Below are 262302 nucleotides of genomic sequence, written 5' to 3'. Positions count from 1 at the left end.
CACCTTTAGTCCTGTTGCACCATATGCACTCACCAATAGATAAGGGCTGCACTGGCTGAGCCAAACGCCCCAATGTTTCAATACCGTGGCCTGTAGGATGCCCTCCAGTACTAGTATGTCCAGGCTGGCCTTGGAGCTTCCAGCAGTTCTTTCCACTTCCCTTCTTCAGAGGGTTATGCATCCTCTAGGGCACTAGCTAAGGTCAGGGCTTTAGTCATAAAATGAATGTGACCACATGCCCCAAAAGATTGTAGAACCATGTTTTGTGTATTGGACTATTTTCCTGTTCCTATGAGTGGAGGTTCAAATACCACTTGTACCAGACACAGAGGAGAGGTCTCACTTATCTGGGTCAATCACTGCATCACCTATGCTTCCTGCCCAGATTTTCACTAATAAAGGCATCCAACTGGATTTTGCTCTTCAACACATATCTTCTGCCCTTAAGCAATGGGCTTGGCAGGACACCTGAGAGATGCTGAACCCTGTACCATCTGTCTTCCCTTCTATAACCTCTTAGCCCAGTGGCAATGCATAGGGGGTGCACAGGGGTGCATGTGCACCCCCTAAGAACGCTGGTGCACCCCCTGACAACGCTGGTGCACCCCCTGACAAGTGTTGCTGGGCAGGGGCAGGGCAGGTGAGAGCACTGGCTGGGGAGTGCACCAGGAGAAGCGGTCCCCCCACAGCCAATTGCACTGACCTGGAAGTGCCAGTGGCATGCCCAGAAATGCCAGCGGTGCGCCACTGCCCATTGTGGATCAGTAGGATTGGCCGTGGGGGGATCCTCCACCATAGCCTGCAGGATCAGCCACAGAGGGACATGGCCCCCACCCCGGCCTCTGACTGTCCGCTGGGGGGGCAAGTGCCCCCCGACTCAGGAGGCACCAGTTGCCCATGTCTTAGCCTGTATTTATCTTTCATGGACCCATGTCATTTAAGGCTAGTGGGACCTGTATGTGGTAGCAAATCAGTATTCCATCCAGTTCAAATCATTATCCCTTTCCTCACTCCTTTCCAGAGATCCTTCCTTTGAGAGCTTGCTGTGGGGAAAAGTCTTTACTGGCAGCAGTGACCAGCAAACAAGTGTGCGCTCTGTCTTGTGGGAAGGGGGGGAGAGGATTTCTATGGGTTTTACTTCTAGGTTCTAAAGGGGAAAGCAAGGTTGGAAATCATTCTTGAATTTAAGATGTTCATTTGCAAGATCAGGTTCAAGATGGACTTTCATTATGAGGCAGCAGATCAATTTGCCAGTGTTTTACCTAAATCCCCAGTCCTTATGAGCAGAGGCTTTGCTGCATTCCATGGACGTTGAAAGAGCTTTGGCCTAATGCCTTCATAGAATCAAACCACTTAATTTCCATAGCTGCCATTTCTGTCAGTAGCCGAGATCCAAGGACACAGAGACATCAGCCCAATGGTTGTCCAACTGGACCTCAGTCTACATAAGATTATGATATGAGACTCTTATGGAGGGTCTGCCATTCCACAAGAGCCCAAGCAACTTTTGTATAGAGGTGCATCGAAACATCAGTCCATATTGTATCAGCACCTATAGAAGAAAAATTGACATTATCGGCAATCAGTTTTTTTGACTGATGTGGCCTATAACGTTGCTGATAAATGCCATGTTGCATGTGCACAGCTGCAGCACGCATGCAGCCATCCGGCAGCTTGGAGATCAACATCTGGCTGGTATGTCTTTTGAGAGGAAGGAGCAGGGGGGAGGGAACAGGTGTGGGGGGCAGATTGAGGCCCCCATGGTGAGAGAGGGAGTGGGTCTGGGGCTGGAGCAGGTACTGCCCAGCCAGGGCAGGGCACGGGATATAGTCGTGAGCAGCTCACCTGGGGGAGCAGCTCCCGCCACTGTGTGCACCCCCAAGGGACGCATAGGGAGGTGTGGCCCCCTGGATCTGTATGTGGGGCAAGGGTGGGATGCCACTGTGGGCTGGAGCTGGGGATGACACCAGGCTCTTCCCAGTGGGGAGGCTGGGTTGGGTCCTTGCTTAGGGCAGGTGGCAGCGGTGCTGGGTGGGGGGCTACAGGGGAGGACTGTGGCCACTCCATAATTCACCATAGCCCCACCCCCTGTATCTCCCCCTCCCTGCACCACCACTGCCTGCCCTGAGCACAGCCCCAGCCAGGGACCCAGCAAACAGGGACTGCAAACAGGGGAATCAGGTCGCAGACAGTTGCTGGAGGCAAGAGGAGGAAGGAGGAGAGAAGCCAGGCACCAGATCCTGCTCAGGAAAGGTAAGTGATCCAGCTGCCTGTACCTTTGGTTTTGCTGAGTGTTTATTTGGTGGGCTGTGTGTGTTTGAGGCATTTGCTCTGAAAAGTGGGGAGTGATTGCTGATTACTGATTGTTGTGGGATTGCTGACTGCTGTGTGATTGCTGCCTGGGCCTGACAGAAGCCCTAATGAAGGGGCTGAGTCAGCCTAGGCCCAGAAGGTATAAAAGGAGACTCCCCAGATGACCAGGGAGCCACTGAACAGGGACTGCAAACAGGGGAAGTAGTTTGCAGGCCTGTTCCTAGGCCAGTTCATGAGTAGGGATCCTGGTTTTCTCTGATTAAAAATCACAAATTCTCTGATTAAAAACCCCAAATCTGTGACAAAAAGTAAAGGCCCGCCACAGCCCACCCTCCAGTGCTGCTGGTGCCCCGCACTCCCCCACATAGTCTCAACAGTCCTTCTGATGCCCCTTGCAACAGCCTCCCAGACACTGACACCCACCCCAGCAGGTAAGTGTGTGTGAGGGGAAGGGACAGGGCAGGGTGGGAGAAAGGGAAGGTGCTAGGGAGGTAAATCAAGAAGAGGGGGAGTGTGCCCCTGTGCCCACTCCCAGGAGCAGGGCCAGGGGTTGAGGGCAGGGGTGCAACTCTGTGGGCCACACACATGCCGGCCAGCCTGACAGGAGGTTCGCACACGGAGGCTGCCACCCCAACTCAGGTGCTACCATCCCACAGCCACCTGCACAGCTTTGTGGACAAGTGGTGCAGGGCACGGCAGTGGTAGTGCTGTGGCAACCACCGTGTCCAAGTCACATATGTGCCGCCCGGCGGGGGGGGGGGGAGTGAAACAGGGGGCTTGCATGCAGTGGCATGCCCCATAAGCAGCTGCATGGCTCCATGGCGGTGCAGGGTAGTGGTGGCTGCATGCAGGGTTGTGGGGCTTTGCAGGCAAGTGCTGCCACCATAGAGCCATACGCTTTGCCCCTGGATCCTAGAGGTAAGTGGGACTTGGGGGCTATGGGGCCGGGCTGGGGAAGATGGTTTGGGGCTGAGGGAGTGGGGGGTGCTGCCAGCCCCAGGCAGCACATCGCAGCTGGGATCAGGGCCCAGGGGGTGAGGGCAGGGGTGCCTTGCAGGCAAGTGATGTGGGGTGCAGTGTGGTGGTGCCCACATGTGCTGCCCGGCTGCTTGCCCAGAGGAGGGGGAGAGGGAGGCTGGCATGGGGACGGAGCACAGCTCTGTGGCTAGCTGTGCAGCCACGGTGAGAGATGGGGGCGTGGGAGCAGGGGCTTGCATGGGGCAGTCACCACTGGCACAGGCGGTCACACAGGTAAGCAGTAGCAGCTGCCTGTGCCAGCGGTGACTGCTCCTGCCTACAAAACCTCTCGCTGCTGCCGTGGAGCCATGCTTGGAGCTGTGTGGCCAGTGGCAGCGGCACAATACAGGTTGGTGGTGGGGATGGCTGCGTGCTACCTGGCCACCACCACGCTGTTGCTGTTGCCGTTGCCTGGCTCCAGGCACGGCTCCGTGATGGCAGCAGGAGGTTTTGTATGCAGTGGCCATCACTGATGTCACCGGCCTCCAGGTAAGTGGCAGTGGCTGCTGCATTCAAGCCCAAGCCCCCACTCCACCCTTGCCCCTATCCCTTGCTGTGGCTACAGAGCCCTCCATGGAGTGGTGCTCTGGCCGCAAGCCAGCCTCCCTCTCCCCCGGGCAGCTGGGCAGGTGGCAAGTGTGTGGCCCACACATGGCAGCCACCACCACACTGCGCCCCTCATCGCTCGCCCACAAAGCCCCCCCTGCAGAGGGGCACCCCTGCCCTCACCCCCTGATCCTGCTTCCAGCTGCAAGGTGCTGCCTGGGGCCAGCAGCACCCCCCACTCCCTCAGCCCCCCAACCATCTTCCCCAGCACTGCCCCACTTACCTCTATGCTCCAGGGGTGAAGGGCGAGTCCGAGCCCAGCCTTGGCTGCCTCAGAGGCTCAGGCCACGCCCTCCCCCTCCAGCCAGGGCTGGGGGTTTCCCACCCTTTTTGCAATTGGCTCTTGTAGGCTGAAGCTATGCCAGGCTGCAAGAGCTCTTTGCAAAAGCAGAGAATCCAATAAAAACAGGGAATCTGTGGTTTTGTCTGTTTTTCCATGGGAAATGGAAAACCCGGATCCCTGTTCATGAGTAGTAACATAGCCTATTAGCACACGATGGTGGGGACATGTCATACCCTGCGGCTCCCCACCTCAGCCCCAGCTGGTGCTCCCTTCCCTTGCACCACTGAGGTCTCCACCCAGACGGAGCCCCTGGCACCAGGCTGCAGGGATTGCCTGGGACAACTGTCAACAACGGGAAATGGGAGCAGGGTCACCCCCACCTGTGGTGTATGCTCCTTGGTGAGGTCTCTGGAGTCCCAGGTGACTGAACTCCAGTCCCAGGTAGACAGACTTCATGCCATCAGGGCCCACAAGCAGAAGATTGATGACTACTACAGTCAGGTTCTTCTTCATTTTTCAGGAGAAGAGAAGGTGGCCAACAAGAAGGCTGGCCGAAAAGACCCACCCAGAGCTACCTGGAAGATTGTTGACCCAGGCTCCAGGACATGCAGGGCTAAGGCTGCCCCTCCCCTGGCACTGCACAACATGTATGCTCCCCTCGCCACACACGAGGAAGCTCCGATGGAGACACCAGAGGAGGAGGTGGGTAGTCAGCAAACTGCCACCACCAAGAGGTGGCAGGGTGGTAGTGGTGGGGTACTTCCTCCTGTGGGGGCACCAAGGGACCCATCTGCCATCCGGACCCCTGAGCCCATGAGGTCTGCTGCCTCCTTGGGGCCTGCATATGGAATGTTGCAGAGGATACCTAGGCTCATCTGGCCCTCTGACCACCATGCCATGCTCCTCATCCATGAATGACACAGCCAGGAGTAATCCAGACCTGGGGTAAGGGGTCAGGAGTTCAGGTAGTCTCTTTCTCTGTGCTCCCAGTTGCAGACCACAGACCTAGGAGGAAGGATGTGTCAAAGAAGTGAACCGACAACTTCAGCAGTGGTGCTACCAAAAGGGCTTCGGTTTCTTTGACCACAGCGCATACTTCAGGGAGAGAGGACTCCTGGGAAGGGATGATTCCTCCCCCTCCCACTCTCTGAATCTGACTTTTATTCCCTTACTCCAGGCACAGCTTACTAAACCTGACTTCCCCAAAAACCTAATTGAAACTATGAAATTATTGTCCTGATGAAATAAGGGATGATCTGAGTTCAAGGCATATGAGGGTGTTAGCCTGTCAATGCTAAATAACCCGGCCTGTTGATCTGTGTATATGTGCATACGTATGTTTGATTGATTCGGTGGTTGGAGGAACCCAGCCCCATTGAAATAGAGTCCTGCAAGATAGCTCCACTGGGGGGAGAGGACTTGCAGAAGGAAGAGATACAGCTCCAGATAGAAACACAAGTTAGACAAGCAGCACACTGATAGAATTACAGAGACCCCCAGAAACATACCCCTAATAAATGAGCACATCTCAAAGTGACAGGCAAGTCTGGTAACAACTCAGCTAAGTCAGATAGGTAGCTTTGCTTCCTGACCTGATTGAATAGCTCTACCCGACTCAGGAAATGCACGGGAGGCAATGCTTTCCTAGACCTGGTCTTGGCCAAAGATGACAATCTAGCGAGTGGCTTGAATATAAAGAGTAGTCTGGGTGACAGTGACCATGAATCCATCACATTCACTGTCTGTTGCAAGGCAGGCAAGGCAGGCAAATCAGGTAACAGGGTCAAAATTTTGGAGTTCAAAAAAGTGAATTTCAACAGGTTCAGGGCAATAGTAGGAGAAGTGCTGTGGGACTAGGGACTGAAAATGAAAGGTGTGCATGAAGAGTGGTCGTTCCTCAAGGACATGATCCTCAAATCACAAAAGAAGTCCATTACCATGTGGAGGAAAGGTAGCAGAAGGGCTGGTAAGCCCTCTTGGCTTAATAAGGATATCAAGGTCCTCTTGAAAAAGAAAAGAAGAGGTGTACGAACAATGGAAGCTTGGGATAGTCCCCAAGGTGGACTATACAACAACTATGCCTGTACATGTAGGGATCAGATTAGAAAGGCTAATGGGGCAACTGAATTTAAACTGGCAACAGAAATCAAGGACAATAAGATGTCCTTCATTAGGTATGTAGGGAACAGGAGAAAAACAAATGGAAGCATGGGGCCATTGCTTAACAAGTCAGATCACATGGTTACCAACACTCAGGAGAAAATTGAACTCCTGAATGACTACTTTGCTTTGGTATTTCACCTGACTAAGGGGAAAATCATACTAGATAAGGTTCAGAATGGGCATGATGGAAATGACAACCTTCCTACCGTTGACATTGAGCTACGTGATCAGTTAGAAAAGTTGGACATTTATAAAAAAAATCAGCAGGATCAGATGAACTTCATCCAAGAGTACTGAAGGAGCTGGGCAAAGTAATTGCAGGACCTCTGGCAAAACTTCCAAAACTCCTGGCACTTGGGGGAGGTCCCTGAAGACTGGAAGAGGGCCAATGTTATGCCTATCTTCAAGAAGGGGAAAAGATTGGGCAACTGTAGGCCAATTAGCCTAACTTGTACCCCAGGGAAAATACTGGAAAAATTAATCAAGGAGTCTGTGTGTGATACGCTTGCAGAAGGTAGGATTCTGAATGACAGCCAGCATGGCTTCATCATGGGCAGGTCTTGTCTTACCAATCTCATCTCCATCTATGACCAGGCAACTCGCCACCTGGATAAAGAGAGAAAAGGTTTACATTGCATATATAGACTTCCAAGAGGCCTTTGATCTGGTATCCCATGATGTTCTCACAGGAAAATTGTAGGATTGAAGGCTTAACTGCTTGACAGTTAGGTGCATAGGAAGCTGACTGTGGGGTAGGACCCAGAGAGTCTTAATGAATGGATCTGTGTTGTCCTAGCAAGAAGTGACCAGTGGTGTCCCTCAGGGGTCCATGCTTGGTCCAGTGCTTTTCAACATCTTTATCAATGATTTGGATGTGGGGGAGAAGAGCTCACTGGCCAAGTTTGTGGATGACACCAAGTTATGGGGGAGTGTGGTCATGCTTGAGAATAGGCGGCAGATAAAGGCAGACCTAGACAGGCTGGCAAGTTGGGCGGATTGGAACCAGATGAAGTTTAATATTGAGGAGAGCAAAGTTCTCCATCTGGGGACGAACAATCCCCAACATACTTACAGGCTTAGTGGCACCAAAATGACTAGCACCATGACTGAAAGGGACCTAGGGGTAATAATAGACCATAGTATAAGCATGAGCCATCAGTGCAATGCTGTAACCAGCAGGGCAAACAATACTCTGGTCTACATCAACTGATGCATCACAAGCAAAACCAAGGAAGTGATTCTCCGACTTAATTCAGCCATTGGTGAGACCACAGCTGGAGTACTGCTTCCAGTTCTGGGCACCCCATTCCAACAAGGATGTGGAAAGGCTTGAGAGAGTCCAGAGAAGAGCCACCTGTATGATCAGAGACTTGCAGGGCAAGCCATACGAGGAAAGGCTGAGGGATTTGGGTCTCTTTAGCCTGAAAAAAAGAAGACTGAGGGGGGACTTGCTAGCAGCTTACCACTATATCAGGGGAATATATCAAGGGCTTGGTGAACAACTGTTCACCAGGGCACCCTTGGGGAATACCAGGAGTAATAGTCACAAACTCCTGGAAAACAGTTTCAAGTTTAACACTAGGAAAAACTTCTTCACAATTAAGGTGTCCAGACCTGCCTAGTGCAAGGAGGCCCAACCCAATGATCTTACAAGGTCCCTTCCAGCCCTTTCAATCTATGAAACAGCCTTCTCATCAACTGAGAAAGTCTTCAAAATGTTCCTTCCAATGGACACTGTTGACTCCTCTTTTCTTGATCAGGTCTTCTCCATCCTTTGGTCTCAAAGGAGTTGGTCCCCAAGTGCTCAGATCATAGATGACTGGTGGCACTGAAAAAAAACAGTGCATATCATGGACATCAGCAAGATGTTGAATCTCCTTTGCCTTGGTTTTCCCACCATCTGTTCTTTGTATTGCGGGTCTTCCTTTGGACCCATGTCTTGGTTTTTTGGTGAGTCAGTTTCTTTTGCTTGGAGTTGGTGTCATTCTGCCAAGCACAAAAGAATTTATGCTTGCAGTCAAACAAATCTCCTGGTCATTCTCATCAAACCAGCTGTGGTGTTTTCTAGTAGAGAATCAAATCCAAGTGTCCCTTCTCACGTATAAGTGAGGCTTGACTCAAAGGCGCCCCCAGTGCTGCTGACATTCTCCCATTGTTGTGGATTGGAATTCACCAGTTTTTTGTTGAGATGCTGGTGAAAGAGGTCTTGCTTGACTGGATCCATAAGTCCTTCAGTGTTGACGTTCTGTTGGCATTGCTTCTGCTGCAGCCATCCTTTGGAGCCAGTTTAAGTGATGTAAGTAAGTGGAAGAGTCAGTGATTGGTCTAGCAGTTGTTAACTCCTAGCATAGCTTGAGTGACATGGACATCTTTGGAATCCCGGGCACAAATGATGGCATAGTTGATCAAGTGCCAATGCTTAGATTGCAGTTGTTGCCATGATATCTTGTGCCAATTTTTGTGGTGGAACAGGGTGTTGGTCATTGTTAGTCCATGTTCCACTCATTTGCTCAAGAGGAGGATGCCATTGGAGTTGACCTTTCTCACTTCTTCCTTGGTTTCATTCATGGTGTCAAGTTAGAGCATATGAATTCATGACAATGGCATACCATTTCCCTGCCAATTTGAGATGGATAGTCATTTGGTGCTCATTCATTTTGATAGGGAGCTCACTGCATTGATGTACAAGTTCATTCTTAATGTCAAAGCCAACTTTGTGAAGTTGGTTTTCTCCTTCTGGTTTACCCTTCTGGAAGAAGGTATAGTCACTTCCTTGCTCTTTGAGCTGCCGATCTCCCTCTCTCCTGATCTCTCTCAGTGCAGTGATGTCAATGCTGTGTCACTTGAGTTCTCAAGCCATGATTGTAGTGTGGTGCTCTGGGCATTCACTATTAGGACTGTCCATGACGGTCCTGATATTCCATGTCCCAGAACTGACTGTCTTGGTTGATTTCGACTGCAGTAAAGGTGATCCCACTGGACATGGTTATCCAGTCAGTAAAAAGGTAGGCAGACTGTCAGCTATGGGTGCTATAAGGCTTATGCCCCTTCTGGGATGATGTTTCCTCCCTTGCTTTACTTGGGCAAAGGGGTTTTATATTACCCCCAGACCACTCCCAGTTATTAGAATCTTTCCTGACACAACTTTGATGTTTTTAGTGAAATTATTTGGTGGGAGGATGGACCAAAAAAAAACCCACAAAAAAACCCACAAAAAAACCAAACAACAACTCCAAAAGCAGAAGAAAAGTTCCATGCTAACCTAGTGGTACTAAAAATGGGGCTTCACCATCCCCCACACCCCAGACTTACCCCTCCTCAGCCCTGATATACCTTTCAGGGCATACAAAGAAAAAACACAAAAGTCAAAATGAAAACAATTCCTCACTGCTCCAAGGGCTATAGTCTAGCTCCGATCTGCGATAGTTCGCTTGGAGTTACTTGACTTCGTGCCACTATTACTCGATCCTGCTTCTCAGCTGTCAATCCTCACTTACTTGGCTCCAGTGAGTCCCTGGTTTGTGCTGGGAGCTCACCCCTCCCATTCCTGCCTCTTCTGCCTTGGGGTTCCTCCAATCCCTATTCACCCTCTCTTCCGAACCAGTCTTCTGCCTCACCACCTGCACTGTTTCCCAACGCCAGGCTCTCCTTTGGGTCACCCCTCTCTGGGGCTGGAAGTAGGCAGTATGGTGTGTCGCGGACCAATCCAGAGCTGGCATTTGCACTGGAAGTGTGTTTTCCAGCCGTTTCTATCTCCTGTGGTCATTGGATCTTTCAAGGTAAGTGCCAGGAAAGGGGGTTTTCCTATGGGAGATCCCTTTCCCCAGCTTCTCTCTTCCTTACACAAACTGTTTAGGGCACCTTTTCTAGCTCCCTCCCATGAGGACTGAGCAGAGCAGATCCTGAAAAGGGCTGCTCAGCTGCACTTACAGCTGCCAGATCACACTTGTGTCTTGTCCAAGCATAAGATGACCTTCTTGTAACTGTTGCCTTCATGCCAGTTCATCACCAATGAGGCCTGGAAGCTTCTAGTCATGATCAACTGACATTAGCTCCTCTGGGCCAGCCACGTCATCTAATCACCTGGCTCCAGACTCCTGAAGTAAGTTTTATTTTCCCAGCTCAGTCAAGGCATACACTCAGGAGGATGGCAAAGAAAGTGCTTTAAGGATGTCCTCAAGGCCAACTTGAAAAAAAAAAAAATTGCAATTTCAGCACCAACTCATGGGAGACTACCACCCAGGACCACTCCAAATGGAACAGGTCCGCTGTAAGAACTTCAGTACTTTGAAACCCGATGATGAAAACAGGAGACAGAAAAGCAGGAGCCGCTGTGGCAGGCCATTAGGGGGCACTCCTGCATTGAGCCACGGCCTTGCTGTACCTGACCCAAAAGCCAAGTGTCCCTGCCTGGGGTGCCTACACCTGGCCAGCCTACTTCTTCGAGCACACCTGCAAGCCTGGGGTACTGCTGCCAGCACCTGGACTCAGCTCTTTGTCTGGACCCTGTGCTGCCTGGGGAACACAGGCCCTGTAGACCTTGGGATATTGGGGTGCTTCTATTAACCTGAAGCAGCCTCCTGTGCCAGAGTAAAGTAAAACAGTTGAGCCCACTTTAGCAGGTCCCTTCCCTCTTAAGCACACACAGTGAGGCGTGCTAAAACAGATAGATCTAAGAGGGATAGGATGGGGAAGGAATACCAATAGTAAAATATAGAAAGAAAACCAACCTTGAGCAAATCTAGGTGGCTTGTCAGCCTTTTGAAATGCGACTAGAGCACATTAAACTGAGTTTCTAGTTAGGTTTCTGCTAAGTTACTCACTTCTGCATCCCGAGTATGAGAGAGAGCTGAGAGGCCCACACTGCTGCATGTGTGTTCTGAAATGTCTGACTTCCTCCTTCCTGCAGGGACCCTCTTAAACAGCCCTCCTGACCTCACCACCTGGGCCCAGTCAGGGACAGGTGTTATTTGATGCTGGTCAATCAATCTGAAAAACATCACAGTTACCTAGAGGAGTGACATGGGCTTAAGCTCCTGTCCCCTTATTGTGAGGTCAGAGCTCCAAACAACACGGAGGTTAAATTCATACCCTCTTCCTTGAATTCAGTCACATACACAGTAACCGAGGGCAATCAGGTTGATAGACATGTGATAGGACAAAGAAAGAGGAAAGGAAAAAAAAGAGGAAGCTGGGAATGAAGTTCTTTCACAGTGGCAGAAACTGTATGTCACGCACTGAACCAAGAATCCAGCGCCACCCACCCCACGCAGAAACATGTGCCTGAGTTGCAATAGAATCTGTTGATCTTAGATTGACCTTGTCAGCCATCTTCAGATGCACAGATAAGGCAATCATGGAGGAATATCATATCTGACTGTGAGGGACGACTTCTGCTACTGATAATGGTGTCTGACCACAGTACGAGTCTATAAGGAACAACACTGTGCCAAGCAGAGAGCTCCAGGGGAGGATCCAGTGGGGTGCAGTTGCATCCCTCCCCTTTTGACTTCTGCTCCACCCAGTCTTTAAAACCAGCTGTTTGGGAGGGCAGCAGCATTTTCATTTAGGCACTGCTGAGAGAGTCATTTTATTTTATAACTCATTATCATCTCTCAGATTCTTGCTGATGCTCTCCATTCCACAGGTGCTAAGACCCTCTATCCTTTTTAATAGTCTTGATATTTTATTATTCAAGCTATCTGTTCTCTTGCAAATTTGCTTTAGGCTAGCCATTCCTGGTGACGTATCTCATTTCCTTCACATCCCTGAAAACTGCTTTAGCTCTAACTTAAAACCTTAACTCAGGTATAGTAATATTAACTCAAATGAAGAAAAGACTGACAGTGAAGTATTGGGAATGCTGTCAAGACCCTCAAGAAGGCTAGATTTTGTTTTATGAATCTGAATAAGAGACGTACATTTGACTATAATGGCTGCAGAATTAATGAAACAATGTCTTTTTACTTCTATGCTCAGTTTGTTGTGCTTTTTTAAAGTTTATGTGTAAACGTGTAGCAAATTAGTGCATATTCTAATAGTTATGTTTGTCTTTGTTTTGTTCTGAATAATATAGCACTGCCCCCCTAGCATATTTGTAAAGCTTTTAATTTCTCTTTAACTGGAAAAAAGTTGTTATATGTGATGATGTGCCACATCATCCGTACCTCCTTTTAAAAACCCTAGATCTGCTCATGGAGATATCTAATTTAGTTTGTTCAGGGCTATCTTAGGTACTAGCAGCAGTGTAGTTGCATTAGTGCCATGTCCCATACAAGCTATTAGCCCAGGTGGTACCTTGTGGTTATGTAGCTGTATGGCTTGGGTATCTCTACACAGTCTGGGGTGACAGGCTCATACAGCTGCAAATCTCTTTCTTGTGATGCCTCTTCTGCTTGAGACCGTTGTTCTCATCATAAATGCACACCACCTCATGTTCACGAAGTAGCAGCTGCTCTTGGAAACTCACATCGGACTTTTTTGTTCCGCTCAATTTGTCTCTTTATACTTCTGTACAGTAACTGACATATAAATCCAACAGGGCAGCCATTTTTGTTTTTGGTTTTTTGTTGAATAAAATGTCAGTAGGTGGCATCATATACTTCACTGGGGCTTTGTTGGCTTTAATTTACCAACACTCTATCTGGAACTGCCTTACCCTGCAAACATTTTTAGTTAGTGCTTTATTATCTTGACATTGTTTTCCATCAACTCATTGAACTGGGGTTAATAGAAAATAGCGGTGATAAGGCTAAATCTGAACTTTACTCCAAGCTGTGTAAACTCATAAACACTAAACAGACCTGTTGTAGGGCAGGGGTCAACAACCACAGCCTGTGGGTCAGCTCTGGCCAATGAAGATATGTATCTGTCCTACAAAGGTCTGACCCAGCCTAAGGTGGCACAAGGAATCAAACAGAACACAGCTACACTGAGCCCCTTCGTTCCCTCCATAGCCTTTCCTTTGCAGCCCTCCTTGTTGCTCTCTCATGTCTGCACTTACTCTTGCTCCAGAGGATTTAGGTGTCTGTGGCAAGGATAATAAGCTCAGGTTTGGGTGCTTAGGAGGCAGGCAGAGATTTGCAGCCCCTCTCCAAAGGGGCCCAAGTTCTATGCCTGGCCTGGGACAACAAAAGATTGCCAACCTCTGCTGCAGGGAAGGATTATGTCAGATTTATCATGCAGACAGAAAATGTGATTTATGATGTTAGATCACTAGTTTAGCCGTGGTATGTTCTTGCAAAGAAGGAAACAAGAATATATATTTTGCAGGGACATAAATAACTCTTTATCTGTTTGTTCCAGGGGGGCCAATTTGTTTCTGTTGTCACCAAACGTTCTCTTTCACTTGACTTGATCTGTATTTTTGGTAAATTATGATATGCATCAACAGCTTCTTAAATGAGCAGAAAGAGGTAACTAGGTGCATTAGCCTGAAGTCAGGGTGGCACCTTAAAGACTAACTGATTTAGAGATGCATGAGTTTTCATCTGTTACCTCAGATGTTATGAAGTTACTGTTCATCTGAGACCAGCATAAATGTGTCACATCCTATTCTTAGATTTTTAAGATTTCTACCATTTTTCTCTAACACCTAAGAAATCACCATTCTGGCACCTTTAAAAAAATCTTATCTAGTACTAAGTGCTTCTCATCAAATTGAGAATAAGGGCCAGGAATATCCTGCTCTGGCTATTTTGTGTTAATAGCCCTACTTACTTTCTGCCAAGTCTCATTCTGAGCAGTATGTCTGGCAATCAAAATCCACGTTTAATCTGAGACTGGACATTTCTTTTTTTATTAACTGACATATGAATCTAACTCTTCTTGACTTTGAATCACTGTCACTTTGTCAAATAATCTAGAGAGTGTGCCTGCAAGTATCATGCTTCTTCCAGGTTTATGTTCAATTTGCAAATTATGTATTTGTAGTTGAAAAAAATAATGTCTATTTTAGAGAGGAGAGAGGAGAAGCCGCCAAGAGTCTTCTGGCAATGAATGTCTTATGATCAATTTTAGGTGACCTAAATAAAGACATTAGATTTTTTTAAACCTATGAGCTAAGGCCAAGGTCTACCTGAGAATTTTGATTTTCAGTTGTTCTTAGTGGCCATGATGCAAGCTACTGGTTTGCATTTTTTACCATGCCGTTGTGAGAAGAGTACATCAGAATACTCTTTGAGACCAACCTAATTTTGCACTTACTGTTAGAGTTCCTCTTTAACTAGTTCTTTCAATTTCCTCAGACTCTTTATTAAGCTTTGCACCCCTTGTCAATTGGACCTTTATATACAGTAATGCTCTTAGGTTGCTGTTAAGGGTGTTTAGATTAGGTAAAAAATGTCCTATATAGTTCCCAAGGATATTTATGCTCCTTCCTCGCTTACTGGACAGGCTGGTTGGTGATGGCTTCTGTCTTACTGGTATTCATCTGTACATCTTGCTGCTTTATCTTCTCCCCTGGGTATGGGAAGAATGTTTCCTTTATTTCCATGGTACAGACACTTCTATTTGTTCAGTTTTAGCTCTGCAGCTCAATGTCTAACTATAGCTGTTTGGAGTCTCTGGTCATGCTCTTGTACTATTTTTCTTTCTTTGTAGCCTTTTGGATTCTCTGTCATACCCACACTATCAAATCACTGTCCACTCTGCACAGTATCCAGTTTGGACTGGGTGAGCCCTTAGTTCTGGATCTTCAGCATACACTTGCTCCTTCTACTTCTCTCTCTGTCCCTCCCTCTCCCTCTGTGTCTCTCTGCCCCATCCCCCCACCCTCATTTTTCCCACTAACTTCCCCCAAATTGCAAAATTAGCTCTCCAGTCACCAGTCAGTCACAAACTCTTCTATGGTTTTATCCCCTTTTTGTACTCTCTGCTCAAAAACATATTGTTCATATGTTTCATATTTACAGGAAGTGCCATACACATCATTTCTGTCATAGTTTCATGGTTTGCCTCCTGCTTGAGCCAACTGCAATCTATTAAAAACATCAAGTGCTTCAGAACAAGCTTTTGCCAGAAATAAAGCTGCCTTCTAACTGCCTCCCTGTTTGTTGGCACCTGGTGCCTGCCAAGGGTGGAGCACTATTTAAACTTTCTCTGCTTTTCCTCCTAATTTCCAGAATTTCAGTTCTGATGGGGTATAGCAGCTCCATTCTTTCACTAGGGATTTACTCAGTTTGTTTTACCCCTGGAACTGTATGGGGTTCAAAAATCAGTCAGAAGCAAGGGGGAGCGCTATGTGGTAAGCCTTTACCTGATTCTATAGCTAGTCCCCCTGGCTCCTGCAATAGGGTGCACTGTCAAAGCTGCTTATGAAGGGTGCATTATTAGTGAATGGGTGCTTGTTTCTCCTCCCTGAGTAAATGGTTCTGTCAGGTTCACTGGCTGGTACCGGAAGTGTCGCTAGTGCTACCTGCAGGCCATAGCAGCAGGAAGGGAAACGCTACATTAGGTCCCACGGCAAAGCTTGGCTTCCTGATTTGGACGTCTGCTGTGTGCATTCCACCAGGACAAGTCAGCGACAGAGCCCTGGGCCTGGGATGGTGGGGAAAGGCACTGTGATGGGCTTGACTTGCCACCTGAGGGGAGGGGCCTGGGCAAGAAATGGGCTGCCCCAAAATGCAGATGGGTAAATGAAGAGCAGAACTCCTCTCCTGCTAAAAGAACTTTTTCTGCAGGTTACTGGAAGAATCAGCTGTCCCCGAAACTGTCCCGGGGAAGGTAATGGTACATGTGGGATACATATCCTAGATCCAACAGTGCAGGAAATACCAGCCTGATGGCCAGACCTCCTCGTTCCCAGAGGTGAGGCGAGGTGGGGGCTGGGGCTGGGAAAGTGCTCTGCTCCCACCTGGCTTGGCAATTGGCCGCGAGGGGACCCTGGGTGCACCCCCAGACCCAGGAGGCACCAGTCGCCAAGCTGGGGGTGGGGTGTCCCCCACACGCTCTGCAACAGACCCTGAAGTGGGCTGGAAATGCTTCTGGTCCATTTCCAGGTCTGGGGACTTGGTGCGCTCCTGTGAGATGCTCCATCTGTCCCACCATCTCAGCGTTCACAAGCCGCCTGGTACCTTGAGGTATGTAAAAAAAACATTTAAAGCTGTGACTATGCCTTAATCATCGAATCTCTCTGAATCAATTCGGAGGGTTCTGATTCGATTTGGAGAGATTAAAGGGTCTCCTGATTCAATTTGGATTCGGAGATCTGGCCGCCGAATCGAATCGGTGACCGAAGCTTCACACAGCCCTACTGCTCAGCTGCCCTGCCAGTGTTCTCGCCTGCCCCCCACCCCATCATGAAAGCAGGGCTTTCCAGGACCCCTGCCACATGGGCAGTGTCCCCCCCAACCCACGTCTCTGCCATGTGGGCAGTGTGAACTCACCACCCCTTTCGCCCCACCTTCAAACACCACTGCCCTGCCTTGTGACGCCGCTGTGCAGGCAGCACAAGTTCCTTTCTCCCTGCCCACAGCTCAGGCAGCATGGTTGCAAGTCCCGCTCCCACCAGGGCATGTTATCTCCTCACAGGCCAGATGCGGCCTGCAGGCTGCCAGTTGGACAGCTGTGGTTGAATGCAGTGCGCTGGCCAGGACAGTCTTCCAGAAGATCTAGGCACAGCCCCGGCCCCTCTCTGCTGGGCCCATGAAACGTGCGCATGTCCACACATACACATCACTGTGACCGAGCCTTAAGCAGCCTTTTCTGTACAGGCAGCAGAAACAACCTCTTCCTGGAATGACTCATGAAGCAAAGAGAAAATCTCCTCCTCCCAATCATGGCCAGACTTGTTTAGCTGGTGGTCTCTGCCTGAGCTGATCTTCCCAGCCAGTCTCCCCCGTGTGGGTACTGAGATGCACTGTGAGCTGTGGTTTAGTTCTGTGGAGACAGCAGTCCTTGTGGGGACTTCGCTTCCTGCCCGGCTGTCTCTGCTGCCTTCACACATAAAAAGGATCTGAAAACACATTGTTGCCTGCTCAGCTCCATCAGCCCAGAGACAAAGAATGGTTTGACTTTGCCATTTCTTCCCCTGCCACCCTCAGGATCAGAACGGAGAGCAGCTGTGGCCTTGCTTCCCCTCTCCTTGGGTGTGGAGCCAACACTCTTAGAGAGGAGTCGTATGAGAGGACCCCAAAGTGACTCCTCCTTGACAGCTCAGCCCCTGTCCTGAGCTAGGATCAAAAGAGAGGAGGGAAGAATTTCAAACTGTCCAAAGCCAGATGTCCTCTTTAAAACTCCCCAGTTTGTGCTTGTAAATGAGATTCTAGGAAGAATCCAAGCCAGGCCCCAAATCCAGCATAACCAAGCTTTGCAGGGTGTTGCAGCTGAGCCAGCTCTGAACTGGGATGCAGGCACTTGGGCCAATGTTTTAAAAGCTGGCCTGTGATTTGGTATAACCAGTTTCATGCCCCCTGAGCTTAATGGGCAGTGGTATTTGCCACCCACAACAGATAAAATCATCAAGAACAGGGGGTGCTCAGCCTTTTTGAAAACTGAGCCCAAACTATATCATGTGGGACACCCATAAACCCATGTCCTCCACCCTGTGCAATGGGTCAGTGAGAAATGTGTGGATAGTAGGAATGGCTGAGGGCAGATGTGCTTTTTTTGTGCTTTTCTGATGCCTTGGCAAGAATCTCCACCATAAAGCCAGCTTTGGAGCTAGAGAAAGAGAGGCTTTCAGAGGGATTCAAGGCTTGAAGCATGGAAAATTGTGTATGAGGTTCACTGTTTGAGATAGGGCTGGAGTCAGTAGAGGGATGAATGCATTGTATAAATGCTGCTGTTTTCTTTGGGCTACGACTGGAGGTGCTGCCAGCACAAATGCCCCCAGCTGCCCTTTGACAGGCAAATGCTTTTTTGGAAGCTGAGGTTAGGAAAAGTTGAAGAGGGAAGTGTTTTTCTTTGTCATGGATTTATATTGCAATGCAAAACCCTCAGGAGTCCAGAGAAGAGGCCAGTAATAAGAAATGTTCTCTTCTTCCCACTGGAGATCTTGGCTGTGGGCTGAGAAAGGAGAAGGAGGGTTGGACCCCTTCCATATGGGAAATATTCACATGAAAGAACATGACCTGCTTTGACAGTATCATCAGTCTCCATCAAAAAATCACCATTTGCAGAGCTGGGAGAGAGCCCAAGGTTGGGGTAGCAGGGGACTGAGAGTTGGGTTGAGGGGCACCAGTGGATCTGCAGGGGTTTCCAGGAGTGGAGTAGCTTGTGGACAGTGGTTGAGATTGTTGGTGCAGTCACAGATCTCTGCATGTGGAATGGGAGCTCAGGCCGAGAGCAGCAGTTGGGAAGAGGAAACTATAAGTGAGATCACAATGAAAGGAAATAACCAGTTCCCCATTTGATCAGAGCACTACTCTGCCTTTTCTGCTGAATTTGTCCTCACAGGCTGGTCTCATCTGTCACCTGGCTCTTTTGCATGGCACCATCCTGTCAGGTAAACTTGTGTCAGTGCAGATGCTCATGGCTCCACCATGTCTGTGTGGGTGGCTGGTGTTGTCAGTTTCACTTCACTGCCTCTGTGTGCTCAGTAAATCTTGCCTGACGGGAGGAAGAGGCACCTTGAGGTAGGAGGGGGAGGGAGGAGATGCAGAGCAGAGACTCTGTTGGTTGGCAAGTAACCTTATTGCTTCCTCTGAGCAGGGCGTTTCATTCTGAGTGGAGGCTGTGTAGATGGATGCTGCTTGGGTAGTTGTCTGCTCCAATCTGGGCTAGGCTCCAGCAGGCCCCAGAGATGGCTGTCTCCCTGGGAGCGATCCCAAGTGAGGTGCAAGGTAAGCAACAACCTTCTCTGTGCTGTGCCAGATGCAGAGGCCATGCAGAAAATGCTGAGATGATGGCCCATGGCTTTGCTTTCGCTGCCTGCTTTATTGTTAGGGATGATCACATGGGAACTGGGTCATTTCTTCTGCATCTCCAGTTGCTAAGGTTCTTGGAACTGCATCAGGCGACTGGGATTCAGTACTCCTGAGCTCTTTGTTAGCTGTGATATTGATTTGCCAATGAGCTTGGAAAAATGGATTAGGCCCAAAGTGTCCCATAACTGCGGATACTCATCTTGAAGCCTGATTTTCAGAAGTTTTGTATATCCATAGCTCCCAGTGGCTCTAACAATGTGTGCAGGTTTTGGTACCTCAGAAAACAAGGCTCTGGGAGTCCCAAGTGGGCACTCAGAAGGGATGATCCTCCCAGAGCCCCTCAGGCTCCAGCATAGCCACTTTAGCAGTAACTGGCCAAGCAAAACAAAGCCCTTCCTTTAACTAGATGGCATTTCTGCTTGCCTGCAGCACAATGACTAGGAGCATTGCATCTGGCCTCTTCCAAAACCTCATAGAATGTTTTAGACATTCATGGGGGCCCTACTTTTTTATGGTGAAAGCGGTGGGGGGAAAAAGTGGGGGATACACCAAGTCCTTGGGACCTGGTTAGCACATCCATCTGCTTTAATCTGGTCTGTAGACCCAATAGGGGTTTTCAGCTCTCCCTCTCCCTGGTTTAATTTCTCGATGGTATTGGTCAACATGGCAACCAGCACAGTGGCAGCTTTCCCAAATTGTCCTGGAAGCAGGTGGTGCTGAAGAGAAACTAGAGAGGGTGAGATTCCCTACCCACTACTACATTTGCCAGGCCTTGGAGGTCTGAGAAATCTTCCAATGGGAACAGAAAGGGACTGCAGACTGCTAAACAAAACCATTCACAAATTTCAGGGATATTTTGATCTGTATGCAGAAAACCCAGGTGAGACTATTCTGTTCCAGTCAAATGAAATCAAGCTAGTGAATTCAAACAGTTAGCAGTGAACTAATTGTATCACTCGTGGTGTAACTGATAGCCAAGTCATAGCAGGAAATTGACTTGACATTGCAATTATCTATAGGTTTTTTTGCAAGACTGGTCAAAACTATTTTTTTGGAATGACAATTGAATTGTAGCTAATGAAAACACTCAGCAAAGTGGAGGACAGGAGAGAAAAGGCAGATGATGGTAAGAATTGTTAGCACACATTTTTTAATCTATCAATGCAATTGTGCAACATATTGATGTATCTGATACAAGTAGTATCATATAAAAACAACTGCTCTGCAAGTTTACTGTTTTCAACTGAAAGGAATATGGAAGCAAAATACAATCTGGCTGAAGGACAAAGCTCTGATGAAAAAGGAAAAATGGGTTCTGTGTTGGGATCCTTCTTGCTAAATATTCAAAGTAAGCATTTGTATCAAATCACTGTCTGATGTTAAAAACATACAAACAACAACCAACTGAATAATAGATAACAAAATCAAATATGATGTAATATGGTTAGAGAGTACAGAAAAATTAATGACTGCTCAATGTCAAAATGAAAAACTAAGCTTGTTTGAGAGAGAGGAGTCACTTGATGAGCCCATGTGGAAAAGCCACATGGAGTAGAGCATCTGCATGAGTAGGGATTCTATGTAGGAGAGCTTGAAATAGTGACACAGGACGTCAAATGTATAAGCAACAGCTAGCAGTGCAAGAGAAAGAAAAAGCAGCAGATAGTGACCAGACAGTAAAATTGAGTGCCTTTAAGCTAGGAGCCCAACTGACACTGTTAACAGTATGCTCACAAATTGCACGTGAGTGCAACCACACAGTTGTGGAAGACATCTGTGCAGGAGCCTTGGGAGGCCAAACTTGATGCAGGAAGTGCCAACTGCTGAGCTTCTAACTTCTCTTTTAGCAGACATATGTTCCAGAGTTTTCCCTGTAGAGCTGTGTCTGTGCCTGTCTGCCAAAACATCATGTGTCTAATCTATGAATCTAGATGAAGCAGAAGTCATCTGTGATGATCTAAATGATCTGGGGAAAAAACAATTGGCAATCCCAGGATGCATAGTGCCCTGCAGTGTGGCAAGGGGAAGAGACTTACATGGAACAAGAAAGGCTCCTGGGTGGTCTGCATGAGATTCATTACAAAGAACACGCACTTGGGACAGGTGTTTACCTGGCTCAGAGAAAGTGAAAGCAATTGTGCAAATGGAAAGAATCCAAACAAAGAGACATCAAAGAGCCAGAGCTACTCAGTTACCATATCTGAGCATGTCAGCCAGTTCAACCCTAATTTGAAAGGGAAAAACTCTGCTTGAGGAGAGCATGTAAAGCTGAAAGGTGACAGCAAGAGAGAAGAGGTTTTGGGAGCTAAAGATATTTTTTTTTTACAGCAGGCAAGGTTTTTTGGGTAGATGTGATCTCTTTCATTAGACCAACTAAATAGTTGGAAGAAAGTTCTTTGCAAGCTTTTGGGCACAAATACCTTCTTCAGGCATTCTAGCACTATGAAAGAGCCTAAGATCTGCTTTGTTTTGAAAACAAGAAATGGGTATGCGATCAGAAAGCCATTGGTGTTTAGAGAGAGTTTCTCTCCTATCACACCTCCTCAAATAAGATACATACCTTGTTTTTGGGTCACTGTGATGTAAAATGAATCCTCCTGGAAACACAGAGTTCAGGAAGTGTGGTCTTGCCAGGTGATTGTCTGAATGAGGCAGCCAAAAATTCCTTGTGTGGCAGAACAGCAACAAAACTGAGGCCCAGAGCTTTGCAGGGGCAGTAGCAAGACTGCTACTTCTTTCCTATAAAACAAGGGAAGTCCTGCAGGCCACATCCAGCCCACAGAACCCTATCATTCAGCCCTCAGTGCTGCCCCTGAGTATAACCTGACCCACATGGGGCTCACCTGATGGGCACTGCACACAGGGTTCAGGATATGCTGCATGTGGTGCTAGGTCCAAGACCTGCACCTGCCCCAGCTGGTCCAAGACTGTGCTGCATGGGGCGCCTGCTCCGGTTGGTCTGGGATCTGTGCTACAGGTGGTACTCCTCCCAGCCAGTCCAGGATGCATGCCACACTTGGTGCAGTCCTGGACCAACGCCTTGGCCCCTCATGCAGCATGGGTTACAGACCAGTTGGAGTGGACACCACATACAGTGTGGATCTCAGAGTGGGCATTGCGGGCGCTGGATCTGGCATGGGGATGGAGTTGGGTTGTGGGCCCCGTCCGGCCTGCGGGTTGGCCCCATGCCATTCATCCAGCTCCCAGGGCCAGACAAGTTTGATGCTCCTTCTATAAATAATTCTTTATATAAGTCATTGTAAATAATAAAGTGTGGTGTTTTTACACCACAAGACTCATCAAGGTACAACAGACTGTACACAGCAGCTCACTTGTCCTGTGGCAGCTCAGTTGCTGCTTCAGGCATGAGCTACAGAGCTCAGCCAATAGCAGCTGTGTGAGGATTAACACAGGATTTCTCCCCTTCTGCTTGTCAGAGAGAATTAGCAGCCATTAGAACACAGTGGGTACATCTACATGTGCAGTTAAGGCAGAGTAATAAACTCCGGCACAATTCATGCCGGAGTCAACTACTCCCAGATGCAGCATCTACACATGTGCCCGGGACCGTAGTACTTTGAGTTGAGGTGGAGCAGCCCTGGGCTGGCAGGAGGTCTGGCAGGGGTCAGCCCTGTGCTCTGGGTGGTTGTGTTGGGCAGTGGAGGGGCTGGCTGAGGCTGCCCCCACACTTTAGCCCCCCAACTAGCCCCTATCACTGTCTACACATGCATTTCAGTGCATGTAAGTACTCTGCTGTAAAATAGTACTGTCCCTGACAATACTGTCTTATGACAGAGTTAGCTATTTTACTGCACCCTAATACCGGCACATGCATAGATGGTGATACTTTACTGGGGAGCTAATTAGTCTACTCCGCCCCCCCCTCCCCCGCTAAAGTGCACATGTAGATGCACCCAGTGTCTTCCAGCTGTTATTCTTCCCTGATTCTGTTTTAGCAAAGAAAATCAGGTTCCCTGCTTAAGACATGAAACCTAATTTTGGACCACTGATTTTGGGAAAAAGCGTATGTGGTATAAAGTAAAATATGATAAGAGACAGCCAGTAAAAGGAGGTGGTCCTCTCATCTGTCCATTGTTAGGACAATTCCCCTGAAGACTTCCTGGAGGTCTCCCAACTATGCCATCATTATCCCGTCTAATGATTATGTCTGGCCAATAATTAGGCCTGTGCAAAGAGGCTACTATTTGCTTCAGATTCAGCTGATTCAGGGGATAGTGATTCAATTTGGTGATTCAAATCACTGTCCCAATTAAATGCTGCCAAATCACCAAATCAGCCAGGCCAGGCCCATCCCTTGCCCCTCTCCCAGCCTGGCAATGACTGCCCCAGCTCCTGGCACTTGTTTTTTAAAAAAAAAAGCCCCAACTCAGTGAGTGCTGCCAGGCAGGGTACAATCTCTGCTGCCTCCCACTGCCCCATACTGCATGGAGGGGCTCTGCACAAGCTGCCCCCCTCTCACTCTCCCAGCCCTTCCACAGGTGCTCAGATCTCACAGGTCTCTGAATGGATTTGAGGAACCTCCCTGCTCCTACTGTCTCACTTGTTTCGGGTGTTGGTCTTTTCAGAAAGCATCACAGCCTTCCTGGGGACAAAGGAATGTGTCCTGGTCAAGAGTGTACAGCTGCAGATCAAATCCAAGTATGAAGACTACACCTTGGTACGTGCTGGCAACTCTGGTACTTCATCTCACTGCTTCCAGTAACCAAATCCATGATCCCTGTGCCAGGCTCATGAACACTATACCAGCTGATGGGCATGCCCTGCCTCATGGGCTACATCACACCTGGGTTTATTCTCCCACCATGGCTTATTGTTATACTGGGTTTTACCCACGGAGATGGCACTCAGTGGTTTCCATAGGATCTAGGGCAACTCTGCTGGCATGTCTTCTGTGGGGCTTCTCCTCCTCTGCACCCCATCCCTTTCCATTGCAGTGTTTAGTATTGGCTGGATGACACTCAGGTTCAGTGACAGGGCTCTCTTCTCCTGCACTAAGGCCCAGTGATGAGGATGGGTGCAGGGGGTCTGGCTGCAGTTCTGTATGCTTGCAAAAATAACAAAATAATGACAATTCAACTAAAATAGATTGGATGGAGTGGTGGGCAGAGCAACAAAGCTCCCACACTGAGCACTTTCCTTCAGTGTGTGGGGGTCTTGGTGCCCAATGCACCCTTCTCCCATAGATTCTTAAGTTAGCAATGCCCCTTTCTGGGCATGCTTTCTGGTCCAGGTTAGGAACAGCTGGTGAACTCGGAGATGGATGGGGCAGGTGGCATTGGTGGAAGGAGGAAAAAAAATTGTGGGGGAGATGGTGGGGCTGAACACATGTGCACATACATGCATGCACACCCCCCTGCAGGAAAGTCTGTGGAGGGAGTGGGAGGGAGAAGGGCCATGGGAGGGAATGAAGCTGGGACCAGGCAGGGATTGGAGCACAGCTGGGGCCAGGGTCCACTGCACCCATCCCTCCCCCTGCGTCCAGAGTAATTGCCCGGCTCTGGTGGCCCTTGTAAATTTTCCACCTGGCCCTGGCCCCAGCCCCACACCACCTGGGGTGGCCCAGAAGGGGGCCAGCCTCGGCTGCGCTGCTGGGCCAGAGGGGATGGAGCCTGTGGGACCCCTGTGCCCATCCCACATTGTCCCTGGGAAGAGCCCAATGTCTTCTCCAGGGGCATGGCACCGGGCAGCCAAGGGGGGCCTGTGGCCTCTCACTCTTTGTAGGGTGCATGGACAGGCTACAGCTGCAAGCTGCGCTCTGCCTGCTCCATGCCTCACTGCTGCCTTTGAAAGCAGTGTGGTCCCATGCGAGTCCTGCCACTGGGCAGGCTGGGCAGCGAGGCACATGATGTGGCGCCATGCCACTTTCAAAGGCAGCAGCAAGGCATAGAGCAGGCAGAACACAGCTCACAGCTACAGCCCACCTGTGCCTCATGCAAAGACTGGGGGCCCACAGGGCCCCCTTGGCTGCCCAGCATGTCCCTGGAGGAGCTGCCAGGCTCTGATTGTCCCATGTCCAGGCCTGGCTGATGCCCCATTCACTATGAATGGATCCCCAGCCAGCCAGGTTGTGGGGCAATCAGAGCCAGGTGGGCCATCCTGGGGCTGGTGTGTGGGGGCCAAAGGGGGGAAATCTCCCCCAGCTCCCCTGTGGTGCACGCAGCAGCAAGGAGACGGCTCTCCCCCTCCCCTGGACAAGCCACACATGGCCCTGTCTTGCTCCCTGCTGGGGCCCTGCAGCCGCACACTGTGGCCCCAGCCCCAAGCCCAACCCCGCCCAGCTCCCTCCCTACAGGGGCCTCAATCCCCTTCTCCCTTTGAACTTCCTTGCTGGAGTTGCTCTGCAGGCTGCCTGGGGCCAGTGCATGTCTCTACACATAGCGCCCCCTATCTTCCGCCTTCTTCCCAACAGCTCTTTCCCCAGGCTGGGGCATCAGTACAGGCACCACACTGCCTGCTTAAACAAGTAGCTAATTCGTTTATTCAAACTGGTCAAGTGTTTCCACTGCACATGCACCATTAGGGCGGTAAGGAGATTGCCCTAAGGTGCCTTACTGTGCATATGTGTAGTGGACTGGACCAGCCTGCATAATCATGACATGATTGATTGTGTTGTTTTGAAACTGGTGGGGCAGCACCTGAGTTCCCACTTTTGATCAGCCACCACTGTTCTGGGTTCTGCCTGGCCAGGTACTGTAATGCTGCAGGATGCATCCTTCCACACCTGCACAATGCTCACAGTTCCACCAGTCCCCTGCTGGGATGCTCTGGGTCCATGGACACTAAGCCAGGATGTATGGTGCCAGCGGGGTCCTGTGCTGGGTTCTCCCATTGGCAGGCTCTGACAGTGCCCACTGGGCCACCCGCTCCCTGCTCCAGTTGACCTGCACTTTGTCCTGCAGGGGTCATTGCAGGTGCTGGAGAGCGGTGTTGGGTTTGAGCCACTTGGTCCGCCAGCTGTGACAATCAGGCTGACACCTGATTAATCCACTGTGCCCCCAGGTGATCCAAGCTTCCAGGTTTTGTTCAGGGAACTTAGCTTTGGGGAGAGCGACCAGCTTCCTGCTGGCTATATGGCTTGTGTCTGGATCCTCCCTGGACACTGGTGGTGGGACGGGCACATGCTGCCCCTCTGGACATGCTGGCCCAGCAAAGATGCTCTGGGTCCCTTCTGGCTACAGGGAAAGCATCCAGCTCCACTGCTGGTGCTTCCACATGTTTCTCCCCTGGCTCTGTTTCTGGATTTCCTTTAAGCCCAAAGCCTTCGGGCACTGGACCAATTGTTGGAGCTCCTTCCAGTTATGTGGTGCTGGCCGCCAGCTCACTTGCAGACCAGCCCCAGCCATGTCAATGCTGGCACTGTGGTGAGTAGGGATGGTGCCTGTCACATACTCCCTGCCTGATTGATGCCTAGGCTGCCTCTGACCAATTGGTCTCCTCTAGACTCGAGGTCGTGACTTGGATGTACATGAATGCTCAGTACTTCCCTGTCTTCATGTCAGCAGGAAAGGAAACCCACCACCACATGCTTCTTTCCAGGCTGGTGGTGTACTGTGAAGTAAAAGGGTTGCAGAGCTAATGCCCACCGCATGATCCAGGCATTGTCAGTTTCTGCTTAGTATTTTTACCAATGTGACGGGCCAACCCAACAAATAATACCAGAATAGCTCCATTGCCCATTTTATGGCCAGACATTCCCACTCAATAGTGGAGTACCAGCATTCATGAAGGAGCAACTTACAACTAGCATAGGCTATTGGTTGCTGCTCAGATTCTTTTCCCTGTGTTAAGACTGCTTCCACTGCAGTTCCTGAGGCATCAGTCTGTAAAACAAAGGGTTAGTTAAAATCTGGAGTATACAAGATGGGACTCTGGTGCACAGATAGTTTGACCCTGCTGCTCCTAGTACTCCTGTACTATATTGAGCAGGCCCCGTGCCTGATACCCATAAGTAAGCTCAAAAGGTGAAAACCCCAAGGAGATTTGGGAGGCATCTTGGATAGTAAACATCAAGGCTACCAGCCTTTCGTCCCACTTCTTGGGGTCCCCCTGTATACGTTTCCTTAACATCAGCTTTAAGGTGCAGTTGAACTGCTAGACCAACCTGTCAGTCTGGGGATGATAAACTGACATTTTGAGGCACTTCACTTGGAGAACCTTGCAGAGTCCCCTCGTTACCTTAGCCATAAAATTTGTGCCTTGGTCAGAATTTCTTTAGGTATTCCCACCCTTGCTATCCATTTAAGCAGCTCACCTGTGATCTTTGGGATCGTCATTGAGTGGAGTGGTATGGCTTCTGGGAAATGGCTGGCATAGGCCATTATTACCAGGACATACTGATTAAACCATACTGCTCTTCAGGAAGGGACCCATGATATCCATAGTGATCTGCTTAAATGGCTTAAATGGATTCCACAATGGGCATGGGGACCGTGGGAGGTACAGTGGGTGTATCAGTTGTGGACACCTGGCATACTAGGCACATTTGATAGTAGCGCTTGACCTCCTTATAGACCCCTGGCCAAAGGAACTGCGGCAACAGGTGGGCCTGTTTTATCCCTGGCCAGGTGGCTGCCCATGGACCCATCTTGGGCCAACCTGACTAGGAGGGCCCTGTACCATTGTGGCACCAGCAACTAGTCTATCTTCTGTTTTGGCCCTTTCCCTTTAGCAATACAATACAAGAGGTCATTTCTTACCTTAAAACGTGGGACTTGGGTGGCCTGGGTTTGGTGTAGCAACTCATCATTACAGAGCACTAAACCTTAATCACAGGCATGCCAGAATGCGGGGTTGTTAAGCTGGTCCACCTGAAATGGTCAGGAACCAATGACATCCTCCAGGTCAGGGGGGTCCCCCACATCCTCCAGGGGTGGGCCCTCTATGTCCTCTCCAGTTAACATGTTTACTATTCCTGTGTCTTTGTCCTCAGTAGTCCTTGTGAGGGTGGTCTGCAGTACCTATGCTAGGTATGGCCAGTCATGGCCGAGTGGAATGGGGCAGGGTGGTCACATGAGATTCCGATGGTCATTCCCTAAGTCCTACCCGGGACGGTCACTGGCAGTTGGTGTTGCTCATAAGTCTGTTGTCTGCTGTGCATGCAGACCAGTGTTTTGCCTGTGGCTGGAGTGCTGGCCTGTGTGGGTAAGGCAGTTGCATGGACTAGGGTCTGTGCTCATTAGGCCTGTGCGAATTGGCAGTGATCTGATCTGGCTTTGGATCCAGCCACTTCAGATGGCAGTGATCTGATTCAGAGCTCGAGACTGGGTTTCCGTCTCAATCTGGCCAAAGCGGTTCCGAAGCTTCGGAGCTGCCTCGGAGATCCGGCCATAGGGTATAATGGGGGAATCAATGAAATATCTATAACTTTGTTGTTTTTTGTCTGATTTGGATTAAACTTGCCAGGATGGTAGCCTCTGCTGACAGCATGAAACTTATCAAGTTTCAAGGAGATCAGTGCAGGGGTTTTGGAGGAACTGTACCTTAAATTCTTGAAAGCAAAACTCCTGTCATGTCTATGTGTTACACCACAGGGGGGTCAAAACTGCAGGAGTGGTAGCTCTTACTGAGGCCACAAAGCTTGCCAAATTTCAAGAAGATTGGTGCAGGAGTTTGGGGGGAACTGCCCTTCAAGCTGCGGACAAGCAAAACTCATGACATGGGTGACCCTGTGTGTGTTAAGGCGCAGCGGGGTGAAAGCTGCAGGGATGGTGGCCCCTGCTATGGCCACAACACCTACCAGCTGTCAAGGAGCAAGGGGGTTCTGGAGCCCTGCACCGTTAGCTGCTGACGGACAAAACTCATGCCACAGATGATTGTGGGACTGACGGTGTCTGTCCTGGGGCAGTTGATTGTATTGATTCTTTCCTCTCCTTAGTCTGGTTTTGTAGGTGCTAATTGATGGCAATTAACTGGCTACATTAGTTAGGTCCTGTATTGAGCTGGTCCCTGAGTGAATCATGATTGATTGGTAACTGGTAACACAGTAGCTTAGCAGTCAGGCCTGCACTAGTGTCTCCCATGCCCCACGACAGACACGGTCAGTCCTACAAGCACCCATGGCGTAAATTTTGCCTGTCAGCAGCTAGGGGTGCAGGGCCCCAGAACCCCCTGCACCAATCTCCTCAAGAGCTGGCAGGCTTTGTGGCTGCAACAGGGGCTCCACCCCTGCAGCTTTCACCCCGCTGCGCCTTAAAACACACAGTGTCACCCATGGCACAAGTTTTGGTTGTCCACAGCTTGAGGTGCAATTTCCCCCAAACCCTCGCACTGACCTTTTTGAAACTTGGCAGGCTTTGTGGCCTCAGCATAGGCTACCACCCCTAAAGTTTTCACCCCCCTATGTTGTAACACCTAGATGTGACATGAGTTTTACTTTCAAGAATTTGGGGTGCAGTTCCCCCCAAACCATTGTCTACCACCCCTGAAAATGTAATCCAAATAGGACAAAAAACAATAAAGTTATACATATTTTATTCTTTCCCCATTATACCCTATGGCCACATCTCTGAGGTGGCTCCAAAGCGCTTCGGAAGCTCCAAACTGCTTTGGGAAGCCTAACAAGGCCAGTGCTTTGACCTGGGCATGCTGCTTCAGACCCCGAAGTGTCTGAAACTTCTCCAGTTCCAAAGCTCTGTCCGAAGCCTCACACAGCCCTAGTGCTCATCCAGTGTCCATCACGGGTATAAGAGTGCATCCTCGGACTTGGGCATCCTCTCAGCAGGCTTCAGCCACCTCACCCCAACATTTGTGCCAACAGCCAGGGCTGCCAATGTTTTTTGATCTGTTTGCCTCAGAACTGTTTCCTGTAATGCTCTGGGGATATCTCTGGTTGGTACAGTATGGTGTCTTTGACAGTTTGATAGTCCAAGGCCTCTGTGTTCGAGAGCGTGCGGTATGTGGTTTGGGCCAGGCCCATTAGAAGTGGCCCCATCAAGTGACGCACCAGTCCATATCCTGGCCTGCTGCTGTGGCCAGGCATTCAAATGATTCTAGGCAGGCTTCAGGGTCATCCTTTTTGACCATCCTGAGCATATGGAAACCCTCACCTTCAGCCACTTGGGCCCTGGCTAGCTGCTCTGCCAAGTGTCCCTGGCTAGCTGCTGGGAGAACAAGGCTCCATGGGCCTCCATCTCCCAGGACTTTGCCTTCATGAGCTCCTGTAACAGCTGCAGGATCATCTCCTGTATCTGCTGCCAGGTCTCATCTGGCTCCATGGCCCCCATCTTGTCCGTGGTCAGTTGGTCCGTGATTCATGGTTGTTGGTAACTACCATTCACCTTGTTTTCCTGGCACTTGCATTAGTGTGACGGGCTCATGACCACCATATCAGCTGGTGGGTGTGCCCCACTTCCTGGACTACATTGCACCTGGGTCTATTTTACTGCCACGACTCGTTGTTTTACTGGGTTTTACCTACAGAGGTGGCTCTTAGTGGTTCCCATAGGACCCAGGGCAGCTCTGCTGGCATGTCTTCTGTGAGGCTTCTCCTCTCCTATGCCCCACCCCTTTCCACTTGGGTGTTTAGGATCAGCATGGATGGTACTCAGCTTCAATGATGGGCTTCTATCCTATGTTAAGGACCAATGACGGCTGCAGGGACTCTGGCTGCAGTCCTGTATGCTTGTGAAAATTAAAAGATAATGACAATTCAACTAAAATAACTTGGATGGTGTGGGGGCAAGACAATGATGCTGAGCACTTTCCTTTAGTGTGTGGGTGTCTCTGTGCTGGGTGCACCCTTCTTCCACAGATTCTTAAGTTAGCAATGCCCCTTGCTGGGCATGCTTTCTGGTCTGGGTTCTGCCTGTTCAGGTACTGTAATGCTTCAAGACATGTCCCTCCATGCCTGCACAATGCTCACATTTCTGCCAGTCCCCTGCCAGGGCACTCTGTGTCTGCAGACACTCAGCTGGGATGTGCGGTGCCAGGGGTGTCCTATGCCAGGTTCTCCCCTTGGCAAGCTTCAGCCGTGCCCAATGGGCTGCCCTTTCCCCACCCCAGTTGACTTACGTATTCCTGCGAGGGCTTTTATAGATTCCAGAGAGTGGTGTTGGGTCTGGGCCACTTGTCTCACCAGCTGTGTTAATCAGGGTGGCACTTGGTTGAATCCTCAGTGTCCCGGGGCCGTCTGGGTTTTTGGGGGGAACTTATCCCTGGGGAGAGTGACCGGCTTCCTGCCAGCTATATGGCATGTGTCCGGATAGTCCCCAGATGCTCTTGTGGTAGGATGGGTATGTGCTGCCCCTGCACAGATGCACCAGGACCCTTCTGACCACGGGGAGAGTGTCCAGCTCTTCTGCCGGGGCTTCCGCATTTTTCTCCCCCGGCTCTGCTTCTGGGCTTCCTTTAAAGCCAGATTCTTCGGTCACTGGACCCAACTGGCCATGTGGATGCCAGCACCATAGTAAGTAGAGCTGGAGCCTGTTGCAATCCCCAGTCTCGTGTTGTCAGTGTCCTGGAGTTGCAGAATGGCAAAAATTGCTGTTTAATCACCTGCTTCCCTGTTCCTTCAGGAACGTGATACTGCAGTTTCATGTGCAAATACAAAAGTGGCACAACAGACCAAAAATAGTGATTAGATGATAAAATCAATAGATGATTGTATGTAGAAAAAACTATTTGGCACACGCTGTGTGATTTGATGAGTATGAGTCTGAACCCATTATTTCCAATCTGGGGTTTCTGCACTGTGCTGCGCTTGAGGAGGGGCAGTATAGTATAGCTGCAGTATAGTTTAATTACATATTTATCTGCTTATCTGCAGAAATGCATCCCCTGGCCATTTTTTTCAGCCTGTCAGGTAACATTTAGGAGCAACTAAAAAAGTTGCTGCTAATAATGGACCCTGTTACCAGTTCTTAAATCTAGCTCCTGTCTGTTAGTCTGAAGATGGACTGGATGTTTCCTCTTGATCCCAGATGTGATTCTGATTTCTCTTCTGTGCAGGTCCTGACCCCCTGGAGGGCATATGTGCTGCAAGTAATACTCCCAATCAGGGTAAGTGCTTTTTTTATATTATTCTGGATTTGTCACTAAAAGCAAGTTTTGCTATTCCCCATGCAATAGTGTTATGCTTCTCCCAAACTTGAAAAACAAAAGAGAAGAAAAGCCATCTCTAGGGCACAGCCTGTGGGGTGGTTATGGAGGCATGGGGGTGATAACTCCTTTTGAAAAGTGAGGAAGATATTTAGATATTAATTTTCCAAGATGCAGTCCACTCCTACTCTTGCCAGACTGATATGGCCAAAATGTTGGGAGAAGTCACTTAGGATACATAAAGTTGGTGCATATATACAGCCTGGACTCATGACTTCCTTGGGATTTGGCTTTAACAGCAGCTGAAGTGACAGCAAGGCAAAGTGAACATCAGCCTGAGCTTGGCCCTTCCCTGTAGAACCTTTTCTGTCCCAGAACTTCATTTCCTCTTGCACTTCCCAACATCCTGGTAAATTTAATGAGCAACTCCTGGTGCACTGAGCCAGTGCTTCCCACCCAAGCAATTTTAGGCATATGTGTGAGCCAGGGTGATAACTTATCTTGGCCAGGCTGTCCCTGAGCTGTCCCCTTCCCACTCACTACCTTACACATGCTTCAAACCCAGAATTATACTGGTGATAAAATTCTGGTGATGAAGGGGCATCCCTCTGCGTTTGCTCTTGATGCTTTGGTTTCCGTGCCTGACTCTTGGAGATGCCTTTGGAGCGTCTTCATTGACATAGCTCTGGGCTTGGAGCATGCCAGCTAGAGCACTCAGCAGGGCAGGACATGATTAATGTCATTCGGACTGGGGCAAGCTGCTGCTGTGGTGTAGCTGGGGAGGAGAGAAGGGGAAGAAGGAGTGGGAAGGAGTACTGGCAGCCACCTCTTCTCCTATAGCCCTCTTAAGAAAAACAGTAACTACCACTGCATTTTGGGTGGAGTCAGATGGTGTAGGAAAGCTCTGGAAACACCCAGGACTGGTTCAACCATAGGGTGAACTAGGCGGTTGTCTACTGCACCAAAATTTGGGGGGCGCCAAAATTATATGCAGAACAAAATAACAGGAACATCATTCTAAATAACAGTCCTGGCCACCTGTTATAATTGTGTTAGGGTTAATGAAAAGTGTGAAACAATCAATAAAAAAAATAGTTTTTATTGTTTTATTGTGCATTTTAAATATCAAATAAGTACATGTAAAAGTTAATTCTAGACTTCTTATTTTCCTCTGTATTGGAAGTGGTGGGGTGCCAAGGTACACAGTTTGCCTAGGGCGCCAATTACCCTTGGACCGGCCCTGGAAACACCTGCTGCCTCACGCTCCTCAGGGAACTGGGTGATTACTTAATTCCTAGATTCAGATAAGGCTTTGGGGTGAGATAGACACCAAGCTGCTTCACAGAATCATAGGGAATTTGGTTGGAAAGGACCTCAGGAGGGACAACCTCTCAGGGCTTTGTCAAGCTGGACCTTAAAAAACCTCCAAGGATGGAGATTCCACCAGCTCTCTAGGTAACTTGTTCCAGTGCTTCACCACCCTCCTAAGTGAGAGTTTTTCCTAGTATTCAACCTAGACCTCCCTTGCTGCAACTTGAGATCATCGCTCCTTGTTCTGTCACTACTCAGAAGAGTCCAGCTCCATCCTCTTTGGAACCCCCCCTCAGGTAGTTAAAGTCTGCTATCAAATCCCCCTCTCGGTCTTCTTTTCTCCAAACTAAATAAACCCAGTTCAGTCTTGTCAAGAGAGAAGTGCTTCTGGATAGGTGCTGAGGCAGATCATGAAAGCTCTTTGGGGCTTCATGGTTCAGAAACCTTGTGATTCTGACTGTGGTTCTACCGTTGTCTGATATACCTCTCTCTTGTGAGGAAATGGATGCTAGCTATGGAGCTGTGCAGTATCTTCTCTCCCAGCCTGAGACACTGACATAGTTGCTTTCTCTGACAGTTCCCCCCCCACTTCTAAGGGGAATAGATAAAGGAGGAATCGCTGGCAGAATCTGTCATTCACAAACTGGCTTTGGGCAGACTGTGCATCTGCGAGCAGATAGGAGAGCTTATGTTTGTGTATACCCGTGTGTGAATAGGTATGCCCACAAGTACCTGTGTGCACATGCATGTGAAACATTGCCAGGCACATAAGAGTGAAGCTGGAGCTGCAACCCTGCTACTTTGGTATTTCTGGCCTGGCCAACCACTCATCAGACCCATTGCCTGTAGCTGGAATGACGAGTGCTCAGGTCCTCTGGGAACCAGATCTGGGCCTTCAATGCACTCTTAATGCTGTAAAAGTGGCAGTTGCCTTTGGCATAGAGCATGGACTCAGGATAAAGCTTGTGGGGGAGACCTGGGCTGTGAGGCAGGAGAATGAGGCTGAGAGGTAGGGGCAAAATTCACGCTGAGGAAGGCTGGACAAGGGGGGTCCATCAGTGGATGCAAGGGGCTGGGCCTCTGCTGTGGGGTGCCAGCTTAGGCTGAGTGTATGCACTGGGGGGGGGGGGCTGGAGTTAGGGTTTCTGGAAGAAGGACAAGTTGTGCACACTGGGAGCAGGGTTCATAGGGATTCACCGTCTCTGCTGCTCTCCGAGCCAGAGCAAGCCCTGCTGCCTGCTCCTGGGTGCCAGGACTTGGGCTGCAGGTGATGATGGCACCATGGTATGATGTGGGATGCAGCCTCTCTGAGGCAGGAAGTGGGCAGCATAAGGCGGAAGTTGCCTGCTGGTGACTGAGTCTGTCTTTTCAGGTGCGGAGCAGCTTCAGCTTCCTGGAGGTGCGAGAGATTGTAGTCCGTGAGCCTAGCCTGGTGAGTGCAAGCACAGCAGAGAGCTTCTTCTCCTCAGGGGCCTGCCTTGGAGCTCCTGAGCAGGCCTGGCCTTGGCCCTGGCATTGTCTAGGTGCACTGGTACAGCCTGGTCAGCTGTGCACAATGCCCTCTCTTGGCGAGTTGAGAGGTCCTGGAGGGAAACTGAATGCCTCTAGGATGTGTGGTACAAACACCCAGCATTGGGAAAGCAAGGTTTGTTTGGCAGTACTTTTTACTAGGCTTAGCAAAGAATTAGGAGAGAGATTAGACCAGCTTTTGGGTACAAAATGGAGGCTCATTCCAACTCCCTACTAGCAGATGAGTGATCCTTAGCAGAGCTGAGATCAACCTGGGGAGACAGTGTGACTCTTATTTACTTATGATGATTTTATATGGTGTCAGGAGTCCTGTGCTAGATGTTGCACACATGCTGAGTGGAAAGACAGCAGCACAATGCCCACTGGGGTCTTCTGTACCAACCCTGAGCCTTATTTAACTGATCTGTACTGCCAGGGTCATATCGACATGTTTGACTCCCTAGGCTCCCTTATTCGGTCAAAATAAATGCAATAAAACTATTGCCAGCTCTGCTGCTGACCTGCACTGTGACCTGGGAAGAGTCATGTTACATCCCTGGGTCTGTTCCCCCCATTTTAAAATGTGGGCAATATCTACTGAGCTTTAAAATCTACAGTAGTTGTTTACTACTTTTCCTCAGTGAACTAACAAAATTCTCTTATGGAAAGACTAGAATTATCCTAGGGATATTGCCAGCAGGAGCCAGGAGAAAGATCTATAAATCTAGAATCACCCATAGTCACACTATGACAGGATAGGTCTGAGTCACAGAATTGGCTTTGTTTGGATCCCCTAACATTATTTTCTATTGGAGAGCAAAATGCAGATTGACAAATGCTGCAATTCCATGTTGTACTTCTCAGTCCAGCGTATTAAATGCACTACCATACGTTGCAGATCACATCGTTGTAAACATTCTAGCAGGAAAGATAATACAGTACAACAGTGGTTCTCAAACTTTTTTTTTCATGGACCACATGAAAATTGCCGAGTGTCTCAGCGGACCACTTAATCAACTTTTTTTTGTTCTACAAATCAAAGCACACAACTCATTTTAATATCGGTAATCTTACCTTACAAGTACAGATCTTCTCTATTGTTCCGCAACCTTTCTGCAGACCACCTGAAGGAGCTTGCAGACCAGTGGTGGTACATGGACCACAGTTTGAGAACCTCTGCAGTACAAAATTTGACAAGTCCATTGCTTTCTTTCATATTTCAGTAATAATTCATGCTTTGCAGGGACCTGGTGAATGCAAGGTGATAAACTGCACTTAGCTTACAGTCACATCCAAATTTAGCAGAAGGGAATTTAAAACTCTGTAAATCCTCTTATGGAGAAGATTATGTATATGGCAAACCTAACTGTTAGGGTGACCCATAAAAATGCTGATATAGAACATGCCATTCTGAGTATGAACTGGGTCAAACTTAACCTGGATTTCTTATGTATTTGCTTAATTGACTAACTTATATTTCTCTTGCCATTGAAAACTATAGCCTAGAACTTGAAATACAGTATCTGATGTTTGAAGCTATGGAAACAGTCTGATTTTTTTTTTTATTGTGCTAGAGCAGGGGTAGGCAACGTTTTTTTGGCCAGAGTGGCGAAAACCCCAGCACAGCGGGGAGCATTGCAAGTGTGCCGCCTCCCCGGAGCCTGGGGCCGGGGCTGGGGCTGGGAGGCAACTGGGGCCAGGACTGGGACAGAGGCAGCAGATGTTTGCAGCTGGCCCAGGTTCTGGGTAGCTGCTGCTAGCCATGGAGCTTGGGCTTCTTGCAGCAGGGCTGCCACAGGAGCAGCCCAGGCTCTGTGGCCATCAGCAGCTACCCCAAGCCGGGGCCGGCTGCAGTCAGGAGGCTACAAACAGCTGCTGCCCTCCCGGCCCCGGGCTCCGGGAAGGCAGCAGGTGCTGGTACCGCGCCTGCTGGGGCTGGGAGCAGGGAGGCAGCAGCTGTTTGTAGCCTCTTGGCTGCAGCCGGCCCCGGCTCAGGGTAGCTGCTGATAGCCACGGAGTCCAGGCTGCTCCCAGCAGGGCTTGCAGCATCCCCGCTGTCTGCTGGGAGCAGCCTGGGCTCCCAGCTGGCAACAGCTCCCCAGAGCCGGGGCTGGCTGCCGCCTCTCCAGCCCCCACGCGTGCTGAGGAAAATGGCCTCACGTGCCATGCTTGGCATGGTGCCAGGGGTTGCCCGCCCCTGTGCTAGAGCATTGTGTGTGGAATATCAAGTGGGAAAATTTATTACAAGAGTCAAAGGTTGAATTAAAGAAAAATTGCTAGGGATGATATGAAAAGCCCTGTTATTCATGAAGGTATTCAGGGAGGAGGAGCTCAGGTGGATTGAAATATGTTATGTAAGCTGGAAGATCGGCTTTAGTCAAATACAAGCCTTTACGCTGAGTACACGGCTGACTTGGTGAATTCTTATTGTCCGTGTTACCTGGGAGTTCAAATGAAACCTATGATTTTATCTGGTGTGAAGCTCTGAAAAAAAAATTAATTGGGCAAATTTCAGACCTAGCCTATGTAGGTGTAAATGCAGTGACTTCATGGGGGCTGCCCCTATTTCCAGCAGGTGAGAAGTTGGCAAGGCAGTAGGGAAAAAATGGAGTTTGCTTGTTTTATGGACTACCATGAGAGCTCACCTGGCATGGAATCTGCTGCCCATTTTTACCTTGTCAATGGTGATTTAGGATGGAGGTACCATTTGCAGTGCCATAATTAAGGCTGATTTGAGTTTTGCACTTTATCATCGATTAGTTAAAAAGTTAAAATTAATTTTAAAATGTGTCCTTTAGAAATGTAGCTTTCTGCACTTGACCTTTTCTCCATTTGTTTTAAACTTTAATAAAACAGACTGCATGGAGTGCCCCCATGCCTTTAAAACAATATAATTAATCTGAGATCACAAATACTAAAATATCATCACATGGTTATGCTATGGTGTTAGTATAGAGCATAGCTAAGGGTATTTCTGTCCTTAAGTTGTATGTTTTTTGCACTTTATTGGGGTTTGGCTTCTTTAACTTCATCCTTAACGTGGAATTTCTTGGGCTTGTAATGCTTTGTTTTTTCAAATAATTACACTATTGTTTATATTGTTCCCTGAATTACTGAGATTACTCTCATCCTCAACTCCATTTGAACATAGTTTTCATCTATCATCATATGCAATAGTGCTAAGACTTTTTCATACCTCTGTAAACTGTCTCTTAGCTTATGGCTTTTCTCGTTTGCTGTCATTACTGAAATATCTGAGAATTTTTATAACACTTTCCTTTTGCTCATTTCCTCAAATGTCATTCGTCTCTCACTTTTTCTTGTCCCTACAGGTTGTCATAGAAACCGATACGTCTTCTTATGCCTTTAGGCTGATGTCATTTGATGATTTGGAGCAGATTGTCATCCACATCACCATGGCGCTTAAAAAGGTCTTTCCAGATTCTTCACCTGGGTAAGGCTAGTCCATATACATTTGCTCATCAGGGCCTGAGGTGCTTTACATGCAGTGGGGCAGACTGGTAGAGTTCTGCAGAAAGCCCCGCAATTCCCCTACTTAAGACCTACGCTATCTTGCATGCACACAATTTCAATTTGAGGGCAAATGGATATGTATTTCTGTGTTCCTTCAGTATAATGGAAGAGTCATCACAAAGGGGCATAGGGAGTAGCAAGGCAAATAAATCCAAAGGTTTCCTATTGAAGCAAGCAGTGGGGTTTTTCTGGGTCTGTATGTAGCATGAGCCACTACACGTGGCTGAAGACACTTTCTGCCTTTTGCTTTTTCTTTGCCTAACCTTGGGTTATTTTCTTAGGAAACTGCTCAAGCACTCTCCCCCCAATTTGTACGAGAGAATCCGAAAGAAAATAGACTCCCTGGAGGAAATGCTGCAGAACAACCAAGGGCCTTGTGGTAACCAACTTTTTTTTGTGGACATATATCAGAAGAAAACAAAAAATTCTATAAATAACCCTCTAAGATTGAAAGACTTGGGCCTAGCCAGGAGCTGTATGGTGTCAGCCTCTGTGCAAATATAAGACATGACACACAATGCACATAAAGTATAAGTTGTTGGCACAAGTTAATATAATTCCAAAATCTCAGAAACTGTGGGCTAGTGGAGGGTATAGGGAGGTGGACTGAGTGGACTTTCTTTTTCTAGCCATTGCCATAGGCTGAAGAACATGTATAAATGCTATTGGTACCAGTTGTGGAGGCATTTCTTCTTATGTGCTTAACTTCATTCACATCATTAGTCCCTTTGAAGTCAAGTGTGCATATAAGGCAGAAATCCTGTGGAACACAGTTGTAGGTAATAATGTATGTGACAGCAGTGTAACTGTGGGGTGGAGGGGAAGTGGTCCTGGGCCTCTGAGGGTGGGACATAAAACTTGCTGCTCTGCTACACTTCTGGTATGTGATAGGATTGTCTTATGTTGTATATGCATAAAGGGGCGATTTAAAGTTTGCTGAGTCACCCTGATTCTGGTACTTGCTAAATTTTTATGGCTCAGGTTTGTAATTCTAAGATAGATTAAGTATAGCTTTTTGTATGTTTTAGTAGATGTATATAACATTGATTTAAAAAAATATATTTAAAAAAGGTAAATGATAATGTTATGGTCCAAGCATCCTACTTTAATAAAAGAGTTTTGGCCTGAGAAAGTTGTGTGTTATATATGATGTCTTGGTCCATGTTCCTTCTTTCACAGAGGGTATGTGTGTAGTGTTTTCATATCACTCTTGAGAGGAGTGCTGAGAAGCACAGTCCTGCCCACTTCTTCCTCCTCCACACACCCCAGACCCAGAAAGGAGGTGGGGAAGTATCAGTGAGAGTGTCACTGTCTGCCCTGCTGCTCTCAAGATCTGGCATGCTTGAGAGTGGCAGTGGAGGCCTTCTTAGGAGCAGGCTTCATTGTCCCCTCTCCAGGTCTGGAATGTGCAGAGTGAGTGCAGCCAGGCAGACCATGTTTCTCAGGGCATGTTCCTGTGTCTAGGAAGCTGGGAAAGTGGAATACATGCACACTGAAGGAGTCAATATCAGACAGGGAGAGGTTCTCAAGTCCTGATTCGGGATTAGTTGGGGAAACGCCTTATATGTCCTTTCTCCTGCCTTTCCTTCAGGGGCTTCTGATAATGTTTCTGTTGTTAATGTTGTCTTCCATTCATAGGTGGGTTTTCGGAGACATATGCTGCTTTATGTGATTACAACGGCTTTGCCTTCAGGGAAGAGATCCAGTGGGTAAGCTTATATGAAGAGTTGAAAGGAGAAGTAGGATACTTATCAGTTAGCTTGTTCCAGGTGCCTTGAATGAAGTAATACATGCAATTTCTTCAATTATTTCTAAATATTCCTTTGGGTCATCTGCACTCAGAGGCTTCTTGCTGGCAGGCTTTGCAAAGAAGCCAGGGGTTGACTTGGTCTTGGAGAGCCACCACCATCTTCTTCCCTTTGAGGTCATTTCCTAGAGTTAAAGCAAATTAGTGGAGACTTGAAGTGTTGGTGTGAGGAAGCCTATTCAGCTCCTGTCTGTGTGGCATTTGATCAATGTTTAATGGGGAGTCTTTAGTCTCTAGGGCTAAATATTTGGCGCATGATGCTAGCACTGAATTCACTGAGAAAGAGGGAGAAGTGATTGTTGATGGTCTGTACCAGTCCTGCCTGGTCAGTAACTAGGTATATGGCCTGATGCTGTAGGGCTTGACCCTGCACTTGCTTGCACCTGTGCTGTCCTATACTGTGGCTCTCACTGGGGTAACAGAAAGCTCTTTCCTGAGGTTCTATGAAAGGTGCTTCTGGTTACTTGATGTTGTAGTGGCCTTCTGTGGGCACAGAGCAGCGATTTTCAGACTTCTTTGGCCGTGCACCCTTTTGCCTGAAAAACATTGCTGAAAAATATTGCTGCTTATGCATGTTCACTGATGTGCATGTCCATGTACCATTACTCATTGTTAAAATTTAGGTACATGCCTTTGGCAAAGTGCTGCACACCCCAGGGGGTACATGTACCTTAGTTTGAAAACTGCTGCTGTAGAGCTAACAGGGAAGGTTGGGCTCTGATGGAGCTTTTCCAAGTATACAGCACAGAGTGTGAAATGGCAAATAGGCTGGTTGCTCCTGCACAGTCCCCCAGATGATAAAGTGAGTGCTTGATTCTCAGGAGAGGAGCTGTCCATTAGCCTTTTGGCAGGGCTTGTCCTGGCCCTTGTGGCCTGGCAGACTGCAAGAAAACTACCTGGGAGAGAGGGGGGAACAGGACCCATCTCTCAAGGAATGCCCTCCTTCTTTGAGGCAGGGTCAGTGCTCTCCCATTACCCCACTCCTCTATTTATGTCCCCCTTCCCTCCTTTCTCCAGAGCACTGAGCTGTAGCTTACCCACTCCCTTGTTCTTCTGTTGCTGGGGGAGGCTGGTTATATTAACTCATTTGGAAACATATAGGGTTCTGCTGACTGTGACAGCTCCTTGCATGGTTTTGGCATGTAGCTGGGATATGGGATAGATTGGTCCCTGGTCCAAGTAAGTTAGGGAAGGAACTTGTGAGATTCTGGGTCTCACATCTCTCTTGTTTTGCTCTTTGAAGGGTCTTGCAGAAAAGGAACATTTTTGATATCCTGAAAACTTACTTGGAATGGGAAACCCATTTCCTACCTAGCACTACCCACAGAGCTTCAAAGCTATTAACATCCAGCTGGGTGGGTCAGAGTTGTTATGAGAATTAATCTTACTTGTCTACCTAATTTCATCCCAGCAAAGCTCAGGAATCCGCAGTGAGAGCAGTCAAGCTACAACAAAATTGGACTCCTTGACCTGGGCTGGATAAACTCAATGCAGTCAGTAATTTGCTTTGGGCACTAGATGGATGACTTATGACTTTTCTGTTAATGTATGGGACATCCATTGTGGACTTAGCTTTGGTAGTTCTCCTCACCCATGATGTTTCTTTTTGCTGCTGGCTGCCTTTTCATGGGATGGCTGGTGATGGGCTCATCTCCTGGGAAGTATTATGCCTTCTCACCTGCTAAATCCTCTCTTAGAAAGCCTACCATGTACCCCAGCCATGCACAGGAGCTCTGTCTCATACTGTCCTCTGACTTATAAATAAGCCATATTTGTTCTGTTCTCTCTCCTTTTCCTATAAGCATTAACTTCTGCTCTGGATGACGTGATCACAGAGAGCTTGCTCCAGTGGCAAGCCTGCAGCCAAGCTGACAGCTCTGCTGCCCCCAGATCATTCGGGGAAGGACTACCTTGCAGTGAAGTTCCTAATCCAGTTTCATAGTTTCTAGGGGTCAGAAGGGACCTGAACAGATCATCAGGTCTGACCCCCTGCCCTGGGCAGGAACGAGTGCTGGGATCATAATACCCCAGCCAGAAATCTATCCAACTTCCTCTTGAAGACCCCCAAGGTAGGGGAGAGCACCACCTCCCTTGGGAGCCCCTTCCAGAGCCTGGCAGCCCTAACCATAAAGTAATGCCTCATGATATCAAGCCTGAACCTACTTTCAATCAATTCGTGGCTGTTATTCCTTGTTATCCCAGGTGGTGCCCGGGGGAATAGAGCCTCACCTATTTCCCACTGGTCCCCCCAGTGAGTTTATAGACGGCCACCAGATCCCCTTTCAGTCTTCTCTTGTGGAGACTGAATAGATTCAGGCCCTTTAATCTATCTTTGTAGGGCCTGGCCTGCTACCCCCTGACCATGCGAGTGGGCCTTCTCTGGACCCTGTCAATGCTAGCCACATCCCTCTTGAAGTGAGGTGCCCAGAACTGGATGCAGTATTCCAGCCAGTGCTGTAAAGAGAGGGGAAGGATCACCTCCTTGGACCTGCTTGTGATACATCTGTAGATGCACGACAAGGTGCAGTTAGCCTTACTGACAGCTTCCTCACATTGGCGGCTCATGTCCATCCTGGAGTCAACAATGACTCCAAAATTCCTTTCAGCCACTGTGTTGTTGAGAAGGGAGTTCCCCAGCCTGTAGGTATGTTGTAGGTTCCTTCTCCCTAGATGCAGCACCTTGCACTTGTCCGCGTTGAATTCCATCCTATTCTCATCTGCCCACCTCTGTAACCTGTCTAAATCTAGTTGGATTCTGTCCCTCCCTTCCAGTGTGCCCACTTTTCTCCACATCTTTGTGTCATCAGTGAATTTGGACAGTGTGCTTTCCATGCCCACCTCCAAGTCACTGATAAAGATGTTGAATAGCACAGGACCGAGCCCTGGGGAATTCCACTGCCCACATCCCTCCAGATCAAAAACGGCTTGTCCACCACCACTGTCTGGGTACAACCATCGAGCCAATTTGCCACCCATCTGACTATGTAGGCATCGGTGCTGCAGTCGCCTAGTTTTTATGAGAATGAGGTAAGAAACAGTGTCAAAAGCCTTCTTGAAGTCCAGGTAGATGACATCTACCTCAACATCTGCATCCAAGGACTTTGTAACCTGGAGGGTGACCAGTTATCTAGGAGGATGTTGGAAATGTTCCTTCTTCATTAGCTTGCTATGTCTTGTGAATTCAGACAATTTAAAACTGACTGTGTGGTGGTTCTCCACTGTAAGCCCATTGAGTAGTGTAGATGAAAGGAACTTCTCTGTGATAATGTGCTGATTTGTCTTTCTGGCAGGATGTGGACAATATTTACAACAGCCAAGACTGCCGAGAGTTCAACCTGTTGGACTTTAGCCACCTTGAGAGCAGGTAAGACTTCATGTAATTCTGTCATCAGATGGTTAGGATTACTCAAGATGGAGAGGGCGGGCAAACTACATTCTGCCTATAGCCACCCTGAAAATATCTCTAGACATAGAGGCCTGGTCCATTTCTGGCTAAACCTTACTGCAAGGGAGTATTTAAAGTGAACTGTGCTCTGAAGAGTGACACTATAATGGCCTCTTCATGCTCTGTGGACTGGCTTCTATGTGGATCAGAATTAGGTCTACTGGTTTCAGTGACCAGGGGCAAGCTTATGCACAAACTGGCACCAAAATAAAGGAAGCAGTTTTAGTTCCCACGTTTTATTTCAGGTTAATTTATTCTATCTGAAATCTTTTTTTTTCTCTTTTGCTAACAGGCTCAGTTAAAACAAGGGTGAAATTATATGTTACACCAAGACCATACTAAGGGCACTTAAAATGCAAGAATCTGCATGTTAATGAGTGATAACTGTGCTAAGTGCCCTCTGAGCAGCTCAGAGTTACACCACTTCAGGCAAGGGTTAACTCTGGGCTGTGCTACCTACCTCATGTTAGAGTAACTTCAGTCTGCTCCACAGAGATAAACCAAGCAATCTGCAGTCCTCCAGTATCCCAGGGTGCTCCATTTCTGCTCCCCTGCCCTCTGAGTGGGGATGGAACTCAGGTGTCTTGGCTTCTAGCCATGCCCCTGGTCACCAGCCCTCTAGTAGCAAGTCAGAGGTCTGAGGCAAGAAACGGTATTAATCATTATCATGCAACTGCTCACAGCACAATCTAACCTCAACATTGCTTAACATTCCACAGATTTAGTATGGTCTAAGTGTAAAGTGTAACTTTACCCTAAGACTCTCCAGAATGAAGGTGTGCATGCACAAAACTGCACCAGATAACATCAATGAATTGCAAGTGATTAAGCTATTTTGATGCAGGTGGTTTCTGCTTTTCCTCCTGGGGTGCCCTGCAGAACTATAACTTAACCAGTGGCCAGGTATTTAGAGCACTGTGCTGGGGAGATGCAGGTTCAAACCCACTGAAGGGGTGAAGGCTAGAACCGGCATCAGCTGTCCCTTAACTACTAGGTTGCTGGAGTAAAACATATGTGATCCTCTCCTGATTTTTGTCAGGCTACAGTTTTGAGAAGTATGGTCGGGTACATGTGTACAGAGTAGTGTACCTGCTGGGACAGGAAGCAACCTACTGCTCATACTCAATAACCACCTGAACACTTTTGTACCCATGCTGCACATAGAATGGGATAAATAACTAGGCATAAGTGCTAAAAATGCTGGTTATGTGGCTGGGTAATTACTGTTTGGGTGAGTATGGAGAAATAAGATTCTGCCCATATGCTCAACATCCCTCCCCCTTCCCACATGACAGGGACCTAGAACTGGCATTTACTTCTTGGGCTGTCCTTCACTGCTCATCACCTAACACCCACTGGGCATGAGTTTTTGCCCTGCTACAGTTTTGAGATTTATACTCAAGTAGGCATGTACAGAGCTGCATACCTGCCAAGCCAAAGTGCTACCTACTGATCATCTACAGTGACAACATAAGTGCCATAGGGGTCAGACCCTTTGGTCCATCTAGCCCTGTATCCTGTCTCGGACAGGGCAGAAGTGGATGCTATACAATGGGAGCATCAAACTGGGTATTTCTAGAGTGATCTACTTAACTCCTTCCCCAGCATCTACAATTCATTGGGTTAGAGATGCCAGAGGAAACATCTCTAACCATTCTGTTCAACAGCTATTCATAGATCAATAACCATGAATGTATCCAGTCCCTTTGTGAACCTGCCTGTGCTATCTGTTTCCACCACCTTCTGTGGCAACAAATCCCATAAATTAACTGTGTGTTACATAAAAAATACTTTATCTTGTTTGTTTTAAACCTGTCACTTGTAACTGCAGCAGGTGCTCCCTATTTTTACTATTCTGGGACTTGGTGAACAATAGTTCCCTGTTCATTTGGTCCATACCAGTCATGATTTTACAGACCTTTGTTGTGCCCCTCTTAGCCTTCTCTTTTTGAAACTGAAGAGTCCTAGCTTTTTTAGTCTTTTCTGGTATGACAACTGCTCCAGGCACCTGTTCATTTTGGCTGCCCTTCTCTGTCACTTTTCTAATTCTACTACATCCTTTTTTGATGTGAGGACCAGAACTGCACACAGTATTCAAGAAATGGGCTTACCATAGTTTTGTTATAATGGCATGATGATGTTCTCTGCTTTGTTTTCAATTCCCTTCTTAATGGGTACATCTACATGTACAATTAGCATACATGAATAAAGACCAGAACTTATTGCTCTGGAGTTTTTTGCTCCCAGGTGCTATTTGAAAGTGCTCCAGAGAGCAGTTAATTCCAGAGCAACCAGCTCCAGCATTTATTCATGTGCAGTATATGGAGCCTCGTCAGAGCAGCCCTGCTTAGCAGGGGACCCTGGGGGTCAGCCTGCCGGCCCAGGGCTGCTCTGACCAGGCTTAATGTGCTGTGGACCAGCTAGCTGGGGCACAAAGGTACTTTAGTGTTGGGGCTAGCCAGCAGGCAGCCCCCACACTGAAGCACCCTTGTGCTCCAGCCAGCTGGGTCAGTGTCAACATGTGCTTTGTTATGCATGAAAAAACTCCACAGCAGGATAGTACTTTTATTTACAAGGGTTTATTAGTTTCCTGTGCCCTAACAGGGGTGTGCGTGTAGACATTGAGACATTTACTGCAGAGCTAATTAGTCAGCTCTGCAGTAAATGTCTCACATACATGGATCCTATGATGCCCAATATTTTATTGGCTTTTTTAGTTGCTGCTGAATACCAAGCTGATATTTTTTAGGAACTATCTACAGTGACTTCAAGGTCCCTTTCCTGAGTCATAAAACCTAGTTCAGAACCCAGTACTGTGTATACATAGTTGAGGTTATTTTTCCCCGGTGCATTACCTTGTACTTCTTGACACTGAAGTTCAGTGGCCACTTTTTGCCCGCTCACTTAGCTTGGTGAGATCTTTCTGCAGCTCCTGTATGTCAGCTTGGGACTTGACTACCTGGAATAATTTGGTACCATCTGCAAACCTAGAGACTTTACTGTGCACCCCCATTTCCAGATCATTGATGAAAATGTTGAACAAAATAGGGCCTGGCACAAATCCTTGCAAGACCCCACTTTTGGTGGAGTTGGAGGGCCAGGACTTGGGGACCATCCAGGAGTGTGTGTGTAGGTGTGGATGGATGGGTGTGTGTGGGGGTGGGAGGGGTGCCTGCTGGCACTGTGGAAAGGTGGCCGGGCACCAAGGCTGCATCAGGGCAGGGTGGGGGAGGGGGCAAGGGGAGGCACCTGCCCCTCTAGTGGGGGAAGAAGATGGCAGGAGGATTCTTTGGGGGTAGCGGGGAGCTGTGTGCCTGGGCCGGCAACATCGGGGCCAGCGCCTGTACTTGCAGGGGTGGGGTGGCTGGGAGATGTTGTTTGGGAAGGTGGGTGGGGCTGTGAGTAGGCTGCCTGGCATGGTCCAGGAGCCTTAGCCCAGGGCAGAGGGTGCCACAGGCCTTCTGTTCTCTTCCCTCTGGCCTGTGCCAGGACTGGACTCATTCCGCTGCTGCCCGCATGAGCTGGAGCTGCTGCAGCTATCCCACTCCAGCCCAAGTGGGATAGGGAGCAGCTAGGTCCCACCCCCACCAGCAGGCTGAGGGGGGCAGGGAGCTGTGGGTTGGAAGTGAGTGTATCAGGTAAGAATTTTATGCTATGGTTAAATTGGTAAGGACTGTGGGGGGGGGGGGGGTTGCTGTCTTCTATAGTGGGGGGCATAGTTCTCTTCTTTGGATCTCTCCAGCGAATTTTAACAAGCCTTGCAGCAGAAGGACATTGGTCACCGTGGTCCGTCTGCTTTAGCTGTGGCAGGTTAGGGTGTTGTGTCTTGTGTTGTGTCAAGGCTGACTGTGTAGTTTAGCTAATAGGATAGACAATAGATTTGCATAGGACAGTTTGTATAGTGCTGATCCTGCCTCAGGCAGGGGGTTAGACTAGATGAACTCTAAAGGTCCTTTCTAACCTGACTTTTCTATGATTCTGTGAGTAACAAGCCATTGTGGGCATGTCCAGACAAGTGCACATGTGCCCCTTACAGCATCTCATAGCCCCTTGAGCCACTGCAAGAGGCACGTGCGGGAACAAAAAACATTCCCTGCACTGCAAATTTGCACCATGGGGGCAAAATTAGACCCCTGGATATCCAGTGGGCAAAAAATACCCCAGGCAAAAAAAAGTGGGGCAGGCAACTGGAGGCTCGGGTCCTCCACATCTGGTAGCCAGCCAGAACATCGCTATGGCTGGCCCTTGCCCCACTGCTGAAGCATGCTGCTTGCCCATGCAAAGCAGGCAGTGTGCCAGCCACAGGAAGCTGGACTGGGACTTCATGCTGGCAAGCAGGGGGTGGGAAGGGCTGGGGGAGGGGACCATGGGGGGACCCCTGCCAGCCCCATCCCCACCTGTTCTTTGAGCCCCCCAGATCGCTGCGCCACCTGGCCCCATCCCTTGCCAGCTCCTTAAGCCTCCCCGCTTGCTGCCTCACCCAGTCCCATCCCTGGCCTGCCTCCCCCGCCCGCCGAGTGCTGTCAAGGAACATGGATTTTGGGGTATTTTACAGAGTACTTTGGGATTTTTTTAATTGGGGATTTTTCAGTTTTCAAATAGGGAACACCAGAATTCCATCCCATAAGTATAGGGGGTGTCTATGAAACTATGGGCTTGCCTATAGACCTTTGTGTTGATCTGGCTCCTTGCCTTCCCCCACCAGCACCCTCACAGTGGTGAGGATGCTGTCCAAATCTCCCCAGCGGTCCAAGGTGAGCTGTGCCTTGCTGGCAGACCACCAAGTATAGTCGCGGTCAAGAAATGCAAATAGCTTACACCTGGGGATCACCAGGACCGAGAGGTCCACAGGCTTCATGAAGCCTGCCGGTCCTCAGGTGTCCTTCTTCTGGTCCTGGAGCTCAGCGGGCTCCTTAGGCACCATCTGAACCTCCCCATCCACTAAGACCACAGACTCTGGCTGGGATTGGGACAGCTCTGCAGCCCTTTGGGACAGGGATGGGGGTAAGGGTGGGGGCAGGGTTCTCTCAAGCTTGCAGAGCAGAGCTGGAACCCCAGGGGTTCTGCACAGAGTCCCTGACAAGATCGGACTGTTGGTCTGGAGACCCCAGCCCGACCCCCTCTGGTGTGGGACCATTGGGCAGGCTAGTAGTGGGGGTTTGACTGGGAGGGAGAAGGAGGAGACCCATCTGCCACCAGGGTGGCATCAGTGCTTGTCTTGGGAGAGGGGACTTCCCTCCTCAGAATTCACCAGAGTGAGCCCCAGGGCCCTCATCTTCCCCAGATCTTTGGAGGGGGAGGGCTGCTGTGATGGACCTTCCATTGGGTCGGCTTCAGTCTCAGCCTCAGCGTCCGTGGTCTCAGGGGATAGGCCCTGACCAGTGGAGTGAGGGTCCTCCTCCATAGGCTCCTGCTCAGGGCTGTCCAGCAGCCTCAAAACCTCCTCCATAGGGATCACCTGTTTGATCTTTTCTCAGGGGTGGGGTGTCAGGCACAGCTGGGGAGGCCCTCAGAAGCTGGGCCGCTCCTTCCCCCATGTGGTGGCGTTGGGAGTGGGGGGGAGGAGTCCTCCATGTCCAAGGGCTCCAGCTGCGCCCAGGCCTTCCTCTTGGCTTTGTGCCTGGAGGGGACCTGCACCCGTTCAGCCATGGAGTGGTCTGGTGGACAGGGTCCAGTAGGAAAAGATGAGGGTTGGAGTGGGGCAGCTACAGTGGAGGCATGACTAGGGGCAAGGGGGCCCTGCTCCCTCTCTCCCTTTGGCTGCTTCTGCCCTCCCCGGGACCCTGCCAAACTTGGTTTGGGGGCAGGGTCCCCTGAGCTCACAGGGGGGCTGTATGATGTTGCTGGGATGCCAGGGGGGCCTGAGGGGGAAGGGGTACCAGTGGCAGGGGCACCCCTCTTGCCAGTGGGACCTGCGGATGCCCTCCTCCCCCTGGCCCATGGGGCACTTGTGACAGAAGTGCCCCAGGGCGCAGCACCAGAAGCATCACAGGTCCCCCAGCATATAGAAAACCCTCAACAGGGCCCCCTGAAAAGGAACCATGAGGCACCCCTCAGCCTTTAGCCGCGTTCCTGCCACCAGCTGGATCGTAACCTGGTAATGGAAGGAATGCATGTGGCAGAGGCTGGGGTCTTGGCACCCCAGCGAGAGGGCTAACACCAGAGAGATAACCCTCCCCAGGGTTTGGAGCTGGGGGAGCAGAGCCCAATTATAGGGAGGGACAGAGCTGAGGACCACCAGGGAGATGTAACTTACCCTCTGCCACAAGCCCCCTCTCCACTGCCTTTTGTGTGGAGGCCTCAGAGGCAAGGAAAGAGACCCCCCTTGCCCTGAAAGCAGGAGGCTGCCATGATCTTGGGGGGGCCCCCAGTACCCGAGCCAGGGCCTGCACCCAGGTCTCAAAGTGCAAGTTCTTCCTCTTGGGCAGTTAGCAACTTCACCCCATGCATGCGGGTGAGTGCTGGAAAGGGGGCCTTGCCACCCAAGCTGGAAGGGCCAGTGGTGGAGGGTCCAGGCCCTGCAGCTTCAGGTTGCCTTGCAGCTGGCTATGTATAGCTGTGGTTCCCCTGCTGGGGTGCCTCACTGATAGGGCCAGAGACGGGCTGAGTGGGTGTGCCAGCTGGTGTCCTGTACCTGGTCCCCTCAGGTGCTGGTGGTCTAGGCTTGGGGGCAGGGCCCTTGCCCTTCCCACTGCCAGCTGTGAAGGAGGCTGAAGAGGAGCCCTTCCCACAGCCCTTGCTTGCCCTTGGCCCCTGATGGTTGGGAAGGGGGCTTGGGAGCCCCTCAGGGGGGCTGTCTAGGGGAGACCCCATGGCCCTGTTGGCTCCCTGCCTGCCCCTTCAGCAGAGGTTGCAGGCTTCTCCGCCCCAAAGGAGGTTGGTTGGACTCTGCCTCTGGGGTGGGGGCTGAAGGGGTATGCATGGGGGCTTGGCTGGGATCTGCCCCCAAAGTGGGGGCTGCAGGGAGTTCTGTGGGGGGCATCTGTCCTCCCCCCCCACCAAAGGTTCCTGCCCTGCCATTGCTTCACATCAGGGGAGGGGAAAACAGTAAAGAAAAACAAAATATACTAAAGAAAACCAAAATCTAATAGGGGCAGACTGGGGTTGTGTGGGAAAGGGGCTGAAGCTCACTGAACTACAGCTCCACAGGAAAAAAAACCCAAACAAACAGGAGGGCTATGCTTCAGGAATGTAGGGGAGGGGTGAACACACGTACACAGGCAGAAAAAATAAACAAACAAACAAAAAAAACCACAACACACAAGGAAGGCTGCTGAGGCAGATGTAAGAGATCTGTCTAGAAGCCCCTTAGACCTCCAGCCAGGCACTCGGCAGCAGAGCAGTAGGCATGAAAACAAAGCAGGATCAGATGCAGTGAGGCGGCTGTCGGGGAGGGCAGGAGCAATTAGTCAATTAGGGCATAATCCAGGGCAGGTGTGGTGTTGAGTAGTGTGAGGTAGTGCAGCAGGAAGTCTCCTTCTCTCCTGAGAGGGGGCAGCAGCAGAACAGATGGCAGTAGCCACCACAGCAACAGCAGCAGTGATGGTAGCAGCAACCGTCCAGTTCAGCCACTCAGCGTATGCTTCTGGTGAAAGTGGAGGTAAAGGTGGGGGGTGGCCTGCCAAGGCAGCTGGGACAGGCAAGGCACCTTTAACCTCTGGCAGTGATGGTGGGGGAGGGGCCCACCAGCAGCACAGGCTCTATCCCCAGGCTGTCCCTCAACTGTGGCTTGGCGGCAGGCTGCGCAGCAGGCCAGAATAGGGGTGCAGAATCGGAGGTGCGGTGGGCCCCTCCCAAGGGGGGGCAGTGGCATGCAGCAGAGGATCCCACCCTGTGGGGGCAGGGGGCAGCAGCAGCCCAAGGCAGAAAGGGGTACAGCCACCTTACCCCCAAACATTCTTAGAGCATGCCAGCAATAGCCAGAGGCTGGAAGGGGCCTGGCCATCTTCTCCCTAGAAGCTCCTGAGACCAAGCTTGCAGCAGCCTGGGACAGGAAGGGGCATAGCCAGCTTCTTCCCAGAGGATCCTCCCCCTGTAAGTTCCTGAGGACAAGTAGCTCTGAGCTGCTGCTCAGGGCAGGTTTTTATACTGCTGAGGCCAGCACAGCTCCCCCTGGCTGCAGATCTGGGAGGAGCCAGGCAGGGTTATTTTGCCCCAAGTGGCACAACTTGCACCACACCAAAGTGCATGTCTGGGCACATGTGCTGAGGCAAAAAGCTCCTGCTCAATTTTGCACTGTTTCTGTTTGAGCTGCTGCAAGTGCATGTGCCTGCAGGTGTGGATGTGCCTCATGAGGTTATCAGTTCTCTTAGCATTTCTTCTACATTTCCCCCCCTGCACATAAGCCTGAGAGAGAACACACTTTTTCTGTAGGCATTTTGTAAATGTGTTTGTTGTTATTTCTGGTTATGGCTTCTGAGGGACTAATTTCAAACTTCAAAAGCAAAGGCCTGAGGTTGTTCCTTGAGGGTCTCTTAAACCACTTTACTTGTCTTTAGAAAGAAGGAATGTGCATATGGCATAGCATAGTTAAACTCAGAAATGTGGTCCCCTGTGTTCCTTTGGCCTTTGGGTCTTGTAGAGGCAGCACTGCCATGGGGGCAAGGTGCTGTAATCTTTTTTGTCTCGTGCATCATCAGCAGAATTGCTTACTAAATGCTCATCAGCTATCCCATATTCAGCCCCATTTAAGAGAAGAAGACAGGGCCTTGCAGGCAGAGCTCAGCTCTCAGAACCTTCATTGCCATTAGCAACACAGGAGAAGGAAAGAGCTCAGCTTGATGCTCCAGTCCCAGGATGAACCTAAGGGGCTGGCAGCACTCCGAATAAGCAGTCTTACCTGTGAACTGAGCCCTTCTGGACTGGACTCAGGAGGTGGTGATAATGTTGGGGCATAGGGGTCCAGCTTTACAGAACCACTTTGCACAGCAGAACTGCATTTGAAGAGTAACATTAGAACACTCTCAGAGAACAAACTGGGTCATCCTTCAGAGCTAGTATGCCTGAAATAACTAGGGAGACATCCTTGAATCCAGATTGCCATTTAAATACTGAAAAGCAATGTAATCAGTGTCAGAAGCAAAAACTGAAGGACCAGCCTGCACTCTGCACAGTGTCTTGTTATGTGTTTTTATATGCATAAAAAAAGATCAAAGGCCTGACTGAGCCTTTTGGCCCAATCCAGCGAATTCACTTAAAGCAAGCCAGTTTCTATGGCCAACAGCACACAAGGGAGTGATGCGACTAGTAGCGCATCTATCCACTTCGCCTCTCCAGCTTGAGTGACCAGGTGCCTATTTACAGCTAGTTCAAAGGAGCAGGATATTTTAAAATGAAAAAAAGGCATTTGAATTTTTAAAAATGATACATTTCTGACTCCTAGATTTTTTTTTTTGTACATGAAACGTGACCAATTTTGTGGATCATTTTTATGTTAGGAAACTTGCTTTTTATTTTTATTTTTTTTTAACCACAAAACTGTTCATATGAAAAATTTCTCCCTACTCTCTACCCATGGCATATATGCAACCTGGCTCCTTTAATGTAATAATTACCATGTTGCTAATTACAGGCACCCTTTCCATTACTCCACTCATGTTCTATCCCTTTGTCCTACTGCAGAGATGTTGCCCTTAGTGTTGCCGCATTGTCCTTCAACCTGTGGTTCACAAAGCTGTACTGTAAGGACTTCAGGCTGGTAAGTATAGAGCCATGTTATTAAGTGTTGTCCTATATGAAAGTTATTAAGTGTTGTCCTGTAAATGACACTGTTTTCCTCTCCCATAGAATCTGGAGATTTCAGAACAGCTGTTGTATATGCTCAGCAAATCGATGACACTGGAAGAGCTGGTACTAGAAAACAGTGGGTTAAAATAGTAAGGAAAATTTTCTATTTTCTTTCCTTGCCATGTTCTTTAAATGTAGTTGATTTCAGTTTATAAAAGTGACCCCTTGCCTTTATTTCCTGCCTCTTTTCACTAGCAGCTCTGTACATCATACATCCTCAGCTCCCCAGTGTTAAAAAGGCAAAAATGCAGAATTTGGGTTACTGTCTCTATATTAAATGCTCAAGTGATGCTGAACCAGCTCTAGGATGCCCTTGCCTAGTGGTCACCCTCAACAGGATGATTTTTAAATGGCTAGAAATGAGGGAAAATGGAAGAACCCCACAATCTCCTAGTGTAGTAATATTAGGACACAAAGGGCATTTTTACATGTGTTCTGAGACTGGGGGGGATGGGGGTGCTTTAATTAGAGTGGCTCCAAGAGCTTTAGTTAAAGTACCCCCGCTGCCATTTTAAAGCACAGGGACACTGATACATGAGATGTGGAGGCTGGCTGGAGTACAGTAATTAACACGTTCCAGCAGACTTGATTAATTGAGTCTGCTCCAATGTGCTGTAATTACAGTACATTGGAGCAGCCCCCCGGCTTGTGTGTAAGTATCCACTTCAAAAGTTCCTAAGGGAGTGAGACACCCAGATCCCATTACTAGTCAATGGGATTAGCAGAACTCAAGTCCCATATGGAAAAGTCATTTAACAACTTTGGGCCCAGCTATGTATGCGGATACCTTTGGAGAGCTGGTCTGGTGTCTGGCAGGGGTCATAGACATACCAGAATGTACTGGGCCTGCTATGAACAGTGTAGTATGCTCAGTGTAGGTAGCAGAGCAATGCTTCCTTATTAGTTTCCTGCCAATGGAGTGTTTAAATCCATAAATTTTAGTTTTGCATGAACAAATTATTTTCTAACTGTAATTCAGAGAGGGGAAAGACAGTGTCTATGTTCTATGGCATTTCTAGGGCTCAGCCCAGGCCTTGAATTTCACACCTCCACAGCAGGAATGGGACATGCAGGTGCATATTCATCCTTTTGCTCTTTGCCTGAGACAGTGGTCTGCTTTGCCATGTTCAAGGAGAACCACAGCCTGCCTACCGGAAAGGCAGTGGGACCATGTCTATGATCATGTCCCTTAGCCCTTTGCGCATCAGCCAGTGCTGGGATGGTCATGTGGCTAGAAAAACTGGTAAAGCAAGAACCACTGTTCAGCACAATTCCCATAGCACCTCAGAAGCCTAATGTATCCATGCAGTTGTGCACAGGTGTGCATTTGCTCCCCTCTTACCCCCAGCATGCAGACATGATTTGGCTGAGGTGCTATTTTCTTTAGCATGGGCTGAAATCTCTTTGCAAATGGTTGGGAGGCACAGTGGGGATATCTCTTTAGAGGCCTGCACTACGGTAGTGCCAGTTCTCTGCAATATGGGATGTATTATAAAGTGTGCTCCTTTTCCTTGCAGTGAATTTGCTCAGAGGATGGCCCAGGCATTAAGCAGGCACCCAGACTCTGCTCTTAGCACAATCAGTCTAGCTGGCAACCAGCTGGAGGACAGAGGTACCTCATGCCCCCATCCTAATAGATTGGGTCCCTTTACTGGGCACTAAATGAATCAGAATAACAGCTTTTGTCATGTACACAGTAAGAGAAACTGGGCAGAGTGTTCCCTAGCATGGTGGGAGACAACGTAGACTGGGGGTGGCCAGCCTGTGGCATGTGTACCACTAGTGGCATGAGCAGTCTGTGTATGGCATGTGGCAGATCAGGAAGGGGACAGGCAGCACAGTAGCAGACAGGCCAGGGGCCAGAAAGCAGAGCAGCAGATCAGGAAGGGAGCAGAGAGTAGGAAGCAGAAAGCAGAGCAGCAGATTGGGCAGAGGAAGGGGATGGGAGTGGCAGTCAGGGAGGATGCAAGACTAATTTATGGCACATCTGCCAAAAAGGCCGCCCTCCCATTAATGTAGACTGTACCTTTATATATTTAAGGGCCCTATAAATCCACAAGAAGAGCTGGGGGGAAGCAAGGAATAGAGCTCAGGCAAGCAAAGGGAACTGTGCCAACAGCTGACAGCCAGTGCTTTGCACTCAGCTGTGACATGTCTTATCCCTTGGGCTGTAGCCTGCTAGCTCTTCACCAGGACAGACAGAGCCTGTGCCAAGTGTTTTTTGGGTGCCCTTCAAGGAAGAACAGTGGATGGGGTCAGTTGGTGTGACCCTGCCAGGACCTTGGGCAAGCAGCTGGTCTCCCTTCTGAGTTCAGCTAAACTTCTCTTAAGTGAAATTGAAAAGCCCACCTTTTCCCCAGTGTGTGGGATGGGAGGGAAATGAGAGCAAGAATGGGGCCCCTTGAATTATTTTAGGGCTATTGCATTGCTGTCTTGTGATTTTCATTTTGTTTTGCATATTTAATACAAGATCTGCAGGTGGGAACTGGAGTTCAAAATCAAATAACATTCAAGTTACTGCTCATGAACCAAAGGACTTCCTCCATAGCTAGTCACAAAATAATTTGCCCCTTAGTGCAGACTTAGCACAGGGCTTTATAAAGCTTCTCCATGAGCAGGAGCAAACCTGCTGTTGTACAAACCAGCCATCAACCTTAGCATCTAGTCTTTTTCAGGGCTCAATACAAGCCTTTTCCATCAATATGAATGAAGGGAGCTGCTGCATCTGAGCACAGCATTATTTCATCAGGCTCAGGATCCTTGCTTCTGGCAGGTGGCTTGAATCTGGTGTTCACTGGTAAGGCAGATTTGCCTTGAGAATTGCCAGCCTGGTCAGGTTAGTTTGGGGAGCAAGCTGCTTTTCCTTTGCTTACTGCTCCAGATGCCCAGTGTTTGCTGATAAATGATAATGTTCTGAGTATGTTCTTGAATAAATGGCCAAGCTAGTGGGATCAGGATGTCACCTGTTGCCTCCTTGCTGTAGTGACTTAGTAGACTGCCATGCATAGTCCCAGGGGTAACTCTGCTCTTTCCTCAGGGATAATTGCTTTCAGCCGTCACTTGGAGAAACGGTCAAAGGGCCTGCAGAGCCTGAACTTCTCCAGGACCTCACTGACTGCAAAAGGTATCTGGTTTTCTTGGGGTCTGGGAATGGGGCTCAGAGATCCTCTGTACCACCTTTGAAGGCTCAGGCAAGCAAAGGGAACTGTGCCAACTTTGAGAACATCTGTAGAGGCCACTTGCTCTATGCTAGTGCTGGCAACCTGTCCAAACTGGGCAGGGACTGGCAGCAGCCAGAAGAGCTGGCCTTAAAGGAACAGGAGTGTAAAGTGGGGTACAGCAGGGGCTGTTCTGGCTTGTATTTCCCCTTATGATGTTCATGGAAGAGTGATGAGGCTTCAGTACTTGCCAGGCAATATAATTTAAAGGCATAGTCTAGTCTAGTCTAAATGATGCAATGAATTCTCATTGTCCTGGGACAGCTTTGCCCCCTTGGCTGGCTTGGGATCTTTGAGTGGGTGTTGCAGAGAGAGATATTTTCAATGTCAAGAAGCCAGAGGGCTCTGCTGGGCACTCTGCTACTGGATTCTTGGAGCATGTGAGGGCTGACAATTTAAAAGTGTTTCTTTATCCCAATGGGGAGAGCTGTAGGACAGAAAACAAGCTGCCAGGGAAATTGTTGAATCCAATGGTTTTCATGCTGTCTGGGATTGTTTAGGAGCAGTGAATCCTGCCTTTGTGCAAGGGGGCTGGACTAGATGACCTTCAAGGTCCCTATCAATTTTATGGCTCTAAGTCCAAGGTGCCTTGGAGGTTACCACAGATTGTTAAGGAGAGAATCCTCTATGGAATTGTACCAAACATGGGAAATCACTTCTTCACTGATCTTCCCAGATTTCCCAGCTTCACCAAGCCACAGTCCAAGCCAAGGGAGGCTGCACTAGGGCATTCTGAGACAGCAAGGCTCTGGAATACTGCTCTTGCTCTCTCTGTGTCCGTTAGCTGTGAGTCCACTCGCTTGCCTGCCACACAGGTTACTTTCTGATTTCTTCTTCCTCCCCTCTCACAGGAATGAGTACTTTATGCCAGTCCCTTGCAGCGAATGGTGTCTTCAGTACTTCGCTTCATCACCTGGATCTCTCTGGAAACCCTGGCATTCTTGCCACAGAGGATGCCAGTGTAAGTATGAAGAGTGCGTAGAGGGCAGGATGGTCTTAGCCAGAGAAACGTTGATAATACCTGAGCAGATTTAGAGATCCAGTACTTTTCTCTCATGCTGGCTTGCCTGTGGAAGTAGGTGCCCACACATACCCATGCATGGGTTCTTTTCTCATGTGTACACCACATTTTGGTATTTTCTGGAAGATTAAAGATTTAGGTAGGGGGAAATTTGGCCCTTCAGATTGGCCTGCTGCTGCAAGGTTTGGGCAAGATTTTCAGCTATCCATATTGTCCTTAATGCCAAAATGTTTGGAAGTTGCTGCTGGTTTGGGGTGCCCAGCCTGAGACTACATGAACTCAACTCTGAGGTGCCCATCACACTCCATGCATGTTGACTTCAGTGGGAATTCTGGATGCTCAGTGTTTCTAAAAATCTGGTGCTGAGGCCCCTGATTATCCTTAGAATCACAGGCAGGTTATCAAATGTGGTCACAGGTCGCTTTGCTCCATAGTTGCCAGTACTGAGAATCATACTTGGCTGCCTCCTTTTTGGTCTCTCTCACCTTGCTCTGATGCATGAGGAAAGGGCCTGAGCAGCCACCTGGAGGCCTGTACAAGAAGGAAGAGGAGCCCTTGCCCAGGGGGGTGTACTAAATCCTGGTGGCTGCCAGGCCCCAGGCATGAGTAACTGGTGCCTCTTGAATCTGGGGGGGGCACCTGCAGAAGCCATCAATGGAGGTGGTCCTGTCGGGGGGGGCACCAGCCCTACCAACAGCATCAGTGTTGGCTGTCAGGGGGCACTGGCCCCGTCAGGGGTGGTATGTTCACCCCCATGCCCCCATGCACCCCCTACCAGTCGTCTATGGCCCCAGGTAACAGTGGAGACTCCCTATGGCCCAGGCCCCAGATCACCATCTGCAGCCAAGAATATCTCACATTTGACTCCCTTTGGGAATAGATGCTGCCTTTGGAGACCCGCCTAGGAACTACTTAAACCCATGTCTTTTTCTTGCAGAGTTTGCATAGTTTCCTCAGCTGCTCCAACTCATTGTCTCACCTTAACCTGTCTGGGACAGACTGCGCTTTGGATGCAGTAAGTGACCAGCCACTTCTCCACACTGACCACAGCACTCATACAAACTTTACATGGCTCAGGAAGCCCTTGCTGTACAGCAGCATGGCACTGCTGTCATCACTGGGGCTTGTGCCTGGGTGTTGCAAACCTTAGGTATGCTGTCCAATCAAAGAGTCAGTATTCTGCATGCCAGTGCAGCCCACCCCACCCACACCACATCCTCTTGCAGATACGCTAACACAGACTGCATCTCACCTGGTGAGGAGTCCTTCTTGCAGAGAGAAGTAGCAGCTTCACACGGTATGCTGCATGTCTCATGCACCAATGATCAAAAGTGAAAGCCTGGATGCAGCAGTTCATTAAATATCAGAAGTAAGTCTCTGCTCCAGCATCCAGGCTTGGCTCAGCTTTGGCACTGAGCACTGCATTTGGAGCTCAACCTTGAATTACATCAGTTCTCTGAACCTGCAGCTGACTTGTTCAGCCAAAGTCAGGGTTCCAGATGAGCCCGCTGCCTCCTGATGCTCCCAATGCTGTCACTGCTATGTGTAAGTCTTCCTATCACCTTCACTGACAGAAAAATCCTAAAAGGCTGTTCTAGCCTGGAGTATCACTGTCCTCCTCTCTCTGACTCCATCTCAGGTTGCTCATTTACAAACCAAAAGTGTCCCTCCCCCACCTCCTTTATCCCAAACAGCCAGCCCTGCCAGCTCCCTATGGTCTGAGAGTCAGCTGGCTCCTTTCTCCCTTGTGTGTCATCATCACCAATAAGTGTCTGCAAGGGCTCTTATGCTTTTGGTGATACCCTGTGGCCCCACTGCTCTTTCTGGCTTGCGGCTGTGCAGCTGGTGGTGGCCTGATATTAACTAGGAGCTGCAGGTGCTGACAGGTCTGAAAATCAGGTCTTTAATAAATATGTCTGTTGGTGGGAAAGAAGGAACAGAAACCCCCTCCCCCACAGCGGGACTTGTTCTGCAGAGCTCCTTGGATTAGTAAACAGCACTTGGTCATTCTGCTCAGCAGATGTCACTGAGCCACCAGGGGAGCCATTTTGATTGCACTTTCATAGCAGAATAATGCCTTGAAGACCTCAGGTAGTGTCTGTGTAAAACAAGCAACAAACCCATTGTAAAGAGCTGTCATTAGTGTTAATGAGGAGGCATGGCCCAGTTGTGAGTGAGCATGGCAGACATGGGTTCAGGTCTCTGCTGTTCCACGGATTTCCTACATAACCTGAGCAAGTCATTTAGCTTTCCTGGGCCTTGTGTCTCCTGCCTACAGCAGGTCACAGCAGGAGGGATAAGTCCCTGATCCCACAGCCTGGCTGAGCAGGTGGAGGCTCCCTCTCAGGGCAGTGTGCAGGGAGGGGTTCAGTTCTTCCAAGGTGGCAGCAGCATTTCTGCTTCAGAAACATGGACGCTGTGGTCTGTGGTGAAAGGTGTTTGAAGAGGGATTTGATGTGGGAGCATGATTGTCTTGCAGTCCAGGAGCAACAGGGTAGCATAGGAAGCCACTGAGGCCAGGGAAGGATGGGGAATGAAGGGGTGAAATGAAGAGTGAACTGGGTGGCCCTTTCCTCGTTTTACAGTTCTTCCTTTCTTTTTTAAGCTTTTTGCAGCATTAGCCAAGGGATGCCATGCTAACCTTGTGCACCTGGATCTCTCCAAAAACATCTATTCACACAAGTAAGCTCAAGGATTTCCCCCCCTTATCTCTGTATCTGTGTCTAGCTGCTGGGGCTCAGAGGTGTGCTTGTGTTCAGTATGCTGTCACTTGTGTGCTTGGAGGTGCTTCTCACTGCTTTGTTAGTGCAGTAGCTGTGATCGCCACAGGTGCACTTCCAGGAATGAATTCATGGCACTTTGCTCCCTCTCCTCTAGGCAAGATTGTTGAACATGGGCCCAAGCAGCCAATCGGGTGACCTAGTAGTTATTCCAGTGTTGTCTTTCTGCTTTGTGTATCCATCACACTGCTGCATTCCTTGTAGCAAAGTCTCACAGCCTGTCCAGAAACTCTCCTGGGAGTGACTTAATCCTGGTTGCTCCCAAATTATTTTTCTCCTAGAGTTGCTATTTTTACTTTGGGAGAAAAAGCCTAAACATCTGTATACTTGTGGTTTCTCCTGAGAAAGCAGTGACTTTTCTGGGAGAAATTAAATGTCTATATGAAGCCTCTGTCCTTAACACTTCTTGAGGAGAACTCTCTGTGCTGTTGTGATCAAATGTTTAGTTATGAATTTCAAGAAAACAAGGAAACAAAAACCGTCTCCCTCCAGCTGTCTGAATGGGGACAGCATTCAGAATGAACACACCGTGGACACGGATATTTCCATTATTTTTTGTTTGGCTTAAACCTCATCAACAGGACATCCTTTGCTGTGACATGTCTGCAGGGCTATTTTGTACCAATTGAACAAGCAGGTTTGCAGTCGGACTTGAACTTAGACTGGTGCAGCTTTCTTATGAAAGCAAAACTCTCAAGCTGTAAGCACTTTATGGCAGGGAGCATTTTTTTTCTTCAGTAATAAAGTGATATGTGACTATATGGTTCTGTAATGGGTAGAAGGTGGGATACTTAGTAAAACCAAGGTGGTGTGGTCAGGGGATCTGTGTTCTGTGCTCAGCATTGATGCTGACCTCCTAGGTGACATTGATTTTTTCAGTTTTCTTTTTACATTGTTATTCGTCAGTTTCACCTGCTGAAAAATGAGGATAATACATTATTTTGCAGGGGGCAGGGAGGATCAGTTAATTTAAAATGCTTACTACATGCTCTGAGAGTTTCAAATGGAAAAGCAAAGCAAAGTGTAGAAATGCAAATGATTATAAATAATAATAGAGTCCTTTATGATAACAGTTGAGCAGAATCTCAAAGATCATTTGAAATAGTCTTGTTACATTTATATTTATTGTGCTTTGATTTTTCATGCCCTGGTTGCTGCTTGTACATGTGGTCTATTGGCATTACAGGCATTGTCTGTATTCTTAACCTGGTTTGTCTCTCATATAAAGGAAGTTTTCATGATTGTCACAGATGAGAAGCAGGAGGGTTCTGTGCTCCCCTGTCAGAGACTTAGGTACTGTTTTTAGCCTGGACCTCTCCCCTCCAGAATCTTGCAGTTTGTAGATAAGAATACATCCTCCTTGTTAAAGATTTGTATATCTGGTGGTGTAGCATGAGGCTCAGTACTTCTGCTATTTTAAGAGGAGGTAGACTACAGATGAAGCAGTCTGCAGGTGCTGCTGGAGGCAATTGGGAGTCACATGACCCAAAAGGGGGCTGGGTTTACAGGATATAAGCCCAGAGCCTGAGCTGGGGTTGTGGCCTGAACCTGGCAGCTGAGATGCAAAGAACTCATGAGCAGCTGTAGCAAGGCTCCTGGCAAACATCTGGGCTGGGATCAGTAGGCTAGTGGTCTGAGAATTAAGACAAAGGGTGGTGGTGGTCTTAGGTGGCCTGAGGGTGGGGCCAGGGCCCAAAAGATAGGAGCCAAGGTTGAAGAGTAGGGCCACAGCTGAAGGCTTAAACCTCAAGTTTTAAGTGAAAGCATGGAGGGTCAGGGACCTTTAGCCTGCAAGGGGTGAGAGGCAGAGTCAGTGACTCATAACCCAGGCAGGGCACACAGGGCCAGGGAACCCAGAGGTCTCAACTGGCCTAGGAGGAGCCAAAGGTCAAGGAGGTGCTACAGCCAGAGACTACCTGGGCCAGGGAGCCTGTAGATCTCAACTGGCCCAAGAGCAGAGCAAGGAGAGGCCATAGCCAGAAACCGACAGGGTCAGGGACCTGCAGCCCAGAGAGAGGCTGAGTTAGGGCCAGAGGCCCAGTGCCCTAGGCGTAGTGGAATCAGGGTCAGGGACCCAAGACCACACCCAGGAGTAGCCAAGATGGGTGAAGTCCCCAGGTGTGGGCAGAAAGAGACAGCTTGAGGGTGAACGGTAACATCTGTGAGGCATGGGCATGGTGTAAGGGGCAGTTGAGCCATATATAAGCCCTTAAAGCAAAGTAGAGACACCTGAATACCAGCTTGGGATAAGGAATCCCTGGAGCAGCCTCCTTTTTTCAAAGATTTAGAATAACAAGGTGTGGCAGGTTAGGTGAAGTGGAACAAACCTGAGGTGTGAGGGCAGAACAGGGGCTGAGTGACCACCAGTGAGCATTACGGCCACCTCTGGGAGGAGCGCTTGTTACAGAAGGTTTCTCCTGAAAGATGTTGCAGCTATTCTAAAGCATTGGGTTCAGTGATGTGTGATGAGTGTGCTGTGTGCGTTGCTACTAGCAGAGGGATGCAGAGAATTTCTGGTAAAAATCAGCATTCCAGGAAGAGGAGGGGAGAATAGGTTGGGATATGATGCCTTTTTTGTTTCTTTTAGAAGGGTGAAAGATGTCACTCCTGCTATCAAGCAGTTCTTCAGCAAGGCCTCTGTCCTCAAGTATGTTTCATTGGCCGGAACCAAGCTGCCTCCAGATGTTCTCCGGTAAGGAAATAGTGCACTGGCATGACTCCTACAGACTCTCAGAGCCAGATCCACTAGGAGCCTGCCCCTTGCAGTCAGTAGAGACCCTGCCACTGACTCAGTATGCTTTGGGCCAGGCCTGGCATTTGTTTAGTGAAATGCATGGTTGGTGTTTGAGGCTGTTCCAAGGAACAGTAGGCCAGATTTTCAATGGCTTGCCTTGCCCTATCAGAGCTGTGATAAACGAATGTAAGTGTCCTGTGTGTGTGTGTGTGTGTGTGTGTGTGTGTGTGTGTGTGTGTGTGTGCACACATGCATATGCATATACATATGCATATGCATATGTGATATAAAAACATGGTCCTCTAGAACAGTGGTGCTCAATCTCTTACCCCTGTGGGCTGGATGGGGAGTGCCTGGTGGCCCCAATCTGTTACCTGGGACAGGTGTGATGGCTATGTGGAGAGGTGCAAAGAGCAGGCTGGCCTTGATCCAGATTCATGGGGAGAAGGGGGTGTGGTCCTTTCCCGATCCAGCTGTGTAGGAAGAAGGGGGTGTCGCCCAGCCTTGATCCTGCTGCACAAGGAGAAGAGTGCCTGGCCTGACCCCATCTGACTATAGAGGAAAGTGGGTGTGATAATCTGGTAAAAGGTGAGGGAGGTGACATTAATGGTCCCTCCTCCCCTGCCACTGAACTTCCTAACCCATGGGGAGTCCCATGGGCCAGATGTGGCTCCACAGGCTGCATTTGGCCCATAGGCTAGAGGTTGAGCACCCCTGCTGTAAAGAGTACCACCACCTTTTTTCAATGGCGACAGCAAATGGTGAGAATGAGGAGCTTGAGCCCTGGGCTTCTTGTGAGGGCTTGTTGGCTGTGTAGGCCTGGTCAAATGAATGAGAGAGGACTACACTGGTCTGTAGGCAGGTACGGTCTGAATCCTTTGGATCATGGAAAACTTGGTGCTGAGACCCTGACAGACTGTTCAGGGACTCCCTTAGTGCAAAGCCCAGTTAATATTAATTTCTAGCTGTCCTCTGTGGCAGTAGGTTTCCTGTGTGTCCAGACTAGGTGGTCTTTGGGCCCAGTCTGTTCCTAACTGATCCTTACCTAATTTGTATCCCTGTGGGAAGCCAGGGCAGGCCTTTAGGAGTGAGCCTCCTACTGCATAGCAAAGGACAGCAGAGGGACCCCAAAGTGCATGTGGTGCCAGATGCTCCATGGAGTCCAGAAGAATCTTAATCAGAGACTCAATTAGGTGGAAGGTGCTCTTACACTGTGGTGGTGGGCAGCAAGTCAGTGCTGTAAGGGAGTGACACAGAGTGGGTAGTGATGAAGCTTGTTATTGGGCTCCAGAGCAGTCTGGATGCACTGCCCATCTGTAGGCTCGGGGAACAAACACCAGGACTGCTTATGCAGCCAGGATTTTATAGTAACACTGATAGCACGTTACCTAGCCATCATCTCTGGGCATATGCTTCTCCTTGAAGGGTGAGTGGGAGCAATGTTACTAATAGATCTTGAAAGGTTCCCCTGGGGCGACAAGGAGTGTATCCTGCATCCTCTGCTCTATGTCCCACAGCAGTTGTGCAGTGGCTTTCCCACCCTTTCCTTCTCTTTCATTTTCAGGGCCTTGCTCCAGGGTCTGGCATATAACAGTCAGATCAGTGACCTGCACCTGGACCTTAGTAACTGTGAGGTAAGGACATAACTATGGGGAGGCGGGGCTGAGCAGTGGAATGAGACCTACCCTGCAGTGACACAACTACTCTCCTTTTAAAGTGGAGCCAAAGCTGACTGACAGCCAAAGTCAGCTGGTGCTTTTGATCTGAGCATCTGTGGGTGCACAGCCCAAGTTGCTCCCACTAAAGAACATCGAGGTTGGGCAGAGCCATGTAGTGGTGCTGAATTACTCTTCTGTCCACTGGGGAAGTTGGCAACTGTCTACTGCTGTTTGATTATGATTTTGTGCATTTTTATAAGCTGTTCCTGTGCAAAAAATGTAAAACCAGGGAGTGTATCCAGCATAAAGTCACTGACACTGATAAAGCAGGAGGGGTCCTAAATGAAATCCCTGGCATTTGTACTATGCTTTTAATAATATAAAGCAACTTAGTAGCACCCTGCAGCTCCTGAGTACTGTGCAATTTGCTCGGCACCCTGAGAAGCAGCTAAGTATTATGGTGCCCATTTTGCATATGAATGCTCATTTGGGAGATTCAGTGAGCCAGCCCCATGCTCTTCCTGCTGGAGCCCGAACATTAGTGTTGTTCTCTGAGGATTATGCAGTGTTTTATAGATATCTTTAATTAACAGCACCTTCTGAAGTGATCCTGTGGGCAGTTAAGGCTCTGGGATGGGAGACGGGCATCATGATCAATTTCTAAGCATTATTGAGGGTTTTATGGGTGGGATGAAAGTTTCACAAGTGCTTAAATGGGTCAAGGACAAAAGTCCTCTGGGAAGTCAATGGGACCAAGACTACTAAGTGGCTTTTGAGGCTGGAGCTTGAGCTCTTAAGTCACTTGGGTCTTTTGAAAATGCTCTCTTAATCCCTTTGCCTTCCCATCCACAAAATGTGGATAGTGATGCCTGTGGTCTTCTGTGAAGTGCTTTGTGTGTCCCATGACTAAAACATGTTGTCTCAGTGCTCTGGGATACTGCTTCCTCTACACACAGCATCTCTCAAGCACTTTCACTGATGGTTCTACTTCTGTTTCCCGTTGCAATAAATTCATCTTGTAATAAAAGAAAACACTCAGCAGGTAGTTTTTAGTGGGTGGAATGTTTGCCCCGTATTTCAGAATGATTCTAGCTCTGTTTATCCTTGACTGGACTTTCCCACTACCAAATGTTTGTTTATAGAAGTGAAAATGTTCCTTTTTATGGGTTTTTATGTTTTGTTTGTTTATTTGAAGCTGAGATCTGCAGGTGCCCAGGTGATCCAGGATCTGATTTTTGATGCCAATTCAATTAGTGATTTGGATTTATCAGACAATGGTAAGTGTATGGGGGTTTTTTTCTTATTCACAACGGCTGGAAATGACTGTATTCATCTCACTTCGGCACAAAGCTGCATGCTATTGCTCAGCAAAAAAACAAGATAGACTACCTGCCACAATGGTCACTAAGGCAGGTGTCCATGAACTCAGTAAAATAACCATATAAAAGTTAGCAGAGCATATTTTTCCAAAGTGAGGTGGCCCCCTGAGCTGTCCATGCATTGTGTGGTATTACAGGGATCTAAGAACTAGCTTGTGTGAATACCACCTAGTCATAGGTTTGTTTCTCTCTTTCTTTGGGATCCCTCTTCCTATGACAGAAAAATCCCACTGCTGTTATTTGGTGCTTAACTTTTGCTTCTGTCTCTATTAATTCATGTCAAAAGCAGGAGCAAGCATGGTATGTATGGCTTGTGGGTACACTGTCACTGTGTTGCAGGTTGGGCTGGTTGATGGTATGGGCTGCCACTGAGGAACAGGGAGACCTGCTGATTTTGATGAAAATTCATTTAAAGGAAAAAACTGAAACAAAGCATTATTTGATAATTGATATTGTGAGAACAATACATTTTGCTTTTTCCTTTGAAATGGGTTTTTGTTCCAAAATGTTTTGCCTTCTAACTTTTATAATCAGATGAGCAGTTGAAAGAGGAATTGTCCAAATTCCTTTGTTTTGTTCCAGTTCAGGATGAAAATGAATTTGATATCGTGGGGTTTCTGATGGTTCCTGCAAAGCTCTAGTTGTCATATTGCACATAGACATTTCTGTTGCTGTGCTCTGCTGGAAGCCTTAAGATCACAGGACAATTATGTCTGGTGCCTGGCCTACAATTAGGAAGGTAGATTTTGGTATTTAAAAAGGGTGGAGCTGGATAGATCAGAACAATCAGACTTGATTTTGGATGATTCTTGTCACTCTGTTTCCTATAGGTTTTGATTCTGATATGGTCACTTTGGTGCTGTCTATTGGGAGAAGCAAATCCATTAGGCATGTCTCTTTAGGAAAGAATTTTAGCATCAAATCCAAGTGAGTATAACATGACATATATTTGCTTGTACCTAGGTAGGACTCTGATAGGCATGATCATAATACCTGTTTTCTATAAATATAGAAATATGTTAAGTAAGTGGTAAAATTACATTTGTTTATTAAATTGCAGCTCCAAATATCATTATCCTTTGTTAATAACCACTCAGCTTTCTGCTTACTGCACCTTTTTTATATTGTGTTGTTCCTATAAATTAGAACCATGATCAACAACTCGGCCATGATACTGCAGCCCCTACTGTATTGTCATTTGCTGTCACAGTTCCCCAAGGCCTGTTGTGCTGGGATAGGTAGCTAGTGCAAGCATGCATGGGCAGGGCCACTTGCTTTTTGCATTCATGTGCACTTGCCCTAATGCAGATGTGATGGAAATGTGACTGAAGTGGGGCTGGGGCCTGAGAGAGGGAGAGCTGTCCACTCTGTGACCAATAAGTGGAGAGGGTGCATTAAATATCTCTGAAGAAATTACAGCTACCTGCAGGTTGGGGAAAAAACATTCTGTTGTGCTACCTGTTGGCAGTAGTATTAAGCCAAAACAGAATGGTCCTCAACTAGGAGTCAACATGAACGCACCTTCAAGCTTCTTGGCCCTAGGTTGAAGATTATAACTGACAGCTCTGACCCTCTTCCCTAGGGACAGTCTTGCTGATGTTCTTCACCGAATTGTTCAGCTCACACAGGAGGATGATTGTGTAAGTACTTGCTGTGATGCACATCGTCATATTATTGAACCAAGAGGATGAGGTGAATGAGTGCAAGGCTTTGCTCTGTGGCAACAGCCTCTGTGCACAGCATTGCCTTATGGTGAGTGACAGCTGGGCCATGGAAGATTCTCTTCTCTTCCTCTGAGAAGGTCAGTGATCCACCATCTCTATTCTCCATGGAGACACATTTGTTCTTTCTTTGTTGTTTTTCTTAATCTGGAATGAATGATGTAAGTGCTTCCCAGTGTTAATAAAGGAATCAAGCGCTTGCAGAGTCTGTCTGTCAATTCAAGGAGCAGTGGAGACGCATCAAAACATGGAGGGATTGAAGAGCAGCCCAGAAGGAAGGTGGTGGGACTCTTATTTTGTGTAGAAGGACCTAATATCATAGAGTCTATTCTCAAGGAGCTAAGTAGGCAGTTGAGGCTTATTTAGATGAGACAGGGACTAGATCCTCATGTCATCATGCCTGGCAAAGAGAAAAATACCTGGCTCAGTTCTTTTCTGCTTTACAAAGACATACTTATTCATACCATCTAATGAAGTAGGTGGTTGCCTATGAAATCTTATGCCTCTTTCAGTGAATTAGTCTCTAAGGTGCCATTCTGCCCTGCCTTCTACCTTAAATATAAGGGATATCAAGCCAAGTCTTCCCTGTTTTGTGGAAGGTTTACTCTTAGGCCCAGAGAACTGAAACATGATTGGAATATACCACACTTAATTAAAATGTTGATGTTTTTGCAAAGAGATCTTTTCTCCTAACTGGTTGTCAGGCATTGAGTTTGAAACAAACAAACACTAATAATAACAACAAAAGGAAGAAATGTTGATTTAAACATTCTTTCCATGTCAGGTGCTTAGTTTTCAGTCTCGTTACTTAGGTTGTCATAAGCCTGTTAGTCTTCCAGTCATTCATGGAGTCTTCTGTGGAGTACAGCTTAGCCCCAGCTGGAAATTTAATGTAAAGAAATCCCTTTCAAACCATTTCAAATAGTAAAAGCAGCACAAAAAAAGAAAAAAGGGGCAAAGGTGCAGATGCACACATAACTTTATCTTTGCAGTTAAGACCTAAAGGAAAATCTGTAAAGATTGCATAGTGCATTAAACAGCTGTGACCAAAGGCAAAACTAGTCTGTTTAGCCCAGATCTCATTAGATTAGTTTCCCCTCTTCTGACCCTGCCTGACTGCCAGGCTTTTATAGTGTGTACACAGTGGCTTTGTCCTACAGAATTCCCTCCTGCCCAAGCTGGGCTTCACGTCAAGTCAGGTGCAGCCCTGCTCTTGTTCATCTACTGCCTTTCCCTTGAATCGTTGTCCTGTGTTTTTTCTTCCTGGTTTCTTTGTGTACTATGGATCAAAGGAATGCATATCTGTTAGGATACTTACCTGCCCCACCTCCTCCCAAAGATTACAGATGAGCACCTAATTATTATTAGTGTAATTATCTTTGCTACAGCCCTGTGCACTAGGGCAGTGCTATCCATAGTGTGTGTTGCGAAATGCCGGATTAGAGACTCTGACGCTGCTTGGTGAGCCGCGGACTTTACGGAGCGAACGTGTACGCGGCTTGTGGGGCGGGATAAGAGGTGGCTCGTCGACCGCCCTCGAGGTTTGCCTTACTGGCGCAAGTAGGCGAAATGCTATACGCTTTCAAAATTTATAGTAAAAGGGTTTATTCAACTCACCTGGCCTCACCCTCTTACGAATAAGAGGGAAGACCGGCTGGAGTGAAGTTGCAGCTAAAGTATAAGCACGGAGGTATGGTAGAAGCGGGTATGCGGTCTAAGCTACGCTGAGAGGCTGATGTTCGTTGTTGGGTTTTCGAGGCCTTTGATGGGTTTTCGCTGGGATACGCCCAGACGGGAGGCTGAGGACCGGCAACAGGGTGATCAAGCCTGAGGTTTATCCAGTTGTCGTCTCTGCCGTTTCCTGCTTCTTTGCCTCTTTATTGATGTTGGTTGGACCGCCTCTATGACACTAACTATGACATAAGCTAAGCGTGCAGGGATAGGATAGTTTCTTTTACATGGGTGTTGCTAGGCAGATTTTTATATAGGTTGTGTTTCTGCAAAAGCGAAGCTTACAGGATAGAAAAGAAACTTACAAAGTACGCATGCGCAACTTGATACAAAATTCGCGCACGCGGCAGATACAAAATACTTGGATAGGATAGGATTTCGGTTATAGGAATTTCGGTTCCTAGGATTTCGGTTATAGCTATTACTAAACAAACATTTTGGTTTGGGCTGACTCAAAAGATAAGACTACAAAGTTACATAAATGTGAAAAATGCCACATGGCAGTTATGAAATAAAACATGTACAGTGTGCAGAAGGGGAAACTGTGCAGACTAAGTAACCTGCCTCCATCCTCATTCTCTACCTGTTATGACTGCTTGCACCAATAGTAGCAGTCACGTGAGCAGGTGAGGATGATCCCATCATGGGGGAGGTAACTCTCCTGGGAACTTTTAAAGGTTCTAGCTGGACTGCAAGGGAGTATATCCTATTCATGCCGCCTGGGAGGCTCTGCAGCCCAGAGCAAATCGATTTTGGAGAGAACCATGCTTAGCAGCAAAATGAAGCAGTTCTACAACTGACTTAGTTACAGAAGAAGCTCAAAGGAGCTGGGATTAGTTTTTTGGGGGGAAAGGATGACAGAAGGGGAGGGTGATGTGTGGAGCTGTTTGCGGTCTCTAAATTGTAGAACAGGGTAGAGGATATCTGGGGTTTTTTTAAAGTTTCTGGGCTCTGCTGGTTACACATGGAACCAGGAAGAAATCTTCCCCCTCCAGTTGCTATAGCTGTTGGGGATTGTTTTGCTTTCCTCAGAAGCACTGGATGTAAGTAAGGGCTGGGGATTTTGCACTAAAAGCTAGAGATATTGTCTGGGATGTACCGATGCTTCTGTTGGGACTAAAACCTAGAGGTTCCTGGTTAGAGGGCCTTGCCCCTCTACTTGGAGGCAGACTGATCACCATATTTGAGGTCAAGAAGAATTCTATCCCATAGTTGTACTGGTATAGACTATAGGGAGTTTTTGTCTTCCTCTGTAGCAGGGGGCATGGTCCTCTTCCTTGGGTATCTTGAGTATATTTAACAATCCTTGCATTGGCAGGTCATTGACAGTGCTCTGCTCTGTTCCTCTGGCATTACCTGTGAAAGGTTGGGGGTGTTCATGGTATCTTTGGGCTATGTGTCTTGTAATTGTATGATAGACTTGTTTGTATAGTTTTAAGAACAGGTTAGACAAGGATTTGTATAGAATGGTTTGGATAGGGATGGTCTTGCTTTGAGTAGAGGATGACACTAGACAATCTCCAGAAGTTCAGGATTTCCTATGATGCTATGGGGGTTTCTCACTCATACCTGTCCTCCTTATGAGAGAGACTTCCAGTTGCTACATCCAGGTTCTGGTGAGATGTGATATCTTGATCTGGCTCAAATTTGCTCTCATTATTATTTTCCCTTGCAGTTAGTGACTGCCAAGGCCCATATCACAATGAAACTACAAAGCAGCACACTGAGACCCAGCATGCAGCTTGAAGATCAAAAAGCATGTGGAGGGCAATGGATGCTTCAGAAGGAACTTTTTGGGGGAACTCTGCCATTCACTGGCTTTCTCCTTTCTGCACAGGGGGTTTGGGGGAGGAAAGGGACCTACAAATCTTACTGTACTGGCAGCCACCAGGTTTCCATCTGTGCAGTGAGATCATGCACATGTGAGAGAAACCAGGATCCTGCATTACCAGGCACGCCTAGACACTTCTCCCTATTTTATTTTATTTCCAGCCTCTTCAGTCCCTGTCAGTAGCTGACTCACGGCTGAAATTAGGAACCAATGTCCTTCTGAATGCCCTGGGCAGTAACACTAGCCTTACCAAGTTGGACATCAGCGGGAACACAATGGGTGACACAGGAGCCAGGATGCTAGCCAAGGCCCTGCAGATCAACACAAAGCTCAGGTAAAAGGATCTGGACCCCCTACTTCCTTTGTTGCTCTCTGGGCATGTGTAGGGGTGTGGTGTGCCCTGGCACTGTCCTGGCTACAGTGAAAGTGCTGCATGAGGCTTCCACAGCTAATGAAGTGGATGCCAACTTGGGGGGGCTTGGATAAGAAGAAAGAGTGAAGGTCTCTGGAAGGGCCACAGAGCTCCTGGATTGAATGGGACAGTCTGAGTGCTGGATCACTTTCTGTGTGCTTTCAGTAACCAAGTGGAATCAATCAAATTCATGGTAGATTCCTTCCCTCTTCCCTCCTACTTAGCACTCCCCCCCATTCTTCTTCTTACCTTGGACTCCCTGTGCCTAACACTGCTTCCTTGTGGGTCAGCTGAGAGAAACTTCTCCTCATTTCCTTCCCTTTTTTCCTGTCCCTCTGTGACTATCTCATCTTCTGCTTGCCAAGTCAGATGCTTCATTCACCTTGGGAAGGCCTCTTCTCTCCAGAAATCCTTACGGTTGCTTTAAGTAGTGCTGCTTCATGAGCATGGAGCCGCCTCCCTCTAAGTTCCCAGTGCCTCATCTGCACTGACACTTCTGCCAGCAGCATGGATGTGCCAATGTAGTTGGAGAATTAGGGTTTGCCCCAGGACTGCAAGAGCAGCAGAAGTCTCCATGCAGATAAGTCTGGAGCCACTTCTGTTCAAACTCTGTCTTAAAGAATCATGAGCTGGAACCCAGGATAGGCTCTACAGCTAATCACAAGTCCTTTCACACCTCCCCAGCCAAGCCACCTCGATCTTATCCACACTCCCTTTCCTTCCACCCCATACCATATCTTCTCCCCTTACAGTGATTAGTCGATAAAGACTCTTATTATTAGCATCTTTAGTTCTTCTAAATACCCTCTCCTGGGTTCTGATTGTGCTCCTTCTCTATGTGCCCAAGATATTTGTCTTGTGTCTCACTGTAGTGTCTGGGCACTTTCCAATCCTTGAAGCATCCTTACCACCTCCCTGCCGCAGGTCCATGCCATTGTATAGATGGAAAAGCTGAGGCACTGAAAGGATCAGTGACTTGTTTAGCACAGGGGTGTTACAATTTGTGCCCTGAGCTGGATCCAAACTTCAGGACTCCTTACAGACTAGATCTAGCCTGGGACTCAGGATGGTGGTGTTGATTACCAAGGCAGCCACCACAGTAGCTGTGGGGCAAGCAGCTGCTGGCTGGATAGTAGAGGTATGCAAGCAGTGGCAGGCCAGATGGTTAACCAAGGCTGTGGTGCACTGTCTTCACGCAGCTCCCTGATGCTGATGGCCATGTCCACTGGGGCTTCAGGGCCCCTGATTCTGTAGCAGTTTATGACCACTGTTCGCCGCACTCCCAGATTCCCAGGCCTACCATTAGATATCAGTAGGCAATCCCTTCTTCCAAGTGCTCCCATTCCTTGCCCCACCCCTGAGGTGTCCCTTCAGAGTCTAGGAGCAGGTGCTGGAAGTGGGGGACCTATGGATGCTGCTATTGTCAGCCCTGCCCAGCCCTCCCTGCAGCTGGAGCCCTTGGGCCAGGGGGGAAATGTGGTGGGGGAGGGGGGACAGGGACTCAACCTGGCCACCACTGCTGAGTTGGCACCTCCATTCAGCTGCTCCCCACAGTCCCCAGCTAGAGCAGGTCAGGAGTGGTCCTAGGGCTTCCCACACCCTGGTTCAGCTGGGGACAGCAGCTCCTGCTTCCTCACTTGCTGCCTGCTTGGTCTCCCCAGATGTCTCACTCCAGGCCAGGGCTCCAGCAGTGCCTCAGGCACCACAGGAGACCAGGCACAGTGAAGTGGAGAAGCTGGCATATGACCTTTGTTATGGAAAGGAGGTGTGACCATCCCAAAGCAGCTCCCCTGGATCTACCTCTGAGCCTGTGTTTGTTTCCAATGACTAGTTGATGCTTATAAAGATTTAGTATGTATTCTACTTTATGCCAGTCTCTAGATAGACTATCATTCCTGTTAAGCACATTCTCAGTTATCAGCTGGTCCTAAATAAGCATGTCTTAAAATTCTATGTGCTAGTGATGCATGGATGATGTAATGGCTAAGCCTCCATAGCAGGTGTCTGTTACTCTACAACTGCATCTCCATGCCAGTGCCTATCAGCACAAATTATCCCATTACCTGGCAGCCCTCTGCATGCACTTCAAGCAGCATCATGGACAGGGTAGGAACCAGGGCTATGAATTCAGGGTTTGTAGCTTCTAAAGGGAAACCCTGTGATTGTTGGTATGTCTGTCTCCCTGTTAGGCACTATGGGTAGGCAGCTGGGAGAAGGTGAGAGCTGTTGGATCCATCAGCCCCTTGGAACATAGAAAGGGACCTGGCCTGACATCCGGTATGTCAAAGGTGTATGAGAATGGCACTGTCCATCCCACAGGGCTCCTGGTTAGTCCTGTGCTGCCCTTACCCAAACTGCTATTGGTGGAGTGGGGCATTTCTCCTGCACCACTGTCACTGATTGGCTCCAAGCCCCTTCAGCAGTGAGATGGGCCTGAGGAGGGGAATTCCTACTGCCATTGTCTTGTGCTTTGCTTGGGAAGTTGTTCTGCTTTGAGAGGGAAAGAATGGCTGCTCCTTGACTCCTCTCAGCTCAGACCAAGTCATAGTGCAAGTCTGGACAGCTGTGCCCCTTAGCACCCTTCCACATAACACAGAAGGAAGTGGGGCAACCCAGATGCTTTACCCTAGCCCTGCTACTTTCCCCAGAGTTGCTTGGGTTACTGAGGTGTAACCACTCTTTTGGGTGCCTATACACAAGCTCAGGGTTGGGGGTGGGGGAGCATTTTAATTAGAATGGTTGCTGGAGAGCTGCTTTAATTAAAATGCCACAGTGCCACATGTATTAAGCCCCCATACATTTTAAATGGCTATGGGATGCTTTAACTAAAGCTCATTTGAGAAGCTTTAGTTAAAGCGCCCCAGTGGTCATTTTTAAAACCCGTAGGGGCTTATACATGATGCTTTGGTGATGCTAGAGTGTTCTAATTAGAATGAGGAGCAGACTCGATTAATTCTCAGTCTTGTGCTTAATGGGGCTGTTTGCATAATGAGAACCTGAAAAAACGCCTTCTCTCAGCATGGGAGCCTCACTGCTCTGAATAGTGTTAGTAAATTGACTAGCAAACCACACAGGTGAGTTGCTGGGTTCATTTTTTCTCTGACTGAAGGTAATTGCAGTTCCACTGGCTTTTTACACTATCCAGAGCCACAGTAGGGCAAGAAGTGTTTGGGCACTACTCCTCTCAGCCCTATTCAAATACACCTCAGTAAGAAGTTGTGGGTTGATTTGCGGTTTTTATAACATCCCTTGCAGTAGAGAAGAGGCAAGCCTGGGCTGCATATAAAGGGCATCTTTCATTGAGGCTACTGGGAACAGACAGAGCCTGTGGTTCTTTCCAACTCCCAGATGACTAATGCTGCTTGTGCTTCCTAAAATTGCCTGCAGGATCTCTTCAAATCCTGTCCTGGATTTAGAAGCCCTGGAAGGGAGTGCTTTTCCAGCCATTGGCTGAAATGGCCCAGTTTGGGTCCAGGGTAGGCTAGTGCTAGGACCCCTCCACTGCTGCTTCTCCCAGTTGCCCAGTTTGGGCCCAGTTTGGGCCCAGCATGGGAAAGTTCCCAGGTACCCAGCCACAGAGCAATGCAGGACAGGCAAAGCTCCTGCTACCAAACACCTGTGAAGCCCAAGCTGCGTGGCCCAGATCCAGTGGTTCCTTGGACTGGATCCAGTCCAGGTGGTTGTAAGTTGGCAACCCTGCAGTGGAGAATATAATCCTCTGTCCCCTTGAAATGGACTGAACAAGCTTGCTTAGGTGTCTGGGGAAGTTTGCCTTTGAGATGGCCCCATCTCTGCTTCTAATTCACCTAGAGAACAGGTCCTAAGGAGAACTGTTTCTTGGAAGGGGTCTCACATGTCTCTTCTCTTCCCAGGACAGTCATTTGGGACAGAAACAACACAACAGCAAATGGTTTCCTTGATGTTGCACATGCTTTGGAAAGGTAGGGGAGTGGATGAGTCTCTGCCTTAGATCCTTAGTGCCATCCTGCAGGATTTGCTGCTGAGGGCATGAATGAATTTGATGTATCCTCCATTTGAAGCATCTTAAAAATATCAGTTTTTCAGAAAGTGCTAAGAATGCATTCTTGGAAAATATGGGTCCTTTACCTCAAGCTCCTTTGGAAAGCAGAGGCAGTAATATGCCAGAGTTTTTACTACCTTTTATAGTTCATGGATAATGCTGTCAGTGGTGATGTTTGAAAATCAGCCTGGCTGCTTAGAAGCCCCTGCCTGAGATTGGGAGGAGCAGTATCCAACCAAGAGCTGCAGTATTTTGGGGAAAAAAAATTTCTACAGCACTTTTGTGGTGCAGCACCTGGAAGTGACAATCCACTGAGAGGACCTCAGTAGGCAGGATCAGACAGCCATTTTTTCTTTTGACTTCTCCATGAATAATAAGTCCCACCCACAGTAGAAATGGGCCAGAAGTTGGGTCAGGGCCTCTTGAACTTTTGGATCCAGTTTTTGGATTAGAACTTTATGATCCAAATCCATCTGGAATTCAAGCTGCAAATAAAGTGGTATGGCTCCCTTGCAGGATGTCAGTAACCTTGGCAGCTTTACAGCATAATTTAGGTACTGCATCCACTTGCATTCCCCCTTTCTGTGAGTTATAGTCAAACGAGAGGCCTGGTTCAGAGGATAGTGTCTGTGCATCGTAAGTCAGCAACATAGCTCTGACTTAGCGGGGGAGGGGGTTGGCTTCTGGAAAAGACTATGAATAAAGACCTGCATTCTCTTCACAGGTCTGCCAGAGATTCATTGTATGGCTTTAGGCAAATAACTGTTCTTCACCACCTTGCCCTTTTAAAATGGGGATAATTATACTTTACTAACATCTGAGGAATAAAATGGACTTGGGGTTAAGGTATTTTTCTTAGATTTGGAAAATCTGAATCTACTTTCTGGCACTGCCATGGCCTAGCTATACAGCCTTGGTCTTAATAATCCCTTCATGCCTGAGATTGCCATGTATAAAATAGGGATACTGATTTCCTCCCTGCTGGAACTACTACAGGCTAAATTTGTTACATGGATGGTACTTGGATACCACGGTGAAAGCAAACATGTAAGCACCTAGTTAGGAAAAGCATGCATAGTTTAGGTAGAAGTGCTTTGAAATCTTCAGTTGTGAGGTGATATCTAGTAGTACAATACACAATTAGTTTTTATTTGCGCATAATTTAATAGTGCATTTGAGCCAAGTTGGTTTTTCAGCTAGGACAAAGCTAGTTGTGCGGGGCTCTGGTCTGAAATGTACAGTGATTTGAGCTGGCAAGTAAATGTCTGTCTTCCTGTCCCCCCTCCGCCCCTTCGCACTGTACCTTCATGATGGAGGTTATGAAGATAACCTGAGCCAGAGCTCTGTGCAAGGGTGCTGATGTTCCCCCAGCAGGGAGTACCAGCACTTCTCCTCCATGGGTGTGACGATCAGACAGCATTGTGGGAATACAAGAACCATCACAATTCAAGATATTCTTCTAATCTTAACTAAATAATGTTGCCTCCTTAGGAATTACACCCTGAAGTCCATGCCTTTGCCAATGAGTGATGTGATGCAAGCATATCGGAACAATCCAGAAAAAACAGAAGAAGCGGTGCACAAGGTTGGTTTCTTGAGCAGGGCTGGGCCTGATGCTGCTCACTGATCCTGTGGCTCCAAACCCTTCTTGCTGACATGGCTTTTTGCACATTGCAGATACAATCTTGCCTAATGAGGAACCAGATGCGGCGAACTCTGCCCAAGCAAACCTTTCGGCTACAGCAGGGGATTGTGACCAGCTCATCTGAACAGGTCAAGGGGAGCTAAACTCCAAAGTCTTGATTTGCACCTGTCTCGGAGCCAGCTGAGGACTGGAAGTCTGAGGGAATGGTGGTCGGGCCCTAGAGTGCACTGGGGTTGTAACTGGAGTTACGTGGATGTAACTCATGCAAATTGCACCTTTTTCTGCACTCAGTGCTGGCAGGATTGAACCCAGCAGTCTGCTTCTGGATGGCAAACACCAGAACAGAATGAAGCCCCTGCCCCTCCTTAGCTGGTACCATGGTCTGCTCTCACAATTAGCTATAGCAATATTAGTGTCAGGGGCTGACAATGTCTGCCCTTCTTGCTAATTGTATACCAATAAGCAAATCTTAACAACCTCCTGGAGAAGCAGGCAAAGGCCAGGCTTCCTGTTCTGTAGCTGGGGAAACTGAGGCACGGTACAGGTTCAGTGGCCTTCCCAAATGTCACCCAGTGAATTGGTCATGGAGCCCTTGCATACCAGGCCTATGCCTCAGAAACAAGGCCATCTTTCTTCAGACTGCAGGGTTGCTGTAGCCATACCCTGATGTATAACCACTGGCTGTGCTGTGCTTTAGATGGTGAATGAGTTGTGCCTCAGTGTACAGAAGCACATCGATGTTCTGAACTCATGCCAGGGGAGAGAGGTGGAAGCTGATATCCTCAGTGCAGAGGAAGCCATTAAGAATGCAAACCATTCCATCAGTGTAAGTTTCTGATTTATTACTGCTTCTTGATGTGCACCACAATGCTGTTCCCACCACTCTGGCCATTCCTGCCTGCCTTTTAGCCTAGTCCTGAAGAAGATCAGATAAAGGAGAATCGTGCTTCCCACCCAGTTGTTAGGACTTTGATCGCACTTCTGTCTTAAGTCCAGTATTGTTCCCTTTTCCCCTGCTGCAACAAACAAAGGAAAATCCCTGTCAAAATTTGTGCATTAGGTTTGGGGCTGGGGTAGAATTAATCCTAGCAAATGTGACATGGATTGGACACACACAAATGGAGAACTCCAAAGCGTGTCTCCCAGAGTCTCCTCGTCTTGTGATAAAAAGTGTAGGAGCTACCCTGGCTGAGCTACCCAGTGGGAAAGATAAATTGAAACTCTCTAATTTTAAAAGTAGTTACATGTATGTAAACTGTACCATGGCAGAGGCTCAGAAATCAAACGAGGTTGTCATCAGGAGACCAGAGTTTCCCTTTGAATTAAACAAAACAGTTTCTAGCTCTTTTCCTGGGAAACATGAACTTAATGCGAATGTAACCCAGGTGTACCAGAGAGTGTACTCCCCTCTCCAGTAGATGAGGATGGTCAGCAGAGCGTACGTGCTGGAGATGGAAACTGCAGCTTGTTCGCAGCTTCCCCGTCTCCAGTGTCTCTAGAGGAAGACCAGGACATAATATCGTAACTATATACATGGTTTATTCAGGTGTAGAATGAAAGAGGAGGGGATAGAATAAACTGGATAGGTGATGAATATATTATATGTAAATATTTATCTTTCAAGTCAGCAAATAACAGAACAGGTAAGTATAGCAGTCCCCCAAGACCCATGAGAGAAACCTCGCCCACAGGTTCCCAGATGGTAGTATGTCCCAACAATTGATGGGTAAGCACCCCAAATTATAAAGCACAATAAACAGTTAATAAACACTCCAAAATATAAGACAGCAAGCAATTAAAAAACACTTCAGAATATCTGGTAATCCCAAATACCCCGCTCTAGAGGAGTCTCTCTCTCTCTCTAGCATTAAACCCCTCCGATGGGGCTATCCACTATGATCCTCCCTGGTGGGAAACCACTTGCCTGAGAATTTGCGCTTCCTGGTGAGTAGGGTCCAGTAAGGGGTTCCTGGGGTTTCGTCCACAGCTAGGCAAGTGGCTTCTACAGTGGGCGCTCTGTCTCAGTCCCCACGTTAGGTCTGTGGCTGGCTCACATGCCTGGATGGCTCAGCCTGCTCAGCCAGTTGTGTGCCTTGGCCACCTTGTGAGTGCCCAGGGCTGGGGCTCCAGTACAGGCCCACTGTACTGTGGAGGATGTGCTGTCCATGGGCCCCCGCACCCAGCAGTGGAGAATGGGGCCCAAACTGCCCCCTGCCCCCTCCAAAGGCCCTCAGCCTGACAATGACTCAGCCTGAGTCGTGGGGGGCACTTGCCACCCCGCCCCCCCACCCCAGCAGACAGTCAGCAACTGGGTGGGGTCCCCCGTGGCCAATCCCACCAACCTGCAAGTGGCAGCAGTGCACAGCTGGCACTTCCAAGTGAGTGCGATTGGCCATGAGGGGACCACTTATGGTGCCCCCACTCCCCCAGCTGGCGCTGTCAGGGGGGCACCAGTGCTCTCGGCTGCTCCACCCTGCCTGGGAATGCTGGCTGTCAGGGTGCACCAGCATTCTCACTGGGTAACGAGCACCCCCTATGCATTGTCACTGGTGGCGTCTGCACTGGTGCTGGCCTCATGCCGGGGTTGGAGACCTGAGCCACCTCGAGTGGCTCCCAAGGTCCCTGTCCCTCTTGGACCCTCCATACAGTGATGCCTATGCTGGCTTACCATGCTCTCTCATGGCAAGGGACTGGGGACATGGCTGCCTGCCATTCCCATCTGACGGTGGAGTCTTTGGGCTCTTCAGGGTAACAGGAAGCACCCCCTGGGTAGCTCTTCCCCAGGTTTTCCTCAGCCCCAGCTTCTTTCTTCTCCGTCCCTCATTGTCTCTTCCCCCCCATGTACTGTGCTATACACTTTTGGGGCTCCACCACCAGATTGAAGACTGGCGAATCAGGGGGAGGTGGAGTGCAGTCTTCAGTTAGGTCCACTCCTTGCCTCACCCCGATGTAGGGGTGGGGCAGACTCCTCCCTAGGCTCCTCCCCTGCTAGTCTCTGATTGGTGGGTTTGCCCCACCAATCGCTTTGGCAGTTCTCTAAGCCCAAGGAGTCAGGAGAAGATAGGCAAGCCTGCTACATGAATAAATCCTGCTATCAGGGGCTTGTCCACAGAGAAAAGGGCAGAAGAATTTAAGTTTGAGGAGAAATCGAGGAAGGTAACTGAATACTTTCCAGTGAAAGAGGATATAAGTGGGGAGCTGATTTTTTTTCCCCGACTTGGCTGGCAGTTCTGTGCAATCAAAATGGAATTGGTGAACCCAAGTTTTGTTTTTGATGGAAAGCAGTACTGAGACTTAGAGGGTTTAAGGTTTTACAATAAAACTGAAGAGATTTGAAGAAAAAGGAAATGTTTTGTTTTGAACATGTGGCAGTGAAACCTGTTTAAGCCTTTTCAAATATTTTGTTTTTCAGCACAACAGTTTTGCAAAACTGACACAAATTTGCAAAATGTTTTGGCGTTGCCAAAGTGCATTTTTTTTTAACTGAAAAATGTCTCCCATCTCTGCTTCCAGCTGCCAGGTGCCAGAAGGATTCTTCTTTGACAGCTCTTAACTTCAGAGTTGGGAATGGGGATTGGATTAATTTATTTACTGAGGGGAAGCCTTTCCAGGCTTTGTGCCCCACCAAAGCTCTTGTAGACCTCCTAAGATGTTCCCTTGCTGTGAACTGGAGGAGTAGGGTTAGCATGAGGCTTGGGAAGGTGTCAGTGATAGGAGATAGTCAGGCAGGTGGGCAGAGGGGTGCAGCATCCTGTTCATCTGTAGTCCTGGGGAAACTTGTTGCAACCCCTTCACAGACACAGTTCATAGTCTAACTTGCCACCACTGATGGGAAGAGTATTGCCTGGCCAGCCATCTTAAGCTCTTTGCAGTAACCCCATACTTACTGCACTTGGCAGATCCCAGATACCAATGGACCAAAAGGAGCCAGCATTTCCACCCAGGCTTGTTGGGTGGCCGACACTCCATGGGGGAAGAAAGTGAGGATGGGGAGGTGGCCCTTATCAAGCAAGCAGTCTCATCAGGTGCAGACATCCTGGGAATGCTCTAGCTTCCCAAGTCTCACAGGGGTCCCACACTTTCTCTCCCAGATTTTAGTTGGGATTGGAGGTTTCAAGAAGCTTCCTGTAGCTCATCAAGCCATCTGCCTTACTCAGGCAAAGCCCTTCCCATGTGTCTTCTAGGGCCTGCAGGGATGGGGATCCCCAAGATAGCCACAGTGGAGGAGGGCAATGCTCCCACCTGTGTTGTCCTCCACAACCCCCTGCCTGCAGATGCAGGTACATCCCTAGGAAAGGACCCCTCCCAGAGAGAGCAGAACAAGGTGTGGCTGTGGTCCTGCACAACCTTCATGGAGTCCCTGCCTCCCATGGAGGATTCAGACCTTGAGAAGACTCAGACAAATAACCTGTTATGACGAAGTGAAGACTCAGGCAAATATCAGTTGTGTGGGGAGGAAAGGCCTTGTGAGAACATTGTAATTAGTACAAACCTCCATTAGCCAGCCAGAAAATTCAGTCAGAACTAAGCTGAGAAAATGCAAACATCTGCCACTCAGGAGATGCATAATTAAGGGAATCAAATGGCTTTAACTCTTTCCTGCCACAATGCTCTGACACAGGCCCAAACACGGTCTGCTTTGCTTTTCCATTGCAGGCATTTTCATCTGATCAGAGAGCAGTAGAACCAGGCTGCTCTGGTCCTGTCCTGGCTGTGCTGGCCTGGCCTTCCAAAGTCACACATGCCAAAGCTGATAAGAATAAGGTCAGCATGGTGATACAGGTCCAAAAGCCGCTGGATGCAGCTGGTGTTTTGTAGTGGTTTGGGTACCTCAGGATGGGAAGGTGATGCCTCCATGAGGGCTCAGCTAAGGCAGCCATGATTATTACTCCTAAGTCACTGCTCTTGTTCTTGGTCTTAATAACTCCTTACCCAGGGAATTTATTGGAAGTGTCAGGAGCGTGTCTGTGTTTGCCTCTGGCTCTGTAGAGAAAAGTTTGTAAATGCTGTGGGTTTCCTGTTCAGGTAGTAAAGTTAGCTTTCTCATTCAGCTGAAAGTGCTAATACTGCAGCAGTTCTTAGCAGAGAGTGATCTGAGCTGACATGCTAGAGTGGGTGAACTTTTGGCTGCAGCTTCTCACCTGAAGGGAGCTGGCATGGATTAGCGATGGACTGCAGACTTTCCAGTCCTACCCAGGGGAACTCCAGCCTGGGATCTGCAGGGACTGTCCTGGCTGAAGTCATGCCAGTGGTGAAGGGGTTAAATGTTCCCTGGGGTCACTCTCACTGTTGGATGAGCTAGTGCAACAACACCTCTAATTTCCACCTGCTGTATGTTCAGCACCTTGCCTGGATGGGAAACACGCTCTTTTGAGCTGTAGAGGGATCTAAAGCAGTTCCACTTGGGTATAGCAAGACAAACAGCAGAGCTGGAGGAGTGAGGCAGAGAGATCTGTGTGTGTCACTCAGCTGCCCCTCATGATTGTGTCAGTGGCTGCGGATATAATGGTTATATTTTTTTACCACCTGCTTTTCCCACTCAGTTGATGTCAGTGGCCCTATATTCCCTTCAGATATCAGTAGATGGTCCTCAGAATTGTCACAAAACAGGGAAGCCAGTGACTTTTCCAAAGCCAACTATACTCAAAGTGACCAGACAGTGGGATAAACACAGGGCAGTGCTTGTTGTCTCACTGGGGGGAGCACCGAAGAGTTCCAGTGAAATTTCATCCAAGATGATGCTGTCAATGCTGTGAAGATGACAGAAAGGGCAGGAGGGTATCAGCCTCAAGGGAGCAGTGTGACTTGACCTAGCTCTGTCTGTTAGGCAAACAACAAAAGGGAGCAGGCAGTCAATAAAGAGTAATCAACAAAGAGATAAGGAGAGAGAAGTGGAGATCTTGGAAGAAAGGGTAGAAATGTCTAGATTGGTTCAGACCCTAGCCTAGCCTGGCAAACAGGTTGTGGGGGGGGGGGGTATCCTGAAACTGGTGGACGTTTGTACATGTGACTTGTGTGGCTTAATGGTATTGCACGTTAGACGTGTGCCAGCTTTGGATGAATTTGCATTGTTGGGTGCATCTGGAGGTAGTTTAGTTTGCAGTGATGCATTGCAGCTGTCAGTTCACTCCCCAGCCATGGGAGAGGCAGGCAGGCTCCACAGAAATAAAGGATTGGGCTCCTTGCTGCTTCAGACAGCTGTTGAAGGCAGAAGTGGTGAGGGGTCCTATCCTTTTTTCCTACAGAGCCTGCCCCCCTCTCCCATGGCCAGGGGGCAAGTTGCCAGTGGACCTTGAGCTGTGGTGGGCCCTGGTCTTGCCCTCCACAACAGCAGTGCCCCCTGGGGCCTCCCAGGCAGGCAGCTAGCAGTCTGGGTGCTGCCCCAGTTCAGAGGCAGCACCCAGCCCAATCCAACCGTTCCTCAAGCCTACTGCTGGAAGCCTGCCAGGTCCTGCTCCCTGGGTGGGCTTGGAGAACGGTTGGATTGGATTGGGTTGGGTGCTTCTTCCAAGCTGGGGCAGCACCCGGCCCACTAGCAGCCCACCTGGGTGGTCCTGTGGGGCACCATCACCATGGAGAGAAGGACTGGGGCCCCCTACAGCTCAGGGGGCACTCAGCCCGCTGGCAGCTCGCCTCCCCAGCTGCAGGCAGACTCCAATTCTCCCCCACAAAAAAAGAACCAGGTCCTTTTTTTGTAACGTGACAGAAGAATTTTTAAAAATTCAATTTAGGGGGCATAGAATAAAACCCTGTAGACTAAATCTCTGTTGTGCGTACAAGCACCCAATGTGCTCATGGATATGATTAATATTCTGTGCTCAAGACAGTCCCACTAGAGGGGAGAACAGGGCATTGGGTGGAGCAGGGATAACTGCAGATCCAAATAAAACTGCCTTGGTTGGGCTGGGAGCAGCCTGAGACTGAAATAGCTGCAGGGTGCAGATGGTGGCCAGAGGCCTTTGTGTTGGCTGAGCTGCGGGAAGCCAAGGAGTGGCCAGCAGGGGACAGAAGCCTATGCAGTGCTTGCTTATGTTGTGTGGGGTAGAGTAAGTGAAAATTTAACTAACATGGCAATGAAGAATAGGTGTTAAAGCTGATCTGTGGATAATTCATGCCCTGGTGGGTTTTCTAGGTCTTCCGGAGACCGGTCCATTCACCTCTGAGACGTCTCTTTCCCCCACAGATCTTGCCACTCTTATATGAGGCAGGAGATGCTCCCTATCAGAATGGCAAACTGCAGCATAAATTGGAAAGCCTCACGGAAGAAGCCTCGCAGGCCTGCAGCCGTGAGATTCAGGTAGGCACTGCAACAGTATTGGCACTGTTGCTACTGCAGATAGGGAGCAAAGCACATCCCTGGGCAATTGCCTGCCTTGGGCAGCAAAGAGACTGCACAGTTTGGGAAAAGGCTATGGACAAGGATCTTGCCCAGAGATTGGTTTGTGTTCTCTCCACTAGACTGAAAAGACTTCATGGGCATGCTCCCTTCCCTTATTTATTTTTAACCTCTGAGATCAGGAATGTAAAATTTTGGTCTTTGTTGTGCTCAGTGCAGGTTTTGTTGGCTAACCCAAAGCTATGGTTTAGATTCTCTCTGTCCCTTTGCTGAGGGAATGGCTTTGCTGAGTTTAAGAAAGAGATTTTCTAACAAAACCCAAAGCTTTTGGAATGATCTCAATAAAATCTGGTTCTTCTCACAGCCGTCCAGATCTCATTTCCTTGGAATATGTGTTACCAGACATATCCTAGCTCTCTTCTCAGCCAGCAAGTTTTTCAGGACCTGTGGAAGACAAGATCAGACTGTCTGATTTAAAAACAACCAGGAGAAAAAAGCCCTTTGAGAACTCCTTCCCTCCTGTTCGCTTTGTCATGTAGAAGGGCCTGAGCTGTACTGAGCAGTGAGGACTTTGCATTCCAGCACACATTGTTCTTTCTTGAACCCATACAAATTAATGGGTGGATCATAATATGATAGAATATACAGTTTCCATATATCCACACTCTGTCCCTTCTCCATTGGCTGCCATGTGGATGCTTTTGCTTTGAAGGAATATTCTATTCTACAACAATATTTGTGTGTGGCAGTTGAGCATGTAACAGATGGATTGTTTATTAAAGCAAGCTATGTATGCTAACACAACCCTTGTTTACTGTCTCTTCTCTGGTTTTATTCATGTTTCAGGTGTTGATGCAAGCCACACTGGATACCACACAGAATCTGTGTCCCAAAATCCTGCAGAAAAGTGGCATTCGGGATCAGCTGATCAACGCAATGTCCGAAAGGGTCATTCTTCAGGACCACCTCAACCTGAGCGTCATCCTAGACCAGCTGGTCACTGATGTGTTCAACAAGCTAAAGTGCGTACCCTCAGTTTTTATAATGTCACTACTAACATGTTTCAAATATGATCCACAAAAAAATCCCTGTTGGTGAACAGTTGTGGTTGCCTCACCAGAACCAAAGAGCATCTGCTGCACTTGTCTGAACGGTAAACTGCTGAGATGCAGTACTCAGAGCAAAGGGGATAGGCATAAACTGGATCTTCTTGGCCAATGCTTTACTTTTCTCTTAGACATCAGCAAGTTCATACATTGCTGCTGCCATCAACCATTTCTATGGTGCTGTGAATTTGCATAGCCTTCTACAAGTGTAGACCAGGTGAGCTTCCTGCACCTAAAGAGCCTGCAGTTTAAGGGGATATCTACCCTGCAGGCATAGCTGGGACTACAGCTGGTGTAGACACATCCAAGCTAGCTTTAAATTAGCTAGTCCTTTGAGGATTACAGCCAAGGCAATGAGGAACTCTGAATTCTCTCACTCCCTGAGCTTTGTGCTACCATGGCTGGACAGCTAATGGAGCCCATACCAGCTTCTTTAAAACTAGCTTGGACGTACCTACATGATCTGCAGTCAGGTCAGTGTAGGCATATCCTAAATAAGACAAAGCATGGGAGAGCAAAGATTGGCTTGATGAGAGGGTCTTTGGAGGAGCGGTTGGGTGGCTGGGAACTTGTACTGTTGGCACTAGAATGCAGAGAAAAGCAACCAAGGGCCAGACCTGCAGTTGTGTGCACCCAGGCAAATCTGGGGTGTCTCCCTTGCTTTCATAAAGAGCAGGCTCCGTGTCTACCAGGAAAGGAGTCTAGGAAGTGCATGGGGTGAAAGGGCCAAGATCAGAGCTGCATGGGGCAGGAGAGTTATTTGGCACCTCTTTTAGGAGAAGACGAGAAGATCTGTATGAGAGATGTGGAATATTGTTATCCATTCTCTGAATGTGCTGCCACCTCCACTTGTCTCTGGCTGTCTGTATCTGCCTCAGGACTGCACAATCTGCATCTGACAATACCTCCAGAGCACATGAAGTGTCATCAGCCAGAATAATTTTGTGAGGAGGGGAAGCAGCTCCTGTCTCCACGTTTTTAGATCATTGGGGCTGCTCCATGGTTTGTAGGCTAGGCAAGCACATGGCAAGTAGGAAGCTGGCTGAGGGGCTGCCCTATGTCACAGCTCACTGAGTTACTCTTGCAGCTTCTGTCACCAAGTGGAGGCCTTGTCTCCTGCTCTTTCCAGAGCCTGGCAAATACTTGACTTCAGCACTGGAGCAGTAAAGTACTTTGCCTAAGCACTGAGTGTTGGTTGGAGGGAGCTCAGGGCAGTGGTGCCTCAAACAAAAGGCTGATGGTCAAGCAAAATATGTGGGAAGGAATCCTGGCAGGGTGACTACCTCGTGCACCTGAGCTGCTGTCATCTTGTCCCAGTTTTACATTATCCTTGACTGAAAATGCAAGACTGGGCCCAGAGTCGGCTCTGCCATAAAGATAGCAGAGCTCTTACTTGACTGCCTACCAAAAAGAGAGTCCTTACCCCAGCGGGTTGTGAGCAAGCCCAGCTCAGCAGGGTTGAAACAGAGATGTAGTCGTCTGCATGGTGCAATAGTAGCCTCTATTGGGATTTGCAGCTGCTGCTGTGGTAGCCTGTCACACAGAGGGCAGGCTTGCTTCCTGGCACCAGCCTTCCTGCATGTGGCTTTATCATGCAGAGCCTCCCCCGCACACTCCACACTCTCTCCCTTGACTAGCTCAGTTCACCATGCACCTCATCAACTATAAGCAATGTGGCTGGCTGTGGGATGGATTCCTTCTGCCCTATCCTCCATTTGAAAAAAGGCATGATCTAACTGCAGGGCTCAGATCAGGATGCTGCTCCATGAGTGGGCAGCTGGGAAAGCAAAACTGGGTGCACAGATATCACTGGTGAGGCAGGTTTCCACAGATCCTGTGAGGACTTACATGGTGACCGTGGGAGCCCTGGGAGCAAAGTAGAAAGGCATATGTTTGCTGGGATGAACTGCTCTGTAGCAGCACTTCACTTGCACTGTGGCAGGCTCGCATGGATGCCTTCTACCCGTCACTGTCTCTGTGCAAAGTATTTCCTGTCCTCAGTGAAGTGAAATCTTGTTCTCCTAGAGCATGCATTCTGTGCCCTCCCTTCTGTGGTAGAGCTGGGCAGGCTGCACAAGCCAGAGCTTAGCTCTCATGCCTGCCTTCCAGCCTTTGATAAGGAAGAGGCTCATTCCTGAGAATAGTGAGCAACTGCATCTCCTAGTGAAATCAGTGGGACCTGAGCTTACTCAGTATCGCACATAACATCTTTGATCCACATATTGCTCCCAGTGACTTTTAGCAGTCATGCTTGAGGGCAAGTCAGGGGAGGGGCATGTGCATAAAAGCTGATCTCTCCCTCTCACACTTCCTTCTCTGAACATGGGAGCCTCTAGTATAGTGCTCAGCCCATCTGGCCCTGAGGGGCCAGTCATTGTGCTGGATACAGCACGGGGTTGGTCCATGGGCCTGATCCAGTGCAGGGTTAGCATGCAGAATCGGTCCACAGGTGCAGACCCACCCTATTCACTGGTGTGATTTGGTTTGCAGGGCCATGTCACGTAGATCATGGGGCTTCCCATGGGCTCAGAAATGTGATGGTGAAGGAATTGTGGCAGCATCCATTGCCAGGGCTTTGGGCTGTGCTGTGGAAATTAATCTGCCACCATTTCCCCATCACCAAATTTCTGGACCAGTGGGGAGCTGGCTCAGTTTTTTGTACCTATGCCCTGAGACGCAGCTGAGTTCCCTAATTGGCTTGGTTGCAGGGCAGCTCTGTTTAGGGAGAGCCAGGTCCTTTTGCACTTCCTCCCCAGTCATACAGGAAGTGGAGCCCAGGGCTCCAGGGCTTTTCTTGCCGCAGGACTTGCGCCATGGGGATCAACAGCACTTCTCCCCATCCCTGTTGGGAGATCAGCCTGTGCCCTGTCACTGAGGAGCTGACAGCAGGCAGCATGAAGGCGGCAGCTCTCCAGAAGCCTCAGCACAAGCAGATTGCATTCAGGCAGCCTCCCCATGTGGGCTGCCCACTCGCTGCTGCCTGGGCTGTGGCAGCTCTCCCTTCTGCAGTGCAAGTAGTCCTGGGTACAATTGGTGCCCTTCTGTGTGTGCCTAAGCTGCAGAAGGGCAGGTGCCTGTTCTTCCAAGGGATGCTGTATTTCCTTGATTACGGGACAAATATGTGAGCACTACCTGCCTGCCCTCATCAGCAGTCCAGGATGGTCAAAATAAGCTTGGAAGTCCTGAATTGCAATCAAGTCCCTATGGATTTCTACCATCTTTGTTCTGGGATCAGCACAGTGGGGTGGGTCAATGACTGGAGCTCTTGGGGACTGGTATGATACATGTAACAGACTATGTGAACTCTGCCTGCAGGATACAGCCCATGTATGCCAGACCAGCCAGGGGTCCTGCTTAACCCTGATGCCTGGTCTCTTGTCTCCCATCTCCCCTATAGAAAGTCTGTTGCTATACTGCTGGGCTTTCAGGATGAGACCTAGCTGCTGTTGACATGACCGTCTCTTCCCTTCTCCCCTCACTGTGTGGGCCCTATGGCTGAAGGGTGTGCACTGTATCCTGCACCCTGTTTCTGCGCTGGCTCTAACTCTCCTTTCTCCCATCTCAGTGAGATCAAGCTGTCTGTCACTGCAGCTGTGGTGGACAGGATAATCGACGAGGTTCTGGAGGACTTGACTATAGCTCAGTGCAAGCTGGTGAGTGGCATTTGTACATCCACTCTTTCCTTGTTTCCTGGTGTGGCCAAAGGTTCCAGAAGCAGGGAACGTTCCCCCCCACCATCTGCCTCTAGTGTCATGGGCATGGTGTGTGCCACAGGCCAAGTGGGTTCTCCACCTCACTTGCTTGGGGTGCCCTCATACTAGTGAGGCTAAGCCGTGCCTTGCCCTGTTCATAGGCAGGAAACAGCACAAGGGCCTCCTCTGACGTTCCCAGAAGGATGCTGGTCTACTACCCCTACAGGGGTGCTAGACTCCCCAAGAGGTGTGGAGCAGGGGTGGAGCTCTGGCTTATGCCAGCTCCACACCAGCAATACAGCTTGCCCTGCGCAGGGCTGCAGAGTGAGGCAGCACCTTCTAAGGAACTTTCTAGTACACTCCTTTGGCCAGTGCCTCGGGTCCCTGGAGCCTGCTGTGCCTCCAAGAGCTCTGTGTCTCCCTGCCTCTCCCAGGCAAGGGCTTAGAGCCACAATAAACTTATGGTGTGCTGCAGGCAGCAGGGCCCAGGCATTGCCCAGCACAGTGACTAGCGAGTAGCTCTTCTGAATGGGAGCTCTACAGTTTTTGCTCACCCCTTATTTTCTTGGCCAGCTTTGCACGCAGAAAATTCTCCCCCAGTCGCGTCCCTCCCACCTCTCCTGAGACAGCATCACTCGTAGCTCCTCCTCTTCCTTTGGCACACTGGCAGTCCTCTTTGGTTCTACTTGCTTTCAACAAAGTCACCGGAGGGAGGACCAGGAGTACCTCTGGCATTTATAGATGTGCTGTGGGAGGTGGTGGTGGAGGGCGTGCTTAATTAGAGCAGCTCTAGGAGCCACTTTAATTAAAAGTGCCTGGAACTTCATGTGTATCAGTGTCCCACACTGAAAAATGGTGGCAAGGGTGTTTTAACAAAAGCTTGTCAAACCAGCTTTAGTTAAAATGCCCTTGCCACCATTTTTCAGTGCAGGGACACTGATACACATGCCATAAGTCACTGGAGCATGGTATTTACCATGCTCTAGCAGACTCAATTAATCAAGTCTGCTCCAACACATTTTAATTGCAATGTGTCAGAGCAGCCTCTCTGCACATGTATAGGTGCCATATGTGACCAAGAGCATTTCAAAAACTCCAGGAGAAAGGTGGTAATCACTTGTGCTTGTACCAGGTCCCTCTGCAGAACTCAAGTGGAACTGTGGGTCTGGAAAGTGTTCTGGCTGGCTGTGAGGGGGAGGCAATGCCTGGTCTCAATCTGCCTCAATCCACTCTCAGTAGAAACAGGATTTGCAAATGATTGGCACTCCTAAGGAACAGGGCATTATGCACTGTCCCTAACTGGCTTCATCAAAAGGAATAATTGACGTGTTTCCTAATCATTTTAGGCAGAAAGTCTCCCAAGACACTCTCAGGATCTTCAGTTGTTGCAGACAGATATTATGGAGGAGGATAATGTCCTGCTAATGAAGAGCAGGAATCTGCTGGAGTTGGCTGAGAGAGGCTTTGCAGTAGAGGAGGTAGGAACTCTTCATTTTTTGCCCCTCAATGTCAATACCAATGCTAACTCAGTGGGATGGAGATGATAGGAGTCATAAAGCTCAATTTTAGTAGAAAGAAATATTAGGCCTCAACCCCAAACTATGTTATGTCTTTATGTATGACAAAGGCATGGTTATTTGCCCAGATTAACCCCATTAAAATAATGTAATGAGCTTTCCCCCTGTGTTTTGGGTTTTTATAGTTTGTCTGGGTCAGATTTATCCTGGGTGTAACTCCTGTGAAATTAACCCCTGGATGACCTGCCATCCTTGCACCTGGCCTTTTTAGTTCAACTTGGCATCAGAAATTACCGTGGGGAAACCGCCATAAAACACCAAGATGGAGCTGCCAAACAGGGCCCCATGGTATTGGCCACAAGGCAACTGCAGTAACTTGGTTGGGATTTCACATATTGTATCAACAAGAGAAGGCCCAGCCCCGGAGAACTTGTACGTGGCCAGGCTGCAGCGTCTCCTTTAATAGCATAAGCCTGGGGTCTGTTTGGATGTCAGGAGCTAATTTAAAATGCAATAGTGGCCTTCGCCATCTCAGCCATTTTAGCCTGCTAACTTGGGGGTGATCTTGAACTCTCCCTCTGCTACTAGTTACCTTTGCACATTTTTGCCCAGCACTGTGCATTGAAAAGCAACCTCTTTTCTTCTCTCTGCAGTGCAAAATGGCTCTGCGAAGGAAAAACAAGCACTTCAGGAGCATCCGGCCAACGCCTGCCATGAGAAGTAAGGCCACTGTGTGTGCATCATATGCTCACATGCTGTTTCTCAATGTGACTTGATGGCCATGTCTATACGAGTGGCAGACTGTGCAGTAACTGGCATTTACTGTGCAGTAGCTTCCCCACACAGTTTTTTTCAGATGCTTCTCCACAGTAACAACGAGCTACTGCTCAGTAGCTTATTACTATTGTGCAGTAGTGTTGCATCATGGTTAGTACCCGCCAACACTACAGCGCAGTAGCATTTCATGTAGACATGCCCAATGCTACTCTGAAATCTAAATTGTGTCTGAGCAAGCTGGTTTAGACCTTGTTATGGGGTCACCACAAGAAGTGCCCAGGTTTCTTTCTTAGATGCTTGTAGAGAAAGTGTCAGTCTGTTTAAATCTGGAGAGGGTAGGCATAACTAGCTAGGAAAGACTTACCTCCATGACTGAGAGAGAGTCAGAGAATCCAGAATTTAATTGAGTTTGGGGTGCAAAATATAAACAGACAGGGTCAGACTGAGGGGAACAGAAGGTGCTGCTGAGTAGTTTTGAACAGAGCCTCTTTCCAGAGATGGAGTCCCAGGAGTCATACACAGAGAAGCAACTGGCAATGTGCCCAACTGTTGGCTGGCCTCAGACTAAAATCCTACTAGTGGTGGTAATAGTGGCAGCGGTAGCTTCTTCCCACTTGGCAGTGCTCTGATGCCACTAGGGTGGAAAGGCTGTCAGCTTGTGTGTGTGTTCAGTCCTTTCCCTCTTCAGTGAATCTAATGATTAGCAGATGAATCAAAGGTGTTTGTGCTGCTTACCCAGGAGAGAGCTGAGCTCCTGATTCTGAGCCCAGTTGTTCTTGAGAAGAGCAGAGAGCAGAACCGCCTTAAGTAGGGGCACCATTAAGGCCACTGCTACTGCCATCTTGGTGATATGGCTTGCTGAGTGCACCAACAATCTGTTTAAAACCAGATGTTCCTTCTGAGACGCATCTCAACATGTCATACCTTGGCATGGTATGATGACAGAATCAGTCAGAAGCTTCCGGGTCAGCTCTGAGGAAGGGCACAGACAAAGGGCTCTCATTTTAAATTAGCTTTTCCATCAACTTGCATGGTTCTCTTGGTTTCCAGAGAGTAAAATTCTTCTACTCCTGTGGCACAGAGGGAATCTGGTATCTCTGTTGCCTAAGAATGAACCCAGAGGAGCTGGAGATCAAAGTCATGCTTTTGTGATTAACCAACAGATAGTTTGTGAGTAGGTCTGTTCATCCTACGTTTCTCCCTTTCCTAGCATCTTATTTTAATCTTGTTTAATGCTATAACTTTTGGATCAGCAGCTGGTTTGAGGCCAGTCAGCCAATGGCTGTCATTTGGGAGACAAACTTTTTTTCTATTTTTCTCCAGATATTCCACCTTCCCCAAGCCATGAGGCAGGATTTCAAGTTCCATCTGTGTCCATGGGGAGATAGGAGTAGGAAGGATAAACCCTTTGTTTAGTGTAAATAATCTGGAGCTGGTGTCAGGGGCCAGTGTAATTAATTGCAACTAACCTGGCAATTTCTGTTGAGATGAAACGCATCTTCTCCCAGGATGCTGAGTGCCAGCAAAAGCAGATACAGCACCATGTAACCATATTCATATATATTAAAGCATGAACATATGGTTTATGGACCTCTCTAGCAATCCTATGTAAAGCCTTTACAATTTGTGTCTTGCCTCATACATAAGGAGACATACTGAAGTCACGCAGCCATATGACCACACAGTGAAACCACAGATATATTTTGGCCTTCCGGAAACCATTGTTAATGCTTTCTTCCAAAATTGTGACTATTTCCCACCATGGCCTGGAGGTGCTGATGCCATTTAATTTGATGTAATTCATTGACAGTTGCAAAGAAATTTTACTCCCCATCTAGGCAATCTGAGAGGAAGGCCAGCCTAACATTTGCTATACATCATGTAAATGAGTATTACAATACCCCTATAAGGCATGAAAAGAGGCTCAGTAAGGACGAATAGAAAGACTTTATGGTGTCCAGGTTGGATAGGTTATGATCTCCCAATACCCCAGTTGGAAAACATGCTTGTATGAGCATTAAGACAGTGTAATGTCATGCTATCACTGCAGAGACATCTGGCTTTGCCTAATCTCCAAGGAGGTCCAGGCACAGGTCACCAGAGTATTGCTCACAGACATCTACACCTTCATTATTCAAACTTTACTGTACAGGTAAAGCCCATCAAAACCTGTCCTTCCCATCTTGATCTTAATGGGCAGCTACAGGTAGACAAACCAAGCTGGCATAAAAAATTCACCTGAGTCTTTCCTTTTCCCTTCTGGGAAAGTTGTTGAAACCCTTGGGAGGGTTTCCTCCCACAGTCAGTCTGTTCCTGTAGGGTAGGCATCATCCACATCACGTAGTTATGGGCAGCACCCGCTTACCATTGTATTGGCCTGGGAACGTGGGTCTTTGATGATGAGGTAGTGACAGCTCACCAGCAAGCCTAATGGCTTAGTTAAAGCCATTTTGGCACCTAACGTTTCTGTTGGTCAGTTCTGAGCAGGAACTTGATGATCTGTTTTCAGGGGTCCCTTGATTCAAGGAAATGGTGAGTGACACTGACCCAGATTCTGACCTGGTATATCTGGGAGCAATTGCCTTGAAAGTTACTGAACCACAATCAAGAGTAGTATAAATGGCTCAGGATGAATTGCTCAAAGAAGTTGAATTATGCTGCATTCTGTTATACTGTTTTCCAAGTCTACACCTGTGAGCAGTCCATTTGGAAGATGAGTCCCAAAAGTGCAAAAAAGGAAGCAGCAATTTGGAAAAAATTGCTTACTGAAGGAAGGAAGAACTAAAGAAGGAAGCAGCAGTCACATGCCCTGCCCCAGCCAATTGCTTTATACCACTGTAAATGTGTTCTTCCAGGGCACACAGAAAGATGTTATAGCTTCGTCTTCCCTCGTTTCAGTGTGACTCTCGCCTGCCACAACTTTGATGGGAGTAATTAAAGGGGAACACCACATGAGAGGAGAGCTAACTTAGTTTTAATAAAGAGCATCAGCAATGCCCACTCACAAGAAGTGTAGCTCAGCTGGCCGCCAGCTGTAGGTCCCTCAGCTGGCTCTCCCTACAAGTTCCCAATTCACTTATCAGTCCCGCAATAAACACTTACCGGGTGGGTGTTTGCAAGCCTGCCCCATGTATCAATTCACAGCAACAAAGTCCTTGTCATGGATGTGGACGAAGCTGCAATCGTCCGGTTGAATTAGCAATCATCTTCCAAAGGGCCGGATGCCTGACACTCGCCGCTTCAACAAGAAATTCTTTGCGAATCTCTCTTCTCATCTCCTGCACCTCCGCACAGGGTGCTTGCTGTCTCTGGCGTCTAAAGCCTGGGCTCCTCTTCCCCTTCTAGGGAAGCTGCTGATCCCAGGGACAGTTCTTTATACAATGTTTCTACTCGGCTGTTGTCAATCTCCAGTTGTCCACCACCAGCCAGGAAGACTTCACTCGTAATTAAGCCTTTTGTTATCTCAATCTGATTGAGTACCTCATCATTGTCAGCAAGTAATGGATACTTCACCAAAGTCCATAACAAGTATCTAGCATCCTGGATAGGTGAATAGTCAATAGGTTGCCCAGTTCCATGGGTCGGACAGAAAGTTCTCAACAAAATGGGTGCTTTTCCCAGACGTTCCCATAACAGGGGCAGTGTCTTACCTGTTCAAACCACAAACGCTGTTGTGTATGCGTGAAAGCTAGCCTCCTGGTAACAATCCATATGAATATGACAGGGGGGCAATGCTCTTGGAAGCCAGCTCCCTAGTGATAGTCTATATAAAACCCAAAGTGAGGAAGAACAAGGAAAATACCTGGCCTTTTGGTGACATCTTACTGCTTGGAGTGGTATGTCATATTGCCCATTAGGACCCAAAGCTTTCAGCAGATCCCAGGTTAGACAAGAGCATGGTTTAGGGTCTTCTATGGGAGATAAGAGCAGGCATATTGCCCATTTGAACAATAACATTATAGGAGCCAAGGCTGGAGGGAGTATTGATCAACATGGCCTCAAATAGGCAATGGTGTATAATTAGGAAGTCTCTCCACAGCAATAATTAGTAGAACCAGCCTTTCTTTGTGAAACAGCATGGTGGGCAGGAGGTGGCTTTCTGTTCTGTGAGGACATGATGAGGTGGTCTAATCCTGATTTTCCTTTTCTTTCCCATTGTGGGCTGGCAAAGGCCAAAAACAAGCATGGAGGCAGGGTGCCCAGCCCCTGGGAGTGCATTGTACCATATGAGGTCCCTTCCATGCTGAAGAAATGTTACCTGCAACCCAGCAATTTGATGCTGGGGATAGGTCTTGGGACATCAAAAGAGGAAGTGGGCACAGCTCAGATCTGAGATCCCTGGGACTCCCTCAGAAACAAGCCTGCCAGTCTAGTGCCAGAGCTCATTACATCACTGCTCCTAGCCATGAAGGACTTTTTTCTAAGAGTGGACGCATGAGGGTATCTGAAGCTGCAGAAAGGACTAGGGAGGGGGGACAGCCAGTCCCTCATAGGGTGTTCTTAGTGCTGCCTCAGATGTCCAGGTCTCATTCATGGCAAGTCATCCAGCAGCATACTCCAGGGCCTCTGCATAACAAACTTCCTCCATGGGGTATTTACACAGGCTGCCCAAATAACACTACAAACAGGTATGTTTGGAGGTTGCACCCAGCATGTGGCATTTGAGAGAAGAGCTGCACTGCTCACTGGTACAGTGGTTGTGTCAGGTACCACATGCTCCTCTGTCAAGTGTGGCTAGTACACCTTGGCACACGTTCGATGGCACCTGCAAGGATTGGTTTGAGTGAGGAGATAGTCCCAGTTGCTACTTCCTCCTCCCTGAGTTGGGCTTGCTCCCTTTCCTTACCAAGACTTCTCCCTTGCTTGCTTCTGCAGCCTTATGGCTGAGAGCAAGCAAAACTCAGGGGCATCTGAAGCCCAAGCCTCTGGGCTTGGGCCTGCAAGTAGGATGCCCGCCAAAGGTTTTGGAAACATCTGAAGCCCCATATGGGGGTGGAGAATGTTTGCTGGTAGTAGGGCCACTTACGGTTCTGGACTGACTCTTGGATTTGGAATTTGTTTTGGCTGATTTTGGCTTGGAATATGGAAAATTTAAATAAAAACACACACATGTGCACACACACAGGCTGCTGGTGAGGAGAGACTAACTTAAATCCAGCTGCGCCCAGTGATCTAACTCCCTGGCTAGAAATGGGTGTCCTTTGTCTACATTCACTCATGGATGACTGGCCCAGCCTGAGATTTCTGATCTACTGCTTAGCATGATATTAGGGAGTTATGCAGCAACGTGTCAGTGTTTGTGTAACAAAGAGGCTATGAGGGGAAGGTCTGAGGTGCCTAATCACTGAAGCAGCTATGGCAGTTGTTCTCAGCCTTTGTGGATTCAAGGCATCCCTCACTGGACTCAAGGCACCTCTCACTTGAGCTGAAGTACCTTCCACAACTGGCACCCAATTGCAGAAACTAATTTATATATTACAGGGCTCACTTCCTTGCAGAGAGGATGCACAGTGGTGATGGGGATTGTCTCAGCCTGCACTTACCCCCTTATACCTTGGGGCACCCTTGAAAGAATCTGGTGGTATCTGAGGGTGTCAGGGCACTCTGACTGAAGATCTGCTGAAACTAAATACTAGCTGCTTCTTAGTCAGGCCTGTTTGTGCCATTGCAAATTGGCTCCCTGCTGTGTCAGAGCAGAGCAACACTCTCTCTGGTACATATTTCTAATGCTGCTGAACAAAGGTTTTGCTCATTCAGCGAGATCCATAAGGATGCATCTCAGTGATCCTGCAAGGTCTCTTTAGAGCCCCATCCTGTTTGCCTGGGTGTAGGGGTGGCCCTCCCTCATCTGATAACAGGATGGGGACCCAACATTCAGGGTCATATTCACTCATGAGTCTAATCCTGTTTCCATGGGAATTAAACCTGCCTGATATTATCATTGGTGGAAGGTCTGGTGGGAATTGCCAGTAGGCAAATGAGCTCCAAACAGTGACTGCTGGCTGAGGAAGGCTTGACCAAGGCAGCCAAAGGGAGGTGCTCTTTTGCTACAGACATTTCCTAATAGTTGTTTCCCACTGTATGGCCCTGGAAAGCCCTAAAGGTGGGAGGCCACAGCAGCTCCACCAGGCCTTCTGGGGGATGAACTGCCATAACTCAGAGATAGCTATGCTGGTGCAAGGAGGTGCAACTCCCCATGTCCCATGGCTGCTGGAATGGGACTCCTTTGTGCCAGTCCACACCTCTTTTCAGGTTAACTTGGCAAAAAGATAAAACTATTATTATGACTGATTTTTTTAATGTCATACTGACATTTAAGTTTCAGTTCTTGACCCAGGATCCCATAGACCAGTGGGGCTCAACGTTTTGGCTTGGTAGGCCAGAGAAGTGGCACAGGCCAGCCGGTGGGCCAGATCAGACCTGGTATGCAAGGATTGGGTCCTTGCAGCCTCAGGCCCCACTTTGTCCCCATGCACTGGGTTCAGGCCCTGGGGCCATGTGCAACCTCAGCCTGGCCCTGTGTGCTGGGATTGGGCTTTGGGGCCCTGCACCACCTCTGCCTGGCTTTGCACACTGGATCCTTGGGCCCAATGCCTTCTCTGCAAGCTGGGATTGGGCCCTGTACTCCTGCATGCCAGGATCGGGCCCTGAGGTCTTCTGCCGCCTCAGGCTGGCCACAGCAGGGGCAAAATTTGGCCTGCAGGCCATGGGTTGAACACCCTGCCATAGACACAACACAGAGTGCGTCTGTCCCAAGGAGCTTCCAAATCCAACATGTTGACTTAGGAGCGCAAGCTTATTGGAATCAAATGTACTACATTTCCCATCAGCCTGTGTTTTGGTGTTTCAGTTTCACTGGTAAGAACAAGCATGTCCTGCTCAAGCTCTTTGAATTGGTTCTTGCTCAGTTCGTCCACTAAGCAATCACCTCTTCCCTGACAGCTTTGCAGCTGCCTTTCCCCAGGGTAGGAAGGACCCTGATCAATGCCACCTTGGTCTCGCCCACAAGCTCGCAGTTGTCAGCACTCTCTACACATGGAGCCTAGGGATTCTGACCGTAGTTCTGTGCATAGAGGCTTTGGCAGGATCAAGTCCAGAATTAGCTTTAATTCAGTTCCAAAAGGTGGATGCACAAGCTACACCCACCATCCATTGCACTTACACAAGCTGTGTGGCAAGGGATTTTTTTTTTCCTCTGGTGCAGAGAGCACCAAGCATGTTTGCAGTAATCTCTAAGTGTTTCTCTTAGTTGTCTTGTGTAATAATCTTTCTGTAGCAGAAAAACCTGCTCAGGGTAGATAGAAAATCCTGGGGTAGCTTTTCAAAGGTTTTTGGTTTTTTTCCCACCTCCCCAGGTCTCTCGGAGCTCAATCTTCAGGCAGAGGCAGAAGATAACGAGATTGGAACTCACCAGGCTCTGCTGTCAGTCAGCTGTGCCTCTGTGAAGTCACGCCCTGCCTCCACAAAGGATGCTGAGGCTGGAAGCAGTTTGCTTCCTTGCACAGAGCTTGCATCCACACAATCCCTTATGGACCTGCCAACTGAGGGAGAGAAACTGGAGCATTATACCCGAACTAGGCCCAGGCCCAACCGCAGAAACAAGCAGCCTCCAAGCAAGCCAAATGTAAGACCAATTTCATTTTTCAATCAGGCAGGGCTTATTTTTTGTCATGGGTAAATATCTTCATCAGCATTTATTCCAGCCCAGGAAGATAAAACATACTGAGCAGCAGCTGGTTTATTATGCAGTCATCAGCTGTGCTTAAGCTGCTGCTGGATTCCACCTCAAAGGGGGCTGTTTATATGTGAGGGTGTTACTGTGTTTTTGTGTTACCAGGGGAATGTTGAAATCTTTCCTTTATATAATTTTTTTAAGCTGCTGCAGAAATGTAGTAGGTGTGATCTACCCAGGAAAGCTGCAGTTTGTGTGTAGAGGTTTTGTGTATTTGCAGCATTTCTTTCTCTCTGCTTGCCTATTCACTGACCTCTCTTACAGGATTAGACACCGTTTCAATTGCCCCTAACTCTTTGGTTGGGGGGTTGGGGGGGCTGCAAGTGAAATCCATCTACTGAATCCTTCAGCAAAACTGTGTGACTTATTTTTAACTATTAGTGGCTTGTTTCCTCTGAGGGGTCACTGGCCTAATGAAAAGGCCTTTACTTTTTTTGAACAGATTTTCAATTAACCTTGAATCCTTTCCACAAAACACTGGCATATATAGCTCTGTGATGCTTATGACCTATCGGATTATTTTCAAAAGTGACAGGGAATGCCCTCTTTCTGGCAAACAATTCACTTATAACTTCACCTTATGCCACAACTGGGTGGAGTAACTTTTGGGTGCATCTGTATTATACCTTGTGTCACAAGAGCTAGAGGAACTCCAGTGCACACAACATGGATGGGAGAGGTGGGCTGTGTGCTGTCCTTACTAGTTTAGAAGAGATTAGTGCATCTCCCAGTAGGATGGTTTGAAGAGCTGAGAGATGAGTTTGGTTTTCTGGTATAGGACGTTCTGTTGTTTGTCTTCTCTTGGTTTCATTTTCGAGCCAGGGGCTTCTCTTTCCACAAGAAAGGAGTACTGATCTTGGTCAGCACAAGGTGAAGGGTGTACTGCAGGTGCTCTCCACAGCCTCCTGTCAGGAGGGCAAGGATTAAGGGCTGTTTGGTCTGGGGTGCCCTGGGATTGTGCAGTAGCATGCAAACCCTGAGAATAGCTGTTCTAAATGGGCTTTTTTTAGTGAGACTGATGGAGGCATAACATGCCCTGCAGTCAGCAACAAGCCATGAAGGGCATCGTGCTGCTCTTCCCAGTTTTTGTGCCTGGTTCTGGGCCAGAATGGTGGCTCCTGCTGTTCGAAGGGAAGGGATACCCAGCCATTGGCTGCTTGTGTGTGGAGATCTGGTATGTCCATGGAACTGTGGCTACCTCCATCCAGCCCCCTGCCCTGCACTGCCATGTGTGGAGCTGCTGGGTCACTTTTCACAGCCATTTCTATGTCTATCCACTAAGATGAGTTTCACCCTGGCACCCACATGGAGTGTACGCCTGACACCTACATTGAGAGCTTAGGTAAACTTCCACCTAGTCTGGGCAACAAGGGGAGTTCCTGTTATGTCTAGAAACATATGCTGGGGTTTGGACTCAGCTGAACTCTAGTACATGCTGCTGTACCTATCTCCTTTAGTAGATATTGCCTAGGGAGCCCCAGCAGTCTCAAACACCAAAAGGAGGTTGGGTTTTGCCTGTCACAGGTAATAGGCCTTAGAGTTGTGTGTGATGGTGTGAAGTGAGGAGATTCCTTTTGAAAGTAATTTTAGAGGGCTAGATCTGATACCTTGGGGCCTCTTTCAGCCCTGCATTAGTGTGTTTTCAGGCTAGAGGGTCGATTACACATGGATCATGTCAGCACTAATTTGGCTTCATTATAGAGGGTTAGTGATCACCTCTCAAGGTTAGTGGTCTCAAATCTCAGGGTTAGTGGTCAACTCTCAGAGACTGAAGCATTATTACAGCAGTGTGTCTGTAAAGCAGTCAAGCCAGGCCTCTTCCCTTCCCTGTGCACCACTGTACTTCAGATTATTAAAGAGCAAACACAGAGCAGAAAGAAATTATTAGTAATCCAGTTTATTTTTAAGCCTGGTATAAACTGGGGGCTGGGTATTAACATAAGGCATGGGGGGAGGTGATATCAGTCAGGAGTTTGAGCTCTCCCCATAGTAGAGCAGAAAGGAGTATAACATTGAGTAGACAGATAAACAGTTCCTGTTCCTTATCTAGCCTGAGACAAGAAAAGGCTTGACAGCCTCCTCCCAGAGAGGTAGCTCACTCCTCTGCTGCCTCAGCAGCATGAGAAGAAATGACTCACGCCATCCAGAAGACGGGGCTATTTGGGGCTTTCTCCCTTCACTGGTGAGACAGGGAAGGCTCCCATGCCTCACTTTGCCCGTGTCCTTCCATGCTGGAAGGAATTGTACTGCATTTACATCTAGCATGTGCTGAGATCTTCTAGTGTGTACCTCAGAGCACTGCTGTGCTCACACCCAGGATTGTTTTAAGGGTGTCACGGTCTTACAGCTGAACTTTGCAAGAAGAAGTTTGGTGACGCAGGATGCTCAAGCTATAGGACTTTACAGGGGAATGAGGTAATTAGCTGGCTGTATCTTCTGTATGGCCAACCTCTAGGTCTGCCCAGCTGTGGAGGGTTCAAAGCCTAATCAATTTGATACAGCTCTTCTGCAGTGTTGAGAATAAAAATCACCTCACATGTTGGCTAGCATAAAAGTGAGAGCGGAACATAGATGCTGCTCCTACCAGCTGATAAGAAATCAAGGGATAGGCCCACTGTGGACTGTGGGATCTGTCACTCAGCTCCTGGCAGAGAGAGAGTCCTCCCACACTAGAATACTGGTGGAGCATCAGATGAGGGCAACACTTGATGAATATGATGTGACAGTGCAAGCAGATCCTGTACCACTGGAACCGATCCCAAGAGGCACAGAGTGATGGAATGAAAAGTGTTATGGATTTAAATGTCACCAAAAAAGAACTGTCTTCACTCTGGCAGGCTGGCAGTCATTGAACATGTGCCACCCACAGGGACTGAGCAGGGTTGGATTGGCTTGGTCAGAACACTTACCAGTTAGGTGGCATGTTTCTTTTTGCTCTATAAAGGCAGTGGGTGAAGTTCTGTCCCTGGCTATATGGGCAGACCTCTCACTGAGTTTTCAGAGTTTGTCCTGGGATGGCCCAGGGACTTGAAATAGCTTTGGACCAAGTATTGAAAACTGGTCCTTTCCCAAGTGGCAGCTTGGAAATTAATGAAAATTCTGCCCAAGTCTAAAGGAATGTTGGACTTCCTTTCATTTTACTACCATCTACTTCCTCTGATGTTGCTGTCCACCAAACTTTCCGCCCAGAACAGTGGATCTGGCCATAGCTTGTTCAACTGTGTCTGGCCAGCATGCCTGAAATCTTCTGTACGAGGTGGCAGAAAAATAGCATGTGAAAGGCACAACAGCACATTGGATAGTCATGGTGAGGGTGCCTTGGGCTGCTGTTGTTGAATGGACTGTGACAGTAACAGCATCATAGCTGGCCACTGATAGCTGAACCAGTCCCAACTCGCTGTACAAACCACTGCCAATGAATTCAGACATAGTGATCAAAATAAGACCCCTCAAGCTATATTCAGACGTGCAGAGAAATGGGCCAGTATTCAGAGGTGCTGAGCCTCTGCAGCCACCAGCTCTCCTGGAGTTCCATGAGAGTTTGGGGCAGATGATCAGCACATCTGAAAGCCAGGCCCTTACTGTAGGTGCCTCAGGCCCCCATTCAGTACTTGCTATCTTGACTCAGGGCTATAGCTATTTGTGCAAGACACCAGGGTGGCCAACCTGAGAAGCAAAACTTCTGCCAGGCATTCTTCAGCTGTGGAAATCAAGGGCTTATTTCTGGTCATTTCCCAAAGGTCTCCCTAAAACCATGGGAGCCCTTCTCCCTAATCAGAATAATCAAGACCAGGGAAGTATTAAACCTGCACTGAATGGGCTCTATGTTGGGCTTGGCAAAAGCTTTAAGCAACTTGTAATCTTCCAAGAGCTGCATCCTTCCTCTTACAAGCAGGCCTTCTGAGATGCAGCTTCCCCACACTATGCTGCAGTCCTGATTTCCAGTGGTTTCTGCGGAACAAAGCTCCTCAGATGTTGTGGGTGTCCAGCTCCAGGATTGTGGCTGAGTTCATTCTTGGTGATTATGGAAGTCACTCAAAACACTTGATTATCCCATGGATTCTATGAAATAAGAAATAATTGCCTTGTGTTTAAGAGGCCCTGGAATGGCCAGGACTCTTAATACTTCAGACCTTGGGTCTTCACGCAAAAAGATCTAAGGCAAAGACTATATGGCCTATGGAGCCATCTCAGTGCTGCTGCTGAAAGATAAGCCCAAACCACTTGCACCCACCCCCAGGCTGGGATTCAGAGGACTCCAGTTCTAAGTGATTTCCTAGGTTTCATAGACATTAGGACTGGAAGGGACCTTGGAAGAACATTGGGTCCCATGGGGCAGGAAGTCAGCTAGGGTCAAAGGATCCCAGCAAGATAAGCATCCAAGCATTTTTTTAAAAGAGTCCAGAATAGATGCTTGCACCGCTTCTGGAGGGAGCCTATTCCACGCCTTGGGGGCTCGGACAGTAAAGAAGTTTTTCTTTATGTCCAGCCTAAAACAGTATTGGAGGAGTTTATGACCATTGGACGTTTCAAAGTGGTTTTTGAAAGAAATGCAACTTACTGAGATTCATCTAATTCAGCTCCAAAGCCAAGGGGCTTATGTGCTACACAAAATGCTCTAGATCAGGGGTTGTCAACCAGGGGTATGCATACCCCCAGGGGTACTTGAGAATGCCTTAGGGGGTATACACGGGTGGGTGGGGACGGAGTACTGCCAGGCACCATCCCACGCTGCCCTACAGGCATCACCCACCCGGCTGGATGTGGGGGGCAGGGGAAGCTCGCACACAGCAGCTGCTGCCACTCCACATTTGGCCACACACTGCCCCCTCCCCCCCGCTCTGTGTCTGGCCACGGGGGGGAGTACACTGATCCAAAGAGGTTGAAAACCCCTGCTCTAGATAATGAGAAAACATACCATATAAATAGATTAACAAGAGAGTTATAGATATGCACCTCTGTGTGTGGGTGTCTGTGCAGCACAGACTCCTTTGCAGAGAACGAAGCAATAGGCATATGCACCCGTTAGTTATGAGCCAGAAACTAATTTCTGTGTAAAACTTCACAATATTCTAACCAGAAAATACCCCAAGCACTTCTGGGCTTTCCAGGGAACCCTGTCTGCTCTGTCTTTCTGCTATACAGATTTCCCTTGTTTTTTTGATGGTTCTGTATGTGTGAATTTGATCTTATGCGATGACTCTTTTTATACTAAAAATTCATTATATGCAAGGTAAATCCACTCTTTTATGCATTTGGTGTGGTGGAAGCCGGCAGTCAGCTGCTTTGTGCAGTGCATTGTGGGAGTGACCGCACCAAAATAAAGTCTCCTGTGTGGATCTGTGCTCCTCACTGGTTGACCACGACATGTGTTTCTGTAGTTGCCATCCCCATTATGGTAACATTCACCACCACCCTGTGCTTGTGTGTACTGCCTGCTGTTGGCGAGTACCAAAATTGTCTTGTAAAAGTGGTAGAAATGGGCCTGGGATCAGTACAGTCAAGGTCTTGGAACATATCCCTATTTGCTACATTGTAAAGTGGGCTCCCTTTATGTGAATTCAAGTTATGCACCATTTTCCAGGAACGCATGTACAGCATAAAGTGAGGGAAACCTGTACATCAAAGGTTTCCTCTCAGATTAATTTGTTTGGGCTGGCATGTCAGGTTGATCACATGATTTGAAATGCAGCTGAAGGCTGGGAGTTGCAAGTGTCCTGTTAAAGAACAGTCTGTGTAGATATGGAAGCACCTGGCTGGTCTCACAGAAGGCAGGTCCCTTCTCACAAGCATACTTCAGTGATGTTGTAGGAAGTAAAGCTGTGTTTGTAACCTGTGCATTGATGCTGAACATGGGGGTGGTGATCACTAGGAAGGACAGAGAAATGATGCAGAGGGATTTAGGAGGTAAGAAATATGGGTGTGGTATGACGAGCAGAACCTGGAAAGGGAATGAAATGCAGCTAGAGAAAAAGCCCTAAAGATTTGCTGGCAGATAGTGTGGAGAACAGAGGAGAGAATAGAGATCCAGTTGGATATGAGCATGCAAGGGGAAATGGGCAATCATAGACTAGTATGACTGGGAGCCACACTAGGTGGTTTTGTGTTGCAAAGTAAGGAAACAAGTCTCTCTCAATCCACAGCACTGGTATTGCTGTCTCGGGAGTATTCTGCTCAGGGGTGGGTACTGCAGCTCAGCAAAAAAATTGGCGAAGGGGAGGGAAGTCATAGAAAAGTGGCAGCAGTGTCCCACAAAGCAGTATGTGAGGAGAGTATTTAAAGGTCCAGCCCCCCAGATGGGAGAGCGGGAGTGAGCACACCAAAATAAAGTCTCCTGTGTGGATCTGTGCTCCTTGCTCGTTGTCCGTGACAGGTGTCCAATCCTTTTGGATATAACCAAGAATAATGGGATGAAATGAAGAAACAGGTAGCAGGCTAGGGATGACAGTAGGGCCTCTAAGGGCCTCTGAGGGGAATAGGAGTGGATCCGTACACAGTGATTTTGTCTCCTAAACGAAATGGAACAGAGGACATTCATGATCTGACTGGAGAATGTGCTGGTGAACGTCCTCTGGGAGATCATGCTGCAAGGGCCCAGGGCCCAGGCTGTCAGTGTATGTGTGAGGGTGGAGGGAAGGCAGGTCAGATGATGTTATGACCTGCTAATCTACTGATTCATCCCAGCTCTGATTACAGCCAGGTATAGGCTTGGATTTCTCTTTTGAGGAGGAGCCTGCCTGCTGTGGGATGTTTCCTGAGGGTATTAGAATTGGGATCCTGGCTGAGTAGCTGCTCTGTTAAATCAAAAGAAAAATGACACATGCCCAAGGATACCTGCTGTGAAGAGGGAAGTGTTCAAAGAAATGGCAACTCCCACATCCGGCACTTGTGGACACAGGGAGACAGGAGGCTGCTCAGGAGACTGAGCTTCTCTTGTGCATTAGGACTGTGTGAAGTTTTGATGAGTGTTTTGTTTCAAAGCTGTTTTCATAGTTTCGTAGTTGGTAGGGTCGGAAGGAACCTTGAAACAGCAAAATTGAAACAAACAAACAGCTTCGAAACAGCTTCAAAATGAAATGAGGGCATTTGAAAGTTTCTAAACATTTCGAGTTTCAAAGCAGCCCATGGAAAGAGGTGGGGGAGAGCCAGGGCTGTACTTTGAGCAGCTCCGCCAGCCCCATGCAGCTCAGCTCCGCGGTGGGAGAGGGAGTGGCAGAGCCACTCAGAGTGCAGCCCTGGCCAGTGGCTCTCCCCCACCTCCCGCTGCCAGGCTCAGCTCCGTGGGGCTGCAGAGCCCCCCGCCACCGGGCTGTGCTTGCCAGGACTGCGCTCTGAGCAGCTCCGCCACTGGCTTTCCTGCCATCTCCTGCCGCCAGGCTGAGCTCCGTGGGGCTGGCGGACCCACTCGGAGCACAGTCCGACGGCTGAAGGCTCCTCAGCTCCACGGAGCTGAGCCTGGTGGCAAGTGATACCAGTCTTGCTTTTAGCAGTTTCAGGTGCAGTTTCCCAGGAACCCCTGCATCTACCTCCTTGAAACTTGGCAGGCTGCATGCCCTCAGAAGGGGGCTACCATCCTTGCAACTTCATCTGAGTCAGGCACAAAATGACAAAGTTATAGGCATTTTCACGATTCCCCATTATGGCTTATAGGTGAAACACTGAAACATGTCCAAACAGCAAAAGAGTTTCAACAAAATGACAAAACAAAACACTGTACCTTTGAAACGGCGAGACAGAAGTCAAAATGAAATGGTGCTTTTTCATACAGCCCTATTGTGCATCTCACTGGAGCCATGTGAACTTTGCAGATCTGATTTTACAGAGCATAAGCTTAAGGGCAGCAGGCTTCTAAAGGCATCATATAGGGGGCTTTTCAGAACCTAGCGCTGAGGAGCTGGAAACACTGCAGCAGGGCAACCTATACACAACGTAGGCCTTGGATTATAGCAAAGTCATGGAAAACCTATGAACAAAACACAACAAGGCATTGCATACCGGGACAGTTTGACAGGAGGCTGGAAGAGCCTTGTCATACAGCTGTTTCTTGGATCTAGGTGTACCTCTGTGAGCTTGATCTTTTAAGTTGGGATTCTTTGCCTCCAGTATTCCATGGCTGTGAAGGGGATTTTTCAGGCTCTTCACTGTGTGCTCTGTAACAGAGAGGACACTTTGAATGCTGCAAATGGTATCTGGGTTGTGATTTTAATCTGGAGTGTTTTTTATGTCCCTCCTAGTACTTGGCCACATGGCACTGATTATCAGAAGATTCATGAGGAAGTTATATACGGGGTGGGGATGTTCACACACAGATATACATCCCTACATCTTTTTTTTTGTGCAATAGAACAGATAATCCTAGAAATAATAGAAAAAAGTGCTGGAAGGGATGTTCAGAGGCCATCTTGTCCATTTCCTGCCCCAAGACAGGATGAGCTATGCCTAAGGCATTCCTGACAGACCTGTCCTTTAAATCTTCTAGTAACAGAGAATCCACCACCTCCCTAGAAATCCTAGTGTGCTTAGTAGGAACTGTAGGGAATAATTTCTTGTTTGTTCTTGGCATAGTTCACCCTAAAGTCAACTTTCTCCTGACATCTCCCCTCCTCTATCCACTGCCATTGCAACACTGTCCTGCTGACTGTGATTTATTGTTCTTAGGTTCAGCCAGTTTCCTGTGACAACGATGAGGATAGGAGCATTACTAGAGTGGATGAAGGGCTAGACGAGTTCTTCACCAAGAAGTTGATCCAAGAGGAATTGCCGTAAGTACAAAACAGGTTAATTCAGGCTCATGAATGTTACCTGAATATGAACCAAGGATATGTGAACAGGGTGACTCTCCTCAATTCATTCCTCAAGGTAAATGACCTTGCATGTTTTCAAATTCATACTACAGGGTTACAGTTACTCCTAATAACTAAGGTTTATTATGTTTCTCTACCTCTCTTCACTCAGGAATCTCAAAACACTTGATGAACCTTCATAAAACCCAACACCCTTATGCAGTGGGTCAGCCATGTGATTCATGCATCACAGAAATTCAGTCATTTTCTGGGGTGGAACATAACTGCTGTTGTGTACAGCAGTACTACATGGCAGTTTTTAGGACAGTGAGTAAAACAGAATTGGAGCCAAATCCTCAACTGGTATAAATGTGCATGTATCCATTGATCTAAAACAATTAATACTGGCTGAAGGTTTAGCCCACATGGTCCCATTCAAACTGCCAGGGTTGGGATTGAGGATGGCAGGATGTAATTGCCTACACTGGGACTACACATAGACATGGGGGCCTATGACCTCATGCTGAGCAAAGAGAGCAGTGGAATTTTATAGGACCGCAGCTTGATAGGTTCTCGGCTTGGGGTCTGATTCCAAAGATGGAAATGCAAAAATGAAGAAAGGTTGGTCAGCACAGCAGTGTTCTTGGCTTCTAATTCTGTACTGACTGTGCAGGGGATGTGTCATCTAATGCAGTCAGTACAGAACTGGAAGCCAAGAGATCCTGGATTCTAACCCTGAAACAAAACATTAGCTGGGCACATGGTCTTGGGCAAATTGCCTCCATGTTTGTTTCCTTATTTGCAGGAACAGGAAGGACTACTAGGTCAGCGCTTTGTAGGCAGGAAGTGATGTGTCAGTGCTGAACATGTATCCTCAGACTTACAAAACAGGCAGCAGCAGCTATGTAAGGCTTGGCTCACTGTGGTTTGCAAACAAAACTCTGCAATGCCTGGGCTCCTCAATGCAAGAAAAGGAAAAAGGAGCCCATGGCATAATCCTGCTTCACTTGGACAACCAAAGTGCAGCTTGAAACTAACTCTGAGTGACCTGACTATTGTGTAGGGCCAATTCTATCACCTCTCTGGCTGTGTTGATGTCCCAATTACAGGAAGAGAGAGATGCCTGCATCTCTGGAGGGTGATTATATTCCCATAATGGGGGCAGTTCTGTGCCCAGAGAGGGGGCAGTGGAATCACGGCTACACAAGAATCAGGTGATTCAGTTAGCCTCAAGCTGCCCTTTGGTGATCCACTGGGTGAAATGGGATTCTGCCCCATGTCTTTTCATATCCTTTCCTCCCTCTTTCATATACTTCTTTAGTCTTTGTTCCCCTCTTTTCCCTGGTCCTGTAATTCTGTTGGGAAGTACCTTTCTCTTTGTTTCATCCCTGCTTATTTTTATTTCCCTACAGTTGGTCACTTCTGATTTCCCTTGATTTGCTGACATTGGTTTGAGTGACATCTGCCCTCTTCTCTCCTCTTTTGCAAAATCTGACCTGTTTCTCCCTGCCACAGATCTGCTCCACATGTCTGCACTGAACCCCACCCCAGACTTCCCAGAAGGCTGGCCATCCAATGCACAGTCCATCTCTCTCATGAGAACAAGAGCCAGGGACATTAACCAGTGCACAGTTGACTTCTACAATAGAAGTCATGCTTTGTTATATAAAACAAAATACTCATAGGCTCGGGCCTCAGGAACACAGTACCTCTCTGCTCCCATGGGCTATGTGTTACTAAATGGAATTCATCTGGCAGGGTTGGGGGAATCTTAAATGTCCAGGCTATTCTAGAGCACCGATTGAGCAGAGCATGGTGCATAGCAGCACATGGAACATCCTGTAAGTATTGTCAGTCATTAGCACCATATTTTGAGTGTCAAGGTATCCTGCCTGCAGGGAAGCAGGTGTCATTCTCACACAGGCAGCTTTTATTCCGTACTCCCAGGTTGATTTTAAAGAGACAGGGGAGGCAGCTTCTCAGTGTGGGTTGGTGGCATTGTCCGCACAATGCTCTTGGACCATATAACCCTGAAGGTAAATGCCCAACATGTCACTTGTGTGTTGTGTCTTGGGAACATCTTCTCCATGTTCCTGACTAGGGCTTTAGAGTATCCGGTGAGGACTCTGCCCATGAGCATCTGTCCCAGAACAAGAAGAGACATGACACAGGAGGGGCAGACAAAAGTGACAGTTTTCACCTGAGCTGGCTCCTGAAAGTGTTCTATAGATGTGACACAAGTGCATGGCTGCAGAGAGCTTTAATAGGGCCCAATCCCATGACAATCTGAACCATCATTACATGAGGTTTCAGATGAAGGCACTCCAAAGCAGAGTGCCTTCAGTAATTTGTGTCAGTGTGTGCCTGGAACAGGGCTGGGATGATGCAGCCCAGCCCTACTCCCAGCATTGTTTTTAGAATGGGAGGAGGGGAAAGGGAGTGGCCAGTGCTGGAGGATGGGGCAGGTGGATTGGAGGCCCCCTTCAAAGTGGAGAGGAGGCTCAAATCCACTGACCCCACCCTCCAGTGCCAATTGGGCAACCCCCAGAACAACTCCCTTCCCCCCGCTCCCATTTTGAAGACAGTGCCAAGGGCTTGAAGTGGGGAGGGGTGAGGCTGGCAGAGAGCAGCTGCAGACTCATAGCTGCTCTAAACTGAAGCTAGATCCCCCAACCCCTGGGACCCAACAGTGAATACCTGTTGGGTCTGGGGGATTGTGGTAACTCATGGTGCTTCCTGGGAAGTGCCATGAGTTACAGGCAGAGAGCTGCACTTCTGTCTGTGCCTTGGGGTTTTAACCTGCACCATGCTGCCTCAGTGACTGAAAGCTCTTGGCTCTGTACGTCACTCAACTGTGAAGGCCATGATGTAAAGCTGCGCTAAGTCAGCCTGTAGCACCCATGAGTGTTTGTGCATGTAAGACCTGTGCCCCCTGTGGAAAAGCATCCAGGCACGAATGTTTCTGTATTGGCCCTGGCAATAAAGGAAGAAAGATGGCTTTGTTCCAGGGTCAGTAATCCCAGCCTCAGGGCAGGCAGAGCTGAGTTCCTGCCATTCCTTGTGGTGTGATCATTCTGCGACAAATTCTTCCTCTTTCGAATAACCCACTGTCCTATTGTCTGGAAGGTAGCCCATCTTTGTATTGGGCAGCATGCTTGTGAGCTGGAGTTGCTGCCCTGAACACAAGCAGCTCAGCAGTGCTTAGCAATGCTGCCTTGCCCATTGATCTTTCCACTTTTAGTGGTCAGTACTTTTAAGCCAACAAAACATCCAGCAGGTGGCCAGAGCAGGGCCCCCTTTGTCCCAACCTCTGAGCCAGGATTTGTGACCCACTGTCTTCTGAGGGGTGTGATTGGTTCCCTTTCCCTCTCCTTTCACTGTAGGAAGAATGGGCAGACTCCCCCAGGCTACAGACAGGCAGCAGAACATCTGAGAGCCTGCCACAACTCTCAGGACTGTGAGGCATCAGGAGTACAGTAGCCCCAACTCCAGCATTCATTTCATATCTCCAGTCTGCAATTGCACTAACTCTTTCTGGACTTCTCTTATCACAGCCGAGCTGCACTGGAAATCTGCCTGGATTCAGCTCCTCTCGCATCCTCTGGCTCCCGGACCTTCAAGAAGAAAATAGGAAACTTCTTTGCATTCAAGAAACCCAAGTCCACCAGGGTCTCCAAGTGTGAAAAGGAACCTGAGGGGAGCCCAGTGGCAGCCAAAGGCAGGAAGTCTATGCTGAGTGACATTTTAAGGTCTTCAAGTAAGGCAGGGGAAGCTGCCAAGCCTCTGAGCAAATCTGAAGAGGGTGGGTTGGCTGTGGAGCCCAGAGCCGATACAGAACACAGCCAGACCCCCGATGCTGCCCGCAGGATCAGGCCCAAGTATTCCAGAGAAGGCAAATCACAGTCACTCATACTCCTATCTGGGGAGGATGAGGAGGTGCTAGGAGTGAAACATGAAAAGGTAACTCCCCTACCCTCTAATCCCCAGAGAACCCATGCTCCTGGAGATCACTGCCCAGTGCTGTTGTGTCATTAGTATATTGACTGTGGCATTTCAGGCCCCACTCCTCCCTGCACAGGGCAGGAGTGGATCCAAGTGTAGCTAGATGACTGATTCCCTGAAGCCCTGGGGACTGGGGGCCCTTGGACCATGCCATGTGAGAGTAGCAGCTGGGGACATTTTTTGAATCCCCAAAGCAGGTAAGGCAACTCCTTCTTTCCCATCTGTGCTCAGCAGCACCTCCCCTCCCATTCCATCTCTCTTTCTACTTATGTCTTTGGGTGCAGGAAGGGGACATTCACTTGCCACTGTCCTCAGGTGACCCAGGAACAAGAGAAACCCCAGAGCTGCTGTGCTGCTCTCCTCTAGCTAGGGCTCTGGGAAGTGACTACAGGGAAACCAGGCTCAGCTGGAGACACTGGAAGCGGTGGCAGTGGGCAGGTTCAGCTCAATCCTCCTGGGTGTTCTCCACCAGCCCGGGGTACTGCTCCCTGGGGTACTACTACCTTAGAGGAGGGGAAACCTGCCCGCTACCACCACTGTCCCCAGCTGAGCCCAGCTTTCTGTGCAGCCACTTCCCACAGTCTCGGCTGCAGTGGGGCAGGAGTGGCTGTGACATTGGCTCCTTCCTGTGCCCTGGGGCATAAGTAAAAAGGGTGAGGGGAATGAGTGCTGAGAGCAGTGAGGGGAAGGGAGAGCTTCTTACCTGATTCAGGGACTTACAAAGTCCACGGCATGGTCTACTCAACCCAGTGTTGGGGAGAGAGGGGCTAGGGGGGGAAGGATACAGCCACCCCCTGCAATGCTGGATGCTGCTTTCACATTCCCCTCTTCAAAATCCTGATTCACCTCTGGCAGGGGGATTTGGCCTCTGGCTTTTGGCAGGTACATTGCTGAAGTAACTCTGTGATAGAGAGCAGAAATATGGAGATGGCCTTTGCTTGAGATTTATGTCTTGCGCTAGAGAGGAGACAGACCTGGACTAGACAAGGAAGGTAAAGGGCTAGCTTCATTAAGCTGGTTCTCTCTGGCTCTCTCTCTCTGACTGTCCAGCCTCTGCAGCCTAAAGTAGCTACACAGGGGCAAATGTGATCCCATGCCCATTGTTGTCATTGGAGAGACTCCCGTTACTTTCAGGAGTGATGGATCAGGGGCAGGTAGATGAATGGTGAGGGATGAGGAGGTGATGGATCAGCCCTGGCTTGACATAGATGTTCATGGAAAGGGCTGCTGCCTTACACCACCGACAGAATCTGTTGCATTCATGGAAGACATGAGCACAGGTGGGGATGTGATGCTCTCTTGCTTCTTTATGTCTGTAAAACAGTAGGGAGGTTTGGGTGATGCCAACCAGCCCAGATGCAGCTGAGCCCCATTGTAGTCCTCACATTGTCCCAGTTTGTAAGGTATAACAGGATAAGAGGGAGACCAAGGGGAGTTCCATGGCAGCCAGTAGTACAGACTTAAGCTTACTCCCAGTGTTGAGGCTGGACTGGGGAACACAGGCAAACACAACAACCAGAAAATGAGCTAATCACTGGGCTGGCAGGTTGTATCAGAGGGAAGTGGTATTGACTGTAAATCTGTTGCCAGCTGGGGAGGGAGGGGAGATATCTAGAGAGGCACAGGCACCAACATTATGGCTAAGGCATCATGGCACTTGTCTCTTGGCAGCATGCCTCAGACTAGGTAGGATAAAGAAAGGGACAGTACTTGCTTAGGTACCTGAGGCAAGACCCTTGCCTTCTTCCCTCCCTTTTCAATGGGTAAAAGGTGTATAGTATAGAAGGGACCCTATAAGTCCCAAGATTGGCTAAAGGAGGATTCCTGGATTCAGGCACTGTGAAAAACAGCCAGCCATAATGGCAGCCGGTGTAGGGGGGCTTGGGGACATAGCACAGAGGGCATACAGGGAGAAGGGGCAAGGTAAAAGGTGTGTGTTGGGGTAAGGACACAGCACTGTGGAGATTCCAACATTGCAGAAGCCCAAGGGGCAGCTCAGGAGGGGCATCATAACTTAGCCAGACCCCCACAGCGTTTGAGTGACACCAGGGTCTGTAGAATGGCCTGCAGTTGGGATGGCACAAACATGGTTTATAGTTGTGGGCTACAGACCTCGTGCTTTGCCTCTGAGAGAGAATGCAGAATCTTACCCTAGCATCCCATTACCTAGAGCAATGGGTCTCTAGCCCCACCAGTCTGCACACTACTCTGTCATTCTCAGCCATGAGAAGCAGCCTGATGGACCCCCTGGCTTTGCTCTGTTTGTCCTCAGAAAAGGCACTTTGAGAAGAGTGATGGGGAGATCCCCAACTCCTTTGAGCAGCGAGTCCATGTCATGCTCCACCGCATTGGGGTCACCAAGGTCCTGTCCTCTGAGGGCAAGAAGAAGCAGGTGAGCTAAGCCTCTGTGTTTTTCCAAGTCCCACGTGGCCATTGACACCTGCAGGTCTGGTTGGGGCTGAGACAGCATTTGCAGTATGGCACAGACCATCCCACAGAATGGCATGGCCCAGAACTGAGCATGGTCTCCCCCTCCCAAACCTCTTTGCTAAACTCAGTCACATGGTCTTAGAGGAAAATGAAGTCTCCTAGTAAGTGATAGTCCCGCAATTAGAAACTCAACTGACAGTGAAGTAAAATCCAAGTGGAGCAGGCTGACCAACTGTTCATAATAACCTGGTTAATGTGCATGTATGCCATTGCCCTGTCCTGGATGGAATTAGAACAAAACCTGTGCAACAGGGGCCTGATGCTGCTAATGTTGATTCTGCTTTCGCTGAGGCAGTAGAGAAGGAGGAGCATTCTGTTGCTGTGAAATGGTCATTCGTTTGCTTTTGTTTGTTCCCTCCTTGGTAACTCCCTTTTGCCTGCTAATAATAAATGAAAGTGAATGACCATAGAGATTGGGGAGGAAACGTGCCTAAAAATTTGTGCCAGTAGTATGTTTACTTCAACAGCTGGCAAAATAATCAAGTGACTCATTCTGGCATCTGACCATACTCTTTCTCAGATCACCTCTTTAAATTAACATTAAGTCTTCTGTAATGCATTCTGTTCTATTCTGGCATGTATTACCCGATTCAGATAACAGTGTGTTTAGAGACAGAAGTTGCTCCGTAGTCCACTCTTTGCCTGTGGAGCTGTGGGGTGTTACAGAGCAAAGTGGTCTACCAGATTGAAAGAGGATGGCTGTTGGGACCATAATGCAGAAAACTGGGATAGTTAAAGTGTTTGCTATGGATGGGCAACTAGTAACTGGAAACTAGTCTGTAAAACTCATGAGTTGTAGCCTCTGGTGGGCAAGGTAATAGTGGCTTGGGCACTTTATTTGGAGATTTGAGAAATGGTTTGTTTTAATATGGCCACCCTGATTTTCAGCAATAGTTTCTCATTGCTCATGCACAAGCAACCATGTTTGCAGGCAACTGTAGACACTAATGGTAGACATATAGCTAGTGTGAACATCTGCAGCTTGTTGTGAGCACAGATTGAGAGGCCTGATTGAGTTATGCTTCTATGAAAATTTGCAATGCCATGTAACAATATGGGCAAAGATAGAACTGATCTATAGATTTGCTTTGAAAGGCTGAAGTGTTTGAGGCCAAGAATGGAAATCAGTGTAAAAGAGTGGGTGTCTTTGGAAAGGAAATGCACACCTAACAGTGCTACAGCACCCTTAAAAGGATCTTGCAGCACCCAAAGGTGCCTGGTTTAGGTACACAGAAACCTTCAAGTTTTTTTCCTGCTCGCCTCAGAATATTTCAGACTTTGCTGGGAAAGGAAGGAGATTGGGGAAGCTGCTTTGCCTTCCTCCCTGTGGACATAAGTGTCCCTCTTCTCTAGGGATCTCCATTGCTACTCCTATGTGAAGGCAGTAAGTGGGCCTCTCAGTGAAAAGGTTTGTTTAATGTATGGAAGGAGAGCACAGCAGCTGTTTCCTTCCACTGCAAGGTTTTAAGGCAGGGAAGGAGTTCCCTTGCAGCTTTGGGGGCACAGGAGTCCTGGATAGGCCTTTGGCTGCCTTCACAGTACAACCATGAAAAGATAAATAGCAGATTAGCAACATGTAGTGGCATTGCTTACAAGCAGTGTGAATTAATCTAACTTGTGACCCTGCCTCCTGAACACTACTTAGCATTTGAAGCCTGCTTGATGACTCTATCCTAGTTAAGTTCCCCCAAGCTGCTGTGCTTGGGTGCCACCGGAGCGAACTCAGATGCTTGCCCTGTTTTCCTCTTTTCTCATGAGTATTTCTTTGGGATTTGGGCAGACCCATCTAGAGCGGTGATTCTCAACCAGAGTACCGGGGCATCCTGGGTGCTGCCAGATTTTTTTGAAGGGCGTCACAAGGTGTGACGAGATAAGCAGATAAACTAAGCACGTAAACCAGGCTCAGCCTTGTCCCTGCCTGAACAATCCCCCACCCCTACTGCCCAGGCCCTTTGTAAGGAAGTATGCACTGTAATATATAAATTAGCTTTTGAAATTGGGTGCCACTCAGTTTACAAAGTTATGGAGGGTGCCTTGAGTCCAGTTAAGGGTGTCTTAAGTCCAGAAAAAGTTGAGAACCACTGCTCTAGGTTGTTCTGGACACCCAGCCTATAGGTTATTTCTTCTCCTTGTGAACTCTTTCTCTTCTGCAGCTATCTTTCTGCTCTCTCTTCAGATCACCTTATTTTCCAGGTCCCTTTAACTGATTCATCATGTGATCAGTTCTCCTATCAGGGGACTATATGAGAGCTATCATCCCACATGGAGAAATCTAGGTTTCCTGGATTGGCCACCTTCTTTAGCATATCCATGAAATCCCACTCACCCCACCCAGATATTGCTATGCTGCATGTGCATAAATCCTTTGATCATATGTTCCCTGCCTCCCATGAGTGTCTCTGGAAAGAAGCTAACCTTTGAGATTTGGTAGTAATCAGCAGAACATTTAAGAGGTAAATTGAGCCATACGTAATATTTCATAAACGAGAGCATGCAGAGATTCCCACAACCTTCACAGCGGGCTTGAAGCAATACACATTTGAGTGGCATGCAGAGTAGCAGATAAAAGCAACTCATTAGGTCTTTGTCTTGAAGCTCAATTCAACGTGACTGTTTTGGTGTCACATCTTTATACAACCCACATGTATGCCCCTAATTTTTCCAGAGAGCCTTTTGCTTGCCACCACTTGCCACATTTTTAATGTAGCAGCACAGCCTGTGGTCATTCATACAACGTGTCAAGATCATGCATTAATGCCACTAGTGCCACTCAGGCAGCCTTGCTCACATAGATGCTCAGCTATCAGACTCCTGACATCTTGACAGCACTGCCCTGAGCTGGAGAAAGGTGACACTATCCTGAGTTAATGTGAGAAGCAGATGATGGGGATGCTTTGTGACAGCTGCTGCAGAACACAAGGGGCAGGGAGCAGCAGGGTTATTTCTCTCTCATTCTCTACTTTAGCACGCTCTGGTGCTGGTGGTGGAGCATCTCCGAAAGCTGATAGGTGTTGGATTTCCTATTGCCATGAGTGTATCTCCAGAACATAGATGCTTTGAGGGAAATGTGCAGCCTTTCTATAGAGATAATTACTTTTCCCCTGAGACCTACTTATTTGTTTTTCACTAGGATAGTCCTCTCTCCTGGAGCATTAGTATTGTCCTTGTGTCTACAGGCCCTCATTGACGGGGATCTGGGTTTTCCATTTGCTGTGGAAAAATGCAGATTATCTCCTTAATGAAGAAAAATGCAGATTTTCTCTTTTAAAGGAGAAAATCATGGATTTTCCCCTTTTAAAGGAGAAAAACACGGGAAGTGGTGGGTTTTCCTTTGCCCGCTGGCCACCTTCCTTTGAGGAGTGAGGGCTCCCCAGCAGGGCTGGGGGGTCTGTGGCTTGTAAGCGAGGGGCAACAGCATGGGCAGGAGCAGGGCTGCTCAGCGCTAGGAAGCAGCAGGGGGGAGCAGCTGCAGCTGGGCCTGTGTTCTGGTGAGTGAAGCGGGTAAGGGGGGCTCTGATTTTTCCATGATAAAAACCCCAAATCAAATGCCAAAATGTATAGGTATTTAGAATTTATTTTATTATAATGACTGAGGCACTGGTAGGCTTCCAAATTGCTTAAAAATTGTAAATATATCAATAAAACATTGTGTTCAATTTTTATATATATATAATGATATTTCATTTTAATTGAGGAAAAACACAGATTTGAGGGGTTCTAATAAGAGAATTTGTGTTTTTATCAGAGATTTTGCAGTTTTTAAACAGAAGAAAACAGGATCCCTGCTCATCACAAAGGCATGGCTCTCCTGTAACTAATGGATTTGGGCTTGAGAGGATAAGCAGTCCATTTGTGGTCCCAAGAGAACATGTCATAGAAGTTAGAGTTACAAAAGACGTATGACGTAATTCAGTCCATCACACAACCCATATAAGATTGCTCCCCTTATATGTGCTCCAGGGCTTTACACTGCCTGGTTTTAAATGATGCACATGATGGAGTTTCCCTCTCTTCCAATCGCTCTGTTTTCCTTTGCTGCATTTTCATGCTATTGCTTTTTTGCAGCACCTCATTAGACCACCCCTAATGACTTCTCTGCCATCTCAGGGCCGGATTTATAGCCCACACTCATTGTTGGAGGGCATCCCATTAATATCACCAGGCTTTGGACCAAGACCTTTGTGTAGAAGTTTTTGCAATTTGCGTGGCCTCTCCCTCATCAACATGGTATTCAGCAAATTTATTTAGAAGCTTGGTTGTTTAACCTGCCTCATAGGTGGCACCTTTCTAGCTGCTTTATCTCTTTGAGCTTCCCTGTCTCTGTGATGGAGAACCCAGAAGTGCGCTCAGCATTCTCAGTGGAGACAAACCTGTGCTGCATACAAAAGAGCTGTTGCCTTCCAGTTCCTGGATGGTAATGTATCTGCACTGACATTTGATGCTACTATACTCGCATTATAAACCCTTAACTAATTTGCTGCCCCTTTTCTCTTAACTGTTTTTCAGGCTGCGACTTGCCTGCCTCTTTGTGCTAGTCTTTTCTTCCCAGTTTAGAATGAACTGCATTTTTCTGACTGAGGCTGATTATTTCTTGTCCATGAAGTCCAGGGGACCAAGGTTCACATCCTCTTTAAGTTTAGCATGGATGTCAAGCATAAATAATATGCTGGATTCTCATGGCAGTTGTTTATTTCGAGACTTTTTGTTCTTCATTGGGCACCTTCTTGCACTGAGCACTTCCTTTTTTTCCAATCCCAAGACCTCAGAGAAGGTTCTCCAAGCCCCTGTGAAGTCATTTGTAAAATAAACTTTCACAAGGCTGGGTAACAAATGCATTATGAAAGCCCAGTTATCTCTGCTGCATTCCCTTCAAACAGTGTGGGTCTGATCCACTGACAGAAATAGTGTATGTGGTCAGCACCTGTCAGGATTGGGTTCTCAAAACCATATTCTGTGTAACATTTCCTTAAACAAATGCATGTTCCTAGCAGTTCCCTTTCCTTGAAAGAGCTGCTCAGACAATCTGTTCCAAGCAATCTCTGTTTTTACATGTCATCCTTTAGGGAGTTGATTTTCCAGCCAGTGGCTGTTCTCATGGCTCATTAACTTCACAGGTACTTACAAATTCTTCCCTTAGTAGCTAAGTAAAAGCTCTGCTCTGTCCTTGCCTGCCGACTTTAAGGGAAGCCCTGCTATATCTGAGTCTGGATGATCTGTAAATTTGAACCTCATCACCTCTTTTCGCACAGGTAGCTCCACTTCTTCCATGTGCAGCCCCAGTGCTGCTCACCTTGTGACAAGCATCTTGCCTTGGCCTTGGTCACTGGAGAGCTCTAATGAACAGCCAGTTCCATTTTCAAAGCCTGCTTCAGCTTCAGCAAGAAATGCTGAGATGTTACACTGCAGCTTGGCCAATTGTGAGTGTGATCTCTTTCCACAGAGGCATTTGCTCTCTGCCTCTATGCTGTCCTCTGCTGTGATTCCAAGTTGGAGAAATTTCAGCATGATTTCCGATGTTCTGCCCATTGCCCCATGGTCACCTTTGCCCTCTGTGGATGCCCTGTTGAGAGATATAAAGGATTCCCTTTCTTTGCACCTGAGGATCCCTGGCACTGGCAATTGGTTATGGTCAAAATTCCATCCCACACCCTGAGAAAGCAAATCCTTTTATCCACTCTGTTCCCTAGATTATACAGCCACTGTTCAAGGGGCCTTTCTTGGGTCCTCATGATGCCAAAATATCTACTGGACAATAGAAAAAAGGACATTCAAGGAAAGAGGCTTCTGAAGTAGTGAGCATGGAGATAATTCTTTTTATTCTTAGTCAGTGGCAAGGTCTCCTAATATGGTTTCTGTTTTGGACCAATTGGAGATATGATCTCATTGGCTGGAGATTTCCAAAGCACCCAGGTAAGTTAGGAGCCCAGTGACACTGACTTTCACTGGCCCATAGGCTTCTAAGATTCAAGTTCTTCTTTCCTGAAGAATGTGCACATTTTCTCCACACAGGCACTCATTTAATCAAGGGTAATAGGCTTGGGGGGAGAGAGTCTCACAAAAATTAGCTAGTATGAAGTCTTCTTTGATATCTGTATCAATCACACTGTGCGGATTACTCAAGGGCTTATTTTACTAAAAGCTGTAGTTAACTCAGTCTCATGCTGTACATGGAGAATGTCTGTGAAATGGAACGGTGAAGGAGAGAGTGTTTTTTGCAGGAAAGGCCAACAGTGTCCCTAAGGAACAGTCAGGGTTGTATGTCAGGACATATATGTGGGAGGATCCTTGAAACCATGAGAGGACATGGAGCCCTGAAAAACGTGCTCAATTTTGCCCATTCCATTTTGTCTCCATTGCTCCCAGAGGCAGTAGGAAAGGGCCTCTTGGGTCATATCCAAGCCAGCTCTCTGGGTTGGGCAGTCTAATTTCAGTTACCCAGTGAATGTTGTTCCCGCCCATCTACAGGGAGACTACTGCAACCATTGGGGATCATCACTGCATTCAGCTTCACCTGATCTTTGCCTGCTTTCTCCCTGTAGTTAGCATGTGGGTAGCTCCAGAACCAGTCCTTTCTGCTTCTTTGTGCCTTGGGATGATGAGGTTCTCCATGGGATTGGTTTTCTCTCTATTTTGTTTTTTTGCAGAATAAAGATGGTGAGATCAAGAAGGCTGGTTCAGATGGTAAGTCACATCCGATCCCCTGGCCCCTTCACTGAGGAGCAATCTCCATCTGAGCAGTCATGTTCCAAGCCAAGGCTGTGGAATTCCAAGACAGCAGTCAGAGCATGTAACTTATATCCTTGGCTGGAGTTGACATTTGCTCCTGGGGAGACATCCCAGCAATGCCCCCTGTTGCAGCCCCAAGCACAGCTCACCTGGGGGCACCAGCAGGTGGGAAGGCCATCATAGCCAGAGCACTTCAAGGCTTCTGGTGTTTTAAGTACTATGTTGGGTAGATCCATTTTGAGCAGTCAGATGACTTTGTGTTCATCAGTGGCTGCTTGAACCTTGCCCAAACTAGCACCACTGCTGGTGGAGCTGTATAAGCAAGAATGGCAAAAGAGGACATATTTGAAAAGAACAAGGTAGTAGAACCAGGCACTAAAACTCCTTGGGGGTGGGCAGAGGCTGCATCTGTGTACATTTTACTTTGCATATGGCTGCTTTCTGTGCTGGGGAGAGACTGTGCCAGGAGAGGCAGGCTTCTGTGAATGGAACTAAAGATGACACTGGTGTGTCTAGGACATGCCACCAGAACCTCTCGCTTCACATTCCCAGAGTCCCTGAGGCTGCTGCCATTGTAGGGGTTCTGCTCCCAGTTGCTCAGATGTGAAGCCACTTTGGGATACAGACAAGCTTTCCAGTCCTGGGCCATAGCTCAGATCAGGCTAGATGCAGAGATGATTCTTTTAGGGTCCAAGGCTTGCAGTCCCGACCTCCCTATGTGCAGCCTTGCTAGGTTTGCCTCCACAGTTCTGTATAAACTAAATCTCTAGCTGGAGTCAGGAGGGAATTTCCCTTTTGAGTACCATTCAACAGCCCTGAGCCATTCCTGGGGTGGGGCTTCAACTTTCTGGAGCAACCGCTGTGGATAAATGCTGAGACAATAATAGATAAATAATAGGCCATGGCTCTCATTCTATATGGAAGGACTTGTACTGAGTTCTGTCTCTGGCACAGTCAGTGGCAGAACTTATACTGACTTCACATGGAGCACAGATTTCCCCATCTTCTCCAACGTGAATAATGAAATGCTGCCTTTTGAGGCCTCTGTACATTTTTCCTTCAGGGGTATGCTACAAGGGGTTTTATGGAGCAATATTATTACCAGCTCTAGGCTTCATGAAGCAGGAACACCACTGAGTGAGCTTCTCTGGCTGCGTTAGGGAGATCAGACTAAATAATCACAATTGCCTTTCTGGCTCTATCATCTAAGAAAGTAGTGAGATTAATGGTGCAACCCAGCTGGCTCTGGTGTAGCAGTATAGTGTGTTACCCAATCCCCTGCACAATGCCTCTCTGGGGCATTGATGCCTCTTGTCAGAGGGAATCACATTGGTATGGACCAGTAATGTATTAGGTTAATTAAAATGATTAATGAGCTTTAAAATGTCCTTTAGCAGACATTTTTAAAGCAGACAGATAGCTTCACCCTTTTAATGATAATATATGAAAAAAATGACAAAATTCAAAAGCCCTGTATCCAGCAAGTTAGGTGATTTCTAGAGTGGTCATGTAGGAATTAGAGTAAGTAAAAAAAAGATCAGTCTCTTTCCCAGAAAAGGTAAAAACAAAGAAAAGGTCTTGCTTCTTTGAAAACATTCTCTTTTTTCAATTTAACTTATTTTTTAAAGCTTTTGTGTTGTTTAGAGAAGAAAATTAACACATCATCTTACTGCCTCTCTTATTTTTTCCCCCTGTGGAGAAAGGGGAGAGAGAGACTGTATTTTCTCACACATAACACTCCCCCAAAATAAAACCTGCACCATGTTTTTGAAAGGCAGAATATACAAAAAAGATTTTTCTGGAGTCATGGTTGACTGTGTGACATAGATAAAGTCCTCCTGGAAACAGAGTGTCCAGGAAGTATGGCATCCCAAGAGACCACCGGAGTGAGGCAGCAAGAGATTCTCAATGTGGCTGGAAGTTCCTGCTGCTTCACTCAGGCTATCTCCAGGGATGCCACGCTTCTTGCACACTGTTCCCAGAAGGACTTATTCTATGCCACATAGGTTAGGCCCCAGACCCTTGCAAGAGCAGTAGCAAGACTGTTAGTTCTTTCTTGTAACTAGTTCTTTATATCGGTTCCTGTAAATAAAGTGTTGTTTCCACATTACAAACTTCATCAAGATAGAGCCAGCAGCTGACTTGCTGCTTCAGGCATGAAGTACAGTATTTAGCCAATAGTTATGGCTGTGAGAGGAATAATACAGGAGTCTGCCTTTTAGTTTGCTGTGCCAGACAAAGTGGTGGCCATCTCTGCAGCTGTATGGTATGCACAGTTGGAAGGACTGGTTTAGGGAGGAAAGGTGTATACTGTAGGCAAGAAAATACGATATCTTATTATTACACGCACACACACAATTTTTATATTTGTTATTGCAAAATTGTTCATTAAAAGTGAAATAGTGTAACTCAATTGAAATATTTTCACAACTATTTTAGGTTAGAAGGAGTTGTCATGGAAAAATGTTCCCATGGAAATTTCTTATCAGCCCCAGAGCAAATGCTGTCTTGGAGGGTTCTTCAGGTTGGGAATCACAGAGAGCTGGGACTGCTATGAGATGTTGAAAAGCTACCTTCCTTCCAGCCTTATCCAGCTCACACTGAGGTCAGGGACAAAAATGTTCTTGACTTGAATAGAGCTAGGATTGGGTTTACTGCTACCTAGGCCTATCAATTAATCAGCAGTGTCAAAAATCTGGCCTGCAGGCCAGCCCTGTTCTGCCAAGCCCTATCATCTGGCCTGTGATGCTGTCTGTAAGTCTTAGACTGGATGAGCACACCACATGTAGCAAGTACCAGATCAACTTGACACATCAGATCCAGTCTGTGAGCCCAATCTGTGAACTGTATCCAGCCCATGAACTGGCCTTGTGGGCCAGATGAGTTTGATACCCCTACTATAAATGAGTGCCCAGCACAAGTGACACCGAGTGGCCAGTAGGAGAGAATTTTGGTCTGTACTGCTAAATGTGCAGTTCCCACTAGGTTTCTCTGGGGGACACTTTAGGTATTAACACGTAGGGTCTCTCTTTGGACACGCATTCCCTGTCACATTGGTTCTTACAGGTGACTCTTTCTGATTGGGCTTATACCCCTTCCCACACAGGTAGGAGAAGCGCTTGTTTCAGGTCACCATTTGTTGGGGTACCACCAGGCTGGAGAGACACAGGCTTGGGGGGACCTGGTGGCTGCCTGTAAGTGTGTGTGGGGGGGGGGGTGCCTGTTCCCCAGAGCACCCCATGGGATGACAAAGTCAAACAGTCACAAACTTCTCAAAGACCGTTTCAGACTGGACATAAGGAAGAATTTCTTTATAGTCCAGGCCCCTGAAACCTGGAACAGACTGCCGCCAGAGGTGGTGCAAGCACCTACCCTGGATTCCTTTAAGAGTCAATTGGATGCTTATCTTGCTGGGATCCTGTGACCCCAGCTGACTTCCTGCCCCTGGGGCAGGGGGCTGCACTCTGATCTTCCAAGGCCCCTTCCAGACAGATGGCTTCATTCCACAGGGTATACCAGGGGTGGGCAAAATAGGGCCTGTGGGCCAGATGTGGCCCACCATTCCATTGTGTGTGGCCTGTGGAGGACCTACAAAGTTTACAAAATTATTATTTATCTGGTCTGGGCTCCCTGTCAAAGATGACAGTAGACAGGGGCAGTAGGACCCAGGGGAAGCCAGCAGGAGTCAGGAGAAAAGCCAGCTGGGCTGGGCCCACCCCCACCTCCAGCCCCAGGAAGTGCTTGCCTGCTGCAGCTTTCCCTGCACCTGCCAACTCCAACACCATGTGGCCCGGGGCTGCATCGCTGGACCAGGGAGCAGGGGTGCAGGTACCCTAGGACCACGTGTGTGTGTGTGTGTGTGTGTGTGTGTGTTCGTAGGGCAAGTCCCACAAGCACCCCCCACCATACACATGCATCCACACACCCCCTTGCACTGCCATACATGCAGACCCACACACCCACTCCCTCTCTCACAGCTCAGCCACCCTCCCCTGACACGCATCCCCCTACAAACCCACACCCCACACATCCACATATACCCACATGCTCCCTCCCCCACATACCCACACCCTCATAGTCCCCCACAAACTTATACACACCCTCCCATGCCCCCCACAGCAGCACTCTGCCTGAAATAATTACGCACCCCTGGAGTACACCCACTGTGGCAGGGTACCACCATCACAGAGTGGTGCGGGAGGGGGCCTGAAGATTTTATCCCCACCTCTATAAAACCTAACTGTGGTCCAGTTCCCAAGCAACATAAATCAAAAATGGCCCTTTTTTAGTGGAATAAGTGTTCCACATTGAGGATTATGCTATAGAACAGCAGCCCTTTACCTTCCCATCTTAACTTACTGTATGTAACATTCCTGTGTAGTCTAGGCTATGCTGTGGCTTGGTCTATCTCCAAAAAGGACACAGGTCCCCTTGACAGCCTGTTCACATCCCTTATCCCGCATCAAGAGCCTCAATTTCAAATCTGCTGAGCTGAAGTCAGTTGAAACCTAATTTCAAGCAACTCTAGCTGAAGTCAGTGGCCTGTGAGGATACTAACACCTCTGAAAATGAGCGTCAGATTTTCTTTCATCTCTCATTGCTAGGCTATTTGAGGTAAATGTTTCCTGATGCAGGGTAAAGCCGTTTCTTCTCTTTGCAGGCAGTTACTTATTGTGCTTTCCTATAGTCTCCCTGCCCTGAGGTTGAGCTCAGTAATTATCCCAGAGGCTGATTTTTTTTTTTCAGTAGTTGAATCACTTGCATTGAGACCCTGCAAAAATGTAGAAGTAGGTGAATCTCAGGGCCTGTCTCCATTTGAATGTAGAGTAAGTAGTGCAGAGCAGGGGGTATCAAATATATGGCCCACAAATAAGGTATAGTGTAAATTCCCAGTACAGTAGCTATTCCAAGGGAAGCCATTCTTCTGCAAGTGTTCCCCATTGACTGAGGAGTCAAATGTCAAAGGCACCGAAATTCTGGCCAAAGAATGAGTTATTCCAGAATAGCTCCTGCACTTTCAGAGTGTTTTACATTAAAGCAGGTTGGATTCTGTTAAACAGGAACAAGGCACTCTTATTTTCAAAGAAGGGCATCCACACTTGGAGTTATGCAGGAGGAGAGTTATTCTAGAGGGAACCATGTGTAGCAAAGCCCACAGGTTTCAGTCAGATACAGAACTGGGTGTATCTTTGGGTCAGAACCCAGCTTGCTTTTTTTTTTTTTTTTAAGGAGGTCTGATTTTGGAACTAGGATGCTTTAACTTATATTTTCCCTGGGAGAGTTTTAAAGCTTTAATAAGTGACTGTACTAAGCAGCAAGCAACAGAGCTCTTCCTTGCAATTCATATCCATTCCATGTATCTTGGAGCCAGAGCTGCTAATTTTAGGGAGCAGGGCTCTGTTCTCATAGGCCTTGCAGAGCCTGCTCAGCCAGGGTCAAGGAAGCTAGAAAATTGTTTCTTGTGCATCAACAAGAGAATTCTTTGCTAAGCTGTGCAAGCCCACTGTAATCAATAGGACTGACTGCCTTGGGGTCACTGAGGGAAGGGTTTGGACTACAGGTTGTTACCAGTAAAGAAGCCTGAGAGAAAAGAGCCCAGCTTGATTTTTCAGATCCCATGGTGAGCCTAGTGGACTGGCAGCAATAAGGGAAGCTAATTTCTTGTGTATGCTTGGACCTGTTGGATGTCATCCTTGGGGATGGCAGTGAGGGAGCTCAAAAGGTGGTGGGGGGGGTGCTCTTACAATCGCTTGCCTGAGCAGAGCTGCACCTTAAAGATGTGTCTGCTGTTTTCTATGTGGCATATTCTGACAATAGTGTAACTAACCAGGGAGGTGGGGCAAAAAATCAGAAGCAGCTGTGCTCCCAAGCTGGCCTCTGCAGTGTGGCCAGCAGTGCGATCAGTAATGCTGCCCCATGCAGTGCTTCCACTCAAGGTGCTCAGCTGTCACATTGCCACCCTGACTTCTGGGTCTCAACTCCAAATGCACTGATGGGTAGAATGGATAGTGGAGGGTGGGGGGGTGCCCTTCAGTGCTGCTCTTTGCAAGTGAATGTTTCTTGTTTCTAGGTGACATTGTGGACAGCTCTGCAGACTCTCCTCCCCCCTCCCTGAAATCACGAACTCACTCAGTATCAACAGGTGGGTCTGCTCCTCCCCCCACTTCAGCACTCTGCTATGTACTTAGGAGACTGCACAAGGGTGATGGGAATGTTGGACATTCAAAGTGGGAAGCACAGGCAGTGCTAGTGCTCCCAACAGGACAACCTGAGGGCAGAGAATCTGCACTGGACATCTGGGTATGTCCTTGGGCCCAATGTTGCTCAGCCTGCATGGGCAGGACTTGCTCCAGTTACAGCAAGGTACTGCTGTCCAGTCTACCCCTGCAGCTTGCAAAACACTATCTCAAGACACCTCTGTGGCCAATCTTTTTCCTTCAAGGAGGTTGTGAGGATTAGTGCTTTCTCTGAAGGCCATTGTTAATGGGCGTCAAGCTCTGCTGAGAATGGGACTGGCTCCCATTAGTTAAGAGCATGAAAAGCTGCACCAGACTTTGCTGGTGTATGCCAAACTAGGTGCATACATGCGTTACATACATCTTTTCCTTGCTTTCCTATTCAGATGCCTCTTTGCGAAGTCGCCCTGCTGAGACCTTGGGCCAAGCAGCAGTAGTGGAGCAGGGCAGCGGGCCCAGTGAGACGCGGCTGACCTGGAAGGCCTTGGGGAAGCAACTAAATGCTGAGCTCAAGGGCAAGTGTTCTGAACTCCATTCTCCCTCCAGGAGTCCCTTTGTCATCCAAGAGCAGAGCAGCCCCACCGAGAACCAGTCCAGGGAGACCTGGAGCAGCAGCTTGCCCAGGACTGGAAGGATCCCTCCAGTGCCTTCACCAAGGAGAATTAGCAATTCAGGAGACGCCAGGGCAACCTCTGAACTGTTGAGTTCACCTGCAGCTGTAGACACAATTGCCGAAGGTACAGGAGTGTGGGGTTGTGGAGGCAGAGACTTCTGGAAAAAAAGGGGGGGGGATGGAGGAAGTATCATTGCATTCTGTAAGGCGGCAATCTAAAGTTCAGAAAATGGGAAGTGCATGAGGTGCCCACATCAGATAACTGATGAAGATTTTCCATGGTCCCTCAAGAATCAACGCCAACTCTAAAGCAGACTGAGGAAGGATAAGCCCCATGTGAAGTCATATGCTTAAGGAGGGTTGAAGTCAAGAGCAGCTTGGTTCTAGTTCTTCTGTACACCATCCTCATTTCTAGATCACAGGATGCCAGTTCCTAGAGCAAGGCTGCTTGTCCCTGCATAACAGAATGCCTCTGAGAGCTTCCCCATAGTGCCCTGCATCATGTTACAGGTGCTTACTTCAAATAGTTCAGGAAGCTTCTGTAGACATTCCTCTCACTGCCTTGCCAGTGCAGTTGGTTCAACAAATGGTCACCATGTTATTTCTGGGCTTAGAGTATGTGTTTAGTTGTTCTGGGTAACCTTTGCTTCTCTCCTGTAGAAAGACATTAACCTCTGCTTCTATTCCAAGCAAACAATGGAAACAAGAAATGAGGTACCTGTAGCAAGGTTTAGGCCCCAAAGGTAGCTGTTACCCTCCCTGGTGGCCGCATGACTCCTGCCTTCACTCTGGCTCCTTTTCCCTTGCTCAGCACACCATGCCTTGATCTAGTTGGTTGACTGGTGAAAGCGAGGCCTCATCCACTCTCGGTCTGTGGGTTCTTTCTGAACCCTGCTGATCTCTCTTGTGTTCTTAGGCACCAAATATGGCCCTCCTGGCGCATCCGTGCCCCCAGTGCACTAATCACCTTAAGGGCTTATGTTATGGCTTCCAACCTCCCCTGCAGCCATGCCCGTGCCTCACAGGTGTCACCATTCATTCGCTCTTACCTGATGGGGCCTGAGCCTTTTGGCCTCTGCTCTTCTTCTCTTGCTGGACCTTTAGCCTAGGCCCACTGCACTGGATATGGTTTCTGGGCTTTCAGCCCTGGTCCCACCTACTTTTGATTGTGGGCACCCTGGCCCTGGTGTCTGCCCCTCTCGGGCACTGGGCCCCCATCCCTGTCTCCACTCTCCTTGGATGCTGGCTTCATCCAGTGCTAGGCCACAGCCTCTCTCTAGGCTACAGCCCCCTTTTGGGCTCAAGACTGCTCTGTTTCCCAAGTCCCCAGCCCCTGGCAGGGCTCAAAACACTCTCATGCCCCTCAGGCACCACTGGGACCCCTCACCCCTGATAGTTCTTTGTTGTAATTTATACTGGTAGTCTGGGTTGGAACTAAGCCCTCTGACTATCACACGGACTCCAAGCCTACTGGTGGTATAACAAAATTCTCCCCTGGCCTGGATCATATCCTTGGTAGCAAGCCTTCAGTTCCTTACTTGCATTCATAGGGAATGCCAGGAGTCAGCTGGGCATTTTCTTGCAGTCTTCCAGATTGGGAGTTTTTTTGTCTGTAGTTTGCAGGGCTTCTAGCCTTGGGCTTATGTCTCTAAGCATGGCCTCTTCTGGTCAGGTGATGCCCCAACCACCCACAGGGGCTTCTCATTAGGGTCTGATAGCTAGTTTCCATGGCAGCTTACAACTGTTGCTGTAGCACTGTCTTTGCTACCCAAGCTAGGCTTTATTGTCCTATTGCAGAGCAGCAGCTAGCTCTGCAATAGGCAGTCATATCCTGCCAAGACAATTCTACCAAAGGACGGAGAGCTACAGTGAAAATGAAAAAAAAACAAACCAAAAAATCCCCAAAGCGACCCAAATGTTGCTGCCCCAATTCCCACATTGCACCTGCTTCAATTCAAAGGAAAGATGTTCTAGAAGATGAAGCTTTGCATGGCCTACAGTCTGCTTATTCCCCAAGCCTCACCTGCTGTGCTATTGCACTAATCAGTGTTCATTATTAACCTTTCATAACGTGTAATCAGCTTTCATATTTTGGTTCCACATCCCTTGTTCCAGGCTTATAGAAAAGAAGTTTCTTACCAGTAACTAATGTTCTTTGAGATATATTGTCCCCATGCATGTTCTCACTTGTATTTGTGGGCAGTCCTGAACTTTGGACTGGAGACTTTTTGCCTTAGCAATGCCTATGGAGTCTACTCTCTAGCCTTCTTCCCACTTCCTCCATACTAAGGTGATGAAGGGCAGGGTGCACTTCTTGCTCCTTGTTTCTTCCCAAATGCAGAGTTCTACATAGAGTCCACCCTGTGGAAGGGGTAGGGGCACTACATTCAAGAGCTTCACTGACTGGTAGCTTCCTTTTCTGCTTTGAGCAACTATCCACGGGTGCATTCTCATTTGTTGGTGACTCCAAAGCAGTATCCCAGGCATATCTTTAAGTCTTCAAAGTGAAGTATGATTGGGCGATTGCTTTGCTGAAAACAGCTTCTAGTCTAGAGCCCTTTGCATTAGCAGAGTGTTTTGTGAAGACATGAAAGGCCTTACTACTTATAGAAACACTACAACTGAGGCCATGGAGGTAGACTGAGTAGCTCTTCTCTGGCAGTTTTGTGACAGTTTCATGCAATCTGATCTCTAGTGGGCTTACCTATGGGCTGTTTATGCTGCATCTTTAGCACTCTTAGCTATATCTATAAAGAGCTGTAGGGATTTACAAAAAAGCTTCGTCCTGTGCAAGTACTAGGCCAATGACCACTTAACTTCAAGCACATATACAGTAAACTTCAACTTGGGGTATGCAGCTTTGGAAAGAAAACTGGTAGGGAGACCTGATGGCTCAAGTGAACTTCAGCAACCACTTTAAGCAAGAATTTGTGGTGGATCCTGAGGATGACCCCTTCAGGGAAGAGGGTAGTAAAGAGGGGATCCATCTTGAAGGCGTGGATCTTGCTAACCTTGCTTGCAGAGATAGATAATTGTTACCAAAAATGCCATCTGCAAGACAGGGGGCAATTTGACATGGGCTGAGACCCAGCTTTCTTGTTGGCAGCTACTACCAAAGATAATGGGGTAGGACTTGAATGCAAATGCTCTTCCTTTATATGAGACCCTATATTTCACGTCCACATGCTTTTCAGTGAGCAGAACGGGGGTAGGCGTGCACCACAGGACATTAAACCATTTGAGGATGACATGAAGCTGGTCCTGGAAATGTAGATACAAATATTTGAAGCAGAATACCAGCATTTGTTATCTTCAAAAAACTCAATCTATGCCAGCCTGGTTGATCCATAGCAGGTGACAGTGGTGATAGCACAGTGAGTGCTATAAACTTCACTGGAGCCCAAACAGGGTTGTGGTTGTGAAGCCTCAGAGCAGGAAAACAGGGCCAGCTCCATGGTGTTTGGTGCTCAGCAGTTGTCCTCAAGGTCCCTAACAGGCTGGGAGAGCCTGAACTCTAGAAGTCTCTGGAGGGTCTTTGATAGGCTGGGAACTCAGAGAGATGAAGAGTGTCCAAAGCAGAGGATGCACCAGGCTTCTTATTTGACATCTAAGTTGGGCTTCCATTGGGGATGGAATTGAGTGGTGCACTGACACTGCTTTCTGCGGTACTGGGGACAAGAAGGATTTCTGGGGTGCAACACGGACACCAGGAATGGGCATCAAATGCTGGAGCATGTCCCTTGCAAGAGGGACAGCTTCTGAAAACAGGAAGTTCTAGAGATGATGTTTGAAGAGCTCTCTGGTCAGGAATAAAACAATAGGCCAAAAAGGCAAGAGAAAAAGCCTGGGTCTTGAACCTGGCTGAGTGGCTAATATGTCTAAGCCATGTAAAACAGGGAGTGAGGAGGAGATGGAGATGGAGCTCAAAACTGCCAAATCCCTGGCCCTTAAAGAATTGGATACCTTCAGCTTCTAAATTGGGAAGAAGAGGGGGGAAAATATAAAATAAAATATAAATTCAGGTATTAGTGGGTGCTGGCTTTGAATAGAGATTTGGCTGCAAATGAAGACCAGCAGAGTGCTCCATCTCAGGCAGGCAGCTGAAAGGAATGGAGGAACAGGGAATGTGCACCATCTTTTAATCCCTCAACAGGGGTGTCAGAGAGCTCTGGGGTGGAGCTCGCTCTAGACAAAGGCTCAGGAGTGGAGCGCACCCAAAAATAAGGATGTGTGTGGACAGTTAGTCCAAGAACATAGAGTTCAGTGCTGTTGTGAGATCTGACTGGCACCTTGGGCTTTCAAGTATGTGGTGTCAGTGGCTCAGCATCACATATGTAGCTCATAAATAAATGTTCCCTTTCCTACTGCTAGCACTTTAGACTCAGGCTAGGCTTGGAGAGTTGAGCTCAACTCTCTCCTTCATACTGTCATTACTGGTAATGAAGTTTTTGCAGGCCAGATTCTACCCTTAGTGAAACTTCTGAGAGTCCCATTAAGCTGCATGTCTTTGACAAGGGCTGGCTGGAAGTTGGCACACAGTTCCATAGCTGCTGAAGCCACATAGATTCCAAGCCCCCTCTGCTGTGGCTAGGCTGGCTCTTTAGGGTCCGCAGGAATGAAAAGCAGCCCTCCCCTTATTTTAGGGGAAGTCTACATACACACTGGCTTAAACAGAAGATGGGTCTCAAATAGGTTGAATTTATGTGGAACCTCACACTCTCCTTTTTGCTAGAACTTTAGCAAGGCAAATGAGGATGCAAACCACTTTATATTAAATTTCTGCCAGCCATGTGCAGGGAGATGGCACATGTCACTGCAGTCAGCACCTCTGAACCTGCTGTCTGGGTCTCTGTGTGCTTGTTAGCAGTCCCATCTTTAGCTCAGTTCACTGCATGCGTGGGTATTAGCAGCAGCTCCTGGCTGGATTCAGTTTTGCTTTTGTTTGTGGAACATAGTGGGTGGATTCTACAGCTACAGCCAGCATAAAAAGCTGAGAGGGGAGAGATGTTTATAGCACTAACAGCTAAAGGGAAGCCAGGCTGTACACTCCTATGACCTACCTGCATATTAGGAAGCTTGAAGTATGCCAGTTAGTCATAGTTAGTGTATATGATGGAGAATTTGAGGGGAGATGAGGAGTAGGGGGATTTCAGTTTGCTGTATCAAGCTGTTACTCAGCAGTTTGCTAGAGGCAGCTGCTTCCCTCAGATAGTATCTTCTCTTCTTTTCAGACAATCAACTGAAACTCAAACCTCCTCTGAAAAACATGGCCAACAGGAGAGCCGTTTCGGTTCACGAAGAACAGCTCAGGGACCAGGACTGCATGGCTGAACTACAGAGTAAGTATGGAGAAAAGATTTGGGATTAAGCTTGTCAGTGGGTGCATCTACATGTGCACATTTACTGCACAATAATTCAGGTTACTGCACAGTAATGGAAAATTTCTACGCAGTATGGGTGTGCATTTACATATGCATGCCAGTACTGCCTGGTAACTATGGTGACTTACACCAACGGGCATAAATTTGATACCTGCATCATACAGATATCACATATATGCCCGATTAGTTACTGTGCAGTAATGCACCTGTAGATGCCTTCCTGCACAGTAACATTGTGTGTATGGACTGGCTTGGGACTAACTTCAATCCACACACAGCATTACTGTGCTTTAATGGCTGCATGTGTAGATGCTGGCCTAAAAACCATTTACTGTGCAGCAAATTACTGCACAGTAAATGCATGTGTAGACACACCCAGTATGGAGCAGGATGTTCATATATCTGTGGAATACCTGGATCGAGCCCTTGCCGGGGTTATGATCTCAGACATTTGGCATGAAGTGAGACATTCAGTTCTATTCCTTGCCTGGAGCCTAATTCTCCAAGGGCACAGGGAACAAGTCCTAGCTACTGAAGTGCTTTGTAGAGCAGCTCTAAAACCACTCCTTAAACTGTGGCTCCAACTCTTTTTACCAGTAATAAAGTGCCATTGATCCTGGATACTTGCAATGTACTTCTCAAACAGGAATCGCTAGACCCACCACATACACTGCCACCTCCGCAGTAGTTTGTGGCAGGGATGTAAGGCAAGGTAGCACTGCCACTGTTAGCTGAAGGAAGCAATTGCCAAATCTAGACGAGAGAATAGGAATATTTGACTCATACAAGTTAGGATTGAGCCCAGATGCCAGGGCAGACACTTCCACCTCAGCAATGATCCCATGGTACTTTTTCCCCACAGCAGTGACCGGGGAAGCAGTTTTCTTAAGGCGGGGTGTTCAGCTGGTGGCCTGTAGGCTGCACGTGGCCCATGATGGGTTAAGATGCCGTCCCTGGGCCCCTGCCTGGCTGCCACTTATCCCATCACCCCTGCTGCAATGGCCAGGGTCTCCAGGCTCCCTCACCCCCCTCCCTCCAGTTTCTACTTCCAGTTCCTGCTTCCTGGGAAGGGGCAGATGGTGGGAGAACACAGTGCATGTAATGGGTAATCTAGACTGTCTGTTCAGCAGTTTGCCCAACGGGGGTGGTTGGGAGGAGTGTAAGTGTGTGTGTTCATCTTGCAGGGGCTACCATGTGGTCCCTACAATCCACAAGTTGATCAGCCCTGTTTAGATCATACACTGATACCTGACTCGCCTAACAACTAAAGATATTTGCACCTTCTCTAAAGTACCTGGTGTTGGCCACTGTTTTAAGACAAGATACTAGATGAAATGGACAAGTTTTTCTAATCTTGTGATGTCTCTGTGCTCCTAAACAAGAAGCCACAACTGTATAATGTATCACGGGACAGAGACAAAATAGGGCTGGATTTTCAAGCGTTTGGCAGCACACATTTGTCCTGCTGCACATATGCAAATCAGAGTAACAGTGTGTGGCATGGACCAGCTGAGCACATAGCCAATTGTCCTCCAGGTAGAGCTGAAGTAACTAAAGCAACAAAATAGATGTGCCCATGACTGCATTTGCACACCAGCCCTTTTGAAAACTAGCCCCAAATATTTCCCTTGAGCAAACCATTGAAATCCTCTCTCAGAAATGCAAATCACTCAAACATGGCAATAACAAATATTTCAGGCAGCCTGTATGTAATATGGGACATTAGCTCTGACCTGAGTAAAGCTGCTATCACTACAGGCAGGGCTCTGTAGAATAACACCCAGGAGCTGGTACTTGTTTGATCTTTTATAGATGTACTTACTAGGGTGGTATTACAGGTTACCTTTAAACTGTCATAAAGGCACTCAAAAGAGGAGAATTCACCCATTAAATTGTGTTAATCTGTGCTAAATACCTTCTAAAGGGCATTTATAGAAATGCTCTGGCTGGTGCAGGGAGCGCTTTAATTAGAGAAGCTCTTACAGCCACTATAATTAAAGCACCCGGAGCATCCCCAGCTTGTTGAACAAGCTTTAAAGCACCCCCACTGCCATTTTTCAGGACAGGGACACTGATACATGACACTGGAGTCTGCTGTAGTGCAATGATTACCCAGTTCTAGCAGACGCGATTAATCGACTCCTCTCTGACATGCTGTAATTACAGTGCATCTGAGTGGCCTTGATGCATGTGTATAGGTTCATATATTCATAGACATTAGGGCTGGAAGGGACCTCAGAAGATCATTGAGTCCAGCCCCCTGCCCAAAGGGCAGGAAGTCAGCAGGGGTCATAGGATCCCAGCAAGATAGACATCCAAATGTCTCTTGAAGGCATTCAAAGTAGGTGCTTGAACCACCCCTGGCGGCAGTCTATTCCAGTCCTTGGGGGCTCAGACAGTAAAGAAGTTCTTTCTTATTTCCAGCCTGAAACGGTCACGGAGGAGTTTGTGACCGTTCAGTCTTGTCATACCTTGGGGCACTCTGGTGAAGAAATATTCCCCCAAATCCTGATGAACACCCCAGATAAACTTGTAGGTGGCTACCAAATCACCCTTGAGCCTGCGCTTTTCCAGACTGAAGAGTCCCATGGCTCTCAGCCTTTCATCATAAGGTCTGTTTTCCTGACCTCTGATCATGCACGTGGCTCTCCTCTGTACTCTCTCAAGCTTCTCTACATCCTATTTGAATTGTGGAGCCCAAAACTGGATGCAGTACTCCAGCTGCGGCCTCACCAAAGCCGAGTACCACGGGAGAATGACATCCCGTTTGAGAAGCACCTGTGGATGCAAGCCAGCGTTTTGCTTGCTTTACTACTGCAGCATCATATTGAAGGCTCATTCATGTTCATCCTGTGGTCAATCATGACCCCCAAGTCCCTTTCATCTGTAGTGCTAGCCAGTGTAGCATTGCCGAGCCTATAAGCATGCTGCAGGTTTTTCCTCCCGAGGTAGAGAAACTTGCATTTTTTGGTGTTAAATGCCATCAGGTTCTCATCTGCCCATTTCTTGAGCCTGTCAAGGTCAGCCTGGATTGCCTTTCTGTCCTCAGGTGTGGATACTTTACCCCAAAGATTAGTGTTGTTGGCCAACTTTGCCAGTCCGCTTCTGATGCCAACGTCCACATCATTAATGAAGGTGTTGAACAATATAGGCCCAAGGACAGAACCTTGAGGGACCCCACTGGTCACAGGGCACCACGACAATTGACTTCCTCTTGGTCCGACCATGGAACCAATTTCCCAGCCAGCAGATCATGGAGAAGCTGAGGCCACAGTTGGCCAGTTTTGCCAAGAGGTGTTCATGGGATATCAAATCAAAGGCTTTAAAGTCAAGATATATGACATCAGTCTCTTCCCAATCTCTTCCCCTTGTCCAGGTGATAGGTCACCTGATCGTAAGAAGAAATAAAATTAGTCAAGCAAGACCTACCCGTGACAAACCCGTGCTGGCTATCCCTCAGGATTTTGCCATTGGCCAGTCTGTTAAGAATGGCCTCTGATGATCTTTTCTAGGATCTTTCCCAGGACAGAGGTCAGGGTGATGGGCCTGTAGTTAGCTGGATCCACTTCCCTCCCCTTCTTGAAGATAGGCACCACATTTGCCTGCTTCCAATCTTTGGGCACTTCACCGGACACCACGAGTTCTCGAAGATCCATGCCAGGGGCTGAGCTATGATGCTTGCCAGCTCCTTGGGTGATGCTCACCAGCTCCCTGGGGTGTAAGCTATGAGGGCTGGCTGACTTGAAGGTATCCAGTCTCTCAAGGTGTTCCTTCACAAGCTTAGCATTGATGGAGGATAAGGAATCTCCTTCACCCTGGCCTTCCTGTCCCATAATGGGACTGGTGAAAGACTGATGCAAAGTACCCAGTTAGCAAGCTGACTTTTTCATGGGTGTCAGTTGTCCCATCTGGTTTAGCAGGGGTCTAATTTTGCCCTTGCTTTTCCTCCAGCTCCCCACATATCTTAAAAAGGACTTTTTATTGTCCTTGATACTTGTAGCCAGTTGGAGTTCAATCGCAGCCTTGGCTTTCCTGGTTTGCTCTCTGCAGCTCCGACCAGTGCAGAATATTCCTCGCTGGAGGTGGATCCTGTCCTCCATCCTTTGTAGGTTTTTCTTTTTAGACGCAGGAGGTCTGCTAGTTCCCTGCAGAGCCACGGGGGCTGTTGTGCCTTTTTGCTGCCTTTCCTCCAAGATGGGATAGACTTTGCTTCTGCATCCAGGATTGCTCCCTTGAGGAGCAACCACTTTTCCTGAACTCCCCTCTTCTTTAGGTCGTGGTCCCTTAGGGCCTCACTTACAAGCTTCCTGAGCATGTCAAAGTTAGCTTTCCTGAAGTTGAGGAATTCTGTATTGCTGACAGTCTTGCTAGCTTTATGGCAGATGGTGAAGGTGATCAGCTTGTGGTCACTGTCACTCAGCTTCTCTTCTGTCGTTAGGTTGCTGATGAGGTCATCCCCCATTGCCATTACCAGGTTGAGCAGTGCTTTACCTCTTGTCGGCCCATAGACTTCTTGCATCAGAGGTCATCCATGCATGTGAGAAAACTTTGTGAATGTTCGGATTTGGCCGAGTGCTCTTCCCATGAGATGTCCGGGTAGTTGAAGTCTCCCTTGACAACCATGGACCAGGAGCATGCGGCCTTGGCCAATTCCCTGGTGAACTCCTGGTCAAGCTCTTGATCCTGGGTAGGAGATCTGTAGTAGACTCTCACCATTGTGTTCCCTGTACCATGTTCCGCACGGATTTTAACTCAGAGGGTCTCCAGTTGTCCACCCTGGGCATCGATGTCAGCTTGCAGGGATGCGTAGCTTTCCTTGACACAGAGAGCTACACCCCCACCCCTTTTGTCCACTAGATCCCTCCTGTACAGGGTATAGCCATTTATACCTGTGGCCCAGTCATGGGCAGAGTCCCGCTAGGTCTCCGTTATCCCCATGACATCATATTTATTTGTGTTAAGCAGGAGGACAAGTTCCTCCTGTTTGTTCCCCAAGCTCCTGGCATTTGTGTATAGGCATGCAAGTGTCCCTTTGGGGGCCCTTGCCTTGCCTGTGGAGCGTTCCAGGGCATGGATGGGCTCCCTTGAGTGCCTTGGCAAGCTGGCTTTGCAAGGGTTGCTCAGTGGGCCAGTAGTGGTGGTAGTGCCCCCCCATCCCCCAGCAGGCTTAGTTTAAAGCCTGATGGAACAGGTCAGCCAGTCTGGCTGAGAAGAGGTGGAGGCCGTCTCTTCCCAGCAGCTCGCTGCCCCTCTCACTAAAGAGTGGACTGTGGTCATGGAAGCCAAAGCCTTCCCGATGACACCAGTGCCTCAGTCTTTGGCTCACTACCTCGATCCTCCTCTTCCTCCATAGCCTGAGACTGGGAGGATCGAAGAGAACACCACCTGCACCCCAAACCCCTTAACCCCCGCTCCCAAATCCCTGTAGCACTTCATGACCTGGCTGGGATTGCTCCGAGCCATGTCATTGGTGCCCACGTGGATAAGGAGCATAGGGGATGGAAGAGCCCAGGGATCTTCTCCGCAATGTCTCGGATACGGGCTCCTGAGAAGCAGCAGACTTCCTGAGCTAAGGGGTCGGGGCGGCAGATTGTTCCCTCTGTCCCTTTCAGGATGGAGTCTCCCATGACAAGGACTTTGCATTTTGTCCTGGGGAGAGCGGGTGCGGTAGCTGCAGTTGAGCCCGTGTTGCCTGCAGGAGCTGGCCCAACATTCCACAGATTTAGAACGCTGTAAAGATAATCTGCATCTGGCCCCTTGATGGGAGTGTTGTTGTACAGCCGTTCCTTCAGTGCATCATGCCCAAGCTGGAACGCTCAACACAGCTGCCCAGAATCTGCAAGAAGCATTTGGCATAAATACTCGCAGGCTGGCAGCACAGGTCCTGTTCCCCTTTTGTCCTAAGTGTGACACCCTTATTCTCCACATGGTAATGCTTGACACAGAATTGGTTTCCTTCAGATGTAACAATCCCTCTTCGTTTGCGGCGCTCCCCTGTATTCATACGGAGGAATAAACCTGAGGACACAGGAGACACTGAGACAAATAGTGAGCTCGCCTCCCAGCCTGAACCTCAGAGTAAGTGAAGGCTAAGCCTAACAGCTTGGGGCATGGCAAGGTGTAGGGGGAGGAGGACCTGCACAGACCAATGCCTGAGCTGTCCCCTTGGAGATGCCAGTTCTAGTCCTGCTAGCTGACACTTGCCAGACCATTCCCAATCTTTCCTCCAGCCAAATGCTTCTAACCCAATTCTGGTCACATTACTACTGCTGTCAGGAGTCTCTGCCATAGGGGCCAGTGGGGAGAATCTAGGCCTACTGCAGCGTTAAAACAGAGAAGGTACCAAAGCCCCATGTTCATTTACATCTTGACCAACGCCATGGAGGCAAACCCAAACCTGGCAGCGTCAGGATCACTACTGCATTACTTGACACTATGCAGTAGCTCTGCCTCTGGCCTGGGACATAGAGCAAACATAGTGGGAAAAGAAACTCTGGCCCTGGCCTCAGCCCCAGGTCAAAGCTGCAGCTACAGCAAATCCCCTGCTCCTATTCAATCCCCCCCACATTCTCCCTCCACACCCTTCAGTCTCTCCCATGCTTCCCTTCCCTCACAATCTCTCCTGCAGTCACCACTTCATCCCCCAGCATGCATCATGCAGTCTCCCCCATCCTACCCCTGGGGCCACACACTGCATGCTCTCCCCACTGCCCACACCACAGGAACTCCCCGGGGTTGGGGCCAGAGCTATCTGCCCCAATCATACTTGAACCTAAGACAAAGCCCCCTTCTTCCCCCCTGGTGTTTAACTGGAGGGAAGGGAGGACCCTTGTCTTGGACTTGAGTAATATAGTACCTCTTACTTAACTTGGCAGCTGTATGCTGCAAAGTTAAGTTCTCCACTGAGCCCTCCTGTGGCAGAAGGCTACAGTAGGCATGCTTTTGTGCATGTTTGCTAACACAAATACATGTGGGCTTTTTCCTAGGCACTCTGAAACAGGAACCACATGGTGCCATGGGACCTATGGAGGAGCTGCACTTCAAGCCTGGAGCAGAAACAGCAAAGGACCTGTTGCAAGTCATGGAAGAGACTCTTGAGAATGCACACAACATAGCCATAGACCAAAGAACTGCGGCACTGGGATCAAAAGCACCCACCCAGGGCCAGTGAGCTAGCGGATGCCACTGCACGCAATCATTTCCAATACAACACTGCGAACGAGTGCAAGAGGAATGTCCATGTTTTGCAAGAACTACTCAGCTATCTATGCTGCATAGGCAGGACAGCAGAGAAATACTGGAGAGGGCCCCAGGACTGCTCCACATCCCACCATTGTTCCTGGTTTTTAACGTCAGTGCTTCCTATGGAAACAGTGACAGAAAGTAGCTTGCCCGCCCCCTTGGGGCTGCTGAGAATTCCTGATCGATCAGAGGTGGACCACCCCTTGCCACCTTTCACCATTGTCCATGCTTTCCACACAAGTGCCCAGGTGGTTTCACGCTCCAGATGGCTAAACCAAAATGCCAAAGGCAACCGCCTGGGTTTGCAATCACCCTGATCCATTTCCTCTAGCAGCTGTATGTTTGGATGCATGCTCAGCTGTAAGTATTTGGCAATAATAGCCATGGGACAGTAGCTTGCTTGTGTACATGCACAGGAGCTTTCATTGTATTGTACTGGCAAGTATCGACAACATTTGCACTATGCTGCACTGGGGATGGGGGTTGGTAATGGCAAGAGCAGCTATGTGATGAAAGCCAAGCTGCTTACTACATGGGGATCTGATGAACTGGAATCTTGCCTGTGGGCCAGCTCAAGTCAGTCCCCTCAAACTAACAGAATGGGCAAGTCCAGCCAGTTAAACTTATCTCTCTACAAGCTGCAGGCCCAGTCAGTTAGCTTCTACCCAACCAGAACATCCACAGCAATGGCCGTCTTGCCTGGAGAAGGCAAAGACTGGTCGGGAAGTGATGGGACCTTGTGGCCAAGTATGTGGCCCTCCAGTGTGGCAGGCTGGAAATTGTGTGGCAGCTTTCAGCCAGCTAAAAATAAGAGCTGTTGATTAATTAAATTAGAACATAAACTGATCCAAGTGACACAGTGTTCCCTGTGGTGTTTCTTCTGCTGCATGCCATTGACTTTGTGCTGCCCTTATTCAGCTACAGAATTTGGTATTAAAAAGAAGCAACTGCACTTGCACTGCAGGTGTTACCTAAGTGTGGGGAGAGCTGAAGGCCTGGGCAGCTGGAAAGGTGAGGTATGTGGGGGAGGAGTTCAGGGTGATGGAGATTAATACATTTCACTCACTGTTTCTGGCTGTGTGACCTTGTTAAAACCAGTCATTTAATTGCCTACTGCTAGGTTTCAGAATTACTAGTGCACCAAGATAAAGGGCAACTCACACCTCCCCAAGTTACAGATACAGGCAGTCCCCGACTTAAAACATTATGAGTTACAACATTTCATACTTACAACATTTATAAACTGACACCCTGTTTCAACTTTCTGACTTTACAACACTTGATCCGACATGATGCCACGCTAGCGAACAAGTGTGCTGCATTGCCCATCTCCCTGGAGAACATCTGTCCAAACTTCCTTGGACACTTTCTTTAAGAAAGCAGACAAGACTCCAGAAAAACCTGCAGCCAAGACTCCTGAGAAGATGCCAGCCAAGAACCCTTCAAAAAGTCCAGCAAGGTCACCTTAAAGAAGTCCTTCCAAATCAATATAATTGTTAGTTACAATATAAATACATTAATGTAGCTATATTATCATAATTGATGGAGTACAAAATTCTGGGGTATTTTTGGTGAAAATAGGGTATTGGGCCTTGGTTCAGGAACCAATCCCCATTTATAATGTTGTTTCCTATGGGAAAACCAGTTCCAAGTTACAACGTTTTGACTTGAGACACGGTTTTCAGGAACCAACTGTGTTGTAAGTCCAAGGACTGCCTCTACAGCTGCCTGTTACATTTGTCACTGTTGTTTTCTTTTAATGAGAGGGAATCATGCAATCACAAAATACACAGGACCACATCTTCAGGAACACAGTTTTGCATGATCCTAAATCCATTTCACATGCATGCAATTGTTTCCATGCACTTGTGGTTCTTTCTACATATGGACAGTAGCACCACCAAAATAGGCAGGTTTTTCTTCTTTAAATCCAGAATACCATACTTATTAATTTGGATGATCATTATTCCCTTGGCTTTGCCCACAAAATATGATCAGGAGAGTTGTGAACCTGATGGTGATAAAAGGGCATGCAAGCTGTGTATTTAAAAATAGGCTTTTATTTTAAGTTTCCAAAACATAAGTTGTGCAAAATATTTTGTAACTTGTAGAGCAGGAACTAATCCAAATAACCGTTAAAAAAACAAACTTCAAATTTGCAGTGGACATTGCTATGAAACAAAAACTACTATTGTGATGTTTTTCAAGTGTTCCTGTAGCCTCAGCTACAACAGAGGACGCTATTCCCAATAGGGGAGAAACTTTTACACCCAGCTCAGTGTTTTTTTTCCTACTTCCTGTTCCAGCTAGTTTCCAGATGCCCATCAGAGCAATACACAAGCATCTGTCAGCAAGGGGTCAAACATGTTACCTCCATGTTGTGCCTCAGGTCTGATGTTGCTAACATTTACTGGAAAACACCAAGAAGGGACTCCTGCCACATGCTACATGTTGTGTTTAAAGAAGCCCCAAGAGTACCCCCATTGGGTTGGGGAGCCAGAGTATAAAGTGATTTATGTCTTCTTTTGTACCATGAATGCCCAGAGCTTTCACTCTGGATAGACCACTACCATAACTGCAGTTTGCTTTGATTGAGTAAACCAGTACTGTACACAGAAGAAGAACCTCTGACTGCACACCCCAATACCACTCCACTTTGCTCAGGACTGCAACTCTTCTTCAGTAAGGATCCAACAGGCCCACTTTAGCATTGTTTTTGAGATCCTGCAAATCAAACATTAGCTACAGTGAGAGAAGATACTGAAACAATTGCATGTAGCCAACATTGTTTTCTGCCACCCAGAACTATAATACATACTGCTAATAAAGACAAATTTCAGTCAACAGATGGGTGAAACCCAGTTAAGCCCTTCCCCAAGCTCTGAGCCACCTAGCAGATACTGATGGTTCCAGAAGGATGGCTTGTCGTGCTGGGTTTGCTTTCTTTCCTTACAGATGCCCAAGATTTTCATTCTGAAGAACATGGGAGATTGTAAGAGCAGCTCAAAATAAGGAGTGACTTCAAAATAAAGAGTCACTCTAGCAGCCACTAGAAGAGGCTGCTGCTACATTTGAAAGAAAGCAGGAGCTGAAAAGATCAGGCAAGGTGCATGTACAGGGAAGAACAGAACAAGGTATCAACAGTGTGCCCAGCCCAGAACACATGGGGAAGCATATGCAGGAGAACAGAGCAACTGGGAGGATGCAAGGGTACCTAATGAAGAGCCAAAGCAGAGTTACATTTCCCATGCTTGTTTGACTAGATAAGCAATGCTGCAAATTGTTTATAATCACCAGTGAGAAGGGTGGTGGCCAGAAGCCATTTCTGTGTGATGATATGTGATACATTTGAGAGCTTATGTAGCTTAATGAAAGGGGGATACAACCCCCAGCAGTGTCAGTAACTGCATGGCCAGAGGACCCGCCCTGAGGTGCTTGCAGGGACAATGCAGTTAGTTCCCAAATGCAGGAAAGAGCACTAGCTCTCAGATTCTTTTCCCCTTGCCATTCTCCGAGGGCCCTGATGGGTGGGAGCAATCTGCTTGACACTTTTACAGCTGTAACTGGAAAACAGTCTTTGCTGCCAGTGGCCTCAACAGTAAGTACTGGTCTTCTCCCCCAGCAGCAGGGCACTATTGCTTTGGACACAAGGCAGAGAAGCTCACTGGGTTAGAGTTACATTAAGGAGGGGGTCCCATTTCACCCTTTCATTTTAAGTGAGGTACAAATGAGAATCCTAGAAACCCAGTAGCTGAGAAGTGACTGCAACCACTGCACTGACCTTACAGACTTCAATCTGTTGCAGAGATCAGGGGTTGGTGCCTTGTATTTGTACTGAGATGGGACTTCCTGCTTGAACTTCTGAAGGGAAGACAGACAATTAAGTTCAATCTATATTAAAATTCAGAGCATCACAGCTAAAAACCAATCCTTAGCCCATAAGAAAAATCTGTATATATCCCCTGTCCTACCAACCCTCTTGGCTCACCTAGACAAGCTGGTTTCCACATGCTAGGTTTTCCTGTGGCCAGTCAAAGAGTTCTGGGCAAACCAGATGGCTGTAATTTTGAGACTGCCTTCTGTAACTTGAGTGCTTGGTACACAGCGCTCTGGAGTGGAGCCATCTCAAAAGAGGAAAGAACCTGGAGTGGAGCTGGCAGGTTCTTGAATTGCTGAGCGATTCCCTGCAAGGATTGGGCATGGCTACAGAACCCAATTCGGGAGTCCAAAGTTCTCAGTAGGGAAGGTCACAAAGAGGCCCAGGAGCCCCTCCTGCCAGTTGCTGACCCACTTTCAGCCCCAAATGCCTCTTCCCTTTTGTAAGTGACACACAGTTTGGTAGGGGCTGCTGGCTTTGGCTAGCTAAATGAATACTCCAGACAGCTGCAGGGGCAGATGTTCCTCTCACAGGTGTTGTGAAGGGCTCCTAGGGAACCTGCTCTTAGCACAGCATCTTTCACACAAGCAATCACGTTGGCTATTTAGAGAGAAGGCGAATATTCTTATCTACCAGTGCTTTTGCTGGGGAACAACTACTCCAGACCCAGGAGATGGCTCCTACCAGGTTAACACTCAAGCTATCATTACAGTGAAGTGCAGCTTTTCACCCCAGCACTGACTGGCTCTTTTAAGTCCTGGCTTCTGTCTCATCCAATGTCTTCATTATAAACCTCTGGACTAGGGACAAACATTCAAAAAGCCTGAGACTGAATTGATTCAATCTTTGCAGGTTAGTCTAACCTGGCTAGGCTGAACTGGTTAGTGACAGCACAGACATTCCCTCTGGACTGAAGAAATGCAGGCACATGCCTGCAGCGGCTCAGGCTAAGCGCCAAGGGGCACTAGAACAGTCCTTCCTTTCCTTTCACAGTAGAGCTGGGGGGGGGGCGGGGGGGGGCAGGCCCCCAGCAGGATGCCCCCACTGCTCCTCAGCAGTGAGGGAACCAGCAGGGAGTTGCACAGCATTTACTTACACAGCAGGGAGTTACACAGGGAGTAACACAGTGGTTATAAGCCCATCAAGAAAACAAGTCTCTCTCATTAGTTCAAGCTTTTCTTTTAGCTCCAAAAGTTCTAAGAAGGCACTGTCCTGTCTGCCTTTGTCCTGTCTGCCTTACACAGACACTTCTCAGCATTTGCTACCATACCACATGCTGGCTATGTCCATGCTGTAGGAGAGGGGAGGGGGGGAAATGCCTGCTTGACCAGGGAGTGGTGGGGGTGGGGGGCGGCACGGAGAAGCCAGACAGACTCTGCTGTGCCTGCCATCTCTGACAGATGCAGCCAGGGAGCAGACGGGCAGGGCCAGCCCTACTGTGGAGTACAGAGCACTGCGCAGGGCTGCAAAGCATCTGGGATGCTCGAGGACTCTAGCTTAAGTTAAACTAGGAAGGGATCTGGGACAGACATTGCATAAACCAGTTTGACCCAAATTAGTTAAGTTTGATACTACATTCAACCAGGTTTATCTCAAACTGGTTTCAGCCATTTTCAAACTGGTTTACGTGCACTGAACATCTGTTCTGTTACAGGTTTAAACCAGTTCCTGAACACTTAAATCAGTTTATGTGCGATGTCTGTCCCTAGCCCTGCCGGTCAAGCTAGCTGGTACACTTCCTAGTGGAGGCTGTTCTGTTGGGAAAACCCCTGGGGTAAGATGCAGCTCCTGCCAGCAGAGCTAGAGACCAATGTAGCAGAAACACCAGCCGCCTGTTGAGCTGCATCCAGACCAGGAGGCCCCGCTGTCACAGCACTGTGGCCATAGTTAAAAGCATCAGTAGCTCCCACAGTGCACACACAGGCCTTGTCTATACTAAGCTGCTTCTGCTGCTAGAACTTCTGCAGACAGCAGCCACCACAGGGAAGACACCAGAGCACATTCACATCTCTCAGCTTCTCACTGTGCTGCTTCAGCCCCTGCACCAGCAAAGACGCAATGCACCATAGGAAGGCAAAGACATGGCTACTGGGGCCTTTTGCCAGCTGCTGTGGGGCAATAGGAACCTTCCTGTCAAGAGAGGGAGGCAATACTCTGCAACAGAAAGTGGGGGCTCTGTTGCCACAGCAGAGCTGTGTATATATAGACACACTCCTTTGTTTCTTATGAATTCCACAACAAATGCAATCTGAACATCCATTTCAGTGCACCCATAATTTGAGGGTGCTCAGGTCTCAGCATCCAGGGCTGAATGATCTTGGGTATCTGCTTCAGGTCTGCCCAGTTTAGCACGTAGCTCCCATCACACAAAGTGGGAACAAGATCTTTGTTCCTGAGGGCACTATTGCAAGAAAATGGCCCTTTGTGCTGAAAGGTGGGAGTCAGAGGGCAAAAATGGGAGGCAGCTTCTGTCTGTCTGGCACCTGAGCAACTGCTGTGATCTGGAAGCATGGTAGTGGGCACTGGCTCCACAGCACACCCAGGATTCTTGTAGCTCTCTTGCTCCTTGGAGCAGGACTCCTATGAAAGCAGAAAGCTAGGCCCAGAGTAAAGTACTGTGTTTTCAGTTTTTATTTTTAAAAAAATGAAATCTGGGAATTTTTGAGGGTTTATTTTCCAAATATAAAAACTGGGCTCAAATCAGGATAAAAGGAAAAAAGAAAAAGAAAAAAAATTGGTTTAAATCAGGGAAAAGAATAATACGTTCCCATGGCAGTGAGGGAAGGGTGGGAGTAAGGCTGGGACTAGGGAAGGGGTGAGGGCTCCTGGGGCTGTAGCAGAGAGCAAAGCGGAAGGAACTGTCAGTGCGTGCGGGGGGCGGTGAGGGGCGGTTCTTGATGCTACATGCACCCTCGGAGCGTCTGCGGGTTGCAGGACTGCGCTGGGCTATTCCTGGGGTGGGGAGGGGGAACGGGACGCATGCCCCCAGATGTGCCCGCAGGATAAGAGCAGGCTGCTGCTGCAGGCCGGGGCCCTTGGCGGTACCAGGCTCTTCCTGGTGCTTGAGGTGGGCAGCAGCCTGCTCTCATCCAGCTTGCAGATCCAGGGGCACACACCCCCCGGGAAGAGCCTGGAGCAGCCCCCACAGCAGCAGCCAGCTCTTCCTGCAGCCCGCAGTAGCAGCCTGCCCCCATGTCTGGCTGGGGACCTATGCCTCAGGTAACCAGCACTTTTAGCTTATCAGCACCCCCCAGCCAGTCCTCACCCGAGGCTCAGATCAAGCATAGTGGCTTCTTAACCTGGCAGGGGAAATACCATGTATCTGTGTCCAAGAAGGCAGTTTTCTGGAACCACCTCGCAGGAGAACTACTCTTCGGTGTGGTTCAGTACCTGCCAAGGTGCAGCAGCTTTAAGTCCAGTTTATGGAAATGGCAGTCTCCTCCCTTGCTTGCTCCAAGGGCCTTATGGCTAAGGGCAAGCAAGACTCCCCCAGAGGTGGTGCAAGCACCTACTCTGGACACTTTCAAGAAACATTTGGATGCTTTATTTTGCTGGGATCCTTTGACCCTAGCTGACTTCCTGCCCCTTGGGCAGGAGGCTGGACCTAATAATCTTACAAAGGTCCCTTCCAGCCCTAATGTCTATGAAAACTTGGGGGCATCCAAACCCCAAGCCTGCGGGGTTGGGCCCACAAGTAGGATGCCTGCCAAAGGTTTTGGAAACATCTGAAGCCCCAGGTGCAGGTGGACGATGTATGCCAGTAGTAGGACCACTTACGGTTCTGGACTCTTGGATCTGGAATTAGTTTTAGCTAATTTGGCCTCAAATACAAATTATATATTAAAAAAAAAATCAGGGAATTTTTCGGTGAAAATCAGGAAAAAAATGAAAACGTGGAACACTAGCCCAGAGGGAAGAGAGGGATGGTGACCTCTCTAATGCCAACTGACTCCGAACAGAAAGGCTGGGGGCTCCGAGCAGGACAATGGGGCTGGAAGATGAGAAATCCTGGGAAAGGGAAGACCTCTTGAGGGACAAAGCTAACAAAGAGTGAGTTTACCTGATACTGGACTTTGTGCTGGTCTGGCCAGGACTCCTCCTCATTCACTGCCGATGCCCATTTGTTCTCCTGTTCTGGAGTTTCCTCCATGTCCCAGGGGGAGGAGGGAGGCTCTGGAACTAGCACAGCCTCCTCCATCTGGGTCTTCTTGGCTCTCTGAGCATTTACAAACTCCAGCCTCGGTCTGTGGCCCACTCCTTTTCTGTCTGCGCTGCTCTCCCTGGCCTTGGGATCATCTATGCAAGCAAGTTTGTTCTGGGCTCTCTTGTGGGTCTTGCTGTGGGCCTCCTTGGCTCCCACCAGCAGCTTTCTCTTTACCCCTGAGTGCTTTGTGTCCTGGCCATTTTTACCAAACTTCCTCCTGTGCTTACTGCTGCATACAGGACTGGTTGAGTTCTTCTCTGTGCTTGAAGGGGAAACCGTGCAACTGGAATCAGCCTGTTCTTTAAAAGTCCCATTTGCAGAGGACCCAAACACATCTGCTCTGCTGCTGCTGCTACTACTGCCTACAATGGAAGAAGCTGGAGAAAAGCAGAAATTCTTTGCTGCATCTGGTGTGGCCTGAAAAATGACATCTGACCTTTGGCTAGCAGACTCTGTGGGGCAAGTTCCTCTGGGAGATGACAGCAGCAAGGGAATCGCAATCTCAGCTGATTCATCCTGCAACGGACTATAATGGGACTTCTGGCTTTCAGGTTCCAAATCAGGGGTGTTGCTGTCAGGCAGTGCATCAGGCCCCACCTCTGCAAACCTGGCTAGCTCGGTCTCTTGCATTTTTGGTGGGCTGGGCTGATTAATGGACTTTTCTGACAAGAGAGAACAAGACAAGACATTCAAACTGGTAAAAGGGAAGAAAAGCGAGTTACCAGAACAGCCAGGTTCAGCAGTGCCTTTCCTACACAAATGCAGTTGGGAAAGCTGCCTTTCACCAATAGGATCTCAGCTGAACTACAACATGCATGCAAAAGCAGTGACCCTTACACTTTCAGCTGAGCGTGGAATCATTTCTTGCAAGGTAAGAGCTGTCAGTTACGTCCTGGGATTCCTCAGAAGTGGATGATTTTTAGTTCATGAAGCTTTTCCAATTTGGAAAGATATTTGGCCTACAAAACCCTGAAGAAACAACACATGGCCAGGTTTGTTTCAACCCAGCAAACAAGATATGCTAACACAGGGCTTGGCAAAAGCGAACAGCAATAGTACTGTTTCCAGGACCTCTTCCTTTTCCACATTCCAGGAAAGGCTGGTATAATGGGATTGAGGCATTTCTGTGCCACATTTGCAGTTCTCCATTAGTGCACAAGGAGCTGAAAACAAAGCAAGCGTCTCTTGCTCCAGCAAACAGGATAGGTTTTGCACTTGATAGTTAAGAACCTTCCAGTGCAACACAAATGTACAAGGGCAACCTGGACTCATTAACTCGACTATTCTTTACTCACAGCCAAAAAACCTGAAGGTAGCACAACTACCAACATGCCTTATGTACTCTCAGGACTATTTAGGAAGAGGCACTGGTGTCCTGCCATTCAGCCCTAAGCCCCACCAAGACAATATTCAGATGTGCCTATCAGAAGGCCAGAAGCATGTGAAAACAGGACTGGGTGGGTCTTCCAACACAGCTGAGTGGGTCTTCCAACACTGAAGGGGTAGGTGCGAGTTTCTTTTGGAGTTTTCCCTTAGCCACCTCCTGCTTCCCTAGTCCACCCCACCAAGTCTGTTGGCCAGCAAGACTCACAGCAAGGTCTCTTTCTTTCCCAGGCTGCTTCTTGGGAGAGATGTGGGGAGAAAGGCAATGGAGGCTTATGCTGAGACAACTCGTGTTGTTTCTAGGCCTTTCACTGCAACTGCCAGAAAATCAGATGGGGCCAAGATGTCTGACTAGCTAACAGCACAATTAGCACCAGCAGAGTCAGGCCAGCTGCCAAAGAAATCCAAATGGTGTGAAGTTAAAGTAAGCCGCTGCTTTACTATGAGTGTCATCCCCACCATCCTGGGATTGCTGACATTCTCCCTCAGTGCTCTCTGTCCTACTGCCTCCTCCTCCTCATACCAAGCCATTCCCTTTATTCTCTAGAAGGCCTCTGGGCTGTTCTCGCCTCACAACGACTTGTGCCTCTCACTTCGCTGGGTGCAGAAGCAGCAGCCAAATGGGAATATGTGTGTAGTTTCATTGCGGGTCCCCCAGGGCAAAGGCACAGATGCCAGACAGCAGGACAGGGGAGAAACACAATACTTCATCATCTCTATTCTCCTCTTTCCTCCCCTCTTGAGAACTGGGGGCTCTGTTCTTCATCACACATAACTCTGGCTCACAGCACATACTTGGGGAGCTATCTTCCACTGCTGCCATGTCATGACTGATCTCCTGTGCACCACAGCATCTCTGATCTGGTAAATGGAGTTACCTGTGTAGCCTTCTCTCCTGCTTGAGAGGCTACATGTCTACTACCTCTCCAAGGGCCCAAGAGCAGCCAAGACAGCCAGGCCAAATTACCTGGTCTGTGAGGCAGAAGTGTGGCACAATTCACTGTTTGCTGTAAGTCAAAAGGATATTGGACAGTTCATGATGTAAGGTCCATACTCAGGGATCTTCTAGGCACTCTCCAGTTGCAGAGCTTTGCAGAAGAGTCCATGCACAAAAGGTGTGCATGAGTTTGCCCAGGAGTATAAACTGCATGAAGCAGTTTCACATGGTGCTATTCATCAGGGTGTATGAGAGAGACCTTGCATAGTTCAGGAACAAAGGAGTAGACAGGTAGTGTGAACCTGGCAAAAGAGCCTAGACAGCATTTTAGGGTAAGGTGCTGACTGAAAGAGGATTGGTGTAGTAAGCAAGGAATTTGCCTCCTGTCCCTTTCCTTTTGTGGTCATGGAAACAGGACTCTAAAGACAGTTTGACTCAAAGAAACACTTGATTCCTGACCAATTTCTCCTCTTGAGTGGCCAACTACCAGTACTTTGCAGAAGTAAATCAGCTACTTATGGGGACTGATAAGCTATATTGTTCACTAGTGTATGTGAACAGCTGAATGGCAGATGCAATTACACAGGCAAAGCAGGCACTTGAATACACATTTGTAATCTACAGGGCACATTTTTCTGAGACCCATTCCCTGCTTGTGCACACAAAAAACCATGGTCCACATTTCCTAAGGCTGAGAGATGGCACCATATTTTTGCAGCCAGGAGAAGAAAAATTGTTTTCCATTGCTATATGAGAGGTTACATGCCTGTGCATATACTTACCTTCAAAAGAGGAGGTCAGAGTAAGGGACACTGATTGAAGCCTGTTCCATGGATTATCCAGGGATGTCTCCAAACTTGGGGATGTCACCCCAAATTCTGTCACTAAAACCAAGACTGAAATTAGACTGCAATCCCACAAGCCAATTACATGAGCGAGCAAAAGAACTGTAGGTTAGGCTCAAGGACCCAACAGACGCACACATGCTACACAAAACTTTTGCGTTTCTTCACACTCCTACAAAGACAGCAATCTCCCCTTGACGAGGAAAGCACATCCGTACACCCCAATTTTCTGTGTTCCTCTGAACTCAGCTCTGCGAGGATGTGTTTTTGTTCTGAGATGGCTTCTAAGTTCTCTGGGACAGGAAATCATCTTTTGTGCTCTGTTTGTGTGGTGCCTAGTACAGTGGGAGCCTGATCCCTAACTGGGGCTCATCAGTGCTCCAATACCACCAATAGTACACATCCCCACCCAAGAAGTAAGCAGTTTTTCAGGCTTGAGTTCAGAATCCTGTAAAGGTCAAGATATAGCAAGGCCCACTCAGACTCAATCTATCAGGAAATCCAGGGACCAGATACTAGAAACGGCATACAGGCTGTGGCGGAAACTAATGAAAGAAGGAAAGATCACTGCTTATCAGTGATTCTGGCTGGATGCTCAGGGTAGAAAAAAAAGGGAAGTGGCCCCAACTAATATTTGCTTCCTTTTAGCTGCTGCAGATGTAACTAAGTGCGAGGTGAACAGATCACCAAAGTCCCTTATCCTGGACGTGCAACTATTGAGTGAGCAAAAGGAACATGATGACATAGCTCTGTCAGTCTGTGATGCAATAACAACTTCTTCAATACATATCTGATCAAACCTAAAATTTCAGGAAATGTTCTATGTCAGTGGTACCCCAAGCTTTTCATTCCATGGGCTGGATGAGTGGTGCCAGGTCCACCTGCAGGCCAGATTTGGTCCATGGGCCCAAACTGGAGCATGGTGCTGGCCTGCCCAGAGCGTGATCCAGCCACAGAGGGCCCGGAAATTTGGCAGTGGGGGAGCAGTGGCAGTATTGTTACCACTCCCCCACTGCCAAGTTCCCAGTCCTGTGGGAAGCCCCCAAGCCTGACTGTAGTAAAAACCAGAAGAGCTTGATACCCAGTAATCTGATGTTTATAATTATACAGGCTCTGGGTACATGACCCAGGCATGGTCTTGTGTTCCAGTAGGGCACAGACAGCTTCCTCTGCCTGCAGCACTGGACAGGCATCCGGCTGGCCTGATTCTGGTAGAAACCTCTCACCACCTCGATCTATCCAATCCCTCCACACTCCTAGCTAGTCTTTGTGTCCCCATTCTTGTTAGTGCCTACACCCCTGCAACCATGACCCTAACCCTGAAGCTGGGGAAGGGAGGGCATCTGGACAGTCATAATAAGGGTAGAGAAGCCTAGCTGGGTGTATAGCCCAGTCTATAAAAGCAATGAAGGATGTAATCCTTTAATCTACGATTGATAATGATGATCCAGTCATGGATCATGACCTCATTGTGCTAGGTGCTGCACACACACAAAATACTAGGCACAGTTGACTGGGTTTGAACAGCCTCTTTACTCAGCAGGGATAAAAGATGGTTCTTTTTGTACTACTCCACTTCTCTTTTCTTTGGTTCTAAAATAAAAGTGGTCAGGCTAGCTCTCAATAAACAAATACCTTCAAAGGAGCAGAAGATATGACAAAGACACAGATAGGATAGGAGATTAATTAGTTCCTAGACATAAGCTTACACAGATGACTGCCTACTTCATCAGATACTATGAATGGACTTGCAGAAAGCAGGGGATCTAAATAGTATCCCTCACTCACTGCACCTGCAGCAGCTAAAAGGAAGTGAAGGGAAGTTGTGGCCACCTTCCCTGTCACATGCTTTTTTTATCCACGAGACAGGGATTCCTTTGGGGTTTCTGTGTGCATGTTGCTTTTTTGTTTTGTTTTGTTTTGAAACAGACTCACCCATCTTACTTAGTGCCTGTAGAGCAAAGTACCCATACGACCTAGAAGAAACAACATAGACCTGCCAACAGTGCCTGATGCAGAACTGTTGTCCTTAAGCCAAAAACAATGAACAACTGACAAAGTATCATGAATGATACTGAGCTCAGGCTCTGCACTCAGAGTGGAACACATGCCATAGGTTATGGCCATCCCAGACAATTTCACTCTAGAAGCTGACAAAGTGCTTCCCAACAGACAGCAATTGCTGCAAGTGGGCATATGACCTGGGGCACTCTGTGAAACAGCGCCATGTTGCCAGTACCCTGAATGGCACTTGGAGGGAGTGAGACCCCACTTACAGACATGATCCACTTGTGGCCATCTGTGCCACTTGGCCTTCTGCAGCAGGTGATAATAGGAGGAGACTCCAAGCAGAGCAAACAGCAGGTACCTTGCCAGGAGGTGACAAAGGCATGGCTGATCACGGTCCAGAGGAGAGGAAGCCAATACTCCCTGCCATCCAAGGGCTAGCCAATTATGTTTCAACACAGAAGAAGCTGGTCCAGCACAGCTGGCACATCAGTAGTTATCTTGAATATGCTGGAATGGGCAAATCTGGGACAAACAACTGGCAAATGGCCTAGCATGTGAACTGAGGGTCTTGCCCCATGTCCTGTACTAAAATACATGTTGCGGACACTAAAGTCCAGAAGGTAGCTGGAATTGTGGAATATCCTCTCCACACACTCCACGTGCTGATGGAAAAAAGTAGGGCTGGGAAAATTCTAAAGAAAAAGCCGAAACAGATTAGGCAGGCTGCAGACAACTAGTTCAGGTTCCTTTACTCACCAATGGGATATGCTACTATGCTCTGGTCATCTAGGTCCCTGTCATTGCTGCTGCTCTCAGGAATGTCTTGGGAAGCTCCTACAATGAAAGGGACACTGTCTATCATAGGTCTGGGAACATCTCATTCCCTGAGAACACCAGAAAGCCCTCCCCAGTACCATAAGTATCACTCGATACAGAGCTCCCATCTCCACCAGTGAAGGATCTGTTGTTCCCTGCTCTCAGCTGGAGACAGCATCTCACTTCTTGCTGGTTCTGTGAAAGACCATAGCTGGAGACTGATATGCCAGCTGTCTTCCCACCTCACATGGATAAACATCCCCCAAAGAATGCAGTTTTGTCTGCATGGCCCTACAAACTGGTTCCTTCTTAAACATGCAGATCAGAAGCCCTAAGTATAATCCAGAGCAACCTGAGGGCACACACTAGTCAGAAGAACCCAGCTGCTACAGAATGGACACCCTTGGCGCAAACACATGGATAGATGGCTGAGTAAGAGTTACCAAAGTCACTCAAGAGGATCTCATTTAGATGTTCGTGCTGAATATCCCTGGGGAACCAAAACCAGAGGGCCTTGTGCCACAGCAACTTCTATCACTAGGAGCCTGAAGCTCATAAAGCCTCAATCCCCAGGTATGCAGCATGCCTAGGCTGAAGCCTTGCCCATACTGCTGAACTGTACAGGTACACTTGTGGTGTGTTCTCCAATAACCTCCCCTGCTTTATGGGTCCAATTCCCTGAACAGGCCCCACTGGTGAGGCTGTGGCACTGACCTGATGGGCAAGCACTGCTCATCCTTGCTTCCTCCTCAGGACAGATCACCAAGTAGCTTGCTGAGACCGTGAAGATGTCATTGCTCATCTGAAATGAGAGGCTTTTGTCACAGGGAGAGAGACAGTTGGTCTGGAGACCCCATCACACTGACCCAACAGATGAGAGGCCATCTCTCTTGTGCCTTGGTACTCTCAGCATCCTCAGGCAGACTGGCTGCTCTTTTCCTGATCAGGGGAGAGACCTGAACAGCTAGCTTTAGCCAATGACATTTGGCCTGAGCATTCAATTGGAGATCTGGTGACTCCATCAAACCCAATGCAGCACTGCTCCAGGAAATGCAGAAGAAGGATCTTACTGGAACAGCCATCCTTATTGTTTCCCACACTCTGCCCTTTTCTCTCAAAGGCAAAGGATTTTTTTTTTTTAATTTCTTCTATTAGGAAATCCATACCAGTCACAGCAACTTTCCTCCACAACACCTCCCCTAACTGTCCCCCAGACAGGTGGTCACAGACCAAAAGAACAAAGCGAGTTAGGATAGATGTTCATTCAGGAGGCTGGTAGCTAGGACTAACCTTTGCTCTCTTGCGTTCAGCCTCCCAAGTGGTGATGGGAAGTGCTTTAGTCTCCCCAGTGGTGGGCAGCTCATTTGGGTCCAGTAATTCCAAGCAATCCTTAATGTTTTGCTTTAAAACTTGAAGCCGGTCCTGTGCTATTTCATCAATTAACTGAGTAAGAGTTGGCTCTAAAGTGAGACGGACACATGCATGTTAATACAATCCTGACATGCCTCCAAGGCTAGAGTCCCCATTACGGTTACTTTCGAATTTTTTATTTCCCAGTGCCTAGATGCTGAATGTGCCAAAAGCCAGGAAAAGCCTATTTTGTAAAAAGAGCTCTCAATATTTTCCTCTACTTCTAAACAGTGGCAATGAACAGAGGGTGCATGTGCACCCCCTGAGAGTGCTGGTGCACCCCCTGACAGCCAGCATTCCTAGACAGGGCGAACAGGCAAGAATGCCGGTGCCCCTGCTGAGAGCGCTGGCCAGGGAGTGGGAGCGCCAGGAGAAGCGATCCCTGAGGCCAATCGTGCCCATCTGGAAGTGCCAGCAGTGCACTGCTGCCACTTCCGGGTTGCTGTGATTGGCTGCAGGGGGACCCACCCCCAGTCACTGGCTGGCTGCTGGGGTGATAAGGGAGGAGGTAAGTGACTCAGGAGGCACCAGTCACCCATGCTTCTAAAAACAAATTGGTTGAATATCCCCATAGAACTCTCCATTACACATTTCCCTAAAGCATTTTGTAAATTATACACATGACAAGATTTATTTAATCACTAAAACACAGCCACCTCTGAGGGGAACATAACAACCAAACAACAGGAGGAAAGATGTCGGGAAAAAGGGAAATAAAGCTAGGTACAAAAAGCGAGGTAACTTTTTGCTTTTATGAAACCTGACCGTAAAGCTTTAGTAATCACATTCACTAAACAAGGGCTTGGTTCTTATCTTATTAACACAACTGCAAAGAAGTTCATTTATCTATATGGACTGAATAAGCCTTGCTGGGATTTAAACCTGTGAATCCAGAGGCAGAGAAGGCTTCAAACACAAAGTCTAATAAAACAAGGACAGCTGAGCTTCATGTCAGACCATTCCTTACAGCCAGCACTCAAGTGACATCACTTCACAGTAATGACAGTCCTGAAAGAGCCATGAGAATCCTGGAGTTGGGAACACACAGTAAAGGAGAGAAAACACCAGACTCCATATGGATTCAGCATTTAAACACAAAGGAGAGTAGTAGTGGATTCCCAAACTAGCCACGCAGTTCTACAGACCCAAGGTAAGATCCCACCATAGGGCAAACTAAGGAGAAGATTGTGGGAAGCTCTACTCATGAGCAGCAACAGAACTCTGTATATTAACAGGACTATTATAGCCCCTGGGCGTATCTACATGTGCTATTAATGCAATACAGATTTACTGCATTGAGCCTTCCCCAGGAGCACATTTATACATGCACCCTGTTGGGAACAGGGCTGCTCCCACCCTGCTCTGCCCCCCGAGTGCTAGCATGGGTGCTGGCAAGAGGCATAAGCGGCAAGGGGCATAAATGCTAGTCCTGATGTGCACAGGGCCAGGACAGCTCTATCCCATAATGGTGAGGCATAGGGGGCAGGGACGGGACCTGATGTGCACAGGGCTGGGAAATGGCTGCTGCTGCCACTGGCAGAACTCTACTGGCCCCATGAACATCAGGACACAGCTGCCAGCAAGCCCTCTGCTGGGCAGGGCTTCCCTGCCCCAGATATGGGGCAGCTGCTGGCAAGCTTCCTGCTCAACAGGGGGCTGGCCAGGAACTGTCCTGCAGGCAGGGCGCCTGCTGGTGAACTCCTGCCAGGGTGGATAAAATCAATGATTTAAAAAAAAGGTTTTTTTAATCAATTCTTTTTTATTTAAAACAGATTTTTTTAATTTAGTCTTTTTTTTGTTTAGATGCTATTTAAAAAAATAAGCCCATGTAAAGATATCTTAAATTAAAACTATGTTAAAGCTCAAAGAATAGGGATTATAACTTCTAATCATATATTATTAGAGGCAATATATTCAAGTAACCTTATTAGAAGTTTTATAAATAGGTCACAACAGGCCGTGGACTATATTAGGGGCCCAATCTTATGGGATTCCCAGAGGCTCATCTACAGATTAGTAAAAATTAAAGAAAACTACTTTACCCAGTGGGACTCAATGCTGTCTAGAAAATCCCATTAAGCATCTCTGTGTTGCTTAGTTTCAGTTCTCAAACTGTGGATTTGTCTCTCCAGAGATAACATCCTTGTTAACAGCAGTATATGGAGATGAGAGATAACAGACCTGATTACCTACCCATCAGCCCTACTGTCTTTCTGCAAATTTGTGTACGCAAAGTCAAACACGTACCTCTCTCTAAAAGTGCAAAGTTTCAAGAAGTTAAATGAATAGAGGATTGTTGGGGTAGAGTAGAGATAAATGCAAGGAGAGAGGGACACCAGAAACAAAAGAGATACATTTGACCAGAATATTCCAGAGGTCTTGAGGGATAAGTTTCTGAGTATAGCCTATCCATTGATTTGAGATCTAGTGAGGGATTGGTATAGTAGAAGGGAAACCCTAACATGCCAGCAGGCTTGTCAGGCAGTAAGAGAGAGAAGAAATCAAAGATGAGAAGAAACCTAGAAGAAAGTGAAGAAAGCCCCAAGCTAATAACATATGGCTGCAGCACTCAGTCAATGTCCTCCTAATACAGCATGGCAAAAATATCCCTCAAATATCCATGATTAATCTAGTGAACTGGAGACAGTTCACCTCCCAGTGGCTTCACAAGTATCTGCTTCAATTAACTTTGGTAAATAAAATAACCAAATCATAATTCAGTTTTCTGATTTAGCTGCAAAATTAATCTGAAAAAAAATCAAAATCAGAGTTTTAAAATGTATAGTATGTACCTTCTAAAGATGACACCTACATCTATCTCTAAGTTGTGAATAATATGTATTAATGTTATATCAAGCAACAAGAATGCATTTTTTGTAGAAAACAATGATTAAATTGAGGCTTCCTTACCAGTGATTTAAACTGAGATTTACATTGATTTTATTTAAATCAAACCCACCCTGTCCCATGCCCTCCCAATCAGCAGAGGGCTCACTGGGACAGTCCCCAGGCAGCCCCCTATGAAGTGGTGGGTGGAAGGATATGGGGCTCATCATCAGCTACCCTGCTTGGGTTCCTAGCCCCCACCTGTGCCCTGGAGCAGCTCTGCATGGTGCTGAACTGGGAACTCCAGAGAGCAAACAGGGGCTGGAGTTCCCAACTCCACACTGTGCAGAACTGCTCCGAAGAGCAAGCTGGAGCTGGGTTTCCAGCCCCTGTTCAGTCTCTATAGCTCCCAGCTCCATACTGGGAGCCAGAAGCAAGGACAGGGGGCAGAGGGCTCCCCTTGGCTCCCAGGGGGAGCCAGAAGCTGAGAAGCACCAGAACCAGAGACAGAGGGCTCTGGTCCGCTGGGGCCCCCTGCTGCCTAGGCTGGCCAGGAACAAATTTGCTCTTGGTCAACATCTACAAGTTCAGGCTAACTGCACAATAGCCTAACTTACTGCACAGTAAATGCCCCGCAATTGTAAACTGGGAGTAATCAATCTACTGTGCGGTACAATATCTTGTGAAGACATACCCCTGGGTCTTCCCTGAAGTAAGGCTAAAAATGAGGATGGGGGAGTTTGTCTGGTTCCTGATGAATGAGTCCCCACAGCTCCAAACAGAGCCCATGGTGCTGGGATCAGAGGTCAAGGGTATTAGAATGCAGATTTTCAGTCTCTGCTGAGAATGAGGGAGACACTGCTCAACAGCAACCCAGTTACAATCAGCACAGTAATGCTGCCCCTGGCCTTGTAGGCAGATCCATCCCAGTGCACAAGTTGGGCAGAAGGAGGCACTGCCTATGCTGTACCCACTCTGTGAATGCACCCAAGTCCAGTTTTATGGGAGGCACCTGAGAAAAGACAGTGAGACTAGAAACATTTTTCCTCACTTGTAAACCAATGTAGTAGCACCAAATGCTGTAGGCAAGCCCTCAGGCAGAACCACCATTCAGTGAAAGTGGAGAAAGACTCAGGCTTGTTGCTGGGTCCAGCCTGGATTAAGTCCATTTGCTCAGCAGTAATTATGTTTAACTGAAGTGCAGAAGAGGGCAGGGATTTGCTGGCTCTGTGTTTTCAGTGGCATTAACTCCCAGATGTTCTGCATGGACAGCCCCAGGCTCTGCAATCCTGTTTCTCCATGAAAACAGGGCAGCCTAGGCGGTGTCAGAACAAACTCCCCATACATCTCTGTCAATGCCCCTCAGGCCTGCCTCATTAAATGCTTGTTTCATTCAACTCCCAGCTGCAAAAGCCTTAAGAGGACCGTCTGCAGAAGATACTTAAGTAATGTAGACTGAGAATTGTTATCTAGCAACTCACTACACACAGGTCCACAACAAAGACAAACACTCTTTCCCCTCCCTTCCTCCTCCCTCTGTCTGGCATCTCAGCCAAAAGCCTCTCATCCTGTCATTGTTTCCACCATACCTGAGCAGGACTCAAACCTCTGAAAGATGCTTCTCCTGCAACATTCAAACAAAACAGAACCAAGGGTTAGGGATCAAGAGAGAACCCTGATTCCCCCCACCTCCTCCCACCAACGGTCCCCTTCAGCACTCAGCACCTTAGGAACTGACCATGGTCAGATGTTCTTATTTTACTTCAGTGACGGGCTTTCATAAAAAACAGTTAATGACTAAGACCAAGCCCCTTTGGATATTAGATCCTGCCCCTGGGTCCCTCTCTCTTTGCCTGAACAATTGCACTTGGGCAGATCTTCATTCCACTGGCAACTGTTGTTAGCAAAACAATTCTGCTTCAGATGATGAGGCCTATAATGGAATTTGTTAGAGGGGTCTGGATGTTCCTGGTACAATGGTCCACCTTCTCTGGTCCAGTGTCTCAAGTGTTTCTTACCAGTTGCTTAGGAGGAATAAGTTGCCTGTTAAAGCTTCCTCCTAACAGTGTTACAGGTTTGCTCACAGGCTAAAGCAGAAGAACTTACCTTAATATTTTATCCTAATATAACTATGAATATCCTCATCTATATAAACTTTGCATATTCTGAACTCTTCTCAATCACTTCCTCTGACATTAAGTCCCATAGATTAATTATGAGTTATCTGAAAACTCACCTCCTTTCAACAGGCAGAAGGCAGGCTACAGTGGCACCTTAAGGACCAAGTTGTTCAGAAAGTCAGACTTTCATAGGCGTAATCCTACTGTGGCTGTAGCCCAAAGAAGCTCATGCCTTTCTGAATGCATTAGTCTTTGAGGTTCCACCCTGCCTTGCCTTCTAGATGCCTGACTTCAGACTAACACAGTTAACTATCTCTCTCTGCTTTCATCAGTCGCACAAAATCACACCTCCACAAGAAGGGAAAATAGTGAAATAAGTAAAATAGCAGTAACTGGATGGTGTACTTACTGCCACAGTGCCTTTATCTTCTGCAGAATTGAGGGTTCCTGATGACTGGAAAAGCAAAGAGTCTGGTTACTGGTGAAGGATTTCCTCTCAAACACTTCTCTCTGCTGCCCCCCCGTTCCATTTGGGCTGCAAGCTCCTCCACACTGGCTGAGTAGTTACAGAGAAGTACTGCAAGGCACTGTCTTTCTGCCATGGTTTCTGGTGGCGGTGCCATAAGCTGGGAGAAGCAGCTGCCAAATTACTGCATAGATCCTAGAGCCCTAGGCTATAGCAGGCCCAGAATAGAGAGAAACTAAGAACTTAGCTGCTGATAAACACTGAGCATGTGCAAACTTGCTTTTCAAATTTTGCCAAGTGTGGAAGAGTTACCCCCACCGCCTTTGAGAACAGCAAAGAGCACGTCACTGGGCACGTCTACATGTGCAATTAGTAAACATGAATAAACTCCAGAGCTTATCGGTCTGAAGTATATTCATGCCCAGCATGCAGAGCTTGGTCAGAGCAGCCCTGGTTGACAGGGGGCCATAGGGATCAGCCTGGGGCTGCTCCGACCAGGCTGGGATACAAGGATGCTTCAGTGCAGGGCTAGCTGGCAGACAGCATCTACATGTGCACTGCTGCACACAAACTCTGCATCATGGTAGTACTCGTATTTGCAAGTAGAATCCTGCTGTGAAGTATATTAGTTTTATGAGCCCTAATAGGGCCACACGTGTAGATGCTGATATGCTTACTGCAGAGCTAATTAGTTAGCTCTGCAGTAAACATCTCATGTAGATGCATCCACTGATATCAGAACCATTTCTGTCAAACAGTAAGTACCTACTTCTAAACTTAGAGGCTTTTGAACTTTTCAAACAACAAAAACGTAGGCAACATTGTAGGCAAAACTGTAATTTCTCTAAACTTATTCTCCAAAATGGTTGATCTGTTTCAGCAGGAATTTAAAAAAAAGAAAAAAGGAAAAGACCACTCATTTCAACCTGACTGGTTAAAGTTTGGCAAAATGAAAACAGGATTTTGTAACAGGAAATGTCAGGCAGATGTAACAACAGATGCTTCTATCAGCTCTGCCTACAATATGCCATGTTTCTTCATTCCCAGTTCAGATTCTGAACTAAAACAGCTTTCCTGTACTTCAGCTATAGGAAGAAAGGATTGGTATCTTTTCTGCAGAACAGCCCATTCACAGATACACAATGCATATTGCCAATGGGTTATACAATTGTTTAAGACACTGGACATCGCTATTCCCAGTTTCTTTTCCCATCTCCAGCAGTCAACTGGATTCTAATGACTACAGAGCCCGGGGAAATGTAACAATGCCACTCTTTGGGTTACTTGTGAGGACTGAATCTGGAATCTCTTTGATGGATCTGCAGGAAAAACACCTTACTCTGCTATTCCCTGCCCAAGCAAGAGGAGAGAGTAGAGGTATGTGCTGGGTAAGCATGGCAGGCATAGCCACACCTCTTCCCGGTGTGCCCCTGCAGGTCCACTGAGAGTGGGTAGGGAGCCGCAGCAACCTTCCTTACTTCTCTTGGGTTGGCAGTAGCGGTTGGGGAGGGTGAGAGCAGAAGAGCTGGCTGCTGCTGGCCTCTCTCCTGGGTTTGTGGGGAGGGAGAAGGGGAGAAAATCTTGCTAGTGCAGCATCTGCTGGCTTTTAAAGACATGGAGTGCAGGGGTGATAAAATATTTCTTCCCCCCCTCACCTGAGCCTGCTTTCTGGCTCTAACAATGCACAGCAATGCAAATACACAAGTGTCAATAGGCATTTGCAGCCTCGTGGTTTCACCATGTGGATATGGGCAGATTTGGGATCCCAATAGGACCATCTCATCTTCGAGTGCAAACCTAGCAAGCTCTGCACATTCTCCCCCCTACTACTCCAGGCTGAGGAGCTTACCAGTCCAGCGACGCTACCCTCTGCCTCTCCATGGGCAACACGATGAAACGGTGGACTTGCACGTAGAATGCACAATCCTCCTGAAAGGGAACGGCAAGTGCTATCAGGTGTGCGGTGCACTGCAGAGACACCTACCCACAATGCCACTGGGAGGAGGAAGGGGAGGGTCATGCTTCCCCATGAGGCTTGTGGAGAGAGGTCCATGCCCTGATGGTGCCTGGTCTGGTCTCCCAATGCTCACCTCAGTCTTCTTTGGAGGTGGGAGCCCTGGAGCACGGCACCCCTCCAAGTGCAGGCTCCTCAGGACATGCAGGTTGTAGCCCACAGGCTGAAGGAAGCAGATGGAGACTGCCTCACCTCCCTCCTCTCTGGGTCTCTCCTACACTGTCTATCCGGTTACCCGGCATCACACAGCTAGAGGCAGGCAGGCTCCTTCACAGCCCAGGCCCAGCAGTGTGGGCCTAGCTCAGCAGGGCCCATGGCCTGCCTGCAGCTCTGAGCCTGCAGGAACACCTAGTGGGAGACTTGCAGGTCACACGCAAACCCTCCTCTCAGCCCTCATCCTCTCCTTGAGGCCTCTACGCAGGTTCTTGCCATTCTGGGGATGTGGGAAATCACAAGCCTGCCTTCACCCCTGCCCGCCCCTCCAGGACAACTCAGCCCTCCCACCTCCCTTTCTCCTCAGCAAGGGACAACTGGACTACTCTTTTCACAGGGGGCAGGGATCACAGCCTCAGCGATGCCATGATGGTTCGGCAGGCCACACTAATGGGTCCCGGAGGCCTGGCTGGAAGGCTGCCCACTGCAGTCCCGGACAAAGAAGTGCCAACAAAACACTGGAGAAATTTGTTGCTGCAAAGGATTCTGGGATGGCTCTTAGGCCACAGGCAGAAGAGAGCGGGACAGAGATACACACCTCAGCAAGGTCTCCGTTTTTATGGCTGCTGAGAATGCATGGGGTTGGTCAGGGCTGAGGAAATGCAGACTGGGTAGGACATGAGGGCTATTCAATGGAGAGATGTAATGGGATTGGGAGCGTGAACCAGTTTTCAACAATACCAGGGCCCAGAATCCTCCAGAAATCGCCCCATCCCCAACTACGCCATCCCTGGGGTTTTGGGTTCACAGAAGGACCCAGCACGATAGATTAATGACCCCCTGGCCCAGCCCACACCCAACGTATTCCATGCTGCCAGCTCCTCCATCTTGGCCCACCTGCCCTTACAAACAAAGCAGGATGCATTCAGAATGAGCAATTCCTGGGGCTGTTTAGCCTCTTTCTTTGATGGACTGGCTGCATGCCTGCACCACCAGTCTATCTTTCAGGGACACGTGGTAATGCAGTCCCTTTAGCCTTATGCCTACCCAGAGAATTGGACGTTGAAATGCGGTCTCTGGAGGAGCTATCGTTTCCCCTTCCTTTCCCAAATAGCCACATTTCTAGCCTGAACAGTCCTTCCCTTCCTCAGCCGTTCATTTTGGGATTTTGCCTTCTCATTACAAATGTCTGCAGGACACCCAAGTCAAAGAGCAGCCAGTCAGAGGGTTTCCAGCAGCATGAGGGGAGCTATGCCCACTCTAGTGCATGGTACACAAGGCTCTGACATGTGGCCTCTCAGTGAGAGCATCCAGACACGAGGAACCTCAAAGCACAATGCACCAAGCCCGCCCCTGCCTTTGCACAGCTAAAGCTTCCCAAGGCTTCGCAGGCAAAATGAAGCCTTACCACTTTGGTTTCTTCCTGGAAGCGCACACTGTATTGTTGTAAGATGAGAATTCTGCCAACGAGGCTGGAGAACCTGATCTGGATTTGGGCACTAGAAAAAACAGAACAGCAGAATAGTTTTGGGGGTGAAGGAAGATCTCAACCTCACATGACCAGCCAGTGAGGCACATGCTTCATCTGCCATACAGCTGCAAGAGGGTTCTACAGCAGTCGACATAACTCAGTGGTGCCATTTGCAATTAGCTTCTTAGCGCAACGGTCAAACAGACCAGGAATGACAGGAACCTGGGAGCAGCCACGTATCCAGATTCTGTTACTGGTGGAGCCAGGCCACACTTCCCTTCTGTCAACTGGGAAAAGGATACTATTAACCCGTTTTTGTATCAATGGGGAATTTGAGGCAAGCAGGTTCAGTGACTTCACCAGAAGTTGTGCAAGGAGGTAGTGCCTAAGCCAGGATTAAAACCCAGAAGTCTCTGGCTTGCCAGCCCATGCTCAGAACACTATGTTTTCATCCCAAGAGTTTCCCCAGCTGTCACTAATGCAGAGTTCAGCCAGTGAACTTGGGGAAGAACAGCACTGCATCCACTATGAAGATCACTACCAGCAGCAGAATCAAGAACTAGGACTTGCTGGCACTGAGGGTAATAATATGAGAAGCAAAATGTGGAATCCTGCACTGGGGTGAGCTGCTCTAATCCTAAGGTGTGCTGAACAGGGATCCAGGTTTTCTGTTCACCACAGGAAAACACAGCAGAACCCAGATTTTCTCATTTTAAAGGAGAAAAACATGGATTTCCTGGAGAAAAATGTGGGAAAAGTAGGTTTCCTCTTGCAAGTTGGCAGAGTGCCAGCCTGCAACAGGGGGGAGGTGGGGAGAAAGGTGGTCAGGCAGGGGGTGCCATGTGCATGTATGTGCATGTGTACCTGCAGGGGAGGGGGAGCCGGGCTCCATGCTCTCCTCAGGCTTCAGCAGCCACCGCCTCCCATGGGTGGCAGCTGAGGCTTGGATGCTGCTGCAAGGGGCTGTAGATCTTGGTCCCTGGCCCTGTAGCTCTGGCAGCTGGGGGCCCCCTCTAGCAGGGCTGGGAGGGAAGAGGGCTTTGGGTGGACAGTGAGGGGCACTGGCAGGGTCCAGGGGGCTGTGGGGAGGGGAAATGGCATAGGCAGGGCACTGACATATTAGGGCTCCTCAGTACCACAAAGCAGTGAGTGGGAGGGCGCAGCTGGACCCACAGCCACAGCTAGACCCATGACCTGGTGAGTGAAGGGGGCAGAGAGAGCTCTAATTTTTCATGATAAAAAACCCAAATCAAACACCAAAATTTATAGGTATTTTAAATTATTTTATTACAGTGTCTGAGGCACAGGCAGGCTTCCAAACTGCTTAAAATTGTAAATATATCAATAAAATGTCATGTTCAACTGAGATCTATATCTATCTACCTATCTAGATCAATAGATATATTAGTGGCATTTAATTTTAATTGCAGAAAAACATGGATTTGGGGTTTTTTAATCACAGTATTTGGGATTTTTTTTCCAGTTAAAAAATATCAGAGATTTTGCAATTTTTAAACTGCAGAAACGAATTGGAAGTTATAGTGAAATGCAAGTGGAATGAGTCAAAAGTGTGCTACTGCAAAAAAAATAAAATAATAATAATGGCTAATAGCACACTAGGAGGTGTTAACAGAAGTGTGGTATGCAAGTCTTGGGAAGCAATTTTTCCTCTATTCAGCATCAGTGAGGCCTAACTTTGATATTGTGTCTGTTTGGGGACCACATTTCAAGGAAGATGTGAACAAAATGGAAAGAATTCAGAGAAGACCAAAAGTGATTAGAGGTCTAGAAAACACAATATATAAGGAAAAGCTGAAAAAACACTCAGGATTATTTAGGCGGAAGAAGAGAAAACTGAAGGGCAGTTTGATATCAGCCTTCAAAAACAAAAACAGGATTGTTAGAAAGAGAATGGTATTCAAATGTTCTCTGTGTCCACAGGAGACAGAACAACAAGCAATGGGTTCAGATGGTAACAAAAGCGATTTAGGTTAGGTATTAATAAGAACTCCCTCATTTTGTGGATGCCATATTCTAGAAAAGATTTCTGAGACAGATTTCTGGTGACCTTTGTCTCTGCAGTTTAAATGCAGGTTAGATCAATATTCCACTTAGACAGTGACGAACCTCCCTTGAGATGCAGTTGATTTAGATGATCTTAAGGTCCTTCCAACCCTGGTTTTCTACTATTCTTCCAGATGCAGTAGTTTTCATTTCTAGGGGACAGAGGCAGTGTTTAAAGCATTCTGCTACAGATCCAGAGGTAAAAGATTGAGCCTTGCCCTGGACTTGTGCCAAAAAGTTGCCTCCAGTGACCCCATCTATAAATGGGTATCTGGTCATTTGGGCTGGGGAGTAAAAGGTAGATTAATATGATGGTAACCATGTCACTCCCTTGTGTGCAGTCAGCTACAGGAACTAATATGCCTTAATCATGCTAGCTCACTGGATCATCTTCTGGACCCAACTCAACTTTAAATGAGATCTGTTCTAAGCCTACCTGACAGCCACAGCAAGCAGTTTTCCCAACCTGTGTTGACAGTGGAGATAGAACCCACCTTTCTATGTTCTGCACAGCTTCCATGGTTATGATCACCCGGATGTAGAAGGACCCATCTGAGACATGCAGAACAGCAGCTGTGCACTCCTCATCTTGGTCTGCAGCTGCTGAGTCGCTCAAAACCTACCAACAAGTTGGGAGGTCAAGAAAAAAACCTGAAACCTCCAAAATCCCCAAGAACTGGAGATCACAACCTGTCATCAGACTTACAGGGCTCTATTACAAGCACCTGATCATTCACTCGGAAGACAGGGAGTTAGACTCCCCACAAGATCATAGGGGACCACATGCCCATGCCTGCCTGTGAGGAAATCACAGTTAGGCTGCCTCCTAAGGCTAGGGGGGACAGCAAATCTAGACTGTTAGGGTCACGTGAGGTTCATGGAGATGCTCCTTTCTTCTAGGTGGCAGTGGGAACAGTAACAAGATCATTCTAGGGCAGGGGTGTTAGAACTGGTGTAGGACTGATACACAGACTGGATGAACAGCATAAGGCTGGCTCTGAAAGCTGGGCTGGACCCAGAGATCCTCCCAAATGCTGGCTCCAGTGCACGTGACATCCGCTCCGGCCAGTTCAAAACATAAGCTACATGCGGTGCCCACTTTGACCACTCTAGGACCAACACTACTTGCAGCTCTCATCCCAGAACGGTTGGAGTGAGCACCATATGTAGCATGAATCCTGGGCCCTATGAGTGGGGCCATTCTAGTATATGCCATGTGGGTCAACTAAGAGACCCAGGGACAGCATCAGGGGCTGGATAAGGGGGCTCTCATTCATCTTCTTGGCTCTACACTTTCTTTCACCTTGGTCTTTTGTTTCTCTCATGTTCCTCTCTGCTTGCAGGTCCCTAAGACGCATGGAAACTTCCCAGCCAAGGCAGCACAAACCAAGTGAACCTGTGCTAAAAAGCATCTTTCAGACCTGGATACCATTCTCATCTTCCCTTTCTAATCTAGGCTATAACCCACTCACCATAACTGAATCACAGGACTGGGACTTCAAAGACAATTTATTCCAACCCCTTGCATATAGGCAACATTCACTTTTTCTAAATCATCCTAGACAGATGCCTGCCTCAGATGGAACTGAAGAAGTCCATCATCATGACCCTCCCCACCCCACAATGCAGCAGACTATGCAAAGTTTAGATTATTCAGTCAGGAGGGGATTCATAAGGGGTGCAGCGACACAGTCCTGCCCTCTTCTGCCTGTGTGCTACATCTGCAGGGAGCTCTCTGACCTCACTGGCATGTCAATGGCAGCCTGTGCCAGAGCACTGCAGGTGCCATGAGCTCTGACCAACACAGGGTTGCCCAGAATCCCTAGTTTCAAGTACTGCTGCTGTTCACTCTTCCTCACCCTCCTCCTTACCCCCACCCAAACACAGTGACTTCAGCAGCATAGGAGGACAGAAAGAGGGGGATGAGCAGTAGCAGTGACACTCAGTCCCTGGGCTCTGGAGCTTCATGAAAGCAGGGGCTGAGTATTGCTGCTGCCATTTGTTCCCTATCTTTTGCCCTGTCACTGAGTTTAACATGTTGCAGGGATCTGTTTCTTTCTGAGCTCCCTAATGAAGAGCTCTTACACATCACTGGCATCATAAGCAAACTACTCTTTCCCTTCTTTTACTGTAAAAATCAGTCATTCACAATATGTGTCCACAGAGCTGCCTTGCTGTCCTGCCAGCTTTGTCCCAGCAGGCTGCAAATCCTTCAGTGTAGGGACCTTTGTCTATTCTGTGCCTGGGAAGCACCTCAGACCTTTGGGATACCTAATAAAACGCCACAGAGTTGGGTAAAAACCAGAGAAGAGAGGGAGAAAGCAGCACAGCTGACATCAGGCAAGTCACCCTCCCCAGCCCTCTGCAATATGGGTAGCTGTGGTTGAATTCAATTTTAATTTTTTTTATAATTTTGACAGATAATACTGATGTTTATTTTTAAGCATTTATTTAGATTTTTTTAATCAATTTAACTTTTCAAAACTGCATGAAATTACGCATATGGGGGTAGACACTTTATTAATGACAGTGTGCTATTATTATAGTACAGTTTAACCAACTGCTGTAACAAACGTAACTACTGCAGGATGGCTGACAGCTGAGCGGCAGAACCACCGTCAGTCCCAGCTCCGCTCGCCTGTAGCTCCCTCGTCCGCTTTGTCACTTTCTCTTCCTTTGTTTCCAGTCCCCTTAAGTTTCTGGGAATTGCAGTCCAAATTATAGCCAGCACAATTCTGTACAACTGCTTCCCCTGTCATCATACTCCATCAGCCATCATTTCTCTTATGGCCCTGTCTATAATTTTGATTATTAATAATGGAAATATTCTTGTCAGTCTGTGGGTGTGAGGTGAAACTGACATTTATCAACATTTACTGATAAAAACTGAATGCTGCCAAACCCAACTGTGGAAAAGGACTGCCTTGCCAAGCTCTCCAGTGACCCCTGCCAACTGCTAGAAGGGTTCAGGGAGGAGGAAGCTGCTGTGATTCAGAATGAAATAGGGATCTCAAACATCTTGCCAACACAATCAAATAGGGCACAAGGGAAAAAAAACCCATCAGGGCCAGAAATGAGAAAAAGAAACAACACACTCTCTCTCTCTCTCTGGGAAGAGAAAAGCAAATCCTGGTGGAAGAGAAAGCTAGAGCCACATAAGGGGCATTTAAGAAAGAAAGGGAGCATTGGAAATTTGTGAGACCCATCTTTTAATGCAGCAGTGGCAACCAGCATCACAGGCAGCCTCTGGGTATAGCACAGAGCAGATCAGAGAGAGAGCAGGGAACACAGCAATAGACAGAAAAGGTAGCAAGAAACAGAAGAGATCAGGTAGGGAGCATACGGCAAGAAACAGGAAGCAAAAGCAACAGATCAGGCAGGGAATGGGAAGAAATCAGGCAGGGGAAGGGGATTGAAACAGCATGCCTTACAAAAAGGCTGGCTCTTACTTCTTTGATGGATCTTAATTACCCCTTCAACCCCCACTGAGATGCTGAGTTTTCCACCCACAATAGTAACCTGCCCGAGTCACTGACAAGCAGAGCAGGCTGAGGCCTGGAGAAATGTTACATCCAGGATGGCAACCTGCAGCAGAGCTCCTTGTCTAGCAGGGCATGGGGAAAGTGCAAGCACCACACAGGAGGGGAAACAAGCTCCACAAGGCACCTACTTTCAGGACCTGCCCAGCCACAGGATTATCACTGACTTCCAGCTCTTCATATTTCAACAAGAGCTTCAAAATCCAAGGCTGAAGAACACAGGCTTTAGAAACAGACAACTTCTTATCCTCTAACCTGAAAGAGAAGAGCCAGGATGTCAGATTGCAATGCTTGTAACAGGAGGATGCTAGTAACAACAGCTTTACAAGTCAAGTACAGAGACATGTGCCAAAGAGAAGAGAACTGGAGGCCACTGCATCAGCAAACAGCACTCACAAAGGAGTGGCCATTTGGAATGATGGAACTGGCACTTATACCAAACTGGATAAGGCCCATTAACCCCCACTACTGAGGTCCCAAACTGAGTACATCAGTTCTACCCTCCTCCTGACCATGGGACACCACTGCACAAAGAGATAGGTCAGTGGAGGCTTGTGCAACAATCCTGAAGTGCCCAGCATGTGAATCTGGTGAAGAGAGAAGCTGGACTCTGTTTCAACACAGAATCCACATGTTCTTCCTGGATCCCCTCCAGCATAAACCCCACAGATTTCATCCCACCCACTGTTTGCCCTTCCTTCAGTGGATTTCTCTGTCTGTTCTCTAGGCACCCCTTCCATTTTAAATCCAACACAAGGCAGCAGATGAGGCTGCCTCCCTCATCTTTCTTCCTCGTTAGGGGCCTGCATGCTGTTCCTTTGCGACTGCATGTTCTTAGGAGCACAGGCTATATCCCACGTATCTGTACAGCAAGTGGTACAATAGGTCTGGGCTGATGGAGGATGCTGGGCTGCAACATGCTCAGTAATAAAAATAATGGAGCCTACTTGTAGCTCAGGAAACAGAACCTGTCTCCAGCAGGAGTAGGGAGGTGCAGCCACTAGAAGACACTTTGGTTTTTACCTCCTTAGTTGCAGACAAACAACTACACCCTCCATCTGTATAACATGCCATGCTCTAAGGCAGCCACAACACAGAGAGTCAGAAGTGCAAGGGAAGTGACAGGAGATGCAGAGCTCCAAGCTGGTAGAACAGGGCAATCTAATCCATCACCAGTGTCTGATGCCACAAGCTGCAATGGCAAGGTGGAAAGGATTCTTCCCCACTTTCCCCCACAAGGCCTTCCCCTGTTCCCACCACCCCTAGAATCTCCACAAGCAGGCAGCCTTGCTCCGCCGTACCATGGAAGTAGAATAACCCCCTTCATTCACTTAACTAAAAGCCACCCATAGCACACCCTCTCTCCATACTGCACAGGGGAGTCCATATACGACAGATCCCAGCCATGCAAAGAGGTGGCCCCTGTTCAAATTCTTCATATGCAGAATCCCCTCTTGCAGGGATTCAGAGACATGTGAAAATGCAGCTGTTGCCATGCTGGCTTCCTGATACCTGGGGTCTCCTCCTAAAGGTTTGGGGATGAAAACATGGCTGACAAGAGATATGAGAGTTGCAGAGTGGCTTGGCTGGCTTCCAGTCCTCCAGGAAGGGGTCCCTGGGGAGTTAATGCCCTTCTCATCCCCAAATCCTTTTCTCTGAAAGCCCTCATAGGCTCTGCAGCCACAAATAGACTTCAACATCTAAACCAGTGGGGGCCAACCTTTCTGATTGCTACTCCAATCCCCTTTCCCTGCCTCTTCTGCTGCTTTGCTCTGCCCTGTGCTCCCTGCCCGACCTGTTTTCTGCTCCCTGCCCCCTCCCCAATCTACCACGTGGCATACAGAGGCTGCCAGTGCCACTTGTAGCAAATCGCATGGTGCAGAGCAGCAATTCTCAACCAGGATGCTGGGGCACCCTGAAGTACCAGCAAGATCCTTTCAAGACTAATGCAGCAAGTGTGAGGAAATAAGCAGATAAAGGCAGGCTCAGACTCTAGGCGGACTCTGCATAAACACCCGGCTACCGCTATACTATAGGGCCCTAGCCTTACCCTTAGCTCCCTGGGCTGAACCACACTCCCCACCCTGTGGGGCAGGAGCAGAAGCAGGGGTATGAAGCAGAAGCCAGAGGAGGGAAGGGAAGCCCACAGGCTCCAGCTGCTGTTGCAACTGGAACAATGGAGGGAGATGGTGGCTAGATAGGAGCCAGTGCGCCACAACTTAAACCCTTGCAGGCTGTACACAACCATGTACCTCAACAGCCCTGCAGGCAGGAAGGGTGTAGCAAGGGGTGGAACCCGTGCAACCATAATTTGGGTCCTGCCCCAACGTTGGGAGCCACTGCCCAAACCATTTCTGTTGCCCTCTGCTGGACTCTCTCCAATTTGTCCACGTCTTTTCTGTAGAGGGGGACACAAAACTGGACACAGTACTCCAGATGTGGCCTCACCAGTGCTGAATACAGGGGCAGAATCACTTCCCTCCACCTGCTGGTAACGTACACCTACCAGTGCAGCCCAGTGTGCTGTTAGCCTTCTGGGCAACAAGCGCACACTGCGCGCTCACATTCAGCTGCTTGCCCACTCTCAGCCCCAGGTCCTTTCCTGCAGAGGCAGTCAGCCCCAGCCCCTACCCCTGAATGGGACTGTCCCCTCCTAAGTGCAGGACTTTGCACTTGTCCTTGTTGAACCTCATGAGATTTTTTTAGCCCAATCCTCCAATTCGTCCAAATTTCTCCGAGTTAAGAGTAATGGTAAAACAACACATCACTATAATCATGACTACTAATAACAGCAGTAACAACAAGGATGCTGCGGAGGAGGAGGAGGAGGAGGAGGAAGTGGCAGCCGACGCGAATCCTTCAGCCACTTTCCAGCTCTCGATCTATGCAAGAACAAGCCGGCTGCGCTGCAGCCTCCCACCGCCGCGCTCCGCCAGCCGGGCTCTGCGCGCCGCTCGCCAGGGGGAGCGGGGAGGAGCGGCGGGTCCCCGGCGGCCCGGTCCCCGTCCCCCGGTACCTGCACGAGGCCACATGGCGCAGCCGGCGCAGAGCCACCCTGTCGCCCATGCCGCCGGCCCCGGGAGCGGCTCCCCGCCGCCGTGGCGATGGAGGCGGCGGCCAGGCCGCTGCGGCACAGGAAGGGGAAGCGGCGGGGCGGGGCGGGGCAGCCAGGCGCTCAGAGCGCGGAAGCCCCGCCCCGCCCCGCCCCGCCCCGCCCCGCGGCTCCCAGCGGCCGGGGCTGAGGCGGGGCCTGGGCTGCCAGCGGCGAAGGAGGCTCCCGCCGTGCTGCAGCTGAGCGCGCCCGCCCCGAGTGTCCCGCCGCAGGGAGGCAGGGCCCTGCTGGTCCGCGGCTCCAGTGCTAGGCTGCCAGCCCGCGCTTCACCTGACGGGAGCTCTCCAAGACTCCCCCTGCTTCCAGAGGCCCCCTGAAATCCCGCCCTGCTTCTTCCCTTAGCACGCTGGCTCGTGTCCCAGTCGGCACGCAGGGATAATGAGAGCTGCGTTCATGGAGAATTAGGGCTGGAAGGGACCAGAGGTCGTCTAGACCAGTGGTCTCCAAACTGTTTTGATCGCACGCCCCTGTCAGTAAAAAAATTTTGAGCATGTACCCCCAATATATGTATATTAATATAAATGTACATATAAATAGAAGTTCTAATATTTTCTTCCTGCACCCCAATGGATCATCTTGCGCACACCCTGGGGTGCGAACACCCCACTTTGGAGACCACTGGTCTAGACCAACCCATAATGTAACCTTTTAGTAGAACTCCCCTCAACCCTCACCTGCCCCAGGTAAAGCAGGGGGGCCATGGGGCAGCCAACATCCAGCTTCTGTAAAAGGTGAGTAAGCACTCACAAGTTTCCAGATATGGGACTATCCTCCCCACAAGTCCTGGTTGGGGAATGTCCTGACTTGTCACCTCTTTGACAGGCCTGACGCTTGCTGGTTGCAGTTGTGAGGCTCCTGGTGAGCTCAGCTTAGCTGCCTGGGATGCCAGCTTTAGGGTTGAAAACCCCTTTGTCAGGCTGAGGAAGTACCTGCAGTTGGTCCTGCAGGAGAAGAACATGTCCCTGCTGAGCTCATTCCCCTGCCAGGACGAACTTGGAGGTATGGGGTTGGGGCTATGGGGAAGGAGGAGGCCCCAGGTCCTGGGCATGACCACTAAAACTGCACCCTGCCAGGGTAAGGAGGCCTGGTGGGACTGCTGGTGGCACGGCAGCCCCATAATGCCAAGAACAATGATCCCCTGGTGAAAGGCGGGTAGGAGGTGCCATAACCTCCAGCTAATGCACGCACACACGCACAAAGTCCTGGCTGGGGAACGTCCTGACCTGTAACGTCTTTGACAGGCCTGACGCTTGCTGGTTGCAGTGCAGTTGTGAGGCTCCTGGTGAGCTCAGCTTAGCTTTAGGGTTGAAAACCCCTTTGTCAGGCTGAGAAAGTACCTGCAGTTGGTCCTGGATGGAAGGAATAGTAAAGAAGCCAGAGGCTGGCCTGGCCCACAATGCAGGCAAAAAAGCCAGTCAGTGAAAATGGAAATAGAGGCATCGGTGGGGGGGAGGGACAGGCTGGGGTGGGGGGTAGAGGGAAAGGGGGATGTAGCAGCGCAGGTAAAAGTGCAGAGGTGCCTGGGGTGGGAGATGTCCGGCAGGTTGCCGTGTGCCAGAACTCCACTGTCTACACTGAGTCCATGAGTTTCTGTACCTACTACCTAGGAGGCTGATGAAATGCAGTTCATAGACCCAGCTTTGAAAAGTGGTTTGCATTGTCATTTCTTCCCTCTCAGGATCAGGCCTGAGAGACTGGAGGCAAAGTATTTCTTTGGTGAGGAATGTGCCCCCACAGGTAGTTGGGTTTTGTTGTCTTTGATAGCTTCTGGTGTGCAGTTTGTGGGGGTACTGTTGGCAGGTTTTGTGTTTTAAGCTGTTGGAAGTTGGCTTCAGTGCTTGTGGTAAGTTTAGGTGTTTGTTTGAATGTACAAACCACAGGTATGGCTGGCCATTGACTTGCAGGGAGCTCATCCACCCTTTGACAGGTGGTGTTTTTAGTCCTGCTGGGTGTCCATGCACCCTCCTTACTAAGGCTAGCCCAGGTCGGGGCATCAGTTTAGTTGTCAACAACCCAATCATGAAACAGGTTGTACTGGTTTACATGATACCAGGCAGCAGACCAAGACAGGCTTGGAGTGTGGGACTTGCCAGTGGATGGGCAAGAGTGGGGACAAGAGAAAAGCTCCCCTGCAGGTCCTCCCTATCATTGATCAAGCCTTCCAAAGAGTGGGGATAGACATTGTGGGCTGTCTGAGGCATAAGACTTGTAGAGGGAAGAAATATATCCTAACTCTTGTGGATTTGATGACACAGTACCTGGAGGCAGTTGCCTTAGCCTCCATGGAGGTTCCTGTGGTCGCGGACACCCTGACAAAGATCTTTTTCCAGCTGGGTTTCCCCTCCAAGATCCTGACTGATGGGTGGGAACTTCCTGGGTGAGGTAGGGGAATGCCTGTGGAAGTCCTCTGGGGTTAAACACCTCGAGGCCACAGTCTATCGCCCACAGACTAATGGGCTAGTAGAGGGGTTTAATGGGACCTTGAAAGGTATGCTGAAGGCCTATGTGGACTCCAACCCCAATGGCTGGGATGAGAAGCTTCCACATGTGCTCTTTGCTTACTGAGGAGTCTACTGGGTTCTTGCCATTTCAGTTGATGTTTGGGAAGCAAGTTTGGGGTCCTCTCAATCTTGTGAGAGAGGAGTTGGAAGGGAAAATCTCCAAAGCATCAGTGGTAGAGTATGTGCTAGGCTTTCATGAGGAGCTGGTTGACATGATGATGGTGGTGTGAGACTCCCTGGCCCAGGCCCAGGACAAGCAGAGTGTCTGGTGTGATAAAGGGGCTCACTTGTGTACCTTTGAACCAGGGGATAAGGTTATGGAACAAGAGGAAATGATCCTGTGTGCTGACTGGGAAGGAGGGGCAGGGGTAGAGGAGTTCTGCCTGCCTGATCGTCTTCCCTCTCAGGACAAAGAGAAGCTGTGCACAGCTCTCCAAGACTTTGAATCAGTGTTCTCAAAAAAACCAGGTAGGACGGACCTGGCACTATACACTTTAGACTTGGGCAGCCGTCGCCCTATCCATTCAATGCCCTACCCAGCAGTGTTTCTTCTAAGGTTTAGCAATCCATGAGCAATCGTAGCTGGCAGTGTGTAGGTATCACAGTGTGCCCACCCCTCCCCACTCCTGCAGCAGCCTGTGGCTGGGTTGGGGTAGTTGGTGAGCAGCCTGGCTGTGAATTCCTGAGTGGGGAAAGGGACTGAGATGCTATTTGCTCCCAGCCGAGCTTGGCTGTTTGTTAACTGACTCAGTTTTACTTGAGGTTACCCTGGGAAGCTTCAGGCTATAAGAAGCATCCAGATCTATCCAAAGGGTTCTGGCAGATGGCACCGGATCTGGATGCTTTACCACGCCTTTGGGACTGTATGAGTTCACAGTCCTCCCTTTCGGTATGTGCAATTCTCCTGCCTCTTTTCAAAGACTGATTAATAACTTGCTACGAGATTTTGAGCAGTTTGTAGCGGCTTATATTGATGATATCGCCATCTTCAGCCAGATGTTTGACTCACGCCTGTTTCATCTACACACTGTGTTAGATAGGATCAAACAGGGCGGACTTACAGTGAAAGCAAAGAAATGACAGTTGGCATTGCCCAAAGTGGTGTATTTGGGACACCATGGGAGCAGAGGCACAATCGCTCCAATGTGGGATAAAATACAGGCCATTAGAGACTGGCCACACTCACAAACTAAGAAGCAGGTCAGAGCTTTCCTTAGACTGGCTGGTTACTACAGAAGGTTTGTCTCTGACTTTGGGGCAATAGCTACTCCCCTGCATAAGCTAATGAGAAAGGACAACCTTGATTGCGTAGTCTGGAAGCAGGAATGACAGCAAGCATTTAACACCTTGAAGGCTGCCCTGATCTGACAGACAATCTTAAGGGCACCAGAGTATGATAAGCCCTTCTGTGTGGCCACTGATGCCTCAGACACTGGACTTGAAGCTGTGCTTCTGCAGGAACATGAAGGGACACAACAACTGGTGGCTTACTTAGGCCGGAAGTTGATTCCCCGCAAATGAAACCTATTGTCTGTGCAGAAGGAGTGTTTGGCAATTGTCTGGGCACTGAACAAGCTGAGGCCCTAATTGTGGGGAAAGCAGTTCACTTTCCTATCAGACCATGCCCCACTTAAATGGCTGCAGACAATGCAGAACACCAATGCCAAGCTTCAAAGGTGAGCATGGCAGCTTCAGGAGTTCAACATGACAGTGGAACACGTAAAAGGAAGCCAGAATGTGGTGGTGGACTCGTTGTCCAGTAAAGACTCTGGGTAACAGACCAGAAAACACAGAACCACTCCAAAGCTCTCTGGCACTTGAAAACCCCAACTTCTCCTGGTGTTTTATGGGTATTGTTGCTATAGTTAGTCTTATGTGTTACATGGGTTTCTTTTTTGTATTAAAATGACCTTTCTAGATGAGCAACACCAGTGCCCACAGCCCTGTAAGGCCATGGGCACAGGCTTTTGAAATAAGGGGGGGAGGTGTAAAGAAATCCCCCTCTGTCTGTCCCTGGATTGGGACGACCCCCCTGGTTTCATTCTGGCTGCCTGGTTCAACCTGGTCACCTAGACATCCAGGCTATAAAAATTCCCAAAGGGAGGGGAGCTTCCTCTCACTCACTTCCTGCGGGGAGACATTTTGGGACACAGAAGCATGAACCTCTAGAGTGAGTCTCTCTCTTGGGATGAAACAGTGAGTATGCCTGAAAATTAGCTAGTAGATTAGAACTAAGTAACTTAGACACATATTAAAAGGGCCATTGAGCCCATATTTGAAAGACTCAATTGATTAGAACTTGCTCAAGGTGTTTTTTCTTAAAATGTCATTGTCTATCCCCCCACCCCACTCACCTCTTCACCCTGAACAATAAAGGGTTTCAGATTACAGCATTCCTGGTTGTGAATTCCTGAGGGGCAAAAAGGACTGAGATGCTTTTCGTTCCCAGCAAAACTCGGCCATTTATTAACTAACTCAGTTTTTCTTGAGATTACCCTGGGAAGCTTCAGGCTATAAGAAGCATCCAGAAATATTACCAGGGCCCAAAGCACTCCTAAGGCTTGAAGGGTGTGTGTACCCCAGGCTGCACAGAGCCCTAACAGAGACCAGTGCCCAGGTGGTGGCAGCGTTACCCCAGGCTTGTAGGTGTTCTCCAGGAAAGGGGATGGACGAACATAGGCTCCCCAGGGGAGACCCCCAACGTGTGGCTTTGGGCCTGGCACAGTGAGGTGGATGACTCAGTGCAGTAGCACCCCATACTGTGCATGCCTCACCTTCAGGGTCACTACCAGTCTCAGCTGGGGCCCTCTGTATGTGCCATCTCCAGCAGCAGCAGACCCAGGACTGGACCCAGCTGCTGGACTGGCTGGCCAACAAGGTGGAGGAGTGGCTGGTGGACCTGTGGGTCTGGCATGTGGAAGACACAATGCGTAAGTGGGAGAGGGTTGCGCATGAGCAAGACAAGAACCAGGTGGACTAGGGATTCTGGGACAAGCTTTTGGCCTTTGAAGAGAGGCCTCCATCATCCTCCTTGAGAGGATGGTGGAGGCACAGGAGCAGCAGGCCACCATGGTGGGCAGGGCAGTGGAGGCCATGGAGGAGGACCACTGGTGCTGGACACCATCTTGGCCCTGGCAGTCACCTTCATCCACCTGCTGCCTTCCCACTGGCCTTAGCCCTGCGTGCCGCCTCTCAGCCACTCACCACCCAGCCACAAGCTCCCAGTGGGCTTTGGCTGAGGTGCAGCAGTGCCTTCTGTGGCCAGGTCCCCTTGCCCCAGCACCTGCCCAGATCCTGTACCAGTTGGCTCCCTGCCTGGGCCCACCCCTGCTTCTCTCCCTGGCTCCAAGCACCCTGGAATAGAAGCTAACCACAGTGGGACCAGCACTGTGTGCAGTCCCTGCTGGCTCTGGCTCCAGGCTGCACACAGCAGCAGCTGCCCTCACCCCTGGGTGAGCCCCTCACCCACCAGCTTCACCACAGCAGCCTCACCCATGGCGGTGCAGCCAGAGGCCAGGTTTCTGGGAACCTGTCCCCAGGCTTCTCCATGTAGGTGCCCCCACCCCACTGTCCCCCACCCCAGAAAGGCACACAGAGCACTGTACATAGTTTGCACAGGGAAGAGGGCGCTTTATTGGTAGTGGGGCTCTGTGGGTCAGGGGGAGGGGCTCTGTGGTTCTGGAGGGAGACAGGGACAGGGTCTGTGGTTTAGGAGGGAGGGTGGGATGAGGTCTATGTTTGTGGAGGGGAATAAAGTGCTTTCCAGAAAACTGTCCTCAGTGAGCATGGTGCTGGGGGGGTGTTGGGCCAGGGTCCATGGCCGGCTGTCCAGGTGGACAACATCGTGGAGTGCAGGAGATGGTGGTATGCCAGTGCTCCTCACACCAAGTGCCTTGGCCCCCAATGCCAGGTGTGCAGCTTCCCCAGAGCTTCAATTGTGGAGGGCATTGCTTTTGCTGCCACTGCAGCTGGCGATCCCAGTGCCAGGAGTCCTCTGCCCACTGTGCCTCCTCCACCCAAGCTTCACAGAAGAGCTCCTCCCAGGCCTCACAGATGTTATGCAGCACACAACCTATGACAATGACACAGGGGATGTTAGCCTGTATGACCTCGAGGCGGGCAGTGATGGTGCATCAGTGTCCCTTCAGGCAGCTGAAGGTCTTTCCACCTGGTAGTGAGTATGTTTGTGTATCCTCTGCTGTATGTAGCTGCTTTTGTTAATATTGCCTCATTGAGAATATTCCAGTACACCAGTGTATTGTTTGGAGGAGCTTGCTTTGGCTTTTCTTATCTTTTCCAGATAAAATGAACCCCCCCAGAGACATCCTGGGTGTAACGTGTTTTGCTCTGCAACCTCAGCAATCATAACTCCATACATCACAACCTCTTAACTGCAGATCCAGAACTCCCTTTTCTGTAATCCTAGCTCTTCCATATTTCATTCTTTTTGTGCTACACACATATTTGCATGTACTCGAGGCAATCCTTTAATATACAAGTGTCTTCTTTTAAAAGAAGTAATAATAGTTAATATATTGTGTTATGTAGCAACACATAGAAAGGCACTCTGCAAATAACCTGCACCGGGCACCAAAATCCCTGGCTATAACTATGGCTGCCACTTCAAGCCACTGCTATACATTCTGCTCTCTGCAGTGACAGGAGAAAAGATGTCCTTCCTCTTTTTTATAGCAGCCCTTTAGATATTTGTAGACTACTTTCATATCCCCTTTTAATCATCTTTTCTACAAGCTGGACATGCCTACTTTCAACCTCATTTTTGTTACCTACTTCTGGACCCTCTAACTTCTCCACATTCTTTTTTTAAGATGTGGAGCTGAAAACGGTATGCGGTACTCTAGATGAGGCCTAATCAGTGCTGAGTAAAGAGGCACATCAACTTTCATGTCTTGCAACTAATATTTCTATTGATGCAGCCCAAAACCACATTCACCTTTCATGCAGTTGCATCACACTGCAAATTTATACTGAATCTCTGCGAACAAATTTACATTAAATCTGTAATCCACCAGGACTCCTAGATCCTTCTCCATAGTGCTGCCATCTAGCCAGTTTTTGCCCATTTTGTGTGTGTGTTTCTGCTGTCCTGTGGCCCGCCTGGCCCTTCCCTGGAGTTAAGCTTCTTTTTTTGGTCCTCTCCCCTCTCAGTTGCTTGCTCTATTGGTGGAGGGTTTTGTTCCTTGTCTCCTGTGGAACCTAGTTTAAAACCCACCATATAAGGTTGGCCAGACAATATCTAAAAATGGTTTCCAGTTTTAGTCAGATGGAGCCCATCTCTTGATAGCAATCCTCCTCCCCAAAAAAACCTGCCCATTTGCAAAGAATCCAAAGCCTTCATGTTAACAGTTCTCAGCCACACATTAACTTTTATGGGTACCTATGCACGTGCCAGATACCTACTCCAATGTCTGCTAATTAGCACATGTCAGAGCAGACTTGATTAACTGTGTGCTAATTAACATGTTCCACCAGGCTCTGTGTCACATATATTCAGCATCCCCATGCTTCAAAATGGTGGCAGGGGTGCTTTAACTAAAGCTTGTCAGAGTTTTAGTTAAAGTGCCAAGCTGCCATTTTGAAGTGTGGGACATTGAATATACATGATGCTGAAAGCCCTTTGATTAGAGCAGCTCTTAGAGCCTTTCTAATTAAAGTACCCCCTCACCCCCACCTCTATCCCAGAGTATGTGTAACAATGCCCTATGATGCAGTGGGGCAGCACTTCTTTATAGAAAAAAAGGATCACCTGTGACACATAGCTTATGTTTCTAGAGCATTTTCAAGAGAAGGCAATCATTGTGCCCCTGACTGAGGAAAAGGGACCTGTGTAAGCATGTAAGAAATGTCATGTATTCATACATGGGATGCCAGTATTAGCAGAGACTGATCACAAGGCTCTAATGACCACTGATTAAACAACTATATGATTTGCAACTGGACAGTCAACCTGGAAAATCCTTGGTAGAAGCTGACGGGCTTTTGATAGCATATGGCAGAACTGATATTAACAGCTGAGGCCACAGCACAGCCTACTAAACACATGCCTAGGCTTGACAGCAATGGTCATGGTCAACTGTTAGTTCTTAAAAGGATTTAGTTTTGAGGCACTTGAGTGATAGTTCTAGAAACCTTGAAACAGGAAAGGTTGAGCCAAATACACAAAAAAAACCCCATCTAGTCATAGGGCATGTGTTAATGTTAACCGCCTGAAAATTTTAACACAGGATTTTTTTGGTGCGGTGTGTTTTTGTTTGCATGACATGGTGGTCATGTCTGCACAAACAGCACTTTCAAGTGAGTTAAGTCTCGTGTGTCATCCCCCACAGATTTCAGTATGGGGAGTCAAATACCAATTTACCCCCTGTAATGTCTTTCCTAATGTATTACAGCAGGAGGTGCATGTAAACCACCAGACCACCCTGGTCCCCACCCCTGGACTCTCACTGGGCAGTCCTGATACTTACTGGGAATCTTCCCTGGGCACAGTCATGGTCACCCCCAAATCCTTGTCACATGCATCCACCTATGCTTGATCGGTCTGGTCTCTCTCCGTCAGTACGCAATCCCAAAGATCCCATCCCAATCCCAAAGTCAAGCCACGTGAATCCTCCCCTCCCATTCCTTTCCCCTCCCATCCCACCATGTTACAGATATATGTTTTTTTCTTTTATTTACTGTATCTGCTATGATAACTGCTATGATATCATAAAATGTTTAGGGTTTAAAGTAGTGGGTGGGTGGGTGTTTGTTGCTGCCTGGTTGATTGGCGATTGCTGTCAATGTTGGCGAGCCATCCTGGCTTCTCTTTTTTTCCCTGCTTTTTTTGGGACTACATTTCCCAGCATTCCTGAGCTCATTGATCTTCGTACAGTTTCCAATGGGGGCTCCCACTGGAACCCTCCCATTCCCTGCCCAGGTACACGGTCAGTTTGTTTGTGTAGTGCCATATACGGCGTCAGGTGTGTTGTGAATTGTTTTATAAATATTTTTAGAATGTTTTGAAAATGTGGGTTGCTGTTCGGCTTGGTCTCCCCCTCGCCTAGCTTGCCAAGATCTATAATAGTTAACCTTCTTACCCATGTGGGGGGTGCAGGGGGGTGCTCATTCAGATGTAAGTGGTGGTGCGTAATTCTCCCCTCCCCCAAACTACTCACAGTTTGAAAGCAGCAAAACCCCTATCCCAGTCCAGATTTCTTCCTCCTTCCTGACCGTCCTCCCCTCCACTCCCTGTCTGCAACACAGATTTAAAGTGTAAATGAATTTATTTTAACACAACCGAGAGAAAGGACAAAGCGCTCCTGGGTGTTGTTGTCAGCAATATATCCTGCCAGATAATCACACACAGGGGCCGCCTGACCAGGCTCTCCTAGAGGATATCTCCTTGGTCCGTGTGCTGCTGCTGCTGCCTGGACAGGTCTCTGTTGTCTGGCCACTGCCTGTCGTGCTTCTTCTTCCCACAACTACTTGAAAACCTCTCTGCAGCTCTCATAGATATTGTGCAGCACACAGGCTGCCACTACAAAGGCCATGATATTTTCTTGTTTCATCTCGATGAGCATGATGCATAAAGCGGTTCATTTCTCTGGAGGCCACAAAAATCACAGACACACACTCATTAGATGGCACAAAAGGTGTATTTGCAAATAGGGTCAGAGCAGAGTCAAAAACTCAGATTACTCTGAACCCACAAAGGAATTTTGCAGGGAATATTTATCTTCTCCCTCCTGGGCACATGTGCAGAAACAGGAACTCTTACAGCTCACTTCCGTTTCATACAAGCATACATGTGGTTACATCACTACATACATCGCATGTATATTATAATTAACTACTTAAGTATGCAGGGCGGAGAGGTAAATATGCATCAGCTAATTAAGCATGCTCAGAGAGACTACTATAGGTCACCAAGAGTTCAACCCCCCCCCCCCTTCAAGGACACAGTCAGTTGAATTCCAGCTTCTGTAATCTGTATGAGAAAGGCTAGGGAGAAGCTGGGGGAGAGTCTGCGATTTAGCATAAGAAAAGCTGTGGCAAGGCTGGGAAAGGAAAAAAGTCCTTGGCAGTGTTTCTTTCTTATCGGGTGCAAGATGCAAGCTGTGCATTTCTAACAATACTCCATTTCTAACAATATTCCATTTCTAACAAGCATAAGCACATAAGCATCCTTCATCATCCTTTCAGTTAGTCAAACGCATGTCATGGCCATCCTGCAACTGCTCAGATGGTAGTTAAAAAAACAGCGTCTGCGGGTCAGTGATATTCCCTCCATAAGGCTTCATGAGCCAGGGCTTTAGGGAGTGGGCAGCATCTGCTAATATAACCAGGGGAACAGCGACACCATGGATCACTGTCATCTCCATACCGGGTGCGTAGTGTCCTTTCTCCATGAGGCCAGGCAGAGGGGAGTTTCTGAACGTGTGCACATCATGTGCACTGCCGGCCCACACAGTATAAATGTTTATGAACCAACCCCAGTGGTCCGCCACGGCTTGCAGGATCACAGAGCCATATCCTTTCCTGTTTGTGAAAGCCCTCCCCCCGCCACAGGGCATAGCAGTGGGATGTGAGTGCTGTCTAAAGCCCCCACACAGTTTGGGAACCCCTTCTCATTAAAGCCATCTATGGCAGATTCACCAGGCAGATAATTTTGTTTGCAGTTATCCCCTTAAGCAGCTGGCATACCTCACGAATTGCCAGCCCAATGTGCAGGCAGCCACGCCAAACTGGTTCACGATGTAGTGGAGGCTGGATGGGCTGGCCAGTTTCATGATGGCCATTGCAGCCATCTTGTCTGTGGGGATAGCCTGATGCATCCCAGCAGGTTAGTGTCCTGCCTTACATTTCTTAGAAGAAATGCTGGCTGCACCCTAGCTAGCACTTAACAAACATTCGACCTCCCTCTGATAACAGTCCACCCTGCAACTCTTTCCAGTAATACCACGACTCCATAAAGGCCCCCTGAGCACAGCATCCCCATGCTGAGGCAGGCACGGTCTCTAAAAACTAGCCCAACCCCAAAGAAAAGATGACACATATATAGAGCAAAAATAAAACATTTTGTATATATTTTATATTGTTAAGCTGCAGCATTTTCAATAAAGTGTAAAAAACCCCAAACTACAAATCTTAAGATATTTCACTCTCCTCTTCACTCTCTTCATTCATTACTGGGCTGGTTGCTGCCCCTGATGAGTTCTGCCTGTGAAAGTTTTCTGCAAGGAGGGGGAAAAAGGAAGAAGAGGAAGAGGAGGGGGGTTTGGAGCACACAGTTGAAAAAATGGACTTCCACACACCCCCCAGGCCCCCTCCCCCCCCCACACACACACAAGGTCGGTGGGACATATTACTTAAATATCAACTGGGAGACTGCATATCCTGGGCATCAGGTCTGGCAGGCAGCATCCTGCCCCCGGACTTTTTTTTGATGTGGTTCTGAAATGGGATGTGATGAAGTTCAGAAGGTTTGCAATAGTAAAGGAAGTCATGTAAACACTCACTCCAAAGTTTCAAACTACTTGCGAAAAACTCACCATTACAGTGATGCTGCAGCTGTCATCAGGAGCGACATCCACTGCAGTGGCAGCACATGACAGGGGGTGTGGGGCATAGGTGGAGGGTACATGGAGGTGGACAGGAGGATACATGGGTTGGGGGGAAGACATACACTATAGGTGGAGGGGCAAAAGAATTAAGAGGGGATAGAAAATTAAGGGATTATTGGCCTCTCCCAATTTAAAATAATAATTGGTCTGAGTGGACCTGCCCTGACCTGAATTGTGGGCTGTGTGGGAGGAGGGAGGGGTGAAGAGTGAGGAAGGAAGAAGGTAAAAAAAGAGCATGCAGTGGCACCTACTGGCTAAAGACCAGAACACAGCACCCCCCCATTGGCAAAGGTGATTAATTAGAAGTTTTTGGAGTCACTGGCTGTTTGCACGAACAAATCCACAGTTGGAGTGGTGTAACTGGAGAGTGTCACAAATTAACAAATCTCCAAGTAGTGTTAGGCGCAAAATGGACTGTAGAGCGGCAGGAAATCCCAGGTCATGCAAACACAAATATAGTTGCATTGACGTAAATGAGAAATATTGTTTCTTCTACATACGCCCATAGAAAACTGCAAAAAGCTAGTCATAACTGTCTTATACTGGCCCCAAATCAATGGTGAGACTTGTCTAGCCGTAAAGTCTATACTATAGAAGGCCAAAAGAGAAGAGTAGAGAAGTTTATCAAACAGTGCAACTTCTATCAAAAATATAGGAATAGTCAAATAAAGCGACCTTTGTTTTAATACCTGAAACTCTAAAGCCATAGTCTCAGATTGGTATAGATATTTTTGTGTATGCAGGTCATACCTATGCCTTCTTTGGCACTTTTGTTTTCCGGTATAGCACTTTCTGAATAATGGGAAAAATAGTTCAAGACATGTCATCCCACATATCAAATCCATACTTGGTAGACATGCCATACCCTAACTCATCATGACTGGCAAATGCCATGGGCAAATGGAGTTATGCTAAGGCTTTTTAGCCATAGTCCAGGCCTTCCCAGAACTAAGCAACAAAGTTTCACAGAGCGCCTTCTGTGGCAGAGGGAGATGTGTGTGCTGTGATTGGGCACTAAGCAAGAAAGGCACAACAGTTTCCCTATAAGGAATGTGGCTGGCACAGTTCCAGGGGATTGGACAATTTGGGATGAGAAAAGTTACAAAAGTGATAGACAAACAAAGGCCCACATGTGTTCTGTGTCACCACCCGGGGGGGACAGGAGCAACCTTGGACTTCTTATTTGAACAATGAGGAATCCAAAAACTAACATCCTGCACACCCAGCAGAGGATCTGAGGTCGGTACCACCGAAGGTCACTGTTGTAACACCTAAGGAACTGCTTGTCAGGTGATAATATGGGGAGGAAGCCTGTAATAAAGCTTAGGGAATCACTATTAAAGTTCACTTGATACCAAATCAGACGAGGGGCCATGTCAGTCCTTGGGCGGCTCTGGCAAAAAGAATCCTAGTAGCAACAATAAAGGACCAGAATTTGATGCTTACAAATATAATGTTTTGCCAAAGACTAGAGTTGCAAGCCTATTACATCTATCTCAGGGTATCCCTAGTCAAACTGCTTGATGGAACACGATATAAAAAAATCATAATGAGGCTGCTTTAAAAAAAGCTGAGAACTCAAACACTGATATTTGTCTGGCTCTGTTGAACTAAAGGATATCACCTTTGCAACAAGGATTCTCACCTGCAAGAATTGCTGAAGGCTCAGAACCAGACAAATGGTGGAAATCTCCAAAGGAAGTAGGAAAGAAACAAACAGAAGAGATACTATAAGGGGGAGGTAAATGGTTTTCCATCTTTGCAGCTATGTAATGCTGTACATATCTAGGATGGGCAAACATGGAACCAAAAAGGCAGTGGTCATGCAAAAGGTGGCTTCTTTATATGAGGTCTTTGGGGACCGTGGACAGATGTGTAAGAGCAACAGAAGATTCCTACAGTTTGTTCCATCAAGCAGGGAGAAGGAGCAGAGCACAGAAGTGCCTGGAGCTCAATCTAAGCAAGCTGAGAAACCAAAGGAATCCAATTCAATAACAGAGGCAAAAGCTCAGCAACCATCGAGTTCTTCAAGAATTAGAAAACCTACCCTGAGACTAACTGAAAGCTGTGGAAACTCAAATGTGTGAATGTAAATAGTTTCATAGTAAATAGATAAGGGCTTGTGTATTATTGTTATGAAGAACAGGAAATACAAGGGAGTTGGACCTGGAAAGAGGCTTTTACAAAATGTAACTGTGTTGGTAGGAGAAAACTGGCAGTTGTTTTGCAGCTAATGGCTTCAAGAAACTGTACTAGAGTGTTGGCGCTTGGTTCCAGGCCTTCCCTTTAGTTTATGAATAAAGTTACAGGTAGTCCTCAACTTACAACTTTTTAAGTTATGACAAATGGGAGTTGACATTTGTAAATTGACACCCTGTTTCAAGGTTCCCACACAGGTTTCACCTTTACAACAGTTGACACAGCTACATCCAGCTGGTAAACTTGTTCTGGTGAGGGGGAGAGGGGAGGGAAGGGGTGCGAGGAGGCAAATCAATGCCCCCACAGTGAGGGAGGAACTGGAGCTGGGGCTGGGGCAAGCACTGCCCAGGGAGAGGGTGGGGTGGTTCACGCTGCTGCATGCTGACAGCCTGGGAGCTGCTCGTGTCGTGGCTTGTACAGCGGCTCTCACTGCTGCTCCCACCACCTGTCCAGGAGGGCATGGAGGGGGGGTGTCCCAGGATCTGCGAGGGGCAGATACGGTCAGGGCTGCACTAAGCTGTGCTCTGGGTGGAAGGTGCTGCGAGTGGGAGCTATGCCTCCTGCCACTTGCCCAACTGGCACAGGGCCAGCGTGAGACTGAGCCACTTCGTTGCCTCTGGACAAGTGGTGTGCAGCGGTGGAAGCTAGCCAGGCCTGGATTACCAGGGCTTCACCCCAGCTGGGCAAGGGGCAGCAGGGCATGGGGGGCGGGGCATGTGCCTCTGGATCAGGGTGGGGTGGGCAGTGAAGCAGGAGCTATGGAGGGGGCTGCAGCGAGTTTTCAAGAGGCAAGTTTACCACGTAGATCACACATCTCCACCCCATGCCTTCCTGGACTGGCAGCAGGACCAGCAGCGAGAGCTGCCACACAAGCAGCTCCCAGACTGGTGGTGCTCAGCAGCACAAGCCCCATCCCTGCTCTCCAGGCAGCGCTTGCCCCAGCCTGGTCCCAGCCCCAGTCCCAGCCCCAAACCCTCCCTCACTGCGGGGGCATTGACCCGTCCCTCCACACCCCTTCCCTCCCTCCCACCACAACAGACTTACCAGCAGCTGTGTTGAGCATGGTAAAGGAACCAATCCACCATTTGTAACATTGTTCCTATGGGAAAATTGCTTGTGAGTTATGACATTTTGACTTAAGACACAGTTTTCAGGAACCAATTGTGTTGTGAATCCAAGTACTGCCTGTAATCTGCTCCTAACTGTTGACTGAGTCTCCTCCACTGATCACACAAATATAAAAGAGAGAAAAAAGTGAAAAGGCTAAAAGGTAAAGACCTAAAGTAGAATGCAATGCATTTAAAAGCTTGACTAAGTTTATCCCAAACATTCAGCTGGTTTCCCCCCCGCCCCAACCCATACACACCAACAAAAATCCTTGCTTCTCTGGTGGGGAGGGGAGGAGGGATGATGGAATCTCGTCACAAAATCTGGGGAGAAAAGGAAAGGAAAGCCAAACAATATGGCAGAGGAGGAAAATTTGAGAGTGCTGTGGGACAGAGCAGCAGCCACAGGAACTGTGGTCCTGGTGTGCAGAGAGACCAGGATGTGTATGCATGGGGCTGCGGGGTGAGTATGCATTATAAAAAATAACCTGCAAATCACAAGAGGAGATTGATTCCACGATCCAGTCTTTTTGTTGTCCATTTTCAAAGGGCCCTAAAGGATAATCCCTGCTGAACATCCAGAGGAAGGTGAGAAATCTTCAGGGTCTCTGGCCAACCTGCTAGGGTTATATGAAATTTCAGTCCCTGATTTGATTCGGTGGAGGTTCAGCCCAATTTGGTGGCTACAATCTCTGAATTCAAATCAAATCAGAGGACCTTTAATCTCTCTGAATTGAATCAGAACCCTCCAAATTGATTTGGAGAGATTCAGAAAGCTTCGGCAATTCGGACATAGGCACAGCTTCAAATGTTTTTTCTACATACCTCTGGGTAGCAGGCGGCTCATGAACATTGTGATGCTGGGGCACATGGAGTGTGGGGGGCTCCCCAGCATGCTCAGCAGCAGACCCAGAAGCGGACCAGAAGCAATTCCAGTCCACTTCTGGGTCCACTGGGGAGCACCCGGCCCCCCCGTGCCCTCCCTGGATCGGTGACTGGTGCCTGATCGCTGAGCGGGGGGGGGGGGGACACTGCCTAGCGTGCTCCCCGGAGGACCTGGAAGTGGACCGGAAATACTGCCGTTCCACTTCTGAGTTCGCCACTGACACATGGAGGGCCCCCCTGCATTCCTGTGGGATGCTCCATCTCAGCAAGCTGCGCTGGTACCTCAAGGTATATAGAAAAAACATTTAAAGCTGTGTCTATGTCCGAATCGCTGATTCTCCGAATCAGCACTGAAGCTTCAGATTTGGATTTGGCCAAATTGAATCAGGAGCAGTGATCCAAATCAATTAATTGAATCACTGTCCTTGATTTGGGCCGAATCCAGATTGAATAGGGTCTGCTTTGTGCACCCCTACAATCTGCCCTGAAGGAAAATTTCTTCCTGACCTTAAACATGGCAGCCAGCTGGCTTGTGGGCATATGAGTAAGGATCATTGTGGCAAAGCCTGGACCAATCACTATGCCAATGTACCCTGCCTTTGTGATACCTTGAAATACTTTCCACATCTAGGTATCAGCAAATCTTCAATGCTTACCTCTGGAAAGCAACAACCCCACTTCATCTCTTCTGCTCTGGTAGACACAACCAACTACTCTACTTACCACAGGCAAGTTCCCCAACATGTGACTCAGAGCTACAAATAGCTGTACTATTTAAATCCTGATGGGAAGAAGTGGCTGCTGTCCTCTACCAGGCTGACCAAAGGATTCCTCTCCTCTGTAGCTTTCCCTCCAAGCATGGTGTGACCACTGGGCTTTGATTAACTGCTCGAGTGGTTTTTGCTTTGCAGGTAGATGTCAAACACCTTTTGGGATCTTGTCTGTGCCAGAGTAGCTCTCTTCTCTCCGTGTTCCCAACCCCATTCTCGCTTGCCACAACTTGATGTTCCTCAGTGTGAAGGGTCAGTTGACGGGATACCCTGTGGCCCAGGATCCCCCGGCGGTCACTCACGGGGCTCCGCCACCCCTACCCCCGGCCTCATGCCACCTTCGGTGCGTCCCTCGCCTGTTGTTCTTGTTCCCAGCTGTGGGGCGATGCCACCTGGCCTGCTTCTAAGTGACTGCAGCTCTCAGCCGTGGTACTCACCGTCAGGCTCTGCCCCATAGCCCTCCTCGCCTGCACCCCTCCCTTCAGGGGAAGGAATATCAAAGGAAACTTTAGCCTGACAGAGGCTTCCCTTCAGCCTCAATCTGCGGGCACACTCTCCTAGATCTCTACCCCTTAGCCAGGGTTGCCTAAACAAATGAAACAAACAAAATGCTGACTGCCCGGTCTCTCCCTATCCTCTAAATTGGTCTACTTCGAGCCCTCCCCGGCTCCCTTCTGGCCTGACCCGATCATCTCCAGCGTTCCTCCCTCCTGCCTATTGCTCTATCTGCGCCTGGCAGCGATGCCCACCCTGATTGTACCCCCTCAGGGCTCTCTTGTGGTCTCTCTTCCCTGGCAAGACTGTCTCCATGCCCCGTCGTCCTGACACCCCACCTGTGGGTCGCTTCACTCCTGGGTGCTCTTCCAGCCGTGTCCTCAGGTGCCGTGCCTCTAGTTCCAGCATTGTCCAGTGCAGTCTCCAGTCGGGAGGTTTGACCCCGCTCCGTCTGTGTCCCTGCCGGCTCTCCTGGCTCCGTGAGTCTTGTAGCAGAGGCTCCTCTTGTCATTGGCAATGGCTGCTGCTCCTCACCTGGGCTATCCACCCCCTCCATGGCTCCAGCCACTGTTTTTATCACTGCCGGCTGGTGTCCGACAGTGATGTCACCAGCTGGCTGCAATTGAACAAAAAGGCGGCTAACGAGCTGTGCGGGCTCCTCCCTCCACCTCATGCACGTCCTGTCCTGAGCTGCAGGTGAGTTTCATTCATTACTTTGCCTCTCGGGACACAGGGGTTTGGGGTTAATTGGTCCCTTCTCTTGAGAGTGACCATTACTTACCTGCCTTTATTTCCATCTTGAGCCACACCTTGTCATCTTCCTTGGCCAAAAAGCAAACACTTCCTTTCCCTCACTTAAAAGGAAAAAAAAAAAAAGATCCATTTATTTCTATTCCTTTTCTGTTAGTGCATCTATACAAGATGTTTATTGCTCTGTAGTAAACATCTCAGCCCTACACTAGGGCTATGCAAAATTTTGACCAGTGTTTTGTTTTGAAGCTGTTTCGATGTGTTTTGAACTTGAAACAGTAAAATCAAAATGAAACAAAAGGCTTTGAAACAGCTTCAAAATGAAATGATGGCACTCAAAACATTTTGAAAGTTTCTAAACACTTCGAGTTTCAAACCAGCCTGGTGGTGGGAGGTGGGGGAGAGCCAGGGCTGCACTGAGCTGCTCCGCCAGCCCCATGGAGCTCAGCCTGGTGGCAGGAGGTGGTGGGACAGCCAGTGGCAAAGCTACCTGGAGTGCGGTCCTGGCTAGTGGTTCTCCCATGCCTCCTGCCGTTAAGCTCAGCTCCATGGTGTTGTGGAGCCTCCAGCTGCTGGGCTGTGCTCACCAGGGCTGTGCTCGGAGCAGCTCTGCCAGCCCCCATGGAGCTCAGCCTGGCAGCAGGAGGTGGATGGAGAGCCAGTGGTGGAGCCGGTCAGAGCGCAGCCCTGGCTATGAGTACAGCCTGGGCCAGTGGCTCTCCCCCGCCTCCCGACTCAGCTCCACAGGACTGGTGGAGCCACTCAGAGTGCAGCCCAGTGGTGGGAGGTGGGGGAGAGCCAGGGCTGTACTGTGACCAGCTCTGCCACCCCATAGAGCTCAGCCCAGCACCAGGATGTGAGGGAGAGCCAGGGCTGCACTCTGAGTGGCTCCGCCAGCCCCATGGAGCTCAGCCTGGCAGTGGGAGGTGGCGGGAGAGCGAATGGTAGAGCTGCTTGGAGTACAGCCCTGGCCAGTGGCTCTCCCCTGCCTCCTTTCACCAGGCTTGGCTCTGTAGAGGCTGCAGAGCATCTTGCTGCTGGACTGTGCTCACCAGGGCTGCGCTCCAAGCAGCTCTGCCCCTGGTTCTCCCACTGTCTCCCACCACTGAGCTGAGCTCCGTGGAGCTGCTTGGAGTGCAGCCCAGTGGTGGGAAGCAAGAAGAGTTGCATGTGAACCCTAAAGATCTAAGTTGCGTGGTGGCTTTTGATAATTTCCGCCACTGGAATATCACCTTTTGGAGGCGGGAGGCGTACGCGGCCTTCTGGGCCCGGTACGCGGAAGTAGCAGACAAGGAGGACTTACGGGGTCTGCATTTTGAAGTAGGCCAGAAGGCACGGGAGAGAGTTTTATATTTTAAAATGTATACAGATGACCTAGAGTATGCAGATGTCAGAAGGTGGCTGGAGGGGCGGGTCAAAAAGATCCTCGATATTCAGCCGGTCCTGGATCAGTGGCAAATCTGGACCGGGGCATGGAGAGCCAGAGTCATCCTGGACGAAGACCCCAGACACCCCGGCACGGTGAGACACCTGCCCTCTGTCGTGTCCATAGGGCCCTACCGTGGATATGTGACTTATCATGGCCAGCCGAAACTGTGTAGCAGGTGCGGCTTGGCGGGACACCTGGCGGCCTTCTGTAGCCTGACAGTTTGCTATAGGTGTGGCGGCAGGGGGCACCGGGCACAAGCCTGTAAAGAGGAACTGAAATGTACTGTTTGTGGAGGTGAGGGGCACTTGCAGCGCCAGTGCCCCCTGTCCTACGCGAACAAAGCCCGAGAGTCACACACAGCAGAGGAGAGGGATAAAGAAAAACCAGAGGAGGCGGAGTCCACCAACCTGGATGTAGACACCTTCCTAGTGGAGGAAACACCGGAAGCGGAGCAGAGACACGACGTGATCGAGGCAGCTGACCAGCTTTTGGAGTCGGGAGGAGAGAAACACATGGAGGAGGAGCAGAGCGAGGCAGCGGGAGAAGGGGCACACGAATCGGACTCGGCAACCATGGACTTGGACCTGTCTGGGGAGAAGGGGAAAGAACCCTCCCCTGTAAAAAGAAAGAAGAAGCGGAGGGTTAAACCTATGAAAAAGAGAATAGAGGAGGAAAGGGGAACGGTCCAGGAGACAGAAGGGACTGCACAGGAAAGAGACAAGGGGAAGAGCGGGGAGCTGCTGGTGGAGGGACGAGAGGTTGAGGAGTCTGGGAGGGCGGACGTTTGTGGCTATCTCAGCCCGACTGCGATCAAACATCTAGCTAGGGCCACGGGGATGCGGAAAGTGGGGGAAGACAGCTCAGATCCCAGTAGCGGAACGGATGTTTAACGAAGTAGGCTTTTGTCTGGAAAATAGCCATGATGGCGTTGACTATAGCATCCTTAAATGTAAGAAGTGTATATGGGAGACAGAGATGGGAGTCAATGTATACCACCTTACAAGGTCTGGACGCACAGGTGTTGGGTCTACAGGAGTGCGGGATCCCCTGGGGGAGAAATTATGGCTATCTGGAGAAGCGCTGGGAGGTGGGACCGTCGTGGTGGGGGGGCTCAAACGAGAATCGAGCGGCAATGTGTTTAATAGTGCCTGTTTTCTTTTTTTTTCCCCTCTGATAAAATGGATAAGGGGCTCCAAGAGTGGGTGAGGGAACTTGGAATTATATAAGAAGCAAGTTAAATGATTGCTAAATGGGGTTTTCAGTAAGTCACAAGTGGTATTGTTTCTTCTGTGAATGTTAGGAAATTTTGTGAAAGTGAGATTGTATTAACTTTGTGAAACCTCAGGTGGGTTTCGTTTCTTTGCTGTTTTTCTTAATGTGTTTGATAGTGTCAGTTTTTGTAATAAAAGGAAAAAAAAAAAGGGAAGCAAGGAGAGCCAGGGCTGTGGTCTGAGTGGCTAAACCTGCCTTCCCAGTGCTGCCAGGCTCCTCCTGTCCCAGGTGGCAGCGGCATCCTCCTGTTAGCCCCGAACACAGATTCAGGGGCCCACACCCCAGCCCTGTTCGCTGGCTTCCTGGTCACAAGTACTATCCTGCAGTGAAGTTTTTTACCTTGCAGTAACACACGTGTATACACTGGAGAGGCTGGCTGGGGCATGAGGGTGCTGCAGTCCAGGGGCTACCTGCCAACTAGCCCTTCACTGAAGCATCTTTGTGCCCCATCACCCCCCTGCTCCCCCCTCCATGGCACATTGAGCCGAGTTGGAGCAGTCCCAGGCTGTCAGGCTGACCCCTAGACCCCCTGCTAGCCAGGGCTGCTCCAACCTGACTCAAAGTGCCATGGTCCCAGGCGCAAGTTCAAATGTGGCACCCAGAAGCAATAAACTCTAGCACATATGTGCCAGAGTCAATTGCTGCATATTAATTGCACATGTAGGATGCACCTGGTGAGAGTTAGTGCATTCCTTACCTCCTGGCTGTATTGTAGCAGTACCTGTGATTTTGTTCCATCCACTGAGAAAATGCACTTGATATTATAATCACTGCCAATCACTTTTCCTTATGGAAACTCAGATCAGCTGCATTCCTATCACCTGAAAGGATAATCAAATCTCTTAACTCCCCTTGACTTCAATGAACATGTGTTTTTCTTACCTCCTGACATCATTGTACTGGCCTCATTGATGACTTCTGGAAAGGCACCAGTCTCTGTTACATCTGTTCTGTTTACATCTTTGTTCTGCTTACATCTTTTGAGGTTTGAGCTCTGGTAACTGTCAGTGAGGGACACATTTTTCCACTTTTAACTCATGTCATCTCAGTGATCTGCATGGAAATTAAGTTACTTCTCATTCAATTAACCTTCAATTACAGACTCAAAAGCCTTGTTCTCTTGTCAGGGGTTGTCTGCAATGTTGTAGAGCTGCATTGTATAAAACATGTTTGGAGAAAAGCCTGCTCTCTTTAATAAATAGAGAGACTGATGCTCCTCTTCCTCCATGACCTTACCTACATGAATAGCTTGTCCTTAGTTACTCCATCAGTTGGAATCATTCCACACTTGATAGGTAAGTAGCCTTAATGACTACCTTTATTTTAATGTCCAGTGATACATCATCCTTGCATGAAATTCAGAGCTGCCTTTCTTTCACCTGAAAGGAGAAATAGATCCATTTATTTATTAGTCTTCACAATGAGAAAGTAGATGCTTACTTACCTCTGGCTGAAAAAGATTATTTCTACAAATTCTTCCTTGCAAAGGGGAACCATTTCTTTCTGCACCTGTGATCAAAACAGAACAATGATCAATTCTCCACACATACAATCAGTTGCATTGTGATCTCTAGAAATATAAGACCTAGAAAAACATGTGCTTCTTGGCTTGGGTCACTTACCCTCTTTAGTTAGTACTTGTGCTGTTACCATCCTGTAGTCAGTGCTAGTGGCATTATTCCAACCACTGAGAAAATTCACTTCATGTTAGGTACACAAGATTTTCTCATTGTTGCTATCATTAAAGCCCAGATTAGCGTCAATCCCTTCATCTGAAAAAAATAATCAGGTAGTTATTTCCAGCCAAATTCAATGAAAACATGGATTTTTTTACCTCCTGACTCAGATTTATCATCCTTATTGATTAATTCTGGCAAAGAACACACATTCTCTGCTCTCCTTCCAACCTGTGTACATTGATCATTAACTGATACCTTTCTTTTTCATCCAGATTTATTTTTAATAATAGATTCAGAAATACTCCTTGCTTTTTTTTCCTACCACAGATGTTGCTGATGTTCCCTTGTTTGAATAGGCACACCCAGCAGCACTGGTAAAAGTTTGTTGGGACTGTGGGCATTTATACACATACTTTTTTGCTTTGTGATATGTCAGAGATTCAGCACATAAAAGCAGACTTGATTAATCGCATCTGCTCCACATGTGAGCTGATGACTACCACACTACATCGCTTGCAGTTGTATAAGTGGCAAAATACGCATCTGCACAGAGAAAATGGTGGTGGTGAACGTTTTGAACTAAAACACCTTCTGTGTTTTAGTTCAAAAGCAGACCGCTGCCATTTTCTGTGTGCTGATGTGCATTTTGCCACTTATATAATTGCATGCATCGCAGCACTGGGTGCTTTGAAAAGCACCCAGCGCTGTGGTGCATACATGTGTGAAAATGCCCACGTGTCTGCTTTCCTTCAATAGCCAGACAAGCATATTCTCTTTCAGCAGCTTTGTATGGTTTTCTACTTGACTACTCCCATGTCTGGGGTCATTCCTCTCCTGATTTATCCCACTGGATGTATCTCTTTCCCTACAAGGAAAATGGAAAAGACTAATTTGCATGCCATGCTTTAAGTCTGTGCAATTCTTACCTTCTGCAGAAAATGATTATCCTCTGGTTGACCTGACTATCTGCTCCCCCTTGCAAATCTCATTTCCCCAGGCTAGATTTAGGAGACACTGAGTGTGTCTACACATTCAATTAATGCACATGAATAAACTCTGGAGCTTGTTGCTCTGGACTTTATTGCTCCCAGGTGCACTATTTAAACATGCGCTGGGAACAATAAACTCCAGAGCTATAAGCCCTGGATTTATTCATGAATAGCATGTTGAGCCAGGTCAGAGCTGGCAGGAAGCCCCAGGGGTCAGCTTGCCAGTCCAGGGATGCTCTCTACTGGCTCAATGTGTTGTGGAGGGGCTGGCTGAGGCATGAGGGTGCTTCAGCACGGGGCTAGCCAACTGGCAGCCCCCACACTGAAGCATCCTCATGCTCTAGCCAGCCGGGGCAGTGTCTACACATGCATTGCTATGGAGTTTTGTACTCCACTGCAGGATAGTATTTACAAGTACTTGTGATAAAAGTGCCTACTTGTGGCTAGTTCCCATACTGGTCGCCCCACCATCTAGGGCAGTCTGCCAGTCTCACCTGCTATGACTTGTTGGGATATAAATTATGTAATAAGCGGGAGGCTGCCCTTTTTAATGTCCTGAAGCCAAGGGGTTTACACATGGCTCCGCCTTCCCTTACCACGTCCGATGCCTCACAGATGGCATCCAAAATTATAGTTGCTACAGGCAGAAGCCAGGCCAAATTCTGCCCCTAGCTGGGCCTTTCACAATCTACTCATTTGTAATATCCCCTCTCACAGGGCCTCATTCACACTGTCCTTCACTGAGCCACTCTTAACCTAACCTGCTCCTTTGAGCCATCAGGCTTGCCTACTTACACTCTGGGCAATCCCTCCAGAGCCCTTCGGGTGCCTCATGCAGCCTACTCTACAGGTGGCAGTCCTTATGCCTAACACTAGGCTGACTTTACCCACAACCCCCTCTCTGGGCACTTGGCTCTTACTACAGTACTCATTTCTGCTCCCTGTTTTGGGGCCACTCTCTACCCCCTCACTAAGGCCACTTCTATGCCCTCTTCTGTGAGCCCCGCAGGGTCTCAGGTGTCTCTTCTTAGGTGTGCCTGGCCCCCTGTCTGTTCTATGACCCACTGGGTAGTGGGGGCTAGGTTTATAAGGCACCCCTGCCAGCCTTTCACTGGGGAGGCAACTGGCCTGTCATTTCTAGGGCGCTTCCGTGCCACAGGCACCCCCATCAGGCCATCCTTCCCCAACAGGGTACAGTTTCAAGTTATACCCAGGACCAGGAGCCTCCAACTATCCCCATAGCTCCTGCCCTTACCTCCAAGGTGTTCCTGAGCAGCCACTCAGCCAGATGTTGTTCTGCCAGCTGCCAGCAGCAAACAGCTGACTCAGTCCTGAGTTCCTTAGATAAAATGGAGTCTGCTCAGCTCTCTTTTCCAATCGAATGGCCCTTACCAGGTCATGTAGCCACTTCATCAGGGCTACACCTGCCAGCTGCCCTGCTGCAACTCAAAGCCCTTAAAGTGACAGGCACCAAAGGTGTTTTGCATCATTTGTGAGTCTTTGGGCAAAGTGACCCCAGTGGTGCCCATCCCCCCTCCAGGTATGGCTGGCAATTGACTTGCAGGGAGGTCATCCACCCTTTGACAGGTGGTGTTTTTAGTCCTGCTGTGTGTCCACGCACCCTCCTTACTAAGGCTAGCCCAGGTCAGGGCATCAGTTTGGTTGTCAACAACCCAACCATGGAACAGGCTGTACTGGTGTACATGATATCAGACAGCAGACCAAGACAGGCTTGGTGTGACAGGCTTTTTCCTGCACTTAGAATCAAAAAGGAACAGTGAGCAATTCTGCACAAACAGCATTAGTTGCACTGTGATCCTTGAATGCAGAAAAGCATGTCAAATGTACACCACTTGGCTTGGATCACTTAGCATGTTTATAAATGTGCTTTGGGAGTGGGGGTGCGTTTTAATTAGACTGCCTCTGACAGCTTTAGTTAAAGTGCCCTCCCTCCCTGCCATTTTTCAGTGCAGGGACACTGATACATGTGACTGGACTCTGCTGGAGTGCAATAATTACTACATGTAATTATAGCACTTCAGAGTAGCTTCTCTGCATGTGTGTAAGCGCCCTCACTCTCCTTATTTTTGGCATGTATAAATCCTTGTATTGTAACCAATAAGTCACTTTGCTTCATCCAGTGAGAAAAATCATATGAAGTATTGATTATTGTCAATTTAAAATTATTCCCACTGTGGATGCTCCTATCAACTGCATTCCTGGCACCTGAATGTGTAGATTCATAGATTCATAGATGTTAGGGTCAGAAGATACCTCAGCAAGTGATCAAATCCAGCCCCCAACCTTGGGCAAAAAAAGAGTGCTGGGGTCACATGACCCCAGCTAGGTGCTTGTCCAGTCTCCTCTTGAAGATCCCCAAGGTAGGGGAGAGCATCACCTCCCTTGGAAGCCCATTCCAGATTTTGGCAACCCTTACTGTGAGAAGATCCAACCTAAATCTGCTCTCCGTCAATTTGTGTCCATTGTTGCTAGTTCCTGCAGGGGGTGCCCTAGTAAACAGAGCATCTCCCAATCCCTGCTGCCCTTCCCTAATAAATTTATAGGCAGCCACAAGATCACCTCTCAGCCCTCTCTTGTGAAGGCTGAAGAGATCTGGGTCCCTCAGTTTCTCCTCATACGGCCTTGCCTGTAGGCCTCTGACCATACGAGTGGCCTTCTCTGAACCCTCTCAAGATTCTCCGCATCCCTCTTGAAGTGCGGCTTCCAAAACTGGATGTAGTACTCCAACTGTGGTCTGACCAGTGCTGCAGAGAGGGGATGCATCACCTCCCTGGACCTGTTCGTCATGCATCTGCTAATGCATGATAAAGTATGGTTAGCCTTGTTCATCACTGAATCACACTGACGACTTATATCCATCGTGGAGTGCTGCTGAGAAGGTCATCCCCCAGACTGTAAGTGTGTTGGTGGTTCTTTTTGCCCAGGTGCAGCACTTTGCACTTGTCTTTGTTGAACTGCATCCTATTTCATTCTGCCCATTTTTCCAACCTGATCAGATCCTCCTGGATCTGCTCCCTACCCTCTGGTATGTAAACGTTGCCTCATAATTTGGTATCATCTTTGAACATGGATAAGGTGCTCTCCACGCCCTCATTCAGGTCACTGATGAGGTTATTGAATAGCACTGGTCCAAGGACCGAGCCTTATGGGACTCCACTGCCCACATCTTTCCAGGTCAATATCGATCCATCCATCACCACTCTCTCGGTGCAACCTGTAAGTCAATTTGCCACCCAGCTGACAGTATAATCATCTACATCACAGCTTGTCAGCTTATTTATGAGAACAGAATGAGATCCTGTATCAAAGGCCTTTTTCAAGTCTAGATAGATAATAACATCTACCTCAACTCCTGCATCTAAGCACAAATGTGTTTCTTAATGATTTTTTCCAGAGTTTTCCCAAGGATAGAGGTGAGACTAACTGGCCTATAGTTTCCCAGTTCCTCCCTCCTCCCCTTCTTGAAAATAGGGACCACATTGGCCCTTTTCCAGTCCTCTGGGACCTAACCGGAGCACCATGAGTGCTCAAACAGCCATGCCAGTGGCACTGCTTTGACAGTGGCCAATTCCTTCAGCATTCTTGGATGAAGTTCATCTGGGCTTGGTGATTTGAACACATCCAGCCTTTCCAAGGGCCCCTTCACTAAGTCTGCACTAACACTTGGTGGGCTGGTGTCCCTCCTGTGTCTACCTATAATCCATTGGGAGATTTGTCTTGGTCCGTGTCTAGGAATACAGATGCAAAGAACTCATTGAAGAACTCAGCTGTGTCTCCCCTCTCTGTCACCAATTGCCCCAGTTTGTCCTGCAGGGGTTCTATGCTACCCTGTGCCTTCCTTTTGCTCCCTGTATACCTGAAGGACTTTTTGTTGTCCTTAATTTTTGTTACCCTGCAAGCACGAGCCAAGGAAGCATACTCCTCCTTAGTAGCTACTCCCTGTTTCCACAGCCTGTATACCTCTTTCTTTGCCCTTAGGTTTTTCTGGACTTCCCTGTTCAGCCAAGAGAGCTTCTTGGCCTCTTAGCATCCTTTTATATGCAGTGGAATTGTCTCCTTCTGCACCCATAGGATCAATCCCTTGAGGAACAACCACCCTTCCTGGACCACCATTTCACCAATGCTCTTGAGCTTTAATACCACACTAACTAATCTCCTGAGTACCCTGAAGTTAGCCTTCCTGAAGTCTAGCACTTCAGCCCTTCTAGTTAGTTTACCCACCTTTCACCGGATAGTGAATTCAATCATTTGTTGAATAGATCAAGTCACTGTGGTGGGCTAGTAGGGGGTGCTCCTGCATTGAGCCACCTACATCACTGTGCCCAACCACCTTTTAGGCTCCAAGTGCCTCCCTGGGGGCATCTCACATCTGGCTGACTCCCTTCCTGGAGCACACCTGCTAGCCTGGGGTAAAAACTGCCACCACCCAGGACTGGGCTTGATTCTGGCTCTGCATCCCCTCTGTAACACAGGCCTAGGAGCCCTTGAGGGTACTTGACTCACTTCAGGCATTTGGGGGTGCTTCCCTCAGTTGGAAGCACAAGTAGTGGTCTCCCTTAGTCAGCTGAACCAAGGGGACCCCAAGGTATAATCTAGACCCGCACCCAGTAAGTCTCCCATGCTAGGTACAAAAGAGAACATCCTGATATCTATCAGGCCCCTTAGTGCTTACCTGGGCTGATCCAGTGCATTACCAATGATACTCAAATCTCATGTTATCTTGACCCACTCAGGCACAATTCTTCCTGTCACAGCATACAAGTAATCCTCTTACCCTTCTACTTGTTGGCACTGGATTGCTGACTCAGGTACCTTGTTCCAGGTGGACCCAAAGCCCTCAGACTAACCACAACCTCTCCGTTCAATAACAGGCAAATTTTATTGATACACAGTGATAGCATTTTCCCCCATAAACTCAGTGTAACTATTTAAGGCTAAAATAAACTTATACCTTATAGTAAATAATTTAAGTTAAAAAATAATAGTATAAATGTTTAACACATATAGTTCTCCAATGTTAGTCTGTTTTAAGGGCAAACAAGAAAACCTAAAAACTGACAATAAACTTCACAACTTCAAATGCAGTAACAACTGTTGTAGCTCCTAGTATGGCAAAATACTCTAAAGTTCCAACAGCTACAGTAGGAAGGGTAAAACCATTTTTAATATTAAATTTGACTAATATAATATTTTAGTTATTTCCTTGGCACAAAGGTGCTGGTATAATTTAAAATTAATATCCATAGGAACAATGGTATTGTGGTTTGTAAAGGTCCCAATTCCAGTTTAAAAATAGCAATAAACCATTAAAAATAAATGTAAATAATCCTTATCTCTTAATATATATATGTATGTATGCAAAAAACACCCCAAGAATTGTAATAATATGTGCATTATTACTGCACGTCAGCATTGTAAACGTAAATATAAATAATATTTTAATGCAAAAAGTTTTCCTTGGCAGGGTTTGTGTGTATTTTTTTTCCCCTCTCTCTTTTGCAGAGGCTATAATGTAAAATTTAATCTAGTAGCAAAGGTAGCTAAAGGACAACAAAGCTATCAACAGCATTTTCTTCACCTAAGCAATGGTTTTATCATCACAGCAAAATTGTTTTGTCTGTCTGTTTTGTATTGTTTGTCCTGTTATGTTGTTTTTGTTTGTTTAATTAATTAGTTTATTTTAAGTTGGCCAAAGTTTAAAAGTATACAAATATCATAAAAATGTAATAAAAATAATTACTAATACTCTGTCTAAAAAATTAAATCTGTCTGTAAATCCCAAACCAAAACACTTCTGTCCAGTTGAACTAAAAAGTTATTCTAATCTTTAAAACAAGGAACAGCAATTCATATAAAAGTTTTAAGTTATAAAGTTTCCTTGTTTTGTAAAATGGCATTTATTTAAAAAATAATATGTGTGTTTAGTAAATAACCTAATTAAATGTTTTCAAAGCTATAAAAAAATCTCATTTGTATTTAAATACTATTTATAACACCAACATAACAAGATGTGTGTAAAAACTGCATTAACCCATTGTTTTATAAGAAAAGTTAATAGTGTCAAAGAAAAATCTTTGATCTTTCTTTAGTGTCAAAGAAAAATCTTTGATTTAAGATGCCTGTAAGGGGATGGGGGTGTGCCACTTACCGTGGGACCCCGATCCCCGGATGTCCCCTGGAGAGGAGGGGTACGCGTTGGACCGTCCCGCTTCGCCGCTATCGCCTGCCACGACTTGATGGAAATATGGGGTTCACCCTTGCCGGGAAGCTGGCGGTCCACGTGGGGTACAGTACCTCCAAGGTCCAGGGGTCCTGAGGGCTCCTCCTCCCCTACACCCTCGCCCGGTCCGCCGGGTGGGGAGCCTCCGTTGGGGCTCCCTTGTCTTCGTCTTGGCTCCGCAGTGGGGGGGGGTTTACCCCACACCGCTGGGCCCTCCCCAGGAGTCCTGTCAGCACCTAGTCTCCCTGGTGCTGATCGCTCCACTCGTCCTGAGGCGTCTCTAACTCAGGGTCTCACTCTCTCGACCCGGGGGAACTACAACTCTGTCCCCACTGCCCGCGGGTCTTCCCCGCGGCCAAGCGGCCCGCAGCCGCCGGAGGAGGGTCCCTCCGACCCAGCCTCCCTTCCCGGCTTCCTCCGGTGCAATGGCCACCGGTCCCTTTTGTACCTCCATCCGTTCGGGGCCCGCTGCGCCCCCTGGCTCCGCCGCCTCCGGCCTTGCCGGCTGGTGCTGCGCCGCTCCTGGCTTCGCGGCGGTCGGCCTCACTGCCGCCGGTCCTTGCCGCCCGGCTCCCGACTTTACCGCACCTGGCCCAGCTGCCTCTGGACCTCCGGCTCCCGGCTTCGCCGCCGCCGGCTCCCCGGCACTTGGCCCCGCCGCTGCCGGCTCCCGCCGCGTGGCACGCGGTGCGGCTGTACCTGCCTCCGCCGCTCCCGGCTCCGCAGCTCCCGGTTTCGCCGCTCCCGGCTCCGCAGCTCCAGTCCTCGTAGCTCCCACCGGAGCCTCCGTCCTCCCCTGCTCAGGGTAGGCGGTTCCTTTTTATCTCCCCGCGCCGGTCCCGCGTCGGCGCGGTTCCAGTTCCGGGAAACCTTAAGTTCCCCGCCCGGCTTCCGGGCCCGGACCCGGAAGCGGGGTGGAACTCCGGGATTCCCCGCTTGGGCCGGGCCCCTCAGGGTCCTGGCCCCCTCACACACCCCACCCCTCGAGACGCCGCTAGGCGATCCCTTTGCTGTGCGATGTTCGCCCCCCAAGGGCTTCTCCCCGTCCGCACAGGGCGGTACCAAGGGCTCGTGGGTATTCTCTATCTCCCCCCACCGAGACAAAAAGTCTGCCACGGTGTTGCTGCGACCGGGTTTATACCCGATTTTAAACTGATAGGGCTGGAGTGCCAGGGCCCACCTCATTAGCCGGGCATTCTCGGTTTTAGCCGAGTTGAGCCACCATAGCGGGGCGTGATCAGTTATTAAACGAAATTCTCGGCCCAATAAGTAGTACCGAAAATAGTCTGTACCCCAACGGATGGCGAGACACTCCCGTTCAATTGTAGAGTACCTCTGTTCGTGCTCGTTCAAATGGCGACTGGCGAATGCCACGGGGCGTTCGACTCCCTCCACCTCCTGCAAGAGGACCGCTCCCAGGGCGTACGCTGAGGCATCCGTCTGTAGGATAAAGGGGGCGTTAAAGTTAGGGGTATGGAGTACCGCTCCTCGGCACAAGGCTTGTCGGAGCTCGTTGAACGCCTTGCGTCTCTCTGGAGTCCAGTTGGTGCGTGGTGGTTCCTTCCCCTTGGTGGTGTCTACCAGGGGATTCGCCAGTTCCGCAAACTGGGGAATGAACCGCCGGTAATAGCTGGCGAGCCCCAGAAAGGCTCGCATCTGCCGCTTGGTTGCCGGCGCCTCGTAGTCCCGCAGTGCCGCCACCTTATCCCGTAAAGGTCTTACCAGCCCTTTGCCTACTTGGAAGCCGAGATACTTAGTCTCTGACCTTCCAAGGGCGCATTTCTTTGGGTTGGCCGTCAGGCCCTTACCTCGTAACTCTTGCAAGACCTGTCTCAGGGCCTGGAGGTGTTGCTCCCACGTCTTGGTAAAGATCACGATGTCATCAAGGTAGGCGGCGGCATATTCCTGGTGGGGCGCTAGTATCCAATCGATTAACCTTTGGAAGGTTGCGGTGGCCCCATTCAACCCGAACGGCATCCGTTTGAATTCATAGAGGCCCCAGGGGGTCCCAAAGGCGGTCTTAGGCTGATCCTCCCTTCGCAGGGGAATCTGCCAATACCCCTTTGCTAAATCCAGGGTGGAGATGTAATTGGCTTGCCCGATACGTTCCACCAGTTCACTTATCTGAGGCATGGGGAATGCGTCAAACTGGGTGATGGCGTTCACTTTCTGGAAGTCAACGCACAGCCTTAAGCTGCCATCTGGCTTCGTCACCGCCACCAACGGGCTTCGCCAGGGGCTGCGGGAAGGCGTGATGATGCCTTGGGCCAGCATGCCATTAAGCTCCTCTCTAATCGGTTGGCGCCGAAGAAAAGGAATGCGCCGCCACTTTTCCCTGGCAATCTGGCCTGGTGGCGTCAGGATCTTATGCTCCACGCCTCTAGCCTTCCCCGGGGTCTCTGAAAACACATCCCCAAACTCTACGATTAGCTGTTGTAACTCTTTCTGTTGGGAAGGGGACAGGGACGTCTCTTCCCCAAATGGTCCCCCGTCCCAGGTCTTCGGCCCAGTCTCCCCCTCTTGACACTCCCCATCTACCGGCTCTCGGTCCATTTCTAGAAGGAGCCCGTGCGGCTCCTGCCACTCCTTCAGTAGGTTGATGTGCAAGACCTGGGACGCCCTCGGATGGCCCTCCCTTCGGACTTCATAATTGACCGGGCCGGTTCGTCTAACGACCCGGGCCGGCCCCTGCCACCGCGTCTCGAACTTACTATGAGAGCTGGGCAGCATCACCAACACCTTCTGTCCGGGCTGTAACTCTCTCTCCTGGGTTCCCTGGTCGTATCGGTCCTTTTGCTGTCTCTGGGCCTGTTTGAGGTTGTCGTGGGCTGCTCTCTGGGCCTTGTGGAGTCTGTCCTGCAGTTCCTGTGCGTATTCCACCACCTGGCGACCCCCTCGTGCGCCGCTTTCCCAGCTCTCCCTTAGGATGTCCAACGAACTTCGGGGTTGGTGCCCAAAGACCAAGCTGAAAGGGGAGTAGCCCGTGGAGGCCTGTGGGGCATCCCGTACTGCAAACAGCAAGGGTGGTACCAACAAATCCCACCTGGCTGGATCTTCCTGTGTGCAGCGCCGGAGCATCCCTTTCAGTGTCGCGTTGAAACGCTCGACCAAGCCATTCGTTTGGGGATGATAAATTGACGTTTTTAGGTGAGTGACGTGGAGCACCTTGCACATGGCTGCCATTACAGCCGACATAAAGTTCTTTCCCTGGTCAGTCACGATTTCTCGCGGGATCCCGAAGCGGGCAACCCACTTCATAAGCTCCTCGGCCACCTTGGAGCCCGTCACCGTCCGTAAGGGAATCGCCTCCGGAAACCGGGTGGCGTAATCAATAAGCACCAGTAAGAACCGGTGGCCGGCGGTGCTTCATGGTAAAGGCCCCACCACGTCAAGCGCCACCCTGGTGAATGGCTCCCGTATAACGGGCATCACCTGAAGGGGGGCGCGCGGGGGTTTGTGGGGGTTCACTAACTGGCAGTGACGACATTCTTTACAAAACCTCTCCACGTCCTCATATAGGTGGGGCCAGAAGCACCAGCGTATCAGCCTGGCCTCTGTTTTCCTTTTTCCCAAGTGGCCTCCCATTGGGTTCCCATGGGCTAGTTGTAATAAGGGTGTGCGGTAGCGGCAGGGAATTAAAAGTTGACTTCCCTCCCGCCCTGTCTGTGGGTCGGGCTTAATCCGATATAGCAGACCCTGTCTTAACTCGACCCGGGGGCCCTGTCCCTGATCCGCCGTGGGGCTTACCGGTTGCCGCTCCCGTTGGAGAGCCTCTTCATGGAAGGGTCTCAGCTCCGCGTCCTCCTCTTGCGCCTCCCGGAACTGGTCACTGTTCGCCAGGCCGTCCAGCTCGCCCAGCCAAGGCGGTTCGGGTTCTTCCCCGGCTAGGCCTTGTGGGGGTTCCTTTCGAGGCTGGAGAGCGGCCAGCACCTCGTATATCTCCGGCCAGTCCCTCCCCACGATCATGGGGTGTAAAATATCCTCCTTCAACCCCACGGGCAGGCGTCTCGAAACTCCATGCAGCCGGACCTCTAGGATCTGCCGCTCGAAGTGCGTCCTCTGCTTGTGCAGGCAGACTAGGTGGATCCCTGTGCACCGCGGGGCGCGCCTCCATTCTACCAGCGATGGTCTGACTAGGGTCTGTGCGCATCCGGTGTCGATTACGGCCATGAGTGGTCGCTGCCCCACCCAGGCCTTTACTCGCGGCAGGGGCCTGGGGAAGGTGTCTTCCCTGCCGCCGACCCCACAGTCCATAGGTTCCTCCCGAGTGTATTCCCCTACTCTGCTGCTACCTCTGGGGAGCGGGGCCCCCTTACCGGGGGGGTACTCGGCTTCAGTCGGGCAGGACCGGGCAAGGTGTCCCCTGCCGCCGCAGCGGAAGCAACTAACACCCGGGTTCCCTGGGGTCTTCTCCCCCTTACTTCCCCTGCCCTTTCGGGTGGAGTCTTCCGCCCCCGGTTTTCCCCGGCCCGGGCGCCGCCCTACCTGGGCTGCTGTATATTGCTCCGCCAGCTGTAGAGCCTGTAGGGAAGTTGTGGGGCCATGACACCTCACCCACTGTTGGGTGTCATCCTCCAGGTCCATCAGGAACTGCTCTAGCAGGACCTGATCGCATATTTCTTCTTTCGTGGTCTCCATCGGCCTCAGCCACTTCATCATTTCATCTCTAAGACTGTGCCACAACATCTTGGGGCTTTTCTCGCCCTTGGTCTTGTTTCCTCGGAACGCCTGTCGTGCTTTTCTGGGGTGATGTCAAGGCGTTGTAGAATCTCGGCCTTCACCCGCTCGTAGTCGCTGGCCTCGGCGCGGGTCAGGGCTCGGTAGGCTGCCTGGGCCGGGCCGGTTAACAGGACTCCCAGCCTACTGGCCCATTTCGTCCGGTCTATGCCTGCGGCGAGAGCCACTCTCTCAAAAGTTTCTATGAAGGCCTCGACGTCGTCTTCCGGATTCATGCGGGGCATGTTCATTTCCCCGCTATACGGGCCAGCCCTTGTCTGCTGCTGTTGGAGCAAATGCTCCTGCACACTCGCTTGCCGTAAGGCAGTCTGCTGGTGCTGCTGTAGCAGCTGGGCCATCAGATGCAGCGTCTGCTGCGTCACATCCGCGCTCGTAGGGAGCTCCATGGTGCTGTAGTGCTCTCCGAGCTAGGCCGGGCTCACTTCCCGGCCAATGCACCAGTTGTAAGGGGATGGGGGTGTGCCACTTACCGTGGGATCCCGATCCCCGGATGTCCCCTGGAGAGGAGGGGTACGCGTTGGACCGTCCCACTTTGCCGCTCTTGCCTGCCACGACTTGATGGAAATATGGGGTTCACCCTTGCCGGGAAGCTGGCGGTCCACGTGGGGTACAGTACCTCCAAGGTCCAGGGGTCCTGAGGGCTCCTCCTCCCCTACACCCTCGCCCGGTCCTCCAGGTGGGGAGCCTCCGTTGGGGCTCCCTTGTCTTCGTCTTGGCTCCGCAGTGGGGGGGGGGGTTTACCCCACACCGCTGGGCCCTCCCCAGGAGTCCTATCAGCACCTAGTCTCCCTGGTGCTGATCGCTCCACTCGTCCTGAGGCGTCTCTAACTCAGGGTCTCACTCTCTCAACCCGGGGGAACTACAACTCTGTCCCCCCTGCCCGCGGGTCTTCCCCGCGGCCAAGCGGCCCGCAGCCGCCGGAGGAGGGTCCCTCTGACCCAGCCTCCCTTCCCGGCTTCCTCCGGTGCAATGGCCACCGGTCCCTTTTGTACCTCCGTCCGTTCGGGGCCCGCTGCGCCCCCTGGCTCCGCCGCCTCCGGCCTTGCCGGCTGGTGCTGCGCCGCTCCTGGCTTCGCGGCGGTCGGCCTCACTGCCGCCGGTCCTTGCCGCCCGGCTCCTGACTTTACCGCACCCGGCCCAGCTGCCTCTGGACCTCCGGCTCCCGGCTTCGCCGCCGCCGGCTCCCCGGCACTTGGCCCCGCCGCTGCCGGCTCCCGCCGCGTGGCACGCGGTGCGGCTGTACCTGCCTCCGCCGCTCCCGGCTCCGCAGCTCCCGGTCTCGCCGCTCCCGGCTCCGCAGCTCCAGTCCTTGTAGCTCCCGGCTCCGCGGCTCCCGGGGCAGGCTCCCGCCGGAGCCTCCGTCCTCCCCTGCTCAGGGTAGGCGGTTCCTTTTTATCTCCCCGCGCCGGTCCCGCGTCGGCGCGGTTCCAGTTCCGGGAAACCTTAAGTTCCCCGCCCGGCTTCCGGGCCCGGACCCGGAAGCGGGGTGGAACTCCGGGATTCCCCGCTTGGGCCGGGCCCCTCAGGGTCCTGGCCCCCTCACACACCCCACCCCTCGAGACGCCGCTAGGCGATCCCTTTGCTGTGCGATGTTCGCCCCCCAAGGGCTTCTCCCCGTCCGCACAGGGCGGTACCAAGGGCTCGTGGGTATTCTCTATCTCCCCCCACCGAGACAAAAAGTCTGCCACGGTGTTGCTGCGACCGGGTTTATACCCGATTTTAAACTGATAGGGCTGGAGTGCCAGGGCCCACCTCATTAGCCGGGCATTCTCGGTTTTAGCCGAGTTGAGCCACCATAGCGGGGCGTGATCAGTTATTAAACGAAATTCTCGGCCCAATAAGTAGTACCGAAAATAGTCTGTACCCCAACGGATGGCGAGACACTCCCGTTCAATTGTAGAGTACCTCTGTTCGTGCTCGTTCAAATGGCGACTGGCGAATGCCACGGGGCGTTCGACTCCCTCCACCTCCTGCAAGAGGACCGCTCCCAGGGCGTACGCTGAGGCATCCGTCTGTAGGATAAAGGGGGCGTTAAAGTTAGGGGTATGGAGTACCGCTCCTCGGCACAAGGCTTGTCGGAGCTCGTTGAACGCCTTGCGTCTCTCTGGAGTCCAGTTGGTGCGTGGTGGTTCCTTCCCCTTGGTGGTGTCTACCAGGGGATTCGCCAGTTCCGCAAACTGGGGAATGAACCGCCGGTAATAGCTGGCGAGCCCCAGAAAGGCTCGCATCTGCCGCTTGGTTGCCGGCGCCTCGTAGTCCCGCAGTGCCGCCACCTTATCCCGTAAAGGTCTTACCAGCCCTTTGCCTACTTGGAAGCCGAGATACTTAGTCTCTGACCTTCCAAGGGCGCATTTCTTTGGGTTGGCCGTCAGGCCCTTACCTCGTAACTCTTGCAAGACCTGTCTCAGGGCCTGGAGGTGTTGCTCCCACGTCTTGGTAAAGATCACGATGTCATCAAGGTAGGCGGCGGCATATTCCTGGTGGGGCGCTAGTATCCAATCGATTAACCTTTGGAAGGTTGCGGTGGCCCCATTCAACCCGAACGGCATCCGTTTGAATTCATAGAGGCCCCAGGGGGTCCCAAAGGCGGTCTTAGGCTGATCCTCCCTTCGCAGGGGAATCTGCCAATACCCCTTTGCTAAATCCAGGGTGGAGATGTAATTGGCTTGCCCGATACGTTCCACCAGTTCACTTATCTGAGGCATGGGGAATGCGTCAAACTGGGTGATGGCGTTCACTTTCTGGAAGTCAACGCACAGCCTTAAGCTGCCATCTGGCTTCGTCACCGCCACCAACGGGCTTCGCCAGGGGCTGCGGGAAGGCGTGATGATGCCTTGGGCCAGCATGCCATTAAGCTCCTCTCTAATCGGTTGGCGCCGAAGAAAAGGAATGCGCCGCCACTTTTCCCTGGCAATCTGGCCTGGTGGCGTCAGGATCTTATGCTCCACGCCTCTAGCCTTCCCCGGGGTCTCTGAAAACACATCCCCAAACTCTACGATTAGCTGTTGTAACTCTTTCTGTTGGGAAGGGGACAGGGACGTCTCTTCCCCAAATGGTCCCCCGTCCCAGGTCTTCGGCCCAGTCTCCCCCTCTTGACACTCCCCATCTACCGGCTCTCGGTCCATTTCTAGAAGGAGCCCGTGCGGCTCCTGCCACTCCTTCAGTAGGTTGATGTGCAAGACCTGGGACGCCCTCGGATGGCCCTCCCTTCGGACTTCATAATTGACCGGGCCGGTTCGTCTAACGACCCGGGCCGGCCCCTGCCACCGCGTCTCGAACTTACTATGAGAGCTGGGCAGCATCACCAACACCTTCTGTCCGGGCTGTAACTCTCTCTCCTGGGTTCCCTGGTCGTATCGGTCCTTTTGCTGTCTCTGGGCCTGTTTGAGGTTGTCGTGGGCTGCTCTCTGGGCCTTGTGGAGTCTGTCCTGCAGTTCCTGTGCGTATTCCACCACCTGGCGACCCCCTCGTGCGCCGCTTTCCCAGCTCTCCCTTAGGATGTCCAACGAACTTCGGGGTTGGTGCCCAAAGACCAAGCTGAAAGGGGAGTAGCCCGTGGAGGCCTGTGGGGCATCCCGTACTGCAAACAGCAAGGGTGGTACCAACAAATCCCACCTGGCTGGATCTTCCTGTGTGCAGCGCCGGAGCATCCCTTTCAGTGTCGCGTTGAAACGCTCGACCAAGCCATTCGTTTGGGGATGATAAATTGACGTTTTTAGGTGAGTGACGTGGAGCACCTTGCACATGGCTGCCATTACAGCCGACATAAAGTTCTTTCCCTGGTCAGTCACGATTTCTCGCGGGATCCCGAAGCGGGCAACCCACTTCATAAGCTCCTCGGCCACCTTGGAGCCCGTCACCGTCCGTAAGGGAATCGCCTCCGGAAACCGGGTGGCGTAATCAATAAGCACCAGTAAGAACCGGTGGCCGGCGGTGCTTCATGGTAAAGGCCCCACCACGTCAAGCGCCACCCTGGTGAATGGCTCCCGTATAACGGGCATCACCTGAAGGGGGGCGCGCGGGGGTTTGTGGGGGTTCACTAACTGGCAGTGACGACATTCTTTACAAAACCTCTCCACGTCCTCATATAGGTGGGGCCAGAAGCACCAGCGTATCAGCCTGGCCTCTGTTTTCCTTTTTCCCAAGTGGCCTCCCATTGGGTTCCCATGGGCTAGTTGTAATAAGGGTGTGCGGTAGCGGCAGGGAATTAAAAGTTGACTTCCCTCCCGCCCTGTCTGTGGGTCGGGCTTAATCCGATATAGCAGACCCTGTCTTAACTCGACCCGGGGGCCCTGTCCCTGATCCGCCGTGGGGCTTACCGGTTGCCGCTCCCGTTGGAGAGCCTCTTCATGGAAGGGTCTCAGCTCCGCGTCCTCCTCTTGCGCCTCCCGGAACTGGTCACTGTTCGCCAGGCCGTCCAGCTCGCCCAGCCAAGGCGGTTCGGGTTCTTCCCCGGCTAGGCCTTGTGGGGGTTCCTTTCGAGGCTGGAGAGCGGCCAGCACCTCGTATATCTCCGGCCAGTCCCTCCCCACGATCATGGGGTGTAAAATATCCTCCTTCAACCCCACGGGCAGGCGTCTCGAAACTCCATGCAGCCGGACCTCTAGGATCTGCCGCTCGAAGTGCGTCCTCTGCTTGTGCAGGCAGACTAGGTGGATCCCTGTGCACCGCGGGGCGCGCCTCCATTCTACCAGCGATGGTCTGACTAGGGTCTGTGCGCATCCGGTGTCGATTACGGCCATGAGTGGTCGCTGCCCCACCCAGGCCTTTACTCGCGGCAGGGGCCTGGGGAAGGTGTCTTCCCTGCCGCCGACCCCACAGTCCATAGGTTCCTCCCGAGTGTATTCCCCTACTCTGCTGCTACCTCTGGGGAGCGGGGCCCCCTTACCGGGGGGGTACTCGGCTTCAGTCGGGCAGGACCGGGCAAGGTGTCCCCTGCCGCCGCAGCGGAAGCAACTAACACCCGGGTTCCCTGGGGTCTTCTCCCCCTTACTTCCCCTGCCCTTTCGGGTGGAGTCTTCCGCCCCCGGTTTTCCCCGGCCCGGGCGCCGCCCTACCTGGGCTGCTGTATATTGCTCCGCCAGCTGTAGAGCCTGTAGGGAAGTTGTGGGGCCATGACACCTCACCCACTGTTGGGTGTCATCCTCCAGGTCCATCAGGAACTGCTCTAGCAGGACCTGATCGCATATTTCTTCTTTCGTGGTCTCCATCGGCCTCAGCCACTTCATCATTTCATCTCTAAGACTGTGCCACAACATCTTGGGGCTTTTCTCGCCCTTGGTCTTGTTTCCTCGGAACGCCTGTCGTGCTTTTCTGGGGTGATGTCAAGGCGTTGTAGAATCTCGGCCTTCACCCGCTCGTAGTCGCTGGCCTCGGCGCGGGTCAGGGCTCGGTAGGCTGCCTGGGCCGGGCCGGTTAACAGGACTCCCAGCCTACTGGCCCATTTCGTCCGGTCTATGCCTGCGGCGAGAGCCACTCTCTCAAAAGTTTCTATGAAGGCCTCGACGTCGTCTTCCGGATTCATGCGGGGCATGTTCATTTCCCCGCTATACGGGCCAGCCCTTGTCTGCTGCTGTTGGAGCAAATGCTCCTGCACACTCGCTTGCCGTAAGGCAGTCTGCTGGTGCTGCTGTAGCAGCTGGGCCATCAGATGCAGCGTCTGCTGCGTCACATCCGCGCTCGTAGGGAGCTCCATGGTGCTGTAGTGCTCTCCGAGCTAGGCCGGGCTCACTTCCCGGCCAATGCACCAGTTGTAAGGGGATGGGGGTGTGCCACTTACCGTGGGATCCCGATCCCCGGATGTCCCCTGGAGAGGAGGGGTACGCGTTGGACCGTCCCACTTTGCCGCTCTTGCCTGCCACGACTTGATGGAAATATGGGGTTCACCCTTGCCGGGAAGCTGGCGGTCCACGTGGGGTACAGTACCTCCAAGGTCCAGGGGTCCTGAGGGCTCCTCCTCCCCTACACCCTCGCCCGGTCCTCCAGGTGGGGAGCCTCCGTTGGGGCTCCCTTGTCTTCGTCTTGGCTCCGCAGTGGGGGGGGGGGTTTACCCCACACCGCTGGGCCCTCCCCAGGAGTCCTATCAGCACCTAGTCTCCCTGGTGCTGATCGCTCCACTCGTCCTGAGGCGTCTCTAACTCAGGGTCTCACTCTCTCAACCCGGGGGAACTACAACTCTGTCCCCCCTGCCCGCGGGTCTTCCCCGCGGCCAAGCGGCCCGCAGCCGCCGGAGGAGGGTCCCTCTGACCCAGCCTCCCTTCCCGGCTTCCTCCGGTGCAATGGCCACCGGTCCCTTTTGTACCTCCGTCCGTTCGGGGCCCGCTGCGCCCCCTGGCTCCGCCGCCTCCGGCCTTGCCGGCTGGTGCTGCGCCGCTCCTGGCTTCGCGGCGGTCGGCCTCACTGCCGCCGGTCCTTGCCGCCCGGCTCCTGACTTTACCGCACCCGGCCCAGCTGCCTCTGGACCTCCGGCTCCCGGCTTCGCCGCCGCCGGCTCCCCGGCACTTGGCCCCGCCGCTGCCGGCTCCCGCCGCGTGGCACGCGGTGCGGCTGTACCTGCCTCCGCCGCTCCCGGCTCCGCAGCTCCCGGTCTCGCCGCTCCCGGCTCCGCAGCTCCAGTCCTTGTAGCTCCCGGCTCCGCGGCTCCCGGGGCAGGCTCCCGCCGGAGCCTCCGTCCTCCCCTGCTCAGGGTAGGCGGTTCCTTTTTATCTCCCCGCGCCGGTCCCGCGTCGGCGCGGTTCCAGTTCCGGGAAACCTTAAGTTCCCCGCCCGGCTTCCGGGCCCGGACCCGGAAGCGGGGTGGAACTCCGGGATTCCCCGCTTGGGCCGGGCCCCTCAGGGTCCTGGCCCCCTCACACACCCCACCCCTCGAGACGCCGCTAGGCGATCCCTTTGCTGTGCGATGTTCGCCCCCCAAGGGCTTCTCCCCGTCCGCACAGGGCGGTACCAAGGGCTCGTGGGTATTCTCTATCTCCCCCCACCGAGACAAAAAGTCTGCCACGGTGTTGCTGCGACCGGGTTTATACCCGATTTTAAACTGATAGGGCTGGAGTGCCAGGGCCCACCTCATTAGCCGGGCATTCTCGGTTTTAGCCGAGTTGAGCCACCATAGCGGGGCGTGATCAGTTATTAAACGAAATTCTCGGCCCAATAAGTAGTACCGAAAATAGTCTGTACCCCAACGGATGGCGAGACACTCCCGTTCAATTGTAGAGTACCTCTGTTCGTGCTCGTTCAAATGGCGACTGGCGAATGCCACGGGGCGTTCGACTCCCTCCACCTCCTGCAAGAGGACCGCTCCCAGGGCGTACGCTGAGGCATCCGTCTGTAGGATAAAGGGGGCGTTAAAGTTAGGGGTATGGAGTACCGCTCCTCGGCACAAGGCTTGTCGGAGCTCGTTGAACGCCTTGCGTCTCTCTGGAGTCCAGTTGGTGCGTGGTGGTTCCTTCCCCTTGGTGGTGTCTACCAGGGGATTCGCCAGTTCCGCAAACTGGGGAATGAACCGCCGGTAATAGCTGGCGAGCCCCAGAAAGGCTCGCATCTGCCGCTTGGTTGCCGGCGCCTCGTAGTCCCGCAGTGCCGCCACCTTATCCCGTAAAGGTCTTACCAGCCCTTTGCCTACTTGGAAGCCGAGATACTTAGTCTCTGACCTTCCAAGGGCGCATTTCTTTGGGTTGGCCGTCAGGCCCTTACCTCGTAACTCTTGCAAGACCTGTCTCAGGGCCTGGAGGTGTTGCTCCCACGTCTTGGTAAAGATCACGATGTCATCAAGGTAGGCGGCGGCATATTCCTGGTGGGGCGCTAGTATCCAATCGATTAACCTTTGGAAGGTTGCGGTGGCCCCATTCAACCCGAACGGCATCCGTTTGAATTCATAGAGGCCCCAGGGGGTCCCAAAGGCGGTCTTAGGCTGATCCTCCCTTCGCAGGGGAATCTGCCAATACCCCTTTGCTAAATCCAGGGTGGAGATGTAATTGGCTTGCCCGATACGTTCCACCAGTTCACTTATCTGAGGCATGGGGAATGCGTCAAACTGGGTGATGGCGTTCACTTTCTGGAAGTCAACGCACAGCCTTAAGCTGCCATCTGGCTTCGTCACCGCCACCAACGGGCTTCGCCAGGGGCTGCGGGAAGGCGTGATGATGCCTTGGGCCAGCATGCCATTAAGCTCCTCTCTAATCGGTTGGCGCCGAAGAAAAGGAATGCGCCGCCACTTTTCCCTGGCAATCTGGCCTGGTGGCGTCAGGATCTTATGCTCCACGCCTCTAGCCTTCCCCGGGGTCTCTGAAAACACATCCCCAAACTCTACGATTAGCTGTTGTAACTCTTTCTGTTGGGAAGGGGACAGGGACGTCTCTTCCCCAAATGGTCCCCCGTCCCAGGTCTTCGGCCCAGTCTCCCCCTCTTGACACTCCCCATCTACCGGCTCTCGGTCCATTTCTAGAAGGAGCCCGTGCGGCTCCTGCCACTCCTTCAGTAGGTTGATGTGCAAGACCTGGGACGCCCTCGGATGGCCCTCCCTTCGGACTTCATAATTGACCGGGCCGGTTCGTCTAACGACCCGGGCCGGCCCCTGCCACCGCGTCTCGAACTTACTATGAGAGCTGGGCAGCATCACCAACACCTTCTGTCCGGGCTGTAACTCTCTCTCCTGGGTTCCCTGGTCGTATCGGTCCTTTTGCTGTCTCTGGGCCTGTTTGAGGTTGTCGTGGGCTGCTCTCTGGGCCTTGTGGAGTCTGTCCTGCAGTTCCTGTGCGTATTCCACCACCTGGCGACCCCCTCGTGCGCCGCTTTCCCAGCTCTCCCTTAGGATGTCCAACGAACTTCGGGGTTGGTGCCCAAAGACCAAGCTGAAAGGGGAGTAGCCCGTGGAGGCCTGTGGGGCATCCCGTACTGCAAACAGCAAGGGTGGTACCAACAAATCCCACCTGGCTGGATCTTCCTGTGTGCAGCGCCGGAGCATCCCTTTCAGTGTCGCGTTGAAACGCTCGACCAAGCCATTCGTTTGGGGATGATAAATTGACGTTTTTAGGTGAGTGACGTGGAGCACCTTGCACATGGCTGCCATTACAGCCGACATAAAGTTCTTTCCCTGGTCAGTCACGATTTCTCGCGGGATCCCGAAGCGGGCAACCCACTTCATAAGCTCCTCGGCCACCTTGGAGCCCGTCACCGTCCGTAAGGGAATCGCCTCCGGAAACCGGGTGGCGTAATCAATAAGCACCAGTAAGAACCGGTGGCCGGCGGTGCTTCATGGTAAAGGCCCCACCACGTCAAGCGCCACCCTGGTGAATGGCTCCCGTATAACGGGCATCACCTGAAGGGGGGCGCGCGGGGGTTTGTGGGGGTTCACTAACTGGCAGTGACGACATTCTTTACAAAACCTCTCCACGTCCTCATATAGGTGGGGCCAGAAGCACCAGCGTATCAGCCTGGCCTCTGTTTTCCTTTTTCCCAAGTGGCCTCCCATTGGGTTCCCATGGGCTAGTTGTAATAAGGGTGTGCGGTAGCGGCAGGGAATTAAAAGTTGACTTCCCTCCCGCCCTGTCTGTGGGTCGGGCTTAATCCGATATAGCAGACCCTGTCTTAACTCGACCCGGGGGCCCTGTCCCTGATCCGCCGTGGGGCTTACCGGTTGCCGCTCCCGTTGGAGAGCCTCTTCATGGAAGGGTCTCAGCTCCGCGTCCTCCTCTTGCGCCTCCCGGAACTGGTCACTGTTCGCCAGGCCGTCCAGCTCGCCCAGCCAAGGCGGTTCGGGTTCTTCCCCGGCTAGGCCTTGTGGGGGTTCCTTTCGAGGCTGGAGAGCGGCCAGCACCTCGTATATCTCCGGCCAGTCCCTCCCCACGATCATGGGGTGTAAAATATCCTCCTTCAACCCCACGGGCAGGCGTCTCGAAACTCCATGCAGCCGGACCTCTAGGATCTGCCGCTCGAAGTGCGTCCTCTGCTTGTGCAGGCAGACTAGGTGGATCCCTGTGCACCGCGGGGCGCGCCTCCATTCTACCAGCGATGGTCTGACTAGGGTCTGTGCGCATCCGGTGTCGATTACGGCCATGAGTGGTCGCTGCCCCACCCAGGCCTTTACTCGCGGCAGGGGCCTGGGGAAGGTGTCTTCCCTGCCGCCGACCCCACAGTCCATAGGTTCCTCCCGAGTGTATTCCCCTACTCTGCTGCTACCTCTGGGGAGCGGGGCCCCCTTACCGGGGGGGTACTCGGCTTCAGTCGGGCAGGACCGGGCAAGGTGTCCCCTGCCGCCGCAGCGGAAGCAACTAACACCCGGGTTCCCTGGGGTCTTCTCCCCCTTACTTCCCCTGCCCTTTCGGGTGGAGTCTTCCGCCCCCGGTTTTCCCCGGCCCGGGCGCCGCCCTACCTGGGCTGCTGTATATTGCTCCGCCAGCTGTAGAGCCTGTAGGGAAGTTGTGGGGCCATGACACCTCACCCACTGTTGGGTGTCATCCTCCAGGTCCATCAGGAACTGCTCTAGCAGGACCTGATCGCATATTTCTTCTTTCGTGGTCTCCATCGGCCTCAGCCACTTCATCATTTCATCTCTAAGACTGTGCCACAACATCTTGGTCTTGTAAGGGGATGGGGGGTGTGCCACTTACCGTGGGACCCCGATCCCCGGATGTCCCCTGGAGAGGGGGGGTACGCGTTGGACCGTCCCGCTTCGCCGCTCTCGCCTGCCACGACTTGATGGAAATATGGGGTTCACCCTTGCCGGGAAGCGGGCGGTCCACGTGGGGTACAGTACCTCCAAGGTCCAGGGGTCCTGAGGGCTCCTCCTCCCCTACACCCTCGCCCGGTCCTCCGGGTGGGGAGCCTCCGTTGGGGCTCCCTTGTCTTCGTCTTGGCTCCGCAGTGGGGGGTTACCCCACACCGCTGGGTCCTCCCCAGGAGTCCTATCAGCACCTAGTCTCCCTGGTGCTGATCGCTCCACTCGTCCTGAGGCGTCTCTAACTCAGGGTCTCACTGTCTCAACCCGGGGGAACTACAACTCTGCCCCCCTGCCCGCGGGTCTTCCCCGCGGCCAAGCGGCCCGCAGCCGCCGGAGGAGGGTCCCTCCGACCCAGCCTCCCTTCCCGGCTTCCTCCGGTGCAATGGCCACCGGTCCCTTTTGTACCTCCGTCCGTTCGGGGCCCGCTGCGCCCCCTGGCTCCGCCGCCTCCGGCCTTGCTGGCTGGTGCTGCGCCGCTCCTGGCTTCGCGGCGGTCGGCCTTACTGCCGCCGGTCTTTGCCGCCCGGCTCCTGTCTTGACCGCACCCGGCCCAGCTGCCTCTGGACCTCCGGCTCCCGGCTTCGCCGCCTCCGGCTCCCCAGCACTTGGCCTCGCTGCTGCCGGCTCCCGCCGCGTGGCACGCGGCGTGGCTGTACCTGCCTCCGCCGCTCCCGGCTCCGCAGCTCCCGGCCTCGCCGCTCCCGGCTCCGCAGCTCCAGTCCTCGTAGCTCCCGGCTCCGCAGCTCCCGGGGCAGGCTCCCGCCGGAGCCTCCGTCCTCCCCTGCTCAGGGTAGGCAGTTCCTTTTTATCTCCCCGCGCCGGTCCCGCGTCGGCGCGGTTCCAGTTCCGGGAAACCTTAAGTTCCCCGCCCGGCTTCCGGACCCAGAAGCGGGGCGGAACTCCGGGATTCCCCGCTTGGGCCGGGCCCCTCAGGGTCCTGGCCCCCTCACACACCCCACCCCTCGAGACGCCGCTAGGCGATCCCTTTGCTGTGCGATGTTCGCCCCCCAAGGGCTTCTCCCCGTCCGCACAGGGCGGTACCAAGGGCTCGTGGGTATTCTCTATCTCCCCCCCACCGAGACAAAAAGTCTGCCACGGTGTTGCTGCGACCGGGTTTATACCCGATTTTAAACTGATAGGGCTGGAGTGCCAGGGCCCACCTCATTAGCCGGGCATTCTCGGTTTTAGCCGAGTTGAGCCACCATAGCGGGGCGTGATCAGTTATTAAACGAAATTCTCGGCCCAATAAGTAGTACCGAAAATAGTCTGTACCCCAACGGATGGCGAGACACTCCCGTTCAATTGTAGAGTACCTCTGTTCGTGCTCGTTCAAATGGCGACTGGCGAATGCCACGGGGCGTTCGACTCCCTCCACCTCCTGCAAGAGGACCGCTCCCAGGGCGTACGCTGAGGCATCCGTCTGTAGGATAAAGGGGGCGTTAAAGTTAGGGGTATGGAGTACCGCTCCTCGGCACAAGGCTTGTCGGAGCTCGTTGAACGCCTTGCGTCTCTCTGGAGTCCAGTTGGTGCGTGGTGGTTCCTTCCCCTTGGTGGTGTCTACCAGGGGATTCGCCAGTTCCGCAAACTGGGGAATGAACCGCCGGTAATAGCTGGCGAGCCCCAGAAAGGCTCGCATCTGCCGCTTGGTTGCCGGCGCCTCGTAGTCCCGCAGTGCCGCCACCTTATCCCGTAAAGGTCTTACCAGCCCTTTGCCTACTTGGAAGCCGAGATACTTAGTCTCTGACCTTCCAAGGGCGCATTTCTTTGGGTTGGCCGTCAGGCCCTTACCTCGTAACTCTTGCAAGACCTGTCTCAGGGCCTGGAGGTGTTGCTCCCACGTCTTGGTAAAGATCACGATGTCATCAAGGTAGGCGGCGGCATATTCCTGGTGGGGCGCTAGTATCCAATCGATTAACCTTTGGAAGGTTGCGGTGGCCCCATTCAACCCGAACGGCATCCGTTTGAATTCATAGAGGCCCCAGGGGGTCCCAAAGGCGGTCTTAGGCTGATCCTCCCTTCGCAGGGGAATCTGCCAATACCCCTTTGCTAAATCCAGGGTGGAGATGTAATTGGCTTGCCCGATACGTTCCACCAGTTCACTTATCTGAGGCATGGGGAATGCGTCAAACTGGGTGATGGCGTTCACTTTCTGGAAGTCAACGCACAGCCTTAAGCTGCCATCTGGCTTCGTCACCGCCACCAACGGGCTTCGCCAGGGGCTGCGGGAAGGCGTGATGATGCCTTGGGCCAGCATGCCATTAAGCTCCTCTCTAATCGGTTGGCGCCGAAGAAAAGGAATGCGCCGCCACTTTTCCCTGGCAATCTGGCCTGGTGGCGTCAGGATCTTATGCTCCACGCCTCTAGCCTTCCCCGGGGTCTCTGAAAACACATCCCCAAACTCTACGATTAGCTGTTGTAACTCTTTCTGTTGGGAAGGGGACAGGGACGTCTCTTCCCCAAATGGTCCCCCGTCCCAGGTCTTCGGCCCAGTCTCCCCCTCTTGACACTCCCCATCTACCGGCTCTCGGTCCATTTCTAGAAGGAGCCCGTGCGGCTCCTGCCACTCCTTCAGTAGGTTGATGTGCAAGACCTGGGACGCCCTCGGATGGCCCTCCCTTCGGACTTCATAATTGACCGGGCCGGTTCGTCTAACGACCCGGGCCGGCCCCTGCCACCGCGTCTCGAACTTACTATGAGAGCTGGGCAGCATCACCAACACCTTCTGTCCGGGCTGTAACTCTCTCTCCTGGGTTCCCTGGTCGTATCGGTCCTTTTGCTGTCTCTGGGCCTGTTTGAGGTTGTCGTGGGCTGCTCTCTGGGCCTTGTGGAGTCTGTCCTGCAGTTCCTGTGCGTATTCCACCACCTGGCGACCCCCTCGTGCGCCGCTTTCCCAGCTCTCCCTTAGGATGTCCAACGAACTTCGGGGTTGGTGCCCAAAGACCAAGCTGAAAGGGGAGTAGCCCGTGGAGGCCTGTGGGGCATCCCGTACTGCAAACAGCAAGGGTGGTACCAACAAATCCCACCTGGCTGGATCTTCCTGTGTGCAGCGCCGGAGCATCCCTTTCAGTGTCGCGTTGAAACGCTCGACCAAGCCATTCGTTTGGGGATGATAAATTGACGTTTTTAGGTGAGTGACGTGGAGCACCTTGCACATGGCTGCCATTACAGCCGACATAAAGTTCTTTCCCTGGTCAGTCACGATTTCTCGCGGGATCCCGAAGCGGGCAACCCACTTCATAAGCTCCTCGGCCACCTTGGAGCCCGTCACCGTCCGTAAGGGAATCGCCTCCGGAAACCGGGTGGCGTAATCAATAAGCACCAGTAAGAACCGGTGGCCGGCGGTGCTTCATGGTAAAGGCCCCACCACGTCAAGCGCCACCCTGGTGAATGGCTCCCGTATAACGGGCATCACCTGAAGGGGGGCGCGCGGGGGTTTGTGGGGGTTCACTAACTGGCAGTGACGACATTCTTTACAAAACCTCTCCACGTCCTCATATAGGTGGGGCCAGAAGCACCAGCGTATCAGCCTGGCCTCTGTTTTCCTTTTTCCCAAGTGGCCTCCCATTGGGTTCCCATGGGCTAGTTGTAATAAGGGTGTGCGGTAGCGGCAGGGAATTAAAAGTTGACTTCCCTCCCGCCCTGTCTGTGGGTCGGGCTTAATCCGATATAGCAGACCCTGTCTTAACTCGACCCGGGGGCCCTGTCCCTGATCCGCCGTGGGGCTTACCGGTTGCCGCTCCCGTTGGAGAGCCTCTTCATGGAAGGGTCTCAGCTCCGCGTCCTCCTCTTGCGCCTCCCGGAACTGGTCACTGTTCGCCAGGCCGTCCAGCTCGCCCAGCCAAGGCGGTTCGGGTTCTTCCCCGGCTAGGCCTTGTGGGGGTTCCTTTCGAGGCTGGAGAGCGGCCAGCACCTCGTATATCTCCGGCCAGTCCCTCCCCACGATCATGGGGTGTAAAATATCCTCCTTCAACCCCACGGGCAGGCGTCTCGAAACTCCATGCAGCCGGACCTCTAGGATCTGCCGCTCGAAGTGCGTCCTCTGCTTGTGCAGGCAGACTAGGTGGATCCCTGTGCACCGCGGGGCGCGCCTCCATTCTACCAGCGATGGTCTGACTAGGGTCTGTGCGCATCCGGTGTCGATTACGGCCATGAGTGGTCGCTGCCCCACCCAGGCCTTTACTCGCGGCAGGGGCCTGGGGAAGGTGTCTTCCCTGCCGCCGACCCCACAGTCCATAGGTTCCTCCCGAGTGTATTCCCCTACTCTGCTGCTACCTCTGGGGAGCGGGGCCCCCTTACCGGGGGGGTACTCGGCTTCAGTCGGGCAGGACCGGGCAAGGTGTCCCCTGCCGCCGCAGCGGAAGCAACTAACACCCGGGTTCCCTGGGGTCTTCTCCCCCTTACTTCCCCTGCCCTTTCGGGTGGAGTCTTCCGCCCCCGGTTTTCCCCGGCCCGGGCGCCGCCCTACCTGGGCTGCTGTATATTGCTCCGCCAGCTGTAGAGCCTGTAGGGAAGTTGTGGGGCCATGACACCTCACCCACTGTTGGGTGTCATCCTCCAGGTCCATCAGGAACTGCTCTAGCAGGACCTGATCGCATATTTCTTCTTTCGTGGTCTCCATCGGCCTCAGCCACTTCATCATTTCATCTCTAAGACTGTGCCACAACATCTTGGGGCTTTTCTCGCCCTTGGTCTTGTTTCCTCGGAACGCCTGTCGTGCTTTTCTGGGGTGATGTCAAGGCGTTGTAGAATCTCGGCCTTCACCCGCTCGTAGTCGCTGGCCTCGGCGCGGGTCAGGGCTCGGTAGGCTGCCTGGGCCGGGCCGGTTAACAGGACTCCCAGCCTACTGGCCCATTTCGTCCGGTCTATGCCTGCGGCGAGAGCCACTCTCTCAAAAGTTTCTATGAAGGCCTCGACGTCGTCTTCCGGATTCATGCGGGGCATGTTCATTTCCCCGCTATACGGGCCAGCCCTTGTCTGCTGCTGTTGGAGCAAATGCTCCTGCACACTCGCTTGCCGTAAGGCAGTCTGCTGGTGCTGCTGTAGCAGCTGGGCCATCAGATGCAGCGTCTGCTGCGTCACATCCGCGCTCGTAGGGAGCTCCATGGTGCTGTAGTGCTCTCCGAGCTAGGCCGGGCTCACTTCCCGGCCAATGCACCAGTTGTAAGGGGATGGGGGTGTGCCACTTACCGTGGGATCCCGATCCCCGGATGTCCCCTGGAGAGGAGGGGTACGCGTTGGACCGTCCCACTTTGCCGCTCTTGCCTGCCACGACTTGATGGAAATATGGGGTTCACCCTTGCCGGGAAGCTGGCGGTCCACGTGGGGTACAGTACCTCCAAGGTCCAGGGGTCCTGAGGGCTCCTCCTCCCCTACACCCTCGCCCGGTCCTCCAGGTGGGGAGCCTCCGTTGGGGCTCCCTTGTCTTCGTCTTGGCTCCGCAGTGGGGGGGGGGGTTTACCCCACACCGCTGGGCCCTCCCCAGGAGTCCTATCAGCACCTAGTCTCCCTGGTGCTGATCGCTCCACTCGTCCTGAGGCGTCTCTAACTCAGGGTCTCACTCTCTCAACCCGGGGGAACTACAACTCTGTCCCCCCTGCCCGCGGGTCTTCCCCGCGGCCAAGCGGCCCGCAGCCGCCGGAGGAGGGTCCCTCTGACCCAGCCTCCCTTCCCGGCTTCCTCCGGTGCAATGGCCACCGGTCCCTTTTGTACCTCCGTCCGTTCGGGGCCCGCTGCGCCCCCTGGCTCCGCCGCCTCCGGCCTTGCCGGCTGGTGCTGCGCCGCTCCTGGCTTCGCGGCGGTCGGCCTCACTGCCGCCGGTCCTTGCCGCCCGGCTCCTGACTTTACCGCACCCGGCCCAGCTGCCTCTGGACCTCCGGCTCCCGGCTTCGCCGCCGCCGGCTCCCCGGCACTTGGCCCCGCCGCTGCCGGCTCCCGCCGCGTGGCACGCGGTGCGGCTGTACCTGCCTCCGCCGCTCCCGGCTCCGCAGCTCCCGGTCTCGCCGCTCCCGGCTCCGCAGCTCCAGTCCTTGTAGCTCCCGGCTCCGCGGCTCCCGGGGCAGGCTCCCGCCGGAGCCTCCGTCCTCCCCTGCTCAGGGTAGGCGGTTCCTTTTTATCTCCCCGCACCGGTCCCGCGTCGGCGCGGTTCCAGTTCCGGGAAACCTTAAGTTCCCCGCCCGGCTTCCGGGCCCGGACCCGGAAGCGGGGCGGAACTCCGGGATTCCCCGCTCGGGCCGCGCCCCTCAGGGTCCTGGCCCCCTCACAATGCCGATGGCAAAAAGGTCAAAAGGTTAACATAACATATTTCGTCATCATAGTTCCATATTCAGCCCTCCCCCAGCTTAAATGTAAAATACATGTGCAGTCATTCTTGCATGAAATCTGAGCAGAAGTAAGGAACACGCAAAGTCTGCTCAGTCATAATTGGCAGTCCTGTAATTATTCAAGCCTGGTGTGTTGTGATTGGCTACCTGAAAACCTTTAATTTTGGAAAGATTTCCGCCTTCTACGGAGACCTCCACGCACACCCAGGAGACATAGTCAGCAGCCTGGCCAGTCGCTGACTCCTCCCCACCTGCAGCGAAAAAAAAAATTTCAGGCGTTGTATCCGAATTTTTGTCGACTCGTCCATTCTCCAAGAGCTCACGAACGTCTTTAAACCGAAGTTACCTGTACGCTTTGCTGAAAACCTGCACCAAGCAGTTTATGACTGTGCAACGAAGAAGCATCTGTAAGCTGAACTGAACTTCTCCTTTCTCACTGTGTAACCACGACTTCCTTCCTACGCCACAACTCTTCTGTGGTGTAAGTAACAATAAATCTTTAACCAAAATGCATTTAAACTCCCTGACTCCTCTCACTTTTCCACCTGTACGACCACCGTATCGTACCCGCATCCAGCCGGTCGTGCCGACCCAGGCTCGCAGGTCAAGGTTGCACCGGTCCTCGGACGCAACACCTAGCACATCAGTATTTGCATAAAAAAGTAAGAAAACTATTAATTAAAGCAAAATACAAAATAGACAGCCCATGAAGTTAATAATAAACATAGATCAGTTTAATAATGTAAGAAATATGACTAACTGCAACATGTATAAATGGTTAACACAATTTTTTTAAAAATTGGCAACCATTGTATGGGAAATTAATAATCAGTTATTTATAAGTAGGCTAAAAAAACTTACTTTAGATTCCAAGTGAATTGGACTGGTACGTATCATTAACCATCTTAGTACAGTAGTATATAAAATACAATTGAAAAAAAAATCAAAATAGGTATATGTATTTCAGTTAAAGTTATTCAGTGGTGTATGAAATTTAATGTATTAAGTTTATTTAAAAGCCACAGAATGCCAGTAATACCAATGGACTAAAAGACCAGTGGCTGTTACACACCAAAAAACAAGTATTAATTTGTATTTGTTGTTGGGTTTTTCTATTTTGAATATATTTGCGTGTCATAATATTTTAACTTAGCTTTGCTTATTGGTTTTTTTTATTTTAGTTTGCTTTGCTAAGTAAACCCTTAATTTCATACGTGTGTAACCTCCCTCGCTGATCTCTTAAGTATGTAGATAATTCAATTACCATGCACACATACAAAAATATTATGGTTGTCATGGGGACATAAGCATGGGCAAGTGGGAGACTATGCCCGCAGAGAAACCCAAGGCAAAAAAAAAAAGAAAAGAATTCACCATTGGCAGGACACTGGAGAGAGATGCCAGCGTGGTTCGTTAGCCATGCCCATCTGCAGCTGGGGCCGGGTGGTGTCAGCAAGAGTTGCTGTCTGACGAAGATAAAAGCCAGCCCCAAAAGCATGGAAAGAGGAACGCCGGGAGTGGGAGAAATGGCGGGGGACCGCTGCGCTAAGGGCATCCAGCTGCAGCAGGAAGCCGAAAAGCTGGTGCCAAGAAAAGTGGTTGTGGCAGCAGGGGCTGCAGGAGATCCCCACGCCGAGGACGACTGGCAGGGATCAGAGGAGCTGGCAGTGGCAGCAGCAGCAGCAAGAGCCATTGGGGGAGCTTCTACTGGTGGCGGCCGGCGCCGAGATGCCAGATCGGAGGCGGCTCCAGGAGGAGACAAAGAAACCCCTGGCTGGGGTGAAAGTGCAGCTCCCAACTCAGGGGATGTACTAGCTTAGGGGCACTTGGTGTGAAGGGAATGGAGGGCCCTCAGCTCCACAGTTGCCCCTCCTCTTTTTCTTTACTTTTCTTTTCTTCCTCTGACCTTTCTTTCCTGATGTGTGTGGTTTTGTTGGTGTGGGTCTTCTTGTGCTTTTCTTTTGTCTGTCTATTTTAGTTCCCTGCCTAGAGCAGGTTAACTCAGCACACCTTACCAAGTATTGGGGAATTAGAAGCCCCAACTGAAGACAAAAGATAATGTGTCAATGCGGCGACAACCGGACATTTCCTCTGGTGGGACTGTGCACCTCCTGAATTAAGTGAAGGTCCTGTATCTCAGCCAGGAACCTCCTGGAACGGTCCGACCTGGCTGACTGTTCCCCCCAGCAGATGTCCGGGTAATTTAAATCACCCATGACAACTGTATCCTTTGCCTTAAGTGCTTCTGCAAGCTGGCCTGAAAATTCCCGGTCCAGCTCCTCCCCTTGGTTGGGGGGTCTGTAGTAGACCCCCAACATTTGATCCCTCTCCCCACGGCCCCCTTGTATCTTGACCCAGAGCACTTCAGCTTGCCCCTCTGACCCCATTCTGCTGGCAGAGGATGTGTAGCACTCCTTGACATAGAGCGTCACACCCTTCCTTCCTTCCTTCTCTATCCCGCCTGTAAAGCCTATAGCCCCTAATGCTAACTGCCCAGTCATGGGATGAATCCCACCATGTTTCTGTAAGCCCTATTATGTCTGGGTCTGAACTGGCTATTCTGAGGGCGAGTTCCTCCTGTTTATTCCCCATACTACGAGCATTGGTATATAGGCATTTAAGGCCTTGCCTAGCTGCGTGTGCCACCCCCCGATTTGGGAGAATGCCTGGACCCCTGTTTCTTACCTGGGCACTCCTTGCATTTGACACCTGTCTTGCTCGGATGGTGTCTCCACGTCTTCCTGCGGCCCCCTCCCCAAGCGAGGCTAGTTTAAAGCTTGCCGTATGAGATCAGCCAACCTGGAAGAGAAGACACGCTTACCTTTAGGAGAGAAGTGAAGCCCATCCCACCCCAGCAAGTCCCCCATGCTAAAGCATGGGTCATTATCTAGGAACCCAAGGCCTGCCTGGTGGCACCAACTGTGTAAGCACTGGTTGACCTCGCCAATGCAGGCCTCATGTCGCCATCCCTGCCTACTCACCGGAAGAAGAGAGGAGAATACCACCAGTACCCCTGTCTTCTTAAGCTTGTCCCCCCGAGCCTTGAAATCCTTCATAATGCGGTCAGGGTTGCCCCTGGCCATGTCATTCATTCCCACATGGATGACAACCATGGGATACTGGTCTGCAGGTCAGATGTAGGCCAGGATCCTCTCCATGATGTCTCTAACCTGAACCCCAGGCATGAAGCAGACCTCTCGCATCATGGGGTCAGGCCGGCATATGGGACCTTCCAGTCCTTGTAGGATGGAGTCTCCAATGACGAGGACCCGGCGTTTCTTCCTGCTGGTGTTCGCTCTCTGCCCATTCTTTGTCATGTGGGGAGTGGCATCGTCCCTGCTGGAGGCTCACTGGAGGTGCCATTCTATGCAGCTACCTCAAGCCCGCCTTATGTGAACACCGGCACAAATGCCAGCGCGCCCTTACAAAGCGCGACTGTTTGTGCGCGCTGTTTGCATACGCTGCCCACACATGGCTCGGGAGTGCGGCTCCCTGTCGGATGAGCTAAGAGGGCTCTGATGGCCTTCCCCTCCAGATTCTCCTCAGCTGCGCTGTACCCTCTGCCCCACTTGCCTTAGGGGGAAATCAGCTGTTGCTGCCCCTGCCGCTGTCTCCTCCGCAGCTGCTGCCTTTGCTGCCAAAGTAAGGGGGTACACGTGTGGCACACGTGCGCCCTGTTCCCTCTGCTCCTGCTCCCCAACTGCTGGGGGAATTTCAAACCATGGGCTTTTTAAAGTCCGTAGTTTGAAATTCCTGCGATTGACCCCTCAGCCAATCAGGTCTTTCTTGAAGATAGGCGCCACATTGGCCTTCTTCCAATCTTTGGGCACTTCTCCTGAGCGCCACGAGTTCTCAAAGATCTGTGCCAGTGACTGAGCTATGATGCTTCCCAGCTCCTTAAGTACCCTGGGGTGTAAACTGTCTGGGCCAGCTGACTTGAAGGTGCCCAGCCTCTCAAGGTATTCCTTTACATGGTCTACATTGTTGAAGGGTAACAATTCTCCCTCACCCTGGCCATCACGTACCGTACTGAGCAAGGCCGTCCCTTGGGGCTGGTGAAAAACCGATGTAAATTACCCATTAAGCAGATTGGCTTTTTCTGGGCGTTGGTTGTCAGCTGACCCATAGGATTTAGCAAGGGTCCAATGTTACCTTTGCTTTTCCTCCAGCTCCCCACATACTCAAAAAAGGACTTTTTATTGTCCTTGATATGTGTAGCCAGTTGGAGCTCAGTCACAGCCTTGGCTTTCCTGATTCGCTCCCTACAGGTCCAGAAAGTGGAGAATACTCCTCCGTTGAGGTGGATCCAGTCTTCCATCCTTTATAGGTCTTTATTTCCCACGTCTGGGTTGAAGTGCTGGCTTCGTTAGGTTTTCCAAAGCGGTTTGAAGCTTCCAAAGCGCTTTGGAAAAGCTTCAAAGCCGCTTCGGAAATCCGGCCATAGGGTATAATGGGGAAACAATGAAATATCTATAACTTTGTTGTTTTTTGTCTGATTTGGATGAAATTTACAGGGGTTGTAGCCTCTGCTGTAAGCATGAAGCCTGCTAAGTTTCAAGAAGATCGGTGCAGGGGTTGGGGGGAAATGCACCCCAAATTCTTCAAAGCAATCTTGTGCCATGTCTATGTGTTACAACACAGGGGCGTGAAAACAGCAGGAGTAGTAGCCCCTGGTTAGGCCACAAAGCCTGCCAAGTTTCAAGGTGATAGGTGCCGGGGGTTTTGGGGAACTGCACCCCAAATTCGTGAAAGCAAAGCTCATGTCACTTCTATGTGTTATAATACTGTGGGGTTAAAACTGCAGGGGTGATGGACCCTGCTGAGGCCACAAAGCCTGCAAGTTTCAAGGTGACTGGTGCAGGGATTTGGGGGAAACTGCTCCTTAAACTGCAGACAAGCAAAACTTGTAATATGGGTAACACTGTTTGTGCTAAGGCGCAGCAGGATGAAAGCTGCAGGGATGGTAGCCCCAGCTGTGGCCATGAAGCCTGCCAGCTGTCAAGGAGATAAGTGTAGGGCTTCTGGATTCTGGGGCCCTGCACTCCTAGCTGCTGACAGACAAAACTCGTGACATGGGTGCTTGTGCAACTGTGTCTGTCTTGGGGCAGGGAGGGAACTACTGCAGGCCTGGCTGCTAAGCGACTGTGTTACCAGTTACCATTCAATCATAATTCACTCAGTGACCAGCTCAATACACAGGACCTAGCTAATGTAGCCAGTTAATTGCCATCAATTAGCACCTACAAAACCAGACTAAGGAGAGGAAAGAATCAATACAGACAATCAACTGCCCCAAGACAGACACCGTCAGTCCCACAAGCACCCACGGCACGAGTTTTGTCCGTTAGCTGCTAAGGGTGCAGGGCTCTAGAGCCCCTCTGCTCCTCGACAGCTGGCAGGTGTCATGGCCTCAGCAGGGGCCACCATCCCTGCAGCTTTCACCCTGCTGTGCCTTAACACACACGGTCACCCATGTCACGAGTTTTGCTTGTCCGCAGCTTGAAGGGCAGTTCCCCCCAAACCCCTGCACTGATCTTCTTGAAATTTGGCAGGCTTTGTGGCCTGAGCAGAGGCCATCACCCCTGCAGTTTTGACCCCCCTGTGGTGTAATACATACATGTAACATGAGTTTTGCTTTCAAAAATTTGGTGTGCAGTTCCGCCCAAACCCCTGGACTGATCTCCTTGAAAGTGGCAGGCTTCATGCTCTTGGCAGAGGCTACCGCCCCTGCAACTTTCATCCAAATCAGACAAAAAACAACAAAGTTATAGATATTTCATTGATTCCCCATTATACCCTATGGCTGGATCTCTGAGGCGGCTCCGAAACTTCGGAGCCCCTTCAGCTGGATCAAAACGGGAACCTGGTCCAGAGCTGGTATCCGAAGTGGCAGGATTTGAAGCCAGATCGAATAGCTGCCTACTCGCACAGGCCTAGCTTATATGTATACCCAGCCTAACTGCCAGCATGACCAGCATATCCCATATGGATAGCAGCCAGGTACAGGGGCTATCCTCCCTCTTTCTTTTTTTTCTTAAGTACACCAACTCATGGCAGGTGAGATTGGGCAGACAAGCTAGACAAAAGAAGAATTCTCCAATACATCTCAGCTGGAACATCCCTAATACACCCACTCCAGGGAGCTCCATAACTTATGTCCCATGAATAGAGGGTCACGTTAAGTAGGGACGCTCTCATACCTCCCAACATGCTGCCTTTGTTGACCAGGTCCTGCGTGCCCTCTCTCTCCCACCCCCTATGTCCTCTAGCCCACCAGAGTTTGTCATGAGCCTGACTTCTCCTCATGGCACTCCCTGCTCCACCACCTAAGCCACATGGGGGGGAGGACACCAAACCGATCTGCTTTTCCACTGTCTATCACCACCACCTTTACACACTCATGTGCCGCGTGATCCATCCTACCGCCCTCACATCCCACCCAGACACCAAGCGAGGTTGTACATTTCACGAGCCACTGGGGACTTCAGCTGGTGGCTCCTCCATGGAGCAATTGCCATGGGCATGTATAAGGTGAGCTCCATGGACACCCTAGTCTCTTGCCCCTTCTGCACACAGAGGGAGACCCTGCCATTCATGTGCTCGAGTGCACCAGGCTGAAGCCCCTCTGCCTCCATCTCCACTTCCAGGACCTCCTTCTGAGATTTTAGATGAATTTCACCCTCATCTTTTTATTTTCAGGTACCCTGTCCATGGACCCACCAAGTCCCAGGACCTCCTGGTCAACCTCCTCCTGGTCCTAGCCAAGTGGACCAGGAAGGAGGCTCTGTCTGGGAAGGTGCCTGGGGACTGTGAGGCCACTTTCCTGTCACTCATCCATTCATGTTTGTGGGCAGAGTACCACTCAGCAGCATCCCCCGGCTCCTTAGATGCCTTTGAGGACCAGTGGTGCAGCCCAGGGGGCTCTGCTTGGTGTCCCCCTCCGGAACCCTTCTTTTCACATTTTGATCCCCACATCACTTCTATCCTGTTTTTTCCTTAGTTGTCACCCCTCTCCCCTCCCAAATATATTAGTTGTAGCTTTCACTCTTTGGTCCCACACATTGGGTGCTATTAGTTAATTAGGGGGGCCTTCAGGCCCATGTTCACTGGAAGATACAAATAGACAGGAGCTTCTAAGGCTTGGCCACTTGGTATCTGGGGCCAGCTGGACTGCTGAAGCAGCCCTAACCTGAAGTGGCTCTCTGCATTTTCTACCCACTGCAGCAGTCTGGCAGTGGGGGATGCTGCCTGGCTGTGACCTGCTATCACCAGTAACAGCATCCCCACTCTTCAACCTTTAGCCTGGTGGCTGTGCACCTGCCAGACCTGTATGGGGACTGCATGGCTGCCTCGGCTGTGATATGGGCACTACAGCAGAGTATCCTGCACCTCTAGGACAGCTGCCAGTGGGCCATGGCTGCTCAGCTGGTCGTTGGGCAGCACTACTGTCATGTCTTCTGGTGCCCCCGCTCTGCCATCTGGGCAGTTATTGCCCACAAGATGTGCTCCTTGTGGTGGCCTGCTTTGAACTGTCAAACTATGTCCTCTTGGCCTGAAATGGTCAAGAGGTAAGCCACTTTGTCTGCCCTCCAGCTGGGTCCCCTGTGCTGCTCCTGGACAGGCTCCTCTGCCCAGGTCTTGCCACTTATCTCACCAACAGAGATCCTGGTGTTAAACATTGCAAATTCTCTGATAAGAAACCCAAATTATCTCCTTAAAATACCCAAAATCCATGCTTTTTGCTATTAAAATGAAACACCACTATATAAGGCAGTGTTTCCCAACCTTTTTCACCCCCCTTATTTATTTACCTAAGTAAAACAGTACCACAGCACACTGGACCTGGAGTGGGGGGGGGGGAGGGGTCAGGGAGGGGGTGTGTAGCCAGCTGGACACCAACTGGGGGAGGGGAGCCAGTTGGACAGCATCTGAGGCTAGAGCCATGTCCCCTGCCCCTTGCCCCCTGCCACATGCTGTTCCTGGGAAGTCCTCGACTGGGGATCAGGGACTGAGCTGGGCCCTTTTCTTCTGGGCCAGCCTCCCACTGCACAGGCTGCTCTAGCGGGGCAGGGGAGGGGGTTCTAAGCCTGGCTCTGGAGGTCTCTCATACTCAGAGCGCTCCCCCACCCCCATCTCTCTCATACATCCCTGCTGTCACCTCCACCGGTCCCTCCCGTCCACACCCCCCCAAGTGGTTCCCAGGACCACCCCCCCAGGTTGGGGCTGCATGTACCAGTACTGGTGTGGGCACGGGGCAGGGCTGCAGTGTGGCAGTTGTCCCTGCAGCTACAGCTCCTGCCAGCAGGTCCTGTGCCATCCCATGTGGCCTGCTGTCATGCAGGCTGTGAGATTTGGGGGGATGTGGGGTTTGTGGGGGGAGATTGTGGGGGGGGTGTAGGGCTGGGCCTTTTGCAGCTGAGGTTTGGAGGGTATGTGGTTTGTATGGGGGTTTGTGGTTTATGGATAGGTATGTGAGTGAGGGGTTTGTGGAGGTGGTTTGGTGGTGTGGGGTTTGTGGGTGGATTGTGCGAGGTTTTGTGGGGGTTGGGGGGCCGTGGGGGGGCTGCTCAGGAGGGGTGGGTCCCCCTTTTTCCCATGAGGTTTTTTTTTCTAATACCTGGATTTCCAGGTATCTAATTTAGAGCTGTGCTGTAAATATGCAGCACAAGGAACATTTTTTTGTTCCCAGCACGCCTCTTGTGGCATGTCAAACTGCTTTATGATGCCACAAGAGGCACATGTGCACTTGTCCAGATGCTCTCTGGGATGCCTTTCCAAAGTAAACTCAGGCATCTGAAACCAAGAATTGAGGAGTTAAGGTAAACACCTGAGAACAAAGAAAAAGAGTGTTTATATACACAGCAGTGAAACCTTATCTCTCCTGGACTGAAACTGGCACTTAGCCACTGAGAATGACTTGCATGTGCACCATTTCTGTTTGCTAGTGTTGGGTGTAGCTGTACTGAAGAGTGGAGGAATTGCATGTACCAACTTGGCACAGCTGTGATTATGCTAAGATTGGGGATGGAGGGGAAACCTGCCAGTTGGGGTAGTCTGAGCCTTTTCTGTGACTTTTCTCTGTGTGTTTAGTACCCTTACTGGCATATTTAACACATGAGTAAGGTCATGGGCCTTAGGCCTACAGAGCAACAATTAGCTTCCCCTGTTAATAGAGGGAGCTATTGGATATGTGACACAGATTATGTGGGGCAACAGAAAAACAAAACAGAGACAGGAGTGAGGGTCATAGGTTCATAACAAGTGTATTGAGGGTGCACACCAAGCAGAGCACACTGGACAGTGTCCACTGGCCCTTGAATGAGCCAATGGACACTGTCCAGTGAAACTCTGCCTGAAGATGTAAATGGACCAGGGACAGGAAAGCAGCCCCATAATCCCCAGGGGTACACCTGGCTAGAGCCTTCTTTCTGGTTATATAGATTGCTAGCTTGGCTAGGGCCAAGAGGAGGATGACCAAGAGGTCCTGGGACTTGGTGGGGTCATAAATGAGGAGTGTATAAATGAAAAGGTACAAGGACCAGTGCAACCAGAACCTCAGCAGGAGGCAGTGATTTCAGATGTTGTTTCCTTTTACATAGCTTTGTTTGCCTAACAGTCAAGCCTTTCTCAGAAGGCTCCACTATGGCTGTGTATGCTCCATGGTGGAACAGAATTGTTCAGGTATGTGTATAACTCTGTGTGTGTTCTAGAAAGTGTAGTCAGAGGGAAAGTGTGACTAACCACTATTGGATACCAGAGGAGAGCTTTCCCACTGTTCATCCTTGTGGCTAGGGTACTTACCTAAGAAGTGGGACACCCAGGTTCCAGAATCCCCCCTCCCCTATGACTGGGAGGAGATTTGAACCTGGCTCTCTCACATCCCAGAAAACAGCTCAAAGAGCCCCTGATTGGCTAAGGATTTCCTAGGGCAACCTTCCTCTCCAAACTTCCTCTTGAAGTTGGCCCATGCACAGACAAGGGGGTAGATATGCGGGGCCAAGGAGAGAGCAAGAAAAGTCTGTGTGGTTCAAAAGATTCAGCAAAGGCCACAGGGAGGCCTTTCCAAAGTAAACTCATGCGTCTGAAAACCAGGAATTGAAGAGTTAAGGTAAACACCTGAAAACAAAGAAAAAAAAATGTTCAGATACACAGTAGTGCAACCTTACCTCTCCTCCACTGGACCTGGCACTTAGCCACTAAGAATGACTTGCACGTGCACCATTTCTGTTTGCTGGTGTTGGGTGTAGCTGTACTGAAGAGTGGGGGAATCACATGTACCACCTTGGGCGAACTGTGATTATGTTGAGATTGGGCATAGAGGGGAAACCTGCCAGTTGGGGTAGTCTGAGTCTTTTCTGTGACTCTTCTCTGTGTGTTTAGTACCCTTACTGGAGTATTTGACACATGAGTAGGGTCATGGGCCTTAAGCCCATAGAGTAACAATTACCCTCCCCTGTTAATAGAGGGAGGTATTGGACATGTGCCATAGATGATGTGGGGCAACAGAAAAAGAAAACCAGGATGGGAGTGAGGGTCATGTGACTCTTCTCTGCCTGTTTAGGACCCTGTCTGGGCCCTAAAGTTTAGCAAAGGAGAACCCTGTGACCTGCTTTCCCCATAGGAACAGAATGCCTGATGCTACCAGCTGCCTTGAAATTACACTTATCACTAGAAAACCTGTAGGGTAAAAAGGCAGAATAGGTTTATTGAATAAGACAGAAAACCATAGGAAAAGAATGTGTTAATTTTGGAAGCAAATATATATAAATAAAAGAAAAACACCTCACTACTACCTAACAACCTGAAGTAGCTTCCCAGAGTTCCCTCTGTTTTAGGCAGCTAGCGATCTACTAGCTCAGATGATCTCGGGTGATCCTTACAGCCCCTTTCAGGCTCAGTTCCCTGCTTCTTCTGATTCTGGGTCCCTTACCTCCATAAATCACCTGTGTCCTTATCTCCCTCATCTCTTTTCTATTCTGTTCCATGGAAACATTCCTCAGCTCTATTGATGATCCAGAGTTTTGTTGAAGACCCATCTGATACCCATCTCAGCCATTGTCTCTAATGAGAAGTCATTTGTCATTGGAGTTGACTATAAGCAGACAGATAATGTGCTGATTAGGCCAGACTGCTAGAATGCAAACACACCTTCTATATCAAATGCCACATTTCATACAAACACATGAATGATAAAAATGAACATACCATTATTATCTGTTGATAGAGACCAAACAATGTAGTAAGTGTAAGCCAGGTACACCCAAGGGTGTTCCCTATTCTCAGTTGGATGGGACGGGTAGGCAGGAGGGGGTGCTGTGAGAGGGACGCCAGAATTTCGAGCAGATCCCTCTTTCCTCTATAGCCCAAGCCCAAAGTTCTTAACTATGTACAGTTTATTGAGTTACCAACATATATATCTAAAACTCTTTAAAATAGATACAGTTACAGATATAGATACAAATATACATATAAATATCTGTTAGCTGGAGGAAGTCAGCCCTAGGGAGGGCATTTGGGTAAGTACCCATGCCTCAGGCCTAGAAGAGGAGTGGATCCCAGGACAGCCAATCCAGCAAGTTTATACCACAAGTAGGTTAGCTAATAAAGACATCCTTACAGAGCCCATTATACAGAATTAATACACCCAACTATTTGTAACAATAACAACAGATACCGAATAGGAAACATAACTATACCAGATATTATACGCACTCTATCTGGGTTCCAACCATTTGGTCCCTCAAATGGGATAGGGTCTTCTCCCCCTACCCCACTTTCCCCAGGGTCCCTTGCCCAGGTTCCCAGTAACTTCCAGTCCTTCCTCTGGGGGCTGTCAAACTGGCCGCTGGGTCCCCACACCATCTCAGGCCTCCTGGAGCCATTGGCCTTGAGTTGAAGTTTCTTCCCTCTGGGCCCTAGGCCCCAAATTGGGCACCCAGGGAGCTCCTATGGGAGCTGAGTCCTTTCTGACTCTGGCTCCCCAGCCTCATGCCAGGGGTCTTTCCCCTTCCCGGGCCCTGCTCTGGGCACCGGGGCTCTTTTAGTTTAATGTTAAGCCACACTGCAGGGCTCTAGTTATCTGGCCTAGAGCCGGTGCTAACTTGAGCAGCCTTGAGCTGCTCCCAGGGCCAGCTCTCCATGCGCCAGCCTGCACACCAAGTGGGGCCTAAGCAGCCTTGAGCTGCTTCTAGGGCCAGCTCTCCATGAGCCAATCCACACACCATCAGGCAGGATCCAGATGATGGTCTTCTCTGGAGCTCCTCTCTCCTTGCCATCCCTCACTGCATCTGCCCAGCATGCTGAGCACGCTGGGCTTTTATTTACACCAGAGGCCCTGCCCCTGAAGTCTGCCAGACCTGCAAAGCACAGTCTTAAATCAGGTCCAGGGGTTTCTCGGATCCTCCCCACTCGGAGCAGGGGCAAACAAGCCCCTCGCAGCTGTTACCTGATTGGTGGAAATGTTCCACCAATCTGAAGTGTACTTCTCCAAGCTGGGCTTTGCCAGGCAAAAGCAGCGAGCCCGCCACATTAGCAAAAGTTGGAGAAATACCATTTTCTCCAAAATGAAGCAGTGTAGATTTGGGCTTCCTGTGACAGGAAGTAAACATCAGGACCCGGAAACCTTACTCAGAACCTCTAGCTTGGAGCCTCTTGCATGTTCCTGCTTGCTCTTGTGCCTGTGTTGGGCCTCCCAGCCTGTATCAACTACTTGTCCTGACCACATTGGCAATGTGTGGGGGATTTCATAGACATTAGGGCTGGAAGGGACTGTGAGGGAGTGGCGGCTAGGGGCGGCCGTGAACCCCCTACCGTCACGTTAGGGTGACGTAGCACCCTCAGAATCTCGCCCGCCACGACTTTGATGTTAAGAAATATGATGTGGAGGCTGCCAGTTTCCCTAATGGACGGTCTTGTTAGTCGTCCCTATTCCCAGACGGGTATTTGATAAGCGTCCTGCCTTAAGGGCAATGCGTGCCTCCAAGCCTCCCCCTTAGCACGCCCCAAGCCTCGCAGCTATTCCGGGGGACGCTTGTATGGTCCCTCGCCCCTCGGGTGCCCTTGCTCTCACTCTCGGGCACCGGGCTCTGCACCCACCTGGCGCCTCCTTGGGTCGGGCCCCAATCTCTGGCCCGTTCCCACGCCTTGGGCCTATCACGCTGGCGCCCAGCTACTTGCTGGCGCCTCCTGGGTCGGCTCCTCCAGCGCCGCTCACTACCGGCCCCCTGGGCCGGGTTCTAGCCGGTGCCTGGCTAATCGCCGGCTTTGCCCGAGTCTGGAGCGCTCTCGCCGCCCTAGCCTCGGCGCCCTCGGGCCGGCTCGCTCTCGCCGCCCTAGCCTCGGCGCCCTCGGGCCGGCTCGCTCTCGCCGCCCTAGCCTCGGCGCCCTCGGGCCGGCTCGCTCTCGCCGCCCTAGCCTCGGCGCCCTCGGGCCGGCTCGCTCTCGCCGCCCTAGCCTCGGCGCCCTCGGGCCGGCTCGCTCTCGCCGCCCTAGCCTCGGCGCCCTCGGGCCGGCTCGCTCCCTGCACCCGGATCTCGGGTCTCTCGCCACCCTAGTCTCAGCGCCCTTGGGCAAGCACTACCGCCGCCCTCGTCTCGGCGCCCTCGGGTGGCTAGCTAGGCTGGTCTCGCCGCACTAGCCTTGGCTCTATCGCCGCCCTAGTCTCGGCGCCCTCGGGCCGGCGCTCTCTCGGCCTGGCGCGCTTGCCCTAGCTCTATCGCCGCCCTAGTCTCGGCGCCCTCGGGCCGGCGCTATCGCCGCCCTAGTCTCGGCGCCCTCGGGCCGGCGCTATCGCCGCCCTAGTCTCGGCGCCCTCGGGCCGGCGCTATCGCCGCCCTAGTCTCGGCGCCCTCGGGTGGCTAGCTAGGCTGCTCTCGCCGCGCTAGCCTTGGCTCAATTGCCGCCCTAGTCTCGGCGCCCTTGGGCCGGCACTACCGCCGCCCTAATCTCGGCGCCCTCGGGTGGCTGGCACTATCGCCGCCCTGGCCTAAGCTCTATCGCCGCCCTGGCCTCGGCGCCCTCGGGCCGGCTCACTATCGCCGCCCTAATCTCAGCGCCCTTGGGCGGCTAGCTAGGCCGCTCTCTGTCTCTGCCCTGCTCCGGGCCTTGCCCTCTCGGGCTGACTCTGCGCCTCCTGCGCTCTGTCACTGCTCCGCTCCAGGGTTAAACACCGCCCTTCTGGGCTGGGGTCTGTAACCCGCACACTGCGCCTCCCTGGCGCAATACCATGCCCAGCCGCACTGACACTAGTGCCCCCGGCACTGTGCCTCAACTGGGCCCTGGGAACCCCCAAGCTGTTGGGGAGCTCCCCTGAGGCCTCCTCGCTCCCCTACAGCCTCCCCGGTCCTCCGGATGTAAACTATAACTAAACACTCAAGCCATCTGGCTATAACATAAGCAAAGGCTCCACACGCCTAATAACTCCAAGCCCCACCAGGGCTCTCAATCCTACCTCCAGTTAGGGCGATCCTGTTCCCTGCATCATTGCAGCCGGTCAGCGCGATGAAGTAGTAGCCACTAACCCCGGCCACTCAGCTCAGTCGCAGAGCTCCTGCTCCTGCGACAGCCAGAAGGGAACTGTGTTTCAGGCTCTGGCCTGAGCTGGTTTTTAAAGGCCTGGCCCTGCCCCCTTCCGGTCATGTGACCACCTGGTTGCCCCTGGCAACCAGGCACCTGAGCTGCCTGGGTGATTGGCAGCCCTGCCAATCACTGTCACAATCACGGAGCCCTTCTGTGACTCCGTGACAGGGACCTTGGAAGATCATCGAGTCCAGCCCCAAATCTTTTTACAATGTAGGTGCTTGAACCACCTCCGATGGCAGGCTGTTCCAGCCCTTGGGGGCTCGGACAGTAAAGAAGTTCCTCCTTATGTCCAGCCTGAAACGGTCTCACGGTACTTTATGACCGTTCGACCTCGTCGTCCCTTGGGGCGCTGTGGTGAAGAAAGGTTCCCCCAGATCCTGGTGGTCACCCGTGAGAAACTTATAGGTGGGCATGAGCTCACGCCTGAGCCTGCGCCTTTGCAGGCTAAAGAGCCCCGTGGCTCTCAGCCTGTCGTCGTCAGGTCTGTTTTCCTGACCTGTGCTGATGCGCGTGGCTCTTCTCTGGAGCCTCTCAAGCTCCTCCACATCCTCTTTGAATTGCGGAGCCCAAAACTGGAGGCAGTACTCCAGCTGCGGCCTCACCAAAGCCGAGTACAAGGGGAGAATGATGTCCCAGGATGCACGCAAGTCCACATGAACCCTTGAGCGTGGCGGTGCACCCCCTACAAAAAAGGCGGCAGTGCACCCCCCTACCCTCATCACCCCACCACCACCACCGACACTGTCTGTGGCATCTGTGGGCAGTCAGCAATCACTGCTGGCTGCCACCAACGCTGCCGGCAGTGTCTGCGGGTGGTCACTGACCCCTGGTCCGCGTTCATCACCTACCCCACACCCCCATTGCCAACAGTGTCAGTGATGTCTGAGGGAGCTCCCTGCTTACTGCTGCCATGCTGCCACCACTGCCGTGCCCCCCGCAGCCACCAGGGGCATACGTCATTCATGCCTGACCACAACCTTATTCCAGCCCTTAGCCTTCAGTGGTAAGAGGTGTTCTCCCTGTAGGTGTAGGTATTCTCCCTGTGCCACCATGGGGAGAAGAGCCAGCTGTGTGTGAATCCTATCATCCATCTGTCCAGCCACATCTGACCTGAGGTGGGTCATTGTGGCCTGCAGTCAGAAAAGGTTGCCCACAACTGTGCACTTCTCTATAGAGAGCTAGGGTCAGATCATATCTAATGCTTATAATTTATTTTTTGTTCTTATGTCTGCTGGAATATAAGGTCAATACCACTGCCATTCCCAAGAGTGGGGGAGGGAAGCTTGCACACGGCGTCCACCACCACCACCCTGCGCTGCCACCACCCTGCATCCAGCCCCACGCCCCTCCCCACCCCTGCCCCAAGTTTCCCCCCCCAGCGTAAGGTGGTGGGTGCTGGCCTCCATCCACCACCCCGTGCTGCCACAGCTCCATGTCCAGCCATGTGCCAATCCCCCAACACGGCTCTGCGTCCAGCCCCATGCTACCCCCCACCCTTGGCTCCAAGTCCACCTGGCCTGCTTTGCCTGGCCCACTCGGCTGGAGCCACGCCCAGCCCCGTCCATCATCCTTGACCATCATTCTAGATGCAGCACTGGCTAGAGCCACACCCCACTGGGAGCCATGCCTCCCAAGAGCGTTACAGACAGACAGACACAACACCAGACAGACTAAGTCCTTTATATATATAAAATTTTTATGATTTATCTTGTTTAGGTAATAAAGCTTTTTGCTATTTTTTTAAAACCTTACTGATTGCTTTTGCTATGTGTATCTTGGAGCAGTTGGCAATACAAGCTAGTCAGTCCTATGGGGATGAGGACCTATGTCATACAACACAAGATGAAAATGGGTGTGATTCTTTAAGCTGACAGAATTTCCTCTGCTACTGCTGGCAAGGGCTGAATGAGATAGGTGGAACTAAGGTGTACTTGACTAAGAAGCTGGTCTTTTGGAAAGACTTAGTTTGTTCTCAGTGGCCAAGCAGAAAATGATAGAAAAATATTTGGGGCTAAAGGACTCCTTTGTAGGTGGAATGCACCTCAGCTACATCACATCCTTATATCAGTGGTTCCCCAACTGTGGGTGGTAACCCAAAATATGGTTGCAACATCAGCAGATGGGGTTATAATAAACATACCCCCTGAGATTTCTGCATCCACAGTGGGCAGTGGGGCTGCAGGCAGGCTGAACCAGCTCTGGGCAGGAAACACCTCTGCAGCCAAGCAGGTGGGTCCCATTGTGGGAGGGAGTGCCACACCACCATGGTCATCAAGGTGAGGCACGACAGTAGTGCTGGTGCAGAGTTGTACCTACACTGCTGCAGGGTGAGTAGGGGGCACCTTAGCTTGGCAGCCATGGCGGTGCAGTGCTCCCTCCTCTCTCCTTCCGAGCCAGGTCTTGCCCACTGACCCACAGAGCCCCCGGGGAAGGGAAGCAGGGCAGGGAGTCCCAAACCTGTAGCAAGCAGCCCACAGCAAAGCAGCAGATCAGAGCAGGGAGGACAAAACATCTCGCTGCTTTTAAGATGCAGCTCAGTCGGTTTATGGAAGGACTTATGCTACATGGTCGCTTGTGATCACAGGGACTGGACTTGATGACCCAGCAGGTCCATTGCACTGCTGTACCCCACCCTGGTGAATTAAATATCCAGTGGCTTGAGGTTGCAGGGAAGTAGGTCTGGACTGGATAGCAGGAAACTTTTCTTCACCATTAGCACAGGAAGGCAGTGGAATAGATAGATGCCTAAAGAGGTTGTGGACTTACCATCACAAGGTGCTTGAGGAGGGTTGGACAGCCACTGGTTGGGGATGATCTAGGTGTGGTGATGCATATCTTCTACTGTCCTTTCCCAGGCTTCTGGGCTTTGACTGCCCCCTCCTCCCCTTTCTGCTACTTGTGTCAGGGTGTTTTTAAGCCTTCCCCAGAGGTGCTGGATGCAGCCAAGACTAGGATTTTGACTGGGCTGTGTCAGTGCTTCTGCTGGGACTTAAAGTTGGAGGATCCTGGCTAGAGGGTCTTGGCCTTGGCCTTTCCACTCAGGGTCAGACTGATCATCATATTTGGAGTCAGGAAGGAGTTTACCTCCTGGTCAGATTGGGCTATGGGGAGCCCTTGCCTTCCTTTGTAGCAGGTGCATGGCCCTTTAACTGGGATCTCTTGAGCATTTATTAACAATCTTTTATAGAAGCAGGATGTTGGCTTCTGTGATTCCCCCGCTTTACCTACAGCAAGGTAGGGTGTTATGTCTTGTGTTGTATCAGGGTTGATGGTAGTTTTACTAAGAGGTTAGATGATGGATTTGTACAAGATAGTTTGGATAAGGATGATCCTGCCTCTGGCAGGGGGTTGGACTAGGTGATATCTGGAGGTCCCTTCCAACCCCACTTCTCTGTGATTCTGTATGGAATAGCAAACCATTTCTCTGTCGTAATAAAAAGCATTGCTATGCTGTCTGTGATGTTCAGGCAGAAAGCAAGATAGGTTTGCATATAGGTGGTCATTGGAGTTGATCATTTGCATGTTCATTAAACAGGTACTTTGCGTCAGTCTTTCATCAGTCCCATGGGACGCCCATGCCTGCTATGGGACAGGGAGATCCGGGTGATGGGGATCCCCTACCCTCCATAAATGCTGACCTCGGGAAGGAACATCTTGAGAAGCTGGATACCTTCAAGTCAGCCGGCCCTGACAAGCTGCACCCCAGGGTACTCAAGGAGCTGGCGAGCGTCATAGCCCAGCCCCTGGCACGGATCTTTGAAAACTCCTGGCGCTCTGGTGTAGTGCCCGAAGACTGGAAGAAGGCCAATGTGGTGCCGATCTTCAAGAAAGGGAGGAGAATGGATCTGGCTAACCACAGGCCCATTAGCCTGACTTCTATCCTGGGGAAGATCTTAGAAAAGTTTATTAAGGAGGCCATCCTTGAGGGACTGGCCCAGGCTAACATCCTAAGGGACAGCCAGCACGGGTCTGTTGCGGGTAGGTCTTGTTTGACCAATCTCATTTCCTTCTATGACCAGGTGACCTATCACCTGGACAAGGGAGAAGAGATTGATGTCATACATCTTGACTACAAAAAAGCTTTTGATCTGGTATCCCATGATCACCTCTTGGCCAAACTGGCCAGTTGTGGCCTTGGCTCCACCACGATCCGCTGGCTGGGAAACTGGCTCCGTGGTCAGACCCAGAGGGTTGTAATTGATGGCAGTCACTCATTGTGGTGCCCTGTGACCAATGGGGTCCCTCAAGGCTCTGTCCTTGGATCCATCCTGTTCAACATCTTCATTAATGATGTGGACATTGGAGTCAGGAGTGGACTGGCCAAGTTCACCGATGACACCAAACTTTGGGGCAAAGCATCCATGCCAGAAGATAGGCAGGTGATCCAAGCTGACCTGGACAAGCTCAGCAAATGGGCAGATGAGAACCTGATGGTGTTTAACACTGAAAAATGCAAGGTTCTCCACCTTGGGAGGAAAAACCTGCAGCTTCCTTATAGGCTTGGCAGTGCTACGTTGGATAGCACTACAGAAGAAAGAGATTTGGGGGTCATCATTGACCACAAGATGAACATGAGCCTGCAATGCGATGCTGCGGCTAGTAAAGCGACCAAAATGCTGGCTTGCATCCATAGATGCTTCTCGAGCAAATCCCGGGACGTCATTCTCCCGTTGTACTCGGCCTTGGTGAGGCCGCAGCTGGAGTGCTGCGTCCAGTTTTGGGCTCCACAATTCAAAAAGGATGTGGAGAAGCTTGAGAGAGTCCAGAGGAGAGCCACACACATGATCAGAGATCAGGAAAACAGATCTTACGATGGTACGCTGAGAGCCATGGGACTCTTTAGCCCAGAAAAGCGTAGGCTCAGGGGTGATCTGATGGCCACCTACAAGTTTATCAGGGGTGACCACCAAGATCTGGGGGAACGTTTGTTCACCAGAGCGCCCCAAGGGATGACTAGGTCGAATGGTCACAAACTTCTGCAAGACCGTTTCAGGCTGGACATAAGGAAGAATTTCTTTACTGTCCGAGACCCCAAGGTCTGGAACAGTCTGCCAGTGGAGGTGGTTCAAGCACCTACATTGAACACCTTCAAGAGTAAATTGGATGCTTATCTTGCTGGGTTCCTATGACCCCAGCTGACTTCCTGCCCTTTGGGCAGGGGGCTGGACTCGATGATCTCAGAGCCTTGAGGGACCCCACTGGTCACAGGGCACCATGATGAGTGACTGCCATCAATCACAACCCTCTGGGTCCGACCACGAAGCCAATTTCCCAGCCAGCGGATAGTGGTGGAGCCAAGGCCACAACCAGGCAGTTTGGTCAAGAGGTGATCATGGGATACCAGATCAAAAGCTTTTTTGAAGTCAAGATATATGACATCAATCTCTTCTCCTTTGTCCAGGTGATAGGTCACCTGGTCATAGAAAGAAATGAGATTGGTCAAACAAGACCTACTCGCAACAAACCCGTGCTGGCTATCCCTTAGGATGTTAGCCTGGGCCAGTCCCTCAAGGATGGCCTCCTTAATAAACTTTTCTAAGATCTTCCCCAGGATAGAAGTCAGGTTAATGGGCCTGTGGTTAGCCGGATCCACTCTCCTCCCTTTCTTGAAGATCGGCACCACATTGGCCTTCTTCCAGTCTTCGGGCACTACACCAGAGCGCCAGGAGTTTTCAAAGATCCGTGCCAGGGGCTGGGCTATGACGCTCACCAGCTCCTTGAGTACCCTGGGGTGCAGGTTGTCAGGGCCAGCTGACTTGAAGGTATCCAGCTTCTCAAGGTGTTCCTTCACAAGGTCAGCATTTATGGAGGGTAGGGGATCCCCCTCACCCAGATTTCCCTGTCCCATAGCAGGCATGGGCATCCCGTGTGACTGATGAAAGACTGACGCAAAGTACCTATTTAATAGGTTGGCTTTTTCCTGGGCGTCAGTTGTCAGTTGCCCCATCTGGTTTAGCAGGGGTCCAACATTGCCCTTGCTTTTCCTCCGGCTCCCCACGTATCTGAAAAAGGACTTTTTGTTGTCCTTGATGCCTGAAGCTAGTTGGAGTTCAGTTGCAGCCTTGGCTTTCCTGGTTTGGTCCCTGCAGGACCGGACCAGCGCGGAGCAATCCTCCTTGGAGGTGAATCCCGTCCTCCATCCTTTGTAGGCTTTCCTTTTTAGCCACAGTAGGTCCGCTAGGTCTCTGGAGAGCCAGGGGGGCTGCTGTGCCTTCTTGCTGCCTTTCCTCCGTGTTGGAATAGATTTAGCTTGTGCACTGAGGATCGCTTCCTTGAGAAGCAACCACTCTTCTTGAACTCCCATCTCCCTGGGGTCATGGTCCCTGAGGGCCTGACCGACTAGCCTCTTGAGCTAACATCTCCAACCCAAGACTCATGCTTTCCTCTACTACTTCTAATTCCCACACTGTGACCTCATCCCCTCCACCTCTCACTCCTGCTGTAGCACTCAACACCATTTATTCTCTCCCCTCATTTCAACCCTAGGCTCTTCTCCCTGTATTACCCTGCCCACCTGAGCAAACATTTGTTTTCATGGTTGAATGTCTTTCTACAAAGTGTGACTGCATCTGAAGAATGTTGTATCTTAACCCTCATCTTGATATCCTGGATGAGAACGGAAACCCGCGTGACCTTGACTTTCACTCCAGTGGCTCCCTGACTTGGCAATACTCACTTAGGATGACTCTCTCAGTCAAACCTTACAGGCACCCATCCCCATGAAGAGAAAGTGCATTGGCGATAAGTTCTTTTAAACAGAAACCTGTCACCTGCTAGTTGCTAGAAGAATTAAAACCATTCAACATGCTGCAGGTCAGAGTCTAAAAGAGCTGGGGTTGCAAGCAACCTGAAGAGCAGCAGTAACTCCCAGCAGTGGCAACCCTTAATGATAGTGAAGAGCAGCAGTTCCCAACAGTGGTGGCTCCAATGGGGGAAGGGAACAGCAACAAACTCTAGTTTGGGAGTCCCTACCCAGCACTTGCTGCTTTGGCTGGCATTGGTGTTAGAGTCCCCAGAGCATAGCAACAACAGCGATGAGCAGCAGGGGCCTCTGGGATGGGTTGCTGTTCTTACCCAACACCTACCATTTTGGCTGGTAAAGGTGGTAAAGCCTCCAGATAGCAGCCCTGGGTGAGTCTCACTTCCCAGCAGACTGAGCTAAATGGGAGCTCCTATGGGTTTGTTTGGTGGTGACTGTGGTAGACTGGTGACTGTCTGTGGTTTTATCTTTGTGGTTTTGTGGTTTTAGACACATAGATTAAGCTTTTATTGGGGTTTGCTCCCTTTTCCTCTTTATTAAACCCTGTTTATAGTTTATTATTGCTTGCTAATGGAGTTATTTGTTCACTTTAGAACATCCAGGTATAATTTATTTTTCCAGGTTTCTGGGTGGGGACTTGAGTCAAAATAGAAAGTTCATGTAAAACCCCTGAATTTGAACCTTGACTTCATTTCTGATGTTCAGTGCCTGGCTGAAGGATGCTAGACATAACAATTTCTTAGTGATATCTTTTATTGGATCAACTGCAAATCTGGGATAGGCTTAGACACACTTTTGAATGCAAGACATTCTTCAGGTGCAGTCACAATTTATAGAAAGACATTCAACCATGAAAACAAATGTTTGCTGGGGTGGGCAGGGTAATACAGGGAGAAGAGCCTCCCAGTCAGCAAGACTGGCCGCAGGCCGCCCCCCGCCCAGTCACTGACTGGTCCCTGGGGGGCACGTGCCCCACCTGACTCAGATGGAGCCAGTTGCCCATGGTTCAGAGTACGGAATCAGATTTAGGAGTTCCAAGCAGGCTAGAGGCACAGCAAGGCCGTCTGCTCCCCTAGAGAACCTATTGCTATCTGGTCTAAGCTCAGGTAGACCAGTGTGCATGGAACCCACTTCCTGAGGGATAACTCAACCTGATTGCCTGATCTGTTCCAGCTGGGGCTTGTGACTGGATCTGCCCCACCAGAGCTTAGGCTCATTACATCACTGTTCTATATAAGATGCTTTCTGGGTGCCTTGGGACCAACCAGGACTTTTAATATGTTAATGGAAATCATGGGCCCAGGCAGCCAAGGAAAACTACAAGCTCCTTTTCATAACAGGAGCCAGTAATTAAATGTTACTAATTCCTTGGGATAAATTTTATAGAAAATGGGGACAGGAGTGGAGGTCAGAGGTTAATTACTAATGAGTCAAGGGGGGACACCAAGCAGAGCACACCAGACAGAGCCCACTGGCCCTCCAACAAGTCCAAGCAGCCAATCGACACTGCCCAGTTATACTCTTCCCAGAGATGAGACTGAATGAGAGAAATGAAAGCAACTCCACAATCCCTGGGGATAATCCCAGCCAGAGCCTCTTTCCTAGGAAAATATACAGCCAGTTTAGCCAGGGCCAGGAGGAGATTGACCTGGAGGTCCCAGGGCTTGGTAGGGCTATGGACAGGGAGTACATAAATACGTGAGTCGAGAAGTGCACCCAGAACCTCAGCAAGAGGCTCTGGAGGAGGCAATGCAGGGGCTGCCGGGCCAGGCAGGACTTTTAACAGGTCAAGGAAAAACATGAACCCAAGCCCACCAAGGACTTGGGGAATATCTGTTCACCAGAGCGCCCCAAGGGATGACAAGGTAAAACAGTCACAAACTCCTCCATGACCATTTCAGGCTGGACATAAGGAAGAACTTCTTTACTGTCTGAGCCCCCAAGGTTTGGAATAGACCGCCACCAGAGGCAATTCAAACACCTACTTTGAACGCCTTCAAGAGACATTTGGATGTTTATCTTGCTGGTATCCTATGATCCCTGCTGACTTCCTGCCCCTCGGGCAAGGGGCTGGTTTTGAAGATCTTCTGAGGTCCCTTCCAGCCCGAATGTCTATGAAATCTATGAAATCTAAGGAAACTATAAGTCCGCTTTAGTACTGGGGGGCCATTAATGACACGTTACAGATTACTTGGGACAAATAATAATGAAAATGGGGACAAGAGTGGAGGTCAGAGGTTCATAACCAGTGTGCCAATGTGGGACACAAAGCAGGGCACGCTGGACAGTGCTCACTGGCCCTGAAACAAGTCCAAGGAGCCAGTGGACACTGCCCAGTGATATTCTGCCTAGAGATGGGATTTCACACGTGAAAGAAAAGTAGTCTCACAGTCCCCAGGGACCCTCCCAGCCAGAGCCTCCTTCCTGGTAAGATATACAGCCAGCTTGACCAGGGCCAGGAGGAGGTTGACCAGGAGGACCCAGGACTTGGTGGGGCCATGGATGAGGACTGCATAAATAAACAGGTGAGGGGAATAGTGCAGCCAGAACCTCAACAAGTGGTTCTGAAGGAGGCGGTGCAGGGGCTGCAGGACCAGGCAGGATACTGGGCTAAATGAACCATTGGTGTGATCCAGGATGGCACTTAACTTATCTTCTCAGGTTCTTATGAGATAGGAAAGAAATTGGAAGCTGCCTGATGAGCTGCCCTTTCGGCAATGGTGTAATAAAACGAGAATTAGAGAAGAGAACAAGATTAGCCATGTTGAATATTAACCTGCTCAAATTCTTATCTTGATAAGAGTCTCAAAGCTTTGCATATTCTGCAGGCCTCCATAAAACCCCACGTTAACCCATTGGATCCTCCACCCTGGGCTCCCCACATTGCTCTTTACCTCCTTTTCTGCCTGCCAAGCCTGTGCCTTCTGTAGAAAATGAAAAGGAACAAAGCGAGCTCCTCCAGTTCCTGGCGCTTCCCAGAGACCTAAAGGAAGCCCCTTCTATAAACTCCTAACAATTTGGGACCTGAAGTGATTTCCAGTCATGGACTAGAGCCAAAGTTTGTCTGTGTAGGATAAGAGACCTGATTCCCAGAGCCAAAAGCTTGTGTAATCCTAGGGGGAAGGGACTTGGATGTTATAATCAGTGTAACTCCCAGTGAGAAAGATCGTTATTAACTGGGGTGGAGGTAGAAGTAGGCAAGACAGCATGGCTGGATTTCCTGCCTGCAACATTCTGGTGACTGGGGCCAATCGTGGACTTGGCTTGGAGCTCGTCAAGCAGCTTCTGGAAAACTCAAACCCACCTGAAAGAGTCTTTGCAGCCTGCCGCAACCCGGAGGGCGCACAGGTGAGATTGGACCCTGCTAAGATTACATTTGCTGAGGCAGTGGGAGGATTTTTGTGAGACATCAGCAAACCTCCAGGGGCCAGAGGGTGGTAGATTATGAGAAAAGATAGCTCACTGACACCTGCACTGCTGCCATCTCTCTTTCTCTCAAAAGAAAGAGAGAGACATAGGTAGCCATATTACTGTGAAGTCCAGCAGAAGACAGATTTGCACCTTATAGACTAACCAAAGTAGATGTGAGTGTGTGTATATAGAAGATGTGTGTGCCTGTATATATAACATAAACTTTCTTGAGCTGAAGCTCACAGCAGCTGATGAAGTGAACTTGAGCTCTTAAGTTCACATCTGTGACTCAGACGTATGGGGTGACAATGAGAGTTGTCCTGCAGGACCCAGAAAAGGTAGGGTACCATGTAGGGAGATTTTGTAGAGCCAAAGTAATATTGACAGTGGCTTCCATGCCATAGCAATGAAATTTGGCTCCCAGGGCAAAGCCGACAGCGGCAGCCTGCCCTAGCCCTTCGCATAGATCTGGAGGGCACATGTGCCCCCGTGCTTGCTCGGGAGTGCATGCAGTGGCAGTAGCTGCCCTTCCCATAGGCAGAGGGAGAAAAAAATGATTTGGGGAGACTGAGTATGCATGCGCAAGCATGCGCCCCCCCCCCCCCAGCAGGTAAGTCTGTGGGGGAACAGGCACGGGGGGTCAGATCGAGGTGTCTACATTGAGGGATGGAGTGGGGCAGAGGTGAGGCAGAGGCTGGGGTGAATGGGGCCCTGGCCGGGCTTGATGGTGGGATTATTGAAACCTGGGCAGGTCATCCAGGGGCGTAGGGGGGGCTCCTGCCTTTGTGTGCACTGCGGCAGAGGCCCAGGAGGCACATGCCCCCCTGATTTGTGCACAGGGTGGAGGTGGCTGCTGCTGTGTGCTGGGCTCTGTGCCCTGCCACCACTGCCTTAAGAGGCAGACAACACCATGTGTGTCCTGCTGCTGTCCTGCCCCTGCCCCGCAAGCCCCTTCTCCTTCACAGAGTAGACTGGTACTTGCCTGCTGTGTTGCACAGCCAGGCTGAGATCCACATGCTGGGCTGCGATCCTGGCTGCATGCGCACCCCTCTTTACCCCTGCTGCAGCCTCCCAGAGCCCACAGCCGGGCTGCCTTGTGGCCCTACCCACTGCCCTGCATTTGAGGGTGCTGCACCCTATTAGCTCTGGCCTTCCACCCCCTATGGCCATTCCCCCATCTCCTTGTCCCCCTCAAACAAGCTGCTCACAGCTCTGTTCCACACCCTGCCCCAGCTGGGCAGCACCTATTGGCATCCTTCGCTTCAGCACCTGGGGCAGTCGCCCTGCTCACCTTCCCCGCTCCCCCTCCTCTTGCTATGTCACTGAGTGGCTTTGCCCCAGGTAGAAGCTGAAGAGCTGGACTCTTCCCAGAATACCCTGACCACTGTCCTCTCTCTCCCTCATCTTTCTGCACTGGGCCATGGATTAATTTCTGTTGCCTCTTTCAGGAATTGAAGTATTTGGCCTCCAAGCATCCAAACCTGGTGATCATCCTACTAGGTAGGTCTCCCTACCCCAGGCTTGGAGAGCCAGGGTTCCCTTGCTTGGAGTCACCTTCTTTCCTGTCTCCATCTCCCTCACTCAGTCTCTGATCCTGCCTTGGTAGGAGCTGCAGCCATGGCAGCCTGTTAGCCCAGCTCCGGGATGCAGCTAACAGGGACTCCTAAACTCAGCCCATCTCCTGTTGGGGACTATGGTAAAGTCTTTCCCCAACATAACTGCAAAATCTCCAGTGTAGTTACAGGTACACTGACAAAAATGACATTTGGAGGATTGGCCATGAGAGGCAAGGGATGTCCATGGGGATGGAGACTGACCCCAAGGTCCCACTCTTTGGCTGTAGTACACAAGGCACTTTCCAGCAAATTATGAAAACAAAATCCTGGACGTGAGGATTTCACAGTCTAAACCAACAACAGGTAGAGGATGAAAAGGGGCTTGTACTGAATGTGGGTTGAACTGGGGAGTTAGCCAGGACATCACCATGGGCCTCTGAAATATCCCCAAAAGGTTGTTAGCTCTTCCCTGCTGAGCAGGCAGAGTCCCCTGTTATCCTGGGACAGGCATGTGTAACAGGGAGATGGGAGGGAGCTGGATTATCACCAGTGACATACTGAAGCCCTCTGTCCGGTCTCTGTAGATGTGACTAACCTGGCGAGCATTGAGGCTGCAGTAGCCAGAGTCGAGGAGAATCTGAAGGGCTCTGGGCTGAACTTGCTGATAAACAATGCTGCAATTCTGAGGCTGACTACACTCGAGTCAGAGACAAGGGAGAACATGTCTGCGGTGTACACAACAAATGTGACTGGACCTCTGCTGGTGAGCCAGGTAGGCCCCCAAAAGAGGGTGATTCCAGCCACACTGAATGTGCCAACGGTGGGGGAAGCTGCAAGTCACCCTCTGGGGACATTATTTTGTTCTGAAGTCCTGCAACTAAGACAGGTGGTCATAATATAGTTCAGAGCACCTGCCCCACAATACTCCCTCTGCTAGGATTATGTTGAGTGTTTTAATGGGTATGGACAGCTCAGCATGTAAGAAATGTGGTTTATTACTTATACATTTTCATAATTAAAATGTAAGCCTGGGGCTGTTTTGACATCAGTAAGTTCTTGCATAGATGTGTTTTTTGGTGTTTCTTGTAAAAGAGCTTGAAGAACATTATTAAAAAAAAACAGGGCTCCAGCCAGAGGGTAGCCATGGCAGTTGATTAATCACAGGTGGAGCTGGGCCCAGCTTTTTTTGGAGAGCAACCACTCCCTGCTGAGTTCCCTTCTTCTAAGCTGACTCCGTGGGGGGGGTTTTCCTCCCCTCTCCCCAGGCTTTCCTGCCCTTGCTAAAGAAAGCTGCCCAGCAAAGCACCCAGAATGGACTGAGCTGCAGCAGGGCAGCCATTGTCAACATGTCCAGTGAAGCTGGTTCCATCAAGAATCTTTTGATCTGGGATTTTGGGCATTTCATCTCTTATCGCTGCAGTAAGGTATGGCACATGTTCTACAGGACCTGAGTGCTAAGCGTCTTTTCCATACAGGCAGTGCCATAGCAAGGTTGGGAGGGGAGGGGAGAGGAGGCAAGTGGGGTGACCACCCCAGGTGCGGAAACAAAGGGACGCCAACAGGCACTGCCCAGAGTTGCAACAGAGTTGCAAGCGGCTTGTTTGGGAGGGCATGGGGGATGAGGGAAGGGGGCCCCCACCACTGTGGGCACTCCCAGGCAAGCATGGGGGGGGAGGGAATGTGACCCCCAGATCTGTGCGTGGGGCAAGGGTGGGCTGCTGCTATGGGCTTTGCCCCAGGTGCCAAACTTCATTGCTACGGCACTGCATACAAGATCACTTACCATGCAGGGCTTTTGCCACATCACCAGCTCTGCTGCCCAGGCTTTTTAGCTTTTGGTGCTGTGTCCAAGGTAGAGGCTGAAGTTTGGCTTTGCTGAATTCAGATCTGGCAGTCCTGGGACCTCCATACAGGAATTTGTGTTCAGGGAGGAATCTCCATGAACTGTACCTCCCGTTGGTGACAGCCCCATCCTGGCAAGGGAGTGGGGCTCCTCACCTCTCAGTGATACATCCTGAATACAAGAGGAGAGGCTTGCTTTGAAACCGTGAATTCAAGTCTTTTGCAGCAAATACCCTGATCACCCTCCCCTCTCCTGCCAGTGTCTTAGACCTAGGACATTCCCTTCCTATGTGCTGCTCTTGCTGTTCATGATATGTTTCACCCACAGGCTGCTCTGAACATGCTCACCAAATGCCAGTCTTTGTGCTACGCAGAACAGGGGATCCTGACCATCACTTTCCATCCTGGCTGGGTGAAAACTGACATGGGGTCCTCAATCTCTGACCTGGTAGGTGTCTCACTGGGAGAGAACAATTCTAGTCTCTTTTCAGTGAGCAGATGTTCAATACAAGAGTAATAGTTACATTCGAACCCTTCCCCTTCCCAGCCCCTGCCCTAAACCATTCGCATGAGAACTTCCCAGGGCCGTTGGCAGCACTCATATTCTGAGGTTTTCTTTCCTGTCACTGCCAGTGCCAAAGATCTTCCTGATCTTGCTGTTTCACAGTACATACCAGGACCCGTTAGAGTTTCTGCCTGGGAGAGCTCCAGAACAGGAGCAGTTATCCTAGTCCTAGTCACCTGTTTATCAGCGCCTCTTGGCAGGCATCTGTACTGAGCTCTGGCACCAGCTCCCTGTCTAGCCACAGGAGATGCAACCACTGGATAAACCCCGATCCTGACAACAGGGGTCAAGGTGAACTAGTCAGATCCCAGCTCCACTCTTGTGCACCAGGGCACATGGGAAATGGGGCAGGTACCTCAGTAGGTTTCTCTGCCTCATTCCACTTTGCTTCTTGCAGGCTCCACTAACACCAGACGAGAGTGTGCGAGGTATTTTGAACACCCTCCCCATGCTCTCTGAGAAGGACAATGGAGCCTTTGTGGACTGGAAAGGGAATCATCTTCCTTGGTGAAATGCCTGCCTAGCCATGGGCCAGGAGCCCTACACCAGGACATTCAAGTGCCTGGGCTGTCAGCAGGACTTGTCTCCTCAATAAACTCACTGTTCCTAATGTAATGGCACTGCCAGGGCATTTATTTCATCTCCTGCTTCAACTGTGTATTTAGCTGCAATGGTTTGGGTAGCTCTGAGCATAGTGTCTCTAACCAGGGAGAGAATTTCTATTTCCTCCCTCCTAATAAGGGCACACATTTAGATGCTGAGACATTTACCGCACAGTTAATTAGCCAACTGTGTAGTAAATGTCTCACGTAGATTCACCCATTGACTACTCATCACCTCAATATCATTCATAAAGAGAAGTCAGAGACTGGCTAAGATTTTAACTGATATAGGAAGAGAAAGGTCTGGAGTTGAAAAGCAGCTCTCTGAGTCATCCCCACAGAGATGGTCATTTGTTGAATTTACATTTGTGGTTCAGATTACTCAGAGATAAGATATAAAAAGAGGAGAAAAGGAAAGCTGTATCCCTTGAGGAAATGTTGACGTCAAGGAGAATGAAGATGGGGTCCTGTCTCTATGCTTTGGCTAGGAAAAAGTCATTAAACACTTAGTGAGGGCATTTTCAGTTGGTGCAAGGGACAATAGAGATACTGGAGAGAAGTGCAGGATGGAACTGGAGGAGAGAAATTCAGAACAACTGCTGAAAACAGTGCACGCACATTACTGACACCAGCGCTGCCTGTACCAGTCTCAAAAAGCATGTGGCAGGTACGTCTACAAGTTTATTGCAGAACTGACTAACTAGCTACTCAGTAAAGTCTCAGCACCTACACATGCAGCCCTATAGTAAACTAATAAATGCTGCCATAAGTCAGCACGTGTAAACGCAAGTACTATCCTGAGGCATTTAGTGCACCACAGTGTACGTGTACATGCTGACAAGGCTGGCTGAGGCAGAAAGGTGCCTGCCAGCTAGCCCCACCCTGAAGCGCACTCATTCACCAGCCAGCCCCTCCGCAGCATGTTGAGTCAGGTAAGAGCAGCCCCAAGCTGGCAGGATGGTTCCCTCCCGCCCCCTCCCCAGGCCTCCTGCCAGCCAGGGTTGCTCCAACCTAGCTCAACATGCTGCAGTCTCCAGTGCGCGTGTAAATGGGGCACCTGGGAACAATAAACTTTGGTGCAAACAGTGCCAGAGTTTATTCAGACAAATTAGTTTCATGTGTAGACAGGCCCAGCAAGAAGTATTTCACGTCTCTGATTCAATTAAGGTGAGACAACAGTACTTTAAATGTTCAAGAGACAATGACACACCCTGCAGGACCCAGATAAAGCAGAGTACAGTGGAGAGGGACTTTGCAGAGCCAAACCTATATTGACATTTTACCCCAGGTAGGAGTTGGACTCTTTCCAAACTGACCTGCCTTCCTCTCCAATGAGCTATAGGTTCTTTCACATTATTGACTTTAGGATTAAAGAATTTGGCCTTCAAGCATCCAAATATGTCCTGCTAAGTAGGTCTCTGTCTCCCAAGCCCAGAGAACTGGGGCTCCCTCACTTGTTCGTTAGTTAAGGTTTTCTTTAAGGTTGTGTGTTGATTCCTTTTCCCCCTGTAATAAATCCTGTTTTAGCTGAACACTGTTTGTGAGTTGGGAAATGCCTTTATCTTAGTACACTTAGTTAATATTTACTTTCCCAGGTTTCTGCGTGGGTGCTCAAGTCAGACTCAAAAATACATGTTAAACCCCTCAACCTGAACCCAGACTTGGTTACTGCCACCCAGAGCCTGGCAGATGGGTTACACACCTAGTGCTTTAGACAAGCCCATGGTGCCCAGTTCCCAAGCACTAAGTCCTTGACAGCCCTAGACCCTGTACAAATGGATCACGAAGACAGGCTCTATCCAAAGACCCTGCTGAAGCCAATGGGCTAAGAGGTCAAGTGAACGGACCTGTATAATATGCCCAGTCAGATTAGTAACCCTAGTAGGAGCAAACTGCTCCAATGATCACAGATCACTGCTGCCCCATGAGGAGGTCCTGCCAGGCTCAAGCCTAACCTTTTGTACCACACTGCGGCGCTGCAAGAGGCTCCAAACACTCCCTGGAGTCAAGCAGGGCCCAAAGGCAGTGAGAATAAATTAATCCCAGATGAGATTAATTTTATTTGAACAGAGTTTGGGAAGGGTCAGATGCTGTAGTCCTAGTGATAGGAATAATCTATCTCTGATGAAAGGAATTTCTAGTCCACTGGATGGTGCCCCTGCCTAAACTGTTATAGTTAATGTTTGAGTGCATAAGAGCGTCTGCTGGGCAAGTGTAGAAGTCACTAGGCCTGTGCGAAGTGGCTAGTATTCAGATTCAGCTGATTCAGGGGACAGTGATTCAATCTGGTGATTTGAATCACTGTCCCAAATCGATTCGGCCAAATCTGATCCGCCCGCCCCAGCTTACCAGGTGCTGCTGGGCGAGGGGGAGATCCCTGCTGCCCCACACTGCCCCACGCTGCATGGGGGGCTCTGCCACAAGCCTCCCAACCCCTCTCCCCCGTCCCATATCCCCCATGGCTGCCCCGCCTGGCTCAGCTCTGCGCCACATGGAGGGCTCTTCCATGAGGCCCCCAAAGCGCTGAGGCCACTGCAGGAGTGGTGGGTTCTGGGGCTTTTCTCCATTTTTTTTCTAAAAGGGCTGGAACTGGCACGGGGTGGGGGAGGGACCGTGGGGGGGCTGGGAGAGCAAGGAGGGCAGTCAGGGGCTTGTGCAGAGCCTCCCATGCAGTGTGGGGCAGTGGGGGACATCAGGGATTGCCCCCCCCCCCACAGCACCCGGTGAGCACTGGGGCCTTTATTTTTTTTAAATGCTGGGAGCTGGGCAGGCAGGGGAGCCATGGAGGGGTTGGGGGAGCGGGCAGGGGCTGAGGGAGCAGGTAGGGGCTGGGGGCTGGCAGGGGTCCCGCCATGGTCTCCTTCCCCCGCCCCTGGTACTTACCAGCTGGGAGTTGACTGCAGCTCCCTGCTGCAGCCACCGGGGACTGCCTGAATCATCAAAGCTCTCCAAATCTCTTCCAAAAATTCAGAGAGCTTTGAATCAATTCAGACCTTTTAACTGGGCCCCCGATTCGATTCGGAGATTTGGCCACCGAATCGGGCTGAATCTCCTCCGAATCAAATCACCACCCAAAGCTTTGTGCAGCTCTAGTAGTCAGTTCAGTTAAGATTATTCTAGCAAGAGTGAACTCTTGCCCTTTGCTGACATAAGTGGCCTAGTTTTGCTGTGGAACATGCATAGTGGCTCGCAGGGCTGTGCAAAGCTTTGGTCCCTGATTCGATCTGGCAGAGATTCAGCCCCCGTCCATTAGGTGGCCAAATCTCTGAATCCAAATTGAATCAGAGGACCCTTTAATCTCTTTGAATTGAATAGGAACCCTCTGAATCGATTTGGAGAGATTTGGAAGGATTCGGCGATTCTAACGTAGACACAGCTTTAAATGTATTTTCTACATACCTCTAGGTAGCAGGCGGCTCATGAATGCTGCAATGCTGGGGTGCATGGAGTGTCCCACAGGAGCATGGGGGACTCCCATTGTGCTCAGCAGCAGACCCAGAAGTGGACCAGAAGCACTTCCGGTCTGCTTCCGGGTTTGCTGGGAGCACACTGGGGGGCCCTGCGCCTTGGCAGCTGCTGCCTCCTTGGTATAGGAGGGGCACCTGGGGTACCCCTGTAGCCAATCACTGAGTTGGCTGGCACGGGGTGGGGGAGCAGCATGCCAGAGTGGGTCAATATGTGACTCTAAAAAGATTTAATGTATATATGTAAGTTCTGTAACAGCTAACCATTTGAAAAAGAAGAGACTGTTTGTTTTGCATGAGAGAGATTATGAATTTGTGAATCTGTGGGCCACTGGCCAAAGTTGTGAATCAAGGCCAACTTATCTCTGTTATCTAGACTTGTTATCTCTGTGTTTCTAGACTGAAGGTTGCTGTGTGACTCTGGTATATATTTACATAACTTTTCTTTTTTACTGTTATATGCTGTTTTAGAACTTATATTCTATTATATCTAACAATAAACTTACATTTAGTTTAATATATTCCTGTACATGTGTTTGTATTGTGCAAACTCTCACATAAAGCCCAGCAGATATCCAGGCTAAACTTTAACTTTTAAGTTACCTGGATAAGCCTTATGGCTCTTGACCATTCCTTCTACCTTAATATTTTAATTAGATGCCTGCCCACCCCAATATAAATTAATCTGGAGTTACAATACTGACAGTTAATACCTCACCACTCAATGCTTTTGGTTATCCTGCGATAGCCCCGCAGCTGATAAAAGTATACTGTTGCCAATTTTTGCAAGTTCACTCCGTATCTCCTTAGAATCAGTGTTTTTTTAAAAAGACCCAGCTTCTGGAGTCATGTGATTATATGAGAATCTCAGCTTGCATTGAATAAATGTTTCTAGCCCTCAGAATTGCAATGAAAAGCTTGAAAAAGTGACTTCTAAAGGCTCAGAATTCAGAAAAGAAAGAAGAACTCCAACTGTAAGTTTCTTTCAACTGCTTGAGATGGTAACCTCCTGCACTTCTGGGGCTCATCCATACATGCAAGCACGTGCACTTGCACCAGCTCAAATAGAAGCAGTGCAAATTTGAGCCAGGGATTTTTGCCTCAGCGCACGTGTCCATACATGCACTTTGTTGTGGGGCAAATTGTGCCATTTGGGGCAAAATAACCCTGCCTGGCTCCTCTGCAGCCTCACCTTGGGGAGGGGCCCACTGCACTGCACCAGCAGCTCCAGGCTACTTGCCCTCAGGAGCTGTGGGGGAAAGAGCCTCTGGGAGGAAATTGGCCACACCCCTCCCTGGCAGTTGCTGCTGCTGGTTGCTGCAAGCTTGGTCTCAGGAGCTTCTGGAGAGAAGATGGCCAGGCCCTTTCCTACCTCTGGCTACTGCTAGCTTGGTTACAGAACTTTTGGGAGTAAGTTGGTTGCACCCTTTCCTGCCTTGGGCTGCTGCTGCTGTTGCTACCCCCCCATGGTGGGGGGCAGTCCTTTGCTGCATGCTGCTGCCTCCCTTGGGGAGGGGCCCACTACACTGCACCGCACTCCAGCTTCTGCACCCCTCTTCCACCCTGCTGCCCAGCCCACCGCCAAGCCACAGTTGGGGGACAGCCTGAGGAGGGAGCCTGTGCTGTGGGTGGGCCCCTCCTCCCCCACCATCACTGCCGTAGCCTAAAGGTGCCTTGCCTGTCCCAGCTGCCTTGACAGGCCAACCCCCACCTTCACCTCCACTTTCACCAGAAGCACACCCTGAGTGGCTGAACTGGACAGCTCCTACCATTACTGCAGCTGTTGCTGCTGCCATTGTTTCTGCTGCTGCCCCCTCTCAGGAGAGAGGGAGATTCCCTGCTGCACCACCTGACACCACACCTGCACTGGATTACTTCCTAACTGACTGACTGCTCCTGCCCTCCCTCACAGCTACCTCAATGCATCTGATCCTGCTTTGTCTTCCTGCCTCCTGCTCTGTTGCTGAGCACTTATGGACAGATTTTCAACAAACAAAGCCACTCCACTGCTCCAGCCATCTTTTACACCTGCCACAGCAGCCTTCCTTGTGTGTTCTTGCCCTTGTGTGGTAAGTCCTATAGTCCACACCCCCTGCCCTGGTGTTTGTTGTGTGGCTGAGGAAGCCAGCTCAAGTTTCCCCGGCCCTGGTGTGTGTGTGTTTCCACACACCCCACCCCCTGCATTCTCAAAACATAGCCCTCCTGTTTTTTTCCTGTGTAGCTGTAGCTCAGTGAGCTTCAGCCCGCTTCCTTCCTCCCTACCCCTGCTTCTCCCTCACCACCCCAGCCTGCCCCTACTAGACTCACTAGCTGCACTGGATATTTTATTTTTCTTTATTGTCTTCCCTGCCTTCATGTGCAACAGTGGCAGGGCAGGAACCTTCTGGGGGGGCAGATGCCCCCACAGACCTTCCTGCCACCCCCACTATGGAGGCAGATCCCAGCCAAGCCCCCAAGGGGATGCATGCACCTGCAGCCTCCACCCTGGAGGCAGAGTCCAACCAAACTCCTCTGGGGGTGGAAAAGCCTACCATCACTGCTGCAGGGGCAGGTGGCACTCCAGTAGGCAGCCAACAGGGCCAGTGGATCTCCCCTGGCCAAGCCCCATCCCCTGACAGAGGGGTTCCCAAGCCCCTACTCCTGTCACTAGGGATCAAGGTCAAGGGCTCCTCTTCAGCCTCCTCTATAGCTGGGGGTGGGAAGGGAAGGGCCCTACTCCCAAGCCTAGACCACCAGCACCTGAGGAGACCAGGTGCAGTACGCCAGCCAGCACACCCACTCAGCCTGTCCCTGGTCCTAGCTCTAGCCCCACCAATGTGGCCCCCAGGGGTGAACTGCAGCTATGCACAGGCAGCTGTGGGGAGACCCAAAGCCGGACGGCCTGGACCCTCCACCGCTGGCCCTTCCAGCTCAGGTGGCAGGCCCTGCTTTCTGGCACTCACCTGCAGGCATGGGGTTAAATACCAACTACCCAAGTGGGAGAACCTGCACTTTGAGATCTGGGTGCAGGCCCTGGCTCGGGTAGTGGGGGCCCCTAAGATTGTGGTGGCCTCCCACTTTCATGGCTAGGGGGTCTTTTTCCTTG

General features: G+C 49.9%; 4 protein-coding genes across 6 annotated transcripts; 3 read left to right on the top strand and 1 right to left on the bottom strand.

Moving 5' to 3' along the window:
• The first annotated feature begins 18802 nt into the window (after positions 1-18802).
• On the top strand, positions 18803-142323 carry CARMIL2 (capping protein regulator and myosin 1 linker 2). Its single transcript, XM_090062483.1, has 41 exons — positions 18803-18827; positions 19034-19164; positions 23835-23926; positions 32215-32265; positions 34988-35047; positions 38457-38578; positions 38940-39037; positions 40297-40367; positions 43756-43829; positions 53532-53607; positions 53697-53785; positions 55214-55308; positions 56734-56820; positions 57766-57875; positions 58873-58950; positions 60541-60617; positions 63303-63407; positions 65014-65083; positions 66303-66384; positions 67317-67413; positions 68069-68126; positions 71931-72103; positions 76054-76122; positions 77694-77787; positions 77880-77975; positions 78545-78673; positions 85031-85144; positions 86030-86205; positions 89855-89942; positions 91328-91459; positions 92152-92218; positions 99631-99899; positions 108666-108769; positions 112345-112750; positions 115065-115184; positions 121927-121963; positions 128079-128150; positions 128631-128981; positions 134089-134196; positions 140200-140316; positions 141225-142323. Exons 2-41 carry the CDS (start codon positions 19125-19127, stop codon positions 141407-141409), a joined length of 4539 nt encoding a protein of 1512 aa, XP_089918609.1. The 5' UTR covers positions 18803-18827; positions 19034-19124; the 3' UTR covers positions 141410-142323.
• A 1199-nt stretch (positions 142324-143522) lies between these two features.
• ACD (ACD shelterin complex subunit and telomerase recruitment factor) lies at positions 143523-174771 on the bottom strand. Of its 3 annotated transcripts, none has more exons than XM_090062617.1 (14): positions 174632-174771; positions 171747-171870; positions 168571-168695; positions 165950-166040; positions 164224-164303; positions 162318-162362; positions 161378-161412; positions 156843-157012; positions 156267-156354; positions 155493-155570; positions 152664-152765; positions 149418-150223; positions 145262-145341; positions 143523-144204 (listed from the first exon to the last, which is right to left on the bottom strand). In XM_090062617.1, exons 1-14 carry the CDS (start codon positions 174679-174681, stop codon positions 144141-144143), a joined length of 1938 nt encoding a protein of 645 aa, XP_089918743.1. In that variant the 5' UTR covers positions 174682-174771; the 3' UTR covers positions 143523-144140. The 3 variants fall into 3 exon arrangements, with proteins under 3 accessions (XP_089918743.1, XP_089918744.1, XP_089918745.1); XM_090062618.1 differs by having other exon boundaries at positions 145262-145338; XM_090062619.1 differs by lacking the exon at positions 155493-155570.
• A 15380-nt stretch (positions 174772-190151) lies between these two features.
• Positions 190152-196086, top strand: LOC149857430 (zinc finger CCHC domain-containing protein 3-like). Its single transcript, XM_090063948.1, has 3 exons — positions 190152-190170; positions 194216-195051; positions 195961-196086. The coding sequence occupies exons 1-3, from the start codon at positions 190152-190154 to the stop codon at positions 196084-196086; spliced, it is 981 nt and encodes a 326-aa protein (XP_089920074.1).
• A 54551-nt stretch (positions 196087-250637) lies between these two features.
• LOC149857429 (uncharacterized) lies at positions 250638-255766 on the top strand. Its single transcript, XM_090062983.1, has 6 exons — positions 250638-251125; positions 252637-252688; positions 253329-253516; positions 254010-254168; positions 254915-255034; positions 255549-255766. Exons 1-6 carry the CDS (start codon positions 250985-250987, stop codon positions 255660-255662), a joined length of 774 nt encoding a protein of 257 aa, XP_089919109.1. The 5' UTR covers positions 250638-250984; the 3' UTR covers positions 255663-255766.
• The last annotated feature ends 6536 nt before the right edge of the window (positions 255767-262302 follow it).

The sequence above is a fragment of the Crocodylus siamensis genome, chromosome 9, assembly GCF_052110815.1.
Source record: "Crocodylus siamensis isolate JL-2025a chromosome 9, ASM5211081v1, whole genome shotgun sequence".
NCBI classification, from domain to species: domain Eukaryota; kingdom Metazoa; phylum Chordata; order Crocodylia; family Crocodylidae; genus Crocodylus; species Crocodylus siamensis.
This window is presented reverse-complemented; position numbering and strand designations above follow the sequence as displayed.

What these genes read in the sequence shown, in the direction of transcription:
- CARMIL2 (XM_090062483.1), top strand. Translation starts at nt 19,125, where the DNA reads ATGGCTGTCTCCCTGGGAGCGATCCCAAGTGAGGTGCAAG. An exon ending in TCAGGGAAGAGATCCAGTGG is followed by an intron (nt 40,368 to 43,755) that starts GTAAGCTTATAT and finishes TCTTTCTGGCAG; the next exon opens with GATGTGGACAATATTTACAA. An exon ending in AACTCACTCAGTATCAACAG is followed by an intron (nt 128,151 to 128,630) that starts GTGGGTCTGCTC and finishes TTTCCTATTCAG; the next exon opens with ATGCCTCTTTGCGAAGTCGC.
- LOC149857429 (XM_090062983.1), top strand. Translation starts at nt 250,985, where the DNA reads ATGGCTGGATTTCCTGCCTGCAACATTCTGGTGACTGGGGCCAATCGT. An exon ending in GCAACCCGGAGGGCGCACAG is followed by an intron (nt 251,126 to 252,636) that starts GTGAGATTGGAC and finishes TGCCTCTTTCAG; the next exon opens with GAATTGAAGTATTTGGCCTC. An exon ending in GGTCCTCAATCTCTGACCTG is followed by an intron (nt 255,035 to 255,548) that starts GTAGGTGTCTCA and finishes TGCTTCTTGCAG; the next exon opens with GCTCCACTAACACCAGACGA.
- ACD (XM_090062617.1), bottom strand. Translation starts at nt 174,681, where the DNA reads ATGGGCGACAGGGTGGCTCTGCGCCGGCTGCGCCATGTGGCCTCGTGC. An exon ending in GCTGTGCAGAACATAGAAAG is followed by an intron (nt 166,041 to 168,570) that starts GTGGGTTCTATC and finishes TGTTTTTTCTAG; the next exon opens with TGCCCAAATCCAGATCAGGT. An exon ending in GAGCAGTGCTTGCCCATCAG is followed by an intron (nt 155,571 to 156,266) that starts GTCAGTGCCACA and finishes CTTTCATTGTAG; the next exon opens with GAGCTTCCCAAGACATTCCT.
- LOC149857430 (XM_090063948.1), top strand. An exon ending in GGGCACACGAATCGGACTCG is followed by an intron (nt 195,052 to 195,960) that starts GCAACCATGGAC and finishes CTGCCTTCCCAG; the next exon opens with TGCTGCCAGGCTCCTCCTGT.